The sequence below is a fragment of the Panthera onca genome, chromosome A1, assembly GCF_046562875.1.
Source record: "Panthera onca isolate mPanOnc1 chromosome A1, mPanOnc1 haplotype 2, whole genome shotgun sequence".
NCBI lineage: Eukaryota > Metazoa > Chordata > Mammalia > Carnivora > Felidae > Panthera > Panthera onca.
The window spans coordinates 114,698,742-114,975,490 of record NC_138339.1 but is presented as its reverse complement, the minus strand read 5'-3'; the positions used below and the strand labels follow the sequence as shown (position 1 = coordinate 114,975,490).

At 40.1% G+C, this 276,749-nt stretch overlaps 1 protein-coding gene and 2 pseudogenes across 2 annotated transcripts; 2 read left to right on the top strand and 1 right to left on the bottom strand.

Annotated features, from left to right (window-relative positions):
- The first annotated feature begins 39,654 nt into the window (after positions 1 to 39,654).
- Positions 39,655 to 40,173, top strand: LOC132680419 (succinate dehydrogenase [ubiquinone] cytochrome b small subunit, mitochondrial pseudogene; annotated as a pseudogene).
- A 9,473-nt stretch (positions 40,174 to 49,646) lies between these two features.
- ANKRD55 (ankyrin repeat domain 55) lies at positions 49,647 to 246,139 on the bottom strand. 2 transcript variants are annotated; one of them, XM_060635755.3, is made up of 13 exons: positions 245,803 to 246,139; positions 225,983 to 226,092; positions 145,608 to 145,698; positions 117,846 to 117,968; positions 105,971 to 106,101; positions 101,716 to 101,825; positions 91,889 to 91,949; positions 80,510 to 80,638; positions 68,252 to 68,436; positions 63,991 to 64,158; positions 60,250 to 60,911; positions 52,152 to 52,244; positions 49,647 to 50,207 (listed from the first exon to the last, which is right to left on the bottom strand). In XM_060635755.3, the coding sequence occupies exons 3-13, from the start codon at positions 145,663 to 145,665 to the stop codon at positions 50,086 to 50,088; spliced, it is 1,842 nt and encodes a 613-aa protein (XP_060491738.3). In that variant the 5' UTR covers positions 145,666 to 145,698; positions 225,983 to 226,092; positions 245,803 to 246,139; the 3' UTR covers positions 49,647 to 50,085. The 2 variants fall into 2 exon arrangements, with proteins under 2 accessions (XP_060491738.3, XP_078305876.2); XM_078449750.2 differs by lacking the exon at positions 63,991 to 64,158.
- LOC132681377 (heterogeneous nuclear ribonucleoprotein F-like) lies at positions 245,912 to 246,998 on the top strand (annotated as a pseudogene).
- Positions 246,999 to 276,749: the final 29,751 nt, after the last annotated feature.

Genomic DNA, 276,749 nt, shown 5'->3' with positions numbered 1-276,749 from the left:
TTAGTAGTGTTGGTATCTAACACACCTGTTGTTCTCTGCAGCTTCTGTGCTTCCTTTGACAATAGAGGATCTATTCTACAATGACAATTCTTCCAGGCAGGGACAAAGGTCTAATTATAATATAATTTCCCTTTATCTGGGTATTTTCATTTCAAATGACTCCTACGCATTTGAACACACTTGAGTTGACCGGCCATGCACTTTTATTGTTCCTTTGTGAGAAGTGACAATATTAAGATTCAGAGAGCCTAATTAAACTATTGGCCCAAAGTCATACAGCTGATAAAACAAGAGCTGAATTCATGTCTTCTGGCTACAATTCCTCTGTAGTATGCTTTAAAAATAAAACAGTCAGAATATGAATCTATCTTATTAAGACGTTGGCTGTACTTACGGAATAAAATTATTTTCTCTCAGTAGGGCTCTAAGTGTGAACATCCTTTGCTCAGAGCTTGGGCAGTCCAGGTGGTTCCCAGCTCTCTCTCTTTGATTTCCAGAAGGAGAGAGTAGTGACCCCTTTCCCTGTGAAGCTCTGCCTTTCACGGAAATGATCAAGGGCTGCAGCTGATGCTCTTAGGTTTGAACAGATGAGACTGGGGGCGTACCTCAACCAGTATCCAGCTTATCTCTTGAAAGTAATAAAAGTCATCCCAAATAATCCTGCTAAAACAAGTAATTCTTGTAATTCTGCTAAGTAATTCTCCTTTTACTTAATGTCCATTGCCTTTTTCCTGGTTGTAAAAAAAATCTTAGAGATTTCTATGTGGAAAATGTATACAGTGAAGAAAAGTGTAAAGAGAAAACCAGGTTTACCTGTAATTTTACCTCTCTGAGATAATCACTGGGAGAATCTTGATGCGTTTCCTCAAGTCTTTCTGTCCTATATTTAGAACACTTTGATCATACTACAGATACAATATTTTATAGCTTGCTTTTTTTTTGTCATTTAGCATATTTTATTGCATTTTCCCATGTCATTTGGAATTTTAAAAGACATGTCTATTTTATGGTTGTACTACCATTTAATGGCATATTAAATAAAATCACTTAATTTAAATTTTTTTTTTTTTCAACGTTTTTTATTCATTTTTTTGGGACAGAGAGAGACATAGCATGAACGGGGGAGGGGCAGAGAGAGAGGGAGACACAGAATCAGAAACAGGCTCCAGGCTCCGAGCCATCAGCCCAGAGCCTGACGCGGGGCTCGAACTCATGGACCGTGAGATCGTGACCTGGCTGAAGTCGGACGCTTAACCGACTGCGCCACCCAGGCGCCCTAAAATCACTTAATTTAAATGATTTTCTGTTCTTGGACACTTGGGTTTGCTCCCAATTGTTCAATTTTATAAATAATTCTGTTATAAATACTGTTAACATGATTTTTTATTTCTATCTTTACTATCCTTAGAGTTGAATCATGGAAGTAGAGTTACTGGATCAAAGACTACAAATCTTTTTAAGATTTTTGATACTTGGAGTCAACTTGCTTTTCAAAGAGGCATTACCCATTTATTCTACCACTGGTGGTGTAAAAAGTGCCTCTTTCATTACCTCCTCTTGACAGTGATTCCTGCCTGATGGTTCATCCCTGGTATCAGGCTCCGGAACTAAACTGTTTATAACTGAATCCCAACCGGACCGCTTCCTAGCTGTGTGGACCAGGAGAACTTGCTTAGCTGCTCTGTGACGTGGTTTCTCTTCTATTACATGGGCATAACAATACTACTTAATTTGTAGAATTAAATTACAAGTAAATATTACAAATATATTTTACAAGTAAATACTTAGAAGTGCCTATCATACAGTAAGTACTTGGTGCTGTAAGTAAGTAAGTGCTGGTTTATTATCATAAATAAACTTCTCTTCCAATTTGATAGAAGAAAAACTATCTCGGTGCTGCATGACACTACATGCTTTTACTAGGGATGATAAAGGTTTTTTATGCTTAATGGTCAACTTGTATGTGTATATGTAAATTATCTATTCCTGCCTATTGACTACTCTCAATTGTGGTTGGTGTTTTCTTGTTCTAGACTTGTTAGAGACCTTTGTATATTAAGAGTATTAACCTTATGCATGTCATCTATACTGCAAATATTACTCACTGTGTATGATTTGTGCTTATGCTTCTATGTGGCCAAATACAATCTTTTCTTTGGTATTTTATTCTACTGCTTTTGTGCTTAGAAATCCAGCTCTCCTCCCACATTGGTTTGTAATACATATTTATCATTCATAAATTGACTTTTTATATGTTCTAAGGTCTGTTTTGAGATTCACTAAAAGATTTCATTTTTTTGCATGAACACAAGTGTTTTAAATATTCTAGATTTATAATACGTTTTAATACTTGATAGCTTTTCTCTTTCAAAATGTTTTAAGGAATTTTTGAATGCTTACTCTTTTAGTTTAACATTGTGTTGTCAAGTTCCCATGTATAAAAAAATCCTTTTAATTAAATTTGTATTAAGCCTATGAGTTAATTCTATTTTAGGAACATGGAATATTTCATTGATTACAATTTTATTTTTAAAATTTTACACATTTGCTGTTTTGGTTTTTGTGATTGTTTTCATAAAGGCCTATGCATTTCTTGCCAGGATTATTTCTATAGTGTGTAATATTTTTGTATTATAAATGGACTTGTTTCCCACTCTATATTATCTAACATTCCCAGTATATTGGGCATATACAAATTTCTGGATACTTTGTATTTGACAACTCTGAAGAACTTTCTTAGGAATTCTAAAAGGTTGATTGTTGAGTCAGTTGGGTATTCTAAGTACATAATCGGACCATATGGAAATAATGCTAATTTTTTTCAAATAATCTTATTTCCTATTTCTATTTCATGGATATTATCAGTTGCTGAAAATGTGTGGAAGATGTAATGTCTAAAGTAATCTCTCCTTCCTTTTTCTCTCCATGCCCACAACAACCAGAGTGGAGGATGAGTGGGGGCCAGCAGGAGAGAATGGGGAGAGACAGTGCTTATCTGAGAACAGGTAAAGGAGGCCCCTGGGTAGCAGTTTCTGTGGCTCCGAGCTGTGGCTCCAGATGGACTGTGATCAGTCATCTGCCACCTTCCTACTCTCCCTTCCCTCTGCCTGAGCCCACTCCTCTCTCCCCCTCCTCCCTCTGTGACGATCTGGCAGCAGCCAAAACCTCTGCACTGAGGACAGAAGTTGCTAACGGTAGGAACTTGTTCATCTTCGGCCAGAAGATTGGACTCCAGGTCACATGCAAGGGGCCTTTGTGCACCTGCCCTCATGCATGTCCTCCCTCCTCTCCATCCTTACTCCCTCCCTTCCCTACTGGCACCTTCCTCTGAGGAGCTAGCAACTCCCACTTTGATTCCTACAAGAGGTTTCTAAATGGCTCCCCACCGATCCCTTCTCCTCATAGGCTGATATTTTATTTTTTTGTTTTTTTTAAAGTGTACTTATTTTGAGACGGGGTGGGGGGCGAGTGAATGAACGCACGAGCAGGGGAGGGGCAGAGAGAAGAGACAGAACCCCAAGCAGGCTCCACACCATCAGCACAGAGTCCCCCCACCCCCCCATGTGGGGCTCATACTCACAAACTGTGAGATCATGACCCTAGTTGAGATGAAGAGGTGGATGCTTAACCGACTGAGCCACCCAGGCACCCAGGCTGATATTTTAAAAACCAAAATCAGAATGCACTCCCTTATTAAACCCCTTTCAGTCGCTTCCTGTACCGCTTAGGAAAAAAAAAAAACAAAAAAAAAAACTCCTTAACATGGTTTGGTCACGTACTATCCCCAGTACATTATACCATGTCTCTTTCCCTGATTTTCTGGGCTCCCACCACTCTGCCTTCATTTGTGTCCCTAACACACATCAAGAGCAATCTGCCTAAGATTCTTACTCCAACCCTGGCACGTGTTCACTTCCTCATTATTCAGGCCTTGTATCCAAGTTCCAAATCCCTACTCTCCCCAAGCCAGAGCATCTCGATTGTGCTCTTCATGGCACTCATCACAATCTAAAAATTTAGTTGTTTCCTTATTTGCTGTGTGTTTGCCACCTGGAAAATAAACTCTACAATAGCAGGAGATTCTGTTGTGTTTATATCTGAATCCCTGCTATCTACAACTGTGGCATGGAAGGGACTAGAAAAACACTGCTTTAGCCTGAGTTCCTCCTAGAAAATGGAGTCTGCTTCCAGGGTTTGCGTGCATTTTGGGAAATGAGCCCCATGGAGGAGGAATGCAGATACCAATATCCATTCTCATGTGGTCACTATAGTGGACCACTCAAGATGGGGGGTCATGGTGCCAGGCATCTTCTGTGCAACTATGTAGACTCTATCTCAGAACTGTCCATTTAAGGGACAGAGGAAGCAGGTACCTACCCACCAGATTTGTTCTGCAGCTCTAGTCAAGAGCTCACCTTTCCATGGGCACAGGCAGGATCAAATATACAAACTGGGAGCCCCAGTGCAAAATAAAACAACAGATCCTTGTTTTAAAAAGTATTAAGAGGGGCACTTGGGTGGCTCAGTCAGTTAAGCGGCCAACTCTTGGTTTCAGCTCTGGTCATGATCTCTCATTTAGTGAGTTCAAGCCCCATGTCGGGCTCTGTGCTGATAGGATGGAGCCTGCTTGGGATTCTCTCTCTCCCTCTTTCTGTCCCTCCCCTGCTTGTACTCTCTCTTTCTCAAATAAATAAATAAATAAATAAACAAACATTTAAAAAAAAGTATTAAGAAATTCCAGACAGTGATAGCAGAGCCTTAAACCAAGTGTGGGGCCATTTTGAGCACAGGCCCTGTGCCATTGCACAGGTCTCATGACCAAGCCCTCAAGCCTTCAGTACCAAGCCTTGGGGGCCAAGAAGTTGCCTGCAGGCATCCCGCTGTGTGTCAGGCTGTGGAGAAGGTCCGGGAGTGGATGAGCTCATGATGAGTTACAGCTGAAGCAGGACCTTGCACAGGTTTCTTATGCAAGCAGGTTGCTCAGCAGAGCCTGGGGCAAACGGTAGGCAAAGACGGTGTCAGGCTGGGCCACCAGACTTATCAGATCTCCGAAAGAGTCATTGAGTTCATTGTTGATGCTGCTCACTGAAATATGTCTAAAGTTCCAGAAAACCTAAATGATAATTTGGACATTAAGAATTCTTTTATTTTTGATGGTAACGGATGTCTCTTTTACTTCACTATTAAATATGATCTTGGCATTGGTTTAAATGAGATTATGCTCAATGGGAGAAAACACCATATTTGTAGCATTCTGTGCAATTAATTGTTAAAATATTAAATCATAAAATAGTGTTGTTCTCTTCTGTTCTGGTTACTTATTGCTATGTTACAAAAGGACCCAAAATTTAGTGGTGTCAAACAACTCCCTTTTACTGTAGTTCATGATCTTGTGGTCAGGAATTTGGGCAGGGCTTGGTTAGGTCTTTCTTCTCCTCTATGAGGTAGCAATGGAGTCACTTGATGCTATTCACCTGTTGTGTAGGCTGGTAGGGGGAGAACCTAGGGTTTGCTTTCATGTCTGGTGTCTTGGCAGGGTTGACTAGAAGTCTGGGCTCATCAAGGACTGTTAACCAGAGAATCTACACATGTCCTTTCTAGCACAGTGGTCACAGGGTAGCTGAATTTCTTACATGGTGATTCAGAGCTTCTAGAGAGAGGGTTCAAAGGAACCCAGGTGGAAGCTGCAAGACTTTTTGTGACCTAGCTTCAGAAATTACAGAATGAGGGGCACCTGGGTGGCTCAGTCGGCTGAGCATCTAGCTCTTGACTTCGGCTCAGGTTATGATCTCACGGTTTGTGGGCTCAAGCTCCACGGTGGGCTGTATGCTGGCAGTGTGGAGCCTGCTTGGGATTCTCTCTCTCCCAATCTCTCTGCCCCTCCCCCACTCATATGCTCCATCTCCCCCCCCCCCTCAAAAAAAATAAACTTAAAAAAAAAAGAAATTATGGAATGTAACTTTGACACATTCTATTTGTCAAGGGAGTCACTTAGGCCAGCCTAGATTCAAAAGGAGGGAAATTCTCAATGGGAGGAAAAGCAAAGAATTTGTGGCCATTTTTAATTTAGCATACTCCTATTAAAATTTCCTATAAATCACAAGATAGGATGACTGGTCCCTTTAGGGTGGAACTACTGGTATCTTTAGTTAGGGTTGTCAGATAAAACACAAATATTACATGAGATGTATTTATACTAAAAAACTATTTGTTGCTTATCTGAAAGCCAATGTGACTGGGCATCTGTTTTTTGTTTCTAAATGCAGCAACACTGTTTTCATCATTCCTACATATACTGTAGATGTATCAAAGTCTACAGTATACATGGTAGCAATTCCTCAGCTTAGACAAGGGAGATGAGCCCCTAAGAAGATCAAAGAGAGCGGAAGTCTACTATATAGCAATCCCAGAGCAAAGTGCATGGCAGGAAGGGCTGGTTTACTTTTCTGACCAACTGAGAATTAGCTAGAATGCTTCTGTTTTTAGACCTAGTTTCTGCAAAATGTCTTAAGTAAGGAAGGATAGCATTCAGCAATAGATAAAGGTCCAGGTTATGGAGTTAAGCACATCTGGACTCAAGTGCCAGCTTGCCCTTGACCAGCTGTGCCACTCCAGAAAACAAGTTAACTCCTCTGCATGCTGTTGCCTTATTTATAAAAGAAGGATAACAGCACCTTACAGGGTTGTTTTCAGGGTTACATGAATGCACGGAAAGTACATAGCATGGTGCACATAATGAGTACTGAACCTGCTAATATTATTATTTTAAATCTTAATAAGCAGAATAGGCTGTATAACACAATTTTTCTAATTATTGAAATTTGGATGAAAGTCTATTTAGGCAAGACTTATAATTGTTTTAAAAAACTCTTAGTATTTTCATGGAGTTAGGCACAGAGCTCAACAAATACTTGCTTATCAGCCTCACTCACTTATACATACATTTTAAAGAGAAAGGGGAGTTAATGGTTCCAGTGAGTTCACTATGAGGTAAATGAGAGACTTTTCAATCTTTAGAAAAATGCCTCTATAGCATTGGTTAGTGCTATTGGTCATGTGTCAGTTTTTAGCTCTCAAACCCCAAACACCTACTCAGCCTCAAATGACTGCTTCTTTTTAATGCTTGCAAGAAGATAAGAGAGTTAATCTTCTGATTTTCCTCTTTCTGAGCTTTATTCCTCAGGGCGTGAAACCAACCATAGTGTGGTCAACCATTGAGCCTGCTTTAAATATCAATTGGCTAGCACAGAGACAGTTCAACACATTATTCTTCAAGGATTAAAATGCGTGGGCACAAGGGGCACCTGGGTGGCACAGTTGGTTAGGCATCCGACTCTTGATCTCAGCTCAGGTCATAATCTCAGTTAGTGGGTTCAAGCTCTGCATCAGGCTCTGTGTTGATGGTGCGGAGCCTGCTTAGGATTCTGTCACTCCTCTCTGCCCCTTCCCTGCTTGTGTGCGTTCTCTCTCAAAATAAATAACTAAACCAAAAAAAGAAAAAGTGTGCACAAAAACACAAAACAAAACAAAAACAGTGGGCCACTAAATGAACAAATTTGCAAAATAAGCAGTACTGTGGGTTACATATAAGTGTAAGTACTTTAATAAGCATTAGCACAATTTTCTAACTGATTTCTAGATGGCACTCTGTCCAAAAGAACTTTCCAAGATGATGATAATGGTCTAGGTCTGTGCTGTCCATTAGGGTAGCCAACAGCACATGTGGCTACCAAGCATTTAAAATATGAGGAACTGTATTTTACATTTCATTTAGTTTTCAAGTTTGTTTATTTATTAGTAATCTCAACGTGGGGCTCAAAATTACAACCTGAGATCAAGAGTTGCATGCTCTAATGACTGATCCAGCCAAGTGCCCCAAATTTCATTTAGTTTTGATGAATTCAAACTGCTACATGTTGCTAGTGGCTCCTCTATTGCAATGCAGTGACTGACAGTAAATGACATTTGGATATTCTACCAATGTTAAAGTCATCAAAACTTCACTTCAGCTTCTCTATGAACTTCACTGACTAAGTTATTACAAGCTTGCTTAAGTTTAAGGCATTAGACTCTAGATCCACAACAAGAAGTTCCATTTCTCTATCTTGTACCCAAGGTGACATGGAACATGGCATTTTTTGCCTCTGAGCTCAGAAGGAGCTTTATAATCTTTCTCACTATCAGCCTCTGGAAAGCCATTAGTCACTGAGAGAAGTTAACAATAAGCTAATACTTACTGAGGGCCTACTATGCACTGAACAGTTTATCACAGGTCACTCAGGATTAAATCCTGATCATTCCAACCACAGATCTGCACGTTTTTCTTTGTGTCAGGAACCAAGATGTTCCTCCTCATTTTTTCCACTACTCTAAGAAACATTAAGTACTGTAGGGACTTATTCTCAGAATGAATAAAAAAGATCAGTAGGTATTTACTGAATCTGCCCCAATAAGTTTATAAACATACAAAGGAAAAGAGAGAAGTATATATTCAACATACATTTGCACAAAATGATTAAAATCTGCTAAAAAGGTATGAAGGCGCCAAGTTTACACCTCTGAATTCAAAAGGCTGGGGGAGGGTCAGACTTGGTGAGAAAAAGCATAATTATGAATTTAAGCTGTACTGCTTGAGGGAGAACTGCAAGACTTATACAAAGCCATCAGAAAAAAAGGAGCCACTGTGCTCTTTCATATCTTGTTCTTAAAAAACATAAGTGATCATTCCTGGAACTCTGATAAGAAAGGTTCCAGTAGGCAGGTCAGCTGAGGTTCAGCCAGGAAGGCTATTTACTTAACATTGTGCTGCTGGGATTGAAGGGAAAGAGACACTCTTAGTTTCAAACTCAGACTAGGCTATAACCCATGGGAAAAGGATTCACACATTTTCTAGGGAGAAGTATATGTTAACAATAATAATAATAATAATAATAATAATAAAAATAATAACAACGCTGCATAGTTATCACTGTTTAAAAATTCATGTATGAGAACTCTTATATTCATATATGATAAATGACATTTTCTTTACATAAAAGGTAATAACACATTTTCTAATTATCAAATAGCTAAAAAATATCTGATTTGTCAAAGCCTAAGTTAGGAAATGAATTCTCTGGGGCTAACAGGTACCTATTTGAGGCTCTTACATGTACAGGTTTCATTTCATTGCAACAAATACTCATCAAGTGAGTGCCAGGCACGGTGCCAGATGTACACTGGGGGATGAAAGAGACACAGTCTTTATACTCATTGTGCTTAGAGTCTAGTGGGGAACCACACCTAAAAAATAAATACTATAATAAATATCTAATTAATGTCTTAAAGGAAAACAACAGCATGTTATAGGAGACAAAAATGAGAAGAATCTAATTTGGGTTTAACAGCCAGGGAAGTATAGATTCTGGCTGCTCTTTCATTTCCAGTTAAACAGACCCCATTCAACTGTCTACCAGGGATTTCTCTAAATAAAATAAAATAAGTATTATTTCAGGCTTTTGTGGTCAGAAGCATTATTAAACTTCCACGCTTGACATGTGAGTCAAAAACTTTTTTTACTCCCGAACCACATAAAAATAACAACATAACCCACATCGTTCCCTTCAGATCTAGATAAGGTTCCTAAAACCTCCCTCATTCCATGCTCTGCAGAAGTCAAAGCCCATTCCAACACTTCTGTAAATTCCTAAGGAGTTTATGGTCGCATGGTCATCTCTGGCCTTGAACTCCTGTTTTGCAAACAGGTTTAGATTATGGAATACGTTGCTTCCTGCAAATGTGGTTTCTTTCTTTTTTTTTTAATATATATATATATTATTGTCAATTTGGTTTCCATACAACACCCAGTGCTCATCCCAACAGATGCCCTCCTCAATGCCCATCACCCACTTTCCCCTCACCCCCACCCCTGATCAACCCTCAGTTTGTTCTCAGCATTTAAGAGTCTCTATGATTTGCCTACTTCCCTCTCTGTAACCTTTTTTCCCCCCCGTTCCCCTCCCCCATGGTCTTCTGTTAAGTTTCTCAGGATCCACATATGAGTGAAAACATATGGTATCTGTCTTTCTCTGCCTGACTTATTTTGCTTAGCATAATACTCTCCAGTTCCTTCCATGTTGCTACAAATGGCCATATTTCATTCTTTCTCATTGCCCAGTAGTATTCCATTGCGTATATAAACCACAATTTCTTTATCCATTCATCAGTTGATGGACATTTATGCTCTTTCCATAATTTGGCTATTGTTGAAAGTGCTGCTATAAACATCTGGGTACAAGTGCCCCTATGCTTCAGCACTCCTGTATCCCTTGGGTAAATTCCTAGCAGTGCTATTGCTGGGTCATAGGGTATTTCTATTTTTAATTTTTTGAGGAACCTCCACACTGTTTTCCAGAGTGGCTGCACCAGTTTGCATTCCCACCAACAGCTTCTGTTCCATGCCACGCTAACCCAGATATGAAAGTCGGTGTCCTTTATGATTGCCACAGAATTCCCACTCTCATAGCACATTTGTATGTATAATAGACATTTTTGAAAGTCTGAGAAGGGAGTGGGGGAAGAAGTTTGCATTGGTCAGGATAAATCAACTGCTATAACAAACAAGCCTCTCCTGTAATAACTTAACAAAAGCAAAAGGATATTTTCTTACTTATATCATTGTCCAATGGAAGTAGCAAGAGGCTTGATCCATACAGTCCTTCATAGACAGAGGCTTCTTTCATCTAGTGGCTCCATCATCTGCTGGGATCATGGAGTCCTTCACCTGACCCTATGCAGCCAGCCTGCAGGAGAGGGAAGAGTGTGGGAGTTGGATAAGGCAGGCCTGGAGGTGGTGGTGTCATTCCTGCCAACTTTCCATTGGTAAGAACCAGTTACATATGACTGTACCTAACTGCAAGGGAGGCTGGGAAACATAGTTTAGTTGTGACCCCAGGAGGCAAAGAAGATGGGTTTTGTAGCACACCTAATCTGTCTCTGTCATAGGATCTAAACCACAGCAACACCAACAACTTCAACTTTAATGTTACATCTCCTAATTTTAGGAACTCTTTGGCCTTCTCACTACTGGGGATTTTTAACGTGATGTCCAGGCTCACGATGACCCTTTCTTCTCTCTCACTTTACTCCTTCCATCCTTTTTCCTCTTTCTGTAACCCAACACTCTGGTTATTTTTTCTAAAAAGGGTTTTTAACTCTCTCTCATTGTCTTGTATCCCACAGATTCCTAAGGCTCTCACTGTCCATCAATAGTCCTATCAGAGAACAAAGATAGTCTTTCACTAGGGAATTCTTCACACGCCATCAAATTTGAGGCTGTCTGAGATACCGTATGACATATGTCTGTGCTTCTCAAACTGACGTAAATGTATTCTGAAGAATATGAAGTCTCAAGATAAAAATAATATGTTTCTGGCTCAGAACAATTCCCACAGGAGACACGTCTGTGCTCTCCATCTTCTTTTGGGAGAAGAGTTCCTTTATGCCCCATTGCTCCAATATGTCGTCTAAATCTTCCAAATACAATCGGTGTGTATGTGTGCGTGAATGTTACCTTCTTTCTTTCCTCTTTTCTGGTCAAACTGAACTGTGGGTCCCCAAATTCTGCCATGTCCTTCACTTGCAGAGAAAAGCAGAAGCAAGAGGCAGAGAGGAAAAGTGTACGAGGGGTCTCAGGTCCTTGAGTCACTCTTTCCCTCATCCATCCTGGTTATATGAGCCAATAGATGCCTTTCTCTCTCTGACCTAGTTCACTTATGGTCTGTCACTTACACACAAAAGAATTCTGACTTATATAGCATACATGGCAATTTTCCTGAAGAATCATTGTTTACTATCAAATTTGTGCAACTCCCAACATCATTTTAAAATCATACACATGCCCACACACATAAATTGAATACAACACCTGCCTGAAGCTAGGTCCCCAGATCTGTACATACTCCTCCCTACTTAGAGGAGCTTAGGTGGCAAAGATAAAGAAACACTCCCTATTCTTACTTAGAGGAAGGATTGAAGTCCTTCTCCATGGAGGAACTTTCCCCCCTGGGGACCCGTGAAATAATGAGCTTTTTATGCACCTCCTAGCTGGATGTCCTTTTGGGATTTGGGGCAATAGAAGCAGGGATGTGCAATAGAGTAGCAACATCTGAAAAGTCTGCTAAGCCATCTGGCATCAGGAGAATTTGTCCAGCTTGCTTCCTGGAGGTTGTGATAAAATTTATAAATAATTTATAACACAAGGATTTCAAGAGAGGCTTATAGGAAAGAAAACTCAGTGCTATCTCAAGCTGTTGGAAGCAAGCTGCTAGTCCTCAGCTACCTCCCCCACTGCAAAAAAGGGCCAGTTTTGAGTGGAAAGGAAACACTTGTAGCTCCATTTCCTCCCTCTCGGGCACAAGCAGCTCTAAAAAAAGAAGCAATGTGAACAGAACGCCTCAGAGAGAGCTGTAGCGATGGTTTGCAAAATGATGAGGAAGAAATAGTGTTAGAAGTAGTTTGAGATTAGGGCAAGCAAAGAAAAGTGCAACCTAGAAAATAAACTCTACAGGGACAGAAACATCAGATATGATCTACCTCACTACATGTTTTGTTTTGTGGTGTTTTTCCCGCCTTTGTCTCACGGTTGAAATTAGCATTATCTTCAAATCTAACCAATACCTACTTCTTCTTGCTTCTTCTTATACCTGGGAGTTTCTATTTGTATTTTACCCACCTTGAGTAGATGATCAGCCACAGCAGGATATAGCTTTTTTTTTTTTTTTTTTTTTTTAAGTGCAATTGAGCTCAAGGCTAGCCCCGCAACTAATCCGTCTGGTTTCCAACAGAAACATCTCCCTGTGATTTTCATTTGTTTTCCGTAGTTTTTCACAATAAAGGGATCCAGACTCTGTGAGGAGCCGACTGTCAAGTATGTCATTCATTCACTTTGGATCTTGTTTTCCTTTATGTACAACAGGTACCAAATTTTAGGAAAATAACCAAAATGACCTATCCTGGAGTAGGTTAGGATCAATGGATTTATTATAACAAAACTTGTTTTTGATTTCTGATTTGGGGTTGATTTTAAAAATAATTTGTTAAGGGGCGCCTGGGTGGCTTGGTCGGTTAAGCGTCCGACTTTGGCTCAGGTCATGATCTCACAGTCCGTGAGTTCGAGCCCCGCGTCGGGCTCTGTGCTGACAGCTCAGAGCCTGAAGCCTGTTTCAGATTCTGTGTCTCCCTCTCTCTCTGTCCCTCCCCTGTTCATGCTCTGTCTCTCTCTGTCTCAAAAATAAATAAACGTTAAAAAAAACCCAATAATTTGTTAAATGTGACGTTTTGTCGAACATGATGTTTCAGCTGTTAAACATGACGTTTTTGGGAAATCCATAGGTTGTATTCTAATCCCCATTACTGGAAATGATTTCCATATTATTCTGATTACAATTAATCTAAGGGATGAAGTATAACTCATATTTTTAAAGAAAGTCCTAAAGTTGCCACATTTGAAGTGATGGTTTTAGTCTGACAAACCCTGAACACCACTACCACACGGCCCGTGTCCTGGGATCTGTCACATGTTCCAGGGCACAGCGGGTTCCTCCTGTACTTCTAGTCTGCAGAAATGTCCATATGCTGTGACGAAAACCAGGGAAATAGTAATGGTAAGTTGGCTAGTCCCAGGTGTCCAAAGTGCAACTCAAATGGGTTATAGAGTAACTAGGTTGTCCGGCATTATCTATGTACTGGTCTCTCAAACAGGCCACACATCATAAACACCCAAAGGGGTTTAAAATGTTTCCCAATTTATTTTTAAATTTAAGTAGATTAAAATTCACTTTTAGGTGTCAAGTTCTATGCACTTGGACAGATGCCTGTTACCAACATCACAGGCAAGATGCAAACCCATTTCCTCATCTCTCCCCAAATCCTTGGTGCGACCTCTTTTTACCCCCAACCTGCCCCCACCCTTAAACTCGAAAAACCACTAATCTGCATTTTCTATAATGTAATATAAATGGAATAACGTATGGAAAGTGGATACCTTCACTTTGTGTAACGCACTAAAGATTCATCCTTGTTTTTGTATCAAAAATTTATTCCTTTTAGTTGAGTACTATTCCATTACAGGGATATACCACAGTTGGTGTTTATATGTATAATTGAGAGATATTAAGTTATTCCTAAGTCTGGATGATGATGAATAAAGTTGTTATAATCATTCATATATACCTATGGTGGACATACATTTTCATTTCTTTGGGGACAAGAATAGCAAGGAAAGGGATACTTGGAAACTTGTGGAAAACATTTGTATGTTCACTGAATTACAGTATCTTGGGTGTAGGACCTTGAAATATGTACTTTGTTATTATTATTTTTTAAGTGTATTTATTTTTGAGAGACAGACACAGCGTGAGCGGGGGAGGCACAGAGAGGAAGATACAGAATCTGAAGCAGGCTCAAGGCGCTGAGCTGTCAGTATAGAGCCTAACACGGGGCTCAAAGCCATGAAATGTGAGGCCATGACCTAAACCAAAGTCGGACACTTAACATACAGAGCTACCCAGGCACTACTTTTAAAAAATGGTTATTTATTTATTTTGAGGAGTGGGGGGAGGGGCAGAGAGAAGGAGACAGAGTATTCCAATAGATGTTGGCACAGAGCCTGATACAGGTGGGGCTCAATCTCATGAACTGCGAGATCATGACCTGAGTCAACATCAAGAGTCGGATGCTTAACTGACTGAGCCACCCAGGTGCCCCAGAATATGTACTTTTAAAATGCTCCCCAAGTATGACTTCTTAATGGGTACAGAATATCCTTTTAGAGTGATTAAAATGTCTTAGTATGGATACACAACACTGTGAATGTATGAAATGCCATTGAATTGTACACTTTAAAATTATTAGTGGTTTACCTCAACTTAAAAAAAAAAATGTTCCCCAGGTGATTCTGATGTTTGGAAGTCCTGATCTTGGGAGGTTGTATCTAGGTGGGTTTCATGTTCATGATGTCTGTACTTGTTAGAGGCTGGTCTCAGGATAATGGACTTGGTCTTGGGACCTATCTTCAACTCATGAATCTGTAACAAACTGAATTTTCTTTAGAAATTTTTGGAAGTCTTAACAATTCTTAGTGGTTAAAAGGTAAACCTGTAGTTTAAGCACCCTCTTGGAGGTTGCTTCTGGCTTGAGCAAACCCAGAATTCTAGGTCATCACAATTCTGCTCTGGTCTAACCCGAGCTCTAAGGAATCAGCATTAAGCCTATGTCTGGCTTCTTCTGGAGTAGAGCATTGTGGCTGAGATTCTTCTTACGTAGGATTACCAAGGACATGGCAGCCCTAGAGTCTGTGGAGACATTTTACATAACCATTTTGGATGCTTGGGATTGGCTGGCTATCAGTTCCCATTACTCTGGAGTTTTTGCTTTTCATCAGTAGAGAGACACCTGTTTACTGCAACATTTGAATAGATCACACCACATTACTTTGGCACAAGATATGCCATACATGACTATATTCATAACCCTGACTATACCTGAGTATGACTAGCACTGCAGATGTGAGCCAAACCAGCCAGACAGGGTTGTGAGATTTAAAAAAGCATAGGACAATGCACTGAGTGACCTTAGTTCTGGAATTATTGTTCTCTGTAAAGATTAAAGCAGAGGCACAGAGAGAAGAGTCTTCTGGGTCTCTCCAGTCACCCATCCCTTACTCAAATCTTGCTTTAGACTGTTTCCCTAGATATCCCTATATCCTTATGCTTCCTGTTTTTGTCTTTCCTGTATAACTTGTATTTCTAGCTACCTTTGAAATCAGAAGACCCTACATGAACACCTTCTTGTGGGATTTGTGTTCCTGGCTGCTTTGTGAATGAGGGAACAAGCCAACAAAAGAAGATAGCTGCGAACTGGAGCTCAGAGTCAAGCTCAGTCGCTGGTGGTTTCCCTAAGCTACCACTGCAGTGGGCTATGGGAAGTCCCTCTGAAAGGCAGGCATCATCCCAAGCTCCAGGCATCTCAGGGAACAACTGAGTCTTATCTGAAAGAGACACACTTTGGCCTTCTTATTACTTGCTCCAGAAGACCCTGTCCTCGTATTCCAGGGGAGTCTTTTCTCTACCTTCTCCTTTCTCCCTGGAATGGAAGCCTCTTTAGATAGATTGGTCTGAGTATTACAGAATTTTTGACACTTGTCTTCTCCACTTGCCTGGCCATTGTTGCCTTTTACTCATTAGGTTTCATGAACTGAAACATGAAGAGAAAGGCAGACAAGACTGCATTCAAAATAAAGCAGAGGCAGAAGGCCCAGAGGAAAGGTATTTTGTAAGATGTGGGGGAGGGGTAAGGAGACATGTGAGATCACATGCAGGTTACACGTTAGACCTAAACCAGTGAAGAAGAGATCAATGACTAAACTTCCTGTCCTCCTAGACTGCATGTGACAATGAACAAAAAGGAATTTATAGCCCTCTGCATACACCTTGCCTTTCCCGCCGGCTCAGGAGTAATTCCTACAGAATTACAACCTTGACAGACAACCAGGCAAACTTACAGGGAAGCTAACTTGTTTGCCTGCCTCTTTATCTTCCTTTCTGGATGTCCTCCCCCAGAACTTGTCCTTTTTTTTTTTTTTTTAATGTTTATTTATTTTTGAGGGCGGGGAAGGGACAGATAGAGAGGGAGACAGAGGATCTGAAGCAGGCTCTGCACAGAGAGGAGAGAGCCTGACGCAGGACTTGAACTCACAAACTGTGAGATAATGACCTGAACCAAAGTCAGATGCTTTAATGACTGAGCCACCAGGTGCCCCAGAACTTGGTGTCTTTATAGACTCCCAGGGTGGAGAGTTTTGTGGCTGTCTACCTCAGCAAGACTTTATGTACTTGACCTTTTTTGACTACTCCTCTGTCCCTAATCTTACTTTTCTTGTATCCTATCTTCCCTTTAGAACTAGTGTGAAATTGGGCATAAAGTATGGTGAATGGCAGAATCTTAACATGTTCACTCTCTCTCTATCCTTGCTATCACCTGAAGTGTGAGGAAACATGGTAGAGTGGTTGGCGGAGATATATTTTTGGATGGGAGAACATAATGCATATTACATAGGAAATTGACTTGACTCTACTGACTTGCATATATGAAAGGTCAAAATTCCAGAGCAATATATGGAAACAGAAAGTTAACATTCAAAATAATTATGCAGCCCTCCTATGCACATACTATTCTATATGATTACTATATTATATGCTGGGGAGGAGAAGGGGAAAAGACAAAGATAAGAAAGATAAATGACTGCCTTAAGGCAGTTATTGTCTGGGATTTATCATGTGAGAGAGAATTTTGAAAATCTTGGCATATACAATGATGATCCCTAAGGAAAACAATACAAGTGCTTCACCAGCTGTAAGGGAGACCAAGAAAGTAAATAATGACATCTTGGCAAACTGTACCTCAAGGCACATTTCCCACAAGGTTGTGGTTATCTGGGTCCACACACCCCTTAGTTGTAAGAGTGGCAAGCAGGCCATGTTGTGTCATTAGTAAAAGCTTTTTTTGTGGGAACAGTGGTGTACTTGTGGACAGAAGTTCATGCTGAGTTCTATTTATAGCTTCTGATGACTCATTAATATGTTACCTTAGCAAAGGCTAGCTCCAGAGCCAGGCTTCTTGAGTCAAAAATATTCTCACTGGAATATTCTGATGACATAAAAAACAAATTGTCTGTAAAACACCCGAAGCAATTTGCATGTCAGCTTTTTAATTGGTATAATATTAGCCACACTTAGACTCACTATTGCAAAACTACAGCTATCAAAGGTACCTGCATCTCCCAGTGTTTACCAACATGTAGATTTTGTGTTAAGGAAAAAAAAAAAAAAAAGAATTCATTGGTAGTCTTCTGAGGAGTTAAACCAGTAGTTGATCTGGAAAATATGTCAACCAACCTTCAAAAGTATTTCCGTTCCCGGAAGTCTTCACACCCTTTGTGACTATGCCCTTTGTGACATTTCCACACATGTGACCTTCACAACTCACCACTTTGATTCCAACAGACAAGTCGTGGTCAGGGCTTTATAGAGACGTTAAGGTAGGCTTTGAAGCTGCTGTACTTCATCAATTCAGTTTGAAAAACAATCTCTGTGGTTTAGTATGTTAAATCCCCCTTTGCTTTCATAGGAGCTGGCTGAGGGTTGTTGCTAGGAAGGCTTGCAGGGGGAGACCAGGCACTCTCACGGAAATGAATTCAAAGGAGTTACTTATATTCTGTGCATTGATTGATTGATTGATTTCAAATAATTATTTAAATTCTACTTAACATATATGGTAAAACTGATTTCAGGTGTAGAAGTGAGTGATTTATCACCTACATAAAACACCCAGGGCTCATCACAACAAGTGTCCTTCTTAACGCCCATCACTTATTTAGCTCATCTCCCACCTCCCTCCCTCCAGGAACCCTCAGTTTGTCTCTAAGAGTCTCTTATGTTTTGTTCTTCTATGCATTTTAGCATAACCTTATAATTAGATATCACTCTATGCTTTGTTAAAACTACAGCACGTAATGAAGACTACCGATGCCAAGTGCTAGCAAGGACTTGAAGAAACTGGGACTTTCATACACTGCCGTATAGTATTGGTACAGCTACTTTGGAAAACAACTGGGCAGTTTCTTATAAAGTTAAACATACACTTAACATATAAAGTAACAATCTCACTCTTACGTACTTACCCAAGAGAAATGATAACATATAACCCTGGCAGGGAGTGGTGTATGTGGTGGAAACAGAGCTTTCCGACAGAGGAAATGGCACCTTTGAGAACATGACAAGTTGGAGGAACTAAGGACGTGCCGGATGGAGGGCTAGGGCAGGTGACAGTAGTGAAGCCAGAGACCTAGTCAGTGTGGGGCTTTGTGGGCTGTGGTAGGCAGTTTGGTCTTTATTCTGAGATTGATGAAGACTATTAAAACGTTTTGTGCAGGAGGGAGACATAATCAGATAGGACTTTCAAAAAGATGAGTCTGGCTGCAGTGTGGAGAAGAGACTGGAGGCAGGCATGTATGACTGTGGGGAGGCTGATGTATTGCCAGAGAGGATTCTCGATGGGCCATGGGCTGGCTTGTGGCCTTGGTGATGTTCTCATTTATCCCCAAACACCCTTGAGATAGTTTGACTTATGCCTTTTATAACATAATATTTCTAACAGAAACAAAAATGATGAATTGTTCCTCTTAAAATTTGTTATAAAAATGCTCATTAAAAAGAATTCATGTTAACATTAAGGTAGATGACATAAGAAAAAGTATTCAGTCATCTCCTTATTTCAAGACTACAATGTTATCATTTTGAAAACCTTTACACAAGACTCTGCTCAATTTTAAAAAGCAACTGAGAACTCTCCTTGGAATGCAGTGATATCAGGACTTTCTAGCAATCAGAGCTTTTACACAATAGGAGAGGCTGCCTCTGGAGGCCACGGGAGGCCAAAATGCTGTCTGTTTAAGGGTGTGGAGGAAGAAATCCCAGAAGGGGAGGAAAATTGGTAGTGACTTGGCAAAGATGCCCATCCCAAAATTTTCTGCCACAATGCAACAAATAGAATAAATACATTAAGAGCAAAGCTTTCCAGGGGCATTTAAAACCCTGGGGTGTTGGCTTCTTAAAGTTAAATGTGGAACTGCAGCTACTTTTTTGGTAATCCTTTGATATTTGGAATAAGATGGAACTGTGTGCATACATACATTCATATACATAGCAATATATATGGCTGATGTATTTTGAGTTCCTGAGCTCTCAAAGCAGTGGATTAGGAGCAAGATGAGGAGTTACATGGTCTTTTTGAATTTAAAGAAACAGTTGGAGTAACTCCAATTTCTATTCTGTAGCACAGACTGGCAGGCAACTGCTTTTGAGCCAAATACTGCTTGTTTTCCTATGACCCATGAGCTAAAATGGGTCTAATTGACCCATTTTGTCTGACTGACTCAACTTTTATTTATTTTTATTATTTTTTAATTTTGTAAATTTTTTTTTAATTTTTAATTTCTTATTTTAGACAGAGAGAGATGAAAAAGGGCAGAGGGAAAGAGGGAGAGAGAGAGAGGGAAAGAGAGAGAATCTTAAGCAGGCTCTGCACTCAGCATGGAGCCGGACATGGGGCTTGATCTGATGTTCTGGGACTCAATCCTATGACCTTGGGCTCGACTCTGAGCAATGGATCATGTATGGAGCCAAAATCAACAGTTTGATATTCAACCAACCAAGCCAGAGAGAGCCACCCAGGGACCCCCAAATGACTCAACTTTTAAATCTGAGTTAACTGTAGAGTCACATGCAGTTAGAAGAATACAGAAAAAAAAGTTAATAAACTGGTTTTATTAAAATTAAAAACTTTTGTGCATCAAAGGACTATAAAGAGAGTGAAAAGGCAACTCACAGAAATGGAGAAAATATTTGCAAATCATATACTTGATAAGTTATTAACATCCAAAAAATATATTTTTAACCAACAACAAAACTCCCCAAACAATCCTATTAAAAAATGGGCAAAGGATTTGAATGGACATTTCTCCAGAGAAGATATAAAAGTGGCCAATAAGTACTTGAAAAGATGCCCAACATCCATAATAATTAGGGAAATACAAATCTAATCCACAGCAAGAGACCCTCTTACACTCATTTCGATGGCTACTGAGGAAAAAAATCAGAATATAACAAGTGTTTCCAAGGATATGAAGAAATTTAAACTCTTGTGCACTACTGGTGGGAATGTCGAATAGTGTAGCTGCTATGGAAAACCTTATGGTGTTTTTTTTTTAATGTTTATTTATTTGAGACAAATAGAAGAGAGCTGAGGAGGGCTTGAGAGAGAGAGAGAAAGAGAGAGAGAGAGAGAAAGAGAGAGAGAGAGAGAGAGAGAGAGAGAGAGAGAGAGAATCAGAAGCAGATTCTGTGCTGTAGCACAGGGCCCGACTCAAGGCTCTAAGTCACGAACTGTGAGATCATAACCTGAGCATAAATCAAGAGTCAGATGCTTAACCGACTGAGCCACCCAGGCACCCCATGGTGGTTCTTCTAAAAATTAAAAATATAGTTACCACATGATCCAACAATTGCACTTTGATATCCAAAAGAATGGGAAACAAGGAAGGACTTGAACATATATTAGCACACTTAGTATCATAGCAGTTTTATTCACAATAGCCAAGACAACTCAAAAGTCCATCAGTGGATGAAAAGATAAAATGTGGTATATACATATAAAGGAACATTATTCAGCTTTAAAAAGGAGTGAAATTCTGATATATGTTAGAACATGGATAAACCTAAAAAAACATTTCATTTAAATAAATCAGACACAAAAGGACACAAATTACATGACTCCACTTATTCTAGGATATTTAGAATAGTGAAATTGATAAGGTCTAAAAAGGAGCTGCAGGAAGGGAGGAATGAGGAATTTTTTTAAGTGGATATAGTTTCATTTTGGAACAATGAAGTTTTGGAGATGGATAGTGGTGATAATTGTACAACATTGTGATATACTAAATGTCATTCAATTATAAACCTAAAAATGGTGAAAATGATACATTTTATATTATGTGTATTTTATCAAGATAAAAAAAAGGAATTCAAAGAGATCCCATGTATACTCCAGTTTCCCCCAGTGGTAACATCTTACAAAACTCTACATTATATAACCAGGAAGTTGACACTGATATAATCCACTGATTGTGTTCAGATTTCCCCAGTTTTAATGCACTCATTTGTGTGTTTTTTATATTTTTTAATGTTCGAAAACAATCAAAAGAATAATATTGTGTGACAAGTGAAAATTATATGAAATTCAAATTTCAGCATTCATAAACAAAGTTTGATTGGAATATAGTCACACTCCTTAATTTGTATAATGTCTACTTTTGTAGCTCTAGTGGCAGTTAAGAAGTTGTGACAGAGACATATGGCTAAAAAGCATAAAATGTTTACTATCTGGCCCTTCACAGAAAAAGTTTACTGACCTCTGTTCTACAGTATAATTAGATGCCCCTTAACCCTTCCTCCCCGCCCCCCCCCCCCCCCCCCGGCAAAAAGCAGTGATCATAAAATAACTTGGGGAAAACTACTGAAAAATATGTATCACTTTAGACAAATTAAGCATAATGAAAATGGTAGACTGTCAAGGGTGGTATTTATAATAAATAAATAGGTACTATTTGGCTTTGCTGGGAATCTTAATTGTTCCCAACAAGCATACTCTTACCTCTTCTCACCAGGGTGAGTACTGATTTTTTGGTTCTTATATTTTTGGTCATTATACCAATGAATATGCTTTTGATTTAAGAAACAGAAAATAGAACTGAATGTCATCTAAATAATAGGAAAATTGTATTACCTTTCATTAAAATTTGAGAAGCAAGGGTACTCCAGAGTTGAGTAGTTCAGTCGCTCAAAGATGTAATCAAGGACCCAGGTTCTTTCCACTTTTCTGCTGGGCCATCCTCAATTTATTCTCAGGCACACCCCCTCATGTTCTCAAATGGCTTCCATAGCTCACTGTGTCCTAAGGTTGGAAGGGGGAAAGAGGCATGTCCCTTCCTCATATGTCATGGTGAAGATGATCAAAACTCTTCCAGAAGCCCCCTGAAAGACTCTCTTCCTGAATTGCTTCCAAATCCTATACTAGCCTTGATAAGAGGAAAAGAATACCATGACCAGACTAATCTAATCAGGATCTGTCCCTGGAATAGGGAAGAGCGCTATGTTCTGAAACACATGGTCATCTAATGTGAACAAAAGTGGGACTTTGTTAGCAAAGAAAAATGTGGGGGAATGAATACTGGAAGGTAAAAAATAAGTGTGTCATAGACACAGTTTGGATGGCTGCAACCTTAATTGTGGAGTGGATGAACCAGAAAGTGGGCTTTCACCAGACATCAAATCTGCCAACACCTTGATCTTGGACTTCCCAGCCTTCAGAACTGTGAGAAATGAATTTCCATTGTTTATAAGCCACTGTGTCTATGAAACTTTGTTATAGTAGCCCAAACTGACTAAGACACCATTCACTGTTGCTCTTCATCTGAGTCTTAGAGTATTTCTGAATGCTGACTTTCCTTTCTTAGGTGACAAAACTCAATAGTAGTCCTCTCAATTTGTGGGTGGAAATAAAACACTCACATCATCCTGATTCATGTAGGATTTCAAATTTACCCACAGTCAACCCACCCCCTCTTTTTACAAATAGGAGGAAAAGTATGAGAAATGTATCTCTGATTAAAATTGAGTACAGAGGTCAGCAGTATCAATGAGAGGGCTTCTAGGAAAGGGAAGTATTAAGGGTGGGGGATGCTACAGGAGGGCAATCTGGGAGCCACACACCTAATGGTAGGGACATTGGGGGGAAAAAGGACATTTAGAACTAGAAATTTGGAGTAATGGTAAGTGCTTCTCCTTTAGAATCAGTTGTCATTCTGACCTGAATCTGAAATCCTGAGTGATTAGAAACTTAAAATGGGGGTTATTAAATTCAGACAAGTCCAGAGGAAGACTTTCCCGGCTAGTGTCCATCCTAGCCAAGTTGACCCTTGTTCCTGGTAAGCAGGATAAGGTTGTCCCCATCTTCAGGCCATGTGGGCCTATCAGCCCTTGCCTGCTTCTTCTAGGAGGCCCAGTGTCGCTGAGATGATAGCTCAAGTCTTGCCAAGGGTTCTGGGAGGTTGGGCCTACTGCTCCCACAGATTTCTTTTCTGTCTAAAATTATTTGTGATGGCATTCATAGGGCCAGAACGCCCTCATTCTCTTTTTCAGACTTCTGAGAACCTTCCCTGAAACTTCTTTTGTATCCATCTGTCCTGAGTGCATTTGATTGAAATCCTGAGTACAATTTCAATCTTGGTAACTACTCTCAGAGCATCAGGGACTTTTCAGGAATGGGGGTGCAGAGAGATGGGGGAAGGACAAATTTGGAGTGTGGCTATGAAGAGTCAGAAGGAAAGGCCACCATTAGTGCCCCTTGACATTAAGGAACAGAACACTGGGATGATGCAAAAGGCACACCTAACACTCTTGGTGAGAAAGCACAAGTATGAGCGCGAAGACAGGAAAGTGGGAACAAACAAGAAGGATGCTTCGTAACTCAATTACTTTCCCTTCAAAATCTTTTGTTTGGTGTGGTAAGTAGAGAATTTTTGCTTCTAATTCATATACCTAAGATAAAACTATAACCAGAATGCTCTGGAAAGAATGTTTTATGAATTCATATCCCTATTCTCTCAAGAAAGGAGACATAAAATCCAATAGTATAGCATGAATAATTATTAGAAATAAAGGGAAAAAAAGACAGTCTAAAATGGAGCCAGGAATGTAACTATAAGAGCACGCCCTGAGCACTAGGCATGACTCAGCTGCACGCTGAACCCCAGGCTTACCAGCAGCCAGCTCAAAGTGGAGAGTACCACTCACAGGTGTTCACATAGCTGTTAAGATAAAAAGGCCAGCGGCCAAAAATAAGTCAATCATTCTTGGTACTGTTGGAGAAGTGGATAAAGTACACCAAAGATGGCTGATTGGACTAAAACAAACTCTGGTCTCTAGCTTAGAGACCCCCTCCTCCAGGTTCTTCTTCCTTTGTTTGCTGCACGCCAGAAAACCACCTTCCCTCCCACAAATTTGGAGGCTGATAACTATAAATTACCCTTCCCGCTCACATTCGGGGCTCACATCTTTGGAGAAACGGTCTCCTCTGAGCCTGCTGGTGTTAAATAAATCTCCAATTCACCAAGGTCTCCGAGTGCTGCTTGGTTTTTCTGCCAGTGTTCCAGCCTGATTCTGTAACAGTACTAAGACCAGCCTGATTCCGTAACAGTACTAAGACCAGACAAATGCTTTGGAGAGTCCCTTGGAATAGGACAAGATGAAATGCTGAACAATGTGGTTCTATAGGAGATCCAATGATAAACTCTTTCTAATAGCATCCTTCATTATAGCAAATTCTACTGAGGGGAAGCATGGGTGGTGGTGGCAGTTACTTTGAAATAACATGTGTTCTTAACATTGGAAAGTCAGAAATGTATTGCCAGTTTAGGACATTTCAATGTTTCAGTGAGAAAAAACACTAATAAGAGTTCATCTTCAAGAAAAACAAAGTCCTATCTTTGGAAGCCCTCCTATCACTGTTCCCTTTCTCCACCGACAGACAGACAGACACACACACACACACACACACACACACACACACACACACACTTCTCTTAATTCTTATTCCATGGCTTCGCTGAATAAAGGAAAGATTATACTATAATAACTGTTTTTAAAATTAGGAAGCCACCAATTTAAGAAACCAGGCAATAAATTATAGTGAAAAATGACTGATTCTTATATAATAGTAGTAGAACCAGATTTTGTGGGCCCTGAAGCTTATACAATTTGAGGCCCTCTCTTTAAGGACAATAATAGAAAATTATGAATATAAAAATTGTATGAACATAAAGACAAAATAAATCACAACAAATTACTGGCGCCATGGAGATTTGAGTCCTTTTCTTCTGAGATTAGGCAATTTACCAGAAATGCTTACAAAGAAAAGCTTCCTGATTGCAACCTGCCCTCTCCTTCCCACCAGCAATGAACTCCCAGCTCTCACAGGGGCCTGGGCAAGTGAGGGGCCCTGCAGCTTAACCTTCATTAATTCATGGCTTTATAGAAAATCATCTGAGTTCCCGTCACTAAGTCTACCAGCTTTTCCTAGAAGAGGAAGCTTCTCTCTTCCTTTGATAATGCAAAATTTGAACTGTTATTGACAAGACCCCAAAGAAATCAATGTCTTTATTTCTTTGAAAATGACTCCCTACCCATCTGGAAGAAATAATAGCTTCTAGTCTTGTTCTTTTTAAAATGATCGTTTGCCCTCACTCATATGTCAGGCTCTAAATAAGGGGTATCCTTGGCCGTCATACAAGAGAATTTCCAGAGAAGTGTTTGGGGCCAAAGAGAAGGAATGTGCGATCTGTTCTCTGAGAGGCAAACAGCAGGAAGTTGGGAAAGTCTGATATTGCTGAATGTATTTTCTGTACATCTTGTCCTTTACTCAAATTAATTTTACTTTGCTTGCTTGGATGAAGATCTGGGACAATTTTGACTTCAGCTTTATAACTAATGAATTTGAAAGTAGAAAAGCCAGATGGAAAAACCATCTCCAATCTAAAAAGAAAAATTCACTTCTAGAAAAATATTGCATGTGACTCAGAAAAATTAGTATTATTTAAAAATGAAACCTCAAGGACACAGGTTTTGCTGAGAGTGTTTCCTCTTTGCTTCTTGTAATTTTACTCTGGAATTTGAGCAGTGTTAGCATTTTTGGTACACAATGGATTTCCTGTAGTGAGAGGAAAGAGTCATAGGTTGAGTTTAACTGAAGGAAGGCGCGGCCCTTTGATGATTAACACAAGATGTAAAGCGGTCAAATTTTTAAAAAGTCAACAAATGGTTTAACACAGCCAGATTCCCTTACATGCATGCTAAGGTGCTTTTGACTGAGCTCCAGGCAGCTGCTTAATGGCAGTGATTTCCTCCAGGTCCCTGGAAGGTGGTGTGTGATGGGAAACTGGGTGAGTGGGAGTGCCCAGGGGGAGGCCAGGCTCTGAGCCAGGCCTGGAAAGCAAAGCCTGGGGTTCTCAGAGCAATTATTCAACCTCCTGGCCCAGGGGGCTCTGGAGAAATTAGGGAAGCCTTTTAGAATTGATGTCTTTGCGTAGGAGGCTGTAGAGCCAGTGAGAACCTATCAAGTTGACCCACAGGATCCCTGTGCACAGGAAAGGAATGGGAAATGATGCATAAGAAGAAACAAAGGCAAGAAAAGAAAGCAAATATAAGTTCAAGCCTCCTGTATGGAGAACAAACACTGACAGACTGTTCTGAGGCATATGACTACAACGAACTCTCAGTGACAAGAATAGTGTCAAAGGGGTCTGATGTGGATGAAAAGAAACTATAAATTAATTTCTAAAGGAAACAGAAATTTATGATTTTAAGGCATATTGTTTCATAGTTAAATAGCTGAGGAGGCAGGCAGAAATCCTCCTGGGAGTGTTTACATGCTTAAAGGGGGGGAAAAGAGTAACTGGGCCAATTAATTGTTATTAAACAGATGTTGCTAAGATTACTTAAAGTACTTGAACACGGTTTGTTTCCTTCAGAAGGCTAAACATGATTTCAGTGTTTCACAAATCCTGTTTTTCAAAATATTGCTTTGATGGAGTCTATCTCTTGAACTTATTCTATACTCTTCAGCAGGTGAGAAAGAATGTGGTCTTATCCTGGGTGGAATACATTAGTGTATTGCAGCAATAATAATATAACAATTTATTTTGTATATACTATATACCACGCTCTCTACAGATCTCTTTCTGCATGCATGTGCTTTTTGAAATTTTATTTTAAAATTCTTTTAAATTTCTTTATTTGTTTTGAGAGCAAGAGAGTGAAAGAGTGAGAGACTGAGAGAGAGAGAGTGTGTGCATGAGCAGGGGAGGGGCAGAGAGAAAGGAAGAGAGAATCCCAAGCAAGCTCTGAGTGGGGAGTCTGATGTGGGCCTCAAACTCAAGAACCACAAGATTATGACTTGAGTCAAAGTCAGACACTTAACCCACTGAGCCACCCAGGTGTCCCTGAGAATTTTTTAAATTGATAACCTCCACACACTAAAAATTTTTAAAGAAATTTAAGGGCACAGAGTGAGATGTACATAAGGTTAAGTCTTCAATTCTGGTTCCCTAAACATTCAGGCCAGAGTCACCACAGTTCACTAGTTTCATATGCTTGCCTTCCAAGACAGTGTGCTGAGCATTAAAAAATGCTCACCTCGGGGCGCCTGGGTGGCTTAGTCAGTTAAGCATCTGACTTCAGCTCAGGTCATGATCTCACAGTTCATGGGTTCGAGCCCCACATCGGGCTCTGTGCTGACAGCTCTGAGCCTGTAGCCTGCTTAGGATTCTGTGTCTCCCTCTCTCTCTGCTCCTCCCCCACTCATGCTCTATCTCTGTCTCTATCTCTCTCTCTCTCTCTCAAAAATAAAACATTAAAAAAAAAAAAATTTAAAAAAAAAAAAAAAAGAAGAAAAATGCTCACCTCATGGGATGGCTGGGTGGCTCAGTCAGTCAAGCGTCTGACTTCAGCTCAGGTTATGGTCTAGCAGTTCATGAGTTCGAGCCCCGCATCGGGCTCTGTGCTGACAGCTCAGAACCTAGAGCCTGCTTCATTCAGATTCTGTGTCTCCCTCTCTAGCTGCCCCTCCCCTCCCCCTCTCTTTCAGATTCTGTGTCTACCTCTCTAGCTGTCCCTCCCCCGCTCTCTCTCAAAAATAAACATTAAGAAAATTTTTAAAAAACACACACATCACCTCATTTACTCCTCACTACAACCCTACATGGTGACTACTATTATTATTTTTGTTAACAGCTGAGGAAACTGCAGCACAGAGTGTCCTTGCCCCAAATCACAAGATAATAGGAGAACCGGGATCAGAACTCACATCCGTTTTATCACTGCTGTACTTCCTTCCCATTATCCTCACTCCAGATGGCCTCCATGCCTGGACTCTATTCTCTCCCCCATTTGTTTGTCTAAACCCTACCCATTCTCCAGGGCCTTGCTCAGGATACTATTATTAGCATTCATTGAGTGCTTGCTGTGTGCCAGGCACTTGCACACGTGGTCTTACTTAATCCTGACAGAAGTTCTACAAGGTATGTTGCTATTATTATCCTCATTAACAGAAGTGAAACCGAGACTTCAAAAGTCACACAACAGAGGCAACACTCAGCCAGGACAGTCTCATCTGAGGCCCCTGCCTCCCAGCTGGGACACACCCACTCTGCAAAGCCCTCCCAGACCCCCCAGCTTGCAGGGATTTCACTCCTCTGGGGACAGCCTTCACACTTCTCCTCACCAACCAAGGTGGCATCTATCTGCTTGCAATTCATCCTGGCAATTCAGCATTCTAGATTCTTCCATCTTTGCTGTCACTCTCAGAAAGCAAAGACTCTATTTTTAATGCTTGGTCCTAATGCTTCGTAACTGCTTGGCAAACGTGAAGTGTGCAATAAACAATTGGCTTACTGTAAAAAAAAAAATTTAGCTCCATGTGAGCATTTGCAGAAATCCTAGTGAGACTTTACAAAGTGGAACAAGAAACTGGACTAATGAAAATCGAACTCTTTAAACTTCTGTCTGGAATTATGTCATCAGCATATTTAACTTCTGAAAAATCAAATTTATGTGCACTAGAAAAAATGAAAGAGGAAAAGGGCAATTGAATGGTGTGGTGATATTGCCTTCCACTGCTCTCCCGGCACTCTGGCCTCCATGTGGGCATGCCACTGGGTACTGTGAATCTTCCAGTAAAGCAGGGAACCTGCATGGTTCCCCCTATAGCTGCCAGCACAGCCACATGAAGCCCAGAGCCCATAAAACATACTGAGGAAACATAGTGATGAAAGCAGGGGGTGTGAGCTAGAAATCCTGAGGTATAGTTTCCTCTAGTCCAATATGAATGTTGGGGTTCTGATCTTCATTATGGGTAGTAAGCAACCAGAAGCCACCGTTTTTAATGCAATTAAAACACTCTCCTAACTTCCATGAACTCAACAGCCTGTCAGATTTATCCCAGAAAAACAACCTGTGTTCCAAGTGATGGAAGGTCCAGCAGCACCAGCCCCCAACCCTCTTGCCCCAGACAGACAGTCTGTCTCCAGGCAGTAAATCGTTTACCCTGGCTGCTCCTGCCAGCAAACAAACAAAGTAGAAGAAAAGAAAGAAGTCATTTCCATTGATTCAACTGAGAAATAGGAGGGATTTTGGCCACAGTCTCTGCCATAATGTCTATAGGGAATTGTCTTGGCTGAGACACTCCAGCCAATCAGTGAGGAAGAGTGGGAGCTACTTCTCATTTCAGAGGGAGGGGAAGAGGTGGGCAGCTTGGGGCAGGGAGAGAATGGAGTTGGTGGCACATTGTGAAACAGCTGTGTGTTTAAATCAGAGGCCCTGGGCCAAGGGCAGTCAGAGAACATGAAAATTCCAGGCACAGAGAGGATTCCTAAAAGGGTCAACCCCTCTTTAGGCAAAGAGAGAACTGGAGGTGTAGTGATGAAAGCAGGGGGTGTGAGCTAGAAATCCTGAGGGATAGTTTCCTCCATTCCGATATGAATGTTGACTTTGGTATAATGGATTTCCGTGTGTGTGTGTGTGTGTGTGTGTGTGTGTTTTAAACAAGGAAAAATCCAATACCTACATTTCTAGTGCTGCAGTTGGTCCCATTTCATTCTTCCCAAACATGGTAAAATGTCTGATAGGTAATAAAGGGGAGAAAAGAGAGGACTTAATACTTTCATACAAAATTCTTAAATTAGGGGTCAGTTAAATGTTTTTTATTTTTTGTTTCTTCCTCTAAATAATTGTTTCCTGTTTTCCCTTTTGTCCTTGGGGCTCTCCTCTTTGCATCTCTCCTGCCCCCACTTCCCACCCACTTCCACTCTCTTTCTCTACTTTCACTTCAGTGGCTGACAAAACCAGAACGTTATTTGGCTTTGAAATAGTCACTGTGGAAGTTTATGAAATCTTTTTATCCAGAGGTTTTACTAAGACAGGCATTAGCCTCTCTTTTTTAAAATAGTTTAGGGAGAGTATGCATGCTCACGTGTGTGTATGCACGTGCATGCTGGGAGAGGGCTGGTGCTGGTGTACCTCCTTGTGGTACGGAAAAGTCTGATCCCTAGAGTAGGGGAAGAGCACAGGAGTAGGAAAAGCTTCTCTGTTTCCTCCTCAGGATCCAGTGGGAATCCTGGCCATTTTGGCACATAACTTGGCCACCACTTTATTATGTGGTTGATTTGGAAAGCAGATTGCTCAGAACGGCAAGGAAAGGCAGAACCTTGAAAACTGCTTTTAAGCAAGGGCCCTCCTGATGTACATTCTGGGATGGGTCTATGTCACCTGTGAATAGAGGGGTACTTGCAGCCTTTTGGTGTCCGCTATGTGGGGTGGACAGTCCCCTTCCTGTGCAAAGCCACACTGGTTCTGAGGCAGTTTTGGCTTTCTGAGAACATGTCATGAAAGCAACTAAGAAACAGGAAACCATCGCTTGGGCTGTAAAGTAGATTGGTGCCTTACTGAAGCCAGTGAATACAGAAAATGGTCTTAAGAATCACGAAACTAACATCAACCTGAGAGAGGAGGGAGAAAGAAAAGACAAGTGTGCATCTTCAAGTCTGGATACAGTACACTGTTTGACTGTGGCAGTCTACGAGTGGACTGCACGTGCCCCTTCCGGACTTCTACCTCTACTCAATTTTCCATTTCCTTGCCCTCTGCTTTTCTGAGGTCAGCCCCACTTCTTCAGTAATCCTTTCCTTGGGCCACCAGATCCTCTTGGGCTTCACAAAACCCTCCCTTCTCTGCCCTTCTCCAACGTTCCAGTGATTGGAGGCTCCCTAAGTACACAGCAATCACACTGATGATCCAAGGGGGTGCCCAGGATTTGTTGATAGCTGTGATGGTCCCCACAATGCTCAGTGAACTTGGCTGAGGTCTGCCCTGACCCTACATTTAGTGCCTGAGAGTAAGACCTACGTTCTATTCGATTTGATTCGATTCAGTTCTGAGAGAGAGGGCACAAATGAGCAAGGGGCAGAGAGAGAGGGAGAGAGAATACAAGAATCTCACAAGGGGCAGAGAAACAAAGAGGGGGAGGGAGAGAGAGAGAGAGAGCGAGCGAGAGAGAGAGAAGTGGGATTCACTCCAAGTGGGGCTCAAGCTCACCCGGTGCAGGGCTTGTGTGCACCAGAAGCGGGGCTCGAATTCATGAGCCATGACATCATGACCTGTACTGAAATCAGATGCTTAACCAACTGAGCCATCCGGGCGCTCCAAGACCTACTTTTTAAAGGAAAGAAAGAGAATGACTGAATGACAAGGTTTGTTTTGTCATGTTTTCTATTTATAAGTGAAACCACATTCAGAGAAAATTTGTGACCATAAAGTTGGCATCTATCTATCTATCTATCTATCTATCTATATTTTTAGTCAGTCTTCTGTTGGGGAATTTTTCTTCTACTTTTTAAGAGAAAATAAAAGCCAGTGGAGAGAAACTCTCTCAAATTCTTGCCACATACCTTTCTTCTGCTCCCTCCACCATAGTTGAAGAAATTGCTCACTGCCACAGTCAATTCTAAGGCTTTCCCTTGCAGTCTGATAGACTTAGCTCCATTCTACATTCCTTCTCCTTCCTGTTGCCTCTCTCCAGGTTAGCTAATTCCTAGAAACATAAAACAACTCACCTGGCAGTGAATCTGTCCCATGCAAACGAATAAATTCGGAATCTGTACCCTAACCACCTCTTTTCTGTGGTTCTCACAGGGCTGTTACACTTGGCCCACTATCCTCCTACTCTAACTACCACAGGGCTGGGTAGCAGACAGCTAGAGACAGGCCCACTGCTTCCAGAGCCTACTGGTTATTCCTGCTAGCCGGTCCTAAACCTGTTCACGCTGCCTTGCCTTCCTATAAAAACCAAAATAAAGCCTTCTGCCCATGTTTCTCCCCATCTCCCTCTGTTTCCTGACTGACCCTGGTACTTCCCCCATTTGGCCCTGTGTGGCCTGGTGTACCCCTCTTCTACTGAATTGTAATAAATTATGTTTTCAGTGGCAGGGGTCTCCTGATCTGTGAGCTTCCTATTATTGGAATAATAATGAAACCTAATTTTAGACCATCTGCTCACATCCTTATCTGGTTCCTTTGGCTTCAGTCAAGCATATTGAAATAGGTATTTACACTCTCCATCACCACTTCCCTACCACCATCCACTCTGAAATTCTCCTAAAATTTGACTTTTCTCCCAATATTCCCCTAACACTGCTTCTGTCAAGATCACAAATGATCTTGTTGCTGAAATTTAAGGTGGCTTTTCTGGCATTACTTGATTTAAGCTCTAAGCAGCATCTCATACTTGGTAACCCCTGTGCTCATGAAAATGACTTCCTTGGGCTTTAATGATACCTATCTTTTTCACCACAATGTCTGATAATCTTTTGTGGGTTCCATTTTGGTTTATTTGTTCACTGCAGAATCCATAGAAAACTCAACAGTATACTTGTCATTTCCACATGGACATCCACCAGCATTTTAGAATGGGGACATCCTAAAATTTTTTTAAATATTTATTTTTGAGAGAGACAGAATGTGAGTGGGGGAGGGGCAGAGAGAGAGAGAGAGAGAGAGAGAGAGAGAGAGAAACAGCATCTGAAGCAGGCTCCAGGCTCTGAGCTGTCAGCACAGAGCCCAATGTGGGGCTCAAACTCACAAACTGTGAGATCATGACCTGAATGGAAGTCAGGTGCTTAACCAACTGAGCCACTCAGGCTAGAATGGGGACATCCTAAATCAAGATCACATCTCCATCCCAAGCCCACTCTCCTACTGTATTTTCTTTCTCAATGAATGGCATTGCCATCCCTGTAGTTGCCCTAGTCAGAACCCTGATGGCATCCCCAGCCCCTCTCTGCCACATTCCCCACATCCAGTCAGTAAGGCCTATAACTTTTACTTCTACTTATTACTTTTATTTCAAATCGATTTCTTTCTCTCTATTTCCATTGTCCCGACATTTAGTTCAAGTTATTTTACCTCTCACCTGGTTAATCCAACAGTTTCCTAACTACTCCCTGCCTCCATCTTTGTCCCTTTCTTTGCATTCTTCTCATTGCAGCCAGTGCTCTTTCTAAGCATTCACATCAGAGCAAACAACTACTTTTCCCCACTTAACACTCCTTTGCTTGTGCCTCACTGACCTTAAGACAAGGTCCAAATTTTTCCACATGGCCTTCAAGGACTTTGATCTTGAGTTCCCTCCTTGCTTCTCTTGTCTCTGATCATCCTTACTACGACCCCATCATACTAAACTATTGCAGTGTCCTGTCTGTGCAGTTCCATGAACTCTCTTTCCTTCTCCTGTTCCTGGCCAACTCTAGCTCATAATTAGATCCCAGGTTAGAGATATGAATCCTGCATTAAAGCCTTTTCTGATTTTTAGGTGCCTCTAGAGCCAATAGAATACCTCCCTCAAAAGTCTTAATACACTATAGTCAGTGCCTTCTCCTTGCCTGTTTCCCTGGTAGTTATAAGCACCTTGAGGGCAAGACCATCTCTGGTCAACTACACCATTTCCAGTGTCCTACACAGTGCTGGCATAAATACTTGTTAAATAAATGACAGTAATTCCAACCAATGCTTGTGGGCAAGAGTGGTTCTGTGACATGGCCTGTTCTGAGCACACTAACATTATTATCCTCACATTCCTTTCATCATCAAGAATAATATTCATTGAGTGCTCACTGTGTGTCATGCTATTTTCCAAGAGCAGGGGAAAAAAGCCAGACCACTTCCTTATTTATTCCATTGAAACGGTATTTAAATAAAGTCACTTTCATTTTTCTTTTATTTCAGTGGTGATTAAAACTGAGATCATTCTTGTAGGGGCTGCTGTATAAAAGCCCAAAGAACTAATCATTGGCCTTAAGCAACACTGACTTCAGGGGGTAGATTTCTTAGTTATCCATGATATATTTTGACCATATGCATCTAACCATTCATTAGAAGCCTAAAAATGTTTAAGGTCAAATCATCACCACTTAAAAACATACTTACTTGTTCAGGGATTGTTTTCCAACTTGTTGAACTGGACCACATGTTTATCATCTCTAATTAATTCCCATAATTAAATAATTGACAAACTAAAGCCATCTTTTGGTTTGCTTATAGAAATGAAATTGTTAATATATGTTGATATTAATGGCTAATATTAGAAATTAATTGCTAATATGAAGAAAAGGAGGTCACTGTAGGGCACAACGGAGTCACTATTTCTGAGTTAGTGGAATTTTTGATGATTTCCTAGAGCAAACAAATATTTATATGTCTGACATTTTGAGCATATCTGGCAGAGGCTATAAATAATATTGCAACTTATGTATCTGACATTTGCCATTGCCATCTCCAGAGACTTTGCCCACATTTGTTATCAGTTTGCAAAGACCTAACAGGAAGAGCCAGACATTCCTGGATTAAATTATTCCATTTCATCTTCACAGAGAAGAAATTGTAGCATTTTCATTGCCATTTTGTGACTGGGCAGGAAAGGTGCTGCCTTAGTCCACTTGGGCTGCTATACCAAGTATCATAGACTGGGTGGCTTCTATTTCTTACACTTTCTCAGTCTGAATAGACTAAGACAAATGGATCTTGCCCAAGAGAACTTCCTAGAGAGGGGACCCCAAAAGAAAGGTGGGCAGTTAGTATCAGGGGGCTGGTAGGAAGACATAAGCTGCTGGCCAGAGGAGAGCTGTTCTCACCAAGAGAGACCAAGTTAGATAAGCTAGAAGCAGTCCCACTGGAGAGAGGCAGCTATGTCACAGCTAGCACCCCAGGGAGGGAGGAGGGGGGCAGAGGCCAGAGCACAGCCTTGAGGATGCATCTTTGCTCCCTCATCCCCTCTCTCCACAGGGTGGCCCTGAGGGGTCTAACACATGTGCCAGGAAATTGGAGAAGAGGTAGATAAAGAAGGAAAGAGGAAGCTAACAACACATCATGGCAGGCTCCAAGCCTGAAGCCAATGTAAGCTACAAGTTTAGAGGAGAATTAGATTGGAGTTGAGATGTTAAACTGTTCTGCACTTTTAAAATGAAAGACTGTTCTTGGGCCTGAAAAGGCCCCAGGTTCTATGGGACCTGCCTGAGATTTTATCTAGGACCTGGAAAAATGGTCTCTGCTTACTATGGAGTGGTGGGCAACACTAAAACTGCTTTCATGTGCACAGTTTATTGAGACTGACTTCTGAAAAGAAATGAGTCACATATACATTTTGGAATGTTTGCTAAAAAAATTCTATGGCTTCTTTTTTTTAATTTTTAAAAAATTTTTTTAAGTTTATTTATTTTCAAGAGAGAGAAAGCGTGAGCAGGGAGGTGCAGAGAGAGAGGGAAACATAATCCAAAGCAGGCTCCAGGCTCCAAGCTGTCAGCACAGAACCCCATGTGGGGTCTGAACTCATGAACGGTGAGATCATGACCTGAGCCAAAGTCAGACGCTCAACCAACTGAGTCACCCAGGCGTCCTGACTTCTTTTTTGTGTATATGTGTATGTACATACACATATAACATGTATACAGAATCATGGACTTTTACAGTTGGAAGGATACTTAAAGATGTTCTAGTCCAACATGCTCATTTCACAAATGAGGAAAATTCAGTTTCTTTAAAAGCTCTTTCAGTCCCAAAGTTCTATGATTTTGCAATATTGACAGCTGCTTATAGAAGATATTGAAATAAACCACACTTTTCTCTAACAGATATGCACTCGACTTTTAAAACAGAGCCAAGTAACCTGTGATGTCAGAAAGGCACTCTGAATACCAGTTGGTTCATTGCTTCTGCAGGAAGCTTGCCTTTTTTTTTTTTAATAGATGGGGGATCTGTCAACCTAAATAACTGCAATATTTGACTAAGAGCCAAGCCTCCAAGTCCAAAAACAGAGACCAAATTTGCCCTTGTTTTAGATGAAATCATTTCTATTCACCTTCAGAGAACCTTTCAGTCCTACCTGTCCAGAGATTTATGCATATAGGCTTACAAGATGTCAGTCTTTCCAAAAAACCTTGGTTCTGCGCCCCTGAGCTTTCCCCCTATCCCGATGGCAGAGGCAAAGGTAGAAGGAAGTTTCAAAGATCTTCAGGCAGGAAAACAGAAGAGTAGGCAATGATCACAGTCCATTAATCTCATTCCTTCTGAGTTCTTGTACCACTCATGAGCCTACCATGTGAACCTCCAGGGAGTGGTCCCGCCATTTTCTAGGACCTCAGAGTTCTCCACTGGGGCCTCTGCATCTTATTCGTGGTGAAGGAAGAGAGAGAGCATGAATGGCTCTAGACCTCTTAGGGAGGTCAGACACATCACAGCCACTCACATTCAGAATCAGCCCATGCCTCACCTGCTGCAAGAGCCTGGGAAATGTAGTTTTGACATGTGCCCAGGAAAAAAGGACATGATGGTGTTGATGGCCATCAGTGGTCTCAGCAGCAGCCTGATATCTCTGTGCCTGATATCTCTGTGGGGGATCAATGTGTGCAGGGACTATGCCCCAAATGGCTAGGCAGGGAGCCTGGCCCTGCCACATGGAGCTGTAAGGCACAGTGATGGTACTTACCTCCCAGGACTGTTGTGAGGTTACACAAGAGGACTCTTCAGAGTTCTAAATTTAGAACAATGGCTGCTCTTAGTAAACAACTGAGGAATAATAGCTATTTTTGAATGGAAAGCACCTCATCAGGTCTGACACAAGAACATTAGAGGCTATTGTTTCTCCTTTCTCTTATTTATGGCTTCAACTAAAAATGTTATTTTCTAATGTTTGAGGTCCTTCAATGACCTCCACCTGCTTCTCCTTTTCTTTCCAGCTTTCTTCTTTGCTGCAGCTTTGGATGGCTGTTTCCGTTCCGGATTTTTATTTCCTCCATCACGCACCCTCTGGCTGTAAAAGTCTCCTTTGCTTATGCTCTGTCCTGTGGCCTCCAGTTCCTTCCCCACCATCGAATACCTCCTGAAAACTTCCTCTTAATGAAACCTTCTCTTTATTGCCCATTTAAAGATTGTTTCTAAATTAAGTGGAGTGCTCCCTTCTGGTTTTCTACTTTTCTCCCTGTATATTTTATCAATTCTCACAGGAAATAAAACCCAGGAGAAACAGAGCTATTAGCAGCAGCAATACCAGTAATTGGCAATCAGATTTTATGGAGTTTCTTGGATACTGATGGAACAAAGTCAGAAAATAGAACCCATCTATGTTACTGCTTTACCCATGTAACCCAACCTGGAGAATTTTGGTTGGCATCCTCATCGACAATGAGCTTTACAAAAGGAGGCGTTTTGTTTTATTCCAACTGTAGCTTCCTCACCCTGGAACAATGTACATAATGGGTATTCACAACTTTTTTGCTAAAATAATCTTCAACTGGAGAAGGGAGAGTTAACAGCAGAAAGTGGTACATGAAAACAAGGTAATATTTATTAAAAACTACTTAGTTTCTTCTGATATTCTCTACCACAACTTTTTAAGGAATTTTTAATTATAAGATTAAAGTCATTATGAAGAAGTATTCTTCTTAGAATCAAAAAATATATTTACAGTGTTAGAAGGGCTAGCACATTTCATAAAAATGTTGGTCTTAGGATCTAAGTGGCCATTCTTCATCACATTATTTTCTCTTAGAAACTGTTAATAAGATGGAGCGCCTGGGTGGCTCAGTCCATTAAGCGTCTGACTTCGGCTCAGGTCTGATCTTACTGTTCATGAGTTTTAGCCCCGCAGTGGGGTTCTGTGCTGATAGCTTGGAGCCTGCTTCAGATTCATTCATTCTCTCTCTCTCTCTCTCTCTCTCTCTCTCTCTCTCTCTCTCAAAAATAAATAAACATTAAAATTTTTTTTTTAAAAACTGTTAATAAGACACCCTTTCCAGATTCAGTTTAAGTGAAAGGCAATTACCCCTATGTTCTTGACAGTGAAATTTTAAGGTAATTAAAAAAGTCAGAGCAAAGCATTATGTCCTGTTAAGCTAAGCCTTATTTTAAAATGGTTTGCACAGATACCTTTCAAATGTTGAAGATAAAACACACATAGAAGCTTCCTGACATTTTGTTCTAAGCTTCTTTTCTCGTAAGAACCAGAATTACATTGAAAACACAGAAGAGACAGATGATTTTTAACTTTATGCTTTAATGTCTGCACGTGCACATATTTAGGTCTATGCTACTCAAAGCCAATTCTCTATCATCAGGGGACTGCTTTGAAAGTTGACAGATCCTGCAGGCCTCTTCCCCTCCTTCTCACTCTTCCAGAGTTCATAAGCATACCCACAGATGGGCTAAGAGGTTAAGAAAAATGGAATCAGGGAAATCGGTTTGTTTTGCTTCTTGTGTGCAGCTGTGTTGAAAAGGTTTGTGTGAAGAGAGAGAAGGTAATAGATAATCCATTAAAAGAGCTGTGCCTCAGGAATACCAGAAACACCTCTCTACTTTTTGCTGCATTAAGTACCTCTGATCCTCCTGTCCCTCCACCCTGAGAAACTCTCATCTTGGCCCCTGGGTTGGGCTGAGAATGGCAGGGGCTGGGACTGGTGAAAGCATTAGTTTCAGTGTCCCCCCCCACCCCCCATCATCTTCACACTTCCTACAGAGTCACGGAAGTTGGCTCTCTTTTCCTGAATAGATCTACTGATGAGGAAATATGGTCAAATTAGCAAGAAGAATCATTTTGAGAAAGAAATACTCAGCAATGCTAACGCTTTTGAGAATGGGGCAACTTTGTCAAATACGTAAATTGGTTTTTTCTTCTGCTGAACCAGTGAGGTTACCACTTTATAAGAACTAGTCCAGATTTCCTCATACTCTGACCCTGTACCAGCTACAAAAAGACCCTGGCTTTCATCTTTAGGATCTTTAAGAGGTCCAATGTCAACACTCTGGATTATCATTTCAATTTGAATTCAAGTTTGTTCATGTCTAGAGTTCTGTTTTTGATTTTTTTTTTTAAGTTCTGAGACTGTGACTCTGGGGACTCTGTAATTTAGCAAGGAAGAATAAAAGTAGCTTCAGTAGAGAGAGGGACGGGTCTCCGGAGGCTGTCTTGTGTAGTGCCCAAAGAGGCAGAGCTCTGTTTCTACAGATGCCAGTGGTCAGACGTGCTCGTGCTCACGTGTTAGCATTTCTCCAGGTCCGACCTGCCTCAGGATGGTAGAAAACACAGCACATTCACCTGTCACCCAACCACCATTGTGGTTCCTATGCTTCATCTCTCAGCTTGACTGGTGAGAGGGTTGGCAGTGTTTTGCTCCTGGGCTTAGTTCCAGCTGCTGATTTGGACCATGGCTCTGTGACGGACTACTCCCTGGCTGCAGCCCTCACTTTTCATAGTCACTAGGGCCTTGGACAAGTGGTTACTGACTATGTTCGAGGGGATGCTTGGCAGAAGGGTGCCAAGGCAGGTGTTTTGGCATTCTTGGCTTTAACCTTTGCTGGGCTTTGTTATTTCAGCTTTTATCCTATGGGCATCTGCAAATCTGTTGCCATGATGTGGAAGCTCTGACCTCTTTGACCTAATACCTTGAGAATGGACTGTACACCTCTTTTCCTCTGCTCTGTTAAGCCATTTAACTCACAATAAGGAGGAAATAACAGTTAAGCCCACTAGTGAGACAAATCTCTTCTCAACACCTGGTTATTTTTAGAATTTAGTCTTTGAGGAAAAAGTTTGAGAGGAATTGTATCCAAGAAATCTGGAGACTGAGTTCCTTATTCTGGTGAGTTTATGGGGTTGTCTCCCAGCTTCTCACAAGACTCATTGTATAACTAAGCATTATATATGAGCTTTTCCCTTTTAGTTTATCCTAAAGGGAATTCCGCTTTGTTCTATCAATACCTGATCAAACTTCTGTATTTGTCCTGGGAATGATGGAGAAAGGGAAAGATTGTTACTTTCTTTAAATGTTTTTTTTATTTATTTTGAGGGGTTGGGAGGGACAGGGAGGAGAGAGACAATCCTAAGCAGGCTCCATGCTGTCATTGCAGAGCCCAACACAGGGCTTGATCTCACAAACTGTGAGATTATGACCTGAACCAAAATCAAGAGTCAGATGTTTACCAACTGAGCCACCCAGGCACCCCAAAGACTGTTACTTATTAAGTAAAGACTTCCCCAAAATTAGTCAGTGTTCAATTTTTGAAAACTTGCCTCTCTGTTCATTCAATACCAGTAACTGATGGTTACATGTTCTATGGAAACTTTAAAAAATCAGGATATACTGGGGCACCTGGGTGGCTTAGTCAGTTAAGCATCTGACTTAGGCTCAGGTCACTTTCTCACAATTCCTGGGTTCCAGCCCAGAATTCCTGGGTTCTGTGATAACAGCTCAGAGCCTGGAGCCTGCTTCAGATTCTGTGTCTCCCTCTCTCTGACCTTCCCTCTCCTTGCTTGAGCTCTGTCTCTGTTTCTCAAAAATAAAGAAACCTAAAAAAATTTTTTTAAATAAAAATTAAAAAATAGGACATACTGTTATTTCACATTACTAATTTCTTTCTTTTTTTATTTTTCAGAGGCAGAGGGTACAAGTGAGGAAAGGCAAAGAAAGAGAGAGTGGGAGAGAGAGAGTGGGAGGGAGAGACAGGGAGAGAAAGGGGACTCACCTGAGGTGGGGGTCATGTTCACCCAATATGGTACTCAAACTCATGAACTGTGAGATCATTACCTGAGCTGAAGTCAGATGCTTAACTGACTGAGCCACCCGGGGGCCCACACATTACTCATTTCTAACTCCTGGGAAGAAGAGCCTGAAGAGCTTCTGAAGTGTAGAGAAATCCCATGTAGGGAAGAGGCCCCCTTAGAGATGTCTCAAAAAAATTACAGATTCTACTGGGGACTTAATCCTCCTAATATATTTATTGTACTTATCCTAAATGTATCCTTATGTATTTATTTTACCTGTCCTAAAATCTCTGTCCACAAATATAACACTGTAAGTAATAAAGCATTATTCTTCCCACTGTGGGAATCTCTAGTGTGAAAACATATTTTATGAAAATCAATTTTTTTAAAACAATAAAATACTATACAATAAAAAAGAATAAAAGTAGAGCAATAATTTAAGAGTTAACATTTGGTTTTACTTGTGAAAATCCTTAAAGGAAACCTGATTTCAAGTGTAGTCAGGAAACCCTGAAGGGGGAGCTGTCACACTCTACCACTTGCCCTTGTTTGCAGAGCCCACCAAGAAGCACAGCTCAAATGTCCCAGTAGGAAGAGGTTTACTTTACTACCCACAGGGGGTAGCAAGTTTTCTCCTTGCCCAGGAACAATCCAGCCAACGACAACTGCAGCAACTCAGCCAATGAGAAGTTGTCACAACCCCAAACTCTTGTTTTCTTCCAAAAGACTTCAGTTCCCAGCAGCCCTTGCCAACACCCTTCTTTCCCCTACAAAAGGCCACTCCTCTCCTTAGTTCTCTGGACTTGCCTATGGTTGCTGTGGTTTGCATGTCAGGAATTGCAATTCTTCTATTCCCCAAATAAACTCCTTTTGCTGGTTAACTGGCTAGTTTATTTTTAAGTTTCACATATTAAGGGATAATCTATTGGTTTCAAATGACCAAAACAGACAGCATACAGTTTAAATGACTTTTTTTCTTCTAATAAATACAGGAAAATCCTCACAACCTCATATAAATTTGTTGTACCCTTAATATTTTAAACATTATTTTTCCTACAGCATCTACCACAGGGCAGTCAAAACATGATTGCTGACACAATGAACGACAGCATGAAAGCATTACAATCAAATGCTTCAGAGCCAGAATGCACTAAGAACAGAGAATAGGTGCTAGAAATGGAAATAATTTCCAGATCTGGACATTAGAACAAATACTTAAGAAGTCTTCCTGCCCGAGTGATGTCAGAGCTCTTGGGTCACATGATTTAAACTAACCTTTTTCTTTACCAACAAACAGTGATTGGTTATACAACCAGCCAAGGAATTCAGACCCATACACATCTATTTGTACAAAAGATGTATGATTTGCCTGGCTTATAAATATAAGGAGAATACCTCCTTGATTCCAGGAGAGTTGACCTGAGGAAAGGCACTGTCACATCCATTTCCTACCTACCATGATTAGTATTTATTTTTTGACTAGGAGGGTGGTTAAGGGGGAAAACATACATTTCTTGAGTATTAGAGGGTGTTGGGGTAACTGCAAGATCAGGCGTGAAATTAGAGTGTACTGCCTACATTACCACCAGGATACCTACCTTGAACAGAAAAACTGATTAAACTGAGCTGTGAGCTGTTAATAGGCTCACAAGGTAACACGAAGAAACAGTGTTCATCCATGAATACTCATTAAGATGTGATGCCGCTCATGATGTGCTCTAAGAGGAAATCTCATTCTGAGTATAGTGCTGAGTCATGCATACACGTATTATATGGGTTTCCTTAACCCTTGGATTATATTCTATCCCATGAAACGTCACAATTTAATACAGTAAAACCTAGGCATGATTCCTGTGCCCCAGCATCAGTGTTTGCAAAAGGATATGTCTTAACAATATTGCAATCTGCTGCACAGTTTCGGGTATCTGTCTCCTGCTTCAACCCTGCTTGGAAGGAACAGATAGACCCCAGGAGGCCTCCAGCCTCCCAGCACCCCACAACCTCTTTTGCAGTCGCAACCTTCGGAACCACCTTCTCAGCCATCCTGTGCCTCCCGGAACAGCCAACACCGATTTCCGCACTTGGCCCCTTCCTGCGCACCAGCACGAGCTCCCACATGCGTCAGAATTATGCCACCTGGGTGGCAGCCGCGTCCACCGCCTGGCCCACCTGCCTCTGCGCGTCTCCCGCACTCACCTCTGTCTGGGCCGCTGTTTCCACGGGGAGGACGTGGCTCTGTGGACGCAGGCCACGTTGTGAGCTGAGAAGCTCCAGGGTCCCCGCGTCGCTGGAACAGGCCAGCCAGGCGGGGCCGCAGCGCTTCTTCCAGGACGTGCAGGAGCCACGCACGTGAGCGGGATCGACCTCCGGACGCCAAGGCAGCGGCCCCGGCCGGCCGGGAGGATCCCGAATCCCGTCCTGTGCGTCCGCGGACGTGGCCTCTGCCCGCGCCCACCCACCCGCGTCTGCGGGCCACCTGCGGGACCTCGGCCAGCTGCGCAGGTGCCGCCCATCACGAAGATGGACACCACCTGCCTGACCCCGTGGGCCGGCCCACCGGCGGGGCAGGGGACACCTCCTCACCTGACTCACCCCTCAGGCACCGCCTTTCTCCGAGGGGCCCCCTGGCTCTTCCCTGGTGTCAGAGCTTCTGCCTGAACCTCTTCCTGAGGCCACCAGGCAGCCCTTCAACCACCCTGGAGCCCTCTCCCAAGCCATAGGCCAAATGGAAACAATAAAGCTTTTGCAGAAGATAAAATTAATTCAAAGAGCTCTTAAATCTGAAAGATTACCCCCCCCCCCCCAAATGTTATACCCAGGGGTGTGGTGGTAAACCAGATCTCAAATAAAAGAAAACCCTGATTTGTAGTGTTTTCCAGTTTCCATGGTGTAAATGTTTCCACCAGGGCCAATTTCAAGTCACCAATGGTGGCTGACAAGCACTGGCTCTAGCACATCCAAGGAAGCAAAATCTTACTCACTGTATAAGCCTTTGTTAGAATAGTACAAAAGGCTTTATGGAACTTTGACTCTTCATCCTGCCCTGGTAGAATGTGGCAACGGGGAGGTGATGCTCCCCAATCTCACTGCTATGGAAATTGAATGGACTAGCTCTCAGGAACTAGAGAGTCAAAGGAGGGGAAATTCTTTAAATCTTTTCCTTTTTTTTATTTGCATTTATATTTTTTCCTTCCCCAAAGTCACTTGTTCAAAGAACACTGGGGTAGATATCTTAGAGTGAGCTACATTGACACATGAGAACATTGCCTTGTGTTTTTTAAATTTTTTTACTTTTTTAATGTTTATTTTGAGAGACAGACGCACACACACGGAATCCAAAGTAGGCTCCAGGCTGTCAGCACAGAGTCCAACACGGGCCTCGAACTCAGAAACTGTGATACCATGACCTGAGCCGAAGTCAGATGCTTAACTGACTGAGACACCCAGGTGCCTGAACATTGCCTTGGTTTTTACCTTTTCTTGAATTCAAAGGCTTTCTTGGCTTTGTCATACAGATTTGAGAAAAGTCTGATAGCCTCCTCCTACCTGTAAACCACGATGCTGACTGGCCTAGCCTTCTGTTTATTGTTATTCTCTAACATACTTCCAGAAACTTCTCATCTAACTCTGCAGCTTGAATGAATAACTTACACTTTCAAATATGGTTTGTGTTTGGCTCAGTGGTGATCTCCCTGAAGTCCTTTTTTAGGGCCTTAAGCTTCCTTTTTAGCCTGTTGGAGCATAATGCTTGTAGCTCTGTATCTCATAGATAGATATGATTCAATCAATTCTAGTGTTTGAGCCCTGATGAAGTAGAGGAGATACCATTATGTCCTGGGACATCATGGAACAATGTCTTAAGTGTTAGTAAGGCAAGTGGGTGTCATCTTCTGAGAGTGAGACCAGTCCTTGATTTGTCTATTGCAGGGAACAATTCTTTGGGCTCTAAGATGTGGCTTTGCTTCCTCATAAACTGTCTTTTTATTATCAGTAATAGTGAATATAATTGGTTTCTTTTTAAAAGCTTTCTTGGAGTACTTTTATATATCACATTAATGGAAATGATGGAGATAATTTCCTTCCTTCATTCCTTTATGTCACTCACTGTTATTTGCTTTCAGTGCACCAAAGATATTGTTCATGGTCATCTGTATCTGGGCTCAGTACTTGCTTTCATTGCCAATGCACAGCCAACTACAGTCTCCTATACCATCCACTCCACCTTCTCACCTTATAGCTGGCCCCACATCTCCAAATCTTCAAACTCCAGCTTCCCATCATTGAAGTCAACATGTTAGATTCTACCTTGTCCCCCTAAGGGAACTGGCAGTCTTTCTTTTGCTCTCCTTTTTCTTAGTTGTGGACCACTAACAATTGCAAGGTAATGTACATTCACTGTAAATACAATTTTTACTAGGGACTTAATAATTAACAAGCTATTTCCTATTTTTCACACATTAGTGTGAAAACTACCTTTGTCCTTCTGATGACAGTTGTGCACACTGACTGAAAACTTTTGAGCTTTTTTTAAAGTTTATTTATTTACTTTGAGAAAGAGAGGGAGAGAGAGAACCCCAAGCAAGCTCCACACTGTCATAACAGAGCCCAATATGGGGCTCAAACTCACACACTGTGAGATCATGACCTGAGCTGAAATCAAGAGTCAGATGCTTAGCCAACTGAGCCACCAGATGCCTATTGAGATTTTGATACAATTCGTTCATTGACTTTTCATATTTGGCCTTTGGGGATTTCTTGGAACTTAGCTGCTTAAAAGACCAAGATTGGACTAAATAGAGGTCAGAATCAGAAGGCATTTTCTTTGAAAACATAATAGTTTGATAGAAACATACCATTTATTGATAGTCTTCATCTACCAGTATTAATGTTTCTATGCCAATGTCTAGGGAATTGAATCTGATGGAATTTCCTGATTCCAAAGATCATTTTCAAATAGTAAGCATTTTAAAAAATACATCATTTTCCCTGAAGGCAATAAGAAAGGCTAGCTACTACATGTGAGAGCTGCTACCATGTTTGTTTGTTTTTTTAATTAATTTGGTTTTTTTTTGTTTTGTTATTTTGTGTGTGTGTTTGAGAGACAGAGCATGAGCAGGGGAGGGACAGAGAGAGGTTGGGGACAGAAGATCCAAGGTAGGCTCTGTGCTGACAGCAGCGAGCCTGATGTGGGGCTTGAACTCACAAACTGTGAAATCATGACCTGAGCTAAAGTCAGACGCTCAACGGACTGAGCCACCCAGGCACCCCTTGTTTAGTTTTTAACTTGAGTGTTATATATCATGCTAGGGTCAAATATGCTCCTTCCTAATTACCCCATTTAATCCCTAGGGTGGATTCCAAATGGTCCTTTTAAAAAACCACTTTTAAAATGCCAGGATGCTTAGAGACATGCATTGGAAAATTTCAGAGTAAGGGCCAAAGCAAAATCAATGGTTATGTTTGCCTTTGTTGGAAGGAGGCACAATATTTCTAATCAGTCACTTGGTGAGATTTTCTAAAATTGTGTATCAAGCTGTGATTTAACAGACTTAGAAAGGATAATAATCTGGAGTCACAGAAAGCTATTTATATTGGCTGAATTCTATGAAGATAAGAGCATTAGAATTTAGTGTTTACTGGGAGAAAGGACACCTGTGTTAAACCAAGTGATTACTGAAGGAGAAGAGGAAAAATTGGGGGAAACCCTGGCTTCCAACAACTGTAATTGGTTAGCACAAATTACTGAATTGGTCTGCTCTTTCCACAAATATTAACCTTAGCTACACTATGCCTGTACAGAGTATAAGCTAAATAAGTAAATTCAGAAAGGGAAGCTTTGCCAAAGATGTATCACACCAATGAAATTTCTGGAACAGGAAAATGATGATTTGGGAATTATGTATGTGGACTATGGGACTAGAAAGACTTCGCTGCTAAGGCCTGTTCTGCCATTAGTTGTGTGACTTTGGGAAAATTAGTTCTTTCTTTGCCTTGGATTCCTTGTCTGTACTTGGACAATATAGGTTGATTTGATATAATGATTCCAATGAAATAATGTATGCAAAGTTATGATGTTTATGTGTGTAAATAAATGAGTCCTTAGCAATGAAGGGAAATATAAGTGCAAAATAAGAAAATAGTCATTTCAGAAAAAAAAAATTTTCTTGACATTTTTAAAGTTGGGCACAAGTTGGTGAATACCTACCTAATATCTGATTTGGTCAGTAAAATATTGGCTGAGGATAAATCTACCTCAAACAAGCAACTTTACTTGGTGGCAAAACGATAGCTCCTCTACTGATTTATTTATATTTTTTATTTATTTTTGAGAGAGAGAGAGAGAGAGGATCTGAAGTAGGTTCTGCGCTGACAGCAGAAAGCCTGATGTGGACCTCTAATTCATGAACTGCAAGATCATGACCTGAGCCTAAGTCCAATGCTTAACTGACTGAAACACCCAGGAACCTCAAGGATATCTGCTCTATTTAAAAAGGTGGTATTGGGGGGCGCCTGGGTGGCTCAGTCGGTTGAGCATCCGACTTCAGCTCAGGTCACGATCTCGCGATCCATGAGTTCGAGCCCCGCGTCGGGCTCTGGGCTGATGGCTCAGAGCCTGGAGCCTGCTTCCAATTCTGTATCTCCCTCTCTCTCTGCCCCTCCCCCGTTCATGCTCTGTCTCTCTCCGTCCCCAAAATAAATAAACGTTAAAAAAAAAAAAAAAATTAAAAAAAAAAAAAAAAAGGTGGTATTGGGCAGCATATTACTTCTTCATAGCTAGCAAAAGATCCTTAAATCAACTTTGATACAAAGGCCTAGCTTTAGAGAATGCTATGTGTGTATATATGTGTTGGGAGGTGGTGGCTTATTCCATAGCTGTACACAGGTATTGTTTTGTTTTTGTTTTTGTTTTTTAAGTTGTTTTGGCCTCTTAGCTATCCATGTGGTAAAGAGAACTTAAATGATCACTTAGGGACTGAACTTTGGTTAGTGTGGCAATCTTTTGGATAGTTCATAAATATTCCAATTCTCCCCTTTTCTGACCCATGGGAGGACTTTATTTCCTTACCACATGTCCATATGCTTGATCTGGTAAATGATATAGGATAGGTGGTGATAAGACTCACATCGCATTTCTGCTGTTTTTGTCACCAAGGAGGTGCATGTTGAAGTGGAATCTACGTGAGCCAACTCTGCCAGCTGGTATGGAGCATGTGTTGTGAATAAGAAAACAAAATTGTCAGCCAATGAGATTTTGGTGTTATTATTGAAGAAGAGGTGAGCCTATGCTGACTAAGCTAAGCAGGACAGGGCCAGGTGTCTACTATGTCTACTGTGGATGAACACAGATTCTGAAGTAACCAGGTGACACAATAGAACTACCTAACTGAGAGTTAACAGAGAATGATTCTTCAAAGATGCAGCCCACAAACAAAACAAAACAGAATAGAAAACCCTTCAGTATCGATGTCCTGGGAGCTCTTCCATTTGCACCAGGATTTGCCCTCCCTATCAACTACTGTCTAGCTTGGGTGATTGGTCACAGGCTTTTTCTTATATAATCCCTAATTCAGACTACTATCATTGTCAAAACGAGATTGTGGAAATAATGACCTCTTTTTTATCATTTCTACATCTCTCGATCTTGCCACCTCCCCCTCTACATCCTGACTTCCTTTCCTTCCTTCTTTTATGGAAAAAAAAAAAACAAAACAAAACTGAGTGCCTACTATGTGCCAGGCACTGTACACACTTCTATAAGCACAAAGCCAAAGAACTATGTTTTGGCTTCAGAGGAGCTTCTATTTAGTAATGGCATAGTCTGACCTCTCTAAACAAATAATGCTAATATCAAATGGTAAGCATTGTACTTGAGATATTTACAGATAACATGTGGGCTTAGAAATAACATGGAATGACTATAATCTTATATGGCTGGGCCTTGACATTTAAATCAGTCTCAACAACACATAAACATCTTAAGTAAGATCTACAGTTAGTAGTAGCCTTTCAAACTTTACTAAGTCATAACTTTGGAAACATTTTGAGTGGGCAGAGACCATTATTTTGAAACATAAAAAAGAATGATTAAATACATAGAGTATTTGAGGAATGTATGAGAAGTGCCGATTTCATTCTGTTAGGCCAGGATGTAGACCCTTCCAACTCACATGATCTTCTCACTATTAATCACATCTGAAAGTGACAATAGGTGGAAATAATCAAATAACAAAGAAGATACATAAACATTGGCAAATGATTTGGGCTGTTACCAGGATCAGATGTTAGAAAATATTTTACAGAAGCTTGTACATTTAAAAGCCAAAAACTGTGACTAAACTGTGATTAAAGGAATTTGCTACTTTCATTTTAATTAAGTTTCATCAACCAAGGGTAGAATTACAATGAATGTGAAGAAAACTATGGAATATGCTTTTTGTTGTTTTTTTTTTATTCAGCAAAGCATACATTTTTAGAACATAAAATCGTTCAGGAAAAAAAATCTCTGCTGATACCACAGTGCAAGCCAAACATAGCTGTTTCCCTGCTGATAACATATTCTGACTTTTAGTTTTGGCATGTAGAGGTCAGAGCAACTCACAGACTTAAAATATATATATAATCAAAGATTCCAAGTGCTTGTTTGGGAAATGTCATTAGGAAGGAGTTGTAAAACTGTGAATGGCTTCTAGAATGCAATTTACTGAATCAGTCTTTGTTCTCACAAACTAGAGTAATCTTATCCCTTGACAGTTGAAAATATATATAATCCCTATTTTTACAGTCAGTGAGCCACAGCTAATTCTCATCATTGGTGGGATTGACAAAGTTTTCACTTTCTTTGCCTGCTGTGCTGTGTCCCCGTTGGCTTGGAATAGCAGGTAGCACTCGGTTTGTCCTCAGAGATTCTCCAGATAGAACTGAGGAGAAAGAATAGAAGGAGAGACTTTCAAGGTTTGCTTCTGTGAGAGTCTCAGGAGAAATGGTGGGGGGAAACAATGTTATGTCTTAAGGAGTGGAGGCATTTCTAAGAAGCTTATCTGGTGAGAGCCTGGCTGCAGGAGAAAGCTGTATATCTGTATCTATTCAGGCTCACCACGTGTCATCAGGGATGTCAAATATGTACAAATACAGGACAGAGCCAAGTTTGATCAAAACATGATTGGGCTGTACGTTCCTGGCAGAGCTCTCTTTTCCTGGGGTGGAGCAGCTGTTGATGGCCAAGTCAGCACAATGCTCTAAATGAGCCCCAAGACATTTGTACTGCACTTCTATGCAAGCCTCAAAAGGTTCTCGGTTTCTTTTAGGAAAAACACTGTGTAGCTTTCCATTTCTTTTTCGCAGAGCTAAACTTGATCAAAGTCTTTATCTTCTCTTCCCTCCTTAAATTTAATTGTGCAGACCAAAGCTCCTGGGCTCTGCCAAAGAAAATCCCCTCTCTGGCTTCTCCAAGCCTCACCAGGATTCAAGGCTGACCGGCTACTTAATTAGATGTCTTTGTGAGTACATTTCTGTTTAAAGACAAGGTCAGGCTTGAATTTCATCCAGTGATTGAATTCGCACCATCCAAAACTCTCACTTTACATAAATCAGAAAAAGCTGAGGAATGCATTTTGGTTTCTGCTACTAACTCTGTGTGAATTTGGACATGTATCTCCACCTCTCCCTTTCCTTATCTGCATAAAGACAGGGTAATACTAAGACCCCGTGGATTACTGATTTTACCTAAGGAATCCTAGAGCTCTCGATTGGTACCATCCAAACTACAGCTTGGGGCAGGAAAAGACGTATTGGATATTAATTCTTTGCAAATAGTTGCCAGTATTTTCCATATGTTATCTTGTGTAACCCTCCCAACAACCTTATCAGGCTGGCACTACTCTTACAGGCCAAGGAAGGAAATTGAAGGTTAAGAAACTTGTTTGAACAGGGCAGTTCCTAAATCTTTCAACCTCTGTAATTAAGAGGTTATGGCGAGGGATGGGGAAGATAATACATTGCGTGTCTGCATACATGTTATAAATGAGTGGGCTGGGATAGAAAGAAAAGGAAGGAAGGAAATTAGAATCCAGTAAGTATTGCTTGTTTTCATGAGGCAGCTGACTCATAGTCCTATAGTTTTGCTCCCGGCTCTGCTACTTACTACCTAAATAATGTTGGGAAAATCATGCAACCTTTCTGAACTCAAGTTTTCTCATCTGTACAATGGGAATAATAATAGAACCTGCCTCATAGTACAGATATGAAAATATACAAATTCAGAATTTCTGGGTGTGGGGATCAGAAATCTACTCTATAACAAGTACCCTAGGTAATACTTAAGTACACTCAAACTTGAAGGTCACTGGCTGAATAGAATATTTTTAGTATTTTATATTGTGAGAAATTTTTGTACAAAATATTATAAAATAGATCAACAATGTCAGGAGTAATATAGGTGAACAACATCTACTTGATTATTCCTTTCTGTTTAGGGATGTGTAGCCTCTGAGTACAAAGATGATACATATTTCCATCTGTTCATTGTAATAGGGAAACCAATGTCAAGAGACCAATCTTAAGAATTTTTAAAGCACCTTCTTAAACACATTAAATAGTACATAGCAAAATAAACTTCTGTTGTTGTTTTTATAATCCAAACATAAAAATTCCTCAAGGGAGGGAAGTATTCTTTTTTTTTTTTAATAAGCATTACCAAGTTGGATGAAGCTTTAAAGAACTGTCTCTATTCTATTTTCCTGTAATTTACAAGTTTTGGCACCTGATGTTCCCTTGAAAAATGAAAGTAAACTGAAATAACAGTTAGTTGTGTTTAGACATGTTAACACTTGCAAAGGAAGCTGAAGAAGATTCATAATACTTACATTTTTGGTCTGGTAAGGGAGCTAGGTTGTTCCGGGTGAAAGGATGATCCCTGATTTGGGGTCTGTTTGGGGACAGATGCTGAAAATTTTGTCCTGGGGACAAACATAATTGTATCAATAATTTGAGATGCAACCAAGTGCAAATTGTAAAATCCAATGGATAAGATAATCATAAAATTGTTAGTGATCACTAAAGTTAAGATACTAATAACAACAGGGGCACCTGGGTAGCTTAGTCGGTTAAGCATCTGACTTCGGATCAGGTCATGATCTCAAGGTTCGTGAGTTCGAGCCCTGCATTGAGCTCTGCGCTGACAGCTCAGAACCTGGAACCTGCTTCAGATTCTGTGCCCTGTCTCTCTGCCCCTCCCCAGCTTGTGCTTTGTCTATCTCTCAAAAATAAATAAACATTTAAAAAAATTAAAAAACAGATGCTAATAACAACAAAAATAATAGTAGCTACACCTTACTGGTTTTTATTATATGCCAATCACTAGTTAAATGAAAGAAAAGAACATCAGAAATCATTTCTTGAATAAATCAGTTTAAATATAACTTCATAAACAAGCACAGTTGGCCACCCACTCTATAAAACTTAAAAGCTTGAAAAAAAAAATAGGGCATAAAGTACAACCCATCAGTCAAATCCGTGCTAAATGATACAGATAAGTAGGGGATATTCTTCCAGACCAGGGTTTCTCAATGCTGGCTGCACATAAGAATTGTCTGAGGAGTTTTGCTGCCCTAGCCAAATCCCAGATCAATTAAAAAAGAATCTCTGGGACTGGGATAGGGCATCAGATTTTTACTGGTTCCCAAAGGATTCTATTGTGTGGTAGGATTGAGCGTCACTGACCTAGAAGATGGATCTGGGTGAAGTCACCTGGGAGATTGCTATTCTCTAATTTAGGCCATAAGTAGTGCTGTGCTGGAACCATGTATACTGGCTCTTGGGAACCAATGGTTAAAATTTTAGGAATTTAGTGAGCTGGTTGACATCACAGTGGTGGCTCAACATTGGCCATAGTGGAAGTACTTATACCATGAAAATCAGCAAGCACTGATTTTTCTTCCAGAGAGCCAGCTGTTAAACATTTATCAACAGACTACTGATTACAGGAGATAGATCTAAATATCTGAAAATATAAAAAATACCCAAGTTATTCAGGTCCTTATACATAGTTGACTAAATGGGACAGGATTAGACTTTTTGCCAACTTGGACAAGAGATTCTCCCTCTCTAAAATTTCCTTATGTACAAAATGGTGAAAATAATTGTGTCTGTCTTTTTCACTTGTCCTAAAAATTAGGTAGGAGAACAAATGTAAAACATGTAGCTTACAAGGTTAACACTCAATAAGCATTAGCAATTATTACATTTTTATTCTGTAGCGTGTTTAACACGATCTCTGGGAGAGTAGGGAATGTATTCATTTAATTTGTCGCCTTGTAGTCTTGAAAGAATCAGAACAACTACAGTACTGCTCATAGGTTTAATTCTTCTGTTTGGACCAAGTCGTCCTTAGATAAGGGGAAACAGAAAAAGCATTAGCCAAGATCCACTGTCTATCTGCTTAGGTGAGTCCAAAGGCATATTATAGGAGCAGTAATCTGAGCACTGCCATTTGATGAAGACTGAGCAAAACTTCCAGTCTCTCTGGTGGATATTATATTTTCATTCCTTTGTATCCTAAAGGTCAAATAACTTCACAAACTATTATTTAAAAAGAAAACATTCCTCAGTAGAATAATAGTGAGTAATTACAGTAAGTAAGCACCCTTATTAACTCATACCTTATTTATCCATGAATTGAGCAGAAATTTGCAAAACCAAGAAATGAGATAATGGTAATTATGGATAATGTCTATTGGGCTATTGTCGGGGACTGGGCTCAATCCTATATGCATAATCTCATTTAATCCTAACAATCACTTTCCCTTGTGAGATAGACACTATTATCATCCCTGAGGATACTGTGGCTTGGAGGAGTTCTCAAAAGTGCTCAAGGTCATATAATGGAAAGTGACTGGGCTCCAATTTAGGTCTGTCTGACCTAGAACCTATCCTGCCTCCCTAGCAGCCAAAGCAATTTTGGCAGGATGAGAGAAGTGGGCAGAAACAGGGTGTGGCAGGATTTGGGAAGTGAAAGCAGAGCTCAACTTCATTCTGCACTGGCATTTGGCTCAGTTTTGAAGGAGGAGGTGGAGCTGTGTGCAGTCCATCTGTGCTGCAGGCACTGAAAGGGACCTCCAGCCTGTGGGGACAGGGTTGAGGACCACTGTCCTAGACTTCAAAGGCAGAAAAGGTTTTCAACTAAATCCCTTTGTTTAACAACTAAATAAATTCAGCACTCCTCTGTTGTGTGCTCACCATATCCCTGAGCTAGAGTACAAAGAGGAGAAGGCAAGATGCTCAGGAGGTGATTACAGTGTACGTTGGAAGAAAAACAGGTTAACGGATACTTTTGGAGCCCATGAGCAGTGCCGTGAGGGCATCACACAGAAAAGAGGGGTCCAGACAGGTGGAGGTGTCTTAACTCCCACAGAGCTCACTTGAATGTCTGCTCTGTCACTTCCTACCTAGCTCTGTGACCTACCGAGCGGTGGGCTAACCTCTCTATGCCTCAATTTCCTCATTTCCAGAATAGGGATTAAAGACTCCTCTTCTGCAGTATTATTGAAGGGGAAGTACGCAGTTCAGTTTGCCATCTGCCCCCAGGAGGCTCAACAAGATAGAGCTATTCTTCTATGATTCACAGTAAGAAAGAGCCACACCTCCTATAGAGGTCAGGGTGACTTGCAGAGAAGTTTTGAGGTGGTTCTTAAAAATCTGTACAAGTCTGTTAAGCCCATAGTGGACAGAAGCTAAAAATAACATGGGCACTGACATCATAGAGTGAAAGGTATGGGTTGTCAGGGAACTGAGAGATATTCAAGGAACTGTTCAGGGGGATGGGGGAAAGGATTAGAGATGTGAGGCACAGAAGCTGACAACAGAAAGTGAGGCCCTGCCATGCTGGGAGGATTTTGTTTACCGGCTCAAGAATCTGGCTTTTGTCCTGGAAAAGATGTAGCACCTGTGATGGGTTTCAACAGAGGGATCACTAGATCAGCCATACACAGGGAGGAGGCTGCATTGTTGCTAGGATATGTTAGAAAATTAGGGAGAAGGAAGTTCTCTCTTAAGGGAGAAGGGAAGCGAGAGCTTTCTTGCTTTCTGTGTGATGGCTTGTAAATAACCAGGCTGGTAGCAAACACCTCAGAGCTTTCTGTTCCATTTTCTCTGAAAGCTGTTTGCAATGAATTAAGCTGATGTGCTCCAAATTTCCTCATTAGGCTAAGTGCCTCACCCCCCATCTTTCTCCATCTAGCCCACTGACAGGTCTCAATGAATGTTAAGCAATAATCATTACAGCTCAATGTTCAGGGTTGCTGATGCAAGCACAGGTTAATGGCTGCCAGGAATTCAAACAGTGGCAGTGCTAGCTAGCCCTTATTATTTCTACTAAATCCAGGGCAGGAAAAGAGAAAATCCTATGCTAAAGCTACTATCCAAGTTCAAATCAGTGGTGCAATGGTATGACTTAGATTATCCAACTACTTTACTGTATTAGGCTTTCATATCACACATGATCTTAGCCAAAAGGCTGAGAAGCGATAGGCTTTCATATCAAATATGGCAGCTCAGTGTAGAAATCTACTGTTTCAACCTGCCTAGACTAACACTAAAACCACCCAAGTGAGCCTCCTAATCGTAGTCCAGAGCCTCGGTAGTTGCCAAAACATTTCAAACTGAGTTAAAAATGTCCGCAAAAATAAAATCCGTAAGGCAGGAAAATCTTTTTTGTTTTGGGGAGGACAATGTCATTTCTCAGACAAGTACACTGTGGGTAATTGGTAAGCTTACTACCAAACTGGACTTTCAGAGAAATACATTGCCATGGTGATACCTTCCTATTTTGGAGATCTGGGTTCAAGTACAGAATACATCATCAATTAGTTGTAAAACTTGGAGCAAACTGTTTTAACTCTTCTAGGCCATGTGAATTATAACTGAAAAGAGCCTGATGAGGTATAATGGTCCCAGCCTCTGGGTGAGTAAGAAACTGTGGCTCAGAGAGATATGTCTTGTTTTATCAGTTGGGGCTCACCCAGGAAAAAAGGGACCTCTCTTGGTTTTTGAAACAGAGGGAATTTCATACAGAAACTTGTTTCTATTGGTGTTAGAAAAACTAAGAAGCCAAACAGAAGAGAGGGTAGAGGACAATCCAGAGATCAACCACTGCAAAAAAAAAAAAAAAAAAAAAAAAAGCAACCATCTCTAGGCTGGAGAGATAAGGGGAAAGGATGGTGTTAAGCTAGTGGGGGCCAGAGCTACAGAGTGAGCAGCTGTGTGGAGGGAGCATGAAGGAGATGGAACCACTGTGGGAGCTTCCAGAAAAAGCACAGGGCCATTGTGGACAACTACACTGTTTTCCCTCCTTCTCCTGCTCTTCCTCATCTGCCAGTGCCTCCTGATACTTGGCCAAAAGTACCTGGGAGCAGCTGCAAGGGAGCTTGGGAAGTGTCATTCCCTGAGAGACAGAATAGGGCTGGAGGAAAAAACTAGACGTGAGGGCAATCAGGCAGTTGACTAGCACATTTACTTAAGTTTCATCATCTTTAAAACAAGGTGATTCCTAGCTTGTAACTAAACCATAGTGCTTAGTATGGGGCTTGGCACATAGTTTTAAAAAACCAAATACGTTCGTGTGGGTATAACACTTTGTTCAAATCACTGTTCTAAATACTTTACCTGTATCACCTCTTTTAATTTAACAGCAACTCACAACACTATAGTTAGGTATGGTTAGGTATTTCCTCCCATTCTTTTCAGGTGAAGAAACAAAAGCCCAGAGAGATTAAGTAACAGCACCTAAGTGACAGAGCCAGAATTTGAACCCAGATGTCTTAGCCCTTGTAGTAGTCCGCCTCTTGACAAATTAGAATGGCAGACCCTCTAACCATTTAATGAATAAGGTCCTTTCCATTTCAAAACCCTATGATCTTGTAACTAAACATGATAAGAAAAGTACCTTGAAGTCAGTTGCATAATCATTTTAGCAAATCCATATCTTTTAAAACTCATTTATAGGCTGAAGATTCTTGGGAGATTTATCTTACCACAACTCAGTTGCCTAGAATGGCTCCTAGCTATTATCAGTGCTTAAAAACATTGGTTGAAGGGGCACCTGGGTGGCTCAGTCAGTGAAGCATCTGACTTCGGCTCAGGTCATGATCTCCCGGTTTGTGAGTTTGAGCCCTGCGTTGGGCTCTATGCTGACAACTCAGAGCCTGGTGCCTGCTTCAGATTCTGTGTCTCCCTCTCTCTCTCTCTGCCCCTCCCCTGATTGCACTCTGTCTCCCTCTGTCTCAAAAATAAATAAACTTAAAAACATTGGTTAAAAAATAAATGCTTTGATGTAGCCACAGCTAATTATTTAAGATTCTCTTGGAGAATTTTGCTTCTTTTCTACTATTCTGCCACTCCAGGACTTTTCAAGTCACTTCACTGGCAAATGAAGCTAATTTTCAAACCGAGTTTACTGAATTTCATTTTATTTCCAATAATACAGAAAGTTTTAGATAGTACAAATGCCATAATCTACTAGTTCTTTATCCACTATCAAATCTCTCTTCTCTCTTAGAAACAAAAATCCAACTTTTGAGGGACAGCCGCATGCTGAGATAAAAGACTGCAATTCCCACTCTCCCATGCCAATAGGCGTGACCATGTGATTAAAGTTCTGGCCAATGAGATGTAAACAGATATGTGGACTTAAGGGCAATGATGTCTTAACGGGAGCTGATTCAGCTGGGAAAATCCATGTTCCCCCTCTCTCTGTTTCTTTCCTCCTTCTCTGTTAGCCTTAATGGACCATGAAATAACCTGAAGAATGGAAGTCATATGGTAAGCTGTGGAGCACACAGGAGGAAGGAGCCTAGGTTTTTGGTGATCATGGAGCTACCAAACACCTGGGAACTACCTACTTCAGACTTCTTTCCTATGAGAGCAATAAATTTCTATGTTGTTTAAGCCATTGTTACTTTGGTTTCTTTTACAGGAGGCTGAGCCCATTCCTAACTGACAGAAAAAGACAGGCTCTCTTGGGAACAGAAAAAGAACAAGATTTTCACAAATTTCAAAAGATTTTCAAAGGAGGAGATATTAGCCAGGACAGGACCAACTCCAGAAAGGAGGACGGGTTGAGGCCCTGGAGACCACTAAAGTATCAGAAGAAGAAGACTAATATCTTTCCTTCCTGATCCTTCTGTAGAACAAAGGCAAAAACATTACCTATGGCACTAACCACATACTTTAGTGCTTTGTGGAGGAAGTAAAATGTTGGGTGGAGTTTTTCTCAGACACCAGGATGTCTGTTTCTCACACATACATGTAAATATGTATGAGGGGAGTCATACTCTACCTCTACCTGTTTCAGACACCAGACCAGGCACACATAAATGAGGGAAGAGAGCCAGGCTCATGCTGCATATTAAACAGGAAGGAACATTTCTTTCTCTTTTTTTTAGGAAGGAATATTTCTTATTTCCAAATATATATATTCCTCCATTTCTTTTTTTAAAAGATTTTATTTCTTTATTTTCAGAGAGAGAAGGAAAGTGAAGAGTGAGTGTGAGTGGGGGAGAGGCAGAGAGAGAGAGAGAGAGAGAGAGAGAGAGAGAGAGAATCCCAAGCTGTCAGCTTAGAGCCTGACACAGAGTTCAAACCCACAAACTGTGAGATCATGCCCTGAGCCGAAACCAAGAGTCGGATGTTCAACTGACTGAGCCACCCAGGTGCCTCATCCCTCCTCCACTTCTTACAATACACATAGCCCTCTCAGTCTTTCATTCTTCTATGTTTGACAGAAATGTGGGTTCAAGATACATCATTTTTTTCTCTTAACCCTACTATGAGAAAAACAACAGAGACACATTAATGAAGAAAAACTGACACTCCTTGGAGAGATACTAGAGACTTGGACTGGGTTGAACTGGGGACAGTGATGTCTAGCTGGTGTTCAAGGGGACAGTGGGTATTCATACCTGGCCTATTATTACCAAGTGGAATTTGGGTTCAGTGTTGCCAGGCTTTTTAATTTTTCAGAAAAGGCTAGAATTTTCTATTTTTTTATGTAATACTTGATGATTTTTAAATATTGGCAATTAATTCACTTGAAAACAAAACAAGATTCTGTGGCAATGAACTAATTTTGGAAGCTGTTTTGCAGCCTCTGCTTTAAAACAATGTTTCCCTTTCTCTAGTGTGCATCAGAATCACCTGTGGACCATTTAAAAAAAATATATATATATATTGCTTATATGTGTATAAAAACAAATTCTTTAGTGTGATATACTTATTTAAAGGGGGATATATACTTACTTATACCTATTTTGTGTGTGTGTGTGTGTGTGTGTGTGTGTGTGTGTATGTGTGTATACCCGTGTATAAAATATCTCTGGAAGAATAAACAACAAATAATATTAGTAGCTTTGGATGAGTGGCATTGGTTGGCTTGGGGAAGAGACAGCAGGGAGAATTACAATGTAAGCCTTTGGTATGTGTGGAAACTTGAACCATTAATGTGTGAATGTTACCTAGAAGGTATTGCCATTTCCTCTCCTCCCTCACCAAAATTTTGCTTCTGTAGGTCTGAAGTAGGGATTGAACACCTGATTTAAAAGCAAGCCACCACACAAACAAGTCAACCCCTCATAATTGATATTGCCACTATCCCTGGTTAAGAATCTTAGCTACTGGAAATAGTAATATTTCTGCTTTTATCTTCCAATCACTACACATATCTGTTGGGAATATAAGAAGGCACATACTTTAACTTGATGATTGCCCTCAGGGTGGAAAAGCAGAATGTTTCAATAGCCTAGAGATCTTGAGTCCAGTAGACTCAAGGAAAAATGTTGGTCCTAATCATCCATTTTGCTCTGGCCCTGCCTTCTAGGCTACTGTCACCCCAAGTTCCTAGCCCAGAACTATAGGAAACATTTCTTGGAGAGAGCCTGCCAGGAATGAGGAAGAGGGAAGCAAGGGTAATACCTGATGAAGGATTATGTAGATGAGGAAGATGTGGCAGCCCAAAGACCTCCTGGTGACCAGAGCCACTGGTGAGCAATCTGTCCAGCAGTTTATCAGAAGAAGACACAGTCCCAGCCTTACAGAACACCTGGTTAGAATCGCCTCTCCAGGGGTTATCTAGCAACGCTTGGCAACCAGTTCTGTTATGCAGTAAGTCCTGCTCACTGCAGCTTTTCTGAGATCGCTGGGCCATATGATGACTACCAGAGCTCAGACCAGTATGGGAAGTGGTCCCCTGGGAAGCTGTCAGGAAGTGACTGCCCACGGTGATGGGTGGGAGACTCTGCGTTCTGATTGGTGGAAGCCCCTTGGGGCCCAGAGGCTTCTTTTCTAGCAAGAGATGTTTTGAATTCTCTGAGGTCCGCTTCTTAAGGTCAATCATAGCCACCTGATCGCCTGGCCCTTCTTGGCAGTTGGTATCCACGATGCCGTCAAAGGTGGTGATGATGTCATCGACTTCCGAGGTGTGCTCCCCCCTGTGTCGATCCCTGCTGTGATCCTTCTGATAGGCTCTCTGCTCTTCTTTTTTGTTTTTGCAGAAGATTTGGTTGAGCATGCTGAATCGTCCCTCCTTCTTCTGGGGTCTGCTGCTCTGGGAAGGAAAGGGTCGAGTAGGCTCTGTTCTTTGGGAATGTAAAATAACAAGGACTCTGTAAGAAGCTAGGAAGTGGTCACAATCCCCCAACCAAACACTGCCTCCCTCTATTTCATCTGCTTGAGAAGGTTGTCTTAGGTAATCCAAAGACACCCCAAAGCACTTTCAAGTCAAAGGTCAGGTGGAAGAACTTGCAAAACCCTTTGTTACTCCACTCCTTGCCATAGTTAGACTATTTCTTAGATTCCTCTTAGTCCCTCAGGAACTGTCCTTTCAAAATCTACCTCTAGATCATATATTTTCACCAAGGGATAAACTAAGTTGAAAACAGCTTAAAGCATTACTGTTCTCACTTCTCAAGCACAGTCAGTAGGGGTATAAGTTTTAAGTCACAGAGATGAAGGCTAAGGGTGAGTTCAGGCTTCAAGTGGTAGAGGCAAGGGGAGCTTGTAGAGACAGGGGAAATGTGGTTTCAGGTTTTCTCTGAAAGAGATCTCATAAGATCTAGGCATAGCTCAGACATTATCTACCTCAGGAAGCCTGCCCGTTTTATGCTATTTGAATGTTCTTTGTTTCCCTTTCAGTTTTTACTAAATTTCCTATTGGAAAATACTTTTTAAAAAAGGAAACCGAGGGAAGAAGCTTTAGTCTGGGCTTTAGCTGCCCACGAGGAAGTGTTTGTCCCAGAGATCGGGTGTGGCAGCAGAAGAAAAGTGAGCAATGCCCAATGGGCAGGCAAATTCTAAAGAAAAAAAGGTCAGCAGTTGTCCAACGGGCTCCTCTTATGTGGACAGTTTCCCTGAGGCACGATTCTGTTTTTCTTGCTTGGAAAATTCTGTTACTCTCTTTTGAGGCCACAACTGACTTAGTGCTTTCTGTGGTATGAGTTAATGATGAAATCTGACCCATGTGTGTGCCCTAAAAGCCAGATTGCAACATTACTCTTCAGAGTGAGATACTGTAATTTGTAATTTGAAAAACATCACCACTTGACTGTATATAATTAGTGTTTTTCTTTACAGGTCACACAGTGTGTAATTGAATCTTTATTTCCACGATGTATTTTTATCTTCATTCTTTCACCTTCCAATAGGCTTTGTGAACTATTGAATACCCCTTCTAGACCCCTAATATTACCCCAGGGGATCTCTAACATTCTTCCAAGTTGACCTCAATAGAATATAGCCCTGTGCAAATTAATGCTACTTTAGTATCTTCTATAATCTTTCCTCCTTCGGTTATAGATTGTGATTTAGGCCAGTGGGGTCTCAAAGTGTGGTCCCCTAAACACTGTGGGTGGGGTCCCCAACAGTCTTCAGTTGCTTTTGTACAATATTCATGTGCTTTTGTACAATAGAGATAGTGGGTCAAAGTATGGGCTCCTTGATACAAATCAAGACAGTATCATCAATGGACTTATGTTAAAAAATTGTCATTTAACTTATTAATGTCTGGTAAAAGTTATTAATTTTATTAAATATTGACCTTTGTGGGGTGTCTGGATGGATCAGTAGGTTAAGTCCTGGCTTCAGCTCAGGTCATGATCTCACGGTTTGTGAGTTCAAGCCCCAGGTTGGACTCTGTGTTGACAGCTCACAGCCTGGAGCCTGCTTTGGATTCTGTGTCTCCCTCTCTCTGTCCCTCCCCCACTCACTCTTTCTCTCTCTCTCTCTCTCAAAAATAAAATAAACATTAAAAAAATTTAAAAAAATTACCTTTCAGTATACACTTTTTGACAAAACAGGAAGTACCCATAAGCAATTCAACTATATAACAAAATATGACGGTTGTCTTGAGGTAAAGCACTTGTATAATTGTTTGAGTTGCCAGCTAACCTAGATACTGTTTTTTCACAGAACACCATTTTTATGACCTACAGACAAACTATGGTTATTTGCAATTGGGTATTTTCAGAAAGCTTCTCAAAAACGAATAAAATAAGCCTGTAATTTCAAGGTAAACAATTGACAGCAATTGCTGCCAATGACAAAAGTCCGGTTTTCAAGCAAAAATTAGAATTTTGAAAAACTTGTGTGCATACTGTAAGCTTGACAGATTCCTGATACATAAAGGCTCTTCCAATAAGATCAGTGGTGATATTAACAAATGTGATTTTTTAATATTGTATAATGCAATGTGTCATCTGGATGATATTCCTAATTAAGTGAACCAATATTTTCCAAATGACCAAAGCAAGATACTATAAAATCCTGTATGGGTATAAGACCCATTTAAAGTGCAAGACAAACTAATGGATTTTAACACAACAGAGTATAAAAAGTTCATCGATATGCCAATAGTTCACGTTGTAACTAACGTTTGTCAAGTTTGGATGTAATAGCAAAGGAAAAGTATCCACAATATCTGAAAATGCTACTGAAATATTCCCTTCTCCAACTGCATATTTATGCAAAGCCAGATTTTTTTCAGACACTGCAATCAAAATAACATATTGCAAGAGATTGAATACAGGAACAGATGTGGGAATATAGCTGTATTCTACTATGCTTCTATTAAGATATCGAAGAGATTTGCAAAACATTGCAAAGCTCTGCTGTTCTTCTCATTACAACTTTTTTTTTGGTTTTGGACAAAAAGGTTATTTTTAGCTACAAATATGGTATTTATGTCAACATGTAAATGTAATGAGGTTATTATTGCTTTAAATGAATAACTACATATTTTATTAAAAATTAGTTTTAGTTTTTAGTGCTATAAATACAGAAAGGTGTAACTCCCATAAAGAAAACCCCTTGGGGTTCCCAATTTTTGAAAGTGGAAAAAGGTGCTGAGAGCAAAAAGTTTGAGAATTGTTGATTACGGAAAAAAAGAAGATTAAGAGAACATGGCATGTACAGGGAAGAAGAAAGGGAGAAAAAGGAAAGAAGAAATGAAAGTCCAGTGGATGTTAGGGTGATGGATTTGGGCTCACTACTATAATTTTGCTCCACAGAGTAGAGAACATGTCACGATATATTAGACAGTGGCAAGCACAATATTAAGTTAGAGCTGGATTTGGGCATCGGCAAGCGAAGAAGTTTCATCCAATTTTATAAATGTTTGAGAGGAAGAAAACAATGAGTGCCTCTCCTCTCCAGTGCACTCACCTACTCTCTTGGGAGAGGAGTTGGACACAGGCTGTGTGGCCACAGTACAGGGCGTAGGCCAGGGGTGTGCTCTCCTTGGTGTCTCGCAGGTTGCTGTCCATGCCCAGCTCCAGCAGTGACTGCACACAGTCTGCCTTCCCTGCAGCTGCAGCCCAGTGCAGCGGTGTCCTGGGGGACCACATGGGAATGGCACAAGGGTCAGAGCACAGAAATGGCACAGGGTGCTCAGCTGGCAACAGTTGTCTAAAGTCTGGATGTGGCACGAAAAATGTGTGGCTATTTGCAGTGTGGAAATGGTGAGTTAAGTATCAGATGGGGCTTCAGGATGCTGCAAACTGTCCTCCAGCTATAAGCATTCTGGAGCCTTGTACCCTTCTCTGGCTTTCTTGACGATGTCCTAGAAGAGGAAGTAGTGAGTCAAAAGCTATGGGCAATTTTTTTTTAAGTTTATTTATTTATTTTTGAGAGAGAGAGAGAGAGAGAGACAGAGCACAAGCAGGGGAAGAGCAGAGAGAGAGGGAGACACAAAATCCAAAACAGGCTCCAAGCTGTCAGCACAGAGTCCGATGCAGGCCTTGAACTCACAAATTGTGAGATCATGACCTGAGCCAAAGCCAGCTGCTTAACCTACTGAGCCACCCAGGCGACCCCAAGTTATGGGCAATTTTAAGGCTCTTTATACATAGTGCAAACTGTCTTCTAAGAACATTGACTCAATTTCTCCCCCTACCAGCTGTGTCCCTATTCCTTCCCTAAACTGAGTGTTATCATCACCTTTAAAAATCTTTGCCAATTTGGTAGGCAAAATGATACCACAGTGTTATTTTCTTTTGCATTTCTTTAATAGTGAGGTGGAAGTTTTGAAATACATTTTTATTTGTCACTTGAGTCTTCTGACTGAAATGACTCTTAATGCCTTTTGGCCATTTTTTTTTTTTCTGTTATATTGTTAGTTTTTCTTACTAATTTATGTAGGCTCCTTATATATTAAAGATATCAATACTTTTGCAAACATTTTCTCTAATTTGTTACTTGACTTTTAATTTTTATAGTGATTTTCCATAAAAGTTAAAAATAACCACATTTAATTATCTCTTTGCTTTTGTTTCTTTCAGCATTTTATACTTAGAAAGTCCCTCATCAGCCAGAAGGTAGATACATATTCCTCAATATTTAAGCCTTTATTTAATTGTAAAAGCAGTATTCTCTTAGGTAAAAAAAAAAAAAAAAAAGCAGGAGGCTAGGAGAAAATATTGTCATTTTTAAACTGCCCTGGGAAAGGCTCAATCCTGAGGCAGGGAAGGAAGGCATGGAAAACTTCTAGGCTTTCTGGTGGGGCCTGAACCCTGGGCAGAAGGGTGGCCAAGCAGTCTCTCAGACATGGAGGCAGCCAAGGGGCTAGACAGAAAAGGGCTCAGTTGGAGCTATCTGTTAAGGTGCATGGGCCTTAGTACTTGGGAGAGTAGTCTTGTCCTCAGTGTGGTCAGGATACCCATGCGTGGATTATGTCTTCTGTCAATCAAGCATCCTCCTCCTCAGGTTATACTACTTCCCGAAATTTGAGAACACTTCATAGGACTGTTTCTTTTCAATACAGTGATCAATCACCCTGTTTATTTGAATATGTGGCAGATGTGACTGATTCCATCCTACTTGAGAGAGGTCTCCACACAATATCTATTATGAAACAGGATGAGGCTCCAGCCAGATTATGCCATCCTGTTTAGAGAATATATTGCCAATAAATTCAATAGATGAAGGGTTGGGCATCAATCTCATCAGGTTCACGGACACATGACAACTCACTTTGGAGCAGTGTGAAATACTTCTTTACAACAATTGTGAAGACCAAGTGTTTTACTTCTTCTGACGGCCAACATGGAAAAAGAGATCCGGAAGAACGGGGAAAACATAAATTATTTTGCAGAGAAACGGAGTATATAGAAAACTCCTAACTAATACACACAGAGCCTTTGTGGGCAATCTGCAGTATCCAATTTCAGGTTATCTAACCTGTAATTCCTTTCTTATCTCTAAATTTCCGACAAACACAGCACACAAACACACTTTACACTGTGATAGCTGAAACTATCAAAATGTGAAGGTGGAGGGCCAGGGCCCATGACTCAGAAAAAATTCATTAGAGGTGGTTGATGAGGTAGTGTCTGAAGAGCAGGAAATGATTGATATAAGCATGCAGCATTGGTTGAGATGTCAGTAAGGAATGATTTATAGGACATGTAAACATTCCTGAGAGAATTCCCAGAAGCATGTAAGGAGAACTTGATAAAAGACTGTCTTTCCTGAAGATAAATGGGTTGGGTATTAAAGTAAAGTATGACCTCACAGGTTGATGAAACTTGAGACATTTATGCTACATGAGCTACTTCTGAGTTATGTGTTCTGTGCCATGGATCTTAGGCTAATTACACCATGTTTTAAATATCATACATCTGGGGCACCTGGGGGCTCAGATGGTTAAGCTTCCCACTCTTGAATTTGGCTTCAGTCATAATCTCACAGTTCCTGAGATCCAGCCCCAAAACAGGCTCCAGGCTGACAGCACAGAGCCTGCTTGAGATTCTCTATCTCTCACTTCTCTCTCTCTCCTCCTCCCCTGCTCTCTCTTTCTCTTTCTCTCTCTCTCTTAAAATAAATAAGTAAACTTTTAAAAAATAAATAAATATCACAGATCTAGAAAGTACTTTAATATCTAGGAGGACTAGTGCCTGCATATTTTCCCTCTCTCTCTTTTTTTAAATCACTGCCTTATTTTTCTTCCCTTTGCTTCAAACACTTTCTCTCCACTAGGAGAAGAAGCATAAGGAAGTCACAATTCCTACAAATGGTTAAAGCATTTATACCTATGAAACTTCTGAAAAATTCTACTAAGACAAGCTCACAGTTTCAGTGTGAAGGTACAGCTGCAGGCTGCAGAAAACAAAACAAAACAGAGGGCAGGATTTGGCCAATTGAGGCAACAAGTGAGTTGAGCTTTGGAGCAGGAACTAGATTCTCCTGGAGATTTTACTTCACTTTGAACTCTTGTAGGATCTTATCTTTTGTACTTTTTTTTCCTACCTTGGTTTTACTTTCTTCCCTGAGGCTTGAGGAACTGGATTTCCTTTGCTAAGTGTATGATAATGCAAACTGGGAAATATCCTATTTGGAACTGGTTGTGAAAGTATTTTAAAGTCGGTAAACTTTTCTCCAGCCCTCCTTTCTTAAATGTGTTGCTTTCTTCTTTTTTTTGGTTCATTCACCTTTTCTCTTCATGTAACTTCAGTCCTGTTACTGTCTTACCTGCTCAAGATCAATATCTGACCTTGGGAAAAGGTCTACTTTCAATGATCTACACTTCAATTTTAATTAAAGTCATCATGTTAACCATCTCCAAGTCCTGAGACTCATGTGCAACTCAAGAATTTTTCCCAGGTGTTACAAGAATTTCAGGTATAGGAGAGTAGGAGGTGCTTCTTGGGATTTACCTGAAGTTAAGATAAGTAAGTGGCTAATTTTGCACTTCAACAGAAGAGGGCAAAAAACCCATACATAGCATGTAAGCCTTTTACTTATTTTCAATAGTCTTGTTTGTTGTTATATTATTCTTGTATTTCCATTGAATCAATGCCTAACCAAAACAAAGATTAGATAAGCAGTGTAATTGAAAAGCTCTAATAGTTGATGATGTACGAAAAGTTCTTTGTTTAGAAGAGGGGGGTACAAGGAGGGTACAAGTCTTCTTTCATTGCTGACTACCTCTGGGATAAGTCTCTTCCCCTTTCTGGATCCAGCTTCTTTTTCCTTGCCAATGTATTTTTAATGGTTGGGAAAAAAAGAAAAACCTGAAAAATGTCACATCTAGTTCTGAATACAAAACTTGTCTTACGCTCTTGTCTGGATAACAAGAACTTATAGACTTTATGACATAATCCAGGAATGATGAAAAAAATAAGACTTACTGTTAAGAAATAAAAAGTGCATATATAGCAGGAAGCTGACATACAGAAAGCCTTCTGAGAACATTTAGCAAAAAGTGGAAAGTCTGACAATACTGTACAGTCACAGCATTTCTTTCCATAACAATGATTTTTCCTGCCCTGACTAAAATAGAGCAGTTTTTATTGTCACAAGCACATGTGTGAATATTACCGGCAGTCAAGGATATAGTCATATAGGATAACCCCTTAACCATGTTCTTTATTTTAAGATAAAGAGAAGATGGCTGTTAGTTCCCAACACTTTGAGTTGCTACCAATACCTGTCGTCCACATCCAGAGCCTGCAGGTTGCACTCAGGCACTCTCGCCAGTTCGTTAATAATGTCGCTGAAGCCTGCTGCTGCGGCAATGTGCACACATGTCTTCCCACTCTCGTCATCATAGTTGATTATGGATGGACCCTGGTGGTGGCTCAGGATGATGGAACACAGAATTCTATTTCCACTCTGGAGGAGAGAGTCAAAGGAAGCTCATTATGTATCATCCAGTGCTCTTCCCGGTCTATGAATGTTAAGATAAAATGCAAAGAAAAAAATGCAAAAAGAAAAAGAAAGGAAAGGAAAACTAAAAAGGGGAGTAAACACATTTTAACAAATCCTCCAACAAACTCCCACTTGCCTCTTGTCACTGGAAGGATTTTTGTTTCCCATAAGAGCTAAATTGTCTTCCATCATTAGCCAACTAACAAGGACTTAAATTAAATACAGGTGTGACTGACATGGGGTGGGGCTACCTAGACAACAACTGGTTCATCAAATCTATTTTTTGTTTTTTTTTTCCCCAACTAGGGCAGAGGTTGGCCCCTGAGAAACCAGAAAAGTGAAAAAAATTTTTAAACAATGATTTTTTTAATGTTTATTTATTTTTGAGAGAGAGAGAAAAAGAGAGGCAGAGAGGGAGGCAGAGAATCCGAAGCAGGCTCCACGTTGTCAGCACAGAGCCCAATGAGGGGCTCAAACCCATGAACCCTGAGATCATGACCTGGGCCGAGACTGGACCTTAACTGACTGAACCACCCAGGTACCCCAGAGTGAATTTTAATGTTAACAAAATGACCAGGATGAGTACTCGCTGGTGGCAAAATGATGACCAAGATGATCCAGTAATGATCAGATTGCTACAAACTGCATGAAATTTAATATCCAAAAATCCTTGGTGAAAGTAAATGGATCATAATTAAGTAGTTAGTCAATAAGAAATCAACAAATATGAGAAAGAAAGAACTTCAGGCAACCATCTAAATTGGGTCCATCTCTGTGTAGATCTATAATAAACTTTTCATCCTATCTTTGAAAGGAGGCTATTCTACACTTTTTTAAGTAGCCCGTCCAAGTCTTAAAAGTTACCAATTCTTCCTTGATAGTGTCCTATATCTCTTCAGCTTGCACAAATAGGTAAGTAAAATCTGTGCATATTACTGGTGTTGAATACCTTTCATTGACCTGAAAAAAAAAACTGCATGAGCGTTTACAGTTTCAAATGACAATAAATTTTCATTGGCCAATGAAAGAGATTCTCATTTTATATCATACAATAGAAACTCTAATCCTTCAGATTCTCCTGATATCTCTGGAAAGATTATAAAACAATCCAAATAATTCATTAGCATTTTAATTTTCTGATTGAGTCCACAGAAAGACCCTGTAACTCCATGCACTAGGACTTATGGGTAGAATGGAGGTCCCTAGGAGGATTAAGAGCAGGTTAAGGAAATAGAGGAGCAAGGTATAGTTCTGGAAGCCCAGAGCTGGACCACAAGCTAGGGTCAGAGACCTGGGCAAGAAACAGAGTTGGATTTTTAAAAAGCTGCAGTTTTGATATACTTCAAATGCTGTTCAACGGCTACCTCCTGATACATTGTTCCGTGTAAAATTTCCTGTTGGTCTTCTTCGCGCTGTGTTATCCTGTTTATTTGACCCCACGGCTGGAGTCAGTTTTCACAATTCCATGGAACAGCACTCCTTCATTTCACCTTTCCTCTTCCTTTCCCTCCCTTGTCTCTGCATTCTCGGCTCTCCGGATTTCCCATTACTCAGCTTGTTGCTGGCTCACAATGGGCAATTACACTGTGAACCCTGGAAATGTGCTTCCACTGTATGAGAGAGGGCAGCTGACATGAGTTCTACAACCTCTTGCAGGACAAGGGCCAGGGGCCCTCACAACTCTCAACTCTGAGGTGCAGGAAGAGAGCTGAGTGGGCATTAAATGCTGCAACCAGGGCCAGATACATAATGTGTGAGGCTCAGGGCAAAATGAAAATGTGGAGTCCCCTGTTGATATGGCAGGAAAGAAGCTCAGTCCTTTCTTCTTGGTGTCTTTCTTGACATGGCACAGTGATTTTTATTTGCTATTTATTATTGTGCTCCTTTGGGCTGGAGAGTCTTACTACTAGAGCAAACCCTCACAGGTGCCTGGGCCTTCCTCTTGTAACCTGGCACATGCTTGATCCTGACCCTCCTCAGGTCTGTGTCCAGATCCCTTGCCAGGAGGCTGAGAGTTTGTCCTAGAGAGGTGGGGAAGCAGTACTGTGTGAGCCATGGTACCACTGTCCTTTCTGACTTCACTTACAAAACAAAAATTTAAAGATAAAATTAATGAAAATTTTCAGATGGTGGCCACAGAGCATTATACCCCAAGCACAGGGATCTCTTTTGAGCATGGGACCCGCTTTGGCTATACTGGTCACAGGCCCATAAAGTGGTTCCTACCCTTAAGCTTCTTCCTGCTCTTCCTCTCATCTTCCCTCTTATATCCTCTTGCTCCTTCCATCCTTCCTTTGTCTACAACAACTTTTACATTATTTGGATCAATTGATGAAGTTCTATGGCATGCCTGTTACCAGAAGTTGTTTACACTGAACACATCCAAGCTTCTGTGCCTGCTTTATCAATTTTTCTAAGATTCCTTCACCTGATGTTACTTAAACATATTTTGAAGGAGTCTAAAATACATTTAAAACAATCAAGAGCACCCCACCCCCAACATGCACACCTTTTAAAAAAGTACCATTTGAGGGAGAAAACAGAAGCAAAGAGCGTCAGTTCAATGTATTTATTTTGTTTATAATTTCCTGGAACAGCAAAAGAATTCAGGTTGCCAAGGTGATTCAAAGGGCAAAGTGCCCTGTCACAATTCTCTCTTTGTGTGAAAGGGGGAGTGTCAAGCACAGATAGAAAAAACAATACCCATCTCCTCACCCTGTGTCTTCCTCCCTCCTTGCCTGACCCTCATAGCAGTCATTTTTGGAAGTCACACTGAAATTGTGTTGCTTCCCAGGACTCTGCACCAGCCTATTCTGGACCCTGACCAGGCAGGCCCAGTCAGCAGTGCCCCTGAGGACTGAAGTGTCACACAGCTTCTCTAGATGAGAACTCCAACCTTATCCTTTTCCTCCAAAATATCTTCTATCCTGAATTTTCCAGGCAAGGCCTTTGCCTCTATACCTAGATATCTCACTTCTACAACATTGTCACTGTATTTCCTTTTCTTAACGTTTTTTTTTTTTTTTTTTTTTTTTTTTGAGACAGAGAGAGACAGAGCATGAACGGGGGAGGGGCAGAGACAGAGGGAGACACAGAATCGGAAGCAGGCTCCAGGCTCTGAGCCATCAGCCCAGAGCCGGACACGGGGCTCGAACTCACGGACCGCGAGATCGTGACCTGAGCTGAAGTCGGACGCTTAACCGACTGAGCCACCCAGGCGCCCCAGTATTTCCTTTTCTTTAAGAAGAAGGTGCTCCCAGGAATAAGGGTGATAGCTACTTTTACTTTGTGTAGACTTTGTGTGCCTGGCACTGTTCTAAGCATTGTCACATGCCAGCTTATTTAATCCTGGTAAGAACCCTGTGAAGTAGGTACTCCTATGATCCCCATATTGTAGAGCAGAATATGGAGGCATGTGGGAATCAAGTAACTTGGCCAGGGTGACAGTCAAGAAGGGACATGGCCAGGATGGACAGCCTGTCTGCAGAGCCCTTGCACTTCACCACTACACCATTCTGTCCCTGAGAAAAGGAACGGTCTGTTTATCTGATCCTTCATGTTCATACTGGGGAAACAGAAGTAAAAATGCCTGCTTAGACTGCAATGTCAGAAGCAATGATGTGTGCCTGGCCAAATGAGACCTTTCACAAAGTGAAACATGAGGTGCTTTTAAAGCCTTTGCTCAGAGGGTTGCCATGGTGCACCCCCACAGGAATTTGAGGGGCTCAAGAGAGCACTAGTCTATGAGCTGGGGCCTCAGGCTCAGTGGTTTCCTGGTGACAGCATTTCCTTCTTGGCAAGCTGGCCATGTCAGCCAATGGTAGGCTCCAGGCCTGGGAGGCCAGAGAGGGTTACAATGACCAAGGAGCACCAGGATAGAAGGAATGGGGTGGTGCTTAGAAGAGCCCTCAGGAAGAATGGAGAGTGGGATTCCTTTCATTAAACAGGGGAAGTAACAAACTGTACAGATCCTATTCTTATGGAGCTCTGGAATTCTGCATTGAGTGGCCAGATGTGGACTGTGGATTTATTTGTTTTCTGTTGTATTTGTTTTGTTTCTGTCCATGGATAATCCATACAGTTGCCTTCATGTGCTCTGAAAACTGCTGGGAACTACCAAGTGCTAGTCATTTTCACTTTACACCTCGTGAGAGAGGGTTCATAAGAGGCTTTGTGTGATATAATTATTTATAAGAAATGTATATATAGTCATTCAGATAACCAAAATATATTTCTCAGATTCCTGAAAATGCTTCAGAACGATAAAGGTGAAATGAGTGTCTTGTTATTAATGAAGGTGACTTTTTGACCCCACCCAAGGGTGGGGCTGATAGCCAAGAGGACCAACCATGTGATTAGAGGGTTGGAACTGCCATTATCCCCACCCTAAAACCTCCAGAGAGGGGAGAGGGGCTAGAAGTAGAATCAGCTGACAGCCCACAACTTAGTTAAATCATGACAATGTAATAATGCCTCAAAAACTTTTTTAGTTCTTTTTCAGAGCTTCCATGCTTGGGGAACCAGAAGGCTTCCATGTGCTACCAAGCCAGGCCTCAAGGTCCATGAGGATAGAAGTTCCTTTCTTTTGGACCTTACCCTATGTATCCCTTCAACTGGCTATTGACTCCTATGCTTTATCACATCCTTTAATAAAATGGTAAATGTTAGTGTTTCCCTGAGTTCTGTGAGCTGCTCTAGAAAATTAATCAAATCTGAGGAGGTCAGTGGAACTTCCAGTCTTTAGCTGGTACATCAGAGGCACAGGTAACAGTCTGGGGCTTGAGATTGGCATCTGAGGGGCAGCCTTGTGGGACTGAACACTTAACCTTTGGAGTCTGATGCTATATCCAGAGATATCTGTCTGTCTGTCTGTCTGTCTCTCTCTCTCTCTCTCAAAAATAAATAAACATTAAAAAAAGAATTTTGCTATAGGCAGATGGCTAAAAAACATTACAATATTCTTACTGTAGACCTTTTTTATTCTAGGTGACCTTCCAAAGAGTCTTTGTGGAAGATTTTGGACTAGTTTTTATTACCACATGTCTGGGGAATAAGCTCTATGGTGGCTTCTTCTTGGAGGGCACTCCAACCACCTTCCTTCTTTTGGAAGCAGTGGCATATTTGCATCACTTATCCCATGATGGTGATTAGATAAATCATCGCTAGGGTTGTAGATCATACAGCCCTCTTAAAGGTGAGAAGAACTAGCCCATCAGTTAAGCTAGAGCCAGATATGTCAGGCTGAGAATGAAGCTCCAAGGAAAGATCTACTCATCTACATGAGGTGAACATTTGAGAGTTGAGAGTCTAGGGCTAACCAGATTAAAAAAAAAAAAAAAAAAAAGGTGCCTAACAGCCTAGCTCAAAGTCTGGAACTATCTTCATGGTTAGCCCTTTGGACCCAGGCTTTACTGCTTGGCCTGACTCCAGAGGCCACTATACCCCAAAGCCTGGGGCTAACTCTCCTGGAGAGCTAGTACAAGACAGAAATTGGAGGGATGGGGCATGAGGCATGGTGACCCTCAGCTGCTGAACTACTTCATTTCATAGGTTTTCTGATACTTTGGAAAACAAACAAACAAACAAACACAAAACACAAAACACACACACCAAAAAACTATAGGAAAACAAACTACTATAGTATAGGAAGCAAAGAAACAAACAAAAAACAAAAAACAAAACTCCTTTCTTGCTCTGCTAATGTGTAGAAAGGGGTTAAATCCCACTTTTGTCTGATAAGATGAAGGCCTCCAGGATATCTCTACCCTGTCCTTGCTAAATGTTATGACTAGGGATCTTTCTGCTGAAATGAAGCCTAGCAGAGAGTAATACTCAATAAATATTTACTGAGCAACAAATAAATAAATGAGTAAAACAAGCCTTACAAGCTACAAGCAAAGCCAAACAGAATACCCATCCTTTTTAGCTTCTCTGTCTTCTCCTCATTGTCTTCTTTCTTTTACTATTTCACTTGTGTTCACTCCTAGGTGAGTCCCTGTTATTTTCTCCTTTTACTGCATCCCTTCCTCACTATAACCAAGCACTGGGGAGCTGACACATGTGGCCACTTAAACTTAGGTTGCCCTTCAAGACTTCAGTTTCCTAAGCAGGTTGGCCTTTGCTCCCAGAATGATGGATTTTGCAAATATTTTCTTTGCTTACTTTGGGCTTAGTGGCTTTGTAGTCTTCCCGGGAGTCATATGGCCTGGGTGCCTACGTGGGCACTGGGTGTATCTGGTCAAATGACAACCTCCTTGTGCACTGGTTTCTTTACCCGTGAATTGAATAGTGGGATTACATGATTTACTTTGGTCCCTTGCAGCGCTGAGATTCTCTCACCTTAGGAATTAGACCCCACTGGTATATGACACTTATCCATTGTTATTCTGAATATATTTAGGGTAAAAGTATATTTATAAGACTTTGATTCAATCCAGAAGGCTGACCACAGGTCTTCACTACAGGAAGGAGGAGGATTCCATATTGGACCAACTGGACCAAACCAGTCTCAAGCACTAGAGGCTTAAAGGTTATATTAAAGAGCTATTAGGGTGTGTGTGTGTGTGTGTGTATTTAATTTCCTTAACCACATAACTACATACTGAATGAACAAACATGAAATAGTTGTTTTTTATTATCATAATTCTTTTCTTTCTACCCTCCCTTGAAAAATGCACTGAAAGAAAAGTAATTCTGAGGAAGATTCCAAATAAACACATTTTCTAGTAAGCAGAGGAGGGAGCTAGTGGCAAGATTTGAGGGACAGTAGATACTTGCCACCTTCACTGACCAGCCATCATATCTATGCTAGAAATCCTACGATTAGAAAAACCTCCCTGGTATTAAGACTTGTACATTCCTGCAAGACTCAGTTAAGGTAACAAATGGTATTCTAAAGAAAGAACCCAATAAGCCATTAATCTCATTGATTTGAGATGGGTAAGTTTATTGGACAGAATTCAGTGAAACCTCTTGGAGGACCTAAGATTCACAAAGATCTGTTCTGGGTCTTGAGACACATCTACCTGAATAAGGCACAATACCTTTAAGCACACAGTCTAGAAGGAAAGAATCAGGCATCCCATTGCCTACGCCACCAGTCCTAGATGTTTAAGAAAGCACTAAATGTGCAACTTGGAGGGAACAATTCTGGAAGGGAGCTTAATAAAGAAGGTGGCATTTAGTTAGGCCTTCAGGAATAAGAAAGAATATGTAGAAATTCTTCAAGTGGAAGGGATGATGTGGGGAGTGCAAGAAGGATTTCACCAAAAGAGAAGAACGTGATTAAGGTGGAGACAGAATGAATCTCTGGGAGTGGGTAGGGGGTGGGGAGTGATTGCTCACAACAGTAGGTGTTAGCCCAGGGAGTTTGTTCTGCACCAAAAAATGGAACTCTTTGAAGGTTTTTAAGCCAAAGACCAACAGTGACCATAACTGTTTTGGTGGGATAACAGTTGTATTCATACATTCCTTTGGCATTTGTTGAAAGAGCACTTGGTGGCAATGTGAGAACAGAATGGAGAAGAAAAGGGCTGAAAGTAGGAATACAAATACTGAAACTGTTCAGGTGAAAGATGGTAGAAACCTGAGCTAAGGAAGTGATGGCAGGTGTACGAAATTGTCTCTACTTGCTCTTCCAGGCTTACCCTCCAAACTTTTTCCATCCTGCTCTTTACTTTTTAGCCTGTATGAATTGCATCAAATGGACTCCTTTGTTTTCCTGTTGGGTTTGGCCAATGAGTGGCACTGACAGGAGATGGGTGTAGGAGGACAGAGACTGAGGTGTTTATCATTCAGTTCTCTCCCTGCCAGGCCACAGTTTGTTCATTCCATCAAAGGCTACCTGTACTGTCCTGGGACCTCTCCTACAGCTCTAGCTTTTTCTGTCTTAGTAACCGCTCCCTTCCATGCCCTCTTAGGCCCAGATGCCCTAATGGCAACGTACTGTGGTATGGAAATAGCCTCTTCATGACTCCCTACCAGATTTATCCCATGCAAATGGGCTGTTTCCTGGTACAACCATGACCTATACAGTGGGGATAGAAAGTAGGTAACAGAGATGTGGGAACGGAGGAGGTAGAATTGAGGAGTCTTGATAATGAAGGGACAGTGAAGGGAGATAAGAAAGGAGGGTTCATGGACCATGCAGAGGCCTTTTGGCTTGGGCTACCAGGAAGATGGGAGTGTGGCAGGAAGGAGAGATCACGGGTTAAGTTTGGACATGACCAGTTTGAAGTGTCTGGGAAATGATGTAGAGAGGCCCAGGAGAGCTAGAAATATGAGTCTAGAGTTCAAGAGAGATGTCAGATGGAACTCACTGAAGGTTTTTAAGCCAAGGACCAACAGGGGCCATAACTGTTTTGGTGGGATAACAATTGTATTCATACATTCCTTTGGGATTTGTAGAAAGAGCACTTGGTGGCAATGTGAGAACAGAATGGAGAAAAAAAGGGCTGAAAGTAGAAATACAAATACTGAAACTGGTGAGAATGTTCTGATGGGAATGATAGCTGAAGCGACAGGCTTTCTGAGGAACAGAGTGAGAAAAAGACTGGGAACTGAATTTCTGCCTTGTGGAGGAGAGACACCCGTGTGGACTCCTGATAAATCGGTGTCCTCACATGCTCTGAAGGGACTGAGATGCCATCAAGAGAGACTGGATGGGGTCAGGGCTCTGCTCAGTGCTAACCAAGACAGAGGCAAGCACCAGGGTCTCCTGGGAAGACAGGAGGGGCGAATGAGGGCAGTGGGCCCACAGGAGGGCACCACCAGTTACCAAGAGACCTTAGAGATGGGGCAGAAGCCCAATTCCAGATCACTTCACGGACCTAATGTTTCCAATCTTTCCTGCCTTGGTTAATCTGGGTCGAATACAGAGGCTTTATTATTTCAGAGTGCTATAGCTTTAAATGTGGTCTCATGTGGTCCAAGAGAAGAGCAGGAAGTTCAGGGAAAGGAATAAATGACAAAGGGAAATAGACTCATTCATGTGGAAAAACTGTAAATGGAGCACAATGCTGGTCCTGTACTATAAATTAACAAGAAGTCTAAAGCAGGCAAGTGTCATCGTGGTTTCAGCTGACATTTGGAATTACCCTTAGCCTTCTTTGCAGAGTAAAGGCCAGGACGCACCACTTCTGAATTCCACTGCTAACCACAAGGAGACAGAGGGTGCACGGTTTTCCCACAACTGTGATTCTTAACCTTTTGGGGGGTAGTTACTGATCCTCACTGAGGAAGTGAAGAAAGTCATGGATGCCTTCCTCAGAAAAAAGTGTGCTAACATACGCTCACACTCACACATAGCATATTTCATACAATTGTAAGGGTTTTAGAAGGAACCTGCCTTGTTAATCTTTTTACACCCAATGCCAGATACACGGTATGTGCTCAAGAAATATATATTAAGCAGTTGAGTCAATAAATGAGTGACACGATATGCTTATATAAAATCATGGTCAAAAATGCAAATATCTTATGTAGGAGTAGCTAAGGTTTTAGTACCCATTAATATGAATTCATTTATCATAGTGTTTTTGATGGGGTTTTGGAGTGATGGGGGTCTGGAGCCGACCAGAATTCCTGAGATGTCTTTGGTGCAAAAAAGTTATTAAAGCACCGGGACAGGACCTGTGGGCATAAAGAGCTGCACTGGGGTTGTGAAGAGTGACTGGTTATATGCTCTGGAGTTGGGGGAGATAAAGTCAAGAGGAAGTTTCTTAAAGGGATTTCCATGTGCTAAAGAAGACTCACAGATTACTGAAGCCTTAGCTATTGTCAGGCTAAGGTTGTTTTTCCCTCTAGCAAATCATTATCAATAATAATAGGGAGTTCCTGGAGATTAGGCTACTGATAAGATTGCCTTTCTTCTTGTAATTTACTAAGATATTTGTAAACTGATGGAGACTCAGGTCCTTTGATCTCTATCAGTTCAACCATTTGTTCTCAGTCCTTTCCTTTGTTCTTGGTCAGCCAGCAGTGCCTGAGGAATATCACACATATTCCACCTGTGGGGGTGGGGGGAGGAGAGGGGGTTTGTGAGGTGTCAGCTTACCTTATGCTCCCTCATCAGTTTTCAACCCTACGTGCATATTGCAGTCTGCTGGGATGAAGCAAAGCTTTAAAAAATATGGATGCCTGGGCTCTACTCCAGAAAAACTGACTGAAAATCTAAGGATGTGGGGCTTGGGTATCCAATATTGCTTAAAAGCTCTTCAGATGATTTTAAAGTGCAGACAGGACTGCAATCAATGTAGCAGGTTAAAAGCTATATCATCTAGTAGGGAGAAAGAATATGATGATGTGGGTATGATAACTAAGCTGTTGTGGAAGAAATCAGGAACCATAATAAAAATGGTTATCTATTCCAATTACCTAGCACATTACATAGTGCTGTCATATGCACAATCTCATTCATACCCCAAAGATACACTGATAGTTAAACCAAGAAGGTATTGGTGATTTTCCTCAGATCAAAACCATGTCTGTCAATACAAACAGATTTTCTGACTTTTCATTTTGCCAAACTGCCTCTTAGAGGGTGAGAGCAAGGGTTCCCACCCCTGAAGAGTCCAAATTAGAAGATGTGAAGGGGGGGTCTGGGGACCTATAATTTTACAAGCATTGCTGATGATTCCATTGCACGTGCAGGACTAGAGCAGCAACTCTAAATTGGGGGTGGGGTGGAGGAAGTGGGAGCAGAGATTTGAACCCCATCAGAAATCTGTGGGATTAAAACTCAAGTATGATGAGGATGAATACAGGAAATGCTTGATTTGGATACCACTTTCACATCAGCTGAGCATCAGCACACATGGTTGCCCAACCAGAGGACAGCACCCCGGGGGTCAGGGTGGGAGATTAGATACTGAAAGTATGTAGGTGGATGCTACAGGCAGGTGGGGATGACAAAATAAGTTTTGCTCACTTCACAGTTTTGCCCAGGGCTGGTGCTGGTACAGAGTAACTGAAGCCAGGGTTGGAGGGACAAAACCAGAGCAGTTTCCAAATCACTTCTGTTTGTCTCTTCCCTCAGGCCTGAAAGTGCCAGGTGCCCATCTCTGGTATGCTTGGCATGTGAAACAACTGAATGTAACCACCATCAAAGCAGGCAGAAACTCCTCTTACAAGGATCCTGGCAGCAGTATGGCAAGAGTGCCTTATTGAGCTGGTGAAGATAAACAGTGGAGGTGTCTATGCTTGGGTATCATAAGACAGAAAAGGCTAGCAAGTTTGTTAAAATGATGCATACTACTGCTCTCCTCTGAAGGATGGAGGAAATGACTCTTAGTTGATCATTCCTCTTGCAAATAGAAAGCACGTCAATAAATGTTAGCCATGATCATTCTTTCACCTTAGTCTCACTTTCCCCCTCATTGGGCTATAGATTTCTTGGGCCTATTCTGATTTCTTCAGTCATGTGTACTGATATAGACTGCCTTTTGTGATCATGAGGTAGCATTATAAGGCATGATTTTCATTGCTCAGGACAGAATTCAGGGTCATCTGGAATAACTCTGCTTTGGAGGATTTGGAAGGAAGAAGAGAGTTATGGTTCAAAGACTTTGAAGAGATTTTCCTAGTATATCTTTGAAGGTTTTTCCTGGTGTGCTGTGAGCTACTAAGCAAGCATGTGGATGGAGAGAGCAAGAGAGCAAGGGAGAGAAGTGTTATGTGTCTGTTTACATGTATGTGTGCATGTGTGTGTGTGCGTGTGTGTGTGTGTGTGTGTGTGTGTGTGTCTGTATATAACATCCAAAGCAGGCTGTCTTCCTCCTATGTATCTTGGCGTGGTTTCTTCTCCACAAGTGATGCACTCACATCTTCCAAATGGACAGGTTTGCTGTTGCCCCTCTGGATATGAGGGATGGGAGGAGTGCAGAAAATCTTACTTGCTCTAGCACACTAATAACCTCCATATCACTGCAGTGGCTGTGCCTTTGATAATTCCATCTTTCAGTTCTGACATACTCAGAGAACTGTTAACATTGCTTCACACCATCTAAACTTGAGACAAGTTTGCTGGCCAATTTCTCACCTGGACTGCCCAGTGCAAAGCTGTTTTAAAGTCTTTATCCACAAGAGTGGGGTCTGCTCCTTTCTTCAGCAGCATTTGGGTGTGTTGAGGCCGGTTGTGGAAAGCTGCCCAGTGAAGTGGTGTCATTCCCTATAAAACCACAGTCAGAAAGGGGAGAGGTGAGCAGAGGCTATCAGGAAGGAAAATGGAACTCACATTGTCTCCTCAGGCCAAGGGCCATCACCACATAAGTTGGTTGCTGCCTGTCAGTTCATTCATTCCTTAAGCCATTCAATCAACAGATATTTACTGAGTTTCTGCTTTTTGCCAGGAAAATAAGTGTTGAAGATACTGTAGTGAATTAGATAAAGAAGATCCTTGCCCTCATGGGAATTGCAGTGTAGTAGAGGAAGACAGATAACAAATGCAAATGAGCAAAAGGATTTTCCAGATTGTGCAATGCTATCAAGACTGCAAATGGGGTACTGTGAGAGAGTAATTGTGGAGTTAGTGACTATTCTACATGGGCCTCTATGAGCTAGGCTGGGGAAAACAGAACAGCAAGCACCAAGCCACAGAGGCAACCACTTGTAACTGGGGTCACGCTAACCTGCCATATCCCACTACAAGGAATTTTACTGCAATATCTCCAGTGGCTACAACAGAGACTAGATAAATAGCTGTTGAATAAAAGAAGGAATGGAGTGGGAGAGATATCCATGTGAGATGAGTCTGGAGGGGGAGGCAACGCTGATCCTGGGAATATGGGTTGGGGATACCAACTCTGAATAAAGCATTCACAGTTTATTCTAAAGTCACTGCAAAGACACTGAAGGGTTTTAAACCAATGTTGACATGATCTGACCTACATTGTTTAGAAGAAACCACTCTGGTAGCTTGGATGAACCTATATGGTGAATCCCAACTTCTTTTAGAGTTTAAGGTCACACACTTTAGTCATCATTTAATAATAAAATGAGCTTATGCTTGGAAATGGTAACCAAGAGGAACCAGTATTATTTGGGAGTGTACTGTGAAAAGATGGCCTCTTCTCCTTCTCCACACCTCTCAATTACACAAAATATATCTAAAATGACTCTAGATTAAGATGACTGGTAAAGGAGATAAAGGGTATGGGCATCTTTAAAGTTCTTTTTATAGTCATCTCTGCAGATAAATAAAGATATGAGTCTAATATTTATTGATCCAAAGACCTTTATGAATTCTTATGTATATTATTTCACTTAATTCTCCAAACAACATTCTGAACTAAGTACTATGGGGAAATCTGCTATGTGTTCACCAAACTCTATTTCCTCTCCCTCCAAGCCACCACACTGGGTACATTCCCCAGCCTTCCAGCAGATGGATATGGCCATAAGACTGAGTCCTGATCACTGCAATGTGGACAAAAGGGGTGGCCTGCATAGAAAACAAAACCCACGTGGTCTTCCACACCTTCTCTCTTTCCTCATTCAACGAATGCAGAGGACAAGGCTAAAAAAGATGCTAGAACCACATTTAATTATGAAGCCCAGGACCCTGACTGTTGAGGGGGAATAAGCCTACCTTGTTGACCAGTATTGGACTATGATTCTAAATAAATAAGCTTTTGTGGCAACTGAGTGGCTCAGTTGGTTAAGCGCCCATCTTCGGCTCAGGTCATGATCTCACATGAGCCCCAGGTAGGGCCTCTCTGCTGTCAGCACAGAGCATGCTTCGTATCCTCTGTTCCCCTCTCTCTCTGCCCGTCCACTCATTCTCTCTCTCTCTCCCTCTCAAAATAAATAAGTAAACTTAAAAAAAAAAAAGAAGTAAGATTTTACTGTATTAGGCCACTGAATTTTTGAGTTAATTGCTATAGCAGTTGACCAACGTTAACAGGTACCACTGTCCTTCTCATTTTATAGAAGAGGAAGCCCAGCTCTAGAGAAGTTCCCAAGTCTGTGAATGAACACGGAACTGAATCTAGGGTTTGAGGTTTGTGGGGAGCTGGGATTAGAATGTTAATCCCCTTGGGGCACCTGGGTGGCTCAGTTGGTTGAGCGTCTGACTTCGGCTCAGGTCATGATCTCACAGTTCATGAGTTCAAGCCCCGTGTCGGGCTCTGTTCTGACCGCTCAGAGCCTGGAGCCTGCTTCAGATTCTGTGCCTCCCTCTCTCTGCCCCTTCTCTGCTCATGCTCTGTCTCTCAAAAATGAATAAAAGTTAAAAAAAATTAAAAAAAAAAGAATGCTAATCTCCTTGACCAGGTTGAAAATTCTAAATCATTATATTACAGTTTGCTTTCAAGCTATAGGTGACATACAAGTGAGTCTCCCGGTATATTCTTGAGGATATTTTAAGAAATTGGTTCCATATGGAAAAGAATGCTGATACTAAAGCAGTGGAACTTCTTGTTATTATTCTGACAGCTGAATATTTGCTTGGGATTTAGAATAACTCAATGCATTTCAAAAAGCCCTCTTCATTATAAAATTGACCCACTGGAACTAGAAATCTGGGCTCAAGGGAATCAGATTATTCTTATTATGCATGGATTTCCCCTTCCCAGTGCTGATTCCTTTTTGCTTCAGAGTCATTGGCTTCATCATAAAGGGCTATCAGTATCCAGTGTTAAAAGACATCAAAGGAAATTTTAAGTCACTCGAGTGTAAACTTCATTAGGGTAGGTCCTTATCCAATGTCTCAATACCTGGAGCTTAGAACAGTGTCAGGAATAGTGTAGATCGTAAGTAGTCAGTAGTTACTTAAAATGGATGTCTTAATGGTCCTTGATCGAATTTTTTGCTTTTGTAATATCTAGCTTTGCTTTTAAAAATTATATACATTTTTAAAAAGGCAAAACACTTCTCCTTTACAGAAAATGAACTTTTCTGATATGGTCATTGTTACTAACTCTTCGACTGAAACCTGGTAGAATTTTTGATGAGTTCTCCAAAAGGTAGATGGCAATCACTGAGTGTATATGAGAACTCTGTGTGAAATGTCGTTATGAATTAAATGGTGATCATGCACTGCTAATCATTATCTCCTAAACAGAACTGCTAAGCTTCAAGAGTTATTTCCTTAAAACAACACCACCCCCCTGCCAAAAAACCCTTAAAAGCCCAACTTCTGCATGTTTTGGTAGAGTGAATGGGGTGGGGAGGAGCATTACCATTTTTTATATACCTACTTCCTGTCAAGAAATTTATATATATATTACCTCATTGAATATTTATATACATATATAATCCTAAGAGGTAGGTATTTTTAGGCCCATTTTACATTTGAGGAACCCAAAACACAGGTTAAGTAATTTGCCTAAGGCCATGGGCACGTGCCATAGTTGAGATTCAAATCCAGGTCTCTCCAACACTGGAGAATAACATTCTTTACACACATCATGCAGGTAGGCTTTCATTTTGGAAATGAGGTCAAATGTTGGAAATTCTTTTCTTTGTGATTTTAACACCATTCAGGGTCTTCTAATTTTCTGGAATGGTGGTTTTCATTAGAGTACATGTTGCCATCCTATATTATTTGTTTCATTTGGCATTGCCCCTAGGCTCTTACTAAATACACAGCTGGCAAGTATTTATTTTTGTAAGGTATTGAACTATGTATTTTCTCCCACCCCCTTCCCCCACCCTAGAATTTCGTGATCATCTGAATGACTCTAAATCAAGACTTTAATCATTCCATTCCTTCTTGAAATAACAATTACACACACACACACACACACACACACACACACACACACACACACTGTTTATATCACAGTATATAACATTCAGTTAAGTCAAGGGAACTTTTCTGTTGCTATTTTTTTTCAACTGGGCTAATGAGAAATAAAAGTAAATCCTCTCATAGTAATAAGAAAACCAAAACTTTCAAAATCAGCTTTAGTGCAGCCGCTGGTATTGCACAACATACTTCGTTTAGGAAAGTATACTTTTTTCTTACAACTGCCTCCTTCTCTTTCCTCCAGCTTCTGTTGAGCCAGCAGGCATCAGAGTTGTGTTATGTTAAGGGGTTGACTTCAGTCTCAGAGGTTGGTGTCTGCACTGAGTGGTGACAGGTCATGGTTCAGCTGTAATGCACTTAAAGGCAGAGGCCGTGGCTTATTTGATGTGGTATGCCCATAGCACCAAGCACACAGTAAGTGTTTAAGAAATATCCACAGGAAGAATTAGTGGATTACTGGTTATCAAGGCTCCCTTGGACTCATGGAAAGCATAAAACACCAGGGTCTGTTGAATGCAAGCCAGCCATCTATGTCCAAACTATGGAGACCTTTTCTACCAGCTGCTTTCTGGAATTTCACTGAGGACTCAATGGGGCCTTGGAAGCATCTAGGAGCTGAAAAGCTAGGAGTCACTCGTAGACATGTTGCAACAAATGCCTAGATGGCCCTGGCGACAGGAGAACCCCACTTTCTTGGAAAACAGAAAGTATTGGCTCAATGGCTGAAAAGTAACTCATATTCAGTTATGAGCACAGCTCTCCAGAATGCTTTGAAGGGAAATGTTAAGTTTTAGTTGGCTTAGAATCCATTCTGAGACTGCTGATAGGATTGAATGAATGTCCTAACTGTTGGATGGTAGCAGGGTTGCTTTGGAGCAGTGCTGTTATGAAGATGAGTAATTCTGTGCCTTGAGCCTGTATCACTGAAATTTTATTTAAGGGCTTATAAGTCCTAACAGTGTCTCAGAACTTTTTTTTTCCCCAAAACCACCATAACTTCTGTGTTTTCTGAACCAGAAATCTGATTAAGTGCTCAGGATTGCACCTTTAGACTGACTCTAGCAGACATTGAAAGGCACAGAGAGAGAAATGTGTGATGTGACCAGGTGCTTGCCATATCCCTCATCTTGGTGCCCTGGAGGGGTAAAATTATAGCAAGTGCTGAGGAGTCAACCAAACAATTCTAGATCCTTCAGGGGATCTAGATCTTCCAAAGGATCTAGAATTTCACAGAAGTCCAGCTTGGCTCGGGCTGACATTTTAAAATTCACGTACTATTAATTTCCCAATCACATATGACTACTCCTCACAAAAGTTGTTTCCTGTAGACAAAAAAATAGGAATAAATGTATCAATCATTCCTACTTTTTGTCTATAGGAGACAACAATAACTTTTGTGTACTTTAAAAGATTAAAAAAAAATAGATGGTTGTAAGTACAGGAATGAAAGTCATTTTCTTCAATTTTTATTTTGAAAACACTTTATAATTATAGTTCACAAAGATTAGTAAATTATTTCATTGTCTTTGTTTTAGAGTTTTCTTTTTTTTTTTTTAATTTTTTAAATGTTTATTTATTTTTGAGAGAGAGAGCATGAGTGGGAGGGAGGTGCAGAGAGAGAAGGAGACACAGAATCTGAGGCAGGATTCAGGCTCCAAGCTGTCAGCACAGAGCCCAATGCTGGGCTCAAACTCAAAACTGTGAGATGGTTACCTGAGCCAAAGTCAGACAATTAACCACTGAGCCACCAAGGTGCCTCTAGAGTTTTCTAATCTGGATAAGTAGTGCACATCATAATAGCCACAGATTATAACTGGTAACTAAAAATAATTAGATGTTGGGTTTCAGGACAGTAGGAATGGCTACTAGTGATATTCTTCAAAAACAGTCACTTTTTCCCTTTAATAATGACAAAATGTTTCCAACAAAAATACAAAAACCTTCAGGATGGAAGTTTTTATAATTTAAATGAGGCATTAACACAAGAGAAGCAACATAGATTAATTTAAGTGATGGAAATAAAGAGCAAATTCCAACAACAGCAAACTTATAAAACAAAGCCTTTAGGGGTGCCTGGGTGGCTCAGTCGGTTGGGCTTCCAACTTCAGCCAAGGTCATGATCTTGTGCTTTGTGGGTTCGAGCCCCATATCGGGCTCTGTGCTGACAGCTCAGAGCCTGGAGCCTGCTTCAGATTCTGTGTCTTCCTCTCTGCCCCTCCCCTGCTTGCACTCTGTCTCTCTGTCTCCAAAATTAAACATTAAAAAAATTTTTCAAAAGCAAAACAAAACAAAACAAAACAAAGCCTTGAGAACAGAGACCTAAGTTGTTATATTTATTTTTTCAAATAAACAGAGCATCTACATTCTGCACTAAATTGTGACCTATTAGAGCAGGAATCAAGCCTATATGAGACAAGGTAGGTACTTAAATATTTTTGAGTGAATAAAATGACTATTTTCCCATTCTAAGCAGATCACCTTGGGAGGCCTATAATTATTCCACTTGTTGATCAAAATGTTTTTGGGAGATTTTTTTTTTTTTTGGAATTACCACCATAACAGGGGTTCTATCCATGGATAAGAATCAGGCTTAGATCAGAGAAATAAATTACATCTTTACTGGCATTAACTTCAAATTGAAATTCACCATCTTATTTAAATATGAATATAGGCAACAAGCCACAGTACTGTTAACACAATACCTGTGACTTGGCCAAAAATACAAATCACAGATACTTTTGTATTGCATTAGTTAGTGCAGATATCTCAAAATATGTTTTGTATGTATCCCTAGTACAGTAGTTATTGGTCCTACCACTAAATCTTAATAAATGCATTAACAAGCAAGCTTACATATTACCATTACAAATTTGATCTTTATAATATTTTGGCAACTTTTTCAATATAATTGGTTTCTTTTGTAATCCTCTATATTTTATTTTATATAATTTCAAACATTTTTCTGAGGAGGGATCCATAGGCTTCACCAGCACACCGGCATACATGAACAAGGACTCCTGGCCTAGAGTCTAGAGTACATTTTTTGAAGATCCTAAATGAAATAAAATCTTATTTTTCTGAGAGTAGATTTTGGAAATAATTAAAAGTCACCTGGAGAGTTAAGTGTGGTAAATAAAATTGGTAACCAAGTTGGGTCAACAAAACAAAGAGAAAGGGCCAATAAAATAAAATATGACTTTCCCTTAAAGTGAATAATTCTCTATCTATAATATATACATACATCTATACATAAATATATATTTGGGGTGGGGGCTCTACTATGTACAAGTTACTGAGCTAGATCTAGGGATCCAAAAATAAAAAAGACATGGCCTGCCTTTAGACTCTTACGGGGAAGGGGCAAGTGAGGGTTTGTAAGTAGCAGTGACTCTACTCTTATTTTTATAAGCAGTTCATTTTCAGAATAAAAATTCTAGAGCATTTAAAAAATTTACGTTATTATTTTACCTTTTGCTAACTGTAAAGTAAAGTGATTTCTAGAGTCAGGCACTGTTTTGTTTTTGTTTTTGTTTTATTTTGCCATTATAATGCACAGTTTCTGCTTATGATTATGCCTTAGGAAAGCTGTAAGTGAATTTAGGACTAAGAATTATATCCAAAGGTTCACATCTGTTTTTGCAACTTGGATTTATTTTTTCAGAGTATGGCTATAATGGAAGTTTGGATTGTCAGGCCCCTCACAAAAATCTACTCAGACCCGAATTTGCATGCAATGTAGGATCCACAATGTATCCTAAATACAATGCAAAACAGTCCTTCTCTGGATAAATGCATTTCAGTTCTAACCCAGATGCCATTAGTTCACAGCCCCTTTTAATGGGGTGCTCTTGTCAAAGCTAAAATGCGAGCAAGAGAGGTTAGATTCCAGGAGTTTAGCAACTTGTTAGCTCCCGGTAACTACATTAGACAGCCTCCTTCTATGCAAAGATTCCTCTGAGGTACAAAAAGACAAAGGCACAAAGGACAATCTGGCCAATTTCACCTTTCCTACAGTATGAAACTCTACAGTGTGGATAGCTTCTAAATAAGTCACTTTACAATTAAGCTCTGTGGTTAATGAAACATGAAAAACAAATAGATCATTAGCACAGAACAATTAAATGCAAAGTTAGCATAATGTAGTTATGTCTTGTGGGGTTAGGGAGGGCTTCTTTAAAAAGACATCAAAAGCAAAAGCAGTAATGAACAAGAACGATCACTTTGATTATATCATATTTTAAAATTTCTGTACTAGAAAAGACATCACAAGCAGTTCTAAAATGAGCAACAGACTATGAAAAACTATTTGCAGTCCAACAGGAAAGGATTACTGTTCAGAATAGAAAATAAACTATGAATCCATATAAAAATGACAAAGTAACTCAACAGATGAATGGACAAAAGATCTAAACAGGCAAGTCACAAAAGAAGATATAAAAATGACCATTATACCTATGAAATAGTACTCAATCTCATTACTTATCAGGGAAATGAAAATTAAGACAACAAGAAAACGTGACAAGCACGCTATTAAACTGCAGGTGGAACGATACGTTGACACAGCCATCTTGGAGAAGCACCAGTCATGTGTATTAAAAATAAAAATGTACACCCTAGTGACCAACAATTATTCTCCCAGAGAAGTGATTGTGTAAAATACTCAAGGAGGCTTGTACAAGAATACTCTGGAAGAGTGTTTCTTATGGCGAAAAATTGGAGACAGCCTAAATATACATTCATAGGGAAATAGTAAAATAAAAGAAGTATTTTCCTAGTGTGGAACATCATGAAGCCATTAAAAGGAAAGAGACAGATCTATATGTATCAACATGGATAGAGCTCTAAGATATTGTTACATGAAGAAAATAAAGCTGTAGGGGCACCTGGGTGGCCCTGTCGGTAGGACTTCAGCTCAGGTCATGATCTCATGGTTCTTCAGTTCAAGCCCTGCATCAGGCTCTGTGCTGACAGCTCAAAGCCTGGAGCCTGTTTCTGATTCTGTGTCTCCCTCTCCCTCTGCTCCTACCCCACTCACACTCTGTCTCTCTCTCAAAAAAAAATAAACATTAAAAAAAAAGAAAGAAAGAAAATAAAGTTGTAGAACAATATACAGAGTGTGATACTTTTTATGTTACAGTCCACATTTGTGAATATATAGAAGACATTGGAAAAGATTACCTGGAGGCTAAGATGGTAGGGTGGAAGTAATCAAGGACTTCCTATCGTTACTTGTAATATTTAAATTTTTCAAAAGCAAATGTGTTCATATATTACTTATGCAAGTAAAAACTAATAATATAAAAAACTGTTTTAAGTCATTGAGCTCAGATCAGGACAGCCGCTAAGGCGAAAATCACTTCCCTGATATAAAGTACCATCATATTTTGTTTTACTTGAACAGTTATAGGAGAGGTTTTCTTTCTTCCTCTCTCAGTTCTTTAGTTTCAGTTTATAATCTAAATAATCTCTTAATGAAGTTAAATTTCTACTAATTGATTCTTCAATCTTTAATAATTTATTGTGATAAGCTTGTTAATCCTACAGTTATTCTTGGAATATAATTTCATTTGGAGCCTGTAGAGGTATGCCTTGCTCTTTCCTCTTGTATTAGAAAACCATAATACTTCAGTAGCAGCATTAACTTACCTTTTCCCTCATTTTTTTTTTTTTTTGCCTTCCATCTTTTTTCATTCCTGTTATTTAGCAGATATATGGTATGTGTGCACTTACACTTTGTTATCCCCTCAAACCTAATAGAGACTGATTATGCTTGGAGCTCACTGGCAAAGTGATTTAGGGAGAGGAAGAGTAGGCCACTACTTTTAAAAAGGAGGGAACACTACTTGTTCAGAACACTGAGAAACCAAATGCAGGAAATCTACCAAGGTAATGGTCCTTCCATTTCACAGCTGTCCTTACTTCCCAGTGCTAAAGAGCTTCTAGCCCTTATAAATTTATATGGATTGACCATACTGGCAACAAAACACAGGCAAGCATTAGCAGTTGGCTTACATAGGTTTCAGACATGCTGTGACATGGTCCAAAGAGAAAGCTGCAACACTGGATGTAAGTGTCCTTTATGAGGTCCCTTCTCCCTGCACACAAAAGCCACTGAGTCACAACGCTGGTGTAACAGTGGGAGAAATCTCCTCTGAGAGGTCACTTTGTGTGAGAAGGAACTGGAGGCATTTTAATATTTAGTACACATTATTCAGAAAGTATAACAATTACCACTGTTAGAAGGAGCTGGGTCTACTTTAACTGTCCCCACCAGGCAGGGGCCTCCCAGGGTGGGGAAGAGTACAGAAATAACACTTTGCTTTCAGCTGTTCTTTCAGGATGTTCTTTCAGCTGAAGGCTGGACAGAGGGGGAGGTCTATAAGAGGAGTTAAACTTTAGGGTATGAATGACTGAATTTCCCTCCTTTTTAAGACGCCCCAGTTTTGGTGAGTGAGGGTAAGAGCTGGAGGTGGGGGAAGTGGTCATCAACTTTCCCAAACTCTAGATCAGCCGACATAAACTGCACCACTCAAGTTCCCTGCTTTCATACCATAGGCAGAGTGATCAAAGTGTGCTTTCTCATCTCTGGTTCTCATTTTTAAAGCAGAAGTTTAAAACAATGAAATCCTCTCTTAGGGTTTTGCTTTAAACCCCTAAAGACACAGAGGGTAAAAGTGGCGTGTGACCACTGAGTCAGGGTGGTGTCCAAACTCAGAACTAGGCTGTGAAGCAGGGGGTTTCTGGTGTGGTCATTAATGCCAACCCAGCAGGGAAGAAGCCTGTAATCAGAAAGTTCAAGAAAGACAAGGGGCCCAGCCTCTGTTAGGGCACTTCCTCCCACACTGCTGTTGCTGGCCACCTGGCTTCCTTGCAAACAGTGTAATTTGGTATTTGGAGGCATATGCACTTTCAATGCTATCAGACTTTCTTAAAGTTATCAGACATTCTTAGTAAAGCACAGCCAAACCAAGCACATATTATATTAAAGAAAAATAAAATGGAAACCAGGTATTTAAATCAGTTTAAAGAAGCTTGTTAAAGAAAACAGGCTGGGTAATGAAAAATCAGTCCTGCTTTTTCAAAGATTTAAGCAGTTAGAATAAGATCCTAAGCTACTCTGGGGCAGCTCTGCCTGGTATCCGATAATACTCCAGCAGGAATTTTGCTTGAGAGTGCTATACTGCCTTCTTGGAAGCCTTATACTCTTTCTGCAACATAAAGGAAACAGCAATTGTGATCACCGGCATTAATAATGTGGCCTCCAGAGCCTGTAATTATCATCTATCTGTCATCTTTCACTCAAAGGGAGAAAACTGGCAGCCACAGCTTGCCATTGAAGTTTCTGGGACTCAAGAAGACAGGAAAGAGCAATATTTATTTCTCAATGTCCAGAGGGAAATTACAAAATTTCAGTGGTATGATAAAAGCTTAAGTACTTAATGCAAGAAATTCTTCTCTAGTAGAAGATACCCATACCCATGGTGGGGATAAATTTCTGTCTGAGGGTTAATAGTAAAGACACAGGCTACCCTCTCAGGGTAGGATCCCCAAAATGTGCTCCATCCCCTCCTTGACCTTTATGATAGGAAGCACTGGTTCAGAAAAGCCCTTCCTGCCCTCCTAAAACGCACAATGGCCAACTGTTCCTTGAGATGTTTAAAGAAGGCTCACCTCATTGTCCTGGTGATTAATCTCGCTGAGATTTGACTGTTGCACCAACACTGTTAGGAGCCTGTGAAGAAAAATAGAAGAAGAGGCTCAAAAGAACAGAATGTGTATGAGAACATAACATTATAAGTACAGTCCACTGAAGGCCTCCAAGTGAAGATGAGCCCTTTCTGTTTATCGAGGGGGAAAGATCCATAGAAAAGAAGACAGTGTGATTGGTAAGAAGGCACCTGAGGGGATTCCTCTGTCTCTTCTCACCCCACCTCCTCTCCATCTTGGGGCTCTGGAGATGAGGACAGGGATAAAGGGAATGGAGAAAGTGAATCTGTAGGCTCATCTTCTTCACCAGACCTGTGTTCTTATGTGTGCACTTTAAGAACTAAATTCCTCTAGGGGTGCCTGGGTGGCTCAGTCCGCCTCCGGCTCAGGTCATGATCTCACAGTTTGTGGGTTTGAGCCCCGCGTCGGGCTCTGTACTGACAGCTCAGAGCCTGGAGCCTGCTTCAGATTCTGTGTTTCCCTCTCTCTCTGTCACTCCCCCACTCACACTCAGTCTCTATCTCTCAAAAATGAGTAAACGTTAAAAAAAAAAAAGAACTAAATTCCTCTAGCACTTATTCTTCATTCTTTTACATAAACATATGCAGTGGTTTCAAATTGCTTCACCACTTGGTACATGTGTCACACCTTGTAAATGTATAGATTATGCTAGGAGACAGCATTTACGACTTTGCTTATTTTTTCGAAAACATGCAAATGTCTAGGCATGAAATGACAGTAATCAGTGTGAAAAAACTATCAGTGATTCTCAAGCTCAAGTTTTTATCTCACTTGGGTCCCACACTTGGTTGACTGAGGTCTACATTGTGGGAGAGAAGCAGTTGATTGTAGTTGGTAGGGACCCAGAATCTGGAGCCAGACCACCTGGGTTCACATCCCAGCCCAGCTACTCGCCAGCTTTATGACTGAAGGCAAGTAACAACCTCTCTGTGCCTAAGCTTCCTCATCTATAAAATGGGGGTAAAAAAAGTGCCTACCTTACAGCTCAGTGTGAGGATTAAATGAATTAATGCATACAGCACTTATAGCATGACTGGAACACAGCCAAGTGTTATTTCTAGAACACTTAACGCTAGAAGTTTTAAACCTGGCTCAATCTCAGAATCCCCAGGGGAAATTTTTTAAAACCACAAATACCTGGATTCTGTATTCAGTATTTCTGACTTCGTAGGTCTGGAGAGAAGCTCAGCTTTCACAGTTTAAAAGGGTTGCTCGGGAAATTCTGGCAAACAGGTCTGAAAACCACTGAGACAGGTACTGAATAAATTAACCAATTGATACTCATTGCTGTGAACTGTGTTCCTCCCGCCAGCAAATTCATTCGGTTCTAACCTCCAGTTCCTCAGAACGTGACTATATTTGGAGACTGAGTCTTTAAAGAGGTAATTAAGTTAAAATGAAGCCTTTAGGGCAGGCCCTAATCCAATCTGACTGATGTTCTCAGAAGAAGAGATTAGGTCCCACCAGCAGCATGGATTGCAGAGGAGAGACCACGTAAAAAGGCAGCAAGTGGCTGGCCATCTGCCAACCAAGGACAGAAGCCTCAGAAGAAACCACCTGCTGCCACCTTGCTTGTGAACTTCTACCCTTCAGAAATTCAAAAAAATAAATTTCTGTTGCTTAAGCCATCCATTATGTGGGTATTTTGTTACAGCAGCCCTAGCAAACTAATACAGTCATGAAGATGATAAAGGATTGTCTATGGGGAGACCATTCAGATAATTCAGACAATTTCTGAAGGAAATTCAGAAACTATTTTTGGAAGAATGACTTGAAAAAAATCAAATGGTTTAGCCTTTTCCCCAGTCAGATTTTCATTGTCTTTTATTTTAGATGACATTTAGTCTTGAGTCTTAAATTGCTACCTACAATCGAATAAAAGAAAGTGGGACTGATCATGTTGCATTAGTGGTAAATGTAACACAGAGAGAGCTTAAATAGGGATGCATTTCTGGTTGTTTACTGTGGAGATGAAATAGCCAGGAAGCCTAAGGTTTAAATCTAGTTTTACCTCTTTTGGGGAGCCAGGATAATGCTGTGATTTAATTCTGCCCTCCCTGCTGCATGACCTCTCTGAGCTTCTGTATCCTCACATTTATCATCGGGATAATAACAGTGGTGGTGTAAAGACTGAATAACAGGGGCACCTGGGTGGCTCAGTCGGTTAAGCGGCCGACTTCAGCTCAGGTCATGATCTTGCGGTCCGTGAGTTCGAGCCCGTGTTGGGCTCTGTGCTGACAGCTCAGAGCCTGGAGCCTGTTTCAGATTCTGTGTCTCCCTCTCTCTGACCCTCCCCTGTTCATGCTCTGTCTCTCTCTGTCTCAAAAATAAATAAAACGTTAAAAAAAAAATTAAAAAAAAAAAGACTGAATAACATAGTAGGTATAAAGCTCCTAGTACACAGACTTTAAAAGAACAGTGGCACTGAATGCAAGCTTTCTGAATTCTAAAATTTCTCCACCTAGTGGGAAGAGGCTATAATAATTGCATTTTTGGATAACACTTTTTATCTTTGTAACTATATTTCACTACTGGATTTTCCCCTTATAATTGCTTTAGAAGGCTGGAGGGCAACTGGTGACTTTCTTTTCTCTTTACTGGCCATTGCTTAGTCTCTAGGGTTCATTTGGTCTGAGTTGTGGGGAGAGAGTGGGAAAGAAAGGCAAGAGGTCAGCTGTGGTCCAATCTGGTTATCCTCGGCCAACCCTAAGGAGACTGAGATCATACATAGCCAGACAGGATCTTCTGGGACTGCTCCAGAGCAGTGATCACACTGAAGGAAGTCAGGTTTTGACTTGATGGGAATGAGGGAGGGGAGAGCATGACCTCCTGTCACATCCTGGTGGTGGGGGTATTCCAAAGGTCATGGGATGAATCCTGTCTCTGGATATTTTTCTATTTGCCCCTCAAATCCATTTGCTGCCCTGCAATGTCCTGCTCTGAGGTTGACCTGCAATAACTTTATCATCCAACTTCCCTTGCCCTCTGACTGCTTTCTGGGTTTGGCCAGGAGAACTGGCAGGAGAAAGGAGAGAAGCCACTTCCCTTTCTGTCAATGACTTTTCCCCCTTACCAAAGGCCACAGCTCCTGCTCGGTGTGTCCTCTTCTACAGCCAGAACTCTCAAGAGGTTCCAGTAACAGCTCCATTCCTTGATCCTTTTGGCCTAGTGGTGGAATACTTTCCTGCTTTTTTGGGGAAAGTGGAGGTGGGGAATTATGTCACCATCTCTTGCTAGTTAATTTTAAATAGTCTTCCATTAAACTTTGTTCAGTTACCTTTTAATATTCTGTGACCTCCTTATTGTGACCCTGATTGATACATGCCAACCTATATTGCTTGATTCCATTTGATTCCTAAGTGTCTCAGATTCAATAATCTCCAAAGATGGAAACAAATTTATAGATAAGTATTCTCTCTCTCTCTCTCTCTCTCTCTCTACCTTTGTGAGAGCAAACGATCTTGCTTTCAGGGCCATCATACATTGCCTTGGTGGTAATTCAGACTGGACTAGAGAGCAGGTGTTTGGTTTCAAGCCTGGGGCTTCCATGCTGTTCCATGGTACAGGGGAATCTGCCAGGTGCTTGTCTCACATCTGTCTTAATTACCAGAGGATTTGAAGACCCCTGAGTTTTGTTTTCTCAGAGCCCTCTTTCTGTGCTAAGGTAGCTTAGAAGTATTCTTCCCAAGATCCCCAGCCCAGTCTCTTATTAGCACCAGCTCTGTCCTGTTCTCAGCTCTCTAAGAAGCCACACAAAGCCCACCTTATCCCAGGTAGCAGGATACCAGGCACAGAGGCCCAGCAGGAACATTCTCAGATAGGCAGCATGATGAGTGGTAAGAAAACAGGTGCTGGGGCCAGACTGCCTCCATTAGAATCCCTGCTCCATTACCAACCAGCCAGTAACCCTACACAGGCTATAAAACTCTCAGTACCCATATTTTCTTATCTGTGAAATAGAAATGATATTAACACCTCCTTCTTAAAGATCTGTTGTGATTTTAAATGACTCAGTGCATATGAAACACTTAGAATGACATTTACATGCCAATGAATATTCTGTATAATTTAATAAAGTTTTTAAAAGCTCTTGCTCTTTATATTTTGGGATCCCCTGATCTCAAAGATCAGGGAGAGATCAGCTAGATGTATACTGGGGGGTACCTTGTTTCTGTGGGCTTTATTTTGCTGACCCCTTGGACTCACAGCCCTGTATCTGTCCAGCACAGTGATGGTTGGGGAAAAGGGTCCCTAAGCCACCTGTCTGCCCTCCTGTTCCTGAAGCTGCTGATGTGAGAGTATCCTGAAGTATATCATCCCCCCACAGGTTAGAATGCATCACCTGGTAATGTGAGAACAGGACCCCAAAGAAATAATTTCCTTCCTCCCTCTATCTGTCATCAAGAGTCATGAAAAGAGGCAGAGCTGCTGGCACTCTGGCAGGGAAAAAAAAAAAAGAATCTGCCAGTAACCATGGAGACCATGAAAAAGACCTCCAGAGAGCCCTGTGGCTGCTTTCAGAGGAAATCGCTGTTTGCCTTCCAATGCTTGCATGTGTAGCGTTGTACAAACACAACTTCTTTCTCTTTGGAGCTTCCTCTTAATGATCATGCCCCCTCTTTCACACTGGCGCCCTCTGAATGTCCTAGAAGCAAGAAAAGCCCTAGGGAGCTGAAAGGGAGAAAACTTGGACCTGCTGAGAAGCTCAGGGTTCAAAGCAGGAAAGGGACTCGTGAGATGAAACCTGCGTTTCTTTGCTTTTGTCCATCCAACTTGCTATCGTGTTCATGATTATAAATCCCTTATTCTTGCATCAGCTTAAATCCCCACTGAGCTGCAGCTTAGCTAAGGCTGTACATTGGAACTGGCTGGTTTGTTCATGAGTTGTTTGCATCACAGAACCTTGCTGGAGGGTTAATTGAGGTGTCCCCTTGGCTTGTTTACAAGCAGCTACAATTTGAGGCTTCATTCTAAATAACCTCTAGTTGAGCACTGAGTGGAAGGAGCATGCTTAGATTTGGAAATCTAAGTATTAGTAGATTTTAAAGTGAGTATGAATACCTGAGTACAAGGACATAATGTGGCCCATATATATGTTTAGGATTAGGGGACAAATAGAGATGAATGTACACTAACAAAGGTAAGGAAGGGAGTTTCAGGGAAGCTGAATGGTTGAATTTGATGCTCATTGGATTCTAAAGCCTAGTATTGCTCTTATAGGGGCCAAGGGCAGGCTACCTTAAGATGGGCCACTTTGGCACGGACATTACTTTGAGTTAAAAGCAATCAAAACCCAGTTGATTCAGGGGCGCCTGGGTGGCTCATTTGGTTAAGCATCTGACTTCAGCTCAGGTCATTATCTCAATATTTGTGGGTTTGAGCCCCACATCTGAGCCTGCTTCAGATCCTGTCTCTCTCTCTTTCTGCCCCTCCCCTGTTCATGCTCTGTCTCTCTCAAACATAAACATTAAAAAAAAAAATTAAAAAAAAAAAAGCCAGTAGATTCAGAGAACACTCTTTAGCTCCCCCTCAACTGCTTGCCTGTACCAGAAAGAGAGCTATTAATAGAGATTCCCTTTTACTTAACAAACTTACCTGCCTAATAGGGCAATCTTTGTTTTCCAAACATTTCCTCTTAACTTCCTCCTAATGGAATTCTCCCCTTTGTATCCTCAGACCCCAACACCTTTCCTTAGCTCTTCTATATTCCCTTAGTTGCCTGTCTCTGGAATTTCCATGTCTGTGTGGATTCCCTGTACAGAGGCTACTAAATTTGATTTTTTTTTTTCTGTTAATCTGTCTCATGTCAGTTTGATTCTTAGTCCAGTTAGAAGGATCTTGAAGGATGGAAGAAATTCTTCCTCCCCAACACACCTGTATGTGAACATATGTTTTGTGGACCTGTGTGTGCTAAGGTGAAGAAGGCTGGAGTGAGAGCTGGTGGGGTGGCAGCAGCAGGGATTCATTCTTTAGCACTGATCTATGGTATTTCTTTATTTCTGTCTATCTCCTATCGTGATTATCACCCCATCATCACCATCATCAACACTTACCGAACACTGACAATGGACAGTGGTCAGTGTTTTTTTACATATTTTCTCATTTATTTCTGCCAATTTACCATGAAATAAATACTGTATTATTCCTGCTTTCTATGAAAGAAAGCTAGCTGAGTCTTGACAAGTTAACTTTGTCCAAGATAATATGGTTACTAAGAGATGGACCAGATTCAAACCTGGTCAGTCTGACTCCAGAGCTGGCAGTCCTGACCATCCTTTACCTCAATCCAAAAGGGATGTTAGGTGGTTTTTAGATACATATAGTAAAACAAGATTACAAGTGAAGAAACTAGTCCAAGAGAAAATAAGGGCAGGGTAAATAAGATGCAGTTATGGTCCTACACGTGTCCCAGAGGTGGGACAAAAACTGGGGTTTGGGTGTTTTAAACATACAGAGAGAAATCATAGGTCACAGGGTCCACAGAGTAAAAATAAATAATTTATCAGGAGAAACACAGCAATTCTTCCTTTAGTAGAATTTTTTTGTGTGGGGTTTCTCATTTTTTAGATGCTTTAACAAAGTATTTCCTGACAATGAAACAATAAGGAGTTTTGTAAAGCTTCTTAGGGTGGGGCGTAATGACAGACTATGGCCATTAAAGTACATCCTACAGGGTCCACAGTAGTGGATCCTAGGAACAGAGTAGGCACACGGGCAGGTTACTTAGCCTCACACATGCACTAGGCAATTAATTATCTTCTTAGTGCCTCAGCTTTCTTATCCATAAAATGGGGAGAGAAACATTACCTATCACATAAAGGTGTGGTCAAGATTAGATGAGATAGTACGTGGAAAGTACTCAGAACTTTGCTCAGAACATGGTAAATAATCAGTGCTATTTGTCTTTCTTTTCCTCATCATTGTAAATGCAGACCTATAGGCTTCAGTGGTTAGCCAAATCCACTCACAGTTGTGTCCACTTAGGAAAATTAAGCAAACAGGTTTGCATGGCCTAATGGAAGGTCGCTCCTGCATTATGGTTGTAGGATTAGGAAGTACCCACAAGCCAGACTATATATATATATATTTTTTTTTTTTTTCAGAAAACAATTATGAGTTCATGCTGATATATAAACAAATGGATGATAGAAGGCCAACTTTTGGGCCATAGGACATCGCTTGGCTACTTTCTGCTTGAAACACTGAATGCAGATGCTATCAAACACTGCCATGGTCATAAAATTTCTCATAAGCCAATGATAAAATATCTAATTTTAAGCAATGTAATGCCATAGGGAATTTTTTAAGGCAAGCTAGTTTCTAAATGTTCTCTAGGTAACAAAGCCAGTTGCTTTGCTATATGGGTTGTTAAGGTTTCACACGATTCATTTTTGGAGAACATTTACCAGAAATGATGATTTTGGTTTTGGAATAGTTAATCTTAATCTTTGGGTTTTCCTAGTTGCCACAGATAGTATTATCATAAATAAAGGAGGATTTTATCTTCCAGAATCAGCTAAATGTCCATTTAGGACAATAAAACCATATCATCAGCACACAGAAGGATGTTTATTTTTCTGGCTTTAGCTTTTCTGAAGGTGGTGGCTGGGTCATTAGGTATAATTTCAAGAAAAGGGGAAACCACAACTCTGTGTTATCTCAGTTATAGTGATGTAATGTAGATCCTAGAGAGTCTAGGGGCACTGCTGGGCATAATATGAAATAGACTAATATGTCCACAAAAGAGGAAATACAGTTGGATTGGTTTTTAATTTATCACTGTAGTGATTTGAAATGATGAGCCTAATCAATTGGCCAAATTAACATCAAGCATGCTTTTGACTGAGAAGTCTTAGTTCACCCCTCAGGTGCAATGGCCTGATGACAGAGACAGCTTTTCAGCAAAATTCATGAACCCTTTTCTTAGGTTGGAGTCATGGTTGGGAGGTGGATTCTATATTCCCAAGTACTCCTTAAACACAGGGTGGTACATGACCAGTGTGGTAAATGACTAGTCCTTATTAAAAGAATGTGAGCAGAAGTGAATTGAATCAAAAGCTGAGATTTTAAAGAAATAAGGTGGGGAGACTTCTTCATACTACTCTTTCCCCATCCCCAGACTGAACAAAGAGAAGCCACAAGATGGAAGAAACTTAGGTCTCTGAGTTACCATATGGAGGGGAGCCACCCTCCAATCCAGGAACACCTAACTGGGACAAAGCTTTTATTGTGTTAAAAAACTGAAGCTTTGGGTTTTATTTGTTACAAAAGTTATAGTCACCATAACAAAAGCCGGTATTTACCTTCCAGAATCAGGCAGATTTTGAAATGACCACTCAGTGAGACTGGTAAACCAAGTAGAGTAAATCAAGGTAGAATAGTCTTAAAGGTACATTTTAAACATATATTTGAAAGGTTATTCTTGGGATAACAGTATGATTTTGTGACTAAATATTTTTGTGGATTGTCTAGAAAAGTCATTCTTTCTTTATCCCAATTCATCAAAAGGGAGTCATCTCTTTATGATGTCTATTGATTGTTAGCTCTGAGCTTGCTGTTTCTTCTCTAAACTTCCTTGTTTTGTTGGGCTTTGAGTAAATCCTAGTTTTCTATTATTCCTGGATATAATCCAATGATAATAAGAGGCAATGCTTGGTTGGGAATAGTTCTGGAATTTCCCAAACCCTTTTGGTGTAAAACAGAATGAAATGAAGAAATCCTGATACCTCTCAACTTGGAAGAGGCCTTGGTCTCATGAACCCCCAAAGAGCCCCTCATGTTAGTTCTGAATTCAGGGTCTAGAGGATGAGGCTCCCAGATAATGAGGCACCCACTGTGGTGCTGGCCTGTGCCTAGCTCTGGGGAATGCTAAATTCCTGTCAGAGGCATGTTCTGTGCTATGGAGGTTAAGGAAGTGCCCAGAATGTTGCTGATACCACACTGGGAAATGCTATTATTGGCTGCTCCAAGGGGCTTTCAAAAGATTGGACACCAAGGACTTTTAGACACAGAGGATTGGGGAAGCTACACTTGGTCTGGACAAAACTTTTTCCTTTGTTGCTCAATTGTCTTACAAAAATGTGACCTTCTTGATCATCCAACTTATTTGTGTATATTTCTTCACACAGCTCCCAGAAGCTCACAGGCCTGGTTTTCCTTCTAACCCACTGGTTCCCCTGTCTCTCTCCTTTGCTGGGTCCCTTGCCTCCTTCCAACCCATAAATGTTGGCGTGACTCTGACTTGAGACATTAATCTTTCTGCCCAGTCAGTGCTCTTCCACTCCCCTCCCCACTATTTGAAATTATCCTATTTATTTTAAAATTACCCTATTTATTTGTTTACTAGAGTGCTGCTTAGCTGCTTCACTAGAATGTAACCTCTGTGAGGTCAGAGACGCTGTTGTGCTTACTGGCAACCACTGGGGCCTAGAGGAGCACTTGGTCCATGATAAGCACTAGACAGTGACTGAATCAATAAATGACTGATTGGATGAATATGTGAATTCAGATGATGAAAAATAGCATTTCTTAAATCAGAGTGTAGGAGAAAGGGTTTTTCTTTTTAATTTATTAAACAGGAGAGGAATGAGATTAGAGTTTAAGATTCTTCCAGGATATTTTGATTCACTGAGATGAGGTCCTATCTGCTGCAACGTAAAAAAAAAATGGATGGGCTTTTTCTTTATTCACCTCAGAGGGTTGATTAGGTGACCTTCTAATCCAAGTTAAGTCTCTCCAAGTGTGAGGATTGTGTGAACCTGGCTACTTACCTCACATCGGGCTCAGCAGTGGCAGCATGCAGTGGCAGACGGCCATTTTTATCCGGGATATTGTGCTTGGCACCATTCCTGAGCAGACTCACACAACCTTCTAGCCAACCCTGAAATATAAGAGCAACTGTGTCATTATATAACACAGCCTGGTATAACAGACCAACAAACTCTCTCCAGTTTTCTTTCTCTTTTTTCTTTGGTGCGGCTAAAAATATGTTTTGTTTGATTTGAAGTGGTTAAGGATCACAACCTCAACTTCAGTGGAAAGCTGCAGACCTTGATATATGGGTTCCTGAGTATTCTGGAGGACCTTTACCCTGTCAGGTATAGATGGATTCCTAGACTCTCTCTTCCGTCTCCCATTCCCCATTTCTTACTTGCTGATATTCCACTTTTATACGCAGTTCCTAGGGATCAATATGGCATGTGGTAGTTCTAACCTCGCATTCTGTAGGCTTAGCTTCAAATCATGCTTGTCAGTGGTCTGACCTGGGTGCCATGGTCCAATTCCAAAAACTGTACTCCTATATCATTCTTGAGTCCCAGCCTCCACTCTGTGCCTCAGTTTATCTATATCTGATAAACAGGCTTTGGTCCTCTTTTCCAAGTTCTCTTTCTAGTAACCACAAGGATAATATTTTTCTTATTCTAGTCAGTCTCCCTCCCAATGTCTAGAATCCTAGTCTAAGCCATAATCCAATGGCTGGGACCCTTCTGGGACCCATCTTGTTGACTGATATGTCTGATACTGAATATGGGGGTATCACCAGGACCCTCTAAGGGTTCCCTGTTGCTGGGCTTCACCCACTATGAATTTCCTAAGAAACTTTGTGTGAACTCCCTGCTGTCGACTAATTCTCCAGATTGAGAGTGGTATTGCTACATCTCATGCTTGTCCCCTTCTTGGTTAGCACTTACAGCTGGGTCATTTCCCCACTATCTCTCATTTCAAAGGGCAGATATAATCACAGGCTAGTCCTCCCTCCCTTTCTGTTCTCTGCTCCTTTAAGTAACTGACCCAGCCCTACTGATAACCAAGTTTGGCCAAGCAGAATGCTTCCTACATTCATCCAGAACCATTGGGGTTACTCCTTCAGTTATAATTAGATATATAAGTAGATGAAACAATTATTACAAAAAATAATATATATAACTCTCTGTCCTGCCTTCATTCCTTTATAGCTAAACTTCAAAACTACCCCATCAGAAGAGAAAAATGACTGAAGATTTTCTCTCACAATACTGGAAGCAATGGGGTGCTCCTGGGTGGCTCAGTTAAGTGTCCAGCTTCAGCTCAGGTCATGATCTCACCGTTTGTGAATTCAAGCCCCGTGTTGGGCTCTGTGCTGACAGCTCAGAGCCTGAAGACTGCTTTGGATTCTGTGTCTCCCTTCTCTGTTTGCCCCTCCCTCAATCACACTCTGTCTCTTTCTCTCAAAAATGAATACACATTAAAAAATAAAAAATAAAAAAATACTGAAAGCAATGAAAATCAAAATGTTACTAAATGAATGGAGAAGAAAGATAATAAGAAAAGAACTTTTTGGTTCTGGAAAGTCTGGAAAAAATATTTTAATAAAAGCACATTCATAGGTTATAATATTGAATATGGTTTTGAATTGACCAATAATATATAAGCCTTAAGTAGAAGCAAATGTTTTTCAGTCTTAAGTTATAATTTACTAATGTATTAAATCTGGTTTTAGTTTCTAATGTCCAAGTCATCAAGATCTCTGATTAAAAGGAAAAAATATGACAAAGAAACCCAAAAGAAAGGCATGCTGGACAAATTTTAGAGTTGCCTAAGTTTTACACTTATTGGAAAACAAATCTCCTGATGGGGGAGGGTTTGAAACATTTTTATCATCTTGCAACATTTCCTGGAACTATGTGTATGTGGTTTTCTTTTTTTCTTCAGAAAAGAAATCAGAAAAGTCACTGAATACACTTGAAACCAGGGGTCACTATTCAGAATCAACAAGTACATTTTTTTATTTACTATGTGCTGGATGATTCCGCATGTGTTTCTCCTTCAATTGTGATAAGTGTAGGATATTATTTTCACTAAATTTTACAAATGAGGAAGGAGACACAAAACGGTGAGGTGATGTGTCTAAGGTTACACATCCATGCTAAGTGTATGTGTATACTGAGTTTGGAGCTGTGATGGACACTAAATTGCTAAGTACGCCCTTTGCCAAGTTTCTCTTCAATACTTGAATTCAAACATTGCCAGAAGGGGTTGGTGGGCTCCACAGTGCAATCCCCAGGACCACCCACCCCCTTCTCAGGGGACCTCAGAAGGAATAGGGAGGGGTCCTTGCTTGGGTTGCCACAAAGAAGTGGGGGCATCAATAAGAGGGTGATGCCACATGCTGTCATGCAAGCACACTTCCTTCATGTAGCTCCTTTGAATGCATTCCTAGAAAGACTTGTCTGCAAAGGTGGCACCTCTCTAGGCTCACTATTCACTGTGATCTACAGGATACTTGCTGTAAAAAGCCATAGCAGGAGCAATTATTAAGACATGTGCAAAAGGGAAGGGGCCTGGGAGGGCATTCCTGTGTCTCTCCGAGATATGACACTTCACCTACTAGTCATAGACCAATGGTTTTCAAACTTGGGTGGGTATAAAAATTGCCCAGGAGGTTTGTCTGCATAGACATCTCCTTCCCATCCACTACCCCGTCTGCTCCCAGTGTGTGACTCAGGAGGGCTAGTGTATACTCCTGGAAAGTACATTTGAAACAAGTATTCCAACACTTCAAAAAAATTCTTTCCAGTTTAAATCTAAGTCCTAGAGAAAGAGGGCATGCAAATAGAAAAAGGAAAAGTAGTTGCTAAAAAAAAAATCTCTGTGATGATTGGGCAATACCTCATGCAATCTATGTTAGATTGTGGCAGGAAGGTGTGGTATTTGGGAAAGGGAAGAGTCCTATTTCAGCAAGGCAGTTTCAGGACACCGTGGGGCTTGCCCAGGATGAATCCACCACTGTCAATGGGCAGCAAGAGCAAATCCAAGAATCTGCTTTGGCTGCAACAGTAGTTATGGTGAAGATTTCTGGGAGCCTCATTAGAGGTGAAGGAGAATGATGACCCACGTGTGGCACTAAGAAGAACTTGCTTGACATAGACTCAAAGTAGCTCTGGGGTTTCCTAGAAGGAATGCAGGGAGGATTTGAAAAGAGAGGGGCTTTAACGTTTTCAGTAAGGCTTACCAAGCTTACCCAATGTTGGGAAATGCTAAACTGAAATCTCTTGATGAGGACTGGCTCTATACAATTTTTATTTATTTATTTGTTTGTTTATTTGTTTATTTATTTATTTTGAGAGACAGAGAGGAGGTAGGGGGAGGGGCACAGAGAGAGGGAGAGAGAGGATCCCAAGCAGGCTCAATGCTGTCAGCACAGAGTCTGACACAGGGCTTTAACTCACAAACCATGAGAACATGACCTGAGCTGAAATCAAGAGTCAGACGCTTAACCGACTGAGCCACCCAGGTGCCCCAACAATTTTTAAATTGAGTACTGATTGTGGGTTGAGTCTTATGCTTGGTATTGCCCCTGAATAGTCTGGTATTTCTCCCCTACTCCTACCCCCAATATTTCCCAGCATTCCCTATATTTCTCATCCTCTAGCTTCCACTTAGCTGATCCTACCCCACAATGTTACCTGCAGCTTCAAATGCTACCACCCACTCAGGGTATTAGTGGAGTGGGTTCTTAAAAAGAGTACCAAGTAAGTCCAGAAATGCTGCAAGGCAAATTCTGATGTTAAAATGGAAAATAATATTTTTCTTTTAAAAAAATTTTTATTTACTTATTTTGAGAGAGATGGGGGGAGAAAGAATGGGGGAAGGGGCAGAGAGAGAGGGGAGAGAGAATCCCAAGCAGACTCTGCACTGTCAGCATGAAGCCAGATGTGGGGCTTGATCCCACGAACTGTGAGATCTTGACCTGAGCTAAAATCAAGAGTCAGATGCCTAACTGACTGGGCCATCCAGGTACCTCAATAATATTTTTCTAATGGCAAAATCACCTCTATCTTAGAAGATTGTTAGGAAGATCCAAAATGTCTTAGATCCACAAAACTAGCTCTTAGTAGTGCTATAAGTGTCAGAGATGATTGGAGCAAAGCTTCAAGTTTTATTTCCATTAGCATAAGTCCAAGAATACTTTTCTGCAAGGGGACACCATGACAACACACTAAGCCCTCCCCACTCCTTGACAGACACCACAGATATAATCAGTACCAGATAGGTTGCCAGGCATAGACTTGTGCGGCCATAAGCATCCTGCATGTTAATATTGGCCCCCATCTTCAACAACAGCTTCACTGTGTCCACTTGACGTCCAGAAACTGCATGCATCAAGGGTGTACATCCTGGAATGAGACATTTCAACAGTCTTTATAAAAATATTTGACTTCTGAAATTTATTAGCAGGCTTTATTTGCCTGTTCACTTATTATGCTCTTTGCAAATAAAGGAACTGCCCACAACACAAATCCAGCTGTTGAACTATATGAGACTGAAGAGAAATGAAGATGATTGTTGCTACGTTTATGTAAACTATGTATTTTCTTTCTGGCTGTATTAAATCTTCTGTAATTTTGCAGTAATTCATTGATTAAAACAATTTGTGCCAATGATTAAAAAATCCTCATTACTACCATGAGAATCAGCACCATTTAGGACATGACAGGTTTTTCCTAACCTGGTTTGAACAATGTAGAATCTGGAAGTGTCTGGAAGGCAACTCCAGCCAGGCAGACAGGTGCAGCATATTTTTATTAGAGATGGTAGATGATAAAGGGCAGTGATGGTTGCCTAGCCTTGGGTTGCACACATTCTTTAGAAAAGGGTCCATCTTTATTGAAACACTTCTCTGTTTTGGTTAGTAATATAGGCCAAGGCATCTGGTTCTTTGTGGGTTTTCTTTCTGAAGAAAAACAGATGAAATTACACATTCTGATTAACTCATAGACCTGTTGGAACAAGCCAGCCTGGTGAGGCAGAATCCAGGTGCTTCACACTCTTCAGGTGAAGAAACCAAACCTCGGACACAATCCTTTGCCAAGCTGAGACTTGTTTACATGCTTTTCATTGATAACATATTCTTAGAGTGCGCTACAAGGTACTCGAAATGGACAAATTGTGGGGCTGCTGTTCTCATTGCAAGATTACAGCTGGCAACCCAGTTTCTCTACAAATCTCTCCTTTCTAATACTCTTTGGGTAAAAGCAGCAATGAAGCACTATGTCTTGAATAGTGGCAACAGTTCCTTCTTTATTTCTTCCTCTCTCTCTTCTCTCCTTCCTTCCCTCTTCCATCTCTCCCTCCCTCCCTCCCTCTTTCTTTCTTTGTTTTCAAGGGTGTTGAATTGCTCTAGCACGGTTTGTTGAAGAGGCTTTCTTCCACTGAATTACATTTGCACCTTTGTCAGAGATCAGTTGAGTATATTTGTGTGAGTCTATTTCTGAATTCTTTGTTCTTTTCCATTAATCTATGTCTGTCCCTCAGCCATTACCACATAGTCTTGATTTCTGTAGCCACATAATAGGTCTTGAATTTTGCAAGACTGATTCCTCTCAGTTTATTCTTTTTTTTTTAACATTTTTAATTCCAGTTAGTTAACATACAGTATAATATTAGTTTCAGGTGTACGATACAGTGATTCAACACTTCTGTATATGACCTGGTGCTCATCATGAGGAGTGTACTCTTTAATCTCCATCTCCAGAATTGTGATGCCCCCAACTATGCTTTTCTTTTTCAAGATTGCTTTGGTTATTTAGGGTCTTTTGTGGTTCCATACAAATTTTACAGTTGTTTGTTCTGGTTCTCTGAAAAATGCTGTTGGTGTTTTGATAGGGATTGCATTAAATGTATCAATTACATTGGATAGTATGGACATTTAACAATGTTTGTTCTTCTAGTCCATGAGCATGGAATGTCTTTCCATTTCTTTGTGTCATCTTTAATTTCTTTCATCAGTGTTTTATAATTTTCAGAGTATAGGTCTTTCACCTCTTTGGTTAGGTTTATTCTTAGGTATTTTATGGTTTTTGATGCAATTGTAAGTGGGATTGCTATCTTAATTTCTCTTTCTGCTGTTCATTATTGTCGTAGAGAAATTCAATAGACTTCTGCACATTGATTTTGCATCCTGTGACTTTACTGAATCATGTATCAGTTCTAGAAGTTTTTTGGTGGAGTCTATTGGGTTTTCTCTCTATATATAGTATTGCGTCATCTGCAAATAATAAAAGTTTTACTTCTTCCTTACTGATTTGGATACCTTACTTCTTTTACTCTTCTGATCATTGTAGCTGGGACTTCCAGTAGTATGTTGAATAGAAGTGGTGAGAATGGACATCCTTGTCTTATTCCTAACCTTAGGGGAAAAGGTCTCAGTTTTCCCCCATTGAGGACAATGTTAGCTGTGGGTTTTTCACAGATGGCCTTCATTATGTTGAAGTATGTTCCCTCTAAACCTACTTTGTTGAGGGTTTTTATCATGAATGGGTATTGTACTTTGTCAAATGCTTTTCCTGAATCTTACTGAAATGATCATACGGTTCTTATTCTTTCTCTTATTGTATGTGATGTGTCATGTTGATTGATTTGTGCATATTGAACCATCCTTGCAATCCAGGAATAAATCTACTTGATTATGGATGATTTTTTTTAACATGTTATTGAATTAGGTTTGCTAGTATTTTATTAAAGATTTTTGCATCTATGTTCATGAGGGATACTGGCCTGTAGTTCTCTTTTTTTTAATGGTGTCTTTATCCAGTTTTGGTATCAGTATAATGCTGGCTTCATAGAATTAATTTGGAAGTTTTCTTTCCTTTACTATTTTTGGGAACAATTTGAGAAGAATAGGTATTAACTTTTCTTTAAATGTCTGGTAGAATTTGCCTGTGAAGCCCTCTGGTCCTAGATATTTGTTTGTTGGGAGTTTTTTGATTACTGATTCCATTTCTTTGCTGGTTATTGGTTTGTTCAAATTTTCTGTTTCTTTCTGTTATAGTTTTGGTAGTTTATATGTTTCTAGGAATTTATCTATTTCTTCTGTGTTGTTCAAATTGTCGGCATATAGTTTTTCATAATATTCTCTTACAATTGTTTGTATTTCTGAGGTGTTTGTTGTTATTCTCCTCTCTCATTTATTATTTTACTTGACTATTTTCACATTCTTTCTTGGTAAGTCTGGTTAGAGGTTTATCAATTTATTTATTTATTTTTCAAAGAATCAGTTCCTGGTTTTATTGATTTGTTCTATTGTCTTTTTTTTTTTTTTTAGTTTCTATATCATTTATTTCTTCTCTAATCTTTATTATTATCCTCTCCTTCCTTCTAGTGGCTTTAGGTTTTGTTTATTATTCTTTTTCTAGCTCCCTTAGATGTAGGGTTAGGTTGTTTATTTGAGATTTTTCTTGCTTCTTGAGGTAGACCTGTGTTGCTACTTATAGCAACCATTTTTGCTGCATCCCAAAGGCTTTGGACCACTGTGTTTTAATTTTCATTTGTTTCCATGTACTGTTTAATTTCTTCTTATATTTCCTGGTTGACCCATTCATTGTTTAATAGCATGTTATTAAAAAAAATAGCATGTTATTTAACTGCCATGTATTTCTGGTCCTTCCAGATTTTTTCTAGTGGTTGATTTCTAGTTTCATAGCATTGGGGTCAGAAAAGACATATGGTATGACTTTTTCTTGAATTTGTTAAGACTTGTTTTTTGGCCTAATATGTGATCTTTTCTGGAGAATGTTACATGTGCACTTGAAAAGAATGGGTATTCTGCTGTTTTAGAATGTAATGTTCTAAATATATCTGTTAAATCCATCTGGTCCAGTGTGTCATTCAAAGCCGTTATTTCCTATTTTCTGTTTAGATGATCTGTCCATTGATGTAAGTGGGGTTAACATCCCCTAGTATTACTGTATTATTATCAATCAGTTCCTTTCTGTTTGTTAGTAACTGTCTTATGTATTTGGTTGCTCCTATGTTGGGTGTGTAAATACTTACTTATAATTGTTTCATCTTCTTGTTGGCTTGTTCCTTTTATTATTATATAGTGTCCTTTATCTGTTGTTACAGTTATTTATTTATTTATTTATTTAATATTTATTTTTGAGAGACAGAGAGAGACAGTGTGTGAGTGGGGGAGCGGCAGAGAGAGAAGGAGACACAGAATCCGAAGCAGGCTCTAGGCCCTGAGCTGTCAGCACAGAGCCCAATCTGGGGTTCGAACCCATGAATTGTGAGATCATGTCCTGAGCTGAAGTTGGACGCTTAACTGACTGAGACACTCAGGTGCCCCCAATCGTTGTTTTAAGGTCTAGTTTGTCTGATATATGTACTGCTACTTTGGCTTTCTTTTCACATCTATTTGCATGATAGATGTTTCTCCATCCCCTCATTTTTCACTCTGCAGGTGTCTTTAGGTCTGAAAAGAGTCTCTTGTAGGCAACATATAGATGGGTCTTGTGTGTTTTTTTTATCCATTCTATTGCCCTATGTCTTTTGATTGCAGTGTTTAGTCCATTTACATTCAAAGTAATTATTGATAGATATGTATTTATTGCCTTTTTATTTCTTGTTTTGTAGTTGTTTCTGAAGATTTTCTCTGATCTTTTCTGGTCTTTCTCTCATGTTTTGCTGATTTTCTTTAGTGATATATTTGGATTTGTTTCTCTTTATACTTTGTATGTTTATTAGTGGCTTTTGATATATGGTTTGATATATAGGTTTGTTTATAACCTCTTATGCATATCATATAGCAGTCTATATTAATTTGATGGTCATTTAAGTTTAAATCCATTCTTTTCCCTTCTCCTCCCCCTTTTAGATATATGTTACTATATTTTACATCCTTTGTTTTTGTGAGTTTTTTTACTTTTTTTTTTTACAGAAATATTCACTTACTGCTTTTGTGTTTCCTGCCTTTATACTGTCACTTTTGGTCTCTTTTTCATTTAGAGTCACCTTTAATATTTCTTGCAGGGCTGGTTTAGTGATCATGAAAGGTTTTGTCTCGGAAATGCTTTATCTCTTCTTCTGTTCTCTTGCTGCTTTCAGAATTTTCTCTTTATCCTTGTATTTTGCCAGTTTCACTATGATATGTCATGCAGAAGATCGATTCAAGTTACGTCTGAAGGGAATTCTCTGTGCCTCTTGGATTTCAATGCCTTTTTCCTTCCCCAGTTCAGGGAAGTTCTCAGCTATAATTTCTTCAAGTACACCTTCAGCACCTTTCCCTCTCTCTTCCTCCTCTGGGATACCAATTATGCGTATATTATTTCTTTTTAGTGTATCACTTAGTTCTCTAATTTTCCCCTCATACTCCTGGATTTTTTTATCTCTCTTTCTCTCAGCTTCCTCTTTTTCCATAACTTTATCTTCTAGTTCACCTATTCTCTCCTCTGCCTCTTCAAGCCGAGCTGTCGTCGTTTCCATTTTGTTTTGCATTTCGTTTAAAGCGTTTTTCAGCTCCTCGTGACTGTTCCTTAGTCCCTTGATCTCTGTAGCAAGAGATTCTCTGCTGTCCTCTATACTGTTTTCAAGCCCAGCGATTAATTTTATGACTATTATTCTAAATTCACTTTCTGTTATATTATTTAAATCCTTTTTGATCAGTTCATTAGCTGTTGTTATTTCCTGGAGATTCTTCTGAGGGGAATTCTTCCGTTTGGTCATTTTGGATAGTCCCTGGAGTGGTGAGGACCTGCAGGGCACTTCCCCTGTGCTGTGGTGTATAACTGGAGTTGGTGGGCGGGGCCGCAGTCCAACCTGATGTCTGCCCCCAGCCCACCGCCGGGGCCACAGTCAGACTGGTGCGTGCCTTCTCTTCCCCTCTCCTAGGGGCGGGATTCACTGTGGGGTGGCGTGGCCCGTCTGGGCTACTTGCACACTTCCAGGCTTGTGGTGCTGGGGATCTGGCATATTAGCTGGGGTGGGTAGGCAAGGTGCACGGGGGCAGGAGGGTCAGGCTTAGCTCCCTTCTCCTTAGGTGATCCACTTCAGGAGGGGCCCTGTGGCAGCGGGAGGGAGTCAGATCTGCTGCCGGAGGTTTGGCTCCGCAGAAGCACAGAGTTGGGTGTTTGCGCAGAGCGAGCAAGTTCCCTGGCAGGAACTGGTTCCCTTTGGGATTTTGGCTGGGGGATGGGCGAGGGAGCTGGCGCTGGCGAGCGCCTTTGTTCCCCACCAAACTGAGTTCTGCCGTCCGGGGGCTCAGCAGCTCTCCCTCCATTTGTCCTCCAGCCTTCGCGCTTTCTGAGCAGAGCTGTTAACTTATGACCTCCCAGACGCTAAATCGTGCTTGCTGTCGGAACACACTCCATCCGGCCCCTCTGCTTTTGCCAGCCAGACTCGGGGGCTCTGCTTGGCTGGCAGGCTGCCCCTCCACCCCGGCTCCCTCCCGCCAGTCCGTGGAGCGCGCACCGCCTCGCCACCCTTCCTACCCTCTTCCGTGGGCCTCTCGTCTGCGCTTGGCTCCGGAGACTCCGTTCTGCTAATCCTCTGGCGGTTTTCTGGGTTATTTAGGCAGGTGTAGGTGGAATCTAAGTGATCAGCAGGACGCGCGGTGAGCCCAGCGTCCTCCTATGCCGCCATCTTCCTATCCTCCTCCTCTTCTTCTGTTCTCAATGATAGCCTGCTGGATAGAGTATTGTTGGCTGCAGATTCAGCACTTTGAACATATTATGCCATTCCCTTCTGTCTTGCAAAGTTTCTGTTGAGAAATCTCCCATGAGCCTTTTGGGCTTTTCCATGTAGGTTACTGACTTCTTCTGTCTTGCTGCTTTTAAGATTTTTTTCTTTATCACTATATTTTGTAAATGTTATCATACATCTTAGTTTGTTGATTTTGATGGGAATTCTCTATGCTTCCTAGATATAAATATCTCCTTTCTTCACTGATAAGGAAAGTTTTCAGCTATTATTTCTTCAAAGAAAATTTCTGCCCCCTTTTCTCTCTTCTTCTTCTGGGGTTCCTGTAATACAAATGTTACTATGTTTAATGGAGTCACTGAGTATTCTTATGATTATTGCTTTAAATTCTCTATCAGGCATTTTACTTAAAAATGTTTCATTTAGATCTCTGGCTTTGGCCCTGTTCTGTTCTTTCAGTTGGGATGAATTTCTCTGTCTCCTCATTTTGTCTACCTCTCTGTGTCTGTTTCTGTGTCTTAAGAATGTCAGCTATGTCTTTTGTTATTGAAAGTAGTAACTTTATGAAAAGGAGGTCCTGGAGTGCCCTGCAGTGTAGTGTCCCCTGTTCATCAAGACCTGGCACTTCAGGAGAGTATCTTATGTGTGCTGCTTATGCCTTGCTATTGCATCTGAGTCACTTTTCCTTTCAGTACAGTTGTCTGCACTGACTCTGCCGGCTGTGGACCGTGCTAGCTCTCTGTGATGTTAGTGGACCCAGGCAGAGCAGCTCTGAGGGTGCATGCTCCCTGGGGAACTTGGGAGCAGGGTGGCAGTATTAGCAAAATTTGTGTTGGGCCACTAGGCCTATGCTGGATCACCTCTGCTGTGGTGGCTGCAAGCTCTGCACTACATGGCAGGGGGCATGTGGCTGGGTGCTGTGCTGTTGCTGGGCAGGGCTCTAGATAGCAGTTGTTCACCTGGTGGCTGGGTGGGGCATGTGTGTACTTTTAACAAAATTTGCCTTGAGCCTGGGCCAAGGCTATAAATGTCCGTGCAGCCCCACCTCCCCCAGGTGGCTCTGTGTTTATGCTGGGGGGCAGGGGAGGAAAATGGTGCCTGCAAGTCCCTCATTTTCAGAGAAGTCCCCCAGTGTGCTCAGAAATCAGTATGAACAGATCTGTCTCCCATGTGTCCTGGTGTTATGTAAATTCCAGTTTTTTTGTTGTCTCTCCATGTAGTCCACTATCTCTTTAAGGGCAGAAACCCAGCTATCATTCACTCTCCCAGCTCACCCAGAGCTGAGTCAGCTGACTTTTAAAGCTCCAGGCTCCAAGTCCCACTGTTTTTAAAAACTCACAGAATTCAGCCCTTCTAGTTTTTGAAGAAAAAACATTATGGGTATCAGTCTTCCTCATGTGATCACCTTGGTGCAAGGGCCTGTTTCTCTGCCCTCTCCCTGCAGTGCACAACTCCCTCCCTCCTGCAGGGAGCTTCCTTCCCCCTTTCTGATCTTCCTAAACTTTCAGGTGCAGTTTCTTCTCTATATTTAGTTTTTAAATTTGTTCTGCCAGTCTTTGGATCATTCTCCAGTTTATTGACTTGGATATGGATGATATCTAGTTGTAAATGTGGGATGGGGTGAGCTCAGTTTCCTCATACTCCTCCATCTTCCCAAGATCTCCTGCTTGCTTTATTCTTTTTCAAAATTGATTTAACTATACTACTTCCTTTGCCTTTTTATATAAATTTTAGATAATTTTGTATATATCTACAAAAAATCTTGCTGGGATTTGATAGAAATTGCATTAAATCTGCACATGAATTTGAAAAGCACTGCATATTTGCTATCTTCAGTCTTTTAATCCATGAGCATGGCATATCTCTCCATTTATTTAGATCTCCTTTGATTTCTTTCACTGGCATTTTATAATTTCCAGTATACAAGTCTTACATGTATTTTGTTATATTCACACCTAACTATTCTTTGTTGAGTGATTTTAAATAGCATTTTAATTTTAATTGTGGATTCCATGTGTTCATTTCTGGTATACAGGAATATAATTTGTTTTTCTGGATTGATTTTATATCCTGTGACCTGTATCCTGAACTCAGTTGTAGAAGTTTTTCTTGGTAGCCTCCTTAGTATTTTCTATGTGTAAAATCAAGCTGTGCAAAAAGAGACATTATTAGTTTTTCATTTTAAATAGATACGCCTTTATTATCTTTTCTTGCCTTTTTGTACTGGCTAGAACTTTCACCACTATGCTGAATATAAGAGTGGACATTTTTACTTTGTTCCTGATCTTAGGTGTAAAGCATTCAGACTTTTTTACCATTAGGTAAAATGTTAGCTCTAGCTTTTTGGTTTTTTTGTTTTTGTTTTATAGATACTCTATCAAATTGAGGAATTTCCCCTCTATTCCTATTTTTCTGAGAGTTTTTAATCATAAATGTATGTAAAATTTTGTCAAATACTTTTCTGCATTCATGGGTATAATTGTGTGATTTTTCTTCTTTAGCTGGTTAATATGGTGGATTACATTGATTGATTTTGAAATATTGAACCTCACATCCCTACAACAAATCCCACTTGGTCATGGTATATAAATCTTGTTATATATTACTGAATTATATTTGCTAATATTTTACTAAGGCTTTCTTTATCTACATTCATGAGGAGGATCAGCCTGTAGGTTAATTTTTTACATCATCTTTTATATCATCTGGTTTTAATATCAGGGTAATACTAGCTTTATAAATATAACTGAAAAGAGTTTCCTTCCCATATGTTCTGGGAGAGATTATTTACAATTGGTGTTAACTATTATTTAAAACTTTGTAGGAGTTTCTAGGGAAACTATCTAGGCCCGAACATTTCTTTTTCTGGGAATTTAAAAATAATGAATGTACTTTCCTTAATATTTGTAGAGGCATTCAAGTAGTCTATTTCCTATTGGATAAGTTGTGGTAGTTTATCTTTATGGAAGAATCGACCCATTTAATCCAAATAGTTAAATATATGGGTGTAGAGGTTTTGTTTGTTTGTTTGTTTTTTGTAATTCCTTTTTATTGGTTAGATGTCTGCAGGGTCTATAGTGATATCTTTGGTTTCACTCCTGACAGTGGTCATTTGTGACTTCTTTCATTTTTTGTCTGTTTTTTTATTGCTAGAATTTTGTCAATTTTATTGATCTTTTCAAAGAATCAGTTCCTTGCTTCAGTGATTTTCTTTACTGTTGTCTATTTTCAATTACCCTTATTTCTATTCTTTCTTTATTAGTTCTTTCCTTTGGGTTTATTTTGTTCTTTTTTTAAGTTCTTGAGGTAAGAACTTACATTATTGACTGATATTTTTCCTCTTTTCTAATGAATGTATTTAGTGTCATACATTTCCTTCAGCATTGCTTTGCCTGTGTCACACAAATTCTAAGATATATTTTCACTTCCACTCATAGGCAGGACAAGCTAGGATTGAACCCAAACAGTCTGGCTCTTGCACTTATCACAAAAGTAGTATCAAACATTTGTCTCTCCTCATTTCCCATTATTAGCCATGAAGCAGATGTACAAGTAAATCTCCTTTAAAAAGAAACAAGCAAACAAATAAACAAAAAAACTACTATTGATAAGTTAGGGACAACTACTCACTTTACAAAACATTTTGCTGTCATGATAAGGGATTCTCAAGCTCTTCATGGGACAGGTACACTGGTTAAAAGTCATTAATGACACAAGTACTAAGACAGAAAAAACAATGATAGAACTTTTTATTATGGGGTGCCTGGGTGGCAGTCGGTTGAGCATCTGTCTTTGGCTCAGGTCATGATCTCACGGTTTATGAGTTGGAGACCTGCACTGGGCTCTCTGCTGTCAGCACAGAGCCCACTTTGGATCCTCTGTCTCCCTCTCTCTCTGCTCCTTCCCCACTTGCACTCTCTCTCAAAAATAAATAAACATTAAAAAAAAAACCCAAACACTTTTGTTATAGTCCCACAAGTCCCTGATGCTCTTTTTTTTTTTTTTTTTTTTTTTTAGCCTATTTTCTTTCAGTTGTTCAGATTGGCTCATTTCTATCATTCTATTTTTAAGTTTGTTGATCCTTTCCCTCTGCTTCCTCACTCTGCTGCTGAGTTTATTTACGGAGTTTTTAATTGTGATTATTTTATTTTTCAGTTTAAATATTTTCCATTTAGTTCTTCTTTATATCATCTATTTCTTTGTTTAAGCTTCCTATTTCTTCATTTGTTTCAAGCATGTTTGTAATTGTTCATTGAAGTATTTTTTTTTTTCATGACCTCTTCAAAATCTGTCAGGTAATTCTAACATCTATTATCTCAGTTTTGTATCTATTGATTATCTTTTTTCATTCAGTTTGAGATCTTCCTGTTTCTTGATATAACAAATTGTTTTTTATTGAAATCTGGACATTTGGAATATTGTGTTGAGTTGCTTAATCTTACTTAAACCCTCTATTTTAGCTGGCTTTCCCTGACAATGCTCCAAAGGGGGAGAAGGTATGTAATTGTGACCTCATTATTGCCAGGTCCAAGTTCCCTATTTAGCTTCCATTGACATTTGAGGGAGAAGATTCTTCATTACTGGGTGGGAGTACTGGCAACTAGGGGGAGGGAGGCTCACTAGTTGGGGTGGAGGTCCAAGATCTCTACTAGGTCTTTGCTGGAATAATGAGCCTAAAGCCACAGGTTCTCATTTGTCTGTTTTTTGTGTGATGTTTGGTTGGAGTAGACTCATTACTGTCTACAAGTTTTCTGTGTTGCTATGTGGTACCTTTCCTGGTTCTTTGGCTAGAGGGCAGGCTTTTGTTGGGGCTTTGTTGTTTTTTTTGTTTTTGTTTTTTTTTTTGGTCTGTGACTGTTGGCCCTTCTGAGCTGTTGGATTCTTCAACTCCAAGTTGGGATATAAGAGGCAAAAAAGAAAACCTAAGAAACTTACCACAGTGTTATTCCTTGGGTCACATGGTCCCAGCTGGTCTGTCATTTTCTCTCCACCTTCGGGAGTGTTCTTATGTTTATATTATATACAACATCCAGGATTTTTAGTTATATTTAGCAGGAGGAATAGAGAAACAAGTACATCTACTCCATCTTCTGAGAAGCAGGTCTTTGCTTCTGGCTTTAATAGTCATACTTTCCCAACATCCACTGCTACCAAAAATAGCCCTCTTTCTATATCCCTTTTTTAACTACTTGGTGTGTCTACTTTAGTCATTCATACAAATAAGTTGAAAATAAATCTAAATCAACTAGATTCATTATATGAAGTGGTGTAAAAAAAAATGGAAGATTTGTGTCCAAGACCATCATTTAAAGACAAGCCACTCCTTGTCCCTCCAGTACCAAATGGCCTGTTAGATGTAATTTTAACAGTGCTCACCTCTGAAGACCATCTCTAAAAGAATAGAGAAGAACATTCTGCAGGCTTCAAAAATGCATAAATAGCTCACCTTCACTGTCACAGCATTCTAGGATGGAAGGGTCTTCACGAATTACTGAGGTCAGAGCATTGACATCTCCATTAGAAGCTGCCTGATAAACCATGGTCAGGTCAACTTCCTCAGATGAGTCACCTTCATGAATCAAAAAGAGATACACTTAGTGTGTGTAGCAAATTCACTGAAAGAATAACAACACCCACAACATCGCACATACAAGTGACTCATGAAAACTTCTTTAATGAATCTGAGCAGGAGCCTGAGTCATCCTCTTATAAGCAACCTATTGAGGTTCTGAAGAAAGGTAGACCCCTGTGGGTCATGTTGTAACATTACCATATATTGGGAAGGAGTCTGAGGGATTAGATGTCCTCTGAGATTTTCTGACTCTTTCCAGGCCTTCAGGTTTCTCAAAATCAGTGAGACTAGAAAGGAAAATGGGACCCTCATGTTGGTTCTAGGCTCCCCTCTGATCTGAAACATGATAAATTTGTTAAACTCAGTGAATCAGTTTACCTACCTCTGATAGAGATATTGCATTATTTTCTGTTCTTCTGACATCCTCTCCACTCTATTCCCCTCAGCTGTGTTCCCTGAGGGCTGATGCTTGCTGACTACTTCACCCAGGTACCCTCCCTCTTTGGCTTGCCCATAGGAGACACTGGCAAGAGACTGGTAGGGAGAAGGGAAAGAGGTAGGGAATTTCTTTCTGCCTTTCCCTGGTGTAGTGTCTAATAGTAGCTGCTGCTCTCCCACCAGGATGTTCCTCCTCCCCAGAACCAGCTCCTAGTGGGCTCCCTTTGGTAACAAACACCATTCTCGCCACCCTGCCGCATCTCTGCTGCAAACTTCTTCATTTGAATCAGCTGGGGTTACATGACATGCTGTTTCCAGAAAGAAGAGACCTGTATGCAATTGCTTTGAATTTGGTAGCCACCTGTACTATACCTTTGTGCAAGACTAAACCAATTGAAACAACTAATAGTACTGCCAAAAGTGACAACAGAACTGTGGGTCAAGTGACCCTAGGGGAGCACCGTAAGGGCTGGGAGCTTTAGTGAGGTGCTATGCAGAGTCCTTCTACTTTTACAATTTCCCCCCATACATAGCCATTATTCAGGGAAAATATATGTAAGAAAAGTTTTTTAAATTGTGTTTTTTCTATGAATGTGGACATTGCACCAGAAATACTTTACAGTTCTAATATATCTTTAGTTGGCAGTGATCCTAACCTATTGGCTGGGTTTCTCTGCCCCAGTACCTCTGGGAAGTGATTAGTGATTTTTTAACCAGTTGACCTGTCCCAGATGGAGCTTGTTATTGCAAATGGTTCACTTACGACAACAAGCTGCTTTGTAAAGTGAGTGGTTCCCTAATTTATCCACAGTAAATTTGTTGTAGGTGGTGGTGTTTTTAAAGCAGGCTCACCTGCGCATTTGCCTGGGGGCTGGAAATAGGAGATGAGAGATATCAGGGTCAAATGTCCCCTCTGCCATAAGAACTCTGCAGCCACACACCTTGGGTTCAAGTCCTGGTTTTTACTAACTAGCTCTGTGAATTTGGGAAATTACCCGCTCTGGGCCTGTTTCCTTGTTTCTAAAATGGAGATGATGATGATGATGATGATGACGACAACCACCTATGTCATAAAGTTGTCGTCAGGAATAAGTGAATTAATACTTAATCCTATGTGCTTTTAGAACAGAGAATAGCATGTAGTAGACACTATATATACTTTGCTACTACTACTTTTGTTTTGTGCATGTGTGTGTTTGTGTTTAGGAAATATGAGAAATCTGGAACAAATAGAGAAGAAGGCCTCTTTTTGATGATGGCTAGATAAAGAATTCATACTTTGCACAGAACATTTACTCTGCTGGAAGCCCTCCTAGGAGTCTAGGAATTTTTTAAAGGTTGATAATGATGTCTTTGGGCCCCAAAATAGGGCTCACACTTGAGGACAATGATGGGCCTGGTATCTGGTTATATGACCACATCCAAAGATGCTGGTAATGTCACCTCAGAAAGAAGATCTTGGTGTTGGGCTGTGAAGCTCTGTGTTAACAGCATGTTTATATCTTATATAACATGTTTATAATACATATATACACATGATTATAATCTGTTCAATATTGAGTGCAATCAAATCTTTAAGGCACATTCATCATACTGTTGAGCACGTACAGTTGAGAGAAACAAGGAATTCACTGCTTGATAGAATTAGAATCCCCAAAATAACTTTCCAAGAGGATTCTAATAAGATTGTATTTAATAGGAATAAACACAGGGCAATGTATCCTAGTTTTAAAACACTCAGTTGGACTTATTAAAGGGTGGCTGACTTTACAGTTATTGTTGCTCAAAACCCCCTCAGCATACAGGTGACCTTAACCTGAGCATTCTCTAGGGATCAGCTCCTCTCCACTTTTGGACCATGGGCTGATTCAGTGGAGTTGACAACATCCCTGATCAGGGGCAGAACACATGACCTAGAAATAAGTAACTCAGCACCAGCATTATCTGGCCACAGAGATTGTTGGTTCAGGAACGTGACCCAATCAGAGGCCATGGATGGCAATATGCTTTGATCAGAATTGCTGGGAGCAATACTGTTACTTTATTCCACCACCCATGAACTTGTGAGAGACTGGGAGGCATCTTATGGGTGTAGAGACTATCTAAGAATAAAGAAAACACAAGGAGCAAAGCAGAGTTCTACAAAAAGAAGGAAATAATTGAGACCTGGTGACATCATTTGAACTCCTGAATCAAGCCACACTTCAAGTCCCCACCATTAAATTTAAATGTGCCAATAAATTCTTTTTTTGTTTGTCAGTTTGCATAGTTTGTGTATTTGCTTTTTCCTTTTAATCACTGAAAGAATTCTAAGAGCTAAAAAGGTTTTAGCAATGGCACATCAGTTAAGAACTTAGGGGTTTAGCTTCATAGTTTGCTTTGTAGGAATGAACAGTGTGATGAACTAGTAGGAGCTTTGGCTGTATTATTAATCGTTTAGCAAACAGATTGAAGGAGGTGATAGGCTTTTCTGTTCTTAACTGGTCAGTGTCATGTTGAGATCTATGGCCTGTATGTGGATTAAATGGGCTATTAGTGGTTGGAGAACATTCAGAGTGACCAGAATGGGGTATGTATGGATTTCATTCATGTCACTTGAGGAACAATTGAAGAAATAGATGTCTTTACACCAGAGATTATTCCAATGGGTCATGATAGCAGCCTTCAGATATTTGAAGATTTTTTTAATTAAAAAATTGTGGTGAAAAATATGTAACAAAGAATTTACCATTTCAATGTTTTTTGTTTGTTTTGAGAGAGAGAGAGAGAGAGAGCGAGAGAGGGACAGAGAGAGAGAAGGAGAGAAGCGGAGCTCACCTGATGTGGGACTCGAACTCAGAACAGTGAAATCATGACTGAGTCAAAATCAGATGCTCAACTGACGGAGCCACCCAGGTACCCTCCATTTCAACCCTTTTTAAAAGTGCAGTTCAGGGTCATTATGTACATTCACAGTGTTGTGCAACCATCACCATCAATCATTTCCAGAACTCTTTTCATCTTCCAGAATTCAAACTCTGTACCCATTAAAATAGTAACTCCTGACTCATCTCTCATACCAGCCCCTGTACTACCATTCCACTTTTACCATTCACTTTCTGTGAATGTGACTACTCTAGGAATCTCATACAAGTGGAATTGACAGTGTTTGTGCTTTTGTGACTCGCTTATTTTACTTAGCATAATGTCCCAAGGTTGATCCATGTTGTAGCATGTGTCATAATTTCCTTCTTTTTCAAGGTTGAATAATATACTCTATTATATGTTTAGACCACATGTAGTTTATTAATTTATCCACTGATGGATATTTGGGCTGTTTCTACCTTTTGGCTATTGCAAATAATGTTATCATGAATATGCTTACTCAAATATCTCTTTGAAACCCTGATTTCAATTCTTTTGGGTATAAACTTAAAAGTGGAGTTGCTGGATCATATGATAATTTTATTAAACAATTTTTAAGAACCATCATAATGTTTCCCACAGTGGCTGCACCATTTTATATTCCTGCCAGCACCACAGAAGGTTTCTAATATTCCTATGATCTTACTGACACTTGTTATTTCCTGTTATCGTTTGATGTGTTTGTTTTAATAGTACATAGTCTAATGGTTGTAAGGTGATATCTCATGATTTTGATTTGCATGTCCCAATTATTAGTCACTTTGAATATCTTTTCATGTACTTATTGGCTATCTGTATATCTTCCTTGGAGAAATATCTCCTTAAGTCCTTTGTCCATTTTTTAATCAGGTTGTTTGTGTTTTGGCGTTAAGTTATAAAAATTCTTTATACATTCTGGATATTAACCCCTTATCAATTTATGATTTACATATATCTTCTCTCATTCTGTGGATTGCCTTTTCATTCTGCCGATCATGTCCCTTGATACGCAAAAGCTTTTAACTCTGATGTAGTTCAACTTGTCTACTTTTTCTTTTGTTGTCTATACATTTGTCATCATATCCAAGAAATCACTGTCAAATTTAATGTCACAGAGCTTTTCCCCTATAATTTTTTCTAAGATTTTTATAGTTTTAGGTCTTATGTTTGTATCTTTCATCGATTTTGAGTTAATTTTTGTATATGGTGTTAAGGTAAGGGTCTGATTTTTCTTCTTTTATGTATGACTATCCAATTATTCCAGCACTATTCTTCCCCATTGAATAGTCATGGCACCCTTGTTGAAAATCAGTTGATTTATATGTCTGGGATTATTTTTAGGCTCACAGTTCTGTTACATGGATCTATATGCCTGACTGTATGTTAGTACTACAGAGTTTTGATTACTGTAGCTTTGTAGTATATTTTGAAATCTGGAAGTGTTGAAACCTCCAACTTTATTTTTCTTTTGTAAGATTATTTTGGCTGTTTGGGACTCCTTGAGATTCCACATGGCTTTTTAGGATTGATTTTTCTGTTTCTACAAAAATAGAAAAAAATTTTTGACTGAAGGTCACAAAACCATTTATATGCAGAAGATCTACGTAAACAATAAATTCTTCTTTCTCTTCTTTCCTTATCTAATATTTTTCTATCTAGTATAATTGGAATTTTGATCAAGATTGCATTGAATCTGTGGATTTCTTTGGGTAGCACTGACATCTCAACAATATTATCTTCTAATCCATGAAATGCAGGATGTCTTCCCATTTATTAGTGTCTTCTTTAATTCCTTTCAGCAATGTTTTGTAGTTTTCAGTGTGTAAGTCTTTAGCATCCTTGGTTAAGTGTATTCCTAAATATTTTATTTTATTTTTTGATGCTGTTGTAAATAGAGCTGTTTTTCAAACAAGTTGTTTTTTTTTTTTTTAATTTGCATCCAAATTAGTTAGCATATAGTGCAGCAATGATTTCAGGAGTAGATTCCTTAATGCCCCTTATCCATTTAGCCCTTCCCCCCTCCCACAACCCCTCCAGTAACCCTCTGTTTGTTCTCCATATTTATGAGTCTCTTATGATTTGTCCCCCTCCCTGTTCTTATATTATTTTTGTTTCCCTTCCCTTATGTTCATCTGTTTTGTCTCTTAAAGTCCTCATATGAGTGAAGTCATATGATATTTATCTTTCTCTGACTAATTTCACTTAGCATAATACCCTCCAGTTCCATCCACATAGTTGCAAATGGTGAGATTTCATTCTTTTTGATTGCCGACTAACACTCCATTCTATATCTATCTATCTATCTATCTATCTATCTATCTATCTATACATACCACATCTTCTTTATCCATTCATCCATCGATGGACATTTGGGCTCTTTCCATACTTTGGCTATGGTTGATAGTGCTGCTATAAACATTGGGGTGCATTTGCCCCTTCAAAACAGCACACCCATATCCCTTGGATAAATATCTCATAGTGCAATTGCTAGGTCGTAGGGTAGTTCTATTTTTAATTTTTTGAGGAACCTCCATACTGTTTTCCAGAGTGGCTGCACCAGCTTGCATTCCCATCAAACAAGTTTTTAAGCAAAGAATTTTATGGTTAAATTGTTTCATGGAACCCCAGCAGTTAGAAATAGCAGTGAGTGACAATGACAGAGAAAAGGGTATTTTAAATGTTAAAGCACTGTAAAAATATTATGGGCCACCTCAAGAGGTAGTGAGTTTCCTGACACTGAAGATGGCCAATGCTGGCTGGATAGCCACCAAAGAAGTGTACTGTAGAAGGAATTCAGCAGCATGAGGCATAGCACAAGGGAACAGGAAGATGTATGAGGCAGAAGAAAACCTACTTCAGAGTTCCTTCTAGCCTTGAGTTGTCATACTCAACCACTGAGCCATTAAGAAACAGGAAATGAAGGGGTTTATGCAGAGGATGTGTAGAAATAGCCAATTTAAGTTGTGGTCAATGAAAATAATTAGCTGTAAACTTAAGACTATACAAAGAAATCCTGTGAAAATGAGAAAGGGTGATGTAGAAATAGTAAGTATAAGGAGAAGGATGAATGATGGTCCTTAATGAATCTAAAAGAGAAGAAATTTTTTTTCTACTGAAGGTCACAAAACCATTTATATGCAGAAGATCTAAATAAACCAGCAATACATGAACTCTTCTTTCCTTCCTTCTTGGCTTACCTGTTTATCGATGTATCTATCATCCACCTATTTTTCTACCTAGTATCATCTAACTACATCCAGCACATGGTTTGAATGGGTCTTGCATCTCTAATTGTGTGAAAGTAAAACAGACAGACTTATGTATGGGTGCATAAAGAGAAATTCCAGAATTCACACAGAGGGGGAGAGACTGAAAGTAGATAAAATGGAAAAGAGACAAATAGGAAGAAAGAAGCGTGTGAATAGATGTAGATTATGTTTTATAAAAAGGATATTGTTGTATATGTATAAACATGAAATACGGAAGATTGGAAGAATATGCATCAAAAAGACAACAGAGATCATGTCTTGGATGTTCTTTAGAAATTTCTATATTTTCCAAATTCTCTAGATGAGTTTATGTTTTTAAAAATTATTGAAGTAAGTCAAGTCTTTTCCTTAACTGCTGAGGGGTATGTCTTATAAGTTTTACACGTGCTACTACTGGGGCACCTGGGTGGCTCAGTCAATTAAGCATCTGACTTTGGCTTAGGTCAGGATCTCACTGCTCATGAGTTCGAGCTCCGTGTTGGGCTCTGTGCTTACAGCTTGCAGCTCTGAGCCTGCTTTGGATTCTGTATCTCTGCCTCTCCCCACTCACTTGCTCATGTGTTCTCTCTCTCTCAAATATAAACAAACATTAAAAAAATACTTTAATAACATGATATTACTAAATGGGTAAACAGAGCCTAGTTATGTATATAACTGAGAAAACAAGTCCTGGATATTCGACAAAGTACTGAAAAAGAAAAAAATATATATGTCTTTTTCTAATTCTGCCCTTTACAAATACCCTAGATTTAAAAAACAGGTAGAGAGGCACCTGGGTGCAGTTGGTTAAGCATCTGAATTCGGCTCAGGTCATGATCTCATAGTTTGTGAGTTTGAGCCCCACATGGGACTCCACACTGGCAGTGCGGAGCATGCTTGGGATTCTTGCTCTCTCCTCTTTCTCGGTCCCTCCCCTGCCTGTGCTCAATCTCTCTCTCTCAAAATAAATAAATAAATAAATAAATAAATAAATAAATAAATAAAACCAGATACATATTTTAAAATTGTATCAATTTTTACCTAAAAACTGGAAGGATAGGCATTCTTATAATTATCTATTTCCCTTATTTTTCATGGTTAAAAACGCTGAAAGTTTTCTGGAGGTATCACAAATTGTCTACCTAATCTTAAGTGCCTACCTTTTTAATAGTGGCACTTGTGTTTCTTTGAATCTCAGACATATGACAGGCTACTAGAAATGTTTGGGATTAGAGGACCTTCCTCAGAATTTCTCAGATTTACACAAATGTAGGCCCCTTTTCTAGTTCTGTCCTTGAGTTATTATGGAGGAGTTTCTTGGGAAAGCCATTGCCTGCATCAGTTACTGGCTTATTTTATTGAAATTTACCTAGAGGTCAGTTTGACACTTGATCTGCTTAAGCTGTGACCGTTTTGTGGAAGAGTCAGGTCAATGTGAAAATAGATTAGCTATTGCAGTTTCAAGAGTCTAAAGAATGGTCTTGAGAGGTTTTCTTCACTTCATTCTATCCTGAGGGTGCTTGGGTGGATCACCCACTCTAGAATCACCATGAAGTCTAGATCCAACAGAGGACTTTGTAGATCTTTCTTAAACTGTTCCTTGCAGTGGAATCGATTGCCTGTGAGGAATTGAAGTGTAATCACTCATCCATTTACTCAACATCTACCCTTAGGCTAGTGAAATTGCTGGGACAAAGGCTGTAGAGTCTCTGTGTTTAAGATACACACACCCTAGTGGGAATACAAATGTGCAATTGACAACAGAAATATACCAGTGCTATGGCAGGATGAAGAATCACTTAAATGAATAGTTTCTTGGGCATTCTCCTAATTCAGATCCCTCTCTCCTCCTGCAGGATTATCCTGGGTGTTTTAGGGATAGTAGAGAAATTGCATTTTGGGAGCTGCCTGGAATGACTTATCCATAAAGTGGTGAGGCCTTTCTAATTTTAGGAAGGATGCCAGGCCTACACTGTACCCTGATGGCTCCATGTGACAATGTTGCCACCCACTGGTGATGAAGAGTCTCTGTGGGCCTTGACCTGGTCCCTGAACTAGAATGGTGTCAGTCCTGCTGGACAGAATTAAAAGTCAGTCTGGAAGTCTTTGGAAGTACAGAAACAAGTTTAAAATCATTGATACATGGAATTGAAACAGAAGTAGTTTCATACAACTCATTATATATGTCATGTGACACACTGCATACTTACTTGGAGGCAACATAGAAAAACCATAAGGTCATAGACCCAACCTCCAGAGTTTGAACCCTAGCACTGCCACTTACCTGCTGGCTGTGTGACCTTGGGTGCAGTGCTAAACCTCTCTATTCATATTCTTCACTTGTCAAATGGGTGAGAAAGTAATTACCTGGTAAGGCTGTCTGGAGAGCTAAATAAGTTAATCCATGTAAGGTGCTTATAGTAATGCCTGCACAGAGTAAGCACTGAAACCATGTCAATTATTAATATTAATTCTTTAGTGTAGCTAGTACTCTCTGTCTTCTATGTCCTTAATGACACCCTTTGCATTGCTGGGCAGGCTACAGAGATCTTGTGAGCTGAAACATTTTGGTATTTCTCCTGTTTTTTCCTCCAGTCCCTCAGGGTGTATTGGCTGAAGCTTTAAGAGTGTTTTATAAAGTACCAGTCATATGAAAGGAGGAAAAAGTTTCTTTCTAACATTTTATTTATTTTTTTTTAATTTTTTTTTTAACGTTTATTTATTTTTGAGACAGGGAGAGACAGAGCATGAACAGGGGAGGGTCAGAGAGAGGGAGACACAGAATCCAAAACAGGCTCCAGGCTCCGAGCTGCCAGCACAGAGCCTGACACGGGGCTCGAACTCACCATCCGCGAGATCATGACCTGAGCCGAAGTCGGCCGCCCAACTGACTGAGCCACCCAGGCGCCCCTCTTTCTAACATTTTAAAGAGAAAAATAGCTCCAAATTTTCTGCATATGCCAGCTGAGAGAACAAGTACTCAAAGCAACTTTCATGCCCTGGGAGTAGAAAAGGAGATTTCATTCTGTGGGGAGGAAGTCTTGCAACAATATTATCTCTAGGGTAAATATCTGGCCACCATCAGACCTTTCTTAATAACTAGATTTGTGATGTAGCACATGTTGTGTTTCTTTGAATCTCAGCTGCACTGTGTTCCTCGGGGTGCTTCTTCTGACCTGTGAATGTCATTTCACAGTTGGCATCTCTATTGGACCTGGGGTCGTGGTGAGGTGGGGTCTGGGGGCACTGGAAAATGGAATTTGCTATTTTAAGGAGCATGTCTGTGTTGAACTTCAATAGTGATGCCTCTCTAGAATGTATTTTCGTAGAATGAACTTTCATTTTAATAATACTAATTCTTAAGAAGAACTGAATTTTCAATGCATAGGGCTTTGAGTATCCGTTCAATGAATGGATTGATTGAGTGATTTAGCATGCATTTTCAATGGGGTTTCTCAGCCACTGGAGTCTTGTGGACATCTTGATGTTAAAATACTGTGCCAGTAAGTTCTCTGGCAATTAGGCAGGTATAAATTTTATTTATTTTTATTTTTATTTTTATTTTTTTAAATTTTTTTCCAACGTTTTTTATTTATTTTTGGGACAGAGAGAGACAGAGCATGAACGGGGGAGGGGCAGAGAGAGAGGGAGACACAGAATCGGAAACAGGCTCCAGGCTCCGAGCCATTAGCCCAGAGCCTGACGCGGGGCTCGAACTCACGGACCGCGAGATCGTGACCTGGCTGAAGTCGGACGCTTAACCGACTGCGCCACCCAGGCGCCCCAGGCAGGTATAAATTTTAAATGAATTTTATGAAGGACTGTGCTAGCTTAGTTGGCCTTTGGAAATTGCAAAGGAAGCCAAGTGTTGTTATTCAACCACCCTTCCTTCAATACCCCTAACTCTTTTGTAGATCAAATACATCCCTCAACCTATCTTTTTCACTTTCCAAAAATGGGAGGTGTATACATCAAGTATTTGTCATTTTACCTGGGGACTCTGGGAGGTGAGGAATTGGTGAAAAGTCAGAGTTTGTTAGCTGAGGGGAGACATGAGCACCATTTTCAAATACTGGAAAACTGGAAGAGGATTTAGATTTGTTTTCTGTAGATGCACAGGGAGAACTAGTGGTAGGTAGTTTCTGGTGAGTAGAAATTGACCTAATTGAGACTTCAAATAACTAGAGCTATTCAAAACTAGAAGAGCTTATCTTGCGAGCTAGTGTGCTTCTCATCACTACCCAAGTTTAAGTGGGTTCTGACCAACAAAGCTTGGGATGCTGTTAATTAGATGCCTGTGCTGAATAGAATGTTGGCCGCTAAGGTTCCTTTCATGATTGAGGTTCTACATGTCTTTCTCACTTCTGTGGAGAACCAAATAACAAATCACCTACTGTTGATGAATAATGACTATTGGGCTGGAAGGGGTTTGGAGAAGGAGGTCTTCCTTGGGTCCTCTAAAAGACATTTTTCAAGTGGCCCTCTACTGTAGCCACTTAAAAAATGCTCCTAGTGCCTTGATTTCCTGAAAACAGTTTAAGAAAACAAATTTAGTTTGTCTGTTCCAGCGTCAGAGATTGAACAAGTCTGTCACTCTGTAGTCCCTTTGCTTTGCATTGTTCCTGAAGCCTTGTTGCAGACACATTCTGTCAGCTGGTCTTCCATGGATGTCCTTGTTGTCTTGACTTCTCTTTCTCCCTCTTTATCAATAGTTAATTCAGATTGGACATGATCTCTTACTTATTTAAATTTTCTTTAAATTTGAACTGACCCTGAAAATTTCTACACTTGCTTTCTGTCCACAGTCACAAATTGACAATAAGTTCCTGAATGGCTGTCTCATGTGTTTTTAAAGATGTCTGTTCCTGCCATGGTTTCGTTGTTGTGTAATAAAAGGCAGAGCATAAAACCAAACCTAGTGAATAATCACTCTTTATATGTCTGTACTAGAATTTTGGTAGTATAGTTTTACCTTTATTACAGGAGAAAAAAATCTCTAACATTAGATAGTAGAAGCTAGAGTAGTGTTGGATGTATTGTAGATACTTGATAATTATGTGTTTATATGATTACATCAGCATATTCTTTTCCATTTGGCAAGTTGAACAGAGTGCATATAAGAACTGAAGTCTCATTTTTCATAATCCTTGGGAAGAGAGTTATGAAAAGTAGTGAAAGAAGGAGTCTTCTCCTTTAAATAATTTTGTAAGGCTTATCACTAGGATTTTAAGTGGAGTTAAATGAACAGCTTCTGTCAACTATCAAATATTATAGATGTATGGTTAAAGTAAGGCTGGTTTATACTGTATTATCAGAACTTTATACATTTAATATTATGAGATCTAAAACAGTGGCAACAGAAATGACCTCTCAGTAACTAAGAGATGTGAATTCTCACTTAAATCTGAATCTCATAAAGAATCCTCTTTTTGAACAATGAGCATATTATCCAAGTGTGTTACTGTGAACCTATTTGGGTTCAGCTGCCTATTTTGTGAAATTAGAGGTTGACTATATCCTTGGATCTCAACACTGGCTAAACATTAGAGTCACCTCGGGAGCTTAAAAAAAAAACTGATGTTCAAATGCTATCCCCAGATATTTTGATTCAATTGATCTATCATTTTATGTTATTTTATTTATAATATTCTCTTGCTTTGTAAAAACTACAAAATACAGATGAAAAGAAGAAAATACATCCTCAAAGATAATCACCATTAAGATGTTGATGTGTTGTATGTAGTTAACTTATGAGACACAATGGGCTTCCTTCCCACCTCTTCCTTCCTGGAACCTCTGTTCCTCTACCTGCCTGTATAATGTAATGAGGGGGTATGGAGAAATGCTAGCAAGAGCAGAAGCCTGTGAGCCTGAAGGATCTGGTTGCTTCAGAATGAGAAATTGTGAGAGCCTCTGCCCTTTCCATCTTCTCCTTCAAAATCTCAACCGTCTCTTGCTCCCCATTCTGCACTCAAAATGGGTATGACTGAAAATGAGTGGTAACCCAACTCACAGGCTATATAAATGAGAGGGCAGACTCCTGAGGAGCAAGCAAAGGGGATAAAAGATCCAAAAATTGTGAGGCCAGGAGGCAAAAAAACCAGGAGGGACAAAGTCCTAGAAGGTGCTATAGCACCCTGAGGTACTAAGCCTCAGGGATAAGGACAGTGACTTTCATGCCTGTGGCTGCTGGTGGGACAGGACTAGCTGGCCAAGCTAGCCATACAACTCTTTAATCTCTCACACTGTGATCTTTCCATGGTTGGAATACAATGATAGAACCTGAAAAAAAATGACTAAAAGATTTTCTAAGACAGTGTGAGTTTGGCTAACAATAAGGGCATTTTGTTACTTATTTACTAAGTGAATCTCTGTCTCCCCTTCCCCACCCCAATTCCCCTTCCGCAATAAGACACCAGGTCAAGGGTCTATTTTAAGAGGTCTGTATTAAGAATATCTAACAACTGGTTTATCAGAGCCTCCATCAGAATGGAAGCAAGCCTAACAGCTGGAGTGGGATCTATAACTTTTTAGCTGCTAAATTGTGGGTAATGTGTTTGTGTTCCTAGGGAATGATTGGTACAGAAGGATGGATGGTCCCTATTGATCAGAGGGCACAGAGGTATTTTAATATTGTAACAAAATCAATGACTAACAGTCCTGAGCATAGTCCTGCACTTACACATATCTATTTATTCATTATTAAATGAGATTATGCTATACATGTAATTTTTATTTTTGCCCCTTTTCATTTAATATTTGATCATAAATGTTTTCCCATGTCCTAAGGCAAGATTTTAAAATGTTATTTATAAAATGTGGCATAAATCCCATTGACTCAACTTAGCCATAATTGATTTGATCCTTTTATTATCATAGGACATTTAAATTTTTTCTTTTTGGAGAATCAAAGGTTCTGTAGCTATTCCAAATAATGCCATGATATTCTTGCTTATATATCTTTTTCCACGTCTTTGATTATTTGCTGTGGACATATTCCTAGAAGTGAACGTGGGAGTCAATTCATTGACTCTTTGTTAAATTGGCCTCCCCAAGCAGGCTTTGACAGCACACCACTTCATCTTTCTTTTTAAAAAATTTTCTTTTAACGTTTATTTATTTTTTGAGACAGAGAGAGACAGAGCATGAACGAGGGAGGGGCAGAGAGAGAGGGAGACACAGAATCGGAAGCAGGCTCCAGGCTCTGAGCCATCAGCCCAGAGCCCGACGCGGGGCTCGAACTCACGGACTGCGAGATGGTGACCTGAGTTGAAGTCAGATGCTTAACCAACTGAGCCAGACAGGCGCCCCACTTCATCTTTCTTAATGATAGTGTACATTATTATTTAAAAAAAAATGAATGTTGATGTGAAAGATGGAAAATAATATATAATTTTCAATGGCCATTTATTTACTCTTCCTGAGAGGAAGTTTTTTCATATGTTTATGGCCATTTTATCATTTAATGGTGTCCTTATATCTTATTATTTCAAGGCATTTATCTTTATCTAATTAATTTGCAATACTTTTATATACAGTAAGTACACTAGCTTTTCACCTGTTACCTATGCTTCAGTTATTTTCCCTGTTTGCCACTTAAGTTCTCAGGTGCTTTGTTGGTTCTTGAAAAATACATCTTCAAAATTCATGGGTATTGCATTTTAAAAATTTATTTCATTGCTTTTATGATTAGAGAGGTCAGAAGTTGTGGGACCTTAGACTTATATGTATGTTAACAGTTAACACTTAACTATAATTAATATGGAATTTCTAAACTTTATTTTTGTATACTACAATGTTTTCCCAAAGAGTCAATTATTGGATAATTTTCCGTTTCCTTCCTAATTTGTAATGGCAACCTTATCATATACTAAATCATTATTAACTCCTTACAGGAGGCTCTTCCTACCTTCCGTTCACTGCAACTGTGGCTTGGAAAGCAGAACCCTAGAACTGCCCTCTCTGCAGTGGTGCACACATGAACTTGGGGAGATAGCCAAGGTGCACCTCAGGCACATTCCAAAGAGTCCTGTGGTCAGTCTGCAGTCAAAGTTCTTAGCTTTTTTATGTTTCTAGCAGAGTTTTGAATTCTAGAAATTTTGGTAGCTTATTCGGAGGAACTGAAAAACTCAGAACACCCCTAGAGTTAGTGAAAACTATTATACGACCACTTCTACAGCATAACAATGTCTCCAGTCACTATGATACTATCCACTGTTATTGTGCTCTTCATATCTCTGTCACCCTCTGAAGAACAATCATAATGATGGTTAACAGTAACATTATGCTTATTATGCACGAGGCACTGCACTAAACCCTTTCTGTAAATCAACTCATTTAATTTTCACCTTATGAACTAGATACTACAAATTATTCCCATTTACAGATGGGGAAACCGAGGCTTAGGGCAGGAAAGTGACTTACCCAAAGGCACCTAGGTAGCTGATGAAACTCAGAAAAGGCTGCAGGCTATCAGGCCTCAGATTCCACCCTGTGACCCATGTGGACTATTATGACTATTATATATAACTGCCTTTTCACTCAGGAGGCAGAGCTCTCACATATTCCAGTGAACTTGTGACCTTTCTCTGGTGCTGGATGGTCATTCCACATTCCATTCTTTCTAACAGAGCCTGTGCTTGGCTCTCCACTCTGCTGCACAAGCTGTGTGCCTCAGCATTGTGCCTGACAGATGCCACCATTCTGCAGTTTATACTCATTTGTAGCAAAAGTACAATTTACACATTTGCTGAAAATTGGAAATGTTATCTATGAAGAGCTGTTTGTACACCAGGGAGACAATTAAAGTTAGCGGTAATAGTATAAAGATTCTAAAGTGAGGTTGACTGAATTCTTTTAATATATTAAGATAAATATGACAAAGGAACAAGTAATTCTCATACTGATGTACAGAAAAGTAATTGAAAGTTTTCTAATCGCTTTTCTTTTTTAGCAGCATTTATTTTTTAGGTAGTCTCTACACTCAAAGTGGGGCTCGAACTTACAAACCCAAGATCAAGAGTTGGATGCTCTATCGACTGGACCTGTCAGGCACCCCCTAATTTATTTTTTAAGGCCAGCATAAACTGGTAAAACACACAGACACACAGACACACAGACACACACACACACACACACACACACACACACACACACAGAGAAGCACCTACAGAATAATTTGTGAGTATAAAATTCTAGGTTTTAAATTCTACCAAATCAAATTCAATTGGATATTTAAAGAATAATACACCATAATCAAGCAGTTTATCATTTATAAAGATGTTTTGATTTTTGTTTTCAATTAGTAAAATATATCACACCACTAGAACAAAGGGGAAATACATGATAATGCAAGTAAAGAATAGACAGGCATTTAATAAAATTTGATATATCTGTTACTTAAAAAATGCTTAATATCTAAGAGTAAAAGTTTACATTCTAAATTAAGTACATTTATTTCTAATCAACTCCAAACATCATATATAATAGCAAAACAATAGAGAAAGAAAGAAGACAAATTTTACCTAATGCAGTAAGTATGAAACAAAAAAAAAAAGATACAATAATCACAAAGGGAGAGCAAAATTATCATAATTTTAATAACAGCTAACTTTTACAGATGACTAATGTTCCATATACTGTTCTAAGACTTTCTTTTTTTTTTTTAATTTTTTAATGTTTATTTAATTTTGAGAGAGAGAGAGAGAGAGATAGCACGAGTGGAGAAAGGCCAGGGAGAGAGAGAGAGACACGGAATCCGAAGCAGGCTCCAGGCTCTGAGCTGTCAGCACAGAGTGCCACGCGGTGCTTGAACCCATGAACTGTGACATCATGACCTGAGCTGAAGTCAGAGCTTAACCGACTGAACCACACAGCCACCCTTACTGTCCTAAGAGTTTCATTTGAATTCAGCTATTTATTTGCTTCAACAATTCCATGAAGTACACAGTATATTTATCCCAATTTACAGATGAAGAAATTGAAGCATAGAGAAGAGGTTAATAATTTCCCCACAGTTGCAAAGCTGTTAAGTGGCAGAGCAGGATTTGAAAACAGTCCATCTAGTTTCAACCTCTGCACAAGGATGGCACAAGAAAATTAGTGACAAAACAACAGAAGTAATAAGATTTGATTAAGTTAGTGAGGTTTAAAAATAAATATAAATTTGTAATAAATTTATAATAAAATAATTTATAATAATTTACAAATAATTTACAAATAAAAATTTATAATAAAATAATATAAGCAGGAAATGACTCCTCCTTACACTGAAAACAAAAAAATTCCCAGGAGTAAATATTCAGAATCCAGTTGAGGAGAACTTACAGAATTTTTCTGAATGATGTAACAGAAGAATTGAATTGATAGAGATACATGCCATATTCCCAGATAGGACAACTAAATAGTATAATAAATTTTAATTATTACACAGATTCATTTGTAAATTTAAAGTCATTTCAGTAAAAGTTTCAATAGTTTTTTGGGGCACTGGGTGTCTCAGTCAGTTAAGCATCTGACTCTTAGTTTTGGTTCAGGTCATGATATTAGGGCTTTGTGGGTTCGAGCACCGCATCAGGCTCTGTGCTGGCAGTATGGCAACCTGCTCGGGATTCTGTCTCTCTCCCTCTCTCTATCAGCCCCTCCTCCATTTGTACTGTCTTTATCTCTCTCAAAATAAATAAATAAACTTAAAAAAATTAAAAAAATATTTTTTTTACATTTATTTGTTTTTGAGAGACAGAGAGAGAGAGCACACAAGCAGGGGAGGGGCAGAGAGAGAGGGAGACACAGAATCTGAAGCAGGCTCCAGGCTCTGAGCTGTCAGCACAGAGCCCATCGCAGGGCTTGAACCCATGAACCATGAGAACATGACCTGAGCCCAAGTCGGACACTCAACCAACTGAGTTGCCCAGGCACCCCTTAAAAAAATTTTTTTTTAAGTTTCAATAGGTTTTTAGGGGATGGGGTTCAGGGAAATACTACTACTTTTCATTTGTGAAAACAAATGGATAAGTTTATGCTTTAAAGAAGAAAAAGAGAATATATTTAACTATTTGCTTACCTATACATAGAATCTCTCTGGAAAAATACTTAAGAAACTGCTTAAATTGATTTGCTTCCAGCAAGGGGAATTGGATGGCTAGAGAGTTTGGCAGGGGTGGGAGATTTTTCATTGGATATTGTTTTATACCTTGAACATGTATGAATGTAATATCTTCCAAAAGCAAAAACAAACAAAAAAAAGGTGGCTCAGTCAGTTAAGTGTCTGACTCTTGATTTTGGCTCATGTCATGATTGCACAGTTCATGAATCCAGCCCTGCATCTGGCTGTGTGCTGACAACATGGAGCCTGCTTGGGATTCTCTCTATCCCTCTTTCTCTGTCTCTGCTCCCCCACTCTCTCTCACTCTCTCAACAAATAAACATTTTTTTTTAAAAAGTCAACAAAAATGAGTAAGATTATCCAATAAAACTGAAAAAAAAGAAGAGTACTGAGGGAGTTTTGCTCTATCAAAGAGTAAAACATTATGAAACTATTAAACAAATGAGGCTCTGCCTCAAACCCAGATAGATTTTCTAGAACCGGGTAGAGAGCCCAGAAACCTGCCTGGCACCAGCATAGAGAGTGAATCTGACAGAGTGGCTTTTGAGCAAAGAGAAGAGTTTTATCTGGAAGGCAAGTCTTAGAGGATAGAACACCAGAAACAGAGGACAGGTAAAGTAGAAGTATTCCAAGCTATGTGAGCTTTCCTGGAGAATTCATTTCCTTCTTGGTTTTCCTGCCCAAGAAAATCTTGTCCATTTCAATTTCCACAAAAAACAGTGGTGCTCTGCCACATATTCATTACCAAGGAGGAGTCAACTTGAAGGGTAAGAGGTTCTCTTGACCTGGGAAGACCAGTTGTCCGTGTAACCTTAGGTGAGTCATTTGTAAGAACCATTAGCACTCACTGAGTGATTACTCTGGGCCATTAGTAGTTCCAACTGCTTTGTATGTATTACTTCATTAAATATTTATAACAATCCTTGTTGCAATCATCTTTAAAACAGTCCTATAACCAACACTAGCGCTCACTGAATGATTACTATGAGCCAGGCATGGTTGCAGGTGCTTTGTATGTATTAAGTCAATCTATATAAGCAATCCTTTGTAGTAGCCTCATCTTAGTTTACAAGGCTTTACAAGGAAAGCGAGCTGTAGAGATGTTAGCTGGGTCACACACTAAGTGGTGGCACTGGCCTTGAACCATTCAGTTTGGCTCCAGTGGCCATTACAACATTATACTGTATCCCCATCAATACCTCGATGTCTCAGTTTTCACATATAAAAAGTAAGGGAGTTGGATTAAACACTCACTGACGTTCCTTCCAATTCCAAAAAGTACTACTGTTCTCAGTCATAACACTCCAGGATCCATCCTGAAATTGGTTTCTGCTCTGACTGCCTGAAACCAGATGCCTGTGAGCCTATCTCTGCTCCTCTCTATATTCAGTGGTCATGCTGAGTCAGCCAAGTTATGGCCAAAACTCTAGAACACCATTTTTGGATGGCACTAAGTAATCAGAAGGATAAAAGTGTCAATTCAGATGAATTTCAGGTGTCCCTCTCACAGTTCTTAAAAATAAGATTTTTTTTTTTTTTAACAGCAGACTTGGGGTACCTAGGTAGCTCAGTCAGTTAAGCATCCGATTATTGATTTTGGCTCAGGTCATGATCTCATGGTTCCTGAGATCTGAGCTCTGCGCTGATGGTATTGAGCCTGCTTGGGAGTCTCTCTATCTCTACCTCTCTTGCTCCCCCTCCCCTGCTTGCACTCTCTCTCAAAATAAATAATAAACTTAAAAAAATAAAACCGCAGACTGTGTTTTGATTTACTGTGGTGAGTTAGAGAACAAAGAAATGGTGTCAAGGTTATTATCACAGCATAGGATATCAATGTTAAAATAATTTTTTTTTCTTTTTATCAAATGCTGTTTATGTGTGACCTTGTTTATAGGGCTGGCCTCCCTGAACTGTCTTTTGGAGAAACTTCAGGTTGCTGCCCAGAACAAACGTGCTGAATAGGAATATGATAAAGAATCTGGCTTCTGAAGCTTCTGTGATGGAACCCAAGCCCTGACTTTGCAAATGCTCAGCTTCTATCACATCAGCTTCACAGGTCACATTCCAGTGTAACCCAAACCTTTTAGCCACTGACCCCTCCTTCTAGGATGCTGGTGCTCTTCTCTCCTACAAAGGAAGTCTGCCATGGAGACTGAATCCATCACTACCTTGGAAGAGGTCAGGCTGTCACAGTGAGTAGAGCCCACTGGGCACAGTTCACTGCAACTGGAAGTTCAGCCTGGGGAACCACCTCAGTGGCTGTCAGCTCCCACCAGTCCTGCTTGAGGTGCCATTGCCTTTCTTTTCCTTCTCGTGCTAGGAGTCATGAAGGGGTAGGTGGGTGGGCTATCAGAACCTGCAAAGTATAACTTTTGGTAAAAAGGAGTGTGAGGGGGCTTGGGTGTCAGAAGCTGGAGTTAAAATGACAGTTTTGCCCTTGCTCTATGTGGCCTTGGGCAAGTCATGTAACCTCAGACAGTCTAGAGATGGAACATATCTCATAGGCTGTGTTGAGGATCAAGTGACATAATAGGAGTGAAGAGTTTAGCACAGTGCCTGGCATGTGGGAGCTGCTTAATAAACCAGTTACTGCTCTTCTTGTGACCAGTTAATGATACTGGTTAATATTCTTGGCCTGATCTCCTCTATTTCCCTTTGAAATCTACTTCCCAGCCCTGGCATGGGGGGTGAGTTACAATGAGTCCATCTTGGTGGCTGAGAAGCTGGAGACAGGCTGGGCTCATAGACTGAAGAACAGAGCCATTTGCTAGTTATACAACATGCGTATTGCTAGAATACATTTTTTATGCTCAAATCCTTTTTGTATTGTTTGACTATTTTGAAAAAGGTGGTATTGATTTCACAATAAGAAAGAAAACAGTATGTTAAAAAAACATTGTAAGGACAGGTTGGTAACTAATAAGTCAACACCATTCATCTCAAATTTGAAAAGATTTGAAATGATTTGAAAGATTTGAAATGAATTTGAAAAGATTTAAATGATATTGTGATAACCTGAGATGAAGACATCACCCATGTGGTACTCTGTCTGGGAATGTATATATCTAAATCTAGTCATGAGGGAGCAACAGACAAACCCAAAAGGAGGAACTCAGTATTAAAAGAGACAGAGAGAGGCTATAATTTCAAAGTGTTGATGCCATAAAAGACAAAAAAACTGTGCAGAAATGTTCCAGAAGAAAAGTGAATAAAGACACATGACAACTAAATATAATATGTCATCCTAGACTGGATCAAGTACTGGAAGAAATGCTATGAAAGATGTTACTAGTTCACTAGACAAAATTGGAATGCAGACAGATTAGATAAAAGTACATACACACACACACATGCATATATAAACATATACATAGAAAGAGGCAGAGAGAGCGATGTGGGACATAGAGACACAGACAGAAGAAAGCCAACAAAAAGGCAAAAGGGGCAAAATATTAATGTCAGATGAATCTGAGTAAAAGATAGTCAAGTGTTCTTTTATGCCATTTTTACAAGATTTAAGTTTGAAATTATTTTCAAACAAAAAGTTTAAAAAGGATTAGCATGCTATTAAATATTTTACATGTGTATTTTAAAATTCTGAGGAACATTTAGAGATAGAAATACTTCCTGTGTGAAAGGAATCTTCCCTTTTCTTCCTCCCCAATAGAGGCAATAAAACTAGATTATCAATGCACAAATTACATTTTTAAAATTTTACAAAGAGAAAACAAACTAAAGACCCTTATTAAGCACACAAATCTATATATTAGTTCAAAGTTAGTGTTAGTTAAAACCACCATGATTTTCAGAGATAAATCAGAAAAGCTGAGATGTAGATCATTCTTGATATAAGTGGATTCTCAGAATCAGCAAGCATTTTGCACTGACTGACAGGCTTCCTTCCTGATAGTTACAAGTGCTAAACATGACTTCTGGTAGGATGGGGTCTTTCTGCAAGATGGTATATATCTCTACACATCTTTTACACCAATCTTGTATGTAAGTGCCTCTAGACCCTCTTCTTCTCACCTTGTCTCATATTTGGGGATGGGTAAGATGTTTGTTTCATACTTGTTTGGTAATAAAAATAGCTACATGCTTAGTAAATTTTCTTTCAGATTCCATTAAAATATCTTTGCATCCAAATAATTGCATCAAAGAGAAAATACATGAATATCATTACCCAACACAATTGCTTAATAGTTGCTAAGGAAATGTGGAGTTAATGGATAGAGATGGTAGGAAAAGCTCACTGTAGTGACCCAGCTGACTTTTGGACAAGGGGCTGAAAAGAGGGTTTGCCTCCTGAAGTTGATCTGGCTAAGCTGTGGACATAACATTAGGGTTGATGCAGGAGACCTAAGGGACCAGTGTACCTTCATTCCCTGTGGCTACCACTCCTGGATGCTCCCTCTTGGGATGCATACTAGGGAAAAAGGCCCCATTCCCTAGGACAGTAGGGCTGTCCTGTGGTGGAGAATACTGAGGACACCACTCTCCTAATCCCCAACCCACTGAATCACTTGCATTTTCATGGCTGTCAAAGGCTATGAATGGTAATTGTTTGGGTAAGATTAGTCAAGGGCTTTCCTCTAGCTAGGTTCACAAGAGGAGCCAGGAGTGGATGGGTTTGTCTCAATCTTTCCCAGGAGTTGGTTGATGGGAGGGAGGTTCCTGTGCCAAATTGACAGCAGTGAAGCAGAGAAGGGTGAGGGACAGGCTTCCAGAAACCTTGGTCTTGAGTGGGCCACAAGAGCAGAAAAAAGTCTTTCATCTCTGTTTCCCTCTGCTCCTCTTTCTTCACCAAATGAGGGAGAAGGCTAAACATTTCCCAGAGGCAACAGCAGTCTGCTTCTAAGCCTGTGGATTGGTGAGTTGCCAGCTGATCTTACTTTATCTGGACAATTAATCTGAAAATTAATCACAGAATTCCCCCTCAGTGTTCCTGGGTTTCATTCTAGGTACGCATTTAGGTTTTTTACCCTAAAATCATCAATTGGGCCGAAATCATTCCCTCTCTGTCTTGTCTCCTTTGCCTGCCTCTCTCTGCTCTCTTCCCAAACCTCTTTAAAAATGTGCTTATTCTTCCTTTGGAGGCATCTGGTTGTCATGCAGAATTTTCACTTTTGCTTTTTCAGCAAAGTGCAAATTTGTTACACTCTAAATTCTTTTTGTTTACTGCTTCCATTTTGGATGAAATGTTGGAAATTAAAACCCTCACATCTGTGTGTGGGAGCTTTAAAAATCCACAACACAATGGAAGAACAGCTTGATTGTGAAAATACACGCTTCATTAATTTTAATTTTTTAAAGTTTATTTATTTATTTTGAGAGAGGGAGATAGAGCATGTGAGCCAGGGAGGGGCAGAGAGAGTGGGAGAGAGAAAGAATCCTAAGTAGGATCTACACTGTCAGCGCAGACCCCGATGTGGGGCTGGAACCCACAAACTGCAAGATCATGGCTTGAGCCGAAGTTAAGAGCCAGATGCTTAACTGACTGAGCCACCTAGGTGCCTCATTAATTTGAATTTTCATTAATCTCTTACTTCTTCATTAAAATTTGTGGTTGATGAAGGAAGATTACAGTTGTAGATAGAACATGGGTTTTGAAGTCAAGCAGCTTGAATCTCAGCATTGCCATTTTATATGTGGTAACCTTGGGTCAGTCATAACCTTTTAAAATTCCCTCATTGGTAAAAGGCGGGAACATGAGAGTGGGATAGATGTGAGGATTAAACAAGCTAGTCTATGTACAATCCATGGCACAGAGCCTGGCTTTGCTAAGTGCTCAATTGACATTTGTTCTCATCAAATGTAATCCATGTAAAATGCCTGCACAGAGTCTGCTCCAAATAGATGCCCTTTCTATCTTCCCTTCCAAATGTCAAATTTCTCTCTAGTTTCAATAAGAATGGGTTTTCCCAAAACCCTAGTCATAATACTTTCTGACAAGGGACTTGAGATTTGATATCTGTTCATGCCATGTAACAGGCTGAATGGTGGCCCTGAAGATACATCCATATCGTAAATCCCTGAAACCTGTGAATTTTACCGTGTATGACAAAAGGGTGGATATCACCTCGTATGTCAAAAGATGTGATCAAGTTAAAAGACGTTGAGAGTAGAGATTTATCCTAGATTATGTGGGTAATCCATGCATTGTAACTATGAGAGAGAGGCAGAGGCATTTCTGAGACAGACACACACAGAGGACAAGGTGATGTGAAGACAGGGGTGTAGACTGGAGTGGAGGCCACAAGCAGCCAGAAGCTGGAAGAGGCGAGGAAGGATTCTTCCCTGGAGAGTCCAGAAGGAGCAGGTGCTGACATTTTGATCTCATACACTGGCCTCCAGAACTGTGAGACAATACACTTGTGTTGTTTTAAGCCACCCAGCTTGTGGTGCTTTGTCATGCAGCCCTAGGACACTACTGCAGTGATTCAATCTGCACTGGAGAGTTTGGCCCTCCTCTTGTTCTCTCAGCAACTCTATCAGTAAAGAGCCTGCAGGGTGGGCCATGCCCCCTCAGGTGCCCACAAACACAATGCTCATGAAACACAATTTCGTCTGGACCCTGGGCAGGGCAGGGTGTGGAGAGACCCTTGGGACCACTCACCCAGCTCCCATCCTCTCTGAGGCCTTAGGTTCCTCCTTTGGGCATAGCAAACCTTTTCTTTCCACAATTAGAGACAAAGCTTAAAATGCAAATATCTTCTGTTATATAACATCTCCACTGCAATAGGAAGCTTTGTGTTCCGTAGTAAATGATTTTACTACAGGTCCTTTCCTGCATGTGGGCTCTGACAGGGAAGACAGCCAGGAGGAACACGTGGGACCAGAAACAGTGTTGCTATGGTGAAAGCAAAAAGCACAAAGCAGGAGTGGAGAGCTCTGAAGACCCAGGCTTCCTGCGTCACAGTTTCAGAAAGCAAGCCAGAAACGACTCTCGTTCCCGTAGCCAGATAACTGGGTGTTTAAGCCTCCCAGCAACCCTGCACATTTCACAGACTAGGAGATTGATTTGCCCAGGTTCATGCAAATGGGAAGAAAACTGAGACATAACATGAGTAAGGGCCATATACATGTCCCCGAGCCCTTAGCATAAGGATGCCTTGTTACCTCTACTAAAGAGAAATCTAGAAAAATGCCACTGAAGGGATTCAGACTTAACACATCCACATCATTTGACCCCTGAAGGTCATTCTGTGTCATATTTTTTTCAAGTGCATAATGCTAACCATTCCCTGTGAAACCATAAACCAGAGCTGTCTGAGCCCTGCAACCATTCCATAGCAGCTACTGGGGCCACAGACCACCCATGAAAAGAAGTTTCTCAATGTTCTGATGTCTGGATAGAGAATACCTGGGTCTCAGGCCCTTCTATGACTCACTAGCTGGGTGTTATTAGTACAAACAGGCCCCACCTTTTCACCTCTCTGTGCTTCCCTCTTCCCATCTGAGATGTTAGGCCAATGGGTTGGATGAATGATTCTCAAGCCTTGTTGTACGTGAGATCTTCCTGGGGAGCTTCCAGGCCTCCCCCCAACACTAATTATACTGGAGAACTAGGCATCAGCATTTTCCAAACCTGTCCATGTGATTCTTATGTGTGGTTGTGTGTGAGAACCAATAGATTACATGACTTCTGAGATCCTTCCAGATCATTTCTTTTCTCAAAATTTCCATAGAAATCCAGGGCTACTAGAATTTTGATTCCCCATATATTCAGAATTCATGGAAAGCCCTTGAATAAAGCCCACATTTGGGGAGAAAATCACTCTGCTGTGGTTTGCCCAACAATATACCATAATGGCATTTAAAAGCTATGTAATGGTCTAAACCATTATGGCCTTTCATGTTTTTAAGAGGATGGAAGGGTTAATGTGATAATAGAACTACTCAGGTATCATCTAATTAATTTTTATTTTAGGGGATTGCTCTAAATAGTGCCCTGGAATACTGAAAAAAAAATTAATGTTTTCTAGTCGACTAGTATTAACTAAGCTCTTGTTTGTTCTGAGGACTGCTAAATTCAAGCTGGAGGTAGAGAAGGGAAGAGCCTTTCACATTTGAGGAACTCATAGTCCAAGGTAGCAATTAAAACAGGAATAACAAAGGCAGCCACAATTTTAAAGTAGTTATGGCAGATTAGGCAATGTGATTGGTGCTTTTTATGTATTATTTTATATTCTCACAACAGCCTTGCGAGGCAAACATTATTTCCTCCATTTTATTGCTGAGGAAAGTAAGGCCCAGAGAGGTTAGGTAACTTTCTAAGGTCACACAGCAGAGAAGTAGATCTGCTGTTCCAACATACGCTATTTCAACCATACTTCAGCACCTCTAGAAAGGATTGAGAAATAGAGATAGAGATGGCAGGGAGAAGGTGAACTTTCATGAGGGAGTCAGGTGTGGGGTGGACGAAATGCTGTGAATTGCTCACATGAAAGGTGCTGTAAGAAAATAAATATGACAAATTAATATGTTAACTAGTTAACTACATTTTGGGCTCAAGCCTGTAAGGGAACACAACACTGGAACAGATGAATTCATTATGAAGGGCCACCTCTTCACAGTCAATTCCAGCTTCCTCAGATTAGTCTCAAAAAAAATAAACTCGTTGTGTTCCTCTTTGGATTGCATAGCTCAACAATGTCATTATTTAGCTAGTATGAGGTCTTTGGATTTAGGCAGACTTTCATTTTTGCTGATTGTCTTCAGTGATACAAAATGTACCAAGGGGAGGGGATGGTGGTAGGCACAGCTTTAACAATCATTTTCCCTATGGTGTTCATCATCAAACACCATGTGATCCAGCATATTCTGAAGGGACACACACATGCAATTCAAAATGAGTTAAGAAGTGGAGAACTATCTCTCTTTATATATACATCTGTACATATAGTCACTCAGAGATCTAAAAGTAAATCTAATATTTCAGAAAGCACTGAGCTAAAATAATACACCCATGAAACAGATACAGCTTGAAGGGTAATAAACACACTATGGCCTAGAGCAGGACAAGGGAAAAAGAAAGAAGCAATGGATTTTCTTAATGAGCTTTTACAAATCATCTTTTTCATGTTGGAGCCAAAACTAGGAGCAAATGACCAAAGAACTTTAGGGTCCTGAAGAATATTCACAGGCTACAAAAAATGGTTTAGATGTCAGATTTTTTAAAAATATTCTAAAAAATATTTATTACATTTACAGAGTGGAAATTTCCTATGCATATATAGAAAAGATGCATAATTACACAAAGGTATTATGTATATGTACACAGTTCATATGCAAAATGTATACACATAAACTGTACTGCTGAATACATGCTTTTTATGAGGATGGGGCTGATTCCATAGCAATCTTTTCATGTAGAAAATGACCTCCACTCGGCAAATTATGAGTAGGAAAGATATATCCTGTCATTACAAATAACATAGTGTTAAATCACACCACAACCACGGATAAGATATTCTATCAACTATAGTACAAATCTAGGTAACATCTATTCCTAAAAGGAAATCAAGAAGTATCTATGGAACTGTGGCAATGAGATATTGAGTTAATAGAATGAAAAGAGACATGTGATTTGTCCTTTTTATATTAGTTACTATAGTATAGTTTTTAAAGATTTGAAAATAAACTAATGAGAATAAAGATGATCGTATCTGAAATGGCTGGTTGTGTTTGAAACCCAATTTTTAAAATTTGTACATAAGAATACTTTAACAAGACAAACAGACCATAAGCTTATTTTTCTTTTCCAAATGCTTATCAAATAAGAAGTGAACATGTAAAACAGATTTGTTTTCTATGTGAAATCCTCTTTCATATTACACACACACACACACACACACACACACACACACACACACTACTCTTTTCCCCCTCAGAATTGCAGAATCTCTACCACTGAACTAAAGATATGAAGAACCAAAGGAGGTATTAAAGCAGCATTTTTACCTTTTTGCTGGTCAAACACAGATGGAGTGCTGAAATCCATGGTTGCCTGTCTCATCATTTACCATCAGAATGGCAAAAAGCATCCAGGTTTCTAGAGAGAGAAAAAAAAAAAAAAAACCCACCATCTCACATGTTACAGTCAACACATCAGTCAGATACAGCATCACTTGCCAAAACTCCTGTTTGAGAATTAAACGTGCGTTAGAGCTGCAGGTTGTTGTCGAAGCAAATGATGGCAATAGGCAAATGTTATTCCTGTGATACCTGCCAGGAAAAGAGTTACTTCTTGTGGCTTCATTCATCAGCTATGCTTGTGGGTAATTATTATACACCTTCCAACCCCCAACAAAAAAAACGAAAAAGCTCAAACTCTAAAAAAAATACAATTTGCAGGGGGCTACCTGCCTTGGATCTGAGCCAGGAAAACACTGGAGGTCAACGGAGCTTCAGCAGCTGGAATGTTGCTTTAAACCAAAAGAAATCTCAATGGGTGAGTGAGGATTCACAGGGCCAGACGGAGCATGTGCAGAGCTGCCAATGCAGTTGGATTCAGCTGTGTTCTTGGTGGAGTGAGAGCTGCATTTGGGTCATGTGAGCGGAGAGTGCCATCTCAATGGAATAGGACGTAAATAGTGTAGCAGGAAGCTGCTGGCCATGTGCTGTATGGAGTGGTTATCGGCTTTCATAGCTCATCTGCAGTCTCTCTTCGGCTTCATGCTCCAAATGACAGGGAGGATGAGGGGAAGCAAGTGGCGTTTGAAAGGTGAGATTTCAAGGCTCAGACACCCATGACAATGAAATTAAAACAGTCTGCAATCACAAGGGCGTTCAGTGCAGTATTATATGTGGTTGAAAAAACCCTGAAAATACCAGAATGTACACCATTGAGGAATAGTTGAACAAATGGTAGTAAATTCATACTCTACATTTAAAAACGTGAGAAAATCTCTCTATATATTCATCTGGTAGGAGGTCTCTAATCTATTGTTAAATGAAGAAAAAGCTTATATATTTCATTTGTTTACATTTTTATAAATACAATAACTACCCATTGTGTATGTAAATATATATATATATATATATATATATATATATATATATATATATATATATTCTAGGAAACATCAAGGAAGATGTAGAAAGATACACAACAAACCATTAATATTGGTTACCTCAGGGGATTGCAATTAAAGTAGTAGGTTTCTAACTCCATCTACCTTTGTATTTTTAGTCATATTATAATTAATGTCTATTATTTTATATTTGTCATTATAAATTGGATATAATTCAAAGCAAACTAACAAAGCTCTACACTCAAGTTAATCAGCCATATAGCAAATGCTGTCATCAAGGCTGTTGAAAATGGTAATAACTGTTTTCTTTTTAACTTTGTGTGAATGTGGAAATGAAAATAGAAGCCATTTTTCTTCATATATGACCACAACTTGTTTTGATAAGGACATATAATTTATGATATGTGTTCTTTCATAGAAAAACTACTTTGTTTTTAAAAATTTTGTTTGTTTGTTTGTTTGTTTTTGAGAGAGAGCAAGGGGATGGGGGAGAGGCAGAGAGAGGGAGTGAGAATCCCAAGCAGGCAAGGGGCCGTTACACAAGGCTCGATCCCACGAACTGTGAGATCATGACCTGAGCTAAAATCAAGAGTTGGATGCTTAACTGACTGAGCCACCCAAGCGCCCCAATAGAAAAGGTTCTTTCTTATCTCTTCCTTCTTATATTTTCTCACTGCCTCATCATTCATTTTCCATTAAACACATTGTCTGGTCTCAATTCCCTGTGACAATATTGCTACTCATTTACCTTTCCTATGTCAGTCCCTCTCCCCAAGATGCCCTGTGTTCTTTTTATTTAAAACACAGGCAGGAACTACTTCTTATAAATCATTATGCAAAATGTGCTCTATAGATAAGTCTCTCAAATTTCCCAATGCTGTGGGTTTTTTTTGTTTGTTTGTTTTTGTTGGTTGTTTTTTTTTTTTTTTTTTTTTTTTTTTTGCATTAGCCATGAAAGCCAAAGTGAGAAGGCTCAGTGGACTGGTGAAGAAAGTGACTCATACTAGCTAAGGAAAGCTGGCTCAAGCTTGCCTAAATGACCTACCTCGAATTTAGATTAACTTCCTTTTCATTCATTTGCTCGTTGATTCATCAATTCTTATGGAAGGATTAGCGCACTCCGGTCATCTCTGTAGGTTCTGATGATGCAGGCATGAGCAAGGTCTCCACACTCAAACAACTTAACACTCTTGGGTGCATTATATTGTATCCACTCATTTCATGAAGCAGCAATATGAACTTTCTCCATATAAAATATGGTATATACTTTGTATATATATACACATTATTCTTAAAAACAATTTTTTTAATGTTTATTTATTTTTGAGACAGAGAATGAGTGGGGAAGGGGCAGAAAGAGAGGGGGACACAGAACCCAAAGCAGGCTCCAGGTTCAGAGCTGTCATCACAGAGCCCAATGTGGGGCTCGAACCCACAGACTGTAAGATCATGACCTGAGCCAAAGTTGGACACCTAACCGACTGAGCCACCCAGACACCCCCATACACATTATTCTTAAAACAGTTTTCATGTTGCTTTGATCTTATAACTGGTACGTTTTAGCACTCATTCACTTACATAAACATTTAGTGATTAGTGTGTACCAGGGACTCTTTGAACTTGAAATAGATCTCCTTTCACAAAGATGTCTGACCATTTAACATTCATTACCTTATCTGGAACTTAATCATAAATTACTGATATTTTGCAATGTGTTTTTAAAAATTTGTTATATGATCATGTTAGACTTACATTCACAACTCAATTCTAAGTTCCCAGAAGGTTTGAGCTGAAGGATAGGTCTTTTGTCTCCCGCAGTGCCAAAAGAGTGCTACACTCAGAACTGCCAGTAACAGATACTGATTTTTGTTAAATGTTAAATGTTAAACGCCCAAATGGACAAATCCATCCTTTGGTAAAATGGTGAATTAGACAATGGAGACTTCCAACAGTGGGTGCTCCTCCTGTCCCCTTCCCAGTCTGCACAGTCCCATTCCTACTTAGTGCAGACATCCCCATTTCTGACTTTGCCCTATGTTTTCCTTTTATCTTAGTTTTCCAGGCTACTGTAAACTTTTACCTTCATGCATATCATGATAGCAACTTGGTGAGTATTTATCAGGCATTTCTAACATGCTGACTTTAATCTGGAGCAATGGCTTTATTCATTCATCCATCCATCCATCACATGATACGTATTTAATGAATACTATTTATGTTCCAGGCAATAGTGTTGGTGCTGGGGGCATGGTGCTGACCAAACTAGGTATGTGGTCCCCATTCATAAGAAGCTTTCAGTTTAGGGATGATTTAGGAGACTACCTTTGGTGGCCTCCCGGCACCTCAGAGTCCTTGGATCACTAGAAGCCTGAAGAAATATCTCTGAATGACCACCTTCTGTAAGAACACAGTAACCCTCCCCATATCTGGGCAGACAGAATGTTCTTCCTTCTATCCTATGCTGATGAATAATGCTGCTCTTCGGCTCTCTAATAGGCAGGTTTGCTACCCTACTTTGGCCAGATGAAAAATGCTAAGGGTTTTTCACCCTGCCTCTCACCATGAGCACTAATATTACAATAGATATCCACAGATTAGAATAATTTTTGCCTTTATTTTAAAATCCCAAATAGATATTTTTTGAAATGTTCTTTCTCCGAATTGTATTTGTTTCATTTCTAGACTTCCATATCAACTGGAAACTGTGGGGATTTACCTTTAAATGCATCTGGGTTGTGGCCATTTCCTCAGTAATCTGATGGTTTGGGAAAACACAGAAAACAAAACATAATAGAAACTCAATCCACGATGCTTTTTAAATGTCTGTGTGGATGGTAAATTTACTGAACACCTCAAAACTCTTTTTAAAAGTTCTAACTTTGGCCACAGATCCTTTCCTTCTATTTTCAACTCAGGAATGATTGGCCAAGTTCAAATGAAGTCCTGTGGTTTGAATTAAGTTAGCATGTCAGAGAGGTCTGGCTCCGGCAAGCTCACTCCTCCCCACCACTTCCTGACAGACTCTCAAATGTTTAGAACTTACTTTTCTTTGCATTAATTTTTCTGAGAGGAAATCCTTGTGAGGAATCTAGTTGGACTTGGCTCTCCAAAGTTTCTTGTAGAATTAGAAAAACAAAATTTGAGGTTATGAAGCAGGTTAATGGAAGAGAAGCCTGTGGTTCTTTGCTCAGAATAGTTGCTAACGAGGCCAAGTCTCACTCTGTAAAGCTGCTGTGTTTTGTGACCACAGACTGTACCACTATCAGCTACAAAGAGGATGGGATATGATAGACTATATTGTATCAGTGCCAGTCACTGCCAACTGCAAAAACAACATACAGCGTGACACATGAAAGCCCCAATATGATTGTTGTAGGCTAAAGCAATGCTTCTTTAAAAAAAATTTTTTTTAACGTTTATTTATATTGAGAGACAGAGAGAGACAGAGCATGAGCAGGGGAGGGGCAGAGACAGAGAGGGAGACACAGAATCTGAAGCAGGCTCCAGGCTCTGAGCTGTTAGCACAGAGCCCGATGTGGGGCTCGAACTCACAAACCATGAGATCATGCCCTGAGCCGAAGTTGGACACTTAACCGACTGAGCCACCCAGGCGCCCCTAAAGCAATGCTTCTTAAATTTTAATGGACATACATATCACCTTGGGATCATCTTATGGGGAAGATTCTGATTTAGTAGTTCTGGGTAAGAAAGATTCTAGATTTCTACCACATTCTCAGATGATGCTGATAGTTGGTCCATTCTTTATGTAGCAAGGAGACAGAATATTTTTCAAATACTAAGTAAAATATACACTTAGTGGGCTTTTACACCCAAGGTTGTCTATGGAATAGTAAAGATCTAGAAATATTAACTAAGTCCCCAAGGGGCCACAGAAAATGTATTTGTAACAGAAGTGAGCCAGAGGTGGGGAATAGTTATTGACAACATTACCACCTTGAATATCTGTGGCTGTTTTTTGGTTAAAGAAGGAGTACAGGCCTATAGTTGGATGTTATTAGGGTCATATACCCTGAGCTTCCCTCAAGCTCTGCCCCCATTCTACTTCTGTGCATTTGGGCAAATTCTTTTTCTCCTAATTAGCACACTGGAGATAATGGTGGTCTTCACCTTAAAAGGCAGCTGTAAGGGGGCGCCTGGGTGGCTCAGTCGGTTAAGCGGCCGACTTCGGCTCAGGTCATGATCTCGCGGTCCGTGAGTTCGAGCCCCGCGTCGGGCTCTGTGCTGACAGCTCAGAGCCTGGAGCCTGTTTCAGATTCTGTGTCTCCCTCTCTCTAACCCTCCCCCGTTCATGCTCTGTCTCTCTCTGTCTCAAAAATAAATAAATGTTAAAAAAATTTAAAAAAAAAAAGGCAGCTGTAAGGATGAAAAAGGATAACAAAACAGCGGTGTGCTGAAGCCAGCACCTACTGGCCCTCTGAAGCTGTTAAATATTGAGGAATTTTGTGAGGTGTTTGGTAGCTTGAAATTAGCAATGGTGGGAATATATTTACCCTATGGAAAACAGCAAATGCTACTGGTAAGGGCTCTTTCTTGTTTTTCTGAGAGCTGTTTTACCAGCATACCAGTTTTTATAAAGTACTTAGTGCCACGGGGCGCCTGGGTGGCTCAGTCGGTTAAGCGGCCGACTTTGGCTCAGGTCATGATCTCGTGGTCCGTGGGTTTGAGCCCTGCGTCGGGCTCTGTGCTGACAGCTCAGAGTCTGGAGCCTGTTTCAGATTCTGTGTCTCCCTCTTTCTCTGACCCTCCCTTGTTAATGCTCTCTCTCTGTCTCAAAAATAAATGTTAAAAAAAAAATAAAAAAAAAATAAAGTACTTAGTGACTAAAGACCTTGTGAATACTACCTTAGCTACCTTATCTGAATTATTCCAGCACTTGTGGTTTGAAACACATCATTTAGCACTAGACATTTTATAGCAGCTTCCTTTTCAATAAATTCTATAATAGGGTTCTTCTCAAGAGTGGGTCTCTTGAAACTGGAGGCTGCGGAGGTATTACATATTCTGCCATATACCATGATTGATCATGCCTTATTTTTTGACTCTCCAAGGAGACTACTGAGCATAATTTCAAAATCTTTGGAGTCCATTACTCCAAAAGCCCTTGATTCCTTTCACAGGAAGAATCAGAGTCCAACCTGAATAATCTCAGGACAGATTCCAAGATAATAATGCCTCTCCAAAATTTTTTCAATGATAATGTGAACATTGGAACAGGGAGAAAGAGAATATATACAAGTGCTATAAGATAGGTCTGTGTCCCAGTCATAAGCTTTCACACATTTGTCAAAATAACTGTAGTTGGTAGATTAATTTGGAAATGGCACCTGACACAGCAGGTAGGGAGGTAATGTCCCTCTGTGTACTTATGCTGACAACTAGATCTAAGAATGAGTATAGCCATCTAATGTGAACGCCCTCAACTCTCTTCTCCTTTTCTTCTAAATTTTTCTGTTCCTTCCCCTAGCCCCGATCTCTTCTGCTGCAAAGAAAGAAGTGTCTTTTCTCCTTGAGAATGCTAGGCCACCATTAGTCATCTCATTCTACACAAAATCTGCCCAGAGAGGCAGATTTGCACAACCATTAAGAGCAATGACTAAGCCTGACTAGCTAGGTTCAAACCCCAGTCTTGCAACTTGATGCTGTTTAAGCTATGCCTTATTTCCCTCATCTGTAAAGTCAGAATCATATTAATGACTTCCCATAAGGTTTTTCAGTGCATCAAATTGATTTAAATATGTCAAGCTCTTAAAAGCAATGCCTTATACAGAGTAATTCTTATATACGTTTACTATTAATGCCATCAATTATTTTATCTCTTTTGCAACTTCATCCTATTCCTTCAAGATCCTTTTCCTTAGCCTACATGCATGCTCACATCTTTCAATCCTTAAAAAACAAACCAAAATAATATAAGACAAAACTGTGATGTTTCTTCAGACAGGTTTGCCTTTTCTTTCCCAGCATGCTTTTGGGGGAGAAAAAAGTCTACATTTTCTCTTTCTTTCCTGACCACCCAATCTTTCCCTGGTCCATTACAATTTCAGTTCAGCTCAGTATGGGCACTATTGTGCAGATACTCTAATGGACACCTGTTCTGATGGAAATGTTAGGATTCACTGCACATTTGGCTGGTGGAACTGATTGGTAATGCCTGCTTTGAAAAACATACAGGCTCAAATAGTATTTTCCAGACATCTCAGGGCTTCTACCACTTGGGCATCCAGTATTATTTGGGGGGGTAGAGGCAGACCCTTGGCAGTTGAGCCTAGGCAATGTGGTATGGTGGAAAAAAATGGTGAACTTTGTTACCACAAGACCTGGGCTCAAGTTCTCATTCTGTTCTACACATTGTAGATCATTGTAGATGCTTCACCAATACTTGTTTAACTGCAGTGAATTATTTCCCAGCAAATCACTCAAGACCCTTGCCTTCTTATTTTTATGCTAATGTATCAGTAATCCCGGTTGAGTCTGACTAAGGCAGAGTCTGAGTGGAGGTTACTTGTTTGAGCCTGTAACTCAGGCCCTTAGGCACAAGAGTGAATAACCCAAGGGCTTTGAAAGGATTTTTCTCTCTGGAGGAAGATGAAGGCAGGAAGATGAAATTGGTCACAGGACTCAGACCTGACCCTTTAAACGGGGCTCAGATGAAATCCTCTCCTGCTTGAAGTCAGTCTGGTTTTTCTCTGGTATCATCTATAATATATAGTGTCTCTTTCTAGTTCTGCCTCTAATCTCTTTTTCCTCTCAAGAGAATCTTAACCCCTCAAGTCCTCCTGTCATATGTGTTGAAAAAACTTCCCAATGTTAAGAGAATCATAAAACATATTAGAACAAAAAATTATCTTACCTACCTTCGTCTTACAACCAGACCCAGAGAGTTGATAACTAAACCAATAATCATCAGAGAAAATAATTTTCTTTCATTTCTAGGAAGAAAAATAAGGAAGTTTGGATTATTGCTCACCCGGTTGAGGCGACACTCCCATTGCATGAATACAGCATCAACAATTTAATGACATCAAGGGTTTGAGGGTTTCCTTTACACATCATCCAAAAGGATGTTTTCATATGAGCTTGTGTCAGATAAGGGTTTTGAAATGCTGAGTGACATCCAGCAATCCCTTGTTTGATTTCCCAATCTTTTTGTAAGACACAATTTAAAACATCTCTATTTTCTTCTCCACTGAAAGTGGTGTTGGAGCAAACAGATTTATATTAAGCTTACAAAGTGGAAAATTAAAATTTTAACCAAACTGTCATGTATCTTGTTAGCTCTAAATTACACTAAACTGGTATGGTAGGCTTTGAGTCCCTAAAGTAACCATCTTTTTGGTATCATATAGACCTAGGGTGCATGTTTCTGGGTAAAACAATGCCCGAGTCCTTCTTTGGACCAATTTATCCTATGTGTTAATAAGAGATGTACTGAAGAAGTTATACATGCAGCAACATACCAGCCTTTAGGCAACTTTTGCTTGATGGAACATTTCATCTATTTGCAGGATTTAAGCTTCCAAAGCATGTATTCTGACATTTCCCTTTCTTTCCCTCAGGGAAAGAAATTCTATTGCAATCCAAATTGTGAAATAGAGGAGGAAAAGAGATATTAATTTGCAGCGTGAGACTTTAGGCATGATAAGGTTTAAAGAAACAAAAACCTAAATTAATCTCTGTATCTCCAATAACAAGCTTAAGCTTTCCTTCATCCAGCTAAACAAACAAACTGAAATTCTATGGGCAGAGGAATATAGTTGTCATTTTATTTTAATATTCTCTTTGTTATAATTTAAGATACAAAGAACATACAGGGAGAGGCTTTAGCTATTTGCTTGATAGACTGAGATATGAGAGAAGTGATTTTCATTATCAGGCAATTAATAATTGATGGAAAAAGATGGTGATCTCTGAATCCCCTTCTGGCAATGATAGACTCCACAAGATGAAATCAGCCTGTTGAAATACTATTCGTGTAATTCTGTTTGCATGGAACATACTCCTGTGTATTAAATTCTATGCTTACCATGCACAAATAGAGATCCAAATCAGAATTCTTAAATTTTTCTGAGCGAAAAACCAAATAGTTGAGTTAGAATGATGTATTAGAGGAGATCACTATTGACTACTGATGAAGAAGTATGTATAACATACTCATTGAATGACTGGACTAATATTTGGTGCCCTTATTCACTATCCCAACATGCTTCATAAATCAGCTGCCTATTCTCAGACCTACTGTTCCCCCAGTAATCAGAAAGGAGAAGTGTGTTTTAGTCCAATTTTCTCTGCACAGATAGGTATAAACTAAGTATACATCTTGTCCCTTCTGCTGGCTCATGACTCTTACATTATGACCCCTCTAGACCACTTTCCAGAGCAAGTCCTTTGTGTTGAGAACCTTTCCTCCCCATTGGTCAGTTACACTTACTCTTCAAGGCTAGTGTCTGTGAGTCAGGTGCCAATGGTGAGCTATTCTAAGACCCAGCTCTTTGGTTACAACATAATCACCTTCTCAAATAAGCAGATTCCTTCAGACATCCTGACATCAGGAGGACATCCAGTCCAGCACCCTGATTTTACAAAGGAGAAAACCAAGGCCACAGATGTGTGTTGACCTAGGCCAGCACTTTCTCCACTGTTCCATGCTGACTCTTGCTCTGTGAGCGGAAATTAACATTGGTTTAGTATCTTTACTATTGCCTTCTGGGGATGATCTCCTAGTCCAGGACCTGCAACTTTGAGAACTGGGCAAAGTGAGGGGTAGGAATAATTTATCACACTTTTCAACACAGAGATATGTCTACTACTAGCTGTGAGTCAGCTCTATTAGCCTTGATTGCCCCATTGGATGGCTAAGTCTGAATTCACTCTGAAGGAGCTAACCTGAATTCTTGTCTCTTCCCCCATCTTTTCAATTCCCATTAACTCCCAGGATCCCTAGTTGCTATCTGGCAACAGTATTTCACTCAAAACTTTCATGGATAATAATATGCTCATAATTAAGAGATGTGTGCATTAAGAGTTTATTATGGGGCCGATGCTCTGCCAGGCTCTTTATGTATATTTTTTTTCATTTAATTCTCACAGGAGCCCTATGAGATAGGCAGTATTAATAGCTCTACTTACAGATAAGAAAATTAAGGTTTGGAGAGGTTAAGTCACTTGCCCAAGGTCCCTGAGCTAGGTTTTCTAACAGAGGTAGTCTAACTTCAGTCCTAAGCACTGACTCATATTATCAATAAACCAACAAAAACACTGAGCACTGACCATATGCAAGCCATTCAGCAAGGCTTCTAGCCTAGATGAGGTGTCTGGACATCCAAAGACATGTTTAGAAACACATTATGGAATAACACATGGTAAATAATAAGTTAATAATGGGCTAGGGTGGGAGCTTAATCTTTTTGTGTGTGTCAGGGACTTCTTTGGGAGTCTGATAAAACCTATGGACTCCTTATCAGGATAAGTGCATAAAATAAAAAGCATGGAATTGCAAAGGAAGCCAATTACATAGCAACATACTAAAAAAAGTTTCTAAATGTTGTAATATAGTGGTATATAAGCTTTTATATTAACACATCATAAACATCACCATTTTGAGAACCAGTGACATGGAGAGGAAAAGCAGTGGGGACTGAGGGGCCAGAGGAATGGGAAACCAAGTGGATGTGGAGCTCAAACTGCTTCTCATATCTTCCCAGCTCACCCAAGCCCATGCTTCATTCCTAGAGAGTGTAAACTGTATATGTATTTTCATCGTGCTGTGCATTTCCATGTACTGGTTTTTCTCATTGCTCCATAATAAATTGGTTTGCTCACAGCTCTCTGAATAGATACATTCCTGCACTGCTATCACATCTATTGACACTAAACTCCCACATCTCAGAGAGGGATTTAAAAAAATTTTTTTAACATTTATTTATTTTTAAGACACAGAGAGAGACATAGCATGAGTGGGGGAGGGGCAGAGAGTGGTGACACAGAATCTGAAGCAGGCTCCAGGCCCCCAGCTGTCAGCATTGAGTCCAATGCAGGGTTTGAACCCATGAACCATGAGATCATGACCTGAGCCAAAGTTGGACGCTAAACCAACTGAGCCACTCAGGTCCCCCCTTAGGGATTTTAAAAGGTAGTGCAGCCACATTTCTCTGATGTTTCTTCCTTAGAAAGCAATTTTAAAACCACAGTTTTAAATATCAAGAAATGAATTTGGATAGATTTCAATAATTGCAAACAGTCACATTTAATTCCAAGAGTGAAGTTTCTGTTACAGCTTTTGTGCTTTTTGTACTAGGGTGACAAGAGTTTATTATGTAATTACAATGGGGAATTAAAATTCATTTCACTGCAACTTACTTTTAGCAGAAACCTCACTCTGAATTAAACTAGGCTGTTTATAATTATTGACACCTATTTTAATTCACTTTATGGTATTCAGAACTGTGGTTTTGCAACTGTCTTTTCAAGGAGAAACAGTGGTGTTTCTGGACTATGAGCAACATATGTTATCAAGATGTGGTTTAAATTTGCATTTTTCCCATGAGTAATGATGCCAAGCACTTTTCATTTGCTATTTGACCATTTTGATAACCTCTTTTGCGAAGTGCCTGCACAGGATTCTTGTCCAATTTTAAAAATTGCACTATTGTTTTCTTATAGACTTAGAGAATTTTTTTTTTAATTTTTTTTTTTTTACGTTTATTTTTGAGACAGAGAGAGACAGAGCATGAACGGGGGAGGGGCAGACAGAGAGGGAGACACAGAACCAGAAGCAGGCTCCAGACTCTGAGCCATCAGCCCAGAGCCTGATGCGGGGCTTGAACTCACGGTCTGTGAGATCGTGACCTGAGCTGAAGTCGGACGCTTAACCGACTGAGCCACCCAGGCGCTCCATAGACTTAGAGAATTTTTAAAAAGATATTCTTGATATAAATCCTTTCTAGGTGTGTGTGTGTGTGTGTGTGTGTGTGTGTGTGTGTGTGTGTCTGTATGTCTGTGCATGCCAGTCTAAGGTTTGCTTTTCCATTGTCTTAATAGTGTCATAAATTAAATGGAATTTCTGAATTTAACTATCTGAATTAAATTAAAATTAAATTTCTGAATTTAAATATCTGAATTTAACTAAATCCAAATTATCAGTATTGCCTTTGTCTTGTTTAAAAAAGTGTGACCTCCCCTGAGGTCCTGAAGATATTTCCTGTGTTTTCTTCTACATGTTTTGTTGTTTTACTTTTCACCTTTGGGTATATGATCCATCTTGCATTAATTTTTGTGTATTGTTTGAGGTATTTTTTTTCCATTTGAGCCAGCACTATTTATTGAAAAGACTGTCCATCCTTCTTCCACTGAATTGCTGTGGTGTCATTGTCATGAATGAATTGATTCATCATATGGGTGTGGATCTGTTAAACTCTATTCTACTAGTCTATTCCATCATCTACTGTCTATTCTTATATTAATACCACACTTTTAATTATGCTAGCTTTGATATCTGGTTTTATTTTTCTCCTTCAAGATTGCCTTGATTATTCTAGATCCTTTGTATTTCTGTGTACATATTACAAATAGCTGGTCAATTTCCACCAATTAAAAATGATGCTAAGATTTTCATTGGGATTACACTGAGTCTAGAGATGAACATGGAGAGAACTCATATCTTAACAATGTTACATCCTTGAATCCCATGTTCATAGTATAGTCTTTCATTTATTTAGGTCTTCTTTTACTTTTCTCAGTGTATATATTTTTTTAATTTCTTTTTAACATTTATCTTTGAGAAAGAGAGAGACAGAGCACCAGCAGGGGAGGGGCAGAGAGAGATGGAGACACAGAATCCGAAGCAGGCTCCAGGCTCTGAGCTGTCAGCACAGAGCCTGACACGGGGCTCAAACCTACACACAATGAGATCATGACCTGAGCTGAAGTTGGATGGTCAACCGACTGAGCCACCCAGACGTCCCCATATCTGTGGTTTTAAGTGTAGAAGTACTGTGTATCTTTCATTAGATCTATTCTGCATAATTGAAGTTTTTGGTGCTTTTAAAATTTTACTCTCTAATAGTTTGCTTCTTTTTAAAAATAGATTTATTTCTTTGTTGAAATTCTCCGACTTATCTTCTATGCTGGCTACCACTTCCTACATTTTCTTGAATATATTTATCATGATTATTTTAAACTACCTGTGGGTTAATGTCAGTATTTGAATCACCTATAAATCTTTTCCTATTACCCATATTTTTCACTTGGATTTCAGTACTTTGATCCTTTTAATTTTTATTATATTTTCACCAACACCATAATTTTTGGTTAAATGCCAGATGTCATCAATTATAAAGACTTGAAATGATGTTATCTTCTTCCAAGCTTAAGTTTTCTTCTGCAGGTTGGTAGTCAAGATCTTGAGAAAACTTGATTTTATGCTTTTTGGGGGGCTAGTCTAGTTTGTTTTTTTCCTATTCCTATGGATTGGTCCTTATTCCTATGGTATGGCTCTTATTCTTAAGGCATGACCCTAAGGTTTCAATTCGAAGCCTGGGATTTGTACCAAGCTTTTTCCATCTTAGTAAGGCTTTAATTCTGACTTCTGCCTCCCCAATAGTATTGAATTCTCTGATCAGCACTTTAGCTACCCAGCTTTAGGGAAGTGTGTATGCAGAATTTCAGTCTCCTTCTCTGCTGGCCTTCCTCCTCTAGGACTTTGCTCCCCAAGTAGCAAGCTTCAAGCTACTCCAAACTCTGACTTCTGCCTCTTTAGCCCAATAAGACTACTGTTGTATATTCTTGTTCTGCAAGTTGTAAATGTCTTCAGAAAAATATCTGGGAAGAATGTGGAACTCATGTCATGGGCTTTTCTTCAAGTATGGTCTGTTTTTGTGCCTTCAAACAATTGCTTTAAGTATTTTGTGCAATGTTTAGGTTGTTTTCAAAGACAGTGTTAGTATGATGTCAATATTCCATGGTGTCTGGGTCAGGCAGAACTATTTTTGTGGTAAAATAAAACAAAACTTGTACTACGTTTCTCAGATAGCATCAACTCATCTAAGATTGGAGGTCAGGGTGGGATGTAAGGAGAAATAAGAAAAGATCAATCATTATTCATGCAGGATGAACCGTGCTGGAAAATGAGGCTTAGACAATGCATAAATGACTACCTAACTTTTGAAAACATGGTGAAAATTATATTTAAAAGATTAACCTTGATAACTTAATGAATCAAAACTCATACTGCTTCATACTCATTTTCAAAGGAAAAAAGATGAAACCATATATGGCTCTGTAACTTTCCTCTGAAAATTGTTTTTAAAAATAAGTTCGTCATGTTTTTAGTTGGGCATATCCGCAGTGTTTAACACTGGTCAAAAGTAAAAGCATTTGTAACCATAATTGTCCTAGAACTTTGTGATGAAAGTAATTTAGAGTAGCCAACTCTTAAGAATTTATGGCAACAAAGTTTTTTTAATGTTTATTTATTTATTTATTTATTTATTTATTTATTTATTTTTTAACGTTTATTTATTTTTGAGACAGAGAGAGACAGAGCATGAACGGGGAGGGGCAGAGACAGAGGGAGACACAGAATCCGGAACAGGCTCCAGGCTCTGAGCTGTTAGCACAGAGCCTGACACAGGGCTCAAACTGGGGAATGGTGAGATCATGACCTAAGCCGAAGTCAGACGCTTAACCTACTGAGCCACCCAAGTGCCTCATGGCAAGAAGTTTTAAAAGCAATGTAGGACGGGTGAAGCAGAGAGGACAAGACTAGATAGGATATTCCTAAGGAGGTGGGTTTCTCAGATCTGGAAGAGCACTGGTATAAGGAACAGGAATGGCTACAAGAGTCATCCCAGGGATGATCCAGTCCAGCTTTCTCTGTCACCTCCCCTTCTAGTCAGTGACTCTTCAGAGGCACCAGAGTCCTGAGGCTGCCCCTGCACTCCTATGTGTGTCCAGAGGACCTCAACTGGGGGTGAGGAAATTAAGAGGTAGATCTGCTATTTGCTGGATGTATGAATTTTACCAAGTTACTTAATCCATCTGTTAAAGAGCTTTTGATTCCAAGTAATAGAAACTAAGCCTCAAAGGCTTCAGAAGAATTCATTATCTCAAATCTACCTTAGAGTCTGAGGTAGAACTTCTTTAGGATTAGTAGATTCAATAGCTTGATAACATCACCAAGAATCTAGGTTATTTCCATATTGCCACTCTGCCATCTTATGTACTGGTATTGTCTTTAGCCTTTTGGTTCCCTGAGTCATATCCAGACACAATACCTGAAGGAAGAAACCTCATCTCATGATTTATTGAACATAACTAGGTCTCTTGTTCCTGCCTAAGCCAATCTCCAGTAAGGAAAGTGGAATTCCTGTGACCAACTCCTCAATCTGTATATAAGCCAGAGCCACCTGGGGAGAGATGAGCATTTGAATAAAAGTGAATTCTGCCCACAAGGAAGAAGGTTATTAGGTAGATAACCACTGATATCTACTACACTTGAATTTGCTGAGCCTTATTTTCTTTATCTGCAACATGAAGAAATAATAGTATTTGGCTTATAAGATTGTTATAAAGGATTAAATGCAAAAACCCACGGGTTATTCCTCCAAAAATTCCTGTTAGGCTTGTATTCCCATATAACTTCTGAAACCATGCGCCATAGGGTTAAAGATTGAGACTAACAGAAAATTTAAAGATGGTTTTTCAGAGACTTGTTTCTCCTTAATCAGTTATTGTTTCTTTTTGGAGCCCACTAACAAATCCACTAGCTGTCTCCAAAGAGACCTGGACTGACACACATGAAGGTCATTGATATGGTTCTAGCCTATGAATAAGCTAGGCTCTGCATTCCTTCCCAAAGATAAGGAGTCCCAGACCCCATCCAGTTTATAACAACTTTTTTTTTTTTTTTTTTAACATGTACATAGTCTTCTCCTAACAGATCACCTCCTGATGTCAGGGGCCAAATTTTGCCCCATTTTAATGTTAAGTCTCCAACCCAAAGTGAACATGGGATGTATGTTACATAGGTTTGCTCATTGCAGATGCTCTATCTTTCCTCATGAATAGTCTTAAATTTCCACACCCTTTGTATATAATCCCAAACCCTATGACTATAAAACTTGTTCTAATCTTAGGGGAGGTGGATTTGAGGCCTGCCCTTCCATCTCCTCATTCAGCTGCCTCTCAGATAAACCCTTTCCTTGCTGCATACATGCCTCAGTGATTGGCTTAGCTGCATGTCAAGCATACTAACTTGGGTTTGGTTACGCTTCTATTGATAACTCCTCACAGCTACCATTTATTTTTGTCTTTTTCAAAAAACATTTTTATTTATTTATAAATAAGAAATAAATAAAATAAATTTATTATAAATTCATTTATAAATAAAATAAAAATATATATATAGCTGTTAGCACAGAGTCTGACATGGGGCCCAAACCCATGTGCTATGAGATCACGTCCTGAGCTGAAGCTGGATGCTTAACTGACTGAGCCACCCAGGTGTCCCTGTTTTTATTTATTTATTTTTGAGAGAGAGAGAGAGACAGAGACAGAGACAGAGAGAGCAGGGGAAGGGCAGAGATAGAGGGAGAGAAAATCCCAAGCAGGCTTCTCACTGTCAGCACAGAGCCCAATGTGGGGCTCAATCCCATGAACCATGAGATCATGACGGGGGCTGAAACCAAGAGTTGGATGCTTAACTGACTGAGCCACCCAGGCACCCCTATTTTGATCTTGATGTCATATGCTACAATAGGTGCCATATGTATGTGTGTGTGTGTGTGTGTGTGTGTGTGTGTGTATGTATGCCAACCACCAAAAATGTATTCATGCATTCTTTTCATTCATTCAACATATATTTGATTGCCAGTAATCTCACTTTACAGACAATGAAACAGGTTTAGAGAGGCTGACTAATATCTTTAAAGTGACCTAGCAAGTGAGTGGCCAAGTTAGATACGTGCTTAGGTCTCACTCCACAGCTTGCAGATCCTTTATGGCTTCCTTTCCTGAAAGCCTCCTCAGGGTCCCATTTCTCCAAGTTTAACCCATTAAAAAAGGGTGGCTGGGAGCAACTAACTGCAGGTTGTCAACTCACACTCTAAGGTACAAAGAAGAGAACACAGTCTTGTTAGATCCCACACCAGCCCCTCCCCTGGAGCTTCGGGTAATTCTGTTTGGTTCCAGCAGGTGGCAGGTTGGTATCAGTCAACACTTGCCTCCTCTACTTCTACACAAGCAACTGAAGTGAGAATGACTTTCTTGGCAAACTGTAAAAATCAGACTCATCACTTTTTGGTCCCACTCTCTAGGAAGGACAGCTGGCTCTTGTTAGCTACTCTTGAGCATGAAGCAAGAGATGAAATAAACTGCATGGGAATCAACCTTTTTACTTTGAAAAAGTGCTCTCATTTTTATATGCACATTCATCCCAGTTCCAACAGATTTTTCTTAGAAAAATCTTAGAAAAAGCTTAGAACAGATTTTTCGCCTATCGTTATCGACTGTATTGTTTTATTCACTTAAATGCTGTGAGCTCCCTAAAGTGGTGGGTAGAGTTCCTTCTCTTTGGACACCCAACATCAGATACACAGGTGTATAGTGACTACTCAGTCAACATTAGCAGAGTGTTTGTGAATGTCTTGGAGTGGGGTGATCTGGGTTTGAGTTATTTGGGATGTCCTTAGTAAGTCATGTGCTCTCTGAGCCTCAGTTTTCCCATTGGTAACAGACGGTGATGATGTTGATGACAATGATATTGGTGGTGATGATGATAATTCCTAAGCCCACTTGGTATGACAGTGACAGGTTTATGAAAAGGACTTAATAAAGTACCTGACAGGGCTTTTAGGTGAATGTGCCAAAGTTGCACAATATACTAGTGGTTGTCACTCCCTGATAGGGGTTAGAATATAAAATGCCCAGGGCCAGAATTTAGACAGATCCCACTGGGGACATCTTATCTCCAGTTGTCATTTCCTGCCCACAGCTCCAGTATCACCTTTGTCACCTCACATGGAGAATCACTGAAGTGCTTTACTTATTGTCTGTCTTGATTCCAATTCTACCTTTTCCAACACTAGTTTCTAAAGGTGTTATTCAAGGAGGTCCTTCCATGACCTGCCTTCCATCTGCTTTTCCCAAGCGACCATTTTCCACTCATTCATGTACATGCACAATGCATCCACAGCAGGCAACAAGTTCATTCCTGGAAGCCCACCCTGCCTTGAGCATCTTCAGTTCTCTGCCTGTGTGAATGCTCTCACTCCCTCTTCTTCTCCACATTATCCCCTGAACCACACTCATCCCTCGACCCTTCTTCCAAGAAGGTTTCCTCTAGCCCACACTGATCTCCTACCTTAAAACCCTGAATGTTCTCATGAGACAGTACAGATCACTGGATATTGGAGGACATAGTCTTGGTTGTCACACAGGCTGCAATCAAATCCAGGCAAGTTATGTAAACTTTGTGTGCCTCAGTTTCTTTATTCTCAAAATGAAAATAATAATAATATCTACCTCATAAAGATGTTTTGGGGATTTAATGAGAAAATGTATACAAAGCATTTAGCACAGTGATTGGAAAAGTGTAAGCATTCAATACATAGTATTTTATTATTATTACCACTATTACCATTAAATAGATTACTTGATATTCCTTATTGCATTTTTGGATCATGTCACCTCTTCATAGTAGGTCAGTCAGCCTCCTCTATTCAAGGACCATATTTTGTGTTTATTTGTAACCCTTGCATTGCCTTGTGAACTCCCTGAACATGATAAATATGCCACAGCTTTTTATTGGTCAGTTTTCCCTAGTATTAAGCAATAAAACTTACCCTCAAGTTAAGTTTTAGCAAAGCCACATAGACACTGGTTGAAGATGCCATTGAAACATGCCAGGAATCTTTACAAAGTTTTCTGATAATTAGACATTGGCCATTCAAAATTCAGAGAGTAGTATGTATGACTATAACATACATTTTATTAAGTCAAAGAGATTACTTTTTTGAGAGAGAAAGAGAAAGATAGTCAATGTGTGCACATGCATGCAGGGAATGAGCAGAGGCAGAGGGAGAGAGAGAATCTTTTTTTTTCATAATTTTTTTTAACATTTATTTTTGAAAGAGAGAAACAGAGGGTGAGCAGGGGAGAGGCAGAGAGAGAGGAAGACACAGAATCTGAAGCAGGCTCCGGGCTTATCAGCACAGAGCCCAATGCGGGGCTTGAACCCACAAACCACAAGATCATGACCGAGCCAAAGTCAGATGCTTAACTGACTGAGCCACCCAGCTGCCCCAAGAGAATCCTAGGCAGACTCCATATGCAGCATGGAGCCTGACGTGGGCTTGATCCCATGACCATGAGATCATGACCTGAACCAAAATCAAGAGTGGGATGCTTAACCAACTAAGCCACCCAGGCGCCCCAAGATTACTTTTTATACAGTTTGGGGATTATCTACAGGATAGGAAGAAACAGAACAGAGAAATGTGACAGGTGACAAAATAATACCCATAAAGGATAGGACATTTATAAAGTTTATCAACTATAATGAGCTTGAGCCAGTCTCTGATCTCCCAAATATCTCTGCTCCACACCCCAACTCTGTGTTGTTTGATGATGATGATGATGATGAGTAATGGCCCAGGTCCAGGATTCTGCTGCTTTCTCCTTTCGTTTTTATGATTCTCAAAAGAAGGGCTAACCTGCTTTCTTTCTCCTTGCCAGGGGTGGATGTAGTTGCAAAGCTCTTCTCAGTCTCAAATAAAGATTATTTTACCTGTGGTCCCAGGAGATTTAGCTCTATTTCTCAAGCCTTTTGTATGTGTGCTGGGAAACCCTCGGGTGAAATGTCACATCTCTGGAGAGTTAGGGGATCTTTCACCACTTTAGAGAAGCCTAATCTCACATTGGGTGTGAGCCTTACCCTGGGGCCCTCTGCTGGCCATGATAAACAAGAGCAAACAGCAATTCTTTAGGACAAGGAACCCTGAATTTTGTATTGAAAGTAATACAGAGAGAGCCAAGAATTTTCCTGTTCATCAGGGCCATCACAACTTGGGTTATGAAAATAAAATGGTGGGAGAAGAGTAAGCTAGAAATAGCAATACAAATCTCCTTCTAAAAAGAGGATTAACAACTGGATTCGGGTCTTAGTTCAAAAGTTGAAATTAATTTAATACACAGTGCTAAAAAATATCTCCTACAGGGAATACCTGTAATGTACAAATGTTTTGTTTTCAGTGCAGGGTCAGTAATTAGTAGAGATTGCTAAATTGGCTTGAGCAAACCCACTGGAAAGCATGTTCCTTATCCAGTAACACGCGCTTTTCCCTGGGCTTATTTTAACTCATGCACCAGATTACCAAGGTATCATGGTGACAGATGCCATAGAAATACCAAAACGAATGGACGGAATCAGACACTCAAATACGTTCAATAGGCAGGGCTTTCTGATTACAGAATGGGCTTTGTGGCCCACTGGCCCAAGCTTTCATTAACAGCCCTTGCCCTGGCTCCCTACAGAGATTTACAGCCTGGCCTGTGCCTGTTTTGTTGCTGTGGCCAGTGCTTTTGCTCTACCACAGGCACCATAGGAGAACATGGGCCCAGGTGCCAACCCAGCTGAAGGGCTTCTCATAAACAAAGAAGCAACACCTGGTGTTTGTCACCCAAAGGGCCAGAGCAAGAGAAACCAAAACCAACCACAAATGTGACAACCTCAAACCTTCTCTTAGCTCATTTTCTGATCAAATGAAATAAAATCCATATACAGGATAATGATAGTAGACATATCTACCACTCCCGAGGAGAAATAGATGAAGAGTTTGAACAATTTAAAGAAAACCAATGAGAGATAGATGTCACCATGTAGGAAATACTGACAACACGGCAGAAAATAAATCGGTCAGGCCACCCCTGAAGAGTCATGTGCAGTTAGGGACAGGGCAGTGTTTGGAAGAGCCTTGGCCATCCCCAAGATGCAACACATGCCAGCAGCCAGTGGGGGTCAGAGGTACTCTATGTCTGAGAAAGAGAGAGAGCCCCAGGCTGAGTCTGTCTACTGCTTGGCACCTTTAACCTCAAGATGGACAAATCCTGCTAATAGGAACTCAGCAGGAAGTCCCTGTGAGGCCACACTTCTCTTCAGGAAGAGCAGGACCATGAAAACATAGGAGGCAGCTGATCTCAGATGCTTTACCATAAAGATTAATTCTGACTTCAAAGCAATTTGCTTATTTTACATTTTCTTGCAGCAATAACCCTCCTGCTGCTTAGTAGATGCAGGGTGGTCATTGTTCTCAGAGTCAAGCATGTAAACACACTGAAGCAAGGACTCTATTCTACATCCCTCACCCTATCTCTTCAGAGCACAGGACTTCCCTTCTAATAACTTTTCCTTGGAAGTCAGTGGCAGTTTGAAGACAATGCTTAAGTGGATGGGTAGGTCTAACTGGTTTGTAGGTTGCACAGGCATCCATGATGGAGGTGCTTATGCAACCTCAGGAGAGCCAATTGTGTACATCTCTCTACCACCTAGTTGAGTGGTGTGTGTTGGTAGCTTAACATTGGTCATGGTGAGAGTATTTACAGAAATGAGCAAATGCTGCAAATCAGGGCTCTTTCTCCTAGAAAGCTGACTTTATTAAACATGTAAGCACACCAATGATTCCAGGGGAGGTTTAAGAGTAAATCATTTAGCACTATCATCTATCACGCACAGACCAGAAAGCATCTAGTAAAGAGAAAAAGGAACGATATCTGATTAGCCTAGAAGATCTTCCAGTCTGAACCATTCCTGAAACTACAGTCAACAATTCCATAAAGAATTCCTTTCGAAGCATAAGAGACTGTTAAAAACTGAGAACAAACTGAGGGTTGATGGGGGGTGGGAGGGAGGGCAGGGTGGGAGGGAGGGCAGGGTGGGTGATGGGTATTGAGGAGGGCACCTTTTGGGATGAGCACTGGGTGTTGTATGGAAACCAATTTGACAGTAAATTTCATATATTAAAAAATAAAAAAAAATAAAAATAAAAAAAAAAAACCAAAGCAAAGAAAACCCAAAAAAAAAAAAAAAAAAAAAAAAAAAAGAATTCCTTTCGAGGACTAGCAAGAAATTAAATAACATATTCCTAAATAATTTTTAACTGTTGAATTGCAATACTAAGAGGCCCACCCATGACCCCATGTATGCTTCTTCCCTTTCTAACTTTGGGCCTTGGGGAAAATGTAAGACTCCTTAGAAAGTCTATAACATACATTTTATGGTTTCAATCTGGAAGAAAACAGGGGTCACCTTTCTCTTTTGTGGCATACGAGGAGCCATAGAACAATGGCTCATGTTATACATGTATTGTACAACTTAGAGATTTAAACCCACAAAGTAGTCAGCTTTTCTTAGAGAAAACACTCTTTCACAGGCATGGACTAACTTTCACCTTTGCCGATCATCAAAATTGCCTGAAGAAACACATTCAAAACGTCTGTTGTGCCATAATTTTTGTAGCATTTTCTACAAAAGACATATGTCCAGGCTATTAGTTCATAGTCTGTATTTTTATCATTGTAATCAAATGTCTAAATGAGAGTATTGGCCTGATAGGGTCCTGGCAACTTAATGAAGATGGCCTAACAGGGGTGGCAGCTCACTGGGTTTGGGAGATAAATTAAAAGTAGGGGATAACGAGGATTTTAGAAAATAAGTGAATGTAATAAAGTGATGAAAACGAAGTTTCTCACTAGAGAAGGGAGTAATAAATATAGAAAGGGAGAAAGCTGGAATGAGTCACGTTGCATAGAGTTAGAATTGGAAGTTCAGGGCAAACTTAGAGTTCTCAATATTTAGAATTAGATGTAGAAAGAAATAGTGATGTACATTCTATGTATGTATGCAAACACCTCTATATCTCCATATGTATGCATATGCATACACATGTATACCACATACATAAATACATATACTTCCTAGCTCTATCCCTGAGAGCTTGGGGGTAGGAAAACCCCAATAATGAAGAGTCTACCTAGAGCCCAGATCCTGGTTTCTAAACACCAGCCTCCACTAAAAGGGAACAGCTTTGATGCCAGGGCTGGAACAGGAAAAATATGACATGTTTACAACATCTCATAATTCCAGAAAATAATCAGAGTAATGGAGACATGTCCAAGGGACACAGAAGACAGAAGGGGTGCCAAATGGCCCAATTTGGGATGATTTGATATAAATGAAATCATAGCATCAGATTAAGTCCCATTAACTAAAATGGGCATCCATTAGTTTTTCCTAATATTAATATGTAAATGAACATGTAAGGGGAAAAGAATAATCTTCCCTGTAGTACAATACCAACTAATAATGTTCAAGAAACTATGGAATTATAAAAGCACAGTTTGAGACCCATAGTGATCATTATTTTAGGCAAAAATTATCAAAAAGATTCTAAAACTATTGGGTAAAAGTTGGGTGAAGAATGGACCATTTACATAGCCTTAAAATATTTCCCACAAAACCCTTATTAATTGCAAAGGAAAAAAAGAGTAATCTTATAGTAGAGAACCTTGGTAGACACCATGCTACTCAAGAGCTCAAAGTTTACTTCACCACTAATAGGATAAACCAAGATCATGTGTCATATTATGGGATGCCATGAAAATACATCATCACATCTGTGATATTCCTGCCCCAAATGCATAATCTCACTTTAATTTAATCATGAGGAAGCAGAAAACAAATCCAAATTGAGCCATTTCCTTGAAACAAATCTCCTCAAAGGGTATTTGTGCATGCAGGAGCATGAGCGCGCGCACACACACACACACACACATACACACACACACACTCTCTATTGGTTCTGTTTCTCTGGAAAATCCTGTCTGATAACAGTAACAATTTTGGATTCAGAAGCTTTTGATAATTCAGGTTGCTAATTTTAAGTCTTTGCTCAAATATCACATTCTCAGGAGGCCTATTCTGATCACCATATTAAAAATGAAAATTAGAGGCATGTGGGTTGCTCAGTTGGTTAAGTGTCCAACTGTTGGTTTTGGCTCAGGTCGTGATCTCATAGTTTGTGGGTTCAAGCCCCACATTGGGCTCTGTGCTCAGTGTGGAGCTTGCTTTGGATTCTCTCTCTCCCTCTCTACCCCTTCCCTGCTTGTGTTCTCTCTCTCTCTCTTTCTCAAGGTAAATAAATAAACATTAAAAGATGAAAATTAATTATCGCTCTATTCCATATTCCTGATCCCCTGACCCCACTCTATTTTCTCCCATAGCAATGTCACTTTTCACATACTGTGTTACTATCATGTTTATTTTCTACCTCCCTTATCCAGTATATAAACTTCACAATGGCAGGTGTTGTGGGAAAAGTTCCCTGGGAAAAAACTCTGAGGTGGAGATTTGTGCACAGGATGCTTATTGGGGTGGGTAATGCTCCCAGGAACAGCAGCCATAAGGGACTGAGGAAACAGGACTGGGCAGAGTGTGTAGTGCAGCTGAACACAGGTCTCAGCTGATCCCAAGGGGAGCTCTGAAGATAGGGTAGTGCCTCGGCCTGTCCTGAATTGAGACAAAAGGGGCTGGGCCTTTGTGTCCCCACAGCAGACAGTCATTGGACACAGGGTGCACCAGGGAAGAGGCATTACCTTGGGTAACACAGCTCCTTGTGGCCAAGGGCAGATCCCAGGAGGAGTCAGTCATGGGTCAGCAGCCAGCAACACTCCTGGCAGCTGGGGAATGGGCAGAGTGATCCTGAATGGGGGATCTGGGTGGTGCACCCCAGCAGCAGCCACTAGAGCAGGATCTTTTTCTATTGATATGTCCCCAGCTCCCAGAAGGGGGTCAGAATTATTGACTGGATGGGTGGGCACATGAATGAATGAGCAAATGAATGAATGAATTCCTTTTCCAAAAGGTCAGCATGCACACAGACAGGATGTGGCCACGAGTCTCAGTTGACAAGCAAATTGACAAGAGTGTAAAAATAGAAAATAGGTCAATGTGAACAGAGAAACTTTAAGATAGTCGAATATCAAAAAGCAGCAAATGAGAGAAGAGAGGCATGGGGCTTTTGGAAACAGTGGCAAGGTTGGATATGGCATTGAGTACATTTATATTTCAAGGAGATTCCAAGTCTTCCACTTAGATTGTGAGCAGTTTATTGTAGGACCAGGGTGTGCTGTTGCAGGCCCGAGGGGCCCAGGGTTAAAGAAAGCATCCTGCTAATACAAGGAGCAACTGGCTCCCGTGACAGAACTTTTAACAAGCCTTTTCTCATATCTGTTGACTTAACGCAGGCCAGGGAATTCTTTGAAAGGCAACATGGCTATAAATCAGCAAGTCCTGTAACGCGCATTCCAGGGACTTGGAGGAAAAGTCTGCACACAAAGGCACCTTTTCTAAGTCTTAGGAATGCCCGTGGTGAGTGGCCCTGGGAGTCTTGGGGTTAGACTGGGGCTGGGAATGGAAAACATCTCAAAGGGAGGAGCAGGGAAGCACCAGTGACAGTAGCACAGCATGTGCTAAAACCCTGGGTACCCAGCACCCAGCTCAGTGCCTAATACTAGTGGATAATCAGCACTGAAGGAATTTCTGTTGAATGAGTCACTAAATCATAGTCAGTTTTCTTGGTTCTGGCCCTGGTTCTGTCATTCACTGGCTGTGCGACCCTGAGAAACTTCCTTCTTTGAACTTTGGTCACCTTGTGCATTAACTGTTAGGCATGAATACAAATGGAATCTTCAGGAGTGAATGACCCATTAGCTCCTAAGTCTTAAGGAACATTCAAAGAGGTGCCTGAAGATGTAAAAAGAAGAAAAATACAAAAAACCTATTTGGCAGAGAACACGGAGCTAACCACCTGAGATGGTCAGAACCTGCTAAAGGAAGGAAGTAAATAATTCCTGCCATGGCTACCCCTCCCACCCCATCCCCACCCCAGGGGGATCTCTTGGGGCAGCAGGGGGCTGTTGTGTCCATCACTCCAGGGGAAGTGCCTCTTCCACAGCTGCCTAAAACAAAGCAGATGCCCCCAAACACAAACAATCCACTCTGGGGCAGCCTGACGCCAGGCCAGGGGGTAAGAGGCAAATGCTGTCTGATGTCCACTGCAACTTCCATTATATCTAGGGCAACCATCTCCGAAAGGCCCCGAGGCAGGCAGAATCAATTTCAGTCAATTGCCTGCTCACTTCCATCAGTGGCCTGATGTGGTAGAAAGGACAATAGGCTCCCACTAAGAATACAAGAGTTCAAATTCTAGCTTTTCTGACACTTGCAAATTTAACAAATGATTTGATTTCTCTGGACCTATAAAATGGGAATGATAAGAACAACGTTGCAGGTATGATCAAATTGTAGAAGATTTATGAAACCAGTATATTTGTTTCCCCTTGTACCCTGTCCTCCTTCCTTCCTTCTTTCTTCTCTTCTGTACCAGTCAGCCCAGTTAGTTAGAGCAGAGTACAAGCAAGGCCGAGGACATAATGAGTGTGATGCTCATAGAAGACCACAATCCCGCTCCTTGTCCTGGCCATGTCCTAAAGAGCCAGCTTGCTAATTGCGTGCTTATACCTCCTCATCATAGAGCAAAGGCAGTTCGCCACTGACCAGTATCACTGTGGACAAATACTATTTACTCAGCAAGGATGCCAAGCATTTTTAATCCCTGACTCATCAGGAAGAGGAATTTGGCAAAAGGGAGAATGGGGGTGGAGAATGAATGAGATGAAACTGGGTAATGCCAGAATGTAATTATTAGGGTCAGATTCCACCATTTTGGGGCACAGAGGAAGAGGGGAGGAGATGGTCTTCACCCTTAGAAGAGCTGATGTGATCCCAATTCCCCCTCTGGAAAACTGAAGAAGAGAGGGCTATAAAAGATGTGTGGGGTTTTCTTGGAATTGCATCTTATGCTGAACCAGGGGCTCTAAATCCTTGGGTAGACTGCTGACATCATTGAAAGGGGCCCTCAAAATCTACATTTGAACCGAGCACTATTTGTGTACCAAATAACTATAAGTTCAAGTGCTTTCCTGGAAGAGATGTCCATTTGACTTATATCTGGGTCCTTGTATTCAAATTATTTGGATTCAGAACCCCTGCAGCCAGGCCTGATAGCTGGAGTCCCCATTTCTCCAGATACTCTCTTTTGCCTCATCTCTCTCCACACTTGGGATTCAGCAGCCCAGCCATGGTAATAAACCACATAGACGGGGGCCTCCTGATAAGGCCTGCTTGGGCCTTCCACCTCTGTGTTCATCTTCTTGGGTGTTGAATCTCAGGGGCACTTGGCTTCTCCTGGTGCCAAAGGATGGTTATTCCCATGCTGACAGTCCATTTATTTACTCCACTGTAGCTGATTGCCTTACTAGGCCTACTCCTTTTTTTCCCAGCCCCTTCTTCCCAATCACTGTGCTTTTCATCATCTCCTTTTGCCCTTTCTAAGATGCTAAAGACAGTTTTGTTGCACCTCTACACCTGTATCATCCTTTCCCAAGATCCTTGGCTCCTCTTCTAAGCCTTCCTCTATAGTTAAGCCATGAGTATTTCCTCCTCTGCAGTGCCATAGGATGTTCTTAACACCAGATTGTATTCCAGTGAGCCCGGGGAATCACCCCAGGTGAGTGGACATCAAGATGGTTCTGAAAACTGAACAAATCTCAAGAAATAAAAAATGGCATAAATTGAGTCCTGAGTATGGGCCAGGATACTTACATGTAATGTATATTTAGCCCTCACAGTTTTCTCCTGAGATATTTTTACTCCTATTTTATGGATGAGCAAACGGAGGCTCAGAGGAGTTAAGTACCTAAGCTGAAGGAAGTCTCAGTTGGCAAATGACAGTCATAACCTACTCTAGGTCTGTCTGAGTCTGGAGCTCTCTCTTGTTTCCACACTTCAGCACTTCACTGACTCCAGAGTAATCTTCACCACCATCTCTGGCTGATGCAATGTCATCTTGATGCTCAGGGAAATCTGATGTGTCAGGTTCAAATTTAATCACAACATCCTATAAATTATAGTTAGAGAAGCAGAAATAAATGTGTCAAGATGATTTGTAGGATGAGACATAAACTCTGATAATTTGACCTGAGTTGAAAGATGTTAAGTCTGTGTGTGTGTGTGTTTGTGTGTGTGAATGAGAGAGAGAGAGAGAGAGAGAGAGAGAGAGAGAGAGAGAGAGAGAGAAATAAACAAATTCAGCACATTAATAAAAGCATCAGTGTCCTCAATGCTGGAGCACAATGAGAGAGCAGCTTAGGAAATGATTTTAATGAACAGAGACTATGGCCTGGAGGGAATACCCAGAATTAAGAAAGCTTTAAACTCAAGAAAGCCTTAAAGTCTTCTCAATTTGTGTTTTATTCTAAAGAAATACAGTATAGGATTTATTATTAGTAAGAAACATACATTGAATTATTGAATAAGGCATCTTTAAAAAGAAACACACATAAAACAAGACTATGTATTGATCAGCTGGCAAACATGTGACCAGAGGCTTATAGGAATCTGACCCTGCATTTCTCCTAGGAGCAATGGCTTAATAGTTGCTAGTTCAGTGTTTACAGTGATTTTATAGAACACGATGACCATGAATCATGAGAACTGACTCCATGTTTGCTTTTTTTGCCTGTTTGTATTGTCTCTCTCACCAGACAGTACACTCCATTAGTGTAGATATCATGTTTTCCTTACTTCTAGATCCTTGAAATCCCCTGGATTAATCCTCCTATGGCAGGTGTCAAATAAATGCTTTCTGGAATGAATGAACGGCTGAGTGAAATTTAGGAAGAGAATCACGAAAGTGTAGAATCACAAAAGAGTTTTGAGGAGTGAGTAATCATCCATGTAGCCAAAGCAGAGGGTTTGGTGGGGTAGAGAGGGGCAAGTATCCATTGGGTTGGCAGGAAGGAGGTCATTCGTGGTCTGGGAGACCTGTTTCAGTTGTGGAAGGAGGACAAAAGGCGTATTTCAATGGCTGAATAACTGGCCATGAAGAAGGGGGTCGGCTACGTTTTTTAGAAGTTCAGGTGAAAAGGGGAAGAAAGAGATTCGACAGAAGCTAGAGGAGCCTCTGCTGCAGGGGTGGGTCTTTCAGGACTGGAGAAGTGATCCCATAGTTAGAAGCTCAGGGGAAGTAGCCCAGAGAGAGGAGGCAGTTGAGGGTATAGCAGAATGAGGTGGAAAGAACAGTATGTGGTTCATGGTAGAGGTCAAACTCTGAACAAGAAGAGGGAGATCTTGGCCTTACAAACTTGGGAAAAGGGAAAAAGGATGTGTGTGGATATGAATATATTCATAGTGAAGGGGGCAGGAAGTTAAAGGAGATCCTTCCTAATTACCTTGATTTCTCTGTGTCCAACAGGAGGCCAGGTAGGATGTCAGGGAAGGAGAGGGAAAGCATTTGAAGACTGAGCTGGGGCTTAGAGATGGTGAAGGAGTTTATGCCAGACAAATTCAAGGACTGATGGATAGAGCAACATTGGAGACCATGATACTGCAGTGGCATTAGCAGTCAGGGTAAAAAGAACAGCCAAGGCAGGCTGTTGTGTTTCTGGTCAGCTCTTGGGTTTTGGTGGGCAAGTGCAGTGGAAGGACTACAGAGAAAGATAGCTTAGGAACCTATGCAAAAAGAGTTCAGACTGGAGCAGGCTGATGGATGGGAAAAAAGACAGAAGATGAAGGATTTGTGGTCCCCATGAAGCGGAAGAGCAAGTATGGCAGGATAAGGATATGAGTGAGCAAGGTCAAAGGTGCAGGAGGGAAGCTCTAGGTTATGACTAAGCCCATAGTGTTGCTCAGTGTTGCAGCTGAAGGTCAGTAGACCTTCTTTAACTTAAGGAGATCCAGGGATTGTAAGACCAGTGATCCAGCTCATCTTGTATTATTTTAGCAAGATGTTTCCTGAATCAGCTTCTTACCTGTGGCTTTAAGGCCTTATCAAGGTGATAATGAAGCAAATTATGATGAGCAGCATGTGTATGAGGAAAATGGAAATATTCGTTTCACAAAGTCAGACGAATACAAGTCCTCCCTTCCTCCATACCTATCACAAACCCTAATGGGTTAATTATTTGAAAAAAAGTTGAAAAGAGGTTTTACTCATATGCACTGAGTGTGGTAGAAAAAAAGTATGGGCCCAGAATTAATGTAATCATGTATTTCTTGACTCTAGATTCTCCACCACCAAATGAATCACTAAACAGCCCAATTGAGTGGCTTCTTATCTATTCTTTTTTTTTTTAAGTAGGCTTCTTGACCAGCACAGAGCCCAAAATGGGCTTGAACTCATAACCCTGAGATCAAGGCCTGAGCTGTGATCAGCAGTTGGATGCTTAACTGACTGAGCCACCCAGATGCCCCTGTTCTTAACCTTCTTGACTTCAGGAAGATGGCACCCAGTATGGTGGGCCATCCCTTTCAGACTTAGCCTTCAGAAACACTACTTTGGAGGTTCCCCTACTCTTTCTCTATATTTCCTTCTCTGGCTCCCCCTCTTTCTTTTTCACACACATGTGGTTGACCCCAAGGATCTGCTCTTAGCAGTCCTCCCTTTCTCTCTGCACACTTTCTCCCTTGGTACTCTCCTTCTTTTGCATAGTTTCTATTGGTACCTTCTTGCAGGGGATTTAGTTCTTTATCTTCAGCTCTGACTTTTGTCCTTTGCCCTAGTCTAAATTTCCAAAGGCCTGTTGGACATATCTGCCAACATATCAAATTCACATCAATATAGAATGCAAAATTTTCCTTTTTATGCCATCATGTTCTGTATTTCTGTCAACTTGACCATCATACCCAATGTTGCTAAAGGTATTTTCTCTTCCTTACTAAAAGAATCATAGGACCTTGGGCATTTGATCAGGAATGGATCTAGAGGTGGTATCTCATAATTGGAGGCATTGTGGCTAAGAACAGGCATATGGTCTTTGGACTTGAGTGGAACTGGATGTGAATACTGGCTTAGTCTCTTGCTTGCTGAGTGACCTTTGGGAAGTTATTTAACTTTTTTGTGCCTTAGTTTCACATGTATAAAATAGAGGTAATACTTTTAAAAGTTACTGTCAGCAACAATTAAATGATGTGTGTAATGTTCTTAGTCAAGGGCTTAGCACTTATTAAATGCTCAGTGAATGCTAAACATTATCAAGGATTCCACCAGTTAATTTCTCAGATGGTAATGCTAAGGACCAGAGACATAAAGTGATGAAATAATAGTGAAAGTGTTGACTAGAAACCAGTCTGATGTCTTCCTAAATTTTAAGGCTTTTACACATAAGTCAAAGGGAATAATGGTTAGAAACAGTAAGAAAACTGTCTTTGGAGGAACCTATTTTTAGATCATTACTGGGGGAAGGCACCCTCTTTAGCTTGCTGTCAAATCTTAATTATTTATGCTAATTGGGACCAAGGAGACTTGGCTAAAGGAAAGGCACACATAATGCCCAAAGGCCATTTAAATAACAGCTTCAACCTTTTCCTCAATTATTGTCTATCAGTTTTTTGGAAGTACTACATTCATTGTAGAAACAGAACATGAAAAAACCAGCAATATTCTTGAACCATGGGTTTCTAACTAGGTTTAAAAATAGCCATGGCATCACAAATAATTTCATCTCAAAAGAAATCTTAAAGGAAATTTTGAAAAATAGAAATGGAATGAGGGCATTGTGGTAAATAAAAATAGACAAATGAAGTCTCTTATCTATTGTTATCAACGTCTGCAAGAGCTCCATCCTTGGCAGGAAATTATTCCCTGCTTCCTAATGCTGTTTTTCATTTTACTTATCTTGTTAACTTTATTAAACCCAACAGGAAATAATTTTAGCATAACAGCCAATTTGTTTTGACGTCTCTAGAGACCTATTTTTTTTCTTTTAAATAATGCCTGCTGCTTTGTATCAAACCATGCCCCAATTGAAGGGGCATACGTTATTGGAATGCTTTTTCAAAAATAACAGTGGAGTCTGAACGTCTGGAAGGTTTACAATAAAATCTTCTATTTGGAGCCCACATTTGTGATGGGATGCCTGAGTATATTTTATTCTATTTTTTAAGTCTTTCCAGACTTTTGTGAAAGTCATCATGTGTGATCATGTTTCTTTAGCTGAAGTTCATCAATTAAATCTGACTCCATGAGAGTTGGATAAGGGGCATCCTCACACAAGGTGTGAAGTAAACAGTATGCTCTGGATGAGTCTAAAACCTGCAGTGTGGGGTGCAAGTGTAGATCCATGATTTTTAAAGGAAACTCCTCACTTCTACATAAAGTCAATTTCCAATGGCATCTATTTTGAATGGACTTAAGCCAGTTTGGCCATCAGCAAATTATCTAATGTTCTTTTGATATACATTAATACTATTATATCATCTAGTAACAAGAGGTAGGTATAGGGAAAATTATATAATCCCTTATTGACAGCCACACTACCAGAGAGTACAGTATGTTAAAATGATAGCAAGTCTTGGATCAAATTTTGGCAGATATATTAATATTTATTCATAAGCATGAAAAACAAATACAGAGATATTTCAAAGGCAGAATGGGCCAGCCTTGTAATAGGGTCATGCTCTTCACGAAGTTAAAAGATAGTAGGGCTTGATATCTGACACTGAGCATGCCAGATTCTTACTCCTAACTGATCTCCTCTCCCTTATGCTAAGTAACAAATCCACTGGGGTAGATTAAGACAAACTGCAGGAACTGCTAGGTATCAGTTCTGGATGGTATTGATTCCTGATTGGTGTTCTCAAATGTGTTAACTACCTCTGAAGGGCATAGTTCTCATTAGATACTTTGAATGTTAACCAACTGCTACTAAATTGCTAGACTGGAATTAACTTGCATTTTTACATCAATCTGTAGCCAAATACAGCATTGTTATTCTCCCCACCTCCCAAGCTAGACCCCACAGAGGCATGCTTGTCACGGCCAACTGCCTTGCCCATCAACAGATTCTGACAAGCTTCACTGATTAATCATCTCTCCAATTTGCCTTCTTCTCTTATGTGCAGAAGCACTGGCTTAGTTTCAGTCCTTACTGGGAACTCTCCTTGAATGACTGTAACAGCCGTCTTACTGCTCATTTTAACCTTTTTCTTTTCCTACGGTTCATCCTTTCCCACCCTAAAATCAAGTTTGACCCTGTCACTCCCCACCACAAAATTTTCTGAGGGCCTCCATGGCCTACCTAGCAGACCTCAAGCCACTTATCCACATGGACCCCTGTGATCCAGTTTTTATAAACTTCTCATATTTTCCTATACATTTGACCTGCCTTATCCTTCAGGCCATTGGTAGATTCAGGTCCTCCCTGGTTTTGGTACCTGAAAAATTTTTTCCTTATTTTAAAGTCTCCTTTACGTCACCTCTTTTATGAAGGGGACAGGCCTTTTTGTTCCCATAGCCTTTTCTGATTGTATTCATTGACAACAACTGTTGTGTTGTGTATACTGGGATTATCAGATACATGACAGGATACCCAGTTACATTTGAATTTCAGATAAATAATGAATAATTTTTATTATATGTAGGTTCAATACAATATTCCATAACAATTATTTGTTACTTATCACAATTTCAAAGTCAATGGAGCATCCTGATGTTGGTTTGCAAAGTCTGGGAAGACTAGCTGTACTGTAATTCAACTGTGTAAAAGTCTATTCCTTACTTTGCCCTGTGAGCTTTTTGAAGGCACTTGTATCTAAGTGAGCAGCTAGACTCCAGGCCTGGCATCAAACTCCCATTCGATAAATGCTTCTTGAATAAATAAGAAGAAAGGTAAAAAAAAAAAAAAAGAAACGTCATTGCTTGTCTTTTTCCACTTGGGAAAACTAAGAAAATAACAACAGCATTAACAACAATAACAAACCTTTGGGTGACTTAATTACTACAGGTCATAGTGCTTTCTGTACCTAGCAGTGTTTCCGAAGTCAAAACCTGTTCCAAAATGAGGCATGAGTAGGGACAAGATGGAGAGATACTTTCTAGTGTGAAAGCCAAAAGATGTACCTAACATACATACAGAAGTAGTAGTAATAATGATGACGATGATGATGATGATGATGATGATGATGATGATGAAACAATATTAGTTATATGGAACACACACCAGTACACTCTCAGGGCATTCCCACTGAATCCTCACAAACCCTATGAGGCAGGTGCTCACTGCAAGGGGCTGGACTCTTTGATTCTCCAGTTTTGTGCCCTGTTAGCTCTGGTTCCAAACACTATTCCGCTTCCTTCCCAAAGACCCCCAGGGGAGCTGACACAGTAGGAGAAGTGTTCAAAGCCCCACCTTGTAAACGGAAAATAATGTGTGAAGTTGCCAGGTTTCTGTGAGGGATTTGGACTCAGTCCCATTTCTTCTTTGGGAAGCTTTCTTTGCCCATAAAGGATTCTCAGACTTCCACTTTTGTTTCAGTCTTGTGGTCATAAAACTGCCTTGACAAAAAGTTTGTTTTAAGGGCTTATGACTTGGGGACATAAAGAAATGTTTAAAGAAGGAAAGGGGACAACAGCATGTGAGATTCTGTATGGAATGGACCATACAGAGCCCCCCTCCACCTCCTTTGGTTGAGCCCATGGTGGGAGAACATTCAAAAAAGCCAACAAACTTGGGTAACAGCCCTTAAATAGACATTGTTTGAGTATGAATGGATCCAACTGGCTTTAAATGTTTTGTTCCTCACATAATTCCTATTTTAGGCAGATTGGTTACTATAGAGACTAGAGCCACCTTAATTATGGATGGTCAAGAGAGGATATGTTGACTAATGGTTAGAGCAGAGGTCTAAGGTCCAAGGTCCTAGTCTTAGCCCAACCACAGACTTACTGTGAGCCTAACTCACTCCCTGTGCTACAATCCTGCCTTAACTAAGCAGAAAGGAAAAATACCTTTGCTGGAGTCCTGTGGGGAGTCATAGTCTATATTTTGTTTTTAGGAGTGGGTGAGATAGAAGATTTGGGAATGAGGGAGAGAGAGAGATTCTAACATAAAGTAAATTTAAGAAAATATTGAACTTGGAAAGCTAACTTGGCAAATGGGAAGTGTCTACATATCACAGCATCATCTCTGGGGCTGGGATGTGGGCAACAGTGTCTTGGATATTTAAAAAAAGCATGTGTGTGTGTGTGTGTGTGTGCATGCATGTGCATGCCAACCCTCAAATTCTTAAAGCTAAGATATAAAAGCTACAATTTACAAATCTATACAAACCATTTGTCCCTATCTTTTAGAAATAATTATTTTATTTTATAGGACCACTTTGCATGTATTTTCATTTTTTAAAACAACTTTTTATTATGAAGATTTTGGGACACAAAGCTGAGATGCCAATAGTGTAAAAGAACGTTCATATATACATTACCCAGCCTCAACCATTATCCACATTCTGTCATTGTTGTTTTATCTCACTTATCTCTCTCTCTCTCTTTTTTTTCTTTTCTGGACTATGTGAGAGAAAATCCCAGAGAACATATCATCTTACTTGTAAAAGATGATAGGTTTACTTTCGTTAACGGATAAAGGCTTTGTTTCCCTCATTACCACAGCATACCATTATCAACTCCTAGAGAATTAACAATTCCTTAATATTATCTGATACCTAATCCACGTTCAATTTGCCAAGATTATTTTTAAAATATCCTTTTTTAAATTTGGTCTGTTCTAATTAAGATTCAGATATAAGCCAGACATTACATTTGTTTATGTTTCTTAAGTATGTTTTAATCTATAACAATTCCCCTTTCCTGTCCCTGCTTATTCTATTTGGAAATATTTGAAACAAAGAAAAGTTGCAAACAAAAACAATGAGCACTTATTTACCTTCATGTTTTATACATTTGCTTAATTCTCTCTGTGTGTCTTAGCATCATCGTTAATTTTTTTTTGCTGAACCATTAGAGAATTAGTTGCACACATCGTGACATTTTACCCTTAAATATTTCAATGCATTTCCCCTAAGAACAAAGGCATTCTCCTACACAGTTACATTATAAATACCACATGGAGGAAATTTAACACCACACAATATTATCTATTATTCATTCTATATTCAGATTTCTCCACCTGTCCTAATACTGTACTAATACTGCCCTAGTAATATTGGAGCTTATTATTATTTTTTTAAATCTAGGAGTGAGTACAGAATCAAGCATTGCATTTAGTTGTCATGTCCCTTTGGTTCCTTTAATCTAGTGTACTCTTCAGCTGTCTTTCATGATGTTAACATTTTTAGGCATTTTGGCTAATTATTGGGAAAAATGATTCTTAGTTTGGCTTGCCTGATTGTTCCTATTTTCAATTCTTAAAAGAACTGATGAAACAACTCTACAACTAGCATACTTCATTCTAATTTAGAGCAAAATTTTCACATGTTGAGGCTGAGTTTTGTTCGTTCTCTTACTATTTTGCATTCCCTACTCACTATTTGATTTGGGAAATGTTTGTCCTCAGAATAGCATTTAGGTCTTGTAATTTTCATGTCCTTAAGTGGATTAAGACTGGAATTTATTTTTAGGGGCTTCTGCGTGATCTTAAGGATGTATCTGAAGCATTTATTTTTTGTCTTCCTCTTGAGATTCTCTCTTTTTTCAATTCACAGAACAGCAGAAATGTGTCCTAACTGCAGTGTAGAAAGGACAGGAGGTAGGCACCAGACGTTACTGTCTCTCCTTGAAACATAGCCTAGCCTCTCCCACCTGGAAACCTGGAGCTTTCCATACTTCCCACGATGTGAGGACAGAAGGCACATCGATTCTGCATGGACTTCCAGCCAGCAGTGCTGTCTATTTCTGCACATGTCCTCTGGTGTCTGGTGTAAACCTTGCCCTAGCCAAGGAAACTGGCTTGTGCTGGTCCCTGGTAGTTACATATGGCTTGTGTGCATGAACCATGGAGGAGCTTGCTGTTATTTTCTGGCCAGATGTCCTAGAGCTGCTCAGCAGATAGTGAATTAGGAGTCCCTAAAACAGCATTAGTGATGGGCAGCATGGCACACCCTGCCTGGTAAGGTCTGTCATCTCCACATGGGCCTCTGTGTCCATGAGAGCAGACTCTTTCCTTTCTTTACCATGGATGTGGATGCTGTTGGACCCCTCTGTCCCCATCACCAAGGAGACTGCTGGTGCTGGGTTGGAAGAGTGCAGATGGTGCCTCAAGCTCAGTACCTACTACAAGTCCCTTTGTTTCTTGTCCACAGAACTGTACCTCACCTTTCAGGCCATTTAGTGGAGTAATATGGGAAGGGGGAGGTTGGGATAGGAAAAAATGCCCTCTGGTAGCATCAAAGTTGAACAGTTTTGAATTCTTAGGAGATCCCACCTTCCCATCCACTCTCGCTCAATATCATCCCATGCCAGACTTTGACAGACAGCTATGCAGGTAGGGCTTTGTTCCCCGGAAAAGAAAACTGGATACCTGCCATGGGGCCCAAAGGCAAATCTGTACTGTTTATGTTTTTCAGAGTTTTATAGGGGAAATGGAAAAGAACAATAGGTGCAGGACAATAGCGACCTGCTACCCCTAGTGACCTGGCATGAAATATTCATCATTATAATGATTATAGCGGGTTATTCTAATAAGTTCTCCCAACACAATGTCAAGTAAAGACTGCAGTTCTCATAAAGAATGTGACAACACTAAAGCTCAAAGAGGTTAAGGAGCTTGTCCACAGTGATTCAGATGGTCAGGATGGGGTAGGAATGTAACCAAGTTTTCTTCAGTTTAGAAGGAGCTGCTTCAGGGGCACCTGGGTGGCTCAGTTGGTTGAGCATCTGACTCTGGATTTTGGCTCAAGTCATGATCCCAGGAGGGTGGGATTGAGCCCCACATCGGGCTCCACACTGAGCATGGAACCTGCTTATTAATATTCTCTCTTGCTCTCTCTCTCTGCTTCTGCCCCTCTCCCCAACTCATGCTCTCTCTCTAAAAACAGAGAATAAATTTAAAAAATTTTTAAAAACCCAACAATTTGGCAGTATTTAAAAAAAGAGGAAAGAGCTGCTTCTATCACTGCTCCCTATTACTTCCTCAAGGAGCTTTGCTCTGCTGACTTCAAGGTCATAACGAGTTTTCTATAATTTCTGTAGCTGATCTCTTTACTACCTCCAACCTAATTATATTAAGTAAGACTTTACAGCCAAAGGGCTTCTTCAGAGAACAGAGCACTCACTTGGTCTAGCACTGTTGATACAGATATAAAGAAATATATATCTTCATATTAAATGGGAGTGTGTGTGTGTACGTGTATGTGTATGTGTGTGTGTGTGTGTGTGTGTGTGGTGGAATCAATGTGTGTGTGTGTGTGTGTGTGTGTGTGTGTGTGTGTGTATAAATTCAGGAGAGTGCTTAACACATGGTGAGGGCTCAGTAAATGAGACAAACCTTTGCATGTAATGTGTGTGGGTATGGGTATGTAATATAGGTACAAATCTTATATTAATGAATCTAGATGATAGAATGAGGGTAGAAAAGGTGAAACACAGTAAAAATTGTTCCTAGCACTAATGCTTTTCTCCAATAACTCATTTTTAGAGCCAGGTCTACTGAATAGCTTCAGCTATTGGTGATTTCCAGGTTATACCCACATAGAGTCAGAAGATGGAATTGAGAGGGAGGTAACATAAGAAAAGAGAAGGGTGCTCCCAAGTATGCAAGAGGCAACTGGAAGAGAAAGGCCTGCCTCTGTTCCCAGCTTTGTGACTCTCAGCTCAGCAGAGCTCCAGCTTTTGGCCTGTATGTGGGAGGAGGGAGCCTGAAGCTGAGCCAGAGGTCTGTCCAGAGTAAAGACTGCCCCTCTCAACTGCTAAGGGAAAGGGATTCTTAGAGTTTGGAGCTTTGGAGCCTGGGAAGTTAATTTAGATAGACTTTAGTATATGAAAGGTATCTCCAGGGCTATCTTCATTTATCTTAGGCCCGTGTCTTCCTGGACACTATATTCCTATGTGCTAATTTTTGCAGCCAAAGGATTAAAATGCCATGTCTTAGCTTTCTACAGCATGTTTGGGTAGTGGTTTTATCCCAGTGATCATCATCTACATGTTATTGCTGGAGAGACACTGGGGCAATTTGAAATCTACAGCATAAATAACAGGATGGAGTCTCCATTTTCCATGCCTCTTCCAAAACAGTGTCCTATGTGAACAAAATATCAAATTGTTATGGCAAGAGGCTCAGGACTCAGAAAGACTATTCAAATCCCATATTTTCCATTTACAATCTGACCTTGGCCAAATCTCACAGCCTCTCTGAGTCTCGACATCCTTATCTTGTAAAATGTGAAAAATAATGCCTCCTTCCCAGGCTCGTGAGGATGAAATTATATAATGTATGCCAAAGCCCAGGCTTGTTCCTAGCACAGGGTGAGAGTTGGTTTCCTTCCCCTCTCTCTACCCCCCTCATACTCATTCCTTCTTTTTTCCCTTTTGCTATAGCTCATATTAGCACTGTAAAAAAAAAAAAAAAAACAAAAACAAAAACAACAAAACATTATCTGCTTTTTATTTCTCCTGGAAAGGCTGTGCAAATTTAGCATCTCAATTTGATAATGCTTAGGAGATAAACGCTCATGAGAACTGTACCAAGGAATAGGACAGCCTCTTCCTATCCAAACACTTGCAGCTCAGAAAAGGAGACACACAGCCAGACTCAGGTATATGCAGTCCAAGGAAGACCAAAGACACTAACAGAAGCCACATAAGTTCCTCATCAGGCAGAACCAAGCGGCCCTGAGTTAAAAGAGCAGGGTATGTTTCCTAGACATCTGTTTCTCTTGGAGTTCACAGTGCTGATCTTTGCCTTCAGGGTCTGAATGCCTAATTGCTGGAGGCAACTCAAAAGAAATTTAATCAATGGAGGCAGAAACAAATCAGTAGACAAGCTGGCCCAAATGAGACACCCTCCACCAGAATTCTTTAATTGCCTGAGTTGGATTTCCATCAGACAAGATACCCAATAAGAGAGTGGAAAGCTTTTTATATCTGGAGTGAATAGGGTTCCAATGTAGGAAAATTACTAGAAAACTGAGGAAGGCAAATAAAATGCTGAAAATTTTAATGCAGTCTGAGAGTGAATATTTTTGTTTCTGTTCCAAAATTCTGTGTTTTCTTCAATAAACCTGTAATAATTCTGAAACAGGAAAACAATAACAATGACTGGTGGAGCAGAGACAGAGGTTGAGAGGGTAAAGCTGTACATTTAATAATGTAGATCTGGAACTTCATAGTTTTGAGATGTAACTGTGTTAAAGTAACACAGTTTCTTCTCCATGAGTGTTTGTATACATGGCCAATGTGTGTTTGTACATGTAGCACAGGTGTAAAGACTTTTTCAGCAAAGCAGAGCTCTTGAACAAGAGTATAAAAGCCACCTGAATGAGACCCTCACCTGAATGTATAAGTTGTGGTGAGAGAGTTCAGAGCTTTGGTATCAGAAAGCCCACAAGAATCCCAAATCTTCCAAAGACAAACCATGTGGATTTGGGCAAGATTCTTAGTCTCTCTCATTCTGATCTGTAAAATATGGAAAATAATCCTTACTTTATAGGATTGTTTTGAGATACAAATAAAATAATGTTTTTATTAGAATCTTTGCTTTATTCAAAGAATTAGACCCATTACTTCTGAACATCTTTCTCCATATCTCTCTCAACACCTCAAATCACTCTTCTAACATTCCCTTTTTGATCAATCAGTAAATATTGACCAAGCACCCACCATACAGTCTTTCCCCCAGCCTTCCTGAACTCAAGGCAAACAAATCAGTGTTTCTGTTCTAAAGTGAAGAAGTCATGGGAAGCTATCAGAAGATGGGTAATAGGGCTCTACCTGACTCAAACTGAGGCACAACTGGAACTGGTCTTTGGCATTCTGCCAGCTCTCTTACAAGTATGAACTTGTTTCTTCCCAGGGAAGGTGTTAATAGTCTACTCAATGCCATTTGCCCCACATTTCACTCCCTGGCTTTTCTAGTAGGTGGATTTGCCTTGTTATTGGGAAGGGTAGACCTCTCGCTTAACCTCAGAAGAGTGAGTCATGGTTACTCTAAACCTAGGGTAACCCCACTCCCCTTTGCTAGTGATTGGTTTAGGGGAAGCCAAGTTAACAAGTTCCAACAATAAGATGCAAGGAGAGGTCTTCTTGAAGCTACTGCTAAGAATGTCACTTTCTTAGTAAAAGACACAGATGAGGCTTGTGAAGCTCCTTCCTTTTCCTTCAATTTTCAACGTGGAAATGATATCTGAAATTGCAGCAGCCAGTTTGGGGCCATGAGGAAATAAGCACAAGAATAAAATGCCAATAACCAAAGATGGAGAGTCTGGGGGATAGAGGACAGAAAAAAACCTGGGTTCTCGATGGTACGATAGAGTCTTGAACTGGTAAACTTCTTATTAGGTGATATGAATAAATGTTTTTATTGCTTAAGTCACTCTTAATTGGGCTTTCTGCTACTTGCAACTGAAAACATTCATATTTGATATTCCTTCCTTCTGAACAGCATTCCTTTCGGAAGGGTCATACTGCAACCTTCCTTATAGCCCAACTGCCATCTTTTTTTTTCCAAATGGCTTCTAAGGGATCACTGCTAAGGTATTCCAGCAGATCATGGTATTAGTGGGAGTTAAGGCACGATTTAATTAAAGGATATTTTCATTTTAACAAAAAATTCCTGAGATGAGAAAAATTTCCTGAGACAAAGGCAAAAACCACAATGGTGGAATGACACGTTGTGGGATTAATACTTTGCAGAGGACTGGTGGTGTTGATTTCTACTTCTTCAAGCCCAGGGTGTAAGTGGCCACCTGGTCTACCTATGCTATTCTTAGAGGCTTGCAACTCAAAATGTGGTCTACCAACAGTACTGGTATCACTTGAAGACTTGGAAAAGTGCAAAATATTATGCCCTGACTCAAACCTACTCAGTCAGAATCTTAATTTTAACAAAGATCTCCAAGTGATTCATACATACATTCAGGTGTGAAACGCATCACTCCAGAGGACAGAATTGCTAGAGTTATAAAAAGCTCAGTCTTCTCCTATCAGATGAATAGTTAGCAAGGCACAATGTTACAAGGAAAATTTCTCATATTGTCTTTTTATCTGGCAGTACAGAGTTGGGGTAGACCAGATTTATTGAGTAAATAAATATAATTCTTTTAAAGTCATCTGAAAGAAGATCAGAACTATTCAGCACAACTCACTTTCAAGATTATATATATATTTTTCAGTAATCTTTACACCCAGCGTGAGCCTCTAACTCATGATCAAGGGTCACATGCTCCACTGACTGAGCCAGCCAGATGCCCCAAGATTGTATCTTATTTCAAAAAGAAACATGAGTTACACAGAAATTGAGAGATATAACAGAGCTAGTGGTATGGTCTAAGGAAGGGCCCACTGGAGTTAGATACTTCCTCATGGTACAGCCTTCAGTTAGGTCACTTCATGTAGGGGTCCATCTGTTTCCTCGAAGACTCAGAATCTCATTATTGGCAGTGCCTGGTGATCAGGCTTTTAAAAGTTATCCATGCCAATAAAAATAAACACTATTTTGCAGGAGATTCAAAGATGTCAAAAAAATTAATTTACATTAATATGTAGTCATCATATGGACAAGAAAGCTCTCCCTGGTTTGGTCCAAAGAAAGTTCTCCCTGTAAGAAGCTTCCTGGGAACCCAAGTCATAATCAGAAGTTCTCTCACTGATTTATCAGAAGCCATCCCTATCTCAGGGACCACAACATTGGGAAGTCCCTAAAATAAGTTCATTTCCCACCACCCCCTAAAAAACACTTACATGGAAGACAAAATTAAAATGAGAAGGATGCTTTGTTTGCATGGAATCAAGTTAAGATTTAGATAAATGCGTACTAACAGCACCAGGCCATGTGAGCAGCCTTGGGCAGGTCAGTATCCACTACCCACTAACCTCTCTTGGTAGCCCAATATCTGAGACAGGTGGACCAAAGTTTACTCGATGCTAAACTAATAAGGTTCCTTACATTTCATTGGTGTCTTAGTCTGTTCAGGCTATTGTAACAAAAATACCAGGGGTGTCTGGGTAGCTTGGTCAGTTAAGTGCCCAACACTTGATTTCAGTTCAGGTCATTATCTCACGGTTCAAGGGATCAAGTCCTGCAATAGATTATGTGTTGACAGTGCAGGGCCTGCTTGGGATTCTCTTTCTCCCCCTCTCTCTTAACCTCCCCTGCTCACTCTCTCTCTCTCTCAAATAAATAAATAAACTTAAAAAAAAAAACCCATAAAATGAGTGGCTTATAAACAACAAAAGCTTGCTTCTCACAGTTCTGGAGGCTTGGAAGACCAAGATCAAGGTTTCTGGCAGACCTGGGTTCTTGCTCTTGGTTTAAAGACAGTGATTTTTTTCACTGTAACCTCATAAAGGGGAAGGGAATTAGGGAGATCTGTGGGGTCTTTTTAGAAGAGCACTAATCTCATTCATGAAGGCGCCACCCTCATGACTTAATCACCTTCCAAAGGCCCCACCTCCTAATAACATCAGATTGGGCATTAGGTTTCAACAAATAGGTGTGTTGGGTTTCAACATATGGAGTTGATAGTCAGACCAGGGCACCTAGGCCAAAAATAAGCTGCACCCTTGAGTGAGGGCACTGCTGAGTCTACAGGTGGAAGCCAAGTGGTTCCAGCTGTGGCCTTGCTGGCTGCAAAGGCAGAGGCCAAGGCCTGTTGGGTTACAATGTGGGTGGCTTATGAAATTACTCAGTGCTTTCCTATCTTGTTCTCAAAAGCTTTCTGGAAATATAACTATATTGGTTTGCTAAGGCTGCCATAACAAAGTATCATACGTAGTGTGGCTTAAACAACAGACATTTATTTATTCATTTATTTTCTCATGATTCTGTAGGCTAGACCTCTGTGACCAAGGGGTACCTGGGTGGCTCAGTCAGTTAAGAGTCTGACTTTGGCTCAGGTCATGATCTCGTGGTTTGTGTGTTTGAGTCCCACGTCAGGCTCTGTGCTGACAGCTTAGAGCCTGGACCTGCTTTGGATTCTGTGTCTCCCTCTCTCTCTGCCTCTCCCCTTATCTTGCTCTGTCTCTGTCTCTGTAAAAAATAAATAAACATTAAAAAATTACAAAAAAACACACTGGTTTCTTCTGAGGCCTCTGTCCTTGGCTTGCAGATGGCCATCTTCTCAATGTGTCCATACATCCTTATCCTTCCAGTCTATGTATTTGTGTGTTTCCTATCTCTTCTCCTCCTCTAAGGAAACCTACTATAGGGAATTGCGGCCACCCATATGACCTTACTTTACCTTACTCACATCTCCAAAGGTCCTATCTCCAAATACAGCGACATTCCAAGGTATTGGATACTAGGGCTTCCACATATAAATTTGGGGGTTAGGGACACAATTCAGCCCACAACAGTCACCAATAGCACTAAGACAAATCTGTGGCTGGCTGAGAGCTATAGGGAAGAGAAAGAAAAAAGGATGTAATTCACAAGATTTAAAAACACAAATAGCATACAGGATTTTAGAATAGGATAGGCCTTTAGGAAGTTAAAATACTGTCATTTGACAGATTAAGAAACTGAGGCCCAAAGGTGTGATATGACATCCCCAGACCTATACAGTTGTGAGACAAAATAATAAACTGAGGGTGAGGCGTATAGTCAGAACTTTGTCAGAAACAAATGATTTTGTGTACATATTCTTGCATATAAAATCAGAATAAAATCTGCCTTATGGCCAGAAAATATACTTATGAAAGAAGACCTATTTATGGTCCTGCAAACTGGTCATTTGCCTCTGGTGACTTCTTTTCTTGAATCCTGGAGCTCCCATCTGGTATATTCCCAGCCTACATTTTTGGCACTGATGTGGCTATCTGCTGAGATCTCTCTGCTCCAGGGCCAGTAGCAATTTCCTGATCTTGGATTCTGGGTCCTAGCATGACAGCCACAACTGCCTCTGAGTACTTAGAAGCTGGTGACAAAATCACAGAATGCTGAATCCAGCTGCCTCAACTATTCTGACGCATCGCCACAACCTGCTTCCTGGCAGCATCAGCAGCAGAGAGATAGCTTCTGTCTCACCCCTGTTGTTCAGATTTTGTCCACATGCATCCAGTTGGTGAAAACTAGTTTGCATCTAGAAGCCTAGATGCAAGAGTCTGGGAAATACAGTTATTAGTTTTCCAGCCTCTCCAGTATAGGAAGGCACATAGAAAGAGGTGGAATCCATGCAGAGTGCCAATCAGGCATATCCAGCACAGTTATGCCTATGATTTTAACCAGTAGAGTGAACTAATTGAAGACTACTGGGAACACTGAACAGAGTATACTGTCAGGTTTCTTTAGTATGGAGCTGAACTCAGATCCATGGGACACTATTTTTGAAAAAGGGTAAGGGGATCCATTTTTCCAACACATGTGACTTTTGCAACAAGAATCAGCATGCAATACATACCAACAAATAAACCAAGGGTGACTATTTTCAAGACTTGCCTGGGCACAAAAAATATTTATGTCAGAGACTGACACCCTTCCCCCTTCCCATCCATTTTCCTTTCCCCTTCTTTTTAATAATAGAAACACCTATCATTAAACATAAATACGTAAACATAGACACATGGCCATCCAGCTAGTGAAGGAATTGGCAGATGATGGCCTGTGGGCCAAACCAAACACTGACTCATTTTGTAAATACAGTTTTATTGGAACATAGCCACTCACTTATTTCCAAACTGTCTATGGCTGCTTTTACACTACACAGGTAGCAACAGGTAATTGTGACAGAAATCATTCAGGCTTCAAAGCTGAAAATATTTCCTATCTGGCTCTTTACAGAAAAAGCTTCCTGACTCCTGAGCTGAAGATGGTATTCTACAGTCTCCCCTGCAGCTACACAAGGTCACATGACTATCTGTGGTCCAAGGAAATGGGGGTGCAAATGACACATACCACTGATATGCTTGCCTTTAAAATATTAGCTGTGTATTCTTCCAATACTCTTCCCTCTTCCTGTCAGCTTAGCAAACTTTTTTTTTCTGTAAAGGGCCAGGTAGTAAATATTTTAGACTGCAGGCCATAGAGTCTCTGTTGCAACTACTCAGCTCTGCGCTTGGGGCACAAAAGCAGCTGTAGATAACATGTAAAGAAATAAGCGTGGCTGTATTCCAATAAGACTTTGTTTACTAAAGTAGTTGGTAGGACAGATTTGACCTGTGGGCTATAGGTTGCTGATCTCTGCCTTAAGAGATAGCTAAGTGACACAGAAAAGGAACTTGAGTTTCTGAATGACCATATGGGGAAAAACCACAACCTGGACTTTTATCTCAAGCCTTGTTTTTGAGGAAAGCAAATGGTGTGATTTATTTAAGCCACTGTATTTTTGAGTCCCTTTGTTATGCAGTTTAGCTTTATATTGTGTTTCTTGGACTTGTGAATGACACACAAACTAGGGAGATACTTTCCAATATTTGCTGAACATCTTGCTCCTAACATTTACAATTCAGTGTTACCTGAGCACCTACTGTGAGCTAGTCTGTGTAAAGCATAGCAGGAGGTGAAATGATGAGAAAGACACATTCCCTCCCCTCGCAAAATACAATCTTTGTGTCATGATTTACTGGTGGGTTGTAATCAGTTATGTAGTCATCACTAGCAATTGATAACTTCAGAATTAAAGTTTCAAAGTTTGTGAATGATGTATTGTGCCAGGGGTCCCCAAGATCACCCTAAGGCTTTGTGATCTGCTAGAACACACAAAACTCAGAAAGTGTTATGCTCACAGCTAGGGTTTATTAAAGTGAGAGGACAAAGATTAAAATCAGCAAAGGGAAGGGTACATGGGTGAAAGTCCGGGAGAAACCAGGTACAAGCTGCCAGATGTCTGATCCCAGGGGGAGTCAATGGAGAAGAGCTTCACTTTCCAGCATTGACATGTGAGAACATATGCCAAGTACTACCAGCCAGGGAAGCTCCCTGAGCCTTGGTGTCTAGGTATGAATGGTGTTTGAAGTAGGGTCACCAGTAACAAGGCTATTGTGAGACAAAACTGAAAGCCTAAACTGTGGTTGTGGATGTAGAAAGAAGAGATCTAGGAGAAACAATTCAGATGAAAAATCTATAAGGATGAACTCTAAAAATTTTGTAAATAGTGACATGCCACAGAGAGAGGAATGGAAAAGAGGTTAGAAGTCATACACATTCCATGATTTAGAAACAAGGTGGCTGGGATGATTGTGGGGCTACTATAGAAAATAGAGAAAATGGAAAATGGGCCCTGAAGTTTATTTGAACAGGAGCTGGGCACAAGACAGAATAAATTAGATTTGGAAATGGTGAGTGAAAGACCAATAAAAAATCCAAATGATGTCTATCAGGACATTTAAGAAAAGTGATTATAGCTTGAGAGAAGTCTGTGGGCTTGAGAGCTCCTGGCATCAAGGTCCTGTGGCAATAAATGACATCAGGGAAGGGAATGCAAAGGAAGAAGAGAGGCTGACTTGAGAAAGAAGTCTGAAGATGCCCATAGTTAAGTGACAGGCAAGGAAGAAGCATGTGAAAAAGTTAGAGAAGAGAAGCAGAGATGGATCAGTTTGGAAACCAAGGCAGCAAAGCGAATCCAGCAGTCTGGCATGCTGTTGGGAAGTCAAGCAGGGTACCCAAGGGAAAGATTGCTGAGCCTGGTTGGCATCAAAGAAAGGCAGTGCTTCCTGACGTTGAGAGGCACATTGGCCCAATTTCAGAGATTAGGGAGTAAGTAAGTCCTGGGAGAGTAGAGAAGAGAATCTCTCTCCCCCATGCCTCAGGGAGAAGCAGGAACTCCTGTGGATGGACTTGATTGGAAGGGAGGGGCATGGATAGGACACAGGGGTAGGCAATCAAAAGCAAAATACTGACTGACTGGACACCCCAAAGCTTTGCAGCAAGCTTAGAAAAGCAAGTGCTCTAAAGGCCACAGATGATGACAAACTGTTCTTTGTCATGAAGCTAGAGGAGCTACGTTGATAAGGCCCCTTTAAATGCTGGTGATACTGTGAATGTCCCTCAGAGACCACAGGGAAAATGGTCCCACAGTCAATTATCATTGTGGCACTCTGTACTAGTCAGGGAATTTGGCGGGTACTTGGGTGTTGTGTTCCAGCTCAGAATCTGTATTCTTCAGATTAAAGTCATTACAACTCTGTTTATTTTAGAAAAGATTAATAGTTCCCCCTCCTCATTTCTCAAGAACAGACTTTTGTCTGTCTGGAGTGAGTCATTAAATATATCAGTTCAACTGCTCTGGCTGCAAGATTACAGATATAAAATCATCTGATTTTGACAAAAAACAGCTGCAGCTTTTTGTATTATTTTGAGTCTACAATCACTTGTGGATAGAGACAGATAGGAAATGTTCCATGATAGTAAGAGTGATATGAGCCTTCTACCCTATCAGTAATCTTCCCAAGACCCTCTAACTTGTCACCTTCACCAAGATGTCTCTCAGTTAATTCATTTCACATCAATTTAACTCAACTCTCCCAACTCTCCCAACTCTCACAGGTTACTCCCATGAATAATGTGGAATATAAAAGATGAACAAGAAGGAATACTTACGCTCAGGAGTTTTATAGTCTATATGGTGAATTAAACAAAAACCACCTAGAACTAAGACTGGTTGTGGTAACTGTTGTGGTAGAGGTGTTTGAAGAAAGGGAGCTTTGAAAGGCAAGCTTGGACCTCAGGCAAGACTTTCTGGAGGAGATAGTATTGGAGCTGATCTTGAAGGGCCTTGATGTGTGTGTGTGTGTGTGTGTGTGTGTGTGTGTGTGTGTGTTGTGCACAGGTATACAGGGTTAACTAGGAGGAAAGTGAAACATTCCAGGAAAAGATTCTTTTTTAATTTTTTTCACATTTATTTATTTTTGAGAGAGAGCATGAGCAGGGGAGGGGCAGAGAGAGAGGTAGACACAGAAACTGAAGCAGGCTCCAGGCTCTGAGCTGTCAGTGCAGAGCCTGATGCGGGGCTTAAACCCACAGACCACAAGATCATGACCTGAGCCGAAGTCAGACTGAGCTAACTGACTGAGCCACCCAGGCTCCCCTCCAGGAAAAGATATTTTAAAACACGTGGAGACACAGAATTGCAGTGCATGGGTAATATGTGGGAAAATCAGAGTTGGAGGGGATTTTAGGCCCAGATGTTCACAAACTTTGATGTGTGTTAAATCCACCTGGGCAGCCTGTGAAAAATTCAATAGCCTAAGCCTCACCCTTGGATTTTACGAGCTAGGCTCCCAGGACTTGGAGGTGTTCATGATTAACCAGGGTCACACAGCAGTTGGACCAGCTGGAGAACCTGTTTTCAGGGAAGAACAAGTTTTGGGTGTTTTTTTTTTTTTGTTTTTTTTTTTAAAGGGACCTGAGGTGTAAGATTTGTGAAGGGAGTTACAAGAGAAAAGACTAGAAAAGTAGGTTGAACTCAAGATTATGGATAGATTGGATGAAAGTCTAAGGAAATTAAAAGATTCCTACCAGCATACAAAGCCATTGAAAGCTTCAGAGGGAGAAGTGACGTGGTCAAAGTAATCAGACGTGACCTAAGAACAAAAACTTATGGTTCAGCCTATTGATTGAAAGTGGAATTACAACTGGCTTCCAGGTTCTGAATCTTCCCAGCCAGCTAGGTCCTCTCACCTTCATCTGAAGCACATTCCTTTTAAGCTCATAAAAGCAGGGTTTTGTTTTCTGCTTACACAAATGATAAAACATCCATGAGGAGATATCACTTCATCAAGCATCTTCCAAAGCAGCTCATTAAACCCCAGGATGCAGAGTCAGTGGGAGGAATGCAAATATTCATCTAGCTCCTGACCCAAGGACAATACACACCAATCCCCCACCCCCACCCCGCTCTTCCGGTCTGCCCCATGGTACAGGCAGCAGCCCCAAGTCTACAATTGAGCATACAGGGAGAGTGTGGAGGGGTCACCACAGTGCTTCCCCATGGCCAGAACAGCACATCTGGAGTCTGCTCTACAGATACTGGGCCTCTCAACAGCTTCATGAGCAGATGGAGAGCCAGATACTCAGAACCATGTTCTTCTTGGAGGGCTAGGGGCTGGGGGCCTAGGTCCTATCAAGGGATGCCATGCATACTGCAAGCTGAGGGGGAAGGACAGCAAACATTTGAAACCTTCACTGCCTTTAGCTCAACAGTTATTTATACCAGTTAACACTGGCCTTGGGAGGACAACTCCTGTGGCCTGGGCAGATGCCCAAGGCCCTTATCACCTGCTTTTGTGTACCTTCACCATTTGCAAAATTCCCCCAGCTGTTATCTCAACATTTGTTCTCCTGTTTGTCTTCTGGAGGATAAAATATAGTTTGCACTGAAAGATTAAACAAAGACATCCTAAATGGAAACACTCATAGGGGACTTAAGATTGTAATTAAAATGTTGGCAGAATACCACATGCCAGAGAAACTATCACCTTGCAACAAATATTGGGATAAAATAACCCAGAATGAGGAAAATCTTTGTAAAGAACTAACTACATCATGTATATATAAATCCATCAGCATTTTGTATGAAAGGCAGAAGGTCAGAAGTAACATACCTTTCGCTTATACTGTGCTCAGAAACAGTGTTTCCCCCTAGGGATTCCATTGTTTTGTGTTATGCAGAATCTCCCTAGGCTGGAGGAAAGCCAGTGTTCCTAGATGTCAGCAGCACACCTCAGTTGTGGTTCAAGCTAAAAATGTCCTGAGAACCACTGCTGCAACTTTCAGGTGCATTGCAAAAATAATTTCCTTGGATCCATATAAACATTCAAAATATTAGTAACATCTTCACTTTTCAGATGATGAACTGAGACTCCAAATGGATTGCTGGTTTTTCACGTGGCTAGTGAGGGGTGCTGCTGGCTCTAAACCCCAGTGGACTGACTCTAAATTCAGGTCCTTTTCTAAAATATCGTGCTGCCTTTTAATGGAGGTAGAGACTCAGACTTGATTTCAATCAACTATTATATTAAATGCATGCTACTGAATTGCTGTTGTTGTTATTCATATTTCTAACTGTCTTCTCAGGAGCATGGATCTTGTTACATAGAGGACACTTGGTTCCATGAGGTCACTGAGAGAAGGGTATAGGTAGGAATTAAGGGAAATGGGTTTGTTTGCTTAACAGAGGGAAAGGATCATGGATCTCTCAGGGACAATAAAGAAGGTTGGGGAACAGGAGAGAGAGGCATTGGGAACTTGCGAGGCTTGAGTTACGTGACATGACACATTCATGTACTCGGACCCACAAGTCCCAAGCCTTGAGTACAATGTATTATTCACAAAATGCTTACAGAGTGATTATATATATATATATATATATATATATATATATATATATATATAATGTCAATTACACCTGGGTTGACAGAGACTGATGCGGAGACAGCATACATGCTCCCAGAAGTCAGAGGTAGAAAAGTCCATGAGAGTGTAAACTCCTCTCTGAATCAGCAGAACTCAAGGGCAAGGTTTGGGCTTTTCACAGATGTGGAACTAGAGCATTTACCCAGGCAACTGACACCATGGGGGCACCAGTTGACATCTGAAGCATAGGTACCTCGAGTGAGGGCAGAAACATTGCTGGGTTCTAGAGTAGTTTTCAGGTATTGCAGGGAGGAGAATCAATTTGTGTCAGAGATAACCCAGCTTGAAGCTCTCTCAAAGGTAATCTAAAGATTTGTCTCCTTATTTAAGATCCACATAATATTTGAAGTAACTGATCATAATAGGATCATAACAGCAATTCTCTGAATAGAATTAAAAATGGTGAGTTTGGGATGTGATGGAGACTCAGAAATAAATGGCTTAAAGCCATATTCAGCTAGTGGCCCCAGAATTGTCACTTCTAGAAGCAGGGAGAAGCCAACCATTTCAGGTTATTATCTGTAATAAAGACAAGGTGGTTATATAACTCCAGATTTCACTAAAATAATAAAACCACAGAAAGTGACTAAATCCATATATGGAATGAGGACCAAAGTTAAGCATAATTATCCAGTTAGGATTATTATACCTTAGGATTCTCGTATAAACATCCAGTTTGTTCTCAATAAAAATGTGGTGAAACCTGGCTTGTATTCCTTTGGACATACCAGTCTGTTCTTGTTTCATGCTGATCTGCTCTGGCTCACTGCTTTCTTGTATTCAAGACCTTATTACTGCTTAGAAAAGGTTCTTTATCTTTGCATGTTCAGTAATCTTTATGTGAGAAGCAGGAGAGGGTGGCCCCTGGTTGCCTGCCCAGTGCTGCAGCCAGGAGTCTCAGTGAGCTTTGCACCTGAGTGCTGCCCCCCAGGGGATCTCTGCTGTATAGCTCTGCAGCCATTGGGAGCGTGCTCATCCACTCCAGGCCAATAGGCACCACCTCAAGGCCCCCAGTGGTCCAAAAAGTTCAGAGAGTGGAATAAAAGAAAATCCATTACTAGTGCCAAATTTCATTACCTTTTTCTACCCTGTGGTTTCCAGAGGGGGTCTCTCAAATCCTCTCAAACCCTTGTCATCCCAATCATCTTGCCTAACCTCTTCCACCAAGGCAAGCTTTGGCCTGACATATTCCAGACACAATTAGTCAGTGTTTGACTCTCATTCAAATAATAATAAAAAAAATCAGATGGGCATTGTGTTCTTTGAAGATGAACTTGATAGGCATGAAATCTCAAAAGAAATCCTTCAGGCATGAAGCCTAGGGTCCTCAGTGGGTCTCTCCCTGATTCCTGGGCAGTGCTTGCCTATCACAGCCAGCACAGAATGAGGGAACACTCTACCCAGCTTCCACCCTTTCCTCAGTGGCTCTGGATTTGCAACCTATTCAGGATCCAGTGGCTTATAAGGAAATACACAGAAAAGGAGCACAATTATTGCTCAAAAAGGAAATTCTCAGGTTCCCAGAATTTAAAGGGGTTCAGAAAATATCCCAGAAATCACAGTAACATGGTGTTTAGAGACAAGTGTTTAGAGACAAGGCCCCCACACAGTTATAACAATTGAGAACGGGGTATTTACAGAATGCTATCAGAGTCCCAAAATACCAAGAAAAAAAATACAACCTTAACCTAACATCTTTATCTAAATAAACCCTTGATGTCCATAAGTGAGTCCTTTCTGGACTCTGAAGCATGGATTTGAAATATGCATGGCACAGCAATCCACCTAAGCCAAACTGGCCTTTTGGCAAATATGAAGTTTTTCTGGTACATGTTAATAGCCTCCAACCATTAGAAGTGAGAATGGGGGAGCTTATGTGTTCCTTTCCCCACAGCCTTATTACCAGGAGTTGTATTATAATGAAAACAACTTTTAGACAATATTCTGACAACACCTAGACATTAGGTTTAAAAATAGTCTTAAACCTTCTCTGTAGCTGAGAAGTCCCACCCTTTACCCTTGGGCCCTCTCTTACCTGGATCTGCTGTTCAGTATTTCCAATAAAAAGGCTTAACTGAATTTGAGGCAAACATATTCTGATGGCAGGTGTGGCCAGCTTGGTGCTGTGTCAGGCACAGGGCACTCTGTGGCAGAGAGGAAGAAATGAGGGCCAATTAAGAGGTCTAGATCTCAAGTCTGAACCATTTGTATTCAGCAAGCTGGGCTTGCTACGTGCTTCTACTTCATCCACAGAAGGGTGGTGGTTCCTTCCTGACACTACTAGCCAACCACCTATTTTGAATACTACTCATTTCACCAATTAAAAAACTATTTTAAACATCCCTAATGCTAATTGGTAAGCCTTCTCGTGCAGGTTTGGTTAATTGTATTTACATTGCCAAGTAACCATCTTGGAAGATGTTAATTCTGGCTAGGGTACTTCATATGCTGGTTAACCACTTCTACAGGGTAGCTCCCCAAGATATGGTATTTTAAAGGCTAGCTAACTGCAGTTAAGTTAGAGTTAACTGGTAAATACAGTATGACACAATGTTCATATTGAAATACTAAACATCTTTTTAATGTTTATTTTTTATTTTTGAGAGAGAGAGAGCAGGGGAGGGAGAGAGAGGGAGACACAGAGTCTGAAGCTGGCTCCAGGCTCCACACTGTCAACACAGAGCTTGACGTGGGGCTCAAACCCCCAACTGTAAGATCATGACCTGAGCCAAAGTCAGACGTTTAACTGAGCCACCGAGGCACCCCCATATTGAAATATTTTAAAGTAAAATGCCACACAGACAACATAACACATGAGAACAGTAAAAAGGCAAGGGAAGGTAAATGAGAGTTGGAAGCAAGGGAAGCAGTCTTGACTAACTGACTTTCTCCTTTGTTTATGAGAGCATGAATCCTACTTCAATAGGGTGCTGAGTTCCATGGAAGGACAGGCTCTCTTTGCTGGAGATTGGTTTATTTTATATGAAATAAATCTTAATTGGCCTCTTCCTAGAACTTTTTTATTTTAAAGATTAGAATTTCACTGGCCCAGAAGTATCCAGAATAAATCAGACAACTGTACTCAGAGATTTAGAAAGAGAATTTGAGGGATGCCTGGGTGGCACCAGTTGAGCATTCTGACTTCAGCTCAGGTCATGATCTCAGGGTCTGTGAGTTTCAGCCCCACATCAGGCTTGCTGCTGTCAGCACAGAGCCCCATTTGGATCCTTGGTACTGCCCCCTCCCCCCGCCCCGTCTCTGCCCCTCCCTCGCTGACGCTATCTTAAAAATAAATATTAAAAGAAAAAAAAAGAAAGAAAGAGAATTTGAGGCAAGGGTCACAGAAACGAGTCTGTTTCAACCAATTCTGTATCTCCACTCTCCTCTGGTGCTTCTGAAAAGCAATCTAAAAAATTCTAGTAGAGAAACATCTAAAGGTGAAGAAGCATATTTCAAGTGTGTTATCAAAATTCCACTGATTAACAGGAAAATGTTATTGGTTGATCCGGGCTGAAGGGTAAAACTTTATCAGTATTTTAAGACATTCACCCAAGTTGTAAACAATTGTTCTTGCTGCCTCAAATCCTTTGTACAGTGCCTCAAATCCCTTATAGAACGTGGAGTATAAATAAAAAACATACATAGGCACATGTGTGCACACACACACACTCTTCTAAATATCTCTTATACAGTCAACATCACTGATACTTTATTTTAATACAAGGTTTAAAATGAAAATCAGGCAATGAAAGTCTTAAAATAATTTCAAATTAAACCTTGTTAGTTTTGAAATTATGTATTCACCAAACACCAAGTGACCTAAACTTTTGAGATTAAATCTCTTTTATAGAATACAATTCAATGAGTTTTTCCCATTTTGACTCCTTTTTGGAAGAAGATAGGGTGGAAATACATACAATAAAAACAACAAAATCACATAATTATAATAGCAAACAAATCAATGCCTCAATCTTATGAAATAGCTCAGCCAACCTACAAGACTTCATTTTGCTCGGCTTTCTTTCAGCAGCTTTGATCTCCTAGATGTTGTATGGCCTCTGAAAAATCGCAGAAATAAATCAAAACGCAATACAAAAGGTACCAAGGGCAAGAACAGTGATCGTATTTTTGGTTTCACTGAGCTAAGACATTAGTAGGTTTTGGCATTAATCTACCCGCTGGTGCCAGGATAGCTTTTTCAAGCATCAGGGTTTTTAAAGAAACAAAACCCCAAGAGCCAGATGGTCAAGATATCCACATTTGATGTACATGGCCTGCCTATAGGGAGGTCTGTGTGGAGTAAACTAGTGCCCGAATGATATGGCAAAAGGGCCCCACAAAATCCCCATCTTCAAAATATCTCCCTTATTACCCTGTATGGGTGCCCAAGCTTCTACCATTAAACATTTTATTTGTTGTATTTAAGATAGTGATTTTCTAACTCCTTTAAGCTGACAAAACTCTTCTTATCCATTGATTTTATTCAGAGGTCTCATAAACAAAACATAAAAGCACAGATGTTGTAGTTGAAGGAGAAGACCCATCGGATCAGGCCCACACTCCTGAGACACATCTGCACACTGCTACAACTCACTGACGCACATTTGAAAAACCAATGGGTTAAGACAGAGTTTCCCAACTGATGTGCACAGAAGAGTTATAGAAGTTGAACATTATTGATCCCTTTGAGCCCTCCGTGGCCCACTGTCTCTCACTTTCATTTATCCCAGTGTGTGGAAAAAATATTGTATGTGCACTGGACATGAAAAGAGGTTGGGGACACTCAGATATCACCTCACGCCAGTCAGAGTGGCCAAAATGAAGAAATCAGGAGACTATAGATGCTGGAGAGGATGTGGAGAAACAGGAACCCTCTTGCACTGTTGGTGGGAATGCAAATTGGTGCAGCCGCTCTGGAAAGCAGTGTGGAGGTTCCTCAGAAAATTAAAAATAGACCTACCCTATGACCCAGCAATAGCACTGCTAGGAATTTATCCAAGGGATACAGGAGTACTGATGCATAGGGGCACTTGTACCCCAATGTTTATAGCAGCACTCTCAACAATAGCCAAATTATGGAAAGAGCCTAAATGTCCATCAACTGATGAATGGATAAAGAAATTGTGGTTTATATACACAATGGAATACTATGTGGCAATGAGAAAAAATGAAATATGGCCTTTTGTAGCAACGTGGATGGAACTGGAGAGTGTGATGCTAAGTGAAATAAGCCATACAGAGAAAGACAGATAACATATGGTTTCACTCTTATGTGGATCCTGAGAAACGTAACAGAAACCCATGGGGGAGGGGAAGGAAAAAAAAAAAAAGAGGTTAGAGTGGGAAAGAGCCAAAGCATAAGAGACTGTTAAAAACTGAGAACAAACTGAGGGTTGATGGGGGGTGGGAGGGAGGGCAGGGTGGGTGATGGGTATTGAGGAGGGCACCTTTTGGGATGAGCACTGGGTGTTGTATGGAAACCAATTTGACAGTAAATTGCATATATTAAAAAAATAAAAAATAATAAATAAAAAATAAAAAATAAAAAATAAAAAAAAAAAGAAAAGAGGTTGGGGAGATCTAGGCAAAGACAGTGTGCTCTAAGAGAGGTTATAAAACTATATTAGTGCTGGTTATTAACACTTTAGCATGGACCTTCCCTCCCTCCCTCAAATTCTCAATGTAAAGGGAATATATATCAAGGAAATTAGGGAGATGAAGGAAAACCAGCACTCTTAGGAAAGAAAGAATTGAGTAGGAGGCCATAGAAGAATGCTGGAAGCAGGCTTCTGGATGACCTGGAAGCCAAAGGTATGACACTAAGACAAGGGAAAAGGACACTCTGAGGAATGGAGAGGGTCTGCCGTGAAGGCCTTACTTTGCTACCTGGTGAGGATAAGCCCTGCTCCCCAGTGTCAGCTCAGCCTATGTTGAGATCATGCACTCAAACACATATTTTATTTCTGAGAGATTTTCACAGTGGAAGTGCTCACTTGGGAGACCCATGTAAGTGGTTCGTTCACCTGGAGGAAGGCAGACTTGAGTTTTGAAAGGTTCAATGAGTAATTCTCAGTGGAGACCCGTCACAGAAGAAGACAGGCCCTGACAGCCTCCGACTGAAAAAACAAAGCTGCTTCCCACCTCCTCCCTCCCCAGCATCCTGTCCTCTTCCCTCATTTCTCAACTTCTTTTCCCATCGTTGTGACTCACGAGTGTCAGCCAATGGAGCAGCTCTCCATTTTGCAGCCCTCAGAGATCTCATTGTGAGCCCTTTCTTCTCATCCCCATCCACTTAATGTCGGGCACCAATCCAGACACGATCCCTTCTCCAAAGGCGCCCCCTGAGGTGCAGCTTCCTGGCAGGCACCTTCCACAGGCAAAAATGATTTGCCTCTGAGGACTGATTCGCCAGATGGACAATCTGAGGTTTATGGTTTTCCAGCAAGGGGTTTCACAAAACCTTGCCAATGCCCCTTTTGCCATTGGCCAATTCCCTTTCACTGGCTCTCCCTGCCTGTCATCTGCTTTGTCAGCCAAAACCCTTTTCATTTTTCTCAGCTTCATCTTGGACTCAGGCCTAGGAAGGCCTGTCAAGAAGATTCCTGACATACGAAGTTTTATGACTCTTCAACCACCATCCTGAGAGGCACCCCTTGTTCTTCACCTCTGTGTGTTTCAGAGGAGTGCATTCTTGTGTCTTACATAGAGCATATTTGACTGAAATTCCAAATGAATAATAGCACACATAATTATTTTCAAATGAGAATTAAAATCAAATGATGTGACAAAACGATGGAAACAGAATCCTCAAGAGAAATCTAGGGGAAAGGGAGAAACAAGAGGAAGTGAGACTAAAATAGAAAATGTCCTTGTACAAAACTGAAAATCTTTAGGGAGAATCAAAAACTACACCCAAAAAGGTGTAGTTGTTTAAGATTCAGGAGGCCTTGACTCTTGTCTGAATCCACTCGTCATCTAAGCCCTTCTTCTGAACACTCTGGGCCTGTCCCAAACGCACTTGCCTTTTTCTTCCCAAATTGCTCGTTATTTCTCAGCACGATCTCTCTGCGTCAGCAAAGTATACTGCTCACTGCTGTTGCTCAAACACAACTTGCTGTATCCACCCGAAACACTTGCCAAGCATAGTTTTCTTCTCATGGAACAGGCCTGGCACCAATTTAGTTTTTGTTTGTCTAATTGAACACTTATTGAGGTTTACTAGGTGCCAAGCATGTTACATGCGTTATCTCATTTAATTTTCATAACAACCCTTACTTTCCCCATTTGAAAATAAGAACACATGAGGAAACGAGCTGAGGAAGTTGAAGCCATTGGCTCAAGGACTGAGTGACAAGAACAGCATTCTGACCTAAGGTAGGTCTGACCAGAGAGCTCAAGCTCTGAACCACAGCACTCTCCCTCATTGGCTCCTCCTTTGCTCAATGAGTTTAATGTTTAATGAGTTTAAAGTTTAAACTACTTTGAAAGTTTAAACTACTTTGAAATGACCATCACTCTGTTGGCCTTGGAAAATACAACTCCCAAGCCCACTGCTGTTCAGATCAGCAGGAAAACCAATCTCTCTCTCTCTCTCTCTCTTTTTTTTTAGCAGACACTAACCCTTTCCAGCTGCCAGACACTGGAAGAGGGAGGCAGCTGAAACCCAGGGGACCTGCAGAGAGTCTCTCTTTGCATGGCCAGGAGTGCATCCTGGCCTTGGCTTGAAGGCTGGTGGCTCTGTTTCCCACTCCCCAAGATTCAATGCAGAGCCCTCTCCAGGGATCTGCTGCAACAGTTCTTCGAGAGGAAATGAGGATAATCCCTCACCCTCCACCCTTTGGTGCTCCTCTTAGTCAAGAGATTTCCACATCAACCCTGGCCTGACTTGCAGTGAAACCGGCTTAGATTCACTCAGTCACATCCTGAGGCTCCAGTCTACCCTGTGGGGGACAGGTTCCTCTGCTGTTCTCCTTTCAACCAGCTGGCTCATACATAGCAGGACCAGCCCCTCCCTCTTGTCTCATTCTTCCCTCAAAGTAGTTTTGTTTCAGAGGCTTCCTTGCCTTTTTCGGTTTTGGGTGGTGGTTGTGGTCACCCACTGCCCCTTAGTTCACCTCAAGAGATTTCAGTAACTTTGAATCACAGGGAAGAGGGGTTGGGGCTTTAGTTCCTTCCCTCACAGAAGATCCCTAAAGTTCTCATGCTAATTTGCTCCCAACACTCTCAGACAAGTTCAAGTGCTTTTCAATATCTTTAAAAAAAAATCAAACTTCACTGGGGCATCTGGGAGGCTCAGTCGGTTGAGCGAATGACTTGGTTTCAGCTCAGAATGTGATCTCATGGTTAGTGGGTTCGAGCCTCGCCTTGGGATCTGCACTAACAGCACGGAGCCTGCTTGGGATTCTCTCTCTCTCTCTCTCTCTCTCTCTCTGTCTCTCTCTCTCTCTCTCCTTCTCTCTCTGCCCCTCCCCCCCCCTTGCATGCATTCTCTCTTTCTCTCAAAATAAATAAACTTAAAAAAAAAGTAAAAAAAAATCAAGTTTCACATCACCCTGCTACAATCAGAACTCAGTTCTCAGGGGAAGCCTAACTACTTCACTGCTCCTTTGCTTCTACCACTTAGCTCTTAGATTAATTTCAGTCCCACAAGCAACCTAAAGTTTGTGAACCCATCCAAGGCTGTTAGTACTCCTCAGAGCCCAATAATTGGTGTTCACTGACTAGGGCCCTGGAACAGTCTATGTCTTTCTTTTTTCCCTTTTCCTTTTCTTAGCAATGTTTGGAGCAAGGATGAGTCTATTCTTGGCAAGGCTGTTCGGACTCTTCAAAGGAGAAATGTCAAAGGCAGGATCCTGTGGGGGTTGTAATTATTTTATTCTCAACCATCTTGCAGCCTTTCTGTACCAGACCTCTCATATGTAATATAATGTAGCTGAGTCATATTTCTAAGTATTTTATCTTTATCTGCATCCCCAAGGGACATAGGGAGCATAGACTAAAGACTCAGGATGAGCCTGGGAAGGTTCAGGGGCTTTAAAAAGAGCTGATGAGCATACATTTGGGAGAGATTCTCTTCCTTTTTCTGCTCTTCTTTCATCTGATCTCAGTTGGTGCCAGCCAGCTCCCAGCCTCCTGGCCCAGCTGCTGCCCTTGGCTGCATAAGTAGGGGCATTGTGTGGGGGAGGGGTATGTACTATTTCTCTTTAACCTCTGTATTCATCCTGCTTGATTACCATATACACCATGATAGGTTTTGCATTGTCAAGGCCAGAATGTATGAGGATGTTCCTTCCCCTTTGGGTATTCTATGTTTTGAACATAATACACTGTCAGGAGGAGGCACAGACAATAAAAGTTATTTATTTCTTAATTAACTTCTGTTGCCAGGCATTTTACATAGAGTGTCTTATTTAATCTTCACAAAAACACTGCAAAGGAGATTTTAATCCATTTCTTTAGGAAATTAAAGATGAACAAGGATCATGGGCCATAGTAACATTTTTTCTAGATATGTCTCCTGAGGCAAGGGAAATAAAAGCAAAAATAAACTATTGAGATCATGTCAAAATAAAAAGTTTCTGCACAGTGAAGGAAATAATCTACAAAACTAAAAGCAACCTACGAAATCAGAAAGGGTTATCCAATAAAAGGATAAAGAACTGATACAACTCAACACCCCCAAAACAAATAATCCAATTTAAAAAGTGGGCAGAAAACATGAACAGACATTTCTCCAGAGAAGATACACAGATGGCCAACAGATACATGAAAAGATGTTCAACATCACTTATCATCAGGGAAATGTAAATAAAAACCATAATGAGATATCACCTCACACCTGTCAGAATGGCTAAAATCAAAAACGCAAGAAAAAACAATTGTTGATGAGGATGTGGAGAAAAAAGAACCCTCTTCCACTGCTGGTGGGAATATGAACTGGTACAACCATGGTGGAACAGTATGGACGTACCTCAAAAAGTTAAAATAGAACTACTCAATGATCCAGTAATTACACTATTGGGTATTTACTCCCCAAATGCAAAAAACACTAGTTCAAAGGGATACATACACCCCTATGTTTATAGCAGCATTATTTGCAATAGCCAGATTAGAGATATAGCCCTAGTGTCCATCAATAGATGAATGGATAAAGAAGATGTTTATATATATGGGTATATTTATGAGTGAATAATATTCCATTGTATATATACATATATTATTAGTATATATGTATGTATATATATTATAGTATATATGTATATATAATATATAATTAGTATATATATTATATATATGGATTATGTTATATGATTATATATATGTATATGTATATATATGTGTATATACATATACATATATATACACACACAATGAAATATTATTCACCCATAAAAAAGAATGTAATCTTGCTATTTGCAACAATGTGTGGATGGAGCTAGAGAGTATAATACTAAGCAAAGTAAGTTAGTCAGAGAAAGACAAATACAATATTATTTCACTCATGTGTATAATTTAAGAAACAAATGAACAAGGGGAAAAAAAGAGAGAGAAAGAGACAAACCAAGAAATAGACTCCTAACTATAGAGAACAAACTAAGGGCAGGTGGGTGGGGCGATGGGTGAAATAGGTGATGGGGATTAAGGAGTGTACTTTTCTGTGATGAGCACTGGGTGATGTATGGAATTGTTGAACCACTATATTGTACACCTGAAGCTAATATAACACTGTATGTTAACTATATTGCAATTAAAAAATTATTTTTAATTAAAAAAAGAAATTTTAAAAAAGGATGATTAAGGAGCACCTAGTAAGTAGCTTAGCTAGCAAATGGTGGAGCAGGAATTTGAATCTGAAGTCCCACTGTCTTCCCACTGCTTGACTCTTCCTAGTAGGTGGTGGCTTCTCACCTGAGCTACAGCCTTCCCTTGGGGGAGTTAGCCGAGGCAAAGACAGCATGCTTCTCTATTTGATTATCCTTTTTCAATCACAAAATATGAAAGAAGATAAATCTAAGTATTATGTACTATTACAATGTCACTTCAATGGATGACTAATTTTAAAACAAAACTAAACACTTCCCAATGTAATTAATTCATTCTATTTATTGAAGTATGGTAACATCTCACACTTGAATAAATCCTGAATTTCTAACTCACTCTCAGATTTTCAGTTTGGAAACGTCTCCAGTTTCCCTTAATCACTAGAAAGTTCTGCAGCTTTGGTATCACCATCACACTGCCAGCATCTCTGTAAGGGTTCTTCTAAGGTGATGAAGCAAAACAACTGTAAAAGTCAAAGCCTGTCTTTGCACCTATTGAAAGTGAATCATCTAATTGGATTATTGTAAGGATTAAATGAGTTACTAGATTCAAAGTATTTAGACAGAAAGATCTCAGTTAATTTTAACTATTATTATCAATAATGTTTTCAGCTGTCCTAAAAAAAGAGATGTATCCTTGACTACTTTCTAGTATTGCTATTCAGCTGGCAGTAGAAGACAACACTGCTTCATCAACTTGAGGGGCTACGTGGACCTGGGAGAACAGTGGCACAGTCCCACGTTTGGGCAAAGGACAGAATTAGTGTGGACAACTGGGTACTCCTTGGCAGTGTAATATGAGACTGCACTCAAAGGAGAGGGAGACTCTTTTGATCCAGCTCTGTCTTTTATAGTATAAGTTATCATCTTGTTATTATAAAAAAGGATCAAAACACAGTCTTTCTAGAGAGGAGAAGCATTTCTTTTGTTTCTATTTATTCATTTTTTGAGAGAGACAGAGACAGCATGAGTTGGGGGTAGGTATAAAGTGGGAGAGGGAGAAAATCCCAAGCAGGCTCTGCACTGACAGTGCAGAGCCCAATGTGGGGCTCGAACAATGAAACCACAAGATCATGACCTGAGCCAAAAACCAAGAGTCAGACCCTTAACTGACGAAGCCACCCAGGTGCCCCAAGAAGAAACTCATTTCTAATTTCAGCAGCATGACTCCAGCCATGGAAAGAAAACTGCATCTTATACTGGAAGAAAATAAATAAAAGTATTAGTAGTAGTTATCTCTGGATATTAAGACTACTATAAACAGTTTTATTTAGTTTTGGGGGGCACTTCTCTATAACTTCCAAAATATTTGATGAGTATACTTTACTTCCACAATAAAAAAGTTAAAAAAAAAATAAAGTTACAGGAATTGTATAAATTCATACCCAAGGTTCCTTCTAGTTGATCTATTTTCTGTCAACATTTATTTTTACGACAGCCCTTAGGTTCCCCCATCATTTTCTTTTGGATATACTAATGAGATGCCAAAATTAATGTTTATCTTAGTAAGTCTCATTTCAGGAGCAAAAACCTCATTCTTAACTTCTCTTCTGACAGTGTGCCTCTGGCTGAGACTAAAGCAGGGTAAATTGGACAGATTCTAGGAAAAACAATAGAGTTTATTGTAAATAAAACCCAAAAAAAGAGTACAGGAGTACTCAGCTCTAGACCAGGAAGCCTAACATTACTTGTTTGGGCTGAAGCTCCACAAGTCAGTCTATCTGACATCATCCTAATTTGCAACATTTTGCTCAAACACTTAATCCTTCCCAAAAACCCCTGCATTCTATTAAATGTCTCTATCTAATATTTTACGGACTTGTCAGCCTGCAGAACTCTTCCAAATCCTTGTAAGACAAACTGAACTTTTAGACTGAAAAATGAACTCAAAAGACACCAGAAACTTCACAATCAAATGAGACGCTAATGGAAGATTAAAAAAAAAAAATCCTTCTCATTGCATTTAGTTTTTTTTTCTACACATAATTTGGAATATTCCTTTTTAGAAAATACACCCAGAAAGTCTTAGAATTAGTGACTGATTAAAAAAATGCTTCTCTAGGGGAACAAGTCCATTATTTACCCAAATCATTACTTCAATAATAAACAGGTGATGTGGTGCCACTTAAGGAATAATTACAGTCAACGTTTCTGTAATGTAGACACTGGTCTAAGCATTTTACACATAATTAAATCATTTGATTCTTGTAACAACCTTGTGAGGAAAGACTTTGTTACCTTCGTGTTACAAGGGAAGAAACAAAGACCCAGAGAGATTAAGGAAGTGGTTCAATGTCACATAATCATCGAGTGTAGAATTAGGATTTGAACCTTGGGCAGGTTGGCTCCAGAGTCCATGTTCTTAACTACCGGGTTATGCGGCTTCAACTTGATTGTCAGAGATAGAAAAAGGGGTGTCATGTGGACTACTGGACAGTTCTTGGCCTCTGTCAGCATCCCCAGCAGCATCACCACCACCGTCATCACCAGCAACAACCGTAAATACTGTATATATACTCATGGCCTAATCCCTGAACTATGAATGTAACATTGTTTGGAAAAAGGGTATTTACAGATGGAATTAAATTATGGATCTTGAGATGAGTAAATCACCATGGATTAGAGGGTAGACTCTAAATTCAATAACAAGTAAGTATTTTTCTAAGAGAAAGGCAGAGGAAGATTTGAGACAGAAGAGAACACAGAGAGGCGAAAGAGAGAACATAACCATGCAGGCAGAGATTGGAGTAAAGTGGCCTCAGGTGAAGAAATGGTGACAACCATTGGAATCTGGAAGAGGCAAACAATAGATTTCCCCTAGAGCTTCCCAGGGGAGGAGAGGTCCCGCTAGATTTCAGACTTCTGGACTCCAGAGTTGTGAAAGAATATATTTTGTGGTAATTTATTACTTTAGCCTCAGGAAACTAATACCTAGTGCTTTCCAGGTTTCAAGGTGCTTTAGTATATGTGATCTCATTTGATCCACATACCCCTGCACCTCATAATAATTCACTTTGGGGATCCAGCTCCACCATAAAATGACTACTGGACCTTGTGCGAGTCATAAGTCTCTCTGGTCTCTATCCCTTTATTTGTAAAACGGGTCTAATAACAATGCCTGCCCTGTGCCCTTCAAAAAGATGTCAGGAGGCTCAAAGGTAAATAATTCATGTGAAAAGTTGTCTTTGACCCAGAGCTATTTTTATGCAGGAAGTCTTGGGTGACAACTAATTCACTGCCTGGATAAGGATGTGGGCACTATGAACATACACCTGCTGGGGCATGGGCATGCTACTGCCACCTTCTCCAGGACCATTTGTTGTTTGAACCCAGTTTCTCCACTGGGAATCATTGGGAAACTAGGACAGGGACAGAAATTTAACAAGGCAAAGCTCTGCTGTGGGTCCAGTGATTGCATGAGCTGAAGATTGGTGTCATAAGGCTGGCTTCTCAAGAAACATCTGGTGTAAGAGCAGAAAAGCAGAGAGGCTTGTTGCCCAAAAGCCCTTGCTCTCTGCATGATCAGAAGCCAGGGACCACCCCAGAAGGTGTGAATGGAAGTTCATTTTCCTGCTGACCTTTCATTCCTAAGCCTTTGGGTGATGATGGCTCTGAAAGGTGGTAATTAGTGCCAATCGAGGTGATGTTTTTGTGAAGCTGACACCTCTCCATTAGGAAATGGACTGAAGCCAGTGGACCAGCCACTCAAGCAGGGCACAAAAAGCTAAATAATCAATGCTTGGCCAAACCTTGCACAATTAGTGTCTTCCTCCAACCATGCTCTAGTGCACAGTGGAAACCCTTGCAAGGATGGAAAATGGGAGCTACAGGGTTGAATGGCACCATAAGCCTTGGAATAGAAATATAAACAATGACAAGGAAGAAGAAACACAATGGGAGAGAGAATAGGAATGGGGGCAGGGTAAGTCAGTGTGCTTGTACGGGAACAGAATAAACCCAGGCGGAAGAGACTAGCATGTATTAAAGTCAAAGGCACTACTCTAAATTCAGTACAAAGCAATTTACTGATTTTTAATGAATTATGTCACTTGCATTCTGTCAAACTTCTTGCCTCCTGTTCTTCCACTCTTTATTCAGTCTCCACAGGTACCTAGAATTCTACTAAAACTTGGCTTCATTAAGGAACAAAAGCTTCACTCCAGTTATTACAGTACCTTCTAACTTTCTCCTCTTTTTCTTTAGCCCCAGCCATACCTTTGTCCACACTTAATTACAAGCGATATTTTAAAAGACAAATCTGAATGTGTAACTCTCAAGCCCAAAACCATCACTGGCTTACTCTTTCTATTTTACTTAAGACAAAATCTAAGATCCTCAATACAACAAATAACACTTTCTGGCTGCTGCTGACCTCCCCAAGGCCAACCTCAAGCAGCTCCCCTTATCACTTTGTCCTGTCCTTTGCACCTTTCTTTGCTGGCTTGGAGGCCTTCAAACAAGTTACTTTATATGTACATATGGGAATATATCTGTATGTGTGTGTATATGTATGCATATATTATGGAAACAGACAGTCAAGTTTGATACATATCTAACCAAGAAAGATATATTCCCTTAGCCTGGGAAGCTCTTGCCTCTGCCCTGTGCCTGACCAATTCCTACTTCCTATCCCTCTGACACACAGTAAGGTCTTCCCAAGCCCCTGCTCCTCACTTTTGATCATGTTCTCTTTATTACTCACTCTAACACTGCTCTTTCTCTTTTTCCTTGATAGCACTTACCACAACTGTTATATATACATGAAATATAAGTGTATATTAATATATTAACATACTTATAAGTGTTGTTTGCCTTTTGGCCCTCCCAAAGAGGTAGGGACATATATGCTCTGTTTCCTGCAATAAAGCCACATACTTTACCCCAACTCCAGATATTCTGATATTCAGTTACTCAGGAATTAGGGTGGGGGCAGGGTTGGGGCATTGGCAGTTTTTCAAAGTTCTTCAGGTGATTCTAGTGTGCAGCTGGGGTGGGGACTGTTTATCCATCCTTTCAATAAGGAAGGAACGAAGGCCCAGAGAGGTCATTGACTTATTCAAGGTCTTCAAGCAGCTATTAGCAGTGGAAATGAGGACTCAGTGGAGCCCTGCCTTTTTATACACTATAATGTTCCTTCACTTAACTTGGAGAAGCTTTGTGAAAAGGATAGAGATTCCTTTCAATTTTTTTGCATTCTTGCAAAATAATTAACTCGTACCTGTTTGCATAGGATTTCTCTGGTTTTAGTGCTATAAGAAGGCGGAAATGGAGGCACCTGCATGGCTCCATCAGTTGAGTGTCTGACTTTGGCTCAGGTCCTGATTTCATGGTTTGTGGGTTCAAGCCCCGAAAAATTGGGCTCTCTGCTGTCAGCCCACAGCCTGCTTCGGATCCTCTGTCTCCCTCTCTCTTTCTGCCCCTTCCCTGCTCTTTCTCAAAAATAAATAAATAAACAAACAAACAAACATTAAAAAAGAAGGGGGAAATAATGCTTCTTACATAATTGTGAAGGTTAAATAAGCTAATATTTGTAAAGCCCCGAGCACAAAGCCTGAGCAGTTCTAAGAGATCAATTAATATTAGCTTTTAAAATGTTACAAGAGTCTTTGGAAACGAGGTAGAAACACTCTTCCTTCTTGCCTTCCTGCCTTCCTGCCTTCCTTTCTTTCTTCCTTCTTTGCTTTGTTCTTTTTTCTTAATACAGTGTAAATATACAGTGGAGATGTCTCAGGAGGTGTAAAAATTGCTAGAGCAATAAAATACCTCTTTTTTTAAACCAGAACTCATTACTGTCTGTCAACTTTAAATGCCACCCACACATCCCTAGGTAGTATAATTTCTCCCCACCAAGTGAAAGCATTTCAAGGTGCTCAATCATTAAACAGCTACTTAAAACAACTCTCTTTCAGGGTTTCTCTTTCCCTTGGGCATCCATGCTTGTTACTTTGTCAAAGTGTCTATTTCCTGGAATCAGGCTTCAGCAGACTGCCTGGATGTTGCTTTACCAGACTCATTGTTTTTGTAAGGCAGCACTGGAGTCCTCGGGATACCAACTGAATTTAATCCATGGGGTAGCTCTGGGAATCAGGAAATGATAACTATGTGGAACTTACTCTGCTAGCATTTGCTTATTAATTTGTTTTTTGTTTATTTTCCACATAGGCCAAACAAAAGATGGATTTGGGGACAACTCCATCATGGTAACTGGGGTGTTCATTTAGTCTTATCTCACTAGTCCTGGCTATCCTTGTGTCTTTAGCAAATCCATATTAGAAATGACAGTTCATTTGTGAGTCCATGAACTAAGCAGAAATGCAGCAAATCAGAGAATTTTTGAGAATGGGGCTTTGAGGATTACCTCATCCAACCCCCTTGAGAATATTGCTCATTTAATATTTTGTTAATGCAACATTTTGCAATCTATCAGGAAATTCACTAGTATCATTGCCCATCAAATAGTGACAAGAGGACTTGGGGAAGCTGCAGATTTCGATATTGTAGGGAAGTGGGTAGGTGAGGGGAGAATAAATTTTGTGTGGGCACACACCAGGGAGCAAATCAGCAAGGAAGGGACGCTCTAGGATGATTGGCAATCAAGAAAACATTAAATCTACAAAGTGAAAACCCATCTTTTGTGAAAGAAAGCAGATCAGCAGTTGCCTGTGGCTGCACAACCACCACTGAACTAGTTCCTCAAATGAGTGACTTGGCATCACCCTTGAACCCTGACCAATCAACTCGGTCACAGGTCCTACAGATGCTACCCTTTAGATGTTGTTCATAATCAACCTTTTCTCGCTATCCTCATGGTCACTCTCTTGGGTCAAAACTTCAAAAATGTTACCTATTTTTTTTTTTAGGTTTTGAGTTGGGGATGGAGGTGTGGAAAGAGCTAGACTTTCATAGCCATTCTCCAGATTTTTGTTGACTTGAACCTGAGTATGATGTGAGATTAAATGATTTTAAAAGGATGTTTTCCCCAGAGTCCTAGAAAGATGCTCAAGAGAACATAATTGAATGTATGGAGTATAAATTAGAACAGCCAGGAAATAAGGTAAGAAGACCAGTTGGAGGGTCCTAAAAACAGGTAAGATGTTTGAAGATTTGACCTAAGACAGTGACCATGAGGATAGCAAGAAAAGTGTGATTAAATCAAAGAAAATATAAATAAATGTGTACAAGGCTGGGCCCTGTGCTTGGCATACTACTGGATTCAGGAGAGGACTCTGAGAGTGCTGAATAAAGCAGCAAACCATTTCTGATAGAAATTCTACACAAGGAAATCCCTTAGCCTAGAACATGCAAAGGCAGACAAAAAAGATGTGGAAATCTGCACACACACACACACACACACACACACGACTGTATCAGCATTTCATCACTCTCATGAGTAAGTGCTACTTTCTTGACTCTTTTATCCCTTGTAAATGATCCTGCTCATAATGTTTATAATAAGGCGCAGCAGTAATAAAAATGATGAAAGATAAATGGATGTATTTAAAAAGTAGCTGTGCAAAAGATTGTTTATGTTGCATGGCAGACCATTTTTCATACTAAAAGTGGCTAAATTTCTCTACATAAATCATGATCATGTTCACTGCTTTTTCCTGTAAAGACTTAACTGAAAATGCATTGTCTTCTCTAAACTCTTCCAGGTTTAACCACTAGTCTTTGTATATTGGACACTGGTTAGCAACAAATGGCTTATTGTTGGTTTTATCTGAAGGTGAACCGCTTCTCTCTGGGGGAATGCTAATTCATGAGAAGCCCACAGAGCTCTTTTTTTTTTTTTTTTTTTTTAATAAAAAACCATTAGTATTCATTTTTGGCCTTGACATAAAACAGAGAATAGAGGATTTGGGATCCAAAAGACCAGAAGCGAAGACCCTTAAGAGAGATTCTGTTTCTTCCTATTGTTATGGAACAAAAAGGGTGTCAGGACTGGCCTTCATCGCTCTTTTCTAGGCCTTCCTTTCTCAGTAATTCTTCCCAGTGAGGAAGAATTACTGTTTGTTTCTATACCATCAATCTCTCCATCTCTCCACACCCCCAACTCTCCCCAGCTGACTACTGAAATCTAAAGATGTTTATCAGATATTTCTCTTGCTTGTATTAAGGGTTTTGGTGGATTAAGTCAGAACAAACTTGTCATATACATAAGCTTTATACAATCATCATCACCAACACCGATTTCAACATCTTCATAAATAAGAACATTATTATAGTGTCTATTTCATATTGATCATTTACTACATTCCTGGAACTGTGTAAGAATTTTTCATACATTATTATCTCATTCAATACTCACCACAACTTCATGCAGTATGCAGTAATATTGTTTTCATTTCATGTATGAGGAAGTTGGAACTTGGAAGTTTAAATGACTTGACCAACGTCTCAGAGGGTGAAAGTAGCAGAGCCAGGACTGAAACCAGGGCTCTCTGATTGCAAACCCCATGATCTTTACCACTGTACCATGCACATAAGACAAGTACTCTTCATTGTTTATGGCTTTTTACTTTAGGAATTTTTTGTGGCAACACCTTATTCCCAGGCCTAATTTCATGGCCACCTAGAGGCATATACATATCCTACCAACTCATCTTAAGGCTGTTCTGAGCAGAATATAATTACAATGGTAAATCTTTTTTTTTTTCTTTTTAAAGTGGCCATTCAAAATAAAACATGTAGCAGTTCTTACCCTCACTAAGTGTGATTTGTGGAGAGCTGATTCTTTGTAATCTTAATTCTATATTTTCTGTTCCTGAGTTGCTTTTCTAAAAAGCCTTTATTTGGAAGCATTAAGTCAAAGAGGGAAACTTAATGTGAATTTAAGAGCAGATTAGTTTATATTGATTTTGAGTTTTATTCCAGTTCTGTATTTGAATATCACTTAGTAAGCAAAACAGTAGCAATCTTCTTGACTATAAGGAATAAATTATAAATTCCCATATTCCCTAAAATAGACTTTACAGAAATAAACTTCACTGATATGAAGTTAATTTGAATCCATTTACAAAAAATTCATCAAGTATGCATATATTTAACAAGAATGTACAATACTTGTACACTGAAAGCAACAAAACATTGCTGAATTAAAATAGCAGAATTCACTGGGAGAGATATACTATGCTTATGGACTGGAAAACATAACATTGTTCAACGTCAATTGATCTATAACAGAGAATAAAGAGGTTCAGAGCATGCCACTCCAAAATATGCCACTTTGGAATAAGGATTATTTTGAGCTGAAGGCAGTTAAGAAAAAGCAGCCACATGGGTCATGATTTCATGGTTCGTGGGTTGGAGCCCTACATCAGGCTCTTTGTTGTCAGGGCAGAGCCTGCTTGGGATCATCTGTCCCCCTCTTCTCTCTGCCCCTGCCCCCCTTGGGCTCCCCTTTCTCTCTCTCAAAAATAAATAAACATTAAAAAAAGACCAAAATCTTTATGTAATACAAAAATAAAGAAATAAAAAAGAAAAGAAAAAGCCACAGGACAAGCTCTCTGCCCTCCCCCTATCTGTATGAAACCAAAACACAAATTCCTACTGTTGAGTTGTTCTCCTCCTATTTCCTTACCAGGAAGGGGGGCCCTCCTTATCCTTTGAGGTGAGATGGCACTGACAGTCTATAACAAACAAAACACACTAACTAGACCTCATCATCCATTAGCTTCTCTATATATTTACCATCCCACAGTTTGTGACCCCTAAAAGCCTAAACCCCTTTTCCTTTATTGTCACTTCTCTACAAATTTATCTTCCTTTGTTAAAATGCTGTCTAAAATCCACATTCTAACCACTCCTTCCATTTATTCAACACTGAGTTTCTCCCATATGTATATGCACCACTCATGTTAATAAACTTGGCTGTTTTTCTGTTGTTAATCTATCTTTTGTCAGTTTACTTTTCAGTGCCACAGATACAGAATCCAGGAGAGTAGAAGGAAAAGTTTTTCCTCCACTATAGGGTCAAAAAACTATGGCTCATGGGCCAAACTATGGTTCATGGGTCAAAGCAGGCAGCTTTGGAACCTGCCAGGTATGGAACGTGGCCATACCTATTTTCATTTATCTATTGCATGGCTCTTTGTGCCACCCCCACCCATCTAAAATACAGTAAAACCTTGGATTGCAAATAACTCGTTATGCAAGTGTTCCACATGACAAGCATACATTTCTAATAAATTTTAACTTGATATGAGTGATGTCTTGCAATATGAGTCGTACATGAGGCCGAATGTCACATGATCACAACTGAGCCACTGGTTCTTGAAATTCACTTTGGTATACAAGTGCTTTGGATTACAAGCATGTTTCCAGAATGAATTATGCTCGCAAACCAAGGTTTTACTATCTGACCCCTTAGAGAAAAAGTTTGCCCACTCCTGAGCTACAGATGTAGCATAATCTCAGCTAAAATCCAACAGACATTTTTGGCATGTAAAAACTGACAAGCTAACTCTAAAATTTGCATGGATATTCAAAAGACCTAAGTTAAAAATCTTGAAAAGTGACAATGTTGGAGGGCTGTTAGCACCTGATTTTAAAGTTAATTTGTACTGCTTAGGGCTCTGCCACCCAGTTGGCATTTTTCCTAAATGCCAACCTCTTCCTTCCTTCTTGAACCTCTTCCTTCTTGATCCTGACTTTTAAGGAAGTCACTGCTTGGGAGGAACCATTTCTTTGATGGGTTTGTATAGGAAAAGGAGATAGATTTTCATTCCATAGCTTTTATTCAGTTCTGATGAATAAACGAACTCGATGCCTTCCTTCCAAGGTTGGTACATATGAGTGCCACTCCAAGGGGAAAGATTTTCATGGAAGGATTTCTGCATCAAGCAGTCCCTGACTTGAGTGTCTCCCACTCCCTGGGATTCTTCCACCTTGGCCACTTCTGCTGTAACCACTTATGATTCCACTGTTTCTCTTATCCTTCTTGAGTTCAAGTGTGGGGAAAATCGAAATCCTCTTCTTTTTCTTGTTCCTTTTACCTCATGCATCTTCTAGTATCCTCTACCTCTTAACCTCAAAACAAGCCAGTTAACTGATGAAACTTCTTATTTTTAATTGGCAAAAGACTTCTAACATATTTTTTTAATGTTTATTTATTTTTGAGCAACAGAGAGAGAGAGTGAAAGTGGGGGAGGGACAGAGAGGGAGACACAGAATCTAAAACAGGCTCCAGGCTTCAGGCTCTGGGCTGCCAGCACAGAGCCCGATGCAGGGCTTGAACTCATGAACTGTGAAATCATGACCTGAGCCAAAGTCAGATGCTTAACTGACTGAGCCACCCAGGCACCCCTAATTGGCAAAAGACTTCTAAAGGCTATGAAAACCAAAAGCAGAATAATCAAGGAAATAATGAAATCCACAAGTGTCTAACCTATAGAGCTTGGTTTATCGATCTAATAGTACCAAAATTATGTACAAGATATTCAATTTCTGTTTGGTCCCATGCTTTGTCTCTGGATCTTTGTCATCCTTGGGTCACTTCTGACAGGTGTGAGGTGATACCTCACTGTGGTTTTGATTTGCATTTCCCTGATGATTAGTTATGGCAAGCATCTTTTCATGTGTCTGTTGTCCATCTGTGTATCTTCTGTGTCCATCTTTTCTTGTTTTTCCCTCTCTCCAAAGAAAGGAAGCAAAGCCCTTCATATACTTAGAAATTGTGGCTTAAGTTTACTTTCTCCAGGTAGATCTTGTTATCATTCTCTTAACCAGATTTGTGGTTCTTCTCTAAGTTTTCACCAAGTACTGCATTTTCTTCTGCACTATGAACTACAGCTGCAAGTGATAGTCTACCAAAGGTCTGACTTACGGTGATTATAAAAAGATTATTACTGTTCTATGCTACTCTCTTAATATCGCATTTGGTGCCCAATCTAGTCACAAGACTATACCACTACTTTACTTTCTGATTCTGCAAATATTTCATTTAAATATGTATGTGCTTACCCAGTTTACTAATTCACTTGAAAATGTCTATCATTATTACAAAGGCCACTTTGCTATTTTTTTTCCTATGTTCCAATGAACTTGTTCACTGTTGGGAATGGAATTCTTCATTCTGAGAATGAAGCAGAGGGGTCATAAAACCACATTCTGCATATTTTCCCTATTTTCTATGTGTGCATTCCTTACTGATTTAGAAATTATTCAAGTTTTCAAAAGAAGAAATGATTTTAAATAGGAATAGTTAAAACATTCTAATGCATTAGTACTTCTCTCTGGGGTGAATGTTAAAAATAGGAGTTATGTAGGTGGATACAGAAAAACTAAAAGTAGGAGGAAGAGGGAGGAAGCACTCTAATTTCTACTCAACACACAACTATTCAGGCTATTCAAGAAGTGATGGGATTTTAGGTCAGCCAAATTTGTGAAAGGTAACCTGAAGGAGAAAAGGACTTGAGGATATGGTTATGGAATGTAGTCCTCTCTAACTCACCCCTGTCTTTACCTTTAGATCATTTTATACAGAAAGAAGGCTTATAATCTCTAGCAGTAAAGCTTCTTCATGAACACAGTTTAGTTATGGAAACATACTCCCATTTGTGATCTCACAAAAACAAAGTGGACTTAAAATATTAGCATTATTTCTTCATGTACTACTTCAGTATGTAGTATGAAAAATAGTTTCATTATTTTTGAGGTTTCAGGGCTTAAAGATCAAATTGGGTTAACGAACCTCCCTTATTGACGTGCAATGGAGAAATTCTTAAACTATATGATCAAGATCAGCTAAATGTTGTAAAAACCCCAATATCTCAAGGGCTTTTAAAAAGGTTTATTTCTTGCTTTCACAGTATAATGCAAGTCTCTTGGAGGTGGAGGAGCAGTGAGGGAGGGTCTCCTCCAAGAGGGCATTTAGGCTTCTCACATGTGGAGGTTATGCCATCTTCCAGGACCATGAGGCCCTTCTGGATTCTCTGCATTGGGCTGGCAGAGAAGAGAGAAGAGGGAGGGAGTGGAGGGTAGAGCCTGGTAGTGATGGCCATTGCTTCCACCCACATTCTTTTGGGCTAACTGTAAGGGAGACTGAGAAATATAATTTAGCTGTGTGCTCAGAAAGAAGAGGAAATAAGTTTGGCGATCATCCAGCTAGTGGCTGCCATATAATTTAAATTAAAGATCACACATTAGCATCAGGGAAGCTTAATGTTGCCCCCAGTTGGGGTTCCTTTGGGCTTGTAGTGAATGCTTTAAAAATTCAAATTACTTTAGGGGCACCTGAGTGGCTCAGTTTGTTAGATGTGTGACTTCAGCTCAGGTCATGATCTCACAGTCTGTGAGTTTGAGCCTAGCGTCAGACTCTGTGCTGACAGCTCAGAGCCTGGAGCCTGCTTCATATTCTGTGTCTCCCTCTCTCTCTGCTCCCCCTCTCCCTCACTCTCTGTCTCTTAAAAATAAATAAAATTCAAATTACTTTAAAAATTTGAATATGAGCAGAGTTCACATTAAAAAAAAAAAACTATTATTTTTGGGTTCTCTCCAAAACTCAGAAGATCTAACAGATCTTTTGGACCTGCTTTTCCACTTGATATTAAATGGCTGGAATGAAGTAGCAGCTATCCCCTTATCCAGAGGCCAGCTCTCCAGTTAACCCTTGAGCCTGCTTCACTCACTGTGACCTGCCTGGCCTCTGAAGGAGCTTACACTTGCATTCTCGGGTCTCAATGACTTAATCTTTTCTATATTTTATATCTTGTCACTAATATGCTAATAACAACAAGAGACTTGAATAGATTGATTTGGGTCTGCAGTTGTTAGATTATGCTTTAATCATGGTGAAAACTACTAGCCAACTCTTTCTGAAACTCCCTTTCTCAATAGAAGTAATGCTCTAATTATGAAAGAATTGAGATACATATTTTATTTTTAGCTTAATCACTAGTTTAGTCATAATTCACATTCTGAATAGGAATGATAATCTATCAGGAACACTGTTGAATGTGAAAACTTTGCTTTCCTATTTCTGCCTAGGATTAATGCTTGCTGGGCTTATAATCTCAAAATCCTTTTTATGGACTAAGAGCTCTTTACAGAAAAGCAGGCCTCAAGCAACAGAATGGTCCTTAGGTTGGTAGCAGAACAGTTTACAGAAATACAACCTAATTCATGGCTGTTGATTATTGGCTATTTGGGGGAGAGGAGTGAGGTAGGGTAGATTTGATGTAGCTATAAAAAAAAATACACCTTAAATAAAAGATAGATCCCTTTGTGTCTCTTTTAGTTTAACTTGAAATTGTTCCACAACTGACATTTGGAATATTAACCTACACTGAAGGGGAGGCTTTTGGGTGCATTTTAAACAACAGTTATAACTGCTTTGTTTCTTTGAAGAACTCTGCACAGATATCTAAGAGTTGAGTGTTAGAAGTCCGTATGTCATTCTAAAAAGAAGGAAATAGATTATCAAACTTAAAATCAAACAAATTATCTGCAAAGAAATTATCTCTTAACAACCTGGACAGGTGAAAAAATATATATAAACATACCTAAGGCCAATTAACACAAAATGAAAGCACCACATTATATTGAGAGCTTTATCTCTTTTGTTTGCCTTTTTCTTAACTGAGCAGAGATTAAAGTGTTATTTTTAAAAGTCACCTGAGGGTATTTTAATGTTCCTGGTGAATTTGCTTATGCATGTAAAGGCAGCCTTTCTATTGCTTTTCAGTTCACATGTCTGGATTTATATAGAAGTTATATGAATTCTGTGTGAGAGAAGTTTTGTTTTGTTTTTTAATTTTTTTAAGTGTTAATTTATTTTTGAGAGAGATAGAGCACAAGTGGGGGAGGGGCACAGAATCCAAAGAAAGGTCTAGGCTCTGAGCTGTCAGCAAAGAGCCCGATGCAGGGCTCGAACCCACAAACCGTGAGATCATGACCTGAGCCGAAGTCAGATGTTTAACCGACTGAGACACTCAGGTGACCCTTGAAGTAGTAATTAAAAATTTTTTTTTTGTTTAATGTGTATTTATTTTTGAAAGAGAGAGAGAGAGAGAGAGACAGAGAGACACAGAGCACGAGCAGGGGAGGGACAGAGAGAGAAGAAGACACAGAATCCGAAGCAGGCTCCAGGCTCTGAGCTGTCAGCACAGAGCCTGATGCAGGGCTTGAACCCACAAATCACGAGATCATGACTTGAGCTGAAATCAGGCGCTCAACCGACAGAGCCACCCAGCTGCCCCAAGAAGTTTTCAATGAATTTGTAAAAGCACCAGTGGAAAAACTGACACTGTTTTCAATTTTTATTAATGATTTGGATAAGGGTAATAAGATACTACTGCAATTTTAGACTTAAGTCAGCCCCTGGTATCAGAGAATAAAGAAATAGCAGAATTACAAATTCTGGTGAAGACAGAAAAAAAAAAAAAATCTCCTTTGAGAGAAAATATGAATGGAAAATTTTTAAAAAGTCACCTTGAATGACCATCAAGGGGAACTGTCACTGGACAAAAAGAGGTTATTGGATGATGTGGGCTGCAAGAGGCCCACTGAAGGCAACCAGCATGATTCCAACTCACTCAGCTATAAATCTTCACCCAATGCTAGGAAATAGTAATTATTATCCTCTTGCCCCAGATGAGGAAACTGAGGCTCAGACAGATTGATCAACTTGCCCAAAGTCCATAAGCTAAATAATTAAGGCTGTAGGCATTCAAGTTCAAGGCCCCCAGGCACCAAAGTCTGAAATGAGAACACCGAAGAGTGAATATAGAGAAACAGCATACCAAGAGAGAACTCAGGTTGCACAGAAATGGACAGCAGCTTAGGTTTTAAATGTGGTTCACTGACTAGATGACTAAAAGGAGGAAGTTTCAAAAGACCTGAGGCAAAGTGGGCTGAAGGATGTAGCAATTCTCCCTCCAACTCCCAGAAACCAAGGCCAGAGCGTGGGCTTAACCAGGGCACTTTGGTACCAGAAGGATACATACTGGATAGATTCCAACAGAGCAATAAAAACAGTGAAGGGAACAGAGATTTATCTGTTGGAAAGATACACAAATCTAAGTGCCTCAAGCTTGCTTGGAAGGGGAGGAGGGTACCATGGACGGCAACTCTTTGAAGTGTGCACAGCACTGTGGAGACAGTGTTCTGCCATGGGGGTGTACCTGGGAGTTAGAAGTGATGAAATGTGGACAAGAAACCTTTGAGCTGATAGCAGTAAATGTTTTTTGGAAAAGCTTCAGGATAACTCCTTCAGGCTCTGATGTTTCACTTTCCCTGACTCACTTTTTTTTTCTGAGATTCCAGTGTCTCCTGAAGGAACCCCTGTCCTATGCAGCCCCCACTGCTGCACAAGGAATGCAGGCTGGGTTGGTCCTCAGGGATGGTGTTCCCAGGGGCACAGCGGAGGGAAGATCCAGATGGGCTGGGCAAGGTGACTCATTTGGTTTTCCTCCCATGGTCATTTCTATGAGTCATACACTTTCATCCAGTCCAAAATATGGGAAAGTAACATCAAAAAGCTTGTCTAAGATGTTGTTATCAAATATTTAATGGAAAAGAAAAATCCCCTCTCGTATGATCTGTAAAGAAATGTTTATTTAGGCTTTCCATTTGTTGCTATTTCTTTGCTTTATCAGCATCCAGGAGGTGGGGTGAGGAGAAAGGAGGATGTAATCAAGACAGAGTAAGATTAAGGCAGCTCCGCACTTCTGGTCTGAGGCAGTGACCCAAGCTCCTGACCCCTGAAAAGAAAGCTCAAGCTCTTTTCCAATAAGCAAGTACTCCTCTCCTGAATAAGACAGGCATTCTAGTCAACTGAGTATTCAGCTCTGTGTTTGTAAGAGCATGGTGCCCATGTCTAGATGGCTGGAGATAGGGTAATGTGGTGGGTGGGCAATGTAGAGCAGAGACTTTGACATCAGATGGATCTGGCTTTGTCACTTATTACTAGCTATGTCTCAGGCAGGATCCTTGACAGCTCTGAGACTTAGCTTTCAGATCTATAAAATCACTATTATAAGAAAAATAATAGTAATGGTAATGCTAACAAGTCTATCATTGATTGAGCTTCTTACTCCATACCAGATATTGTTCTATGGACTTTACACATACTATCTCGTGTAATCTTCACAGCCCTAGATAACGGTATTAATATTGTCCTCATTTTCCAGGTGTGGAACCTGAAAGGACTTGCCCGATCATGCGATTAGATAGTGGCACAGGCAGCAGAATATCTGCCTCCTCAGGTTGTTATGAGGTTTACTAGAAGTAAAGCAGTTAAAGTAAAGGTATTAATTTACACTAAATGTACAACATATATATGCTTTTTTAAAACTAAAAACAAGGAAGGGGAAACTCCCTTTCTAATTGTCCCAACTGTTATCTCTTTCTTTTTCTTTTTATTTTTTTATTTTTATTTATTTTTTTTTTAATTTTTTTTAACGTTTATTTATTTTTGAGACAGAGAGAGACAGAGCATGAATGGGGGAGGGTCAGAGAGAGGGAGACACAGAATCCGAAACAGGCTCCAGGCTCTGAGCTGTCAGCCCAGAGCCCGATGCAGGGCTCGAACTCACAGACCGTGAGATCATGACCTGAGCCGAAGTCAGACGCCCAACCGACTGAGCCACCCAGGCGCCCCTATCTCTTTCTTTCTAAAATAAATGAGTCTCTCTACTGTCAAGATCCTATGTAAGGGTAACCCACAGTATTTCTTATGTTTTAATCCAAACTATCTAAATTTCATAGACATCATTTGCACAAAAGCTGTGTGCAACACTTTATACTAGGCTAGTATGTATTCCCCAGCTCTGTTCAAGAAACCACTGTGTTCTGCCAATCAGTCAAATTAAACATGCAGAAATCACTGAAAATGTACTCTCAGTAAACATGCTCACAAATCCTGGAGCATACTCCAGAACAAAATAAAATATCTTCTCTACACATACACGTGCAACTCTAATTGGTATTCAAGACTATTTTGAAGATGATGCTGAGTAAAACTTTCTTACCCTGTATGTTGATTGGTGTATTAGTCCGTTTGGCTGCCACAAAATACCACAGGCTAGATGGCGTAAGCAACAGAAATTTATTTACTCACAGAGGCTGGAAGGTTCAAAATCAAGGTTCCAGCAGGGTTTGGCTTCTGGTGCAGGTTTTCTTCCTGGCTTGTAGATGGCCACCTTCTCACCATGTTCTCCCAGGCCTTTCCTTGGTGCATGTGAAAGAGAGGAAGAGAGCCTTATAAAGCTACCAATCCTAACAGGTTAGGACCTGACCCTCATGACCTTATTTAACCTTAATCACCTCCTAAACGTTCTAGCTCCAATTACAGTCACATTAGGAATTAGGGCTTCAACATATGAATTTTGTGGGGAACACAATTCAGTCCATGGCAGTTGGTTAGTCTAAATTGAATTTTACACATGATTCATTAAAATTTTCTATAGATTGTGATCATCACTAGACCAGTAATTGCTGAAGGGCTGTGAATCAGGTGCTTGTGTAGTCCATGAACAGATGAGATATAAAATAGATAAGATCTCTTGGTAAAGCAGAGTGAAAAGGGTCTCAGAATATAGGGTGGTGGTGTTCTTTCTAAAAATAAGTCTTGATGGCTATTGTGCTCCTGATAACTGAAGATATTTGGGAACATAAACAAGTTGCCCAAAAGCAAAAGTTAGATCTGGAAAGGAAAGAGCCCATTCTGCAGAAGGAACATGTTTTTTCCAAATGGTTTGCATAATTTCCTATGTAGCTTTCATGTTACAGAAAACAAACACTTAGGCGTTTTGGATGACTATGTGGACAAAGTTTCCATGTCTCTAAAAATTCACTGGGGCGGGATTAGTTTAAGAAGTATTGTTAACTTTCCTTCCTTATGTCATTTAAAACTTTGGAAAATATGAATGTGCTTTTGGCCTTTTCTTGCTTGTGGACTTCTTTACTTTCTCTCTTTGACCACAGGCATGCTCAAACACTGGGGATATCTTTGTATGTGGGTCAAAATGGAGGAATGGGGAAATGGGAAGGGTTGGATTTTATTTTATTTTATTTATTTATTTATTTATTTATTTATTTATTTTTTAACGTTTATTTATTTTTGAGACAGAGAGAGACAGAGCATGAACAGGGGAGGGGCAGAGAGAGAGGGAGACACAGAATCAGAAGCAGGCTCCAGGCTCTGAGCCATCAGCCCAGAGCCCGACGCGGGGCTCGAACTCACGTACCGCGAGATCGTGACCTGAGCTGAAGTCGGACGCTCAACTGACTGAGCCACCCAGGCGCCCCAGGAAAGGTTGGATTTTAAAAAGTAGGCTTTTTCAATTGTAAAAACCTAGAAAATAGTCAAATCCTGGTGTTCAAAATAGGACCTATTTTTAAGGCTATTGTCTTGAGAACAGATTTTCAAGAAAAAAAAATTTTAATCTTTCTTTAAGAAATCAAGATTTGGAGACCCTATTGGTTCTTCCCACAGGGAAGCAAAGAATCACTCTTTCAGGACAATAAGGCCAAGATTTGCTGTTTTATGGTGGAAAGGTTATAGGATGCAGTGACCACATGTTAGAATCTTGCTTCTCATAGGGTATGGTGGCCAAAGAAGAGCCGGTTAAAAAGACCTTCATGGCCTAGGAGTTATTTGAATAGGTAGAGGGAACACTGATGGCAAAGAAGGCTGGTTCCCACTTTCATACGATCCCAGGAAGAAACTAAATTTCCAGCTGCAGACTAAACCAGTGTGCAGGATAGAGTGTTCAGGCAGTAGGGGCCCTAAGGTTTTGTGCCTCTATTTCTGTGTGAAAAGCCTGAGTCTCCTGGGGCCCTCTGTGGTGTTGTGCAATAGAGCCCCACATCAGGTTCTGTGCTGTCAGAGATTCTCTCTCTTGGGATTCTCTCTCTTCCTTTTTCTCTGCCCCTTTGTCACTTGTGTCTTCTCTCTGTCTCTCTCTGTCTCTCTCTGTCTCTCTGTCTCTCTCTCTCTCAAAATAAATAAATAGAGAGGGAGGGAGGCAAACCACAAGAGACTCTTAAATACAGAGAACAAACTGAGGGTGGATGGGGGAGGTGGAGAGGGGAAAATGGGTGATGGTCATTGAGGAGGGCACTTGTTGGAATGAGCACTGGGTGTTGTATGTAAGCCAATTTGATACTAAATTATATTCATAAAAAAGGAAAAATAAATAAATAAATAAATAAACTTAAAAAAAAATAAATTCGTATTGAACAAATGAAGGCACCTGACTGCCTTGAAGGGTTGGCCCCAGAGTTAATTTGATTCAGAAAAAAAGTACAGGTCAAAAGAATGCTTATTGTTTTGCCACTTTCTCGTAGTGGAAAGTCCCAGCCAGTTACCAATTAATAATGAGTATCAACACAATTTATCTGGTGCTTAACAGAGGGTGACTTCTGAAGATAACTCCACAGACAGAGCCTATTGTGAAACAGGGTGAATTCTGCCACAGTGTATTCCTTCTCTGGTCTCAGACTAATCACTTAACTCCTGAAATGCCACACATGGAAAATGTGTTCTGTCATCAGCCTTGTATGAATTAACAAGACTATGTTCCATGTTCCAGAAGCACAGCAGGATGATGCAGATGTCACTGGGCTCCTGGCTTTGTGAGTTTACGTGCTGAAGGATATCTGGGTGAAAATCAATGATATAAACACAAAGGAACTATTATTAGGGTCATCATATTGGCATTCTCATATTGAATCAGGTCAGGGGAGGATGAGACAAGGGCAGGACTTGGGCAAGTGACAAGACATAGTAGCAGTGGGAGCAACAGTGCTGGGTAAACAGTTGTAAATCCTCAAGGCTAGACCTTGTTAACATTTTACAGAATTCTTTGTCTCTTTTAAGCAAGCTACAAAGCAAGAAAGAATTCACACAACCTCTTTGGAGGTCAGTGGGATTTCTCTGTTTCTGTGGGAGATCGCTAATCACAAACTAATTTGTACCTTGAGGTTCACCAAGTTGGATTTAGAAATCAGGCACATTTTGCTTAGCAGCTTGGAGGAGACAGCTGTAGGTAGAGGTGGAACACACATAAAAATGACTGGTTCTCCTACTAATTGAAAGGAAACTCCACAGTTGGGTTAAGAGAAGCTACCTAACACTCTTTCTGGTGCCCTTTTGGTGACTTACTTTTGTTCTTCCTGCCCTATTTGGCATCTTGGCACACTAAGTTTCTGAGGCTCTGAAGAGCAGCATGTTTTGGGTCATTTCTCCATGGGTGTAAACTGAGGAAGGAAGGAAGTTTACTCTCAAAGCACATGAAGCAAGGTTATGATTTGGGGACAGAATAAGAAGTATTAATATTTTGTTGAACATAAATGGCCAAGGAGCTGATTTCGGTAAGAAGCTTCAGGCAGAAATTTCAAACTGTAATGGCTGTCAAGTGTTAAGGGGCAAGATGCCACTAATTCCCAGGGGATTAAAAGTACTGCTAATTTTTCTCAGGGACATTTCAACTTTGAAAAGGGTATCAATTTAAAAACACAAATTAAATGCTATCTTTGAGATGAAATGAAGCCATAAGGAATTAAACAATTGGCCACTAAGTGGGATTTTTCTCAAATAATCCTTGAACTGTGTGTTCTAGAAAGGACTATGTGTACAGCATAGTGAGAGAGGGATAAGGAGGATAGCAGCTGAGGAGGAGGACATGTCTGAGGAATGTGACCTTAGGATACTCAGGGAAATTTCTACAAAGGAAAAATCTGACAGAGAAACTGAAGAAGTGAACTCAATCTCTTGAGGTGTCTGGGCCAAAACACATCTTATGACTTTGATGATAAAACAAAAACAAAAACAAAAAAACCAAAAAACTATGTATTTTGAGTATTAAGATAATGAAGATCAAAGCCAGAAATTTTGGATGAAAAGAGGATTACTGTCATGTTTGAAGCTTTAGAAAAAAAGAATGGAATAATCTTTGGATCAAAGTGGCTAAAAAGTGGATATTTGGGTGCCTCAAAAAAAAATCTTGCAAACATTTACATAGAAAATTCATCATAATAATGTAGAAAAACACATGAATGCATGCTGCATGGAGTGAAGCTTACAGTAGGAGTCTGTCATTAGTGAAATAGCCACGTGTAAGTAGGATTATTTATCCATTGTTTATAAATCCATAAGATTAATTGGTGAAAAATATACTACCATAAATAATAAAACTCTTTTCCATCCACTTACTTAAAGAACTACTTTACTATATATTGTTTAATTACATTCACATCAATCCTGAGAAACTATTTAGAGCAGGTTTTAGCAGGTTTTATAGTTGGGAAGGCAGAGCACAGGGAGGTTACGTAGCTTCATAAGGTCAAACATAGTTGCGAGCATTTCCCTGAATTTGGCCTTTGGATACCTTAACTGGGACTCTCCACCAGACCATGAGTTGCCCCGTAACCAACTCCTCTGAAGTACTCAAACCTACCAATGAATAAATACCAAAACAAAACTTGAAAGGGCCTCAAATACCAAGGTCACCAAGAAATACTAATCACAGCCATGCTCCAGGCCAGCTTCAGGACTTTCATATGAATTTCTATGAATGGAGAGGAATTTTTTTTATGTCTGAGACATAAAAAGGTAATACATTTACCCACTGTCTGCTAGAATGCCTGGTTGATAATTCCTTTGGCTTCAGAAAGCAGGTCCTTGATAATGTAGGTTGAAGGCTTTGGAGAACTGTGGGTAAGATGTCCCAGCATGACAGACCACTGAGACCAAGCAACTGAGTGAGACTCTAGAGAGCTCACGGGCTTCTGAGGTGGTGCCTAGAGTTTGGTGGAGAGAAGCACCTCAAAATGAGGATGGGCACAGAAAGAGGCAGTTGGAGAAATCCTGAAAAGTATTTTTGTTTGTCTGTTTTGACCTTTTCCAGCCTTTGGGAATCATGGAAATATAACAGCACAGGTCTTGAGGACAATCTACACTGGGATGTGGAATATCTGTGTGATTTTAGACAAGTCATCCTTATCTATCAAATGAAGAGGTTAGACCCAGTGAGGTTTTTTCTACTCTATTATGTTATGATTTCATGAAGCAAGTCTTAATTTAGCACTTAGAAAGATCCTTGGCTCACACAAAGTTACTCCATCCAGAAGGAAACTGCCTTTACAATCTGTTTCAGGACTTGTGTAGGGACTTAGCACAACAGTTAGTGATTGCCTTTGTCGGTTGCCAACTGTCTGGAGAGTCCCAGAGTACATGTGGGCATTGTCCTAAGCTGGACAAGTCAGGAAAGAGCTGCAGAGGCAAAGGACGGACACTGCAGGAGAAACCAGGAGTGACTCAGAAATGAGACCATTCTCTGCATCCAACTCTCAGTCCCCAAACTGGGCTCCTATTGTGGAAATTAGACCTTTGAGCAGTGTTCCATGTATTTATTCTACTTGTATCAAAGAGGCTTTCATCTTCCTAGAGCAAATTATTAACACATTCCACCAAAGATGTGAGGGTGGAGGCCTGGCCTTGGGGGAAAAAAAAAATCACATCATAATAAAAAGCTGCCCGAAACATGAACTTAAGAAAAACGAACACAAAAGCCCCCACTTTTAATGACAGTGGTTGGCCAGATGCCAAAGTCCTTGTGCCCAGAGGAGCATGGCTGGCTGATTTCTTGTCCGTGGGCTGACCCTTCTGTGCCCAGGAATTTTCCATGCGATGGCCAGTGGTGTGGGAGGTGGGGCCTTTGCAGGTTCAGCAGGTTGAGGCACTCACAGACAGTTGTCTTTGACTTTAGCTAGAGACCAAATTTTGTTGGCTGAGTGAACAGTGACTCTCAGTTCCAGGCAGTAAATCTTTGCTTCTTGAGATTATTTCGTTGGGGAGTGGGGAGAGAATAATAGAGACAAACAAAAAAACACACTTCAGAAAGACCAACTACTCTCAGGTACATCCAAGATGGGAAACATTTACAATGAGAAGTTTCATGAATGATTACTCCCCAAGGCAAGAGGCTATAAGGAATAGTTTCTAGACAGAGATTATGCCATTTTCTACAGCTAGTTCCTTGATTTACAGGAGTCATTTGGTGTTCAGGCACTTCCTTTGAGATATAGCTCCACTATATGTGGAAAAGGGCCTAGTGTGAAAGAGTATACAGAGAATTATTTATTGCTGTTGAAAACCAGGACCCAGGGTCTGATTTTGTTTTTGTTTGCCTCTTTAAAAATGTTTCCTAGTAACACCAAGATATATTATCACAAATCCCATGTTCAGCAACTGTGACAACCAAGATTCATGAACAGTCACAAACATGTTGTCTGACATTAGCATCAGTTTCTCCTTTTGGGGATAGAGGAAGAGCAGAGAAATTGAGAAACTGAGAAAACAAGAGGGAATTGAAATACTTCATCCAGTTGAACAGCCAGTGCAGCCTTGAGTAAAAGCAGTCTAGGATTTGGGATCTTGGCTTTGCCATCTGAAATCGAGCATTTGTGTGTGAAGAATAATTGCTGACTCTAGTGAAGATGGATAAATATCCTTTGTAGTGATCAAAATCACTCTTCTAACAAGAAGGGCTCTCAAAAATCCCACAATTTCACCTATAACACACATGGATTTTTAAACTTTGGCTAATCAGAATAAGTATCATTTGCTCAGCACTTGACTGCTTTAGAATGCTTCTTACAACAATATCTGTGCCAGTGTTATAATTTTTTGCAATTAATGTATTCAGAAACTTGGGCTCAGCATGTATATAATTTGCCGAAGTTTCCTCCTCCATCATCATTACTCTACTCCTGAGGTTCTCAACAAGGGACCAGTCTCTACCACCTTCCCTACCCTGGGAATGGGGAATAGCTTTTGGTGATATCTGGAGACATCCTTGTTTGTTGACAAAGGGGGAAAGAGCCATTGGCATCTAGTGGGTGGAGGCCAGGGGTGTTGCTCAATACCCTAGAACATACAAGATAGCTCCCAACCCCCAATATTACAAAGAATTATCCATCCCAAAAGTTAATAACACCAAAGTTGAGAAAACCTGCTCCACATAGTCTCATTTTAAAGTTCCTTTTTGACTTCAGTGACCATTTCTATACTGACAACTGTCAAATCCATTATTTTTATTATTTCCCAAATTCCATACTCTTTTTACTAATTTCCTAACAGAGGCCTCTGCCTGGTTGTTATGTGGGAAGCTTAAACATAATATGACAAAAATAGATCTTCTTCACCTCCTATATTCTGATATTTAAAAAAAAGGTTTTTTTTAATGTTTTTATTTACTTTTAAGAGAGAGAGAGAGCTAACAGGGGAGGGGCAGAGAGAGGGGGAGAGGATCCCAAGCAGACTCCACAGTATCAATGCAGAGCCCAATGCGGGGACTAAACCCATGAACTGTGAAATCATGGCCTGAGCCATATCTGAGTTAGATGCTTAACCGACTGAGCCACCAGGCACCCCAATTCTGTTCTTGATCACAAACCCTACCATCTAGGGTTTCTCAAGTTAAAAGCATGATTGCCATTCTTGACCTCTTCCTTCCTCTTCTATTCCCCACTCACCCCAATCCAATCATTTGACAGGTCTTTCAAATACATCTGAGAAACATCTCTTGCAACTGGCCTTTCCTTTCCTTCACACTGACATCATTTTAGCATTAGTCCTCGTCATCTCAGGATAAATTGTTGCCTTAATTTGGCAAATCATGCCAGGCAGTATCCTCAGAACCCATGAGTTATTATTATCCTCCTTATTTTACAGATGACGAAAACATGGTGCAGAGAGTAAGTGGCTACTCAATGAAGAGGCAGGGGTTGACCTCAGGCCAGACTCTGTGCTGTCAACCACTACACTCTGCTACTTCCCAATTCATTATCTTAGACTTGACTTCTATCCTTTCCTACATGAATCAAATGTTCCAATTACTCTGAACATCTCCCGACTCTTGGATCTTTCTAGAGCTTTTCACATTTTTGTGTCATTGAAAATGATGCTTCCCTCATCTGGAACACCCTTTCTTCCCTCGTTCTGGCTAGCTCCTAGCCATGATCCAAGGGCCAGTTCAGATAAAAGCTCTTCAAGGCCAGGTATCATATCTTATCCATATTTTCAGTCTCTAGCCCTGTATCTGTTTCATAACAGGTACCCAAATTTTTACAGAATAAAAGAAAATTACTTTCTCTTTCTACTACTTCCAATGTGAAGTTACTTTGCAAATATTTTCCAGTGAAAACGGCTCCATCAATATCCCATTTCTTCCTCAAGGCAACTAATTAGAAGTTAATGCTTGTATATAAGTATATACAAAGGTGAGCTTCTTTAAAATATATTGATTATATGAGTTGAATATATATATCCAATAATATTATATATATTCAATATACATTGAATATACTATAGTATTGAATATATATTCAAATCATATATATTCAATATATAGTATTGAATATATATAGTATTGAATATATATTCAATATAGTATTCAATATATAGTATTGAATATATATATATAATTCAATATATAGTACTGACTATATATTAAATTCAAAGAGGTGGTGTCAAATGTTCTGAAGAGAACTAAACACTTTTAAGGTTTGTTTATGATCCAAAATTTCTGCTTCAAGTTGAAAATAAGTCTCTTATCTTTGGCCTAATAGAACTAAAAAAAAAAATTCCTTTAAGAGTGATTTGTTTCAAATAATTCATCTCAGAGTGAAGAAGAAATTCAAAAGATGTTTACATTGGAAAGTCTACTCCACGTTCACATTATTTTAACAACTTTCCTCTCCCTCTCCCCTGTCCCCTGACACCATGAGTCGTTGAAGTAAAGACGCAATATGGTGCAAGGATTTAAGGTCATTCTAATTTCTATTTCTCTCATGACTAGCATAAGGCAAATGAGAAGACAAATATTTCCTGCAAGCATCTTCTTTGTCATCAGCAAAAGAGGGGAATAAATATATAGTGTAGAAAAAAAAATCCTTTGGCAAGACCATAAAGTCTTTATGTTCAGAAACAAAACCTGATTATCCCCTGGTCCATTAATTCTCCCAAACCATTAGCAATTGGAAGACAAGGACAAAAAAATGAAGATAAACAAAAAAATGTTCAGAGGCTGTGAGAGTTAAAATGATTACTGAGATATGACCCCTGTTCCTCAGATGGGGAAAAGTATAATAAAAGGTCATTCTTCCCTTTAGCTTCTGGTAATATAAGAATCAAATCCTGCATTTTCTTTGTTAAAATGACATTTTCTATCTTTTTTTCCTCACCGAATAGGATAACTATTCAGCATGAACACATTTTTAATGGGATAGTTCCAGTATCCTGTCCCCAGAGGGTCTTAGCTTTGTCTCTGAAAACCCATAAAGTCAATGTGGAATTATATTCATTAGCACTCCTTTTGAGGGGTCCTGAGGTATGATCCCGAGGCGTTAATCCCGTGTATAGCAGTTACGTGTGCAAAAATTGCAAACTTAATCTGTATTTACTCAGGAAAGTGAAAAGACCTATTCCTTTTGTTATTCACATACCCAATCAGTCCCAAGGCAGTGTCAGCTCCATATGATGGTGGGTTTTCTTTAGGTCATTTCTTTTATGACTTTGTGGGAAATCAGGAAGTAAGTGTTCTTCTTTTGGGCATAATTCCTCCACCCTGAAGAACAGTTTAAAATGGCTGCTGAGGCTGCTCTTGGCTTTCTAAATCCAGGACTTTCATACTAGCATGTTTTTTCATGGCTATTCCCCTTGCCTAGAATTCTCCCTCACACCTTTCTACTTCTCACTTCATCTAGTTCATTACTGCTTCAATCTCACCTTAAAATCACTGCACTTCGAGGGCGCCTGCGTGGCTTAGTCGGTTGAGTGTCTGACTTCGGCTCAGGTCATGATCTCATGTTTTGGGAGTTCAAGCCCTACATTGGGGCTGTCAGTGCAGCGCCTGCTTCAGATCCTCTGTTTCCATCCCTCAACCCCTCCCCCACTTGTGGTGCCCTCCCCCCTCCAAAATAAAAATAAATATTAAAAAAAAATCACTGCTCTTTGCTGGCCTAACAAATAAACTAGGCTATAGTTTTTATTTAGACCATCCATTCTTAACCTTAGCTATGCATTAGAACTACCTGGGGGTGCTTCTAAAAACTATTTATTACCAGGCCTACCATGGATTAATTAAATCTTACTATCTAGGATGGGTATAGATAGCAGTACTTTAAAAAAAATAGCCCTAGGTGGTAATGAGCATAACTTTCTTCATATCTCCATAGGAGTTCTGAGCTACTTGCAAATATTGGTTCACTGTCTCTCTTTGTCATTATATCATATAATGAAGTGGGGAATTTTGTTTACCAAGAAATCTCAATGTGAGAGAAAGAAGAATTCATTTTCCAGGTGTGTGGTCCTTTCCCCAGGAGCAAGAGAGGGAAGGTGGTGGATGGGGGTGATTCATGGATCTTCTGGGTCCACTTCTCTAATCAAAAGTAAAGATCATTTTTAAGTTTATTTTTGGTTGCTAATTGTGTTTGTTTGACAGTTACTCCATGAAGAGACCATGTCACATGGATACTGAGTGAATAAATGAATGGGTAAGTGACTGAGGGAGTAACTGAGAAATACTTTTTACATCTGATTCAACCTCAAATTTCCACTTATAGGCTTTCATTATGAAGACTCTTTTAACAGACCACTTTTTTTTTCATTCCTCACGGGCATTGGCACATAAACCCCCCTTGGAAGTTTAAAAGATGTTTTAGATTTGATGTCCAAAACTAAGGAGGATTGGAAGCTCAGTTTTGGAAGGATTTATTTGGGTATTTGTCATGGACTTTCAAAATACGGAATCCAAAATCTCAATTTTGTCTTCTCAAACAGGCAAGTTCTAACATGAGCTAAGAATGCCAATGATATGCTCAAGACACAGAAAAGAGACTGGAGTGGATTTGCCACTAGAGAAATGCAGTGTTATGTAATATGAGGTACACTTCCAGTCTAAGAACTAGCCCTGCAGACTGCCACTGGAATGTGGTCCCTCCTCATGCCACTTCCAAGAAATATCAGGTTTAAGAAATAAGTAGCAAATGTAAGCTAAGAAGGGAAGGAAACTGAGTAATGAGGGAAGGAAAGCATATACCATTCAATACCTCTGTATTTCCAGGCAAGAAAGAACTTGCCATTCTTCATTTCATTAATCTAGTTAGATAGTTCTCAGAGACTTCCAAATGTCAAACTATGTTCTAAGCATTAGAGATACAGCAACAACAACAAGAAAAAAACACCAACCAGGGCGCCTGGGTGGCTCAGTCGGTTAAGCATCCGGAGTTTGGCTCAGGTCATGATCTCATGGTTCATGAGTTCAAGCCCCACATCTGGCTCTGTGCTGACAGCTCAGAGCCTAGAGCCTGCTTTCGATTCTATGTTTCCCTCTCTCTCTCTGCCCTTCCACTGCTCATGCTCTCTCGCTCTCTCTCTCTCTCCCTCTCTGTCTCTCTCAAATAAACATTAAAAAAAACAAAAACAAAAAACCAACCAACCAACCAACCAAAAATCCCTCTTCTCATTGATGAAACATTCTAACCGAGGTAGGTAGAAAACAAACACAACACACGGTGTGATGAAAGTACTATGGAGGAGGTACAGTAGGGAAAAGGGATAGGAAATATAGGGGGCATTGCCATTTTCTGTAGGGTTGCCAAGCACAGGCCCAAGTGGAGAAGGTGACAGCTGAGTAAATTCCCAAGAGAGTTGAGGGAGTGAGTTATGTGGACATTTGGCATGAAGTGTAGAGGCAGAGAAAACAGCAAGTGCAAAGCCCTGAGGCAGGAATCTTAAAAGCTCTGGAAGGTGTTTGGCCTCTACTCTGAGTGAAATAGGGGGCTTCAGTGGGTTTTAAGTGGAGGAGGGATACGATCTCACACCTTTTGGGATCACTCTGGCTGCAAAGTTGAGAGTTGACCGAAGGGAGCAGGAATAGAAAGACCAATGGTGAGGCTGGTGCAATATCGCAGGTGAGGGATGATAGTGACTTGAGGTAGAGCTGAGAGCATCAGCAGCTGGATTAGACAAGGGGTGTGTGATGGAGAGAGAGAAGAATAAAGGATGGCCTCAAGGTCTCTTTTCTGAGCAGCTGAGGTGAGGAAAGCTCTGGTAGGAGGAGGCAATAGCTGGCACTAGATCCCAAGCCAAGCACTTTCTGAATGTAAAGGAACACAGGATGTACAAAGAACTTAACATCCAACTTAGGTGAACCTCTTCACTGAGGAAACTGAGGCTGTAAAAAGGGGGAGGTATGTGGGAGGCAGGACAGGCACTAAAATAAAATGTGTTATGAGTTTTGCTCAGAACCAACTGGTCCAGAATAGAGACAACCTGCCCCCTTGGGTGAATATAGGAATAGCAGATGGTACTGTGGTAGGACTACAGAAGCCTTTCAGGCAAACCACTTTAGGGAAAGAAAAGACCCCATATTTTGGAGGGCCCTGAGTAAGTCTTCCCCAAGTGAAGCTGTCAGCCATGTCCTGTGCTGTAGTTCCCCTCCTCAAGGCAGAGAGTAAGAATGAGTACATGATGGTAAGATTCTGGGGTGGGAAGGCTGGAGACCTTTTAGGTGAAACAATGGATTGGGTGGAATCCCTCCCAAAGTCAGAGCTGCTTGTTGTTACTGTTCCTGCTGCAGATGTTCTAGACAATGGTACTAAAGGGCTGAGTGTGGGCGTGTTCTTTCTTGACACTGACTCTGATAATGGCCCTCCTTTTAAATGTTATGGACTTCATCATCAATCCTTGCACATTAGCATTCTTGAATCTTCTATTTTGGGTGACCTCCAGCCAACAATAAGCCCTCCCACTTCTGCACAGTTGCTTCTTGGTTTGGGTTGGAATCCAACATAGCAGAGTCAGGGAAGAAGATTTGTTTCATGGGGCTTAGTTTCTGTCCTTGAAGCTCCCTTCAGTCCTCTCCTGTGGTCTTGCCTCTCTGCCCCTCCATCTTCCTGGTCAGGCATACTGCTTTGTCCTGGGTTCTCTGCTGCCACAGAACAGACAGTAAGGACACTGAGGCCTCATGGAGGAGGGACAGTCAAGGCTTTGTTAAGAGAGTGTCTCCATGTGTCCAGGTCTCTTTTTCTCAGCATTCCATTTTGCAGCCAAAAGACTTTCAAGGTCCAAAGCCATCAAGAGGCTTCTCTAGGAAGCCAAAGCAAGGCAGTGCAATGCCAGAATTGGCCCACATAAATTTGGCATTCTCAGGATGTTCTTTAGTAACATAACAGTATTTGAGCTGGATTTGCTATAGCTCTTTCCACAGTATCTGTGTCTTCAAGGGTCTCAAATGAAGACATCCCAGCAACAAAGAATAAATGCTGATAATGGGCTTCAGAGCCATATATTACCATCTTCTTTTTGGACCTATTGTGGCAGGTTTCAAGGGAAACCCAAAGTGACTAAAAGTGAAGGGCTAGGTTTTTAATGAAAAACAAAAGTAACTAAGATAAATAATGTCAAACATCATTAACAAATGACAAAAGTCTATTTAGGAATGTTCTTTAAGTTCATGAATGGAATTACCCAGAGTTTAGGAACAAAGTAAAAAGAAAATGGCTTGTATTAGTAAAATGATCAAATGTGAAAGGGCATGTTCAATATTTACAGAAGTTTCTGTGAAAGACTGCTGGATTTCCATCTTTGGTGATATACTGATATATGTTGATTTAATGCAATCTCAGAAGAGGTAACAATCTTGGAAAAGAAGAACAAGTTTGGAGGACTCACATTTCCCAATTTTATTTTATTTTTTTATGTTTTCATTTATTTCTGAGAGAGAGTGAGAATGAGAGAGAGAGAGAGAGAGAGAGAGAGAGAGAGAGCACACACTGGTGCTGGTGCGCAAACACAATTTTTTCTTCATTTTTCTTATTATAGACACAACATAAAATTTACCATCTTAACCATTTTTAAGTGCAAAGTTTAGCAGTGTTAAGTATATTCACATGTTGTGAAACGTATCTCCAGAACCTCATCTTGTAAATCTCAAACTCTATATCCTTTAGATAACTCCCCTTCCCCCCTCTCCAACCCCTGGTAACCACCATTCCACTTTCTGTTTCTATGAATTTGACTATTTTAGATACCTCATATAAGCGAAATCAAGGAGTATTTGTCTTTTTCTGACTGGCTTATCTCACCAAGCATGATGTCCTCAAGTTTCTTTCATGTTGTAGCATGTGACAGGACTCTCTTCCCTTTTAAGTTTGAGTCATATTCCATTGGATGTGTAGACCACACTTTGGTAATCTGTTCATCTGCCCATGGACATTTGGGTTGCTTCTGCTTTTGGCTACTGTGATTAGTGCTGCTATGAACGTGGGTGTGAAAATATCTTTCAATATGTTTTAGCTTTTTAAGAAACTGCCAAAGTGTTTCCTAGAATGGTTGTACCAAATTACATTCTAACCAACAGTGTATGAAAGTTTCAGTTCTCCCACCTTCTCATCAACATTTGGTATGGTCAGTCTTATTAATTTTAGCTATTCTTATAGGTATGCAGTGGTATCTCACTGTGGTTTTAATTTGCACTTTCCTAATGACTGATGATGTTGAATATTTTCCCATGTGCTTATTTCTATCTTTGTATCTTCTTTGGAAAGGTTGAGAACCGTAAGATAAAACAATGGATTGGGTGGAAACTCTCCCCAAACCAGAGCTATTTGTTGCTATTCCTGCTGCAGCTGTTCTAGACAATGGTACTAAAGGGCTGCGTGTGGGCGTATTCCTTCTTGACACTGATTGTGATAATGGTCTTCTCTTTTAGTGTTCTGGACTTCATCATCTATTCACATCTTTTGTGCATTTTGTTTATTTTCTTATTATTGAGTGTGAGAGTTCTTTACATGTTTTTGATCCAAATCCTTTATAAGAAACATATTTTAAATATTTTCTCCCAGTTTGTGTCTAATCTGATCATTCTGTTAATGATAACCATAAAAAGTACAAGTTTTAATTTTTATGAAGTTTAAGTTAGCAGTGTTTGCTTTTATTGATCAGATCTTTGGTATCATATCCAAGAAATCTTTGCATACCCCAAGATCATAAACCTTTTTTCCTGTGTTTTCTTCTAGAAGTTTTGTACTCTTGTAGGTTTAAGCTTTAAGTCCATGATCCATTTGAGTTAACTTTTGTATCGTGTGCAAAATTTGGATCAAGATTCTTATTTTTGCATCTGGATATCCAATTATTCCAGCACTTTTTTTGTTGAAAAAAACTTACACTTTCTTCAGTGAACTGTCTTTGTATCTTTGTTGAAAATTGGGTACCCATACATAAGTGGGTCTATTTCTAGAATCTATTCTCTTCTATTGCTCTATCTTTAAACCATTACCAAAATATCTTCATACCATAGCATTCTAAATTTTGAAATTGGGTAGCATTAATGCTCCAACTTTGTTCTTCTTTTTCAAAGTTGCTTTTGTTATCCCAGGTCTTTTGCACTTTCGTATGAATTTTAGAATTAACTCATTAATTTTGACAAAGAAGTCCACTGGGATTTTGATTAGGATTGCTTTGAATCCACAGATCATTTTACAGAGAATTCACATCTTTACAATACTGAATCATCCGATTCATGAACATGATATATTTCTCAATATATTTCAGTCTTCTTTAATTTCTCTCAGTTTTTATTTTTATTTAGTTTTTATTGCTCAGCTCTTGCACATATTTTGTCAGACTTATCCCTATTTTTTTATATTTTTGGAACGGCATTTTTTAAAATTTCAATTTCCAATTATTCATTGTTTAGCTTGTCTGGTTTTTAGCTTTTACATTTATCTTATTAGATTCTCCTGTCTCTGTTCTCATTGCTGAATGGGTAGGCAGCTTAAAGGTACTTGCTTATTTTGAGAGATTTGTTGGCCAAATCTTACTCACACAGGTCTGGGAAAGGAAACATTCCCCCTAAGATACTTCTCATTACCTTCGTATAGGCAGAATCCTTACCCTGCATCTTTGGATAAGAACACTTCTCTGCAGTTCTTTTCTGGAGCTTCCTGATTTTCTGTTGCAGCAAACAAAACCCACAGAGACCAAGGTCCTGGCACAAATGCTACCAGTTTTCTAATCACTTGGCATTGGTCACTGAAGGTCACAGAGCTTCCTGGCAGGAAGTAGGGCACAGACGGCAGGTGGCCCTGCCAGAGCAGCTGAAAAAAAGCTCTATTCATGGCAGATTGTATATCACCAACTCGCTGTGACAGCACCACATACCTGCCAGCCCCAGAGCAGGCTGATTAGGGTAATTTAGGTTTTGTCTTCAAGCATAATTATTAGAGCTGTCAACAGCCTCTGTGATGCTAAAATGAAGAATCACATCCAGAGAAGGATGGAGAAGACCCAATGGGTGCTCAAACAGGCATAGAAGGCTAAGAGGCAATAGATTCATTTCAACCCCAAGACAATATGATTTGGGAATAAGAAAATGCAACCATGTTCAATAGAGTTCATGGTGCTCTGAAGATATATAAGAATGAGAACTCAGAGGTGATCTTAGGAGTCCTATATGTAAGTCTCAAGGAAAGGATCTACTTTATAAAAGCATCTGAACCACAGACTATTTAAGAACAGAACACACTGAGACTTAATCACTAATGTGCTTGGCACAGAACTGCCCACAGAAGCCCCACAGGCTTAGTAAAGTTTCACAGAGAGCTTTATTGGCCTTGTAAAAACCTCAGACCTAGGACTAGAATCCTTATTTTAAGTAGAACTGGAGGTATTAACTCACTGTGATTTCAGAAGCAACAGAAATGTGTCTCATGATCCTAGCACACTATGCTCATCAATGTCTGACATTTCATGAATTCCTTTGCTTTCTTTTCAACTGCTGAGATGATGACAACTTTGGTGGGAGAGTAAGTCATTAGGCTTTATCAGTCATTTACACCCCAGTGTGAATGCATTTATCAGAAAACATTTTTTTTCTCGTCCTTGGAGAGTATAGTACAAAAGAAATAAAAAAAAAAAAAACTGGAAGTGAGTGAAGAAAAGTGAAAGGGGGCAAAGGCATGAGAGAGACTGACTGATTGATACTCTTTCAAATTTCAAATGGGGCCAGCTTGGTAAAACTCACACAGAAGTATCAAAGCATACTGTCCAGAAAGTGAAAAGACAACGCAAAGAAAAGGATAAAAGGTCTGCAAATCATATATCTGATAAGGGTCTAGTATCTGGAGTATATAAAGAGCTCTTACAACTCAACAACAGAAGAACAAAAACTCCATTTAAAAATGGAAAAAGGACTTGAATAGACATTTCTCTAAAGAAGATAAACACATGGTAAATAAGCACATGAAAAAAAATTAACATTGTTAATCACTAAAGAAATGCAAGTCAAAAGCAGAAAAAATACCACTTTACATCCACTAGGATGGCTATAGTGAGAAAATTGGACATTAACAAAGTGCTGGCAAGGATGTAGAGAAAATGGAACCCTCATACATTGCTTATAGGAATGTAAACCAGTGCAGCTGCTGTTGAAAACAGTTTGGAGGTTCCTCAGAGAGTTAAACATAGAATTACCATATGACACAACAATTCTACTTCTAGGTATATATACAAAAGAAATGAAAACAGATGTACAAAGAGAAACTTGTACATGAATGTTCACAGCAGCACCAGTCACAGTACTCAAAAGGTCTAAACAGCCCAAATGTCCATCAATTAAGGAATGGATAAATAAAATGTGGGATATCCATATAATGTAATATTATTCAGCTATGAAAAGGAATGAAGAGCCACTAAATGTTACAACATAAATTCACCTTGAAAACATTATGGGAAGTGAAAGAATCCAGACAAAAGGCCACACATTTTATACTCCATTTATATGAAATATATAGAATAGGCAAGTCTGTAGAGACAGAAAGCAGACTGCCGGGGGCTGGGGGAAGGTGAAACGGAGAGTTACAGCTTAAGAGCCTTGGAGTTTCCTTATGGAGTGATGAAAATATTCTGGAACTAGATAGTGGGGATGGTTGTACAATATTATGAATGTACTAAAAGCCACTGCATCACACACTTACAGATGGTTAAAATTCAGATGGTGAATTTTATGTATATGAATTTTACCTAAAAAAAAAAGCCATATAGAAACTCCATGAACTTTTGGCTAATTCTACGCAAACCTCATCTTTTCAAGTGTCCATTCACAGCAAGACAATCCTGTATTATGAGTGATATCTAGAGAACACACCACCAGCCAGGCTTCTGAGAAGCCTCGTTAGCAGAGCTTCAAAAGTGTAACTCTTTTTATCCTTCCTGATGTACTGACTGTCAAGCTGCAACACAGGAATTAGAACCAGATAGAAGGAAGATGGGCAGGGAAAACAGATGTGCAACACAAGAAATGTAAAAGTGCTGAAGTGGAATCAAAACCTGAGCCATCAGAATTTGTCATAGTTGAGGGAAGTGCCAGGAACCAGACCTCAATACAGGATAAGCAGAGAGGGGCTTTTTGACCACCTCTGAAACAAATACTTTCTTTTCCGTTATCTCCTCCTCCAAGTCCTCAGGTGTTAATGCATACACACAACTACTTACACACACACACACACACACACACACACACACACACACACACACACGATTTAACACTTTATTACTGTTCTTAAGGCTACTTTTTTTTTTAATTTTAACGTTTATTTATTTTTGAGACAGAGAGAGACAGAGCATGAACAGGGGAGGGTCAGAGAGAGGGAGACACAGAATCTGAAACAGGCTGAGTGGTCAGCACAGAGCCCGACGCGGGGCTCGAACTCATGGACCGTGAGATCATGACCTAAGCTGAAGTCGGATGCTTAACCGACCGAGCCACCCAGGCGCCCCTTAAGGCTACTTTTAAGTACAAAAAAATGACCTGCCAAAACTGACTTTTTTCTTCCAGGAAAAACAGGCCACAGAGAATGGTATGTTACAGATTTGCAAACAATATATTTATTATTATATGTTACAAACTATGTATATATAGTTTATAATATGAAAAGATGAGGTTTGTCTAGATATTGGAAAGGTTCAGTGGTTGATTCCCCCACCCCCTCCTTTTCTAGTCATGGTTGAGACATTTTTGATTAACTGGGAAAAACAAAATAAAATTCAGTACTGCTGAATCAGAAAGAAAGTCCATTGCAAGTGATTTGACTAAATTTGGTGATGCAGCTAGTGGTTCCACAATTTAATCTCTACTGACAAACCACAGTTAAAGGCATTGCATAAAAGGGTTGCGCTTTTTACATGAAAACTCATTCGTTGGACCATGATGAGTCAAAGGGTCAGGTCCAGTGGTTGTAGGGATCAGTCTTTTTTCTCTTTCATGTCCTCAAACTGCCATCTTGAAAAAAACACCAGGTAAGTTTACTATTGGGTCTGGAAGAAAATACATTTTAGATCTTGATGACAGACTAACAACTGTCTGTCATCCTTATATATTAAGAAAAGCGTAAATTTCTAGGAAGCAAATGTTAGGTACTCAACGTAGTTGTGAGATGAATAATTCAGGCGGTGAAGACAGGATGAAGGATGTTGGAAGGGGATGTTGCAAGTTCTCCACTAGAATCTGATGGAAGTTGAAAAAAATGGCATGAAAACACTGGTTTAAAAGTTTATTTATGCTGAGAAAACTTCCCCCACAAATGGTTCTAGTCCAAAGGACAATTAAAAATATCTTGGACTATACTGTGTCTTCCTGGAGAAAAAGGTACTCAGAGGGACAACTGAGGTGCTGGATGTGAGGAAGAGCAAGAGCATGGAGACTAGGAGCCCAAGGATAATAACAAAAGGAGATGCACCTGCTCTTTCACCGGAGCCCTCGGCATTTTTAAGTGTCAGGTAGAATTAGGGGTCTTTTGTCTGTAAACCATACTTCTGTGATGAAAATATAAATCAATCCTGTTCCTCTCAGGGGACAATCTGTTACCTACATGGAGTCTCTCCAGCTGTGGGCATGCCCCTCCACTTTCCACCCTCGTTTGTTCTTTAAGCTGCAAAACTGCACCCAAGCTTGCTTGATATCTGTTTCTCTCAGGTGTCATGGTGGTGGGCCTTGATGGTCACGCTCCATGGTCTTCCTGCTGCTGCTTGGTTGAGGATGTGCAGAACTTCCTTTCTGACTGCACAATTCATGATGGGGATGCAGGCATTCATTTTATCTACACTAGAAAAGGCAGGAAGAGTGGTGAGGCTTTTGTTGAACTTGAATCAGAAGATGATGTAAAAATGGCCCTAAAAAAGACATGGGAAAGCATGGGACACCAGTACATTGAGGTCTTCAAGTCCCACAGAACCAAGATAGATTGTGTGCTGAAACACAGCAATCCAAACAGTGCCAACACCACCAGTGATAGCTTTGTGAGGCTTCAGGGACTCCCATTTGGATGCACCAAGAAAGAAATTCTTCAGTTTTTCTCAGGGCTGGAAATTGTGCCAAATAGGATCACATTGCTCATGGACTCCAAGGGCAAGATTACAGGGGAAGCTTTTGGGCAGTTTGCCTCACAGGAGTTGGCTGAGAAGCCCCTAGGGAAGCAGGAGAGAATGGGGCACAGATATAATGAAGTGTTCAAGAGCAGTCAGGAAGAAGTTAGGCATACTCAGATCTCCCTCTGAAGTTCATGTCTGTACAGAAGTCAGGGCTTTATGACTACCCTGGGACAGCCAGGAGGTATATTGGACTGTCAAGCAAGTGGGCCTAGAAAGAAAGGGTAGGGTGCTTACAGTGCAGGTTATGGGGGATATGAGGAGTACGGCAGCCTCAGCGATGGCTATTCCTTCACCAATCTCTCTCTTGGGAGAAACCTCAGTTACTTACTCTCTCAGGCATGTATGACCACAGATATGGAGGCTGCTAGTTCACTGTCCAGAGTACCACTGGGCACTGAATCCACATGAGAGGGATGCCATACAGAGCCGTAGAGAACGACATTTATAACTTTTTTTCTCCACTCAACCCTAAGAGAGTCCATATTGAGATTGGTCCTGATGGAAGAGTGATTGGAGAAGTCAATGTTGAGTTTGCCACTCCCGAACACCAGCTATGTTCAAGGACTGTGCCAACATGCAACACAGACACATAGAACTTTTCCTGAATTCCACTACTGGGGCCAGCAACGGGGCATAGAGCAGCCAGATGATGCAAGAAATAGGGTGTCGGCCCAGTCCACTTACACTGGCCTTGAGAACCTGTCTGTGAGTGGCTATTATATGGCTGGCTATTGAGGCCAGAACACCATGGGTGGATAGGACTAGTTTTGTAGGAGCGTTTGAGTTATTGCAATTAAATTTTCACAGGCAGCCAACAAACAGTGAAAAGCTGGGACACATTTTGCACCATGAGTTTGTTAAATTTACATTAAAAAATGACCTCTTCAGGAAGCAAAAATCATATAAAAACAGGGAGGGGGACAAAATGTAAGAGACTCTTAAATATGAAGTACAAACAGAGGGTTACTGGAGGGGTTGTGGGAGGGGGGATGGGCTAAATGAGTAACAGACATCTTACCCATTAAGGAAATCTACTCCTGAAATCATTGTTGCACTATATGCTAAGTTGGATGTAAATTAAAGAAAAAAAAATGACCTCTTTAGTGTTTTCTCATGCAAACTTTTCTTCTAGCATGTGATACGGAGTAAACTAAAACTGTTTTCAGTGTTTTTCCATTAACATTTTGGTACTGCACTTCAGCATAATGTTATCTGAGTTAAAGTAGTTTTGAGTACATTAAATGGATTTTTTACACCACATCACCATGAACACATTGGGGAAAGGTGCTTTTTTTTTTTGAAAACTCAAGGTGCCAGATCCCTAATTCAAAGAGGAACATTTCTCATTTTTTTTTTCGTTCTAGTTTATTTTCATTTAAAATCTTTTAGGTTAAGTTTAAGCTTTTAAAATAAGTTAGTTTTGGAGGAGGTTCCGGAAGATGGCGGCGTAGGAGGACGCGGGGCTCACAGCGCGTCCTGCCGATCACTTAGATTCCACCTACACCTGCCTAAAGAACCCAGAAAACCGCCAGAGGATTAGCAGAAGGGAGTCTCCGGAGTCAAGCGCAGACTAGAGGCCCACGGAAGAGGGTAGGAAGGGCGGCGAGGCGGTGCGCGCTCCACGGACTGGCGGGAGGGAGCCGGGGCGGAGGGGCGGCTCGCCGGCCAAGCAGAGCCCCCGAGTCTGGCTGGCAAAAGCGGAGGGGCCGGACGGACTGTGTTCCGACAGCAAGCGCGACTTAGCGTCTGGGAGGTCATAAGTTAACAGCTCTGCTCGGAAAGCGGGAAGGCTGGAGGACAAAGGGAGGGAGAGCTGCTGAGCCCCCGGACGGCAGAGCTCAGCTTGGCGGGGAACAAAGGCGCCAGCGCCATCTCCCCCGCCCATCCCCCAGCCAAAATCCCAAAGGGAACCAGTTCCTGCCAGGGAACTTGCTCGCTCCGCGCAAACACCCAACTCTGTGCTTCTGCGGAGCCAAACCTCCGGCAGCGGATCTGACTCCCTCCCGCTGCCACAGGGCTCCTCCTGAAGTGGATCACCTAAGGAGAAGCGAGCTAAGCCTGCCCCTCCAGCCCCCGTGCACCTTGCCTACCCACCCCAGCTAATACGCCAGATCCCCAGCAACACAAGCCTGGCAGTGTGCAAGTAGCCCAGACGGGACACGCCACCCCACAGTGAATCCCGCCCCTAGGAGAGGGGAAGAGAAGGCACACACCAGTCTGACTGTGGCCCCAGCAGTGGGCTGGGGGCAGACATCGGGTCGGACTGCGGCCCCACCCACTAACTCCAGTTATACACCACAGCACAGGGGAAGTGCCCTGCAGGTCCTCACCACGCCAGGGACTCTCCAAAATGACCAAACGGAAGAATTCCCCTCAGAAGAATCTCCAGGAAATAACAACAGCTAATGAACTGATCAAAAAGGATTTAAATAATATAACAGAAAGTGAATTTAGAATAATAGTCATAAAATTAATCGCTGGGCTTGAAAACAGTATACAGGACAGCAGAGAATCTCTTGCCACAAAGATCGAGGGACTAAGGAACAGTCACGAGGAGTTGAAAAACGCTTTAAACGAAATGCAAAACAAAATGGAATCCACGATGGCTCGGCTTGAAGAGGCAGAGGAGAGAATAGGTGAACTAGAAGATAAAGTTATGGAGAAAGAGGAAGCTGAAAGAAAGAGAGATAAAAAAATCCAGGAGTATGAGGGGAAAATTAGAGAACTAAGTGATACACTAAAAAAAAATAATATACGCATAATTGGTATCCCAGAGGAGGAAGAGAGAGGGAAAGGTGCTGAAGGGGTACTTGAACAAATTATAGCTGAGAACTTCCCTGAACTGGGGAAGGAAAAAGACATTGAAATCCAAGAGGCACAGAGAACTCCCTTCAGACGTAACTTGAATCGATCTTCTGCACGACATATCATAGTGAAACTGGCAAAATACAAGGATAAAGAGAAAATTCTGAAAGCAGCAAGGGATAAACGTGCCCTCACATATAAAGGGAGACCTATAAGACTCGTGACTGATCTCTCCTTTGAAACTTGGCAGGCCAGAAAGGCTTGGCACGATATCTACAGTGTGCTAAACAGAAAAAATATGCAGCCGAGAATCCTTTATCCAGCAAGTCTGTCATTTAGAATAGAAGGAGAGATAAAGGTCTTCCCAAACAAACAAAAACTGAAGGAATTTGTCACCACGAAACCAGCCCTACAAGAGATCCTAAGGGGGATCCTGTGAGACAAAGTACCAGAGACATCACTACAAGCATAAAACATACAGACATCACAATGACTCTAAACCCATATCTTTCTATAATAACACTGAATGTAAATGGATTAAATGCGCCAACTAAAAGACATAGGGTATCAGAATGGATAAAAAAGCAAGACCCATCTATTTGCTGTCTACAAGAGACTCATTTTAGATCTGAGGACACCTTTAGATTGAGAGTGAGGGGATGGAGAACTATTTATCATGCTCCTGGAAGCCAAAAGAAAGCTGGAGTAGCCATACTTATATCAGACAAACTAGACTTTAAATTAAAGGCTGTAACAAGAGATGAAGAAGGGCATTATATAATAATCACAGGGTCTATCCACCAGGAAGAGCTAACTATTATAAATGTCTATGCGCCAAATACCCGAGCCCCCAGATATATAAAACAATTACTCATAAACATAAGCAACCTTATTGATAAGAATGTGGTCATTGCAGGGGACTTTAACACCCCACTTACAGAAATGGATAGATCATCTAGACACACAGTCAATAAAGAAACAAGGGCCCTGAATGATACATTGGATCAGATGGACTTGACAGATATATTTAGAACTCTGCATCCCAAAGCAACAGAATATACTTTCTTCTCGAGTGCACATGGAACATTCTCCAAGATAGATCATATACTGGGTCACAAAACAGCCCTTCATAAGTTTACAAGAATTGAAATTATACCATGCATACTTTCAGACCACAATGCTATGAAGCTTGAAATCAACCACAGGAAAAAGTCTGGAAAACCTCCAAAAGCATGGAGGTTAAAGAACACCCTACTAACGAATGAGTGGGTCAACCAGGCAATTAGAGAAGAAATTAAAATATATATGGAAACAAACGAAAATGAAAATACAACAATCCAAACGCTTTGGGATGCAGCGAAGGCAGTCCTGAGAGGAAAATACATTGCAATCCAGGCCTATCTCAAGAAACAAGAAAAATCCCAAATACAAAATCTAACAGCACACCTAAAGGAAATAGAAGCAGAACAGCAAAGGCAGCCTAAACCCAGCAGAAGAAGAGAAATAATAAAGATCAGAGCAGAAATAAACAATATAGAATCTAAAAAAACTGTAGAGCAGATCAACGAAACCAAGAGTTGGTTTTTTGAAAAAATAAACAAAATTGACAAACCTCTAGCCAGGCTTCTCAAAAAGAAAAGGGAGATGACCCAAATAGATAAAATCATGAATGAAAATGGAATGATTACAACCAATCCCTCAGAGATACAAACAATTATCAGGGAATACTATGAAAAATTATATGCCAGCAAATTGGACAACCTGGAAGAAATGGACAAATTTCTAAACACCCACACTCTTCCAAAACTCAATCAGGAGGAAATAGAAAGCTTGAACAGACCCATAACCAGCGAAGAAATTGAATCGGTTATCAAAAATCTCCCAACAAATAAGAGTCCAGGACCAGATGGCTTCCCAGGGGAGTTCTACCAGACGTTTAAAGCAGAGATAATACCTATCCTTCTCAAGCTATTCCAAGAAATAGAAAGGGAAGGAAAACTTCCAGATTCATTCTATGAAGCCAGTATTACTTTGATTCCTAAACCAGACAGAGACCCAGTAAAAAAAGAGAACTACAGGCCAATATCCCTGATGAATATGGATGCAAAAATTCTTAATAAGATACTAGCAAATCGAATTCAACAGCATATAAAAAGAATTATTCACCATGATCAAGTGGGATTCATTCCTGGGATGCAGGGCTGGTTCAACATTCGCAAATCGATCAACGTGATACATCACATTAACAAAAAAAAAAGAGAAGAACCATATGATCCTGTCAATCGATGCAGAAAAGGCCTTTGACAAAATCCAGCACCCTTTCTTAATAAAAACCCTTGAGAAAGTCGGGATAGAAGGAACATACTTAAAGATCATAAAGGCCATTTATGAAAAGCCCACAGCTAACATCATCCTCAACGGGGAAAAACTGAGAGCTTTTTCCCTGAGATCAGGAACACGACAGGGATGCCCACTGTCACCGCTCTTGTTTAACATAGTGCTGGAAGTTCTAGCATCAGCAATCAGACAACAAAAGGAAATCAAAGGCATCAAAATTGGCAAAGATGAAGTCAAGCTTTCGCTTTTTGCAGATGACATGATATTATACATGGAAAATCCGATAGACTCCACCAAAAGTCTGCTAGAACTGATACATGAATTCAGCAAAGTTGCAGGATACAAAATCAATGTGCAGAAATCAGTTGCATTCTTATACACTAACAATGAAGCAACAGAAAGACAAATGAAGAAACTGATCCCATTCACAATTGCACCAAGAAGCATAAAATACCTAGGAATAAATCTAACCAAAGATGTAAAAGATCTGTATGCTGAAAACTATAGAAAGCTTATGCAGGTAATTGAAGAAGATATAAAGAAATGGAAAGACATTCCCTGCTCATGGATTGGAAGAATAAATATTGTCAAAATGTCAATACTACCCAAAGCTATCTACACATTCAATGCAATCCCAATCAAAATTGCACCAGCATTCTTCTCGAAACTAGAACAAGCAATCCTAAAATTCATATGGAACCACAAAAGGCCCCGAATAGCCAAAGTAATTTTGAAGAAGAAGACCAAAGCAGGAGGCATCACAATCCCAGACTTTAGCCTCTACTACAAAGCTGTCATCATCAAGACAGCATGGTATTGGCATAAAAACAGACACATAGACCAATGGAATAGAATAGAAACCCCAGAACTAGACCCACAAACGTATGGCCAACTCATCTTTGACAAAGCAGGAAAGAACATCCAATGGAAAAAAGACAGTCTCTTTAACAAATGGTGCTGGGAGAACTGGACAGCAACATGCAGAAGGTTGAAACTAGACCACTTTCTCACACCATTCACAAAAATAAACTCAAAATGGATAAAGGACCTGAATGTGAGACAGGAAACCATCAAAACCTTAGAGGAGAAAGCAGGAAAAGACCTCTCTGACCTCAGCCGTAGCAATCTCTTACTCGGCACATCCCCAAAGGCAAGGGAATTAAAAGCAAAAGTGAATTACTGGGACCTTATGAAGATAAAAAGCTTCTGCACAGCAAAGGAAACAACCAACAAAACTAAAAGGCAACCAACGGAATGGGAAAAGATATTTGCAAATGACACATCGGACAAAGGGCTAGTATCCAAAATCTATAAAGAGCTCATCAAACTCCACACCCGAAAAACAAATAACCCAGTGAAGAAATGGGCAGAAAACATGAATAGACACTTCTCTAAAGAAGACATCCGGATGGCCAACAGGCACATGAAAAGATGTTCAACGTCGCTCCTTATCAGGGAAATACAAATCAAAACCACACTCAGATATCACCTCACGCCAGTCAGAGTGGCCAAAATGAAGAAATCAGGAGACTATAGATGCTGGAGAGGATGTGGAGAAACAGGAACCCTCTTGCACTGTTGGTGGGAATGCAAATTGGTGCAGCCGCTCTGGAAAGCAGTGTGGAGGTTCCTCAGAAAATTAAAAATAGACCTACCCTATGACCCAGCAATAGCACTGCTAGGAATTTACCCAAGGGATACAGGAGTACTGATGCATAGGGGCACCTGTACCCCAATGTTTATAGCAGCACTCTCAACAATAGCCAAATTATGGAAAGAGCCTAAATGTCCATCAACTGATGAATGGATAAAGAAATTGTGGTTTATATACACAATGGAATACTACGTGGCAATGAGAAAAAATGAAATATGGCCTTTTGTAGCAACATGGATGGAACTGGAGAGTGTGATGCTAAGTGAAATAAGCCATACAGAGAAAGACAGATACCATATGGTTTCACTCTTATGTGGATCCTGAGAAACATAACAGAAACCCATGGGGGAGGGGAAGGGAAAAAAAAAAAAAAAAAAAAAAAAAGAGGCTAGAGTGGGAGAGAGCCAAAGCATAAGAGACTGTTAAAAACTGAGAACAAACTGAGGGTTGATGGGGGGTGGGAGGGAGGGCAGGGTGGGAGGGAGGGCAGGGTGGGTGATGGGTATTGAGGAGGGCACCTTTTGGGATGAGCACTGGGTGTTGTATGGAAACCAATTTGACAGTAAATTTCATATATTAAAAAATAAAAAAAAAAAAAAAAATTCCCAAGGGAAAAAAAAAAAAAAAAAAAAATAAAATAAAATAAGTTAGTTTTGAAAATTGAGTCATATTACTAATACCCTAGGAGTTAGTGAGGCCTTGACTTAAAACTCTCTTTGTACAGTGATTTCTTTCTGGGTATATTTTGCTAAGTGAAACTTGTTAAAGTTTTTTGTTAACTAGTTTTTTTTCTTAAAATAAAGATTTTTTCACACTGAAAAAAAAATACCTTGTCTCCACAAAGAGAGGAAGAATAAGATATGTATATGTGTGGGTGTAATATTTAGGTATATAACCTAATTTCACAAATAAAGATAAAGGAATTCCAACTCATGACACAATTTTTAAAATACCTTAAGACCTATCTCTAAGAATCACCCTTAACTAGGTGATCCCAGGTTATTGGGGTATTACAATAGCACAAGATCTATTTTTCAAAAATGATTAAGGCACTTCACTATTCACGAATTAGATTTACTTAGCCTTAAGATGTCTTGCTCTTATTAGAATTCATCAGCCTATAACTTAGAGGGACAAAGGCCTCTTTCTTGGACATGAACCAGAAACCTGGGAGAGAAACTGTGTGGTTCTGAGTTCTGCTGATGTTGGTTTCCATTATATCTGTGGCAAGTTGTTTTAGCTCTGGGCCCAGTAGATCTGGTTCTGAAATTACCTAAACTCTACTTTTCTCATCAATCAAACAGGCTTCAAATTTATTCTTCCTTCTCAATTTTGTTATTTTTTATATTTGCAAAAATAAAAAATACAGCATGGTTGTGAATTATTTCCAAAAACAGGAATTACCTTTGTCAAATGAGTTCTAAACCAGGAAACTTAGCAAGAGGACTCCTGGGTGTTCCCTGTATCCAGGCTAGCTGGCATCACACATGAAGAATCCAAGGCTGTGGCTTCCTCCCAGAGGAGGCTAAGTCCAGTCAAAGGGCAAGGTCTTTCCAAAACTTTTCCCCAGACAATACACATAGGACAACTCATTGTGAAATTCAGTTTGTATAAGTTAATCTCAAATATCAATTAAATCTCCAAATACATCTTCACAGAGCTAGAAAAAAAAATCCTAAAATTTTTATGGAACCAGAAAAGACCCCAAATAGCCAAAGCAATCTTGAAAAAGAAAACCGAAGTTGGAGGCATCGTAATCCTGGACTTCAAGATGTATTACAAAGCTGAAATCATTAAGACAGTATGGTACTGGCACAAAAACAGACACTCAGATCAATGGAACAGAATAGAGAACCCAGAAACGGACCCACAAATGTATGGCCAACTAATCTTTGACAAAGCAGGAAAGAATATCCAAAGGAATAAAGACAGTATCTTCAGCAAGTGGTGCTGGGAAAACTGGACAGCGACATGCAGGAAAATGAACCTGGATCACTTTCTTACACCATGCACAAAAATAAACTGAAAATGGATGAAAGACCTAAACGTAGGACAGGAAGCCATCAAAATCCTCAAGGAGAAAGCAGGAAAAAACCTCTTTGACCTCGGCCACAACAACTTCTTAACTCAACATGTCTCCGGAGGCAAGGGAAACAAAAGCAAAAATGAACTATTAGGACATCACAAAAATAAAAAGCTTCTGCACAGCGAAGGAAACAAACAAAAGGCAACTGACAGAATGGGAGAAGATATTTGCAAAGGACATATCAGATAAAGGGTTAGTATCCAAAATCTATAAAGAACTTATCAAACTCAATACCCAAAAAAGAAATAATCCAGTGAAGAAATGGGCAAAAGACATGAATAGACACTTCTCCAAAGAAGACATTCAGATGTTAGCAGACACATGAAAAAATGCTCCACATCACTCATCATCAGGGAAATACAAATCAAAACCACAATGAGATACCACCTCACACCAGTCAGAATGGCTAACATTAACAACTCAGGCAACAACAGATGTTGGTGAAGATGCAGAGAAAGAGAATCTCTTTTGCACTGCTGGTGGGAATGCAAACTGGTGCAGCCACTCTGGAAAACGGTATGGATGTTCCTCAAAAAATTAAAAATAGAACTACCCTATGACCCACCAATTGCACTACTAAGCATTTATCCCAGGGATACAGGTGTGATGTTTCGAAGGGGCACATGCACCCCAATGTTTATAGCAGAGCTATCAACAACATCAAAGCATAGAAAGAGCCCAAATGTCCATAGATGCATGAATGGATAAAGAAGAAGTGGTATATATGTACAATGGAGTATTACTCGGCAATCAAGAAGAATGAAATCTTGCCATTTGCAACTACGTGGATGGATCTGCTGGGATTATGCTAAGTGAAATTAGTCAGAGAAAGACAAATATGATATCACTTAACTCATATGAGGAATTTAACATACAAAACAGAAGAACATAAGGGAAGAGAAGCAAAAACAATATAAAAACAGGGAGGGGGACAAAACAAAAGACTTTTATATAGAGAGAACAAACAGAGGGTTCCTGGGAGGGGGGATGGGCTAAATGGGTAAGGGGCATTAAGGAATCTACTCCTGAAATTACTGTTGCACTATATGCTAACTAACTTGGATGTAAATTAAAAAATAAATAAGTTAATTTAAAAAATCTCAAAATACACTCCTTAGAATCACATTTATTTGCTTTTTGTTGATTTAATGGTCAACAAGAAAGCTCAATGGATCCTAGGAAAATGTAATTAATTTAAAAGGATGAATTTTCAAAGCAAAACAAATAAAATATTTAAAGGGTCATATATAATGATTTCAGAGAGGACTAGATATGGAATCCATAAAGACAGCGACACACTGCTAATGAGTTTGTCTTTCCCAGTCTTCCCACACCAAGCAGGAAGACTACAGAAGTATCTTATCATCCTTAGGTGTTTGTTCAAGGAATGAAAGTGTCAAGCAGGACAGAACACCTTAGGCATTGAGTGATGCTAAGGAAACCTAAAGAGTTTCTTAGGTGAGAATACTGCTGATATTTGTGAAGATTTGAGAATATAAGGGTTCTAAAAATGTAAACACAACCCCAGAGATTTTTTTGAGTCAACTTTTTAAATGGAAGGAAACGAGTATTTATAGTCATCTCTGTTGGAAAAAGACTATGAGTTAGGATGGTCTCATCTCCTGTTGCTGGGAGCTCCTCAGCATTTACTGTTCTGAAGTACACCTACCTTTCCTGTCAAAGTCTAATTTCAGAAAAAGATTTGGCAAATTCATTCTCCCTAAGTTTCAGTAACTGAATTGACGATGATACATTAGTCTGTTTTAATATACTGTAATAGCTCTTCTGTTTACTTTTTAAAAAGGTTTAATGTCCTTTTTTTAAAGTTTATTTATTTTGAGAGAGAGAACACAAGCAGGGGAGAGACAGAGAGAGAGAGAGAGAGAGAGAGAGAGAGAGAGTCAGTCCCAAGCAGGCTCCACACTGTCTGTGCAGAGCCCCATGTGGGCCTCGAACTCATACGTTGTGAGATCATGACTTGAGCCAAAATCAAGAGTCAGACACTTAACTGACTGAACCACCCAGGTGCCTCCCCTTTTTAAAGTTTATTTATTTATTTAAGTAATTTCTACACTCACTTTGCGGCTTGACCTCAAAATCCCGAGATCAAGAGTTGAGAGCTCTACCCATTGAGCCAGCCAGTCCAATAGGGTTTGTCTCAACCCAAGGTAATGTATGTCTAAGTGTAGAATTAAAAACATCAGTTAGATGGAAGCAAGTGATTTTCTAAAAGAAAAAAATACTTTCTAGCAGAAATATACTGTTTACCTCAACTATTTTTATTTAAGACCCAGTATTTGATCATTCAGTAGTATTTTGGCCATGTTACATATTAAGAATGGCTAGCACAAAGCAAGGGGATGGAAATCTCTAATGTAACAATGAATTTCACCCTGAAAATCTTGCAGCAGCTTGCTCAGGACTTAAGCTAAACCAGGTATTCAAATATCAATCTAGGTTTACAAAGATGCAAAGTTTACCTACTTCTGTCTGTTGAAATAAAAATAACCATTCCGCATTCATGGGATTAAGTAGATTCTTTCTGATAGTTAATATAATAAGTTCTATACTTTGACAATAATCCTTGGGATGTGTTCTCATTGATATTTCCATTAAATAATTTCCTTTGAAGATCAAAAAGATCATTAGTACTTTTTAAAACTGAGGTATAATTAACATACAGTGTTATATTAGTTTCAGGTGTATAAGATAATGATTCAACAATTCCACTGGTACTTTTTAGAATAGTGTTAATAATATTATGGATATATTCTCCATGTTCTATATTTCCATGTTCATGGATACATTTCCCGTCTCTTTAAATTGCTTGTACTAAGTGACTTAATACACTGTCAATATACGCTTAATGCATTTCAAAATATGTGTCCAGAAATGTGTGTGTTAGAAGCATATTGGGCCTTGAATACCGCAAATTGGCCTCATTTCTGCAAATCTTTCCTTTCAGTGTCTTATGCATAAACTGTGTTGTAGACTGACAAGCTGCCTGCCATATACAGGCTTGATCTCCTCATTTTGTTTTAGATTCAAAATTCCCAACAGGAAAGTAACCATTACAGTAACGAATCTCAGAGTTTTGTTTGGTTTGCTTTATAAATTCCTAACCTTTTCCTGATGTAGCAGAAAATATGCAAGGCTCAGGTTAGGTCAACAACAGAGTCAAGGTTAACTGTGAGAGAGTGAAGAGAGTGACATGGGAAAGAATCCAACCAGTCAAACATTAAAACTTCAATAGGCAACTTATATCAATGTTAACATTAGCTATCACCTCAGTACATTTGCACTTAGTATATTTTGTTAATAGATTCTAAGACTCTTAATGTCTGTTTTATCCTTTTGCCACAGGGAAGGGATTTCATTGTTCTTAAAGCACTGCATCTTCTGCTGGGGATGATTCTGTTCTTGGCCTCTGGAACAGCTCATAAATTGTATCTCCTGAATTATAGCATGAAACAGTTAACAAAATGGCTTCCTATTCCCTGGGGAAGCCCAGGTAGGAATAGGTACTTAGAGAAGCGATTAAGTGTAAAACTAGCTTTAAGCACAGAGCAACAGTAGACTCCTGAGCTTTTTCATTTGCATTTGGAATTTGGTTTATTTTGGCTCTATCAATTCATACATCTGAGAAGAAAGCAGCCCCCAGCTTATGTTACCAAGATTAACTGTAGAAGAGAGAGATGGGAGCAAGCTTAGGGACCATAGCCTCTCTTGGCCATATATCCATCTAACAGAGCTATTCTGCTATTCCAAGTCTACTCCTGTGCTTGAAGGAATAATACCTTCACGTGTGGGATGGAGCCTTTTAAGAACACACTTGTCTTCACTTTCACACAGATTTCCTGCTCAGAGTTCCTCAGGTTAACTTAACCTCAGAGGATTCCAGGGCTTCCAAAGTAGGAAAAAAACATGTTTATAATCAAATAATTTGGGGAACAATTAGGCTGAACAAAATGGCAAATAATTATCTTTATTGAAGAGTCATTAATAAATATGCTAGTGTCCACTGTGTTTCTTCAAGAGTAGATGATTATCTTCCAAGGATATTTGACCTTGGAAGATTTTTTTAATTCAGAATATCTCTAAAAATCTCACATTCTCCAAGGAATCAAGTCACAGTCAAATTTTAATTGAAAGCCTGTTTCAGTTATTCATACTCACTTTAGCATAAATCAGAGCCTTGATTTTGTTGAGTTGGTTGAATTCCATGACTGATGTCACTTTGGACCAGATCCATAGTCAGTTCTAGTATCCTATCACACAAGGCTGTCATCGGTGTAGGAGATAAGGTGCACATATGAGCTTGTTAAACTCTAAAGGTTATAAAACCACCTCAGAAGAGTTCTTGTTATTTGATTATTAAGAGTTTCAAGCCCCAGAAAAACTGAGGATTCATGGGAGAAAGAGAAGTCTGTGGGAAAGCATAGCAGTTGCCAAGGTGACAAGTTCCTTGAAATATTAAGAGTGGAACTCTTATTTCCTGACTTCCCTAAAGAACCCCTTATGAATCTACTACCCAGGAATTCACCTAAGTTTTTGCACCACTTCTCAGGGATACTATACTGTTACTACCAAATGTTAAAAAAAATTATTCTGCTTATTTGTACAAAAATGATGCTATTAAGTCTTTAAGGTATGCTAAAATATTAAGGTTGATGTTTTCTGGTATAAAGAGGTTCAAATTAGAAGAGAATAATGGATGCCTCCTGATTAGACCCTGGTCTGGCAAGGCTTTTTACAGGCAGAACCTAGAGGCTATATTTTACATCCACGGGGCTAGAGGGAGGAAAAAGGTAACAGAAGGATGGGACAACTCACCAGTCTAAGCAGATCAGGCCAATTCTAGCCATAACTCCAGCTGAATCAGAACTGGCAACTTAAAGAGCAATGGCATGCATACCTAGTCAAGGTGGGTATCATCTTCCTTTAAGAGGATCTAGAGCTACCCATATCTGAAATTTAGGACTGGAAGATATTTAAAGATCATTTAGTATAAACCCTCATATAAGAAACTAGGAGACTGAGGCCTAGAAAGTTTTTGTAAGATATCCTAAACATGGCTCCTGGATCAAAGTACAGTATCTCTGAGAAGCAGGCATGGAATGTGTTTTTCCACTATAGCAATAAACATGTTTCTGATAGGAGAACACAGCTCCATATATTTCCCAATGGTTTTTTATAGTTAAGAAAAACCTATGTATTTAACCATAAATCATATTGCTTTTAAAATCAGAAAATGGCTAGATGATGGAAAAATATGGAAAGATATAAGGAGTAACTTTGGCCAGAGATGCAAACAAGACAGTAGAAAACTGGCAGTAATACTCTGATCTGTACACAGACATAATAGCTTCCTGCTGAAAGAAGATGGTCTTCCCAAATGAGTGCCTCTCAGACACTTGGGTTACATAGTGATACATCAGTCCAGAGAAATCTGTTTTAATAACAATCTACTTCTTTGAGACTTCTGCTACTGGTTACAATATAGAAGGATGCCAAAGACTGTCCCTCCTTTAGCTAACAACGAAAAAGTCCCAGACAAAATAAAAATTATATTTTTCTACAAGGCAGAGGAAGAGGGGTGAATATAATGAAGACTCGATGAACTTAACTCCAAGAGAAATAAGCTTTTTATAGGTGAATAGAGAGCTGTGACAGCTTCTACATGTAGGGGAACATGGTTTAAGTACAGACAGAAACTGGGATGGAGAGACTTTTCAGGATGGAGGGAAATTGGCCAGCTTTGTAAAACAATGTGTTCTGGCTAAGACTGTAGTCTAGAAGAACCCCACACAGGGACAGAACACATGGACCAACATTTCTTCTTCTTATACCATAATAATCCACCATGAAGTTTGCTGAGAAAAATAGCATTGGGGGAGTGACTGATAAGCAGAGAGAAACTGTACAACTCTGCACACTCTTGAGCCCTGACAGAGTTTAATCCAAAGGTAAGCAAGCTAAACATATCTTAAACTTCAGCCAATCCTCACCCAGTTCAACTACTGATATGATCAAATAGCGATTTGGGATGAGGGTGGCGGGGTTAAACACAGGTGAATTTGATACAGTTAAAGCAGTGAGCGAACATAAGTACATTTATATACAATGTCCAAAAATTAAAATTGTATTACATACAAGAGAGCAAAAACAAAACAAAACAAAACAACAACAAAAACTAAATGTAGGAAAAACAGTCATTAGAAACAGATTTGCAGATGACAGTTACTGGAATAAGCAGACAAGGACTTTAAAACAACTATTATAAATATATTAAATAATTAACTGAAAATGTGATTATATTGAGTAGAAAAAAATGGATAAAAATAAAAACTCTAAAAAAGAACCAAGTGGAATTCTAGAGCCAAAAATTCTGCAATCTCTGAGTGTTAAAAATCACCAGGTGAAATTAACACTACACGGAAAACTGCTCAAGAAAGGATCAGTAAACTTAAAAACTTAAAAAAAAAGAAATTACTCAAAATAAAAATGAAAGAGGAAAAAATTAAGGAAAAAAAAATAATGCCAATTATCTTTGGGATAATACCAAGAGATCTACAAGCAATTAGAGTCCCTGCAAGAATTGAGCAGAAAAAATTTTGGAAGAAATAATGGCTGAAAATTTTTAAATTTTTAAAAATTATCAACCCACAGATGGAAGAATGGAGTCTGAGAAACTCAACAAATCTCTAATGGGATGATGCATAGAAAAACACACCTAGGCATATTATAGTCAAATTTCTGAAAACCATGGAGAGAGAACATGTAGAAAGCATTTCCTCCCTCTAGCCCCATGGATGTAAATGTAAATGACAGTTAACTTCTCATTACAAACAATGCAACTCAGAATACAATAAAATAATATCTTTAGAGTGCTAAAAAGAAAAAATAAAACAAAACCTGTCAACCCAGCCTTTTATATCCATGAATATATGATTTAAACATAACAGTGAAATTGAAGGTATTTTTGGATAAATGAAATCTGAGATAATTTGCCATAGCATATCTGCACTATAAAAAATACTAAAGGAAGGTCTTTAGGTCAAAGGGAAATGATACCAGATGAAAATTCAGATTTACAGGAAGGAATGGGAAATGCCAGAAATGATGATTACATGAGTAAATATAAATGATGTTTTTTCTCTTTTCTTAATTTACTTGAAAAACAACTGTCTTAGAAAGAAAAACTTTTTAAAAATGCATTGTGGGGTTTATAAAATATGTACAAGTTAAATATATGACAAGAATAACAAAAAATGGGAAGGAATAAGTGGAAGTATACTGTTGTAAATTTTTATATGCAAAGTAGCATAATACTAACTCAAGGCAGAGAGAGAGGCAGATGTTATTTTTTTCTATTACATATATAAGAAAGCTGAGGCTCAAAGAGGATGTTTGACTTGACCAAGGTCATAAAGAGAGTTAGTGGCCAACCCTAGTCTAGAAACCAGGTTTGCAGACTCTAGGCTATTGCTTTCAAAGCAAAATCGGGATTAAGCATGGATGCATGATGGTTAATCCAAGGCTCTACATAACTAAATGAATCTTATTTCTTAGTCTACAAGGTTTGTCTCCATAATGGCTCATTTTACTTATCTAAGATTCCTCTTCTTCCCCTATGGCTGGAATATTATTTATAAAATTTATAAAAGAAAAAGAAACATGCACTGTTCTGTTTCCTTTCCATCTCCCTTCTCTGTTTAGTTTCTCTCCAAGCAATTTACCTCCCCACACTAAGTCTGGTTATGGCTTCTCATGTCAATCAAGAACAAATGAAGAAAAGAAATGTAGGGAGAGGAGAGATTAAGCACAAGGTCTTTAGAGGGGTATTCAAACAGATTCTGTGAAAAGTAATGAAAGCCCATAAAGAATAGGAGAATTGTGTCCATATTTCACTTTTCACCTCTTGGTTTGCATCTACTGTATCTTGACTATGATAGGGACTATTGCATCCTGTCTCATCAAGTCAGAATTTAGCATAGAACAGGATGACCTTCAGTAATCAATGGCAAAATGTGAGTAAAAGTGAAATTTATTCCATCCCTGCTGCTATTCCAAATGCTCTCTGCCTGTCCATTAGCAAAGAGCACTCCATCCAATAGCCCATTTCCAAGACAAAGAACATGGTAGAGCCACTCTTATTAGTTCTCAGCTTTGCACGGTCCAAGAGGAATCTTCTGAAACCTAGGCTGTAAGAAAAGGCTACTGGGATTTCTAATCCACACATATCAAATTGCACCTTGACATAACCAGGGCTTCCAGGACAGAACAACTGTTTAATAGCTGCTCCACAAACTTGAGAGAAAACAGCTCCATTTCTGTATTGGCATACAGCACACTTCCTATGTGGGTCATTTAGAGGCAGCGCAGCCTTGTAGACAGATAAGTCCTTCTAGTTGGGCCAATATAAGAATTTAGAAGGCAATGGCAGGGTGGGGGGGGGGGGAGGTGCAAGGAATATTTCAAATGTGTCAATGAACTGCACCTAAAAACTGGAGCTGAGGCGATGGATATGCCCATACAAGATAATGGGAAAAGACTAAAGAGAGTTCTAGGTTCACCTTGATTTAAGAATTAGAGAAACTTAACAGGAACCCATGGGGGAGGGGAAGGAAAAAAAAAAGAGGTTAGAGTGGGAGAGAGCCAAAGCATAAGAGACTTAAAAACTGAGAAGAAACTGAGGGCTGATGAGGGGTGGGAGGGAGGGTGGGTGATGGGTATTGAGGAGGCACCTTTTGGGATGAGCACTGGGTGTTGTATGGAAACCAATTTGACAATAAATTTCATATTAAAAAAAAAGAATTAGAGCATCATTCAAAAAGGACTATGATAGAGCAGCCAAATTCATAGAGACAGGAAGTAGAATGATAGTTGCCAAGGACTCAAGGACAAAGAAAATGGGGAGTTATTATTTAGTGGGGATGGAGATTTAGTGTGGGAAGATGAAAAAAGTTCTGGACATGGTTGGGGGTGACAGGTGGGCAACAATGCAAATGTACTTAACGCCACTGAACTGTACATTTCAAAATGGTTAAGAAGATAAATTTTATGTTATGTATATTTTACCACAATCTTAAGAAAGAAAGAAAAAAATACAGTGAGTTAATTAGCTGTTGGCCCTAATTTGTTTAGAGAAAATTATAGGTCAATATTGGTTTTAGCATCTGGCAAACCTTATATACTTCCTCAGTACATCACCCAGATTCTCTCAGCCACCCCCTTTCAACAACATCTGTAGGGATATACCTCTGTTTGAGAAATGATTCTCTTAGATGGTTTTGGGAGTATATGACAGCCATTTCTGATGGGGAAAAAAAAAGCAGAGAAACAAATGAAAGGTTTTAGTGGTGGTGAGTCTCAACAAAAACAAATTATTTCAAAAATGAATTTACTTCCTGATATGGGAAGTAGGGTGAGTTAACAGATATGAGGGGGAAATAATTTTAAGTAGTTATTTTATCTTCAGTAGATTGTAGGTGGCTTGATTTAGCATATCAGCTATTTTACAAAATGGTGCCTAGTGAAAATATTCTTTAGCAACAAGACTTGGGGTGTCTCCATCTCAGCACCTCTGTTCTCAAGCAATTTGATTTGGGGTGACTTGTTTTGGAAATTTAAAGAAAACTGCCTTGTGAATATTTATATGAGCAGATTTTGTTTTCCCCTTGGGCTGTACAGCTGCCAGCCATTTATTGCCTGCTTGGTCCACGGGCAGGTTTTTTTTTTTTTTTTTTTCCCTTTCCCCTCTTGTGGTTCCTACAATAGAAATAAACATTTTTTAAAATGGAAAGGAACCCACTCCCTTTTCATAATCTCAGCTACAGATCTGCTTTTGATTTTTCATGCTTCATTTTGTTCCCTGAAGGATAATTTGGAGGTTTGAGTAATTAACCCAAGACTCATAGGAGGCCGTCTTTCGAAGGCGGGTAATTTTGCTGTGGTGGAGTCGGCCGCTGTCAAGCATTAACTTCTTAATAATAAAGCCTTTCAGACCCTCGACTATCCGCACAAAGATGCACTTGAAGCTAGTGGCTTGGCAGAGTGTAAGCGGACTACTTCTATTCTTTCCTTGGACAAAATAGTCCTCTTGATCTCTGGGTTGGAGCTATTTTTATTTTAGTTCAGTTCTTTTTTGCTTTTTAACTTGGTAGGCAAGTCTTTCACTTATATTTTGATCCCCTGCTTAATCTGTTGCCTTTTTTCAAAAAGACCTGCAAAAAGACACCCTTCCCAATATCCAGTGACCAGCTCCCCCTTTCAGTATACTTAGAATCCTCCCTTTTTAGAAGAGCAGTGACTCAACTCCTGAACTAAATAAGAGTTTGATCGCACTACACTTCCTGCTATTAACATGAAATGGCCCTGGTGCAGTACTGGGGACAATCCCACCTGCAATTAACAACCAAATTAGGATGTATCTTTTCTTGGGGAGCAGATCCACCAGAAATTTGAGGACAGCTGCTGCCCTGCCTCCCATTCCCACTCTCCTTTTAATGCCCTCTCTAAAGCTCTTAGCAGAGAAATGAACCAGAAATTTTGTTTTCTATTTGATAAACCAGTGTATTTTAAGTGATTTGGCAAATACTTACTGAGTGCTTACAATGTAACAGACACTGTGGCAGGCAGTGATCTTTTATCCACTTGTCACCGGCTTACTGTGCCCTGGGACCTCTGACTTTTGAAAAGGATTACAAAAATACTAGGCTTAGTATATTTATATTATAATATATATAGCAATTATTTATATACATATATATTACAAAATGAATACACAATTAATTAAATGTCAACCAGCAACATGATATCAACCTAAAACTGCAGACATTTAAAAATACCATTCCATTCAAAAGCAGTTTATGGGTAGATTTTTCTCACTTTCCAAATATTCCCAAATATTCTCTTTGGTTTTTTTTTTTATGTTTATTTTTTAAAGAGAGAGGAAAGAGAGAAAGAGAGAGAGCGCGAGCAAGTGGAGGAGGGGCACAAAGACAGGGAGACAGAAGGCTCAAACTCACAGACTGACCTGAGCTGAAGTCAGAGGTTCAACTGACTAAGCCACCCAGGTGCCCCAAATATTCTACTTGTAAGCAAAACTAGTTTTTCAGGGCCAAATAATTTCATAAGAACCTTTATTTTATTTATCTTAAAAACTTTCAAATTAAAAAAAAATTATAGTCACTGTGAGATGTATAAGTATCAAGACGTTTACTATGATAAAAGCCTCTGAAGGCTTTAAAGCAGCCCAGTGAGAACAGATAAGAGGTTCATGGGTGTCAAAAAAGAGGCCTCTGCCATTCAGAAGTTTACAATCCCCAGGTGGACAAGCATGGCTAGTAAAGGAAATGCAAAGGATGCACTCCACTTGAGGTCCTAGTATTGTCTCAATAGTTTGATGCTTTTTGGGATATTTGAAGACACTTCTCATGCCAATGCAAAAGGACTTTCTTTCCTGCTTCTTTCTGTTCCTTATATAATATCATTCTGGTCACTTCTTCTTGATCATACCTCAGCTTGTGTCTCATATAATTTGGTGCCAAAAAGGGAAAACCACACTCTAGATGTGGTGAAAATAAGTACAAAGTATGTGGGAGTCTTGCCACCTCACTAGAGTTTTATTCTTACATTAATTCAGCTGCATTGTGTTTTGCTTGGATACTTGTCCTCAACCAAAACACAACAGCCCCCAGGTCCTTTTCATATCAGTAGTGCCAAGCAGATTATCCTCAATAGGTATTTGTGAAGGTGGCTTTCTAAACGTTTTCTAAATGTAGTTTTGTAATTCCCTTCCCCTCAAAAAGACAAACCTTGATTTTGTTATCTGGCATAGTTATTCTCCCTCTCAGCTTTGTGCCAGCTTAAGTTTGATAAATTTGCCCTCTATATTGGATAAGACATAAATGATCAAGTACAGAATAAGGGACTTCACCCTAGCAATCACCTAAAAATAATGTTGGTCCCTGGGAGTTGCTTGTTCCATCAGCTACAAAATTCAGCAATGGTACAATTCTCTATTTTGGCAATGGAGATATCACAAATTATTTCTTTAAACGCTTTACTGAAATAACAACATTCTGATTCTCAAAACCATCCAAGCAAGAATACTGCTTCTGTAGTTTCTATTTTCAGTTTAATAGTGTATGTCACATATCATTTTAACATTATATGACCCAGAACTCATAAGTACTAACTCATTATTACATTTCTTTATAGAGACAAAATGTCTGAGTCTAGCACAATGAAGTTAAATTTATGTGACACCAAAGGATCAGTAAAGATAATAGCACTACACCACTCATGGTATAGAATTGGATAGGACTTCAACAGGTCGTTTCATCATCCCTGTGCCTCAATTAAGTCAGTCCCCAAGTCTGTCTTCATTTCCCTCAGGTCTTTCTTTTTATGTCTCCTTCAGAATTCTGTGTAAATGACACCATTTTCTGAGTGGTCATAGACAGTCTAAAATTTAAAGTTTTAAGAATAGTGTCCAATTCAGTATTCCTTGTCTGGTTTTGCCTTTTGACCTGGATCTAAAGTAATTGGATCTCTGATAAGTATTTAATGGCCTTGGGGACATGCAAAGAAGTGTGGGTCCTGCTCCGGATTAAAGGGTTTAGGAATCCAGGGAAGGCGCCACATTCCCGGGCTGTGTTAATTAGCCATGCCTGTTGCTAATAAGTCTCTGGAGATATTTTACGGGATCACAGAAGCAATTTGTGATGCCCAGAGTGGGAGGGAAAAACAAAACCCTGGCTTTATGAATCTCTTAAAAAAGAACTTTGCCTTCTCTACAAAATCATTCTTCTTATAATTTAGATTTTTTTTTAAACCAGAACAACAGAGCATAGAAATCAAACCTCTATAATTCAAAGTGAATTATGGAAATGTATTTCTCTTTCTTCAGTTGTGTAATTCAATTCAGTGTTCTTACCCTTCAACAAAACCCTGACTATTATTAGCTGAAAGCATGAGTTTATAATCATTTTTTAAAATTCTGTGGATCTCATCCATGGAATTTATTTGCTCTTCAATACTATCTTTCCCTCAAGGGACTCATTACTCGTTTACACATCTAGAAAGTAAATAATGTGCCATTAACTGGAAAAAAAAAATGTAGCCTCTAATTCGTGGCACCAGGATATGCTTTTTTTTTTTTTCTTTCTTTCTTTTTTTTTAAACAAGACAAGCATTTGGAAACAGAATACTTTAAAAGGAAAAGATCAGAACTTGTTTTTCAATGAGTTGAGAACAACAGGCACCATTGTAGCCCAAAGCAAGGGTCTTATATTCAGTTCAGGGGGAAAAAAAATCCATAACGAACTATTATATGTAAGCTCAAGATTTAGATTAAATATTCCTAAGTTCCAGATGGATTCCAATTTCTTTCTTAATGTGTATATCTATTTCCAAAATTATTCATGACTTTTTTTTAAGACCTTAGTATTCTGATAAATTAAAAACATTGGGAGTAATCATTTAAACCAGAAATAAGGGCATATTTCCACAACAGCTATTCATCTGTGGCCCAATTGGCACTGTACGGAAAATTCTTCCCAGCATCCTCTGGGTTGGGGAGAGCAGGACACAATCTGGTTTCATCAAAGGATCAGGAAGTAGTTTACCATAAAGTACAGCATGAATCCTATCTATATATGGCATCTATATGAAAAGACAGGCATTCCCAGACATATAATCATTAATCTTGTAGGCATCTCAGGAGTGCAAATGATTGATTCCATCTGTGTTGACTGAAGTGGCTACACTGGGGTTCCCCTAGAGACAAGGGTAGAAGACCTAATGAAGCTGTCAAGTTTTGCTCTCACAGAGAACCTGGGGTGATGTTAAGACTAATATATCTAACATTTAGGGAATACTTATTTCATGCTAGGCACTGCTTTCAACACTTTATGTATATGAACACATTTATTCCTAACAACAATATCAGGGAGGTGCATGAATATTCCTATTTTCTGGAAAAGGGAACTGAGACACAAAGAAGTGAGACTATTTCCCAAAGACAAGCAATTAGCAACAGACCAAGTGGTCTGATTTTAGAGCAGTGTTATTCAAAAGGTATATGTGAGGCACATATGTAATTTTAAATGATCCAAAGGCACATTTTTTTAAAAAAGTAAACAAACATAGATGAAATTAATTTTAATAATATATTTTCTTTAGTTGAATGTATCCCAAATAGTACCATTTCAACATGTAACAGAATAAAAATTATTAATGAGATGTTTTATATTTTTTAACTAATTCCTTGAAATCCTCTGTGTATTTTACATCTCAGTTTGGACTAGCCATGTTTCAAGTGCTTAATGCCACACATGGCTAGGGTCTACTGATCTTGAGTCAACTTTCTAAATATCCTCATGTTACTGGAAGTGATGTGTCTTACCCTGCAGTATCTATCACTCTTCTCTTGGGGTGGAAGCAGCTTCTAAATGCAGAAATGTAGCGGAGAAGGGGATTGGTGTGGTTTCTGGGAGAACTGCAAGAATCAGACCCCTTCCACTTCATTTGGAGGATCTGTGGATATTAGAATAAGGCCTGGCTCTGGGATGACAGAGCCCCTCTGGTTGACAGAGGCATCCCCCCTCATCTCTCAGGCCACAAGCTCCACACCCACACGCCATGGCCCTGCATTTCCTTCTCAAGCTCTCTGTGGGTTCCCTGTGGAGACCGGGCTGGGAGGACAGGGCAAACAGGAGAGCACTCCCCTACAGGCAGTTCTTGGTTGTGTGCACTCAGCGAGGTTAGGGGGGCCCACCCTGGGTGTTTCTGTCAGGATGGAAGTGAGAGCAAGACTTTCAGAACATGTGTCTTGGGTGGCCCTGTGCCAGCAGGAGACTGTTCTGGACAGAGAATGATGTTCCATGTGCTTATCATTGGCAGCATAAAAAAGGCAGAGAGGCAGTCTCCAGTCCTTTGCTCCCTGGATGGTTTGCGTTCTATTTTTCCTCTGTTTCTCCCCTCTCTCTGAAGACAGTCCTCTCTGGAGCTGCAGGCTTAGTCCCTCTTTTATTTCATTACCTTTTTGATCATGAAAAACTCACTCATTGGTCTGCCTTCAGGTGGCTGTCTCTATGACCGCACATCTTACCTCTGGAAGGACAGGGCTGCAGAAAAGTGAATGCTCTGATAGACCAGGCAGGTTTCCAAGGACAGGAAGCTAGGTAGTGGCCAGGGGACCAGGCTTGTCTCCCTAGTATCCTAGGGAGGCCAAGAGTTGAATAGCGGTGGAGGGTCACAGAAGTGTCAGGAAGGTTCCTTCCAGACATAGAGAACAGAACCTGCTACTGGGAAGCCAGCTATTTCACCCAACAGGTGCACATTCCTTCTGTTCTGCCCTAAAGCTGTTTTAGACTCTGCAGTCTCTCCCCCAGCCCTCTACCTTCTCAGCCCTGCTCAGAGTTATAGATGGAGGGTGCAAGCAGGAAGGAAAAGAGAGTCAGGGGTAGATGAATACACAATCATTTCTGTATTGGTATCTCAAAAAGCATTCCCCACAGAAATCACAACTCAGTATTTTTCAAACTTCTTTGACCATAATTGACTGTAAGAAACGTTATTTAAATTGGTACTAATATTTTGAAGAAACTATTCGGTGGTGTCTACTAATGGTGAACTTCCATATACCCAGTGATCCAGTAATTACATTCTTAGCTATATCCCCTAGCCAACAGGGATGTGTGTATATATGTTTACCAAAAGACACACAGTAGAAAGTTCATAGCAGCACTCTCTGTATTAGTTAAAAACAAACAAACAAACAAACAAAAAAACATGGACATGACCCAAATATCATCCATAAGAAACTGGCTTAAACTATGTGTGATCATGCAATACACAGTATGTATGTTGTACATAATTTGATGCCGAGAATGAGCAAACTATAGCCATATTGTATTTATTATATTGTGTTGTATTATACTATACTACATTATATTAGTTCTCAAAAATAGTCTGAGTAAAAGAAGCCAGACACCAAAGACACAAAAGAACATATATGACATCATTTCATTTATACAAAGTTCAAAAAGAGCCTACATTTTATGTTGCAATCAACAACACATATAGTATACAGAAATGAATTGAAAGGATAAAGAAACAATTCTTATTCCTAATATATGTAGTGTACTCTGATATTTTTCTATTCTGTTTTTTAAAGCCTAGTAGCTACTCACTAGATGGATTTTATAATCTTTAATGGATTGTGACCTATAGTTTAGAAAACACTGTTATTAATGTGGGCGAGGCTCTCAGACTAGCCCAGAGGCTTCCTAATTTCTGCAAGCTTCAGTTTCCTCCTCTGTAAATCAAGGATAATAATGGTATCCATCTCATGGGTAGCTGTGAGGATCGGATGAGTTAATGTACATTAAGCACTTAGCACAATCCCTGGCACATGTTTACATACATGCTTTCATTAGTAGTTTTATTTCTAAATACTTGCAGCTCTTTCCTCAGGCAAATAAACCTTTTAAATCCCTGCTCTGTACCTACTGATCATGTAAACTAAACTTCCAGCAGAGACTTAGATACTATTGCTTGTTCCAGGGAATTCAGGTTCCCTGTAATTAGGACTTCTGGGATTTCCACACAGAAGCGGGCTTCTTTAAATTGTTTCTGCATTCCCACATCATGTTCCACTGGGCTGTTTTCTTGTCTGCTCTGATCTTTTAGGTAGGGCCTGAGATCACTTGGGCTGTACAGTGTAACTGTATTTGCACAATTCTTGTTTTTAAAAAGTCATCTTATCTTGGGAAGTGTTGGTCATGGCCAAGAGCAGCCCTCCTATTTGGCCGGGGGTCTGACTGGCCCCCATTGCTTCCTCCAACAACAAGGGCTTTATGCTCCATGCAAAAAAGACCAGCTGTCAGTTTAAATTTCCCTAATCCAGCCAGATCCCAACTCGGCCAATCAACAGTCGCTATCTAGGGGAAGCCCATCTGTGAAATGCAGCAGTGCCCTTACTGGAATGACATGTCATAAAAATTAGTTTGGGCACTAATCTAAGGAAGCTCTGTGCTGAGTGGAGGGACTGCAAGGTCCCGGCTGGTGTCCTTCTCTTTGCCAAAAAGCTGGACCAGATGAGCAGTGCAGAGCTTGAAAATAAAGCAAGCGCCTTCACGTCCTGCCTCCTTCCATGCGATGCTGTTCTCAGCAATAAGGGAAGAACCTTACCCACTCCCCGAGTTTTCTCTCCCAAGCAGTCCGTACTCTATCACGCAAGGGGGCTAAAAGGATGGCTGGATGGAAATCTATCAATGCTGCTGGGGTTTTTTTGGGGAGGGTTGGGGGGGGGTGGGAGGGTGTTGTTGTGACTATTGTTTTCTAGCTGCAAGATTACATTCCTAACACATGTTAGCCTGATTTGTTTAAAAAGACATGCAACCTCATCCTACTACCAAAGATTCTTCTAGTGTGAGTTGCCCTTCTCACCTCTGGAAGAACAGTTGCTCCCAAAACATGTTTTGTGAATTGCTGAAAAAAAGAAAGACTTACATTTTGCTATATTTTAATGGCCCAGGTGACTTTGTCCTCCAGAGACCACTTTATCCTGCCCTGTTTGCTTCCTCTCAATTTAGACCACACCCTCACTTTACCACAACCCTCCTTTCTAAAAATTTTCCTGGACTCTTTGCTCCTTTCAGCTTCCATCACAGGACCATGGAGAGAGTCAGGGGATGGGTGGCTAATGGCTTGGCAGGGGGCAGATCCGAAATTGGTATGCAGGGGGTGCCAATTCTTGTCCCGGCATGCTGGGCATGGCTGGAAATGGGAGGAGCCCTGAAAACAGGATCCTGCAACAGGGGCTGGGGGTGAAAGTTGGAGAAGTAGGAAATGGTTTGCACATGTGAAATGTTTGCTAACTATTCATGGCAGAGTACGCATGCATACACACAGAGGGCACCAGCATAGCAAGGGCGTGGGATTGGCTGCCCAACTTCGCATACAGTGTCTGGAAATCTTATTTCTACTACTTTTCCGTATTTGAATCACATTTACACAGTTTTCCAATGATTTTTATTGAGGGCGTCCTACATTGTTTGCATTGTTCCAGGTGTCTAGGGATACGTTTCCCCAAAGACCATTCACCAGCTAGGCTGCCTGGAAGTGTGCACAAGGCTGACTTTGACCAATTAAAACATAAACTTTATAGACAGGAGCTCAAAGGATCTGGAGCAGGCCTCTTTACATCCTTAATTGACTGAATAATGTGCTTCATCTGTGCCATTTTAAAAAATCACCACGCCATGAATCACAAATTTTGAACTGTACTTTCAGACAATCACATGGGCATTTTCACACTTGCACATTTTTATGTGGTTTAACTCCCATTTAAAAAGATTTGGGGATCTTTCCTGAAAGTATAGGTCTTGTCCTAGAAGTTAGACATGTGAGTTCTAAAGTAAAAATGGAAAAAAATAAAAAAATTGATGATCACATTCTTGTGTTTAAAAAAACTACAGATTTTTTTAAAAAGTCTTTTCCTCATAATATTAAGAATATTTTCTTACTTAGTTAATTTCATCTAATTTTTAAATTTTAAACTAATCTTTGGAATAAAGGGAACGAACCAATGTTTTACCCCGTCTTTTCTTCAAGGCAATGCAATTAATCAGATAGCCATTTTAGGTCAGCCTGAACTCTGGGCAGCCAGTGTTACAGCTTGAGAGACCCAGAGCATATTTTCTAAGGACTCTGTACACACATTATATATTAGACCAAAAGATAAGCAATCAATCTTTTAGTTAAAACCATACACTTATGCAATTTTATATGGTGAAATTTGTTTATTATGACATTTACAAGCAAGTCATGAAGAATTTCGTGATATTTTGGAAAGACACTATAACGTCTAAAGCAAGACTGAAATGAATTAAAGCCGACAGAGAAGGGGTTGGGAGAGAGGAGAAAAAGAGATGATAGACACAATGTTATATCTCAGGGTGGAAATCTAGTGAGCTTGGGGGAAGGCTAGATTAAAAAAAACATTTTACTCATTCATTTATTCACTCACTCATTTCTTTGCTTCTTCATTAAACGCCAGTAAGGGCTCATTAACACAGACCCAGATAGTGTATGATCAAGTTAAGCCTAACATTTCTCCCAAAGCTCATGTGATCCCTTTCAAGCTACACGTCCATCCTCTCCACTGCAGCTGGCTCTCTCCTTCAAAGGTGATCTCCTCCTCAAAGCTCCACATTGCTCCTAACCTCCTCCACACGTGCTACCTCTCTGCCTTCCCTTTATTATTTTCAATTCATTTTTCCAAACCTCATCCTTCTTTTCCCAGCCCTAGCCTCTGGTTTGTATTGAGCTCACATACAGCTACGATGGCTTCTGTATAAAAAGAAGTCTAAGGTGCAACCAGGAGCTACGATTCATGCTTACAACATAGGAAATCTGGACAACACATCACACTTGCACAGTACCAGCGGGCTGATCCATGCAATGGGCACTATAAGAGTTTGTGGGATGAAAAACCACAGGAGCTTTTTTTAAGGAACTGAGATTTAAGTCGTGATACTAAGACTTGGGCAGTTGTAAAAGACAGCACAGACATTCCTGGTGAATGCGAAAAACTACTCACCCCAGTGGCTGTCAATTACTTGCAGTTCTATGAGCACATCCTGGGCTTAAACATTCTCCAGCACATCCTGGGCTTAACATTCTCCCTGTCAGCGACTTGAATGCATGTTCTTTAGCACAGGCTTAAAAAAAACAAAGATGCGTCAGTGTGTCTCTCTGGCTTTTCCATTTCTCTTCATTCTATTTATTTTAAGCCCCTTGAAAAGAGGTTCATATCTGATCTTTAGTTGGAAGGGACCAGCATGCTCTGCCTCACATAGACTGAAAAGGGCTAGCAATTTACAAGAAATTAAGTCTCATGAATATTATCTGTGACAATCAAGTCAGGGTCCTGTGTGAATTGAGATGAAAAAAAAAAAAAAAGATGAATGGGCTTGTACAAAGAAAGTTTCCAAAACATGACCAAGTCAATAAGTATTGATTTATACTGGTTACACTGCAGTATAATGCAACCATAACATCAGAGGGAAACAGCAAAATAAGGCCAGAGTATGCAGTGAGGATAAGTCAGGTAAGTCAGAGGAAGCAGGCTGACTGGGTGCTGGAAGGAGGTGTGAGCGGATGGGAGAAGCCCTGGGGAAGGAAGGGACCTGCAGGAGGCAAGACTTCCAGACTCTGGTAACATAAGCACTGTCCACTGTGTCTGGCAGGAGATCCCCAGAGAGCACCTGGCTGTGAGGGTGGCTGGGTTCAAGTTCTTGCTTAATTTTGCATAGGTTGACTTTAAGTATTGATATCTACATGTAAAGCACCTACTGTGAAGCAAGGGAATTCTCAACAAAGTTTTCCTGTTTCTGTTATCTTTATCTTGAGTCTCTATCATAAAAATGAAAATGCTAACAAAGCCAGACTAATAAAAATAGGAACATGGTACTCTTGCTAGAAAATTCTGGGCTTTCCCACATCTTTCTCTCAGATTCATTAAGAAAAATGATACAAACTTTGAAAATAATGGAAAAAAGACTAATGTGTATCTTTTTTATATACTTGCAGAAAGGGTCATCTGACACTCAAAGGGAAAGTAACATTGCCTGTCTTAATAATTAGGGCCTAGATGCTGTAAAGCCAGATGTTATCTTATTAAAAATCAAGGAGGAGGAGCCAAGATGACGGCACAGCATGGAAGTTTTTTGTGTGTCTTGTGTCCATGAAATATAGCCAGACCAACACTAAACCATCCTGCACACCTAGAAAACTGATTGCAGGATTAACACAACAATCTGCACAAACTGAACCACAGAATTCAGCAGGAATTCATCCCGAAAGAAAGAGCATGAAGAAACGACAGCCAGGGATTTAACCAACACAGATACAAGCAAGACGTCTGAACCAGAATTTAGAATCACGATAATAAGAATATTAGCTGGAGTTGAAAATAGATTAGAATCCCTTTCTGAAGAGATAAAAGAAGTAAAAAATAGTCAGAATGAAATTAAAAATGCTATAACTGAGCTGCAATCATGGATGGATGCTATGGCAGCAAGGATGGATGCAGCAGAACAGAGAATCAGCAATATAGAGGAGAAACTTAAAGAGATTAATGAAGCAGAAAAAAAGAGGGAGATTAAGGCAAAAGAGCATGATTTAAGAATTAGAGAAATCAGTGACTCATTAAAAAGGAACAGCAGAATCATAGGGGTCCCAGAAGACGAAGAGAGAGAAATAGGGGTAGAAGTGTTATGTGAGCAAATCATCGTGGAAAGCTTTCCTAACCTGGGGAAAGACACAGATGTCAAATCCAGGAAGCACAGAGGACCCCCATTAGATTCAACAAAAACCGACCATCAACAAGGCATATCATAGTCAAATTCACAAAATACTCAGGCAAGGAGAGAATCATGAAAGCAGCAAGGGAAAAAAAGTCCCTAACCTAAAAGGGAAGACAGATCAGG

Excerpts from the sequence above, each read along its gene's own strand:
- ANKRD55 (XM_060635755.3), bottom strand. The coding sequence starts at position 145,665 with ATGATGAGACAGGCAACCATGGATTTCAGCACTCCATCTGTGTTTGAC. Across the intron at positions 117,969-145,607 it reads TGTGTTTGACCAGCAAAAAG|GTGACTCATCTGAGGAAGTT; the intron begins GTAAAAATGCTG and ends TGATTCATGAAG. Across the intron at positions 50,208-52,151 it reads TCCCTTACCAGACCAAAAAT|TTCTATCTGGAGAATCTCTG; the intron begins GTAAGTATTATG and ends CTTTCTCCTCAG.